General features: G+C 39.8%; 3 protein-coding genes and 1 non-coding gene across 6 annotated transcripts; 1 reads left to right on the forward strand and 3 right to left on the reverse strand.

The window, feature by feature from the left end:
* Positions 1-2,545: 2,545 nt before the first annotated feature.
* On the reverse strand, positions 2,546-127,105 carry C2CD3 (C2 domain containing 3 centriole elongation regulator). Of its 3 annotated transcripts, XM_037148643.2 has the most exons (33): positions 126,858-127,105; positions 123,857-124,126; positions 119,878-120,035; positions 110,831-111,054; positions 109,740-109,987; positions 100,593-100,725; positions 99,993-100,124; positions 91,669-91,816; positions 88,623-88,777; positions 87,930-88,136; positions 87,310-87,422; positions 84,339-84,457; positions 80,410-80,532; positions 77,473-77,967; positions 74,327-74,478; positions 72,046-72,292; positions 69,408-69,588; positions 67,724-67,907; positions 66,491-66,663; positions 64,886-65,009; positions 60,009-60,277; positions 59,406-59,495; positions 56,366-56,968; positions 53,668-54,006; positions 45,113-45,251; positions 42,815-42,879; positions 40,515-40,717; positions 39,451-39,584; positions 33,232-33,393; positions 26,214-26,434; positions 21,971-22,895; positions 18,316-18,427; positions 2,546-3,319 (listed from the first exon to the last, which is right to left on the reverse strand). In XM_037148643.2, the coding sequence occupies exons 1-33, from the start codon at positions 126,910-126,912 to the stop codon at positions 3,161-3,163; spliced, it is 7,062 nt and encodes a 2,353-aa protein (XP_037004538.2). In that variant the 5' UTR covers positions 126,913-127,105; the 3' UTR covers positions 2,546-3,160. The 3 variants fall into 3 exon arrangements, with proteins under 3 accessions (XP_037004538.2, XP_037004540.2, XP_037004541.2); XM_037148645.2 differs by lacking the exons at positions 119,878-120,035; positions 126,858-127,105 and having other exon boundaries at positions 123,857-123,945; XM_037148646.2 differs by lacking the exons at positions 2,546-3,319; positions 18,316-18,427; positions 21,971-22,895 and adding an exon at positions 22,914-23,229.
* On the reverse strand, positions 12,461-12,590 carry LOC119051758 (small nucleolar RNA SNORA11). Its single transcript, XR_005082986.1, has one exon. It is a non-coding gene; the product is annotated as a small nucleolar RNA SNORA11 (small nucleolar RNA).
* LOC119051723 (60S ribosomal protein L36a-like) lies at positions 31,305-32,559 on the reverse strand. The gene is made up of 2 exons (XM_053670726.1): positions 32,527-32,559; positions 31,305-31,744 (listed from the first exon to the last, which is right to left on the reverse strand). Exons 1-2 carry the CDS (start codon positions 32,557-32,559, stop codon positions 31,352-31,354), a joined length of 426 nt encoding a protein of 141 aa, XP_053526701.1. The 3' UTR covers positions 31,305-31,351.
* Positions 127,106-127,369: 264 nt separating the features above from the next.
* On the forward strand, positions 127,370-196,910 carry PPME1 (protein phosphatase methylesterase 1). Its single transcript, XM_037148679.2, has 14 exons — positions 127,370-127,643; positions 150,294-150,387; positions 150,941-151,033; positions 162,397-162,454; positions 165,718-165,769; positions 172,639-172,793; positions 173,820-173,910; positions 178,080-178,145; positions 179,707-179,830; positions 188,547-188,676; positions 189,533-189,577; positions 193,672-193,736; positions 194,367-194,434; positions 195,689-196,910. The coding sequence occupies exons 1-14, from the start codon at positions 127,543-127,545 to the stop codon at positions 195,705-195,707; spliced, it is 1,161 nt and encodes a 386-aa protein (XP_037004574.1). The 5' UTR covers positions 127,370-127,542; the 3' UTR covers positions 195,708-196,910.
* The last annotated feature ends 5,596 nt before the right edge of the window (positions 196,911-202,506 follow it).

A 202,506-nucleotide genomic window follows, 5' to 3' on the forward strand; every position in this document is an offset into this window, starting at 1 on the left:
CATTTCCTATTAATATAAATATGTGACATACTCTGTGACTAGCTTCTTTCACTCAGCATGAATGTTTTCAAAGTTCACCTGTGTTCATCCCTTTTTATGACTCAGGAGCCTAATGTTTACAATGCTTATTTTACAGAGGGGAAGAGTAAGTCTCGGGGACAAACAGTGACCTGCACAGGTCATTGTACCAGGCAGACCTCTAGCCTGTAATTATAACGTTCTTTGGGTCTGTCTTCTGTCACCACTGATTTCGATGACATAACACTTGGAGTCTCCAGCACAGACACCGTTGGAGCCAAAGGGAGCCGGGAAGGTGTGGGGGTCAGGGTGGGAGGGGTCCCCTGTAGCAGCTGCCGTAGTGTAGGTGCTGGGGGTAAGGGTTTGGCACCTCTGAACCTGGGACCCAGGTGACAGAGAAAAGAGGAGAGAAGGGGAAGGGGTCAGGGGAGAAGAGGGCGGGTGGGGGGAGAGAGGAGGATGTGGGCACAGAGCCAGGGCCCTGAGGCGGGTGGTTGCAAGTCCAGATGCCGCAGTGCCAAGCCCATCATCTTCCTAGAACCAGGCTAGAACACCAGGACAGGCAGCTGCATTAGTGTGCTGAGAGAAGGGGCTGCTGAGGTCGCGAGGGCTCAGGGACTAGGTTCTGGGCTCTGAAACTGTGGGCCTGGAGGTCGTGGGTGAATTACTGTGGATACTATATACACGAAGGGGTAACAAGGGGCAGCAGGCCTCGGAGAAACCCAGAGTCGGCAGTTGGGCTGCCTTGCATTGGCCCGAGAGCTGCTGAAGGGCAGGGCCAGGTGTGTCCACTCTGGTTCCTTGTCCCCAGAATCCAGCCTGCTCTGGAAGTTCCATGGCTGGTTGCTATGAGGCGGGATTGAAAGTTTTTGAGTGACCAGGAACACCCATTTTCAGGTCTCTGCAAAGGGAGAGCTCAGAGGGAAGTCGGGGAGACACTGACTAGTGTTGGGGTGACTGGAGCAAACATTGCATGACCCTGTAAGGCATTTCACCTCCGAGCTGTCCCTGGGAAATAGACCCAGCTTATGGGGACCCAGTGAGCTTCAGACCCTCAGGGTGCCTCTGTGTCATAGACACTGCTTGCTGCTCTCGGCCTGGGTAGAGGCAGCTTGTATCTTCTGTGGCCTCATCCTAACTCAACGTGATCAGGCTGTTTATAGGACCTGAAGCAGGATTTAGAAGGAATAGTCGTCACCTGCTTAACCTCTCAGGCCTGGGCCCCTGACTTCTTCATTGTAGGTTCTTGGTGGTCTCAAGGGCGGTGGAGCCCAGGCCTCAAATCTCTGGGCTGGTGACCTGAGAGGGAGGCTCTGGGCAGGGGTGAGCTGGCAGGCCGAAGCTTAGGGGGCTGTGGTGAACAGATGAAGGAGGGCACTTCACTGATGAGGGCAGCCTGTCCCTCGCTGGGGTTCCTGCATCACCCTGTACCCTCTGGGGGCGCGTCCTGCCTGTCTCCCAGTTACTGGTGCGCTTGCCTATCCACTGATTTGCTCCAGAAGAGTGGGGTGGCACGGGCAGGGGCTGACCTCTCCTCAGCTTCCACTAAGCACCTAGTGCAGGCGAGGCACTTCCACAGATGTCATCTCATTTAACCTTTACGACAACCCCGAGAAGCGGGTGTTGTTATCTCCATTTTACACCTGAGCCACCCGAAGCTCAGATGGAGGGAGAGTCCAGCCAGAGGGCACCTACTGGGGCAGTGGCAGAGCCGGACTGTCTCTTCTGTACCCTCAGGTGCAGGTGGCCTGAGTGCACTCTTGGCTCGCCTCTGGGCTCACCTCCGGACTTCTTTCTTCTGGGCGGCCTTCTCTGCCTGCCCCAGCCCGCGGGGCTTCCCCCATAAACTCCCTGAATTCAAAACACTTACCGGCTGTAACCTGTTTTGGTCACTGAGTGCAGAAGCCTTGCAATACCTTTGGAGGTATCTTGTGCGGTGACTTACTTTCTAGCTGATCAACAGAGGCAAATTAACTTCATTGAGCTTCAGTTTAACTACGAACAGGGAACCCCAATATGCAGGTTATAGAGCTGTTTTCTTTCAGAGGAAGTGAAGTGACCTGTGTTTGGGGGTGGCAAGCAGGCCCTCCACGTCAGCCCCCTTCTAACCTCGCGCAGGCGCTCCGCACACCTGTGCCTCGTCTTCCCCACAGGCCTGGTCCGCAGCAGCTGCTCAGATGTTCGGGGTCTGGCAGAGCCAGAGTTGCCCATCCCAGAGATGGGGGATTCTGAGGGGCTCATCCCAGGAGACTCCCTTTACTTTGTTGATAGCTTGGAGGCACCAACAAAGGAATAGTGGGTGTCACCCTAATCTGGACCAGCCTGATCCTTGGGGAGCTCAGAAGTCTCGTGGTAACTCTGGCCCCCAGTTTCAGATGAGCTTCTCCAGGGTACTGCATGGCTGTCACGCCTTCTCTCTGGCTGTTAGAAATGAATCTCTAACACCCCTGTCCAGTGGCCCACCCAAGAAATACCTGTGCACAGAATACAAATACCAATATGATTTTATTAAAAAAAAAAAGGCAGGAACAATGACCTTCAGAGCCAGGTAAAAGCAATAAGTTAAAAGCATGGTTAGATTTTCAGACAATCAGACAAAATGTTTGAGAGGTGATTTCCCTCTCCTCTCAAACTGATTAATTCAACATAGCACACAAATAATTTATATCTATAAAATACCCTTATTCCCAAGCAAATGAACTGAAGGTGGCCGTAGCATTTCCTCAGTTATGCATGATGCACACAATCTACAACCGGCCCCCCAAGCAAACCTTTAAGGCAGAAAGGCCCATCACAGGCAGAGGGTGGGCTGTCGGCTGTATGCTGTGTCAAGGACATGAGGAGGAGTTTCTCAGCCAAAAGATGGCTGCTTGGGTCCCTTCAAAAGACAGGAGAGCCACTTGGGTGCTGGAATCCTTTTGTTTCTAGCCTCTGCCTCACCACGGAAGGAAGAAGCTGAAGTTCTTGCAGGTGGACACGGGGCTGGTGTAGGACGCCCCTACCGTCTGTGCCGGCTGGGTCTCGTCGTGTCCATGGGCTACGCCGATGGTGGCTTCAGGGCTCTGACGGCCCTGACCAGGGCAGACCTGCCGCTCCCGCAAGCTGGTCAAGGCTGAGGGACAGTGGGAGGTGGGTCCTTCCTTCAGTCTTTCGGGCTGCATTTGTCTTTCTGGGAGTATTGGGAAGAAAATATCCGCGCAATCCTGCGAGTTTCTTCTTCAGGCAGGCTAGGAGGCAGCGAGGTAGGTCTGGGGCGACAAGGCCTTTGGAACAAGGCTCTTCCAGTGGCTTCGCTCTTGTCCTGGACAAGAAGAAGTCAGCTAGGTTAGCACTAAGGGCATGGTATTGCCAAGAGATGGCTTTGATTCCTCTCACCTTTTGGTCCCTTGGCTAACAGTGGTGCAGAACTTACCGGCTTACGAAGCACTTTACAAACCTGACTTGTTTAATCCTTACCTCAGCCCCATAGGTGGGTACACCATTCCCATGCCATGGGTGAGGCAACCACAGTTCAGGGGAAATAAACTCAAGGTCTCACAGCGAAGAGTAGCACAGCAAAGATGTGAAGTAGCTCAGACTGTTTCCAGGCCTCTGGAGGAGGGACAGTCTCCTCCAGGCCAGGTTTGCAGCTGCGTTTGTCCTCTGAGTTGTGACTGTCCCATGTGTGACCCTGGGAATATATCCAACTTCCAGGGAGATGGCGGTGAATAATATACTCTGTTGGCTCTTTGGAGTTCCCGATGCCACCAGGTGGTATGAAGCACGTACTCATGGCCCTGCTACCATCTTCCCGCTTGGAGCGGACAGGTGAACACTCATTCCGCCTTCAAGGTGCTTGCATTAGGGTCATTCTGCTGTGGTCCTCTGGACTCCCCTGTGACTCACTCATTTGCTCGACCGCTTTTACTTTTTGGTGCTTAGTCAGGGTCAGGTTCCCGCCATGAGGAACCCAAAGCTATACAGGAAAGCTGCCCCAGGCAGCTGGCTGAGAGCAGGGCCCCGGGGAAGAGGTGGCGGCCCAGCGGGAGAAGAGGTAGTTGCCGAAAAAAGATGGGAGTCGCCACCACAGGCAAACCTAGCTGACTGCACAGCAAGAAACCTGCCCTGGGGGTGGACATGTCTTCCCTGTCCTCCACTCCCAGGAGCGGAGGTCTTCACTAGCTGAAGGAGCACTAAGATCCCACAGGACCACCCCTCAGGCACGGAGAAGCAGCTTGGTGGAGACCCTAGAGATTGAGAGTACCTACCTCCCTGCCCCCTGCAATTCATTGCTAATGGGAAACTGAGGCCCAGCTAGAGGTGCTTCTAGGATCAGTAACATTCAGTAATCCTCCCTTCGTTTCTTTAACTTGTCTAATGCCTCCTGTGAGAGGGAGACAAAAATGGACACACCATTTCTTGACCTCCACAGAGCAGAGTTAAGCAGGGGAGACAGACCTACTGAAAGAATTACAAGAGCAGCCGGCATTTAAGGGGAGTGGAAGTCGGGCATCCCCACTCTACTGCCTGGGTGTCAGTTTCCTACCCATGGAAGAGGGGGAGGCTGGCAACCTTGAGGGTCCTTGCCAGTCTGGAATTCAGAATGCCAAGGGAGCGTATGCAGACTAAGTAACCTCTGAGCATTGACAGCCTGCAGGCAGGGTTTCCTGAGAACTAAGAGCAACGCGGTGCCTGGGGCTGAAGAGACGAGAAGATAAGGCTCTGTCTTCCAGGCAGGCGTGGGCTAAAAGCAGAAATAGGAAACCAATCCTTTGCTAGTGTATGCATTTCTTCTTCCCAAAATATGGGAGGCCCCTGCCTCCCATAACACCTCAGGCCAGGGGAGGCCAGTTGCCTAGCCACTGCCTGTTACCTTCCCCTACCAGACTGGGTGCTCCTAAGGACACGGTCTGAAGCTGACTGATGCTTGTGACTCCAACTGGGCCAGGTCCAAGACAGGAGTCTGGTAGCTGCAAGATCAGTGAATGGGTGGGGCCAAGTCACGTGACCAGAGGCTTGAATTGGGTGGGGAGACCGCCTTTAGCAGCGAGCATCATTCTGGAACCCGTGGTTGTCACAGCCACCACGTGCCAAGTCTTTAGTTGAGTCATCCTTTCCGTAGCATCTTAAGCCTCCCCATACCTCTCTCCACTCCCAAGATCCAAGGTTGTCATTCCAGAGCTATTTAGGACTTAGGAGTGACACCACGTCCCCTTCCGGTCATCTAGCTGTACTGCAGATGGATCTTCTAGGTTACCAGTTGTATCTTGATTTCCATTTCTTTCTCTGCTACAGTGAAAGGGGGCCAGGGAGATGTTGGTCCTCAACCTCAATCCCTGAGACCAGGCCTCCACGTCCCCTCTGACAGAGGAGAAGCGTCCCCTGTTTGGAGGGGCTCCGATGGGTCTTGCTCTCCATGATCAGAAGGGCCCAGTATCTCAGCTCATGAACTGACCATCAAAAGATCTTTGTTGGTGACTCATCAAACCTTTCAGGAGCCAAAGATCTATTCACCCTAATCAATTCTTAGGGACAACGGATAGCCAAAGTTCCTGTCCTTGGGGAGCTGCTCAGCTAGAGGGAAGATAGATGCTGACCTACCCAGCAACCACAGGGATGAGGCCTGGAACTTGGGAGCATGGTGAATGGAGCAACGACTAGCAGCTGAGGAGGTCGGGGAGTCTTCATGCAGAGGTGGGACCTGAGGAGGTCAGGGTTTTAGCAGAGAAGGGGATGGGCAGGAGGTCATCCCACGAGAGGGAACAGCATGAGCACAGGCCTGCATCTGCTGGCTGGGCCAACAACTCTAGTGTGGCTGGTTCAGCCAAACTCCCAGCACCCACACCCAGACCCAGCAACTCAGGGGGCCTTATCTGTATGGCCCAGGCCCAGGGACCAGGGCTTGGCTCTGTGTGTAGGGAAGGGCAGGGGTGTGGAAGGATGGTGAACACACCCTCAGCAGCATTTGGCTTTTGTTGACCTCTACAGAGTTTTAAAAACATCTTGACTAGTAATAAAAGTTCTTCATCAGGATTGCTACCCAAAACACACAACCCTGGAGGGGCTGGGCAGAGGTTAAACTGGTACTGCATGTACCAGCTGCTCCTCTGAAGTGCCCCGTGCTCCTGCTGGAGCCCTGTGGGCACAGGTAAGCTGCCACTGTAGCCTGGGATTTGCAGGAGCCTCAGCCTTCTGGGCGAGGCAGGAGGACCCCTCATGGAAGCAGGGTTATCAGATTAAGAAGCTGTAGGGGCTCTGGAGTCTAGACAGTGGGTGTCACATGTGGGGTGGCATCCCCAGAACAATACTTTGCAAATGGACTTGACAAAATATAAAGGTGGAATCTGAGTAAGGAAGATGACAGTGTGTGCCAGGTCAAGGCTCAACTTGAGCAAAGGTGTGAGGAAAGAATTTCTTCGCCGGGAAGAAGTGGGGATGGGCTTGGTTGAACAGCAGGTACAGAGAGGGGAAGACAAATGCAGAGAGAGCCACTGACACTTGCTGAGGCGAGTTCCGAAATGTATGCGGAGAAACGCACCACAATTCCTCTTGTGCCTCCTCAGGGAACTGGGAGTGGGGGTGGGGCCTGCCACTGTCCTGGGTTGAAGGACAGAACTGGCTTTTCCACTAAATACCAGTGGGCGGGTATTTAGGTAGCAGGCCAGGGGCTTTCCAACTGCTCCCAGCTTTCCCTTAAATTCTCTAACTTTCTGCCCAGCTTTCCCGTTAAATTCTTTAACTTTCAAATATGAGAACCTGCTTTTTTTCTGGGCACCTGGGCACCCAGGCCATGAAGATGAATAGGCCTTTTAGCCTATTATTTGAGATAGATGTGTCTCGAAAAAGCATTCAGTGCCAAAGGTGGAACTCTTTAGGGGTGAAAATAAAGCATTGTGGAAGGAATAAGGAATGGTGATGGCAGGGAAACTAGGGGTTTCCTGGGGTCCTCAAATCAAGAAACTAACCCTGGTTGGGGAGCTGGTTCTAATCATGGCTTAGTGCTTCTTAGCCAAGTGACTCTGGGCAAGTCACTTTCTCTCCAGGCCTTGGTTTCCCCATCTGGAAGTGGATCAGGAGAAGCAGATAATGCTACAGGTTCTCTGTAACCCAGGCCTGTGGTCCCCTCTTTGGCCATGTCCCTGTGACGCATCTTTTCCAAGTCACTGTAATTTGGGTTTCCTCTACTCCCATCCTCAGATGGATTGCCTTGAAAAGGCCACATGTGCCCAGGAGGGAGGCAGGTGCAAGTGCCCCCACTCACCCCAGCTTCAGGGCGCCGCACCGGGGCGGCAGTGGCGTGGAGGAACACGGGTCTGTGGCCCAGCCCAACTGCCCCACTTACTCCAGGACAAGGCACTTTCTCTCTCTGGGTCTCAGTACGTTCACTGCCAAACAGAGCTAAGAACTTCTGCTTGGCCTTCCTCTATCTCAGGTCTACTCGAAGCTGAGAACTCAAACTCAGATGTAACCGAGGCTCTGGCCAGGCACAACACCTTGCAAAACACAGGTGCTAAGCTAGAGCTACAGCTGACTGACACCAGCTAGAGAGAGTGGAATGAAGCCTGCTGTCCTCAGCCAGGCAGAGAAGTGGGGTACAGTACCCCTTAAGGTGTGCCCAGTGTTAGGCCAGGCCTGGCCGAGCTCTCCCCACTCCACTGAGCCCCGCCCAGTGCGCCTCCGGGGCTGACACTAGGGCTGAAGTTCTGTTCTGTGCCAGAGCAGGCTCCCCTAAGTGATATAAACACCGACTCAGGAGCTGGAAGCAAAACTTTCCAGAGCTGAAAACCAAAAGGAAACAGCTGCCTGGTTTTGGCTGGCTAGGTGGGCTCGCCAACAGATTGTGGCTTCAGAGACAAGTGAGGGCTCAATGTAACTGCCTGTCTTTCTCAACTTTCACCCCCTTGGCTGGCTGCCTTTTCCTGGGGTAGGGAGGGGCTCCCAGAGTCCTCTCTAAAGGCTGGGACTAGGACTTGGTGCTAAAGAGAGCAGCAAACTTATCAGCTGCAGCCAAGAGCAGGGGGGAAGTGAGGACAAGATGCACATACCGGAGGCCTAGCCCTGAGAGGCAAATCCTAAATCTGACCCACCCAGCCCAGCCGCACCATGGCTGGGGTCCCTGCTCTGAGCTCACACTCCATTCTCACATCACAGCTCTGATCATGGGGTCTCACTACCTACATGCTCCCTCTGGTTCCTCACCACCCCCTCACGCCTCCCTCTCCTTCCGAGCAGCCTTCCTTGACAACCGACTATCCACAGGGCTGGGGTCACTTCCTTACCCTGGGCCTGTCTCCCCACCTACCCAATGAAGAGGCCTGACTAATGCAGACTCCTTAACCTTTTGAACCCATGCCCTGCCTGTAAGAGGGCTCAAAAGTCCAAATTCCTGAGAGGAAAGGGTTAAAGGGATACTTCTATAACTCCTGGCTCCTCCCAGGAGAGGAGAGGCTAAGGCGACTTGAGCCTAGAACCTACTAAGCAGACCTGTGGGACTTTCCCTTGAGGTTCCTGCCAAAATGCATTCTGGGCCAGGGTGGACACCAGCCAATTCTAGCTGTTTCCCCTGACTTCTGTACACCCTTCACAAAGGCCAGGGAGCCCATCTCCTTCCCAAAGCTCTGTGTGGCCTTTACCAGAAACCCATTAACCTTTAGGTCTCCTCTTGGCTCAGCAGAGGGCTAATGTCTTAGAGGATCAAAGAACTGAGGCAGCCCTGGCTGGTGTGGCTCAGTTGGTTGGAGCATCATCCTGTAAACCGTAAAGTTGTGGGTTCGATTCCCAGTTAGGGCATGTGCACGCGTTGAGGATTTGGTCCTCAGTGTGTGCGAAAGGCAGCCGATTTGATGCTCTCTCCCTCTCTCCCCCTTTCCCTAAAGTCAATGAGCATATTCTGGGGTGAGGATTTAAAAAAAGGAAAAAAAAAAAAAAAAAAGAAATGAGCCAATAGATCAGGGCCTCCTGCTCCAAGAGGGCAGCTCAGCCATCTGGCCTGGCCCACAGGCTAAGGAGAGAAGACCTTGGACTCAGGAAGTTCTCTTGGACTCCTGGTGATCTTATCTGTTGATTTGGGGGTGGTTATGTTTCTCTAACAGGATTATGTATCTTTTAGATGCCTCTGGGCTTGGGGAAGGGAAACCAAGGGACAGAAAATTTCCTTGGACTCCTGGGAGAAAAGCAGCAGCTTTAAATTCAGCATTAAGACTCAGCAGGCAGGCCCTGGGCCTCTGACTCAGGGTCTGAACTGAGCACATGGTAGAATTCTACAGCCCTGAGCACTGCTCTCCACACTTCTGGGGCGCCCTTCTCAGCACCCCACTCCCAGTGCTAAGCTTCTGATCATGTCTCTACCCCTAAGTACTTCCTTCTAACCAGTCCCTCCAAAATGTAACAGCCTAAGAGAGAAATTTTAATAAAAAATTATAAAAATCACAAGTTAACATTTGCATAATTCTTACTGTGTTGTATGCCAAGAGCTGTTCTAAGTACATTACCTTACTCAGTTAATCCTCAACAAGCCCTAGGAGGCAGGTACTACTGCTGTATCCATTTTTCAGATACAAGAACTGAGGCACAGAAGTTAGGTAACTTGCCCCAAGTTACACAGCAGGTAAGGGTGAAAGCTGAGCTTTAAACTTGGGCAGTCTGGGTTCAGAGGCCTTGTTCCTCACCACCACACAAAACTGCCTGATAGAAGTCTATGTTAACTCCCCAGAGACCAGAGACCTTGCCCCAGACCCCAGAAAGCCAGAAGCAGAGCCTGGGCAGAAATCAGGTCTGCCGACTCTCAGCTCTACAGCTGGCCCGGACACCTTGATCACTGGTAATGTCTGAAACGCTGTGGTCTGGCTGAAAGGAGGTGAGAACTCTGGGGTGGGAGGCGTTGGACGACCTGCCCGTCCTTGTCTCTGACTTCCTGCCTCCTACACTCACTCTTCAGGAAAAAAAAGCCTTTGGCCCCAAGACTGTGGTTAATCCAGGGGCTCATTTGTGATGTGAGCAGAGCCTGGCCTTAAGGTGGGAAGGCAGAGAATAAGACAGAAATCTTATGGTGGGAACTGCCATGTAGCCCGCAGAGAGGCCAAGGCTCAGATGATAGGTTGCTTCTTGTTCTTTGTTTCTGATTCCTATCTGTCTTGATTGTTCTGGTCTGGGCCTATCTCTCCTCCTCATCTCTGGCCTTTTCTCTCTAGCCCATATTGTCTGTACCTCCCAGTTGCCAAATTCTGTTGATTCCCTGACAGACTTCTTTTCTCCAAATCCATAGCCTACAAAGCCCTTCCTTCATCTTTGTTGAAGTCTACTCGACACTCCCTGTGTCTCTGTCTTCCTTTCCCTATACCCATTTTCTTTGTTTTATTTAAGTGTTAATTTAGGCTAATGCCATTTGAGACAGTGAATGGTTTGGAGGCCAGTGCCTCTCAAAGAACACGGTCCCTGACCGAAGGGCCCACAGCACCCCATCCAGCTTTTTAAGCATTGTAAGTGTTTGGCAGGAATTGGTGGACTTGCATATAAAACCAGCTCCCCTGAGGAACTGTGGGCTCCCAAAGGAAAGGGCCATAGCTCTCTGTCTTCTCCTGCATCTAGTTCAGGACTATGTCTTCATACATTTGTCAAAAGACGTATATTTCAAGTGTGAGGCCCAAACTACCTTCCTACTCTCTGGCCTGCTTGCCCTCCTCTGGCTCTCCCTCCTCTGGCCCAGCTCTGGCTCTCCTAACCACCGATGGGAAGTTATTGGAGGGCTCTCAGCAGAGACATCATGTGATTTATTCAATGGTCTACTTAACACTGAATAGGCGAGGGCAGCACAGAGGCAAGTTGGGAGGCTCCTGCAATAATCTAGGCAAGAGATGATGATGGGTTAGAGCTGGGTGATAATGGTGGGGGTGATAAAGTGGTTGGATTTGGAGATATATATATATATATATATATATATATATATATATATGTTAATAGAAAGATTAGAAACTTTTTTTTTTAGATTTTATTTATCTCTAGAGGGTAAGGGAAGGAGATAGGGAGAGAAATATCAATGTATGGTTGCCTCTCGTGTGTCCCCTGCTGGGAACTGACCTGCAACCCAGGCATGTGCCCTGACTGGGAATTGAACCGAGGTACTCTGGTTCACAGGCCCGTGCTCAATCCACTGAGCTATACCAGCCAGGGCTGGATTTGGATATATTTTAAAGGCAGAGCTACCGTGATTTCCTGGTAGAATGGAAACAGAGGCATCAGGAAGAATTCCAAGGGTTTTGGCCTGAACAACTACATTAGAAGGATAAATTATCTGTGTACTGAGATGGGAAGGACTGAGGAACAGATCTGAGAGATAAAGCCTGGAGCTGAGTTTTGGACATGTTGAGTTTGAGATTCCCATCAGTCATCCAAGCGGAGATGTTGAGGAGGCAGCTGGACACATGAGCCTGGAGTTATAGGAAGGAGCTGAGCTAAATAACCATAAGACTTCTGCAGCATACAGAGGAAGTCTGAAGCCTTGAGATTGAATGGGGTCACTTACAAAACAAGTGTAAATAGAGAAATACAACGATTATGGTCTGGGTCGCCACTATACTAACAAGTAGGGGAAATGAGGAAGACCCAGTAAGAAAGGCCAAGTAGGAGCAGTCAATGAGGGAGGAGGAGAACCAAGAGACACTGATGTCCTAGAAACCAGTGAAGAACGTGTTTAAAGGAGAGAGATCAACTATTTCACATGCTGCTGAGCAGTCAAGTAAGTTGGGCACTTGGATTGGATCACTGGCTTAGGAATATGGAAGTTGTTTTGTACTTCAGCAACCTTGGAGAGTCCCTCCCCACTCCAGGGTAAAATGGGGCAAAAGTCTGATTACAGTGGGGATCACACTGGCTGCAGGATGGAGTGGATGGTGGTGGGAAAGTGTGGAGATGAGTGGGACTAGATAATGCAATGGTGAGAAGCGAGTAGATTCAAAAAGTATTTAGGGGTTGGCATTAACAGGCTCTGGAAACAGATTGGTTGAGAGCCATGAGGGATAAAAGAGGAGGAGGTGATGACACCTACACGCTGGCAGCAGTGGTGGATGAGTTTACTGAGATGCGTGCAGGTGATTGAGGGGCTACGCAAAGGATGACGACAGGCTCAAGTTTTGGACAGAGTGAATGTAACACATCGAAGACATCTAGGATGCAGTTGGATCCATGTGTGTCTGCAGCGTGGGAGAGAAGTCTAGACTGAGGATTTGAGAGTCGTCAAACTACAAATAATAACTGAAGTAACTGGAGTGATTGAGATTTTCCTAAAGAAACATCTACAAGAGCAGAAGACACAAATATGGGGAGAACAACACGTAAATTACCGTTGTCTCATCATTTCCCTCTTTCCTCCTCCTTTAGGGAAGTTGATAGAACTTGTTTGCTCATAGTGCCTAAGCAAACAGAATCAGAAGAAACTTTATTTTTTAATTATTACTATTTTTAATACACATGTAGGGTGTCTGCTCACAGGAAGGGCACGAGTTCTGTGCCCTTCCACACAGTGACCCCGAGCTCCTGTTGGGTGTGTTGTAAACTGAAGAGCCATTCCTTCAGGCCCCCTGCTCTGAGCACACCCTAGAAGTAACTTTAAATAAAACCAGGAAGCTGTCCCAGTGAAGAGGTTCTTCAAGAGGGAAGAGAAAGCAGAGGCAGCAGAACTGGACTGATTCACTAGTAACCTGAAACGGTGCTGCCGGATGGCTGTGTGGCAGTCCAGCTGACCCTGCCGTCCTTGAAGAGGCAACAACTATAAGATGAAACTGTTGTGAGGAAGGTGAGCTATAAGCTGGCCTCTCTATACCCTACCTGTGTGGTACTTGGTATTCTACAGGACAGCCACCCTCTGAGGCCTGACAACCCCAACTGGCAGATGAGGAAACAGACTCATAAGACCAGAAGACTTGATGAATGTCGTACAGACACCTGTATCCACTATACATGGAGGATGGAGGGGAAAAACCTGATCCACAAACTCTTGAAGTAGAGATAGTCTGGAAGGTTCCTGGGCTCAGGTGCATCATTACAATGTGGAGGGAAGAATTAGGCCTTCCCTTAGATCTTGTGGTAAAGCCAGAGCAAATAAGCCAGCACTTACAAGCTCTCTTTTTGAGGATGGGTCACTTGCCCTGGCCCTGAAGTAGGTCAGCTACGGCAAAGGAGCCCCAGGACACTGGCTGAGAAGAGCCCAGCAGCCTCTCAAATTGCTCCTTTTTTACCTTCAGGGACAAGGCTGGCCTTAGAAGAAGGCAGAATAGATAGAATCCTCAAATGGAGGTACAAGACAGGGCTCCTGCCCTCCCCTCACTGTGAGCTGTTGACTGTGCCTACTTTGTCTCCCTCTACTGCATCTTCCTGTTCTCCCTTTGTCTACTGGATCATTGCATTAGCATACAGAAAACTGTAGCTGATCCTACATTTAAAAACCAAAATCAGCCCTGGCTAATGTAGCTCAGTGGATTGAGCATGGGCCTGTGAAGCAAAAGGTTGCCAGTTCGATTCCCAGTCAGGGCACATGCCTGAGTTGCAGGCCAGGTCCCCAGTAGGGGACACATGAGATGCAACCACACATTAATGTTTCTCTCCCACTCTTTCTCCTTCCCTTCCCCTCTCTCTAAAAATAAATTAAAAAAATAACAAACAAAAAACCCCAAATCAACGCCCCCCACCCAGACCCTCGAGCTCACTGGCACTCCAGTCACTAAGCCTGTTTCTCTGCTCCATATGCACAGCCAACTTCATGGGAGCAGTTGGTGTCTCCATTTTGTCAACACTCAATCATTCTTAAAATTTTAGTTACCTGTGATTTCACTGTGTAATGTTTCAAAGAATCTATCTAACACATGTAAATTATGAAGCATAATAAGAATTAACATCTGTAAATCCACATAACCCAACCTAAGAACTCAGACATTATTAATAAAGATGAACGGGCCTGCGTGCTCCCCCTCCCTTACCCCCTCCGCTGCCTCCACCACTCTGGACACTGTAGTCAGACTGTTGAAAGCCAAAAAGAAAAATCTCAGCAGCCAGAGCTAAAGGTCACATTACATTCAGGGCAACAACAATAAGAACGATGGCTGCTTCTCATTGGCAACGATGGAAATCAGTAGTGAGAAATGACAGTTCTAAAATGTTAAAAGAAACAAACAAAATTCAAGTTAGAGTTCTACATCCAGAGAAAAACAAAACTTTAAAAAGTGAAGGCATAATAAAGATATTTTCAGATAACTGAAGCTGAGAACACCAGTTACCAGTAGGTCTGCACTACATGAAATTGTAAAGGAATTCCCTTTAGAATGTATGAATCCCCTTCACACTGAGGGAAATGGTCCTAGACTGAAATCAGAAAGAATGGAACACAAGAAATAATAAATATGTGAATATACAAAAGACTCTTTTTTGTCTTAAATTTTTCCAAGTAAGGCCACTTTTAAGACCTTCAGAGACCCCAAGCTGAAGTCTAAAATAAACCCCAATTAGGTCTAAAATAAACTATAAACATAAGGAAGTTAATACTGGGTTGGCCAAAAAATCTGTTTAGTTTTTTCCATAAAACAAAAGACACATTTTTCATTTCCACCAATAACTTTATTGATTTTAATATTTTGAGTATGTCAGCTATCTCCCACATGGTATAATGTGGATTGTTCTCCAATTAATGTCTCAATACGATCACCATCAAATTCAACTGGTCTACCTGAACACGGAGCATTGTACAGCGAGGAATCACCAGCACGTAACTTTGCAAACCACTTCTGACACACTCGATCAGTCCCAGCACTTCTCCGTACACTGCACAAATCTTTTTTGTGTGTTTCAGTTGCATTTTTACCTATCTTGAAGTAATTAAGCATAATATGCCAAATGTTTCTTATTTTCTTCCATCTTCAATATTAAAATGACTACACAAAAATTCACCAATTTTGATGTTTTTTTTCCAAATGCACACTGATATGACAGCTGTCACCACACAATCTAACAAACTTGTTTCAGATGAAGAGAAAGACAACTAAGTACTATTGCAGCACAGCCATTTTCCGGAAAACCCCCACAAAAAACAAACAAACAGACAAAACCAAACAAACAAAAAAACCCCAAAAAACCCCCCCAACAACCAACCACCCCCCCAAAAAAACCCAAATGAATATTTTGGCCAACCCAATAATACTTCTGATTTATCCCATAGTGACTGTTTCAATGTTTAAAAATATATATAATTCTGCCCTGGCTGGTGTGGCTCAGTGGATGGAGCACTGGCCTGCGAACCAAAGGGTCTCTGGTTCGATTCCCAGTCAGGGCACATGCCTAGGTTGTGGGCCAGGTCCCCAACAAGGGGTACATGAAAGGCAACCGCACATTGATGTTTCTCTCCTTCTTTCCCCCTCCCTTCCCCTCTCTAAAATAAATAAAATCTTTAAAAAAATGTATCTATATACTTTTTTTCTCCTAATTTTTTTTGGTGTCTCTACTTGTTGTGCCTTAAACAGAGACTTGATTTGGTTCCTAGGTTACCTAGCACCAGTGGGCACCTGGCCAAGAGCACGAGACTCAGAAAACATGAAGCTGTAAGTGCATTAAGTAGTGAGAGAGGCTATCAACACTGAGTATGATCAACCTCTTGAGGTTTCCTGGGTTGCAGGATTTTTGATGCTGAAGATGGGACAGTTCTGGGTGAACGGTGATGATTAGTTACCCAGAACGGTGATGATTAGTAACTAGGACCCAGAAGAGAGGGCTGACCCTGAAATCACCAGAGAAACAATGAAATTTTGCTCATTGAAAGAAAAAAGGCTGGGAAGTGTGAGACTTATCTTTTCAAAGCTAGACTTGCTCTTTAATGGAAATGAAAATTCTTACTTCTCCTTCTCCCACACTTTGTACCTCATATTTAATGGATCAAGGACAGTAAGTAGTATGGCCCCTTGGGAGTTGGTGCACATTACGAAGGCAGAAACACCAGGGCAGGAGCAGCAGTTCTGCTTGACAGCTGAGGGGTAACAGCTCAAAGTGGCTCACAGACCTCCCCTGCTGAGGGCTATGACTCACTGACACTTCACCCACTTGGCTGAGTAGGGAAGATGGAAAGGGAATTAACAGTGTCTGCTTTTTTTCCTCTAGGGCAATTCTTGCTATCATCCCATTAGGTAAGAATTACATTAGGCTGATGTCATTTATAAGGAACTTAAGTATTTCACTCCCTGATTTCTTGCTTACAAGCTTGTGCTTGTTGCCTGGACATAGCCCTGTGACCTTTACATAAATGCTGATGGGTATGCATGTGACATGCAAGGGAAAATGCAGAGAGGAAAGAGATGAGTTGCTGACCATAAACTGCAGTTTGGAATAAAGGCCACAAAAATCAGAGTCCCTGGGCAGGGACTGGCGCCTCTCCTCCTCTGGGAGAGAATTTACAAATTTGATAAAAACTGAGGTGTGTGGGAATTAGGTTGATCTATGTGCCAAATAGATGTAAATGCACACCCATGTTTTCAGCCCAAACTTTCAGGAAAAAAAATCTTTCATTTTAAGTTTTTAATTCAATTATTTATTTATTTGTATTTAGAAACAAAACTGATCACCGTTCTCCAGGGTACTACTTTGCATATGGATACTGCTACTACTTTCTAGTTACATTGTTAATGCATAAGCATAGAATTAAAAACACATACAGATATGGATTTAGTACTATCCATGTATAAAGTGCATCCTTATTTTTCCCTAAAAAAATTGGGCAAAAAAGTGTGCATTATACACAGCAAAATATGGTAAATGCATTTATATATGTCAAATATTTAGAATAATGTCTAGTGCAGAGTAAGGACTAAATAGGTATTAGCTATTATAATTAATAAGCTAACTACACGTTGTCCATGGCATGTATTATTCTCTGAAGTTATCTTGTTATTTTTTAAAGTTCTATGAGGCCAGGGCTTTCAGCTTACTCCACCCCAGGACCTAGAGAAGTGCTTGGCATGCAGCTGCACTTTCTGGCTCCTTTCTCCACTACATCTCTGCAATTACTCTTTCAAGGTCACCAATGACCATCATGCTGCCGAATCTGAAAGACAACCCATTCTCTATTCAGTACCTTGGGTGGATTCTTCAAAATTGAATTAGATCTCAATCTACTGCTTAACACACTTCATTGAATAGCCTTGCATTTAAAATAAAATTGAAACTCCTTTCCATGATTTACACATCCCTTATGATCTACTTGGACCTTCAACCTCATCATGTCAGTCTCTAAGTCCCAGTGCCAATGGCTCTGTGGCAGGTCCTAGACCATGCCGAGCTCTTCTGGCCTCAGGGCCTTTGCATTTGTTGTTTTCTCTGCCTGGAATACTGCTCTCCAAGTTGCTTACACAGCTGGCTCCTTCTCACTATACTATAGTAGTCAGGAGCACAGACTTTGAAATCAGACTACTTGGGTTCCAGTTCTGGCTCTACCAGTTAATAACTGTGCGTGCTTCAGTATCTCACCTTAAAATAGGGATAAAAGTGTGTATGTACTTCATCAAGCATGTCCGTTAAGTGCTTCATACAACACCTGGTACCTGGCAAGTACCACACTGATGATCTTTCAGCTTAAATACTTACTCCTCAGACCCTGTTCTTTATCAGACCCAGTACTCATCACAATCTATAAATATTTAATTTTTTACTATTTGTGTTTCATGAAGAGTGGGAATTTGTCTTATTTACTATTGCACGCTCAGCACCCAGCATGATGCCTGATAATAAATATATGTTGAGTGATTAGAAAAGTAGTTACCATTATTTTTTTCTTGCCACCTTCAAGAAAGGTCAGGCGCTGTGCTAAGACAGAAAACAGAAGAAGTGGGATTTTTACGAACCACCTAACTCAGCTGAATGATGAATAGTTCTGAGGTGTTTGTAAACGACAAGCAGGTGTACCACTGGTATTGTTCTCTTCATCCAGACCTTACTCATCTGTTGGGTCTCCTAAGGCTGTTATCTCCTGTTGGAAGCTTCCCCCACACATACGCGCACCTTTGCTTTGTTGGAGCTCCCACAGCACGAGGTATGCATTTCTTATGCTTTTATGTTTCTGCATTGTTTTTCCCACATCACCTTAACTGATGACACATCTGCCCTTAATACATTTGCTCTTCCTCATTTTTCCTGAGCTCCTTGCCTACTGCTAGGCCCACAGGATGTGCTCAGTACAAACTTGGAGAGTGACCACTGCAACTGCCTTTTCAGGATGCCAGCCTGGGGTAGCTTTGCAGTCTGTATGCTTTCACGGATGAGATGACTCTACAGGAGAGGACGGTCTCTTACCTGATCTGTTGTGGTTGCTGGTGGCAAAGCTGTGGAGAGTGAGAGCATCCTCAGGGAGGCCTCCAACTGCTGGGGAGGCAAAAAGAAGTTGGGCACCATAATGGGCTCTGAGCTACAATAGTAGTTAAGGGACACAAACCTGTAGAAACCCTCCCACTTGTCAGACCGCATCTTCACTGACCTCAATCACACCCACTTGTTCCCCCTCTATTTCTGACCATGAATCCTTTGCACAAGCAGTTATCACTGTCTGGAAGTCTCTCTCCATTCCTAACAAATCCTAGTCTATGCTTCCTTTATGGGTCAGTTTAAATCCTACCCCCTCTAGGAAGCTTTCTCCAGATCTCAGCCCACAGTGATTCCCTCCTTCTCTCATAGTCCAGGGCAGTGTGCATTACAACAGGATAGTGCTTGATGATCTAGTCTGATAGGAATCTCAATGTATTTTCTTTCAATGTTCCCTAAACTTCTCAAAGGCAAAGATGGCATAGTTTCCATCAGTTACCTGCCTACTTCCCTACAGCTACCTGGTAGGTAGCAAGTGATATTTCCTGAGAGCCTGCTGGTCAAAAACTGAGCTGTTAGAAGTCAGTTGGACAAAATGGCTCCAAGGGCCAGTGTCTTAGACTGGCGGGAGATGCCTGGTAATGAAGAGGGCCCGTCCTCCTGGTTGTTCTCTGCTCACGTCCAGAAATGAGAACTCTGCCTGATTGGGCACAGCTGGTCCACCCAGTCTGGATGTGAGCCCTTGAAGGCAGATACTAGATCTTCCACTTCTCCACTGTATCTTCTGGAGGTATCCAGCACTGTGTTGAGAACAAGTATTTGTTTAAACCACTGATTCAGTTTGGGAGGGGAAGGAGGGGGCTATTTTGATGTTTCATTTTTTGTTTTGCTCTATAAGCTAAATATGGTTCTGATTCAAACTGGTTTATCATCAGCCTTCCATGGTAGACTCTGAACTCCAAGAGGGCAGAGGTAATTTCTTTCATAGCCGCATTTCTATCACCTGGCAAATTTTTGATAAATACCTACCAAATGAATGAAATGCATCATTTCTTACTTTGGTTCAATCTCTGACTCTCTTTCAGAGGCCCTGGTGAGATAGGCCTATTTGCTCTTGCTGCTCTGCCTGCTGCGGACTCTGCCAGACAGGCGCTGGTGCTGTGCGGAGGGGTCTCAGGGCTGAGTCTGAAACAATGAAGTGCCCCTCAGCCCATCCTCTGCTGCCTTTCTAAGATCCCGCTCCAACAGTAACTCCTGTTACTTATTAAATGATAACGTCAGGAAAACTCACTTTTGTGCCTGTTTCTTCACTAGCAAAATGAATATAATAGTACTTCTTGTTTTAAGAATGAAGAGCTTATATATGCAAAGTGCTTAGACTGGTATGACACACAGCAAACACTCAGTAAAGGTCAGCTACTCTCGTCTTCCCTGTTCCTGGGGAAAAGTTGCTTGTTCTCACTGTCCTTCCACTGGTTCCCTCAACCACTGAAATCTGCCTAGCATTCCCCCTTTTGCACTGTCCTCCTTAATGCTAAAGCCAGTGAATACAGGTCAGTCCATAGTCTATGGGGCCTAAGTGTCAGTGTGTTGACCACTGATACTTGAAACTGCTCCCACACCACCTCTCTCCTGGTCCTTCACCTCTGACCAGCTCCTTTGTGGGTGTCTGTTCTCCCTGCCCTTTATGGATTGACCCTCAGGACTCTGTCTAGTGTGTGTGGTCCTCCCTTTTCATGCTCTCCCTGTTGCCCTTAAATATTTCCAAATATTTAGATATCTTTACAAATATTTCCAAATATCTTTACAGCTGACCCTGTCCTGAATTCCAGGCCTGTATGTCTTACAGGCACATGTTCACAAAGGAAATCTGCTCTTCTCCACAAACTACCTTTATGTGCGGTTCCCTAACCAGTAAATGACATCACTACCTAGGTAACTTAAGGAGAAATCTCTAAGTCATATTTTGTTTCCCTCTTTGTCATCCTTTACCCCTCCCTACCGAATCCTCTCAAACCTACCCCTCTCTTCCTCACAAAGCAGTCTATGCTTTAGGTCAGACTTTCTTCATCTTTTATCATTGTGAATTTCCTACCTGGTCTCCTCTGATCGATCTTCCCTTTACAGGAAACTGGGTGACTTTCCTAATGTGTATATCTGACCATATTACACTCTTGCTTGCCAGTTAACACTTACTGAACACTTCCAGGCACTGTGCTAGGTAGTTTACACCATTCATTTAATTTTCACAACCCCAAGAAAAGTTCTATCATCTCCATTTTAAAGATAAGGGAGCTGAAGTTTCATTTGCTTGCAGGATAGAGCCCAAGCACCTTAACCTGGCATAAAAGGCCCTTGAAGATCCAGCCCTACCTCACCTCTCACTAGCCACTTACCCCCGGGCTCTAACCACATGAACTGCTGCCCATAGGCCAGGCTCTCTCACCTGGCTATGGCGCCGCACACACAGTTCACTTTCTCATCTCTGTCTACAGAATACCCGTTCATCTCTGAGGTCCAGCTCTAATGTCTCTTACTGGGATATGTCCAAGTATCAGCTTCCTCCTCTTGTTCCCTAGCCTTTAGCTCACGTCTCATCACAGCAGCACTTAGAACAATAAATGTCACTGTCTGTTTACTGTTACCGTCACTACCTGTCTTCTACCTCATAATGGGAATTTCTTGAGGTAAGATCCGATTCAAGTCTCTGTCCTTAGTACACAGTACAGGGCCTGGCAATACATATATTTTTTGCAAGAATAAATAGTTAGGAAGGTCTGAATTGGGACCCGTGACTGCCCCTCCACTGACTGTACTTTCTGAGCACAACTAAATGGACTGCAAAAGTAGCCACGTTAGAAGCCAGAATGAGTGGGGCCAGGAAAGAACTCCACCAGAGACTTGGCTTTCAGTACTCAGTCTCTAGTCACTTCACGCTTTAAAGTCAAATGGTTAGGCTGCACGTTAGGGCTGTTGATGGTCCTAAGTGGTTTTCTTTCCCCATAACGTGTCCATCTGTGTCTCAAAGGAGAAAGAAGGTGCCCTTCTCTCCATAACACTGCCATATCAACTGTGGCTACTTCCTCTCCCCTTAGCTCCATCATTTGCTTTTTCTTTTAAAGAAACTAAATATTAGGCAAATCACTGTACCTTGGAGCCTCAGTTTCCTTACATGCAAAATAGAATGGTAACGCCTACCTTAGAGACTTGAGATGACTGAATTAAAGAATGTATGTAAAGTGCCTGGCACATAGTAAATGCTCAATCAGTGAGAGCAGTCTTCTTTCCCGTCTACACCCTCCACTTCTATTTCAACTGAGATGAAAGGTTTCATTCTTTAGAGCCACAGCCTTGCCTTCAGGTGTAAAATACCTAATAGATTAATCAGGCTAGAACAGGCTAATAAATGTGCTCCCAACATCTAAACCCAGTTCACAGTAATAAATGCTTCAGAGGGCTGGTGTTAATGGGAGACTGGAGCACCTTGTCAGTGCAGGTGAGTCTTCTGAAGGGTCTTCCTACGCCCCTCAGTGCATTCCATGAGGGTGGTGGCCATTGCTCACACTCACACTGGGCCGGCCTAAGCACCAGCACCCAAAATGCCCACATATGGCTTAAGGGGCTACTTGTGGGAAACACCAAAGGATACAGAAGGAGGCTCTGCTTTGTGGAAACCTCTGGTCCAGATGTTGCCTGCTTCTGCCTGATGTCAGGGAACTTAAGGGGCAGCCCTTTATGATCTTCCCTTTTGTTCTGGGAGGCTCTTTGTTCTAGGTATGGAGGGAATTTCTCAAAGCTATCAGCAGAGTCACTTAGCTCACTGGAGGCAGCCTCATTCTCAGCCTGGGCCTTTGTCTGGGGCTCCTGGTCCTGATCTGCTCTTGGTGAGCAAGTGTTCTGTTGGGCTCCTGAGAGTGTCATGCACTGGATGAGCTGCAGGTCTGCTGAGGTAGGCTCTCCAGCTCTGGCCTTAGAGCCCTCACCCTCACAAGGAGCATGACTTTGGCTAGCAGAACCCTGCCTAGGCAGTTGGGGGTTGACAGCCCTTTCTGGGCTGAACATAAAGCTACTTCTGATCTTGAGCTCCTCTCTGAGGCAAGGCTCTGGAGAAGGACAAGAGGGGCCTACCCTCTGTACCTCATCAGGCTGAAGGCTAATGATCTCACTTGTGTCTGACACAAAACTGGACCAAGGGCTAGTTTTGTCTGTTATGGTGGTGATCTCATTGAGTGTCCTGGGCTCAATGATGTCTTCTTCATAGTCCTCATCACTGTAGGCTGGGCCTGCCTCATTTCCCTCATTGCTCTGCATCCTTGTAATAGGTACGGTATGTCCGAGGGACTCATGGTGTATTCCTCTTCCTCTTCCACTCAAAGATTCTTCAAGGGTAGGGGGAAGAGGGGAGGCTATACGCTCATCTGGAGCTCTTGCCAATGGCAGGTTGGCAGCTGTGCTTTGTTCTTGCATGGCTTCTGGGTTCTGAGCAGCTGGGGAAGTGGTAACATCTCTGCTTCTACTCCTGGCATGGTGAGAACTCAAAGATGCTTGAGAGTTCCTGGTGATAGTCTGCAGATCTGAACAGCAACAGATATCATTCTTACTACAAGGTAGGGCCACAGACCACTCAACTTTCCCACACTACCTTTGAGCTTCAGAAGCAGTCTTGCAATCAGACTTTGAACAAATCTTAAAGACATTTAATCCACCCAAGAGTCAGTGAAACTATATTCAAGGTAGTACAATTTCTAGCACTTTATTCTAGTATCAGAACACCAAAATCTAATCTATTTAAAGTCGTGGTTACATCTGTAGAAACGTTTTCAGAGACTATCTGCTCCTGCTCAGGAATTCTTGGGAGCTGGGAGTCCTGGTGGGCATGTTCATGCTTCCATTTACTTCAGTAATTACCTATATTAAAAATCAAAATGAGAATCCACTTATTTACCTATTTGATGACAACTCTTTGGAGTATCTGTTTTATGTGGAAAATGAAAACAAGGAAATGTCTACCACCCAAATGATAAGGCAGGGGAGGTTCACAGAGACTCTGGAGGCAGCATGGTGTGCTGGAAAGAGCAGAGACTTTGGAGCTGGCCAGTCTTTGGTTCAAATCTCTACCAACTTCATGGTCTCCAGCAAACTATTCTCTCTGAGCCTATTTATCTTTTTCTTTAAAAAAATTGATTAATTCATTTATTTTAGACAGAGGGGAAGGGAGGAAGACAGAGAAGGAGAGAAACATCAATGTGTGGCTGCCTTTCATGCACCCCCACTGGGGACCTGGCCTGCAACCCAGAGCCTACTTATCTTTACAATATGACTAACACTACCCTTTCATAAGGTTTCAGTGTGAAGTATATATATGATAAACAGGCACATATTGTGTAGCACATATACAGACAATAAATGAAAGCTACCAGTCACCTAAACTTGTTTTGGGGATGAAACGGTAGGGAATAAATGAATAAACACACATAATAAATGTTATATGTTCACAAGATTATTTGAGAAGAAAAAGCAGTTGGGAGGCAAATCTGACTCCCTGGGGTAGGAAGCACATCTTCACATCATCTGATGGAGTGCTCAGCCTACAGAAGGCGTTGGCTAGGTTTAATACAGTGACAATTTTCAAGTCTCAAAGGGGAGTGACTAGATGTATAAAAATGGAACATCCCCGCCTGCAAATAGAAATAGGAAGCAGCAAGCACACTTAGTTGATCTGGGTCCTTTGGCCTGAACCGCCCTTCTGTCCTGGAGCAGTCTTTCTGCTTTTTATACACCAGCCCATCCTTTCAGGGCCCCCTCTACTGCACATCCTCCAGGAAGCACTCTCAGATGCACCAGCTGGATGTGATGGCTACACAGCTTTGTTCTACATGGAGGCACAAGAAATGCCATTGTGTAACTGTTTCTCTCTATATTCCTTCTATCAGATTGTGAGCTTCTCAAAGGCAGAGAACATATGTCTGATGTCAGAGAACATATTGCAACTTCAGGGCCCAGCAAAGGACCTACACATAAACAGAAAAACCATTCAGTAACTCCTTGCAAATTTCACTCATATCTCCCTGTCCAATGATTTCTTCAAAAGTGTACTGAGATACGATGGAGGCAGAGGGAGTTTATTTAAACTAGTTTCCATGATTCAATCATCTCTCTCTTTCAAAATTCATCCTCTCCTTGTGAATATCAGTTCTCATTTCATCATCCCTTGCTTAGAACTCCTCATTTTCTCTCAGGATAAAGATTAAACCCTCGAGCTTGCCTTCAAGGCCCTCCAGTTTCAATCCTTTAATTACTTTCTCTCTCCTTGTTTAATACACCCTTTTAAAGAGATTTCTTGTTTACTCTCCCTTCTACCCCAAAGGAGTCTCCCTGTTTTGCTCTTTGCTTTCTTTCTGGGGGGGGGGCAGTTTCTTTTTTCTTTCTTTTTAATTCTCACCTGAGGATATGTTTATTGATTTTAGAGAAAGAGGAAGGAAGAGGAAGAAAGAAAGAAAGAAAGAACGAAAGAGAAAGAAACACTGATGAGATTCAGAACCATCTATTGGTCCCTCCCATACACGCCCTGACAGGGGGTCAAACCTACAGTCTAGGTATGTGCCCTGATGGAGAATCAGACAGATATAACCTTTTGGTGTACAGGATGATGATCCAACCAAGTGAGCCACCTGGCCAAGGCTGAGGGGCAGTTTCTTTGCTTGACTATAGAATACACGCTTGATGAGGGCAAAGACAATGCCTGTCTTATCCACCACTGTATATTCCCGGAACTAGTAACACAATAGTGCCTAGCATGGTTGGTGCTCAATAAAGAGCTGACTGAATATTATTTCCAAGCAAGTGGAAGCCAAAAACACAGTATACCTCTGGGGCCCTGGCTACCAACAGGTTAGATATCAGGGAAAAGACGTTAGGAAGATCTGTACTTAATATCAGTTTCTGGTGGCCTTTTCCCCTTTCAACAAAGAAAATAAAACTTATCCACTCCTGTATATATTCACCCATTTTCCTTGGGCAAAAATGATACCAAGTGAGAGCTGAATTAAGGTGCTGATCTAAATATTTCTCAATACTCTCCAAAGTGTGCCCGATATATAAGTTTTCAGGGCTTAACCCTGGACCCAGCAATCCGTATTTCAAAACATAAATACCCCAGGTGATTCTTATCTCAGGAAAGTATGAAAATACTTGTTCTGGAGTGATCTTGGTCTGGGATGCACAATGGAATTACCTGAGGAGTTACGAAAAATACTGATGCCTGGGTCCCATTCTTAGAGATCCTGACTCAACTGACCTATGCTGCAGCCTGGGCATCTGAATTTTTAAAAGCTCCCTCAGTAATTCCAATATACAGCCAAAGTGAGAACCAACACTTCAAGGGATTTTTCAGAGGGTGGACAATAGATTACCAACATCCAAAAGCATCTGGGGTGTTTGCTGAAAATGCAGACTCTGGGCTCTGAGAATTAGGATTTTAAATATATTTGTAGTTGTACTTTTCTGAAAATAGAGCAGCACAAGTTCAAGAACTACTGAAGAACTCATCTAATTCAACCCTGCCCCCCCCCCTTTTTAGTTAGGGAAACCTCAAGAAGGGACAAGGCAGGTTAGAGAAAAGTTACATACTAAGTCCATGCTAGACACCCGCCAAAGACCTCACCCAAGTCTCCTGCCTCTCAGTCCAATCAGTGCTCTTTCCATTGCACACGTTCTTGTACCATGCTACTATGCCTCTCCTTTCAAAAAAAAAAAGATGATAAATAAATAAGATGATGAAAGCTGTTGGTCTCTGTTGGTCATAGGAGCTTGTCTGAGGGTAGGTGTTCAACTGCATTATGAAAGATACCCAGTAACCGTAACTCCTCAACAACAGAGGCCCTGAGCCATACCCGTGATTAAGGAGCTGACTTGCAACACCAGGTTATTAGATTTCTCCAGGATGCACTGGCTCTCAGGGTCTATGCTGCTGGCTCCTGGCGCACCATGGTCTCTAGCAGGGCTTGCTTGGAACTGCGACATGATCTGAGTCTCAGGACTGAGGGGAAGTAAAGGCTTGGTGAGCTTCTGGCTGAAGTACCGCTGAATCTGATCTAACTCACTCAGATTCCTCCTATAGAAAAAGAAGGGGAAAGAGACAAAAGAGCCATTCACTGGGATTATACCCATCTTTAAAAAAAATTGTATTATATTGATTATGCTATTACAGTTGTCTTGATTTTTCCCCTTTTGCTCCCCTCCACTCAGTGTCCCCCACACCCTCAAGCAATTCCTCTACCATTGTTCATGTCCATAAGCCATGTATATAAGTTCTTTGGCTATTTCACTTCCTATACTGTACTGTACATCACCATGGCTATTCTGTAACTACCAATTTGTGCATCTTAATCCCCTCACCTATCACCCATTCCCCCATGCACCCCTCCCATCTGGCAACTATTAAAATGTTCTCTGTATCCATGACTCTATCTCTGTTCTTATTTGCTTATTTTGTTTTTTAGATTCAATTGTTAACAGATATGTATTTTTTGTCACTTTATTGCTTTTCTTTTTCTTAAATAAATCCCTTTAATATCTCATATAATAATGGCTTGGTCAGGGACTTCAGCCAAGATGGAGGCATAGGTGGAGACGCCGTGCCTTCTCATACAACCAAGTTTAGAGACAACAAAATTTTAGCAACAGAAAACACAGCCAAGCCACAGGAAACTGAACTTTTTGGAAGTCTGATAACAACTAATTCTTCAGCCAGACCGGTAAGAGGGGTGAAGCCAGCTGCTGGCGGAGCAGGGTTGCACAGGAAAACTCAGTCAGACCGACTTGGGCGCGTGGATCCCAGGCGTGGGGTTGCAATGGGCGGACCCAGTGAGCAACAGGCAGACCCAGCGAGGACGCAGGGTGGTAGGCGGACCATAGTCATATAGACCATGCGAAAGAGTGAGCAGTGAGATGGACCGACCAGGCGCCAGCTGCAGGAAGCAGCAGAGGGGGCCCGCCATTGCCCCACTCTGACCCCGTCCCCACATACAGTGTTACAACCCAGCGACCTGGGCGGCCCTGCCCTGGTGAACACCTAAGGCTTCGCTTCTCATACTTAACGGTCCCAAACAGACCAAAACATTATGGCTCAAGAAGAACACAAAGCCCCAGAGCCCATAACTCTAAGCCACAAAGAAATAGCAAAATTTTCAGATGCACAGTTCAAAACACTGGTGATCAGGATGCTCACAGAACTGGTTGATTTTAGTCACAAATTAGAGAACCAATGAAGGCTAAACTAAGTGAAATGAAGGGAAATGCACAGGAAACCAATAGTGATGGAAAGGAAGCTGGGACTCAAATCAAGGGAGTGGACCAGAAGGAAGAAAACAATGAACAAACAAAAGAATGAAGAAACAAGAATTCAAAAAATGAGGAGAGGCTTAGGAACCTCCAGGACATCTTTAAACGTTCCAACATCTGAATTATAGGGGTGCCGGAAGGGGGAAGAGGAACAGCCACGAGGGGAAAACTTATCTGAACAAATAATAAAAGAGAACTTTCCCAATCTGGCAAAGGCAATAGACTTCCAGGAAATCCAGGAAGCTCAGAGAGTCCCAAAGAAGTTGGACCCAAGGAGGAACACACCAAGACACATCATAATTACATTAGCCAAGATTAAAATGAAGGAGAGAATCCTAGAAGCAGCAAGAGATAAGGGGACAGTCACCTACAAAGGAGTTCCCATCAGACTGTCAGCTCATTTCTCAAAAAAGACATCTTACAGGCAAGAAGGGGCTGGAAAGAGGTATTCCAAGTCATGAAATCCAAAGACCTACATCCAAGATCGCTCTATCCAGCAAAGCTTTCATTTAGAATGGAAGGGCAGATAAAGTGCTTCTCAGATAAGATCAAATTCAAGGAGTTCATCATCACCAAGCCCTTATTATATGAAATGTTAAAGGGACTTACCTAAGAAAAAGAAGATAAAAAAGATGAACAGTGAAAGGACAGCAAACTCACAATTATTAACGACCACACCTAAAACAAAAGCAAACTAAAAGGACAGCTAGATCAGGAGTGGAAATATAGAAATGGAGATCACATGGAGGGTTAGCAACAGGGGAGTGGGAGGAGAAGTGGGGGGAAGGTACAAAAAATAAGTAGCATGGATGGTAGGTAGAAAATAGGGGGGAGGGCAACAATAGTAGGGGAAATACAGAATCTAAAGGACTTGAGACACATGGTTATAAACTAAAGGGGGGGAATGGTGGGGGTGGGGGGTGGAGGGTGGAGGGGAATGAAGGGGGGAATAGAACAACTGTAATGGCATAATCAATAAAATCAAGTAAAATTTTTTTTTAAGTGGAAAAAAAATAATGGCTTGGTGATAGTGAACTCCTTTAGTTTTTTCTTGTCTGGGAAGCTCTTTATTTTCATGACTTTGAACATTTCTTGTTTATCTCTTCTAGCCTGCAGATTTTCTTTTGAGAAATCAGCTGACAGTCTTATGGGAACTCCCCCGTAGGTAACTAACTTCTCTTCTCTTGCTGCCTTTAAGATTTTTCTTTGTCTTTAACCTTTGGCATATTAAATTATGATGTATCTTGCAGTGGGACTCTTTGCATCCATCTTGTTTGGGACTTTCTGTGTTTCCTGGTCTTGAATGTCTATTTCTTTAACCAATTTAGGGAAGTTTTCTCTCATTATTTTTTCCAATAGATTTCCAATTTCTTCCTCTTTCTCTGCTTCTTCTGGCACCCTAACGATGTGAATGATCGACCTCTTGAAATTGTCCCAGAGGCTGCTTATACTATCCTCATTTTGGGGGAAATCTTTTCTTCGGTTGTTCTGACTGGTTGTTTATTGTTTTCTTATGTTCCAAATCATTGATTTGATTTTCAGCTTCATCCACTCTACTGCTGTTTCTCCGTAAACTGTTCTTTATTTTAATTAGTGTATTCTTCCTTTCTAACTGGACCTTTTTTTATGTTAATGAGGTCTCCACTATGTTCCTTGAACATTCTTATAACCAGTGTTTTGAGCTCTGATTCGAATAGATTGTTTATCTCCATTTCAATTAGCTCTTTTTCTGGAGTTTTGTTCTGTTCTTTCATTTGGGCCATGATTCTTTGTCTCCTAGTTTTGGCAGCCTTCCTGTGTTTGTTTCTATATATTAGGTAGAGCTGCTTAACTCTATGTCACGGTAGTATGGTCTAATGTAGTAGGTATCCCATAGGTTCCAGTGGCACAGCTTTTTCTATCACCCAAGCTGGGTATTTGGGGTTAGCCCTTTGTGTGGGCTGAGTATACCCTCCTCTTGTAGTTGAGCCTTGACTGCTGTTGGCAGGTCAATGCCAGGGATTTACTCAGGCCACTCAGCTGCAAGGATTTGCTGTGACCTATTACCACCAACCTCCACCCTCATGGAGGATTAGCAGTGCAGGGGCAGGGTGGTAATGCTCTGATGTAGTCTTTAACTGTCCACTGGATGTGCTGGCCCTGGTGTTTTCTAGGTGGTGCAGACCAAGGTCAGCCCTCACCTGTGTTTTGCCTGGGGCCACACTGAATGGGGCATAAAGCAATATGAGATGGTTGCTACTTGTACTGAGCTTGGAGATTCCCAGGCAAAGCCAAGCTGTGGACCTAGGCTGGCTGCTGCTAGTGTCAACTCACCCTGGGGCTCACTGACGCCAGCTATAGCTTATTTGATAGGATTTAGGAAGTTGTAAAGCATGAACCAAGACCAGCCAGCCATTCATATGGAAGAGCAGCATGGGTGGGCCTATAAATTGGGTGGGGTGGAATCTCTGGGGATCCCCAAGGTGGGTCAAACAGTGTAAGCTAGGTTGATGGAGTCTCAGATATGGCATCAGCTTGCTGACTCTATGTGGGGAGGGATTAAAACAGAGACAATGGTCTCTGCTTGTCTTGATGCCAGACACTTCAGTTTCTCCCAGTATGTCACTGGTGCTTTTCAAGCTGCTACCCTGGTGCTGGAGCTCTGGGGGCTAAGTTATGGGGGTGCTGGAGCTCAGAGGGACTGAGTCTGAGTAGGTGAGTCCATGTGTGGGTTAAGAGTAACTGCCTGAGGCTCTAGAATTTCCTTCCACTGACTCAATCCCTGCTGGTTTTGCAGCCAGAAGTTGTGGGGACTTACCTTCTGGTACTGGAACCCTGGGCTGGGGGGCCTGCTGTGGTGCTGGGACTTCTCACTCCTAAGACATCCCTCCTGAATTTTTATCCATCACACATTCAGTGAGACACCAGCCCATTCTGTGTCTGCATGTCTCCTACCAGTCTGAATGGATGGATGTGGTTTCTTTAATTCCGTAGTTGTAAGACTTTCATTTAACTTGATTTCTGATGGCTCTAAGTGATAGTTGTTTTATATTTTAGTTGTAATTTTGATGTGGTTGTGTGAAAAGGCGAGCCAAGTCTGCTTACACTACCAACTTGACCTGAAGTTATATGCATCTTTTATGTTTCCCTGACATTCTATTGCTTGGGCTAGGAACTTAGTACCTCTCGCTTAGTCTGTATATACTTTGACTATCTCTCTCCAATCCACCAACTCATCCTTCACTTCTGACTACAATCTCACTCCCAGGGGCAACTTTCTCCAGCTTCTGTCTAGCTCATGCAATTTCTCTTCTGATGTCTTGCAAAAATCACATCTTCCTGTAGAAAACCACTCTTGATTATGTCCTCAGGTCCTCTACCTCTGATGGAGTAAAGCCTTACTCTGGGCTAACAATAACCTTTGCTACCTCATAACCATTCCTGATCTTTCAAGCAAGTGACCTCTGCTAGCAAGGCTTTCCTGACCCTCTATGTTGGCTTAGGGGCTACTGCTCTTTCCATACTCTTCAATCATATCACTTGTTTGTTTCACATCTCTTTCCTCTGATAAACTATGAGCTCTGTACTGATTCCTTTAGGGAAATATAGACACAAATAAATTACTTAAAATAATCTGCTCAAAAACCTTTAATTGGGCCACATTTTTTCTTTTTTTTTTTTAAGTGAACAAATCCTCAAGATTTTACCATCACATAATAAAACTAAATATGAAGCTTAGGATCACTTGGCCCTTTCTCTTCTTATCGCCTTCCAGTTCAAAATGCTTGCATCTCTTAATAGCCAGCACTCTCTTACCTCTGCAGTTGAACTCAATGTATTCAAGCCTCAGCACAGTCTTCTTTGTAAATTTAGGCATTTTGTGGAAAATTGGCTTAGTCTGCCCACCACAGCCATTCTGTTTCCTGTCAAAATGCTGCTTTCCCTGTGCACACAGAGAATCCTTGCTCTTCTTGTACTGTACTTTGTGGGGTTGATATCTGCCATACTTCTTATAGAAAGTCCAGTGAGTTTTAGGAATGTTCACTATGTTTGTGAGAGTGCCATCAGCAAGGAAAGGAGGGCTGCATTCATTCTTTCCTTTCTCCAGTGAGAATCACACCAACCACTACCACCTTCACTTGAATAGGATTTTATGTTATGCTTTCAAATACATTACCTTGTTTATGTATTTCATAATTCTCAGCCACCCAGAAGTGATCAGTAATTACTGTTTTACAGGTAAGGAATGAGGATCAGAGAATTTAAGTGATCTGTCCAGGGTGAGTGGTATGCAGCTACCTAGAATTTGGGACTCCAAGTCTTATGCTTTTTGCATGATAATAGATCGACCCTATCCCAACTGGGTTCATTCCTGTCTCACAGCTCTGAATGCTGGAACCTGAGTTCAAGCTACTCTGCTCTGTCCCTATTCCTTTCAACTTTTAAGGTACTCATTTCTCCTTTTCAGAGTCCATCAACCCAAATCATTGGGCCAACTCCTCCTTTAACTCCTTTACTCCTGACATCTCCAGTGATCTGCTGACTGAGATTTTCCTTTAGTTTTCTCATTATGTGTTAGTTTAGTATACCTAACTAGGCCATGAGCATCTGGTAATAGAAGATAATATCTCGAACTTCTCTGTTTCTCTAGTACACTGAATGTGCTTGATACAACTGGCACAACATAGATACTAAATACCCATGAAGTAAACCAGAAGTCTTTCTATTCTTTTGTTAGGAACAGTCTGCATATCTTAGAGATAAACCCAAACTAAATGAGAGGACAAAGCTTATCTTTATTCTGTCACTAAAAGCTGTGACTATCAAATCACAGTAGATTTGCTTAGGTGTCTGTATCTGGGTGTATGCCACATGGATAAATACCTGTAGCAGGAACATGCAAACAGACGTAAACATGGTGACACTTTAGAAAATATGCAAACCCAACTGGCCTTGTCAGAGATTCTGGGTGTAGAACCTACTAACATTAGTTGCAATACTGTCATCCGTGAAAAAAGGTTTATTAATATTTGCCCTGCAGGCCTCATAGGAAGCCAAGCCTGTCTGACTCTGAAGCCAGGTCCTTTACACTGCACCATACTTCTTACTAGACAATCCAGGGACTGACCCAGATGATCTATAATGACCTTTTCAATTCTTACAGTGCTTCTCTGGCTCAGATGCTGACTAAGCTAACAAAGGAACAGGGAAATATTAGGATAGATGATGGTCTGGAAGAATTCAGTGGTTGTGAGGATAAAGACATTGGGCAGAATAAAGCTTTGTAAATTGTAAAGTAGATGAGAGGCTGTGTAGATGTGAGGGTCATTATCATTAAGTGTGGTAAATAATCTAGAGTTCCTGTATTTATGTTGCATCAGTAATAGAGCCTCATGAAGGAATAAAAGGCCCCAAGCTGAGACAGTCTGACCTATGAGGAATCGTGCAGGGCACCTGGGTCTAATTCAACACTAACATGCATGAAGGCCCCTATTAAACCTCGCAGAGTGTCAGTAGCTGATGGAAAAGCTGTGCTGCAGGTTGCCTTGCCCATTCACCTTGTGCTCCACTATAGTTAGAGGGCCTCACCTGAGAGAAGTCAGAATGGAAGTATGGGAGGACACAGGTGATGTGGTCAGTTTGTCATCACTCGGCAAGATAGCCTCTCCCTGCTGCAGGGATTCATGAAATCGGCGGATGTTCTGCACATGCTCTTCATGCCGTGATGCCTGGCTTTTTGTGGAATGACTTCTGTCAGGAATAAATGAGGGCAAAATAAATTTGCAACCAATGAGAAAACTCCTAGTGTGACAATAAGCAAATCACTTTGGTATTGCAAATCCATCCCACTACCACCATTCTAGCTTCATCAACTCTGGCTTGGATTATAACAATCTCCTAAATAATCTTACCTTCGGTATTACCCATTTCCCTTGAATAAACTTTCCATATTAGAGCCTGAGTGATTTTTTAAAAACCAGATCTGAAACAAGAACAACATCTATGGAATGCTTATTACATGCCAAGCAATGTACTAAGCATTCAACACGTACTAACCTGTTAATCATCATTCCTTTCTAGTTTTGGCTTCTCTTATCTATAGAATAAATTTCAAATTCCTTAGCAGGTTATTTAAAAACCTGACCCCAGCAATAACCTTCTTTTTAAATAACAGGTTCACTGAGATATATTTCACATATACAATTTACCTGGTTAAAGTGTACAATTCAATGGTTTTTAGTATATTCAGAGTTGTACAACCATCATCACAATCAAGTTTAGAACATTTTCATCACTCCCAAAAGAAACCTCATACCTATCAGCAATCACTCCACATTTACTCCTCTCTTTCCCAACCAGCAGCCAAACCTCCCAGCCCTAGGCAACTGCTAATCTACTTTCTGTCTCCACAGATTTGACTATTTTGGATATTTGACAGAAATGGACTCATACAGTATACGGTCTTTTGTGACTGCCTTCTTATATTTAACATGTTTTCAAGCTTTGTCCATGTTGTAGCATGTATCAGCACTTCAATCCTTCTCATGGTTGAACAATTTTCCACTATATAATCACATTTAAAAAAATGTATTTTATTGATTATGCCATTACAGTTGTCCCATTTCCTCCCCTTCATTCCCCTCCACCCTGCACCCCTCCCCCACCATTCCCCCCTTTAGTTTATGTCCATGTGTCACAAATTCTTTAGATTCTATATTTCCCATACTATTCTTGCCCTCACCCCTATTTTCTACCTACCGTCTATGCTACTTATTCTCTGTACCTTTTCCCCCCTTCTCCTCCCCCCACTCCCCTGTTGCTAATCCTCCATGTGATCTCCATTTCTATGGTTCCACTCCTGATCTAGCTGTCCTTTTAGTTTGCTTTTGTTTGAGGTGTGGTTGTTAATAACTGTGAGTTTGCTGTCCTTTCACTGTTCATCTTTTTTATCTTCTTTTTCTTAGGTAAGTCCCTTTAACATTTCATATAATAAGGGCTTGGTGATGATGAACTCCTTGAATTTGATCTTATCTGAGAAGCACTTTATCTGCCCTTCCATTCTAAATGAAAGCTTTGCTGGATAGAGCGATCTTGGATGTAGGTCTTTGGATTTCATGACTTGGAATACCTCTTTCCAGCCCCTTCTTGCCTGTAAAATCTCTTTTGAGAAACGAGCTGACAGTCTGATGGGAACTCCTTTGTAGGTGACTGTCCCCTTATCTCTTGCTGCTTCTAGGATTCTCTCCTTCATTTTAATCTTGGCTAATGTAATTATGATGTGTCTTGGTGTGTTCCTCCTTGGGTCCAACTTCTTTGGGACTCTCTGAGCTTCCTGGATTTCCTGGAAGTCTATTGCCTTTGCCAGATTGGGAAAGTTCTCTTTTATTATTTGTTCAGATAAGTTTTCCCCTCGTGGCTGTTCCTCTTCCCCTTCCGGCACCCCTATAATTCAGATGTTGGAACGTTTAAAGATGTCCTGGAGGTTCCTAAGCCTCTCCTCATTTTTTTGAATTCTTGTTTCTTCATTCTTTTGTTTGTTCGTTTTTTTCTTCCTTCTGGTCCACTCTCTTGATTTGAGTCCCAGCTTCCTTTCCATCACTATTGGTTTCCTGTGCATTTCCCTTCATTTCACTTAGTTTAGCCTTCATTTGTTCTCTAATTTGTGACTAAAATCAGTTCTGTGAGCATCCTGATCACCAGTGTTTTGAACTGTGCATCTGATAGGTTGGCTATCTCTTGGTGGACTAGAAGTATTGGCTCTGAGTCTTTGAAATGTTCTTCTGCTTGAGCCATGTTTTGGTCTGGTCACGCCTATTATGTAGTGAGGGGTGGATCCTTAGGTGTTCATCAGGGCAGGTCAACCCAGTCGCTGGGTTGTGACTGGGGGTGGGTCAGAGGGAGACCAGTAGCATTTGTTCTGCTCTCTCTCAGATTTTGGTCCCCTATACCACTTCCCACAAGCAAACCGTACCCTTCTGGTGCTGGTTCCTGGGTGTGTGGGCTTCTGTACATTCTAGGACTGTGTGGGTCTCTCCAATTAACTCTCCTGTGAGGCTGGGAGCCTCTCCCTTCACCTCAACCCTGAAAGCTTTTCCAATTGGTGCTTTTAGGCTTTAATTCCCAGCTCTGGGGCCCTAGTATGTGTGGTCTGTCTCACTGCTCGCTCCTCTGCCTGGGTTATCTGCGCATGAATGTGTGACTGTGGTCAGCCAGCCACCTTTCGCCCTCACTGGGTCCACCTGTTGCTACCCTGTGCCTGGGATCTGCCAACCGCTGCCTGCGCACCTGGGTTGGTCTGGCCACCTTTTGCTGCGCCACCCCACTCCACCAGCTGCTGACTCTGCCTCTCTTACTGGTCTGGATGAATGGTTTGTTGTTGTCGGACTTCCGTACAATTCAATTTTGTGTGTTGGTTGCATTTTTGTTACTAAAACTTTGTTGTCTTTAAACTTGGTTGTGTGAGGAGGCACAGTGTTTCCACCTATGCCTCCACCTTGGCCTGTTGTCAGATATATCACATTTTGTTAATATATTCATTGGTTCATAAACATTTGCGTCATTTCTACTTTCTAGTTATTAGAAACGGTGCTGCTCCAAACATTCACAAACAAGTTTTCATGTGAACATATCTTCATTTCTCTTGGGTACATATACCTACGAGTGGAGTTACTGAATTATATTGTACTTTCCTGTTAAGCCTTTATGGAGTTGCCACTATTTTCCAAAGCAGCCGCACCATTTTAAAATCTCACCAGCCATGTATGAGGGTTCCAATCTCTCTACATCCTCCGCAACACTTGTGATATTCGTGTTTTGGTTGTGAAGTGGTATCTCATTATGGTTTTCATTTACATTACCCTCATGGCTAATGATGTCCACATCTTTTCAGGTGCTGATTGGTCATTTTTGTTGTGTATCTTCTTTTTATTATTATTATTTTTTAAGATTTTATTTATTTATCTTTAGAGGGGAAGGGAAGGAAAAAGGGAGAGAAATATCAATGTATGGTTGCCTTTCGTGCGTCCCCTGCCGGGAATTGGCCTACAACCCAGGCATGTGCCCTGACTGGGAATCGAACCGCGATTGTCTGGTTCGCAGGCCCGCACTCAATCCACTGAGCTACACCAGCCAGGGCTGTTGTGTACCTTCTTTGGAGATATGTCTATTCTGATAATTTGCCCATTTTTAATTGTATTTTTTGCCTTTATTATTGAGTCGTAAAAATTCTTTATATATAGGGGTGGGCAAAGTAGGTTTATAGTTGTTTGTGTGGATAAAGACATTTGGGTTATGATTATTACAATAGCTTTATTAATTCTGTGTTTTGTGTACTCACAACTGTAAACCTACTCTTGCCCACCCCTGTACTCTGGATATAAACCCCTTATCAAATCTGTGATTTGTTAGTATTTTCTTTTTATTTAAAAAATATTTATTTATTTTTAGAGAGAGGAGAAGGGAGGAAGAGAGGGACAGAAACACCATGTGTGAGAGAAACATCAATTAGCTGCCTCTTGCATGCACCCCAACCAGGGACTGGGTCTGCAACCCAGGCATGTGACCGGACTGGGAATTGAACTAGCGATCCTTTGCCTTGTGGGATGACACTCAACCAAGTGATCTATGCTGGTCAGGGCTTGACTTGCCAGTATTTTCTTGCATTCTGTGGGCTGTCTTCTCATTTTCTTGATGGTATCATTTAGAGCTCTAAATTTTTAAATTTTGATGATTTACTTTTTTCTTTTGTTGCTTCTGCTTTTGTTGTCGTATCTAAGGAATCACTGCCTAATCCAAGGTCATCAAGATTTATTCCTATGTTTTCTTCTAAGAGTTTTATAGATTTAGTTATTACAATTGGAGTTAATTTTTGCATATGGTGTAAGGAAGAGGTCCGACTATCTTTTGCATGTGGATATCCAGTTGCTCCAAAACCATTTGTTGAAAATCCTGTTGTTTCCTCATTAAACCATCTTGGCATCTTTGAAATCTTGGCATCCTTGGCACATGGGTTTATTTCTGGACTGTCAATTCTATGCTACTGGTCTGTATTTCTATCCTTATGCCAGTACCACGCTGTGTTGTTTACTATAGCTTTGTAGTTAAGTTTTGAAATCAGATACTTTGTTCTTTTTCAAGACTATTTTGCTTATTGTATTCCTTAAATTTCCATGTGAATTTTAGGACTAACTTGCCCATTTCCATAGGAAACCAGCAGGAATTGTGACAGAGAGGAACTGTGTTAAATCTGTGGGTCAGTTTGGGGATTACTGCCATCTTGACAATATTACCCTTCCAATCCATGAACATGGGAGGCCTTCCCATTTATTTAAACCTACTTTAATTTGTTTTAACAATGCTTTATAGTTTTCAGGGAATAAGTTTTGTACTTTTTGGTTAAATTTATTAAGTATTTTATCCTTTTTTGGTGCTATTCTAAATTAAATTGTTTTTTCAATTTCCTTTTGGATTATTTGCTGCTGATGTATAGACACAACTGACTGTACATTACATTTTTAAAGTTTTTCAGTTTAAATTTCTAATATGGTAAAAAGTTGATAGATATATAACCTATATAAAAGAACCTCTTTAAGGTCATCAATAATTTTTATATTTCCAGTTTTGAACTGGAAATATTTGAGAACCACTGCTTTACTAAGTTACAGCTAGTACAAATAAACTCCACATATTTAAAATATAGAATTTGATGAGTTTTGATATATGTGTACATTTAAGGAATCTATTACCACATCATGATAATAAACATATCCATCACCCCTAGAAGTTTCTTCCTGTCCTTAGTAACTTAGTCACCTCAGTACGTTCAATGAAAATTGAAAAACTCAGAGAAATAATCTAAATCTGAGATCTAGGATTTGACAGACACATGGGCTCCCTTTACGTAGAACACGAGGCTCCCCTCATGTAGTGAGCACACAGAAAATTATATAATACCTCACTATATAGGGACTGTTTAAGTCTGTCATTTTCTCGCATGCATTCATTCATTATTTGCTAATGCCCACTCTGCCAGATGCTGGCCCAGGCATGCATGATTGAGAGATGAATAAACTACAATCTTTGAGTAGCTAAGCAGTATTACAGAGTATCTTTCTTAGAATAAAGGGTTTACTAAGTAACTGCTGCTGTTGGAGTATCTGCTGCAGGGGAAGATCCCTTGCCTTCTCTCTGAGGTAGAAAGACATGGGAAAGATTGGTGGAGGCAGAAGGATGCTAAGGGCACTGGGGCCTGGAAGGAAATGGGGTGGAAAGAAGGTAATCCTATTCTTAGACCCTGCCCTTTGACAGGATGGAATATGCTCCAGCCTGATATCCATATGCATAGCCATGGTTGGCTTGGCTGAAAGCAATGGCCAGTTGCTTTCTACAAAATAATCTGGCACATCAGTTTGGGAGGTGAGAGATCATGGCATCTTTCTCACACTGCTGAGGACTGCTTTTATGAGTGAAGGTTAAAGGCCTTTGAGGAAAAGACAAATGTGTCCCTTGCCTGAAGCTATCCTTTACAACTTTATTTATTTATTTATTTATTTATTTATTTATTTATTTATTTATGTATTTATTTATAGAGAGAGGGGGAGGGAGGGAGAAAGAAAGAGAGTAACATCGATCAGTTGCCTTTTATACTGGGGACCAAACCTGCAACCCAGGCATGTGCCCTGACTGGGAATTGAACACATTAGAGGAAGAACCAGTTTCTTCCTCTAATAAAGGAAAGAGAGAAATGACAAGCCAGTTGAACTTCTGCTCTTTGCCTCCATTTCTTCCCATCATCAAGAAATCTCTCACCTCCCAGGAATGGAGAAACCAAGCTCTTCTGATGAGGTGTGAACACGTTTTTCTGGAGTGTGTCTTGTAACACAGCTGGGGAATGCAGTATAGACATCAGAGACGGGGAAGGAAAAAGAACTGTATACTGGGATCTGCAGAAGCAATGACAAAAATGGTACTTGTCACAACAAATCCTTTTGGAACAAAGTAATATAAATAAATTTGTAAAATTTATTATATGCGTATAAATGTAATTTATTGAGTATTTTCTATGTGTTGAGCACTGTACTGAGCAATTTACATGCATTTTCTCATTTAAACTTCACAATAATCCTATGAGGTAGGTACTTTTATGCCCATTTTATAGACTATATTATCAGTTGCTTTTTAGTTGCTTTATTTACATTTATGATTCAGTTAGTTTGTGAACTTCTGACTGGACATCATCTTATATTTACACGTGAGGATAATCCGGCTGTGGCACTTCTTATCGATGACTACCAGGGCTGATGTGAAGAAAAGACCTCACTAGATAGACGGACTGTTTGTGTCTGTCATTTTCTCATGCATGCATTCATTCATTATTTGCTGATAATGAATAAACCACAATCTATGCCTTGATAGAGCTCCCTTATCTAGGACAATTTGAAAAATTCTCCTTACCTTTACAGTTACAGAAAGAGTTGTCTATGCTTACTATCAGCAATTCCTTTAGTCTTTTAATTTTTTAATGAAACTGATGATTTTAATGTAAGAGTTTGTAAAGAGTTTAACCAATATGATTTCAGATTCCACATTACAACTAATCTTATTTTATTTAAAAACTGAGATGTAATTCATGTATTATAAAGTTCACCCTTTGAAAGTGTTCAATTCAGTGGTTTTTAATATATTCAGAATTGTGCATTCATAATCACTATGTAATTCCAGAACATTTTTATCACCTCTAAAAGGTCATTACAAAAAACAAATATAATGTGTTCTGTAAGCTGGAAAGTACGAAACACATGTAAAGAACCTTCTTGCAGGTTTTGCTCAGTAGAGCCCTTGTTGGTCAGCGATACATGAATCAGGGTACATACCAGTGATCCTGGGGTCTCTCCCCGTCTTGCTTGCTTTTCTTCTTTGAAGTGCATCAAACTCTCCAAAGGGGAGATAGCAACTTTTACCTGCCCCTGGCACTCTCCACTGAAGTCTGTGATATTGTACCAGCCACAGATATACTGGAAACCAGAGAGAAGTGGGGAGAGGTCCACCGAGGCAAAGCCAATTACCCTCTCCTCATCTGCAGGGGAAAGAGAAGAGCTGGGCAGTGCATCTGGGCAGGTCCTGCCACTGAGATTAGATGCTGCACAGAGAAACTGATTTATGGGGACTGGAAGGATCAGTGATTTCAAAATTAACAAAAGACAGAGATAATGAGGATGAGAAAGACTGACCACCACAGCCTACTTTCACCATTACGAACTAATTCACTGTTTGTACGGCAGGGAAAAGGTGGCTGGGTCAAGATTGGTCCTCTTGATACAGACAACTAGAAAACACCCTTAAACATATGAAATACTTGTTCTTTTCCATAGGTCATCATGTCTCACTGATTTCCCTCAAAGCAGTGAGTCTTTAAAGAAAGCATTTGAAAATGGCAATAAACACATACCTATCAGCAATTGAATCTAAAAGACAAACAAGAACAGAGACAGAATCATGGATATAGAGAGTGTCTGGAAGGTTGCCAGATGGGAGAGGGTTTGGGGGAATGGGTGAAGAGGTGAGGGGACTAGAAAGTGCAAACAAGTGGTTAAAGAATAGCCATGGGGATGTACAATATAGGAAATGGAGTAGCCAAAGAATATACGTATGACCCACGGACATGAACAAAGGTGAGGGAGGATGCCTGAGGGGATGGCTGCTGGGTGGGGGGCAAAGAGGGAAAAGTTGGGACAACTATAACAGCACAATCAATAAAAGATTTAAAAAAAATAAACTGAGCTTAAAAAAAAAAGTGTATGGAGCCTAACTAAATAAAGCAGGGATTCCTAGTGTTGATTCAGAGAAAAACTATTTATAATCAGATCCTACTGATTTTCTGAGGTTGGGCTGGGGTGGGGACATAATTAAATCCATGGAAGCAGCATGGGAAGATCATAAAAACCAGACCCATAGCGTCACTTCTGAACAGGAGCACAGGAGGAGAGACAAGGTCACTTGATTTCATTTATATGCTGACTACTCTCAGGTCTTTTGTTAGCTGTTGGGGTTAGCTCTAAAACTTATCACTAGCCAACAAAAACTGTGATGCTGTAGATGACTCAAAACAACTGGGGTCTGGAAACAGGCCCTAGCAGGAACCTGAAAGCAACTAGATTTACATGAGGGTTTAGTGAGACAAAAGTTCCTATGTACAGGAGTTGTCAGATAGCTGGATGTCCTCACCACCTTATTTTTCTGAGTCACCCAATCTTACCAATGTGAGGTACAAATGGTGAAGGCTATAGAGCCAGTCAAAACCTGGGTTCAAATCCTAGCTCCATCAATTCATAGGTATACAACCTTAGGCAAGCCACTGAACTTCCTTGGCCTTCAGCTTTGCATCTATAAGATTGAACTAATTTTTACCTTGCAGGATTAGAGGTGTTTGTAAAGTTCTTAGCACACTGCCATTCACTAATAAAAACAAAGACTGAGGCAGTGTTAACTAAGCATCAGGCATCCATTTAATTCTCCCCAAACCCTAAGAGGTAGGTACTATTATCATCCCTATTTTATAGAAAAGGAAACTGAATCAACAAAAGTCAAGTTATTCACCTAAGGTTATACTACTTTGTGAGGGGCAGAACTGGTATTTAAATTTAAAGAGTGTGGCTTCAGAGTTTGCGTTCTTAACACTGTTGTATTATTGCCTCTTAATAAATGGTAGCTAAGTAAAACTAGGTTCAAGGACCCTAAGGTCAGTACCTCTGTCCTAGGACAGTTTTCAAAAGGAGGAAGGACAGGCTGTCAGACTCTAGTCTTGTGTGCTGCCTGAAAATGCTAGCAGGGTCTTGGTTAATAAGCCAGAGTTAACAGAAGGCATAACACCATACAAACAGGGTAGAAATCACTTGAGTATGGCACTATTTGCATCATGATAGTTGAGATACAACTGGAAAGACTCAAATATACTTGGATTTCTGTGCTAAGCATGTAGTCAAAAAAATTATATGCTTTCTAAAGATTTAAATTCCAGTGGCATTCTGTGGGATACCCTCTAACACATATGTGAGTACTCAGCACCATCAGGGCCATTGTTTCACTTAGTTAAAAAATAAGAAAATAATTAGCAAACTGTCAATTGTGTGTGAGCTCATTTTTACATTCAGAATTCATAAAATAGAGTTCATACCTCCTTTATGCCAAACTTTGAAGACCAGAGTTTGCCGTGGGTCCAAAAGAAGCTCTTTTGATAGCCTATGAAGAAAAATAACCACCATAAATTAATTGTGTAGGATGCTTCTGTAGTATGAAGCTTAGATTTGAAGAATGTGTTGTAGATTGTAATGTACTTTCCTAACACTTTCATTTTACCTTCATAGTCATCTTCTAGGATACGTTTTTATTTTCACAGTTAAAAGGGGGAGATGGAAGCTTAGAGTGGTGAAGAAACTTGCCAAGACTGCACACAGGATCCCCTAATAGAGTAGTTTCCCGCTCAGTAGTACCTGCCACACTCAAGCTCTGTTTCTCAAGACAAGGGAGAGAATGTGGAGAGGGAGCCCCTCCATGTGTAATGAACAGTTTTATTGGAGCAGGTAAGAATACTTCTTGTGTCACGGGAAAGGGAGAATGGTGAGAGGGGAAAAAGATGGGGGGTGGGCATTTACTGAGTGCCTTCTTTGGGCCAGGCATAGTGTCAAGTGTTTTATATACATGTAATTTGCACAAAAACCTATGGCATGGACATTATTCTCCTTATCTTGTAGATGATGAAGCTGGGCTCAGAAAAGTGAAATGATTTGCTCAAGCTGACATAAAAGTCAGTAAGTGGCAGAGCTGGGATTTGAACACTAGTTTGCCTGACTCCAAAGCCATTCTTTGCAGAGGTAAGGCACCAAAATAAGAAAGTGCCCAACTTTAATATCAGAGAAAGAAGCTGATGTGGAATTTACTCAGTACCTTTAATATATTTTATATGACACAAATTAGACACTTTTAAATTACAAAGATTTGCAAAGTTCCAAACCAGGTACCACTGCTCCAGGTAAGCAAGGTGGAGAACCAAAGCAAATCAAGAGATCTAATTTCCTTCCCCAGATACCACTAGAGAATTGGAGAGCCTACTTCAAGTCCAATGAGCAGCACTCTGCTAAAGGGAGACAAACGCCACGTCGGAGTTTAGACTTCTAGCTGGGTCAGAACACTGACCCTTGAATCCAGTTCTACCACTGTCACCTGAGTGACCCTGAGCCTGGTTTTCTCTGAGCTCTGGTTTTCTTATCTGTTAAATGGGATAATATTATCTACCTACAAGGTTGCTAGGAGGATCAAATGAAATAATTTTGTGATAAAAGAATGATGAACAGTATCATTAGTTATTTTTCTTCTAATCTTGCCTCTACTACCTACAGACTATGTAACCTCCTTGGGCCACAGTCTCTACAACTGTAACATGATTGACAGGACTCAACCTCAGATCTTTCGAGTCTTCCACAAAAGATTTGTTGCATAGCTACTGTGTACCATGAGGTAATTTTCCTAAATGTCATCTAATTTGAACCTCACAATAACCCTGCGGTTTATCCCACTTTACAGACAAGGAATCTGAGGTTCGGAGATGTTACATAACTTGTTCACACAGTTAGTAACTGACAGAGACGGGACTGGAGGCCAAGTGTCTCTAGGTCCAAAGTCTAGCCTCTTCCAACTGCACTGGAAATCTTCTCCAAGGATGCACAAACCACCACCTTTTCTAGGATTAGTTCTCTCTGCCCTCTTCACCTAGATGACACACACATTCTTCCATATTTAGCTGAGGTGTCATATTTAAGAAGCCCTCCCTGAACTTCTAGCTCTTCTCCTCTAAGAATATGAAGCTGAGGGGGCAGCATATACCACTCTATGTAATTTTTAAATTTATCTTAATCATCTTAAATGCCCTGCTTTGTTCTAGGCACTGGGAATTAAAGATAATTACAGTCCTACTAAATAATTTTTGAACTGTATTGAGCAGAGTTTTAAAAAACCACAACAAAACTTTTAAGCCACTGCTAGGTGTAAATTTTCCCAGTTTTTCTTTTTAAACGTTTTATTTTCCAATTACAGTTTACATTCAATATTATTTTGTATTAGTTTCAGGTGTATAGCCTAGTGGTTAGAAAATTATATACTTAACAAAGCGATGCCTCTCATATTTCAGTACCTGTCAGGCACCATTTATAGTTACTACAATATAACTGACTCTATTCCATGTGCTGTACTTTACATCCCTGTGACTATTTTGTAACTACCAATTTGTACTTCTTAATCCCTTCACCTTTGCTAGCTATGAATTTAAAAGCACTAGGATTAAATAATCGCTTGATAAGAAAAGCATTTCCCAGGTCTGCTCAGTATTATTGAGTCTGTTACATTGCCTGCTCTGAGTTTCTCTCCTGGAATAAAAAGTTGATTCTAGAAGGCTAATGGAACATCATAAAATACAAACCTTGACTGCTGTTGAAAATTCCAAATGGGAGAATCTGTGTTTTCAACCACTGGGGTGTAGACAGGAGATGGCTCATCAGCTGTGGCAAAGGATACACAACAGCTGGGTACAGATACTTTCCGCTCTGTCAAGGGGCTCCCTGGAATAGAGCAGAGTGGAGTGGCTACATTAGGGTATCAAAAAGAATGTGATGGAAGTTTCCCTTTCTATAGGTACAAGCAGGACTGTTCCAGCCCTCTCTTACCTTTGGGTCTTTGCTCAACTACTATTCCCTATATTTGAAATGTCTCCAGTGTTCTTTCTGCTACTAAAACTGTCCCATCAAAGCTTAGTTCATAAATATTCCCAGACAAAAACTGACTTCTCCCATCTCCTTGTACTTTATAGATAATGGAAAATACTAGATTGAAAGGCAAAAGATACAACTGCAAAAGGCCCTAGGCTTAAGAGTCAGATGATCAATTATTAGCTCTGCCATATATATTCTGTGTGACCTTAAGCAAGGCCTATCTAGGTCATAGCCTCCTTAAATAGGGCATATGATACTTACACCTCCTAAGATGCTGAAAATAAATAATAATAGTATATAACACGTATAGTATATTACTTACTATGTGCCCTTTAGTTCCTTTAATCTTTACAACATTAGTTGTATTAGTTCCTTTAATCTTTACAACAACCCAATGAGGCAGGTATTATTATTCCCATTATAGATGAACAACTGGGGTACAGAGAGATTAAACATTTATTAAGTGGTCACACATGTATTATATGGTGGAACTCAAGCATTCTGGCTCTGGAGTCCAAGCCTCCAGTCATCAATCATATTGCCTCTCCTATAGAATAAACAAATGTAAAATACTGAGTACTGTGCTGGTGTTAATTTTTATAAGGTCAGGTTTCCACCATGGGAGACTTGTCATTAAAACAATTCTCTCTTAAAACAATGCAAACTGAAGATGGCTGGTGATACTAGATAGTCTAACTGAGCTGTTGGACAAGTAACCACTAGCCACATGTGGCCATTTAACTTTAATGAAATCTGAGTAAGATTGAAAATTCAATTACTTAGTCGCACTAGCCACACTTCAAGTGCTCAGTGGCCACAGGTGGCAGGTGGCTACCATCATCCACAGGGAAGATGCACAGCATGACCATCGCAGTGCAAAGTTCTTTTTGACAGTACTAAATAATACAGCCTCTATATAATATCGACTCTATGTACTCCTTTAAGATCCCTTTTAGCTCTAAAATGCTATGAATCTCTGGATTACAGATTCAGAAAGAGAAAAGAATAAAAAAATAAGTGTGTCAAATATTCTTTATGTGATCCAGAGGCACAGATTCTACATGTAGATTCTAAGTAGTTTGTCGTCTTTCTACCTGTCTAGCTCAAGGTTTCTCCAAATCCATATTCTCACTTCAACTTGTAGGTGAAGTTAATCTTTGAGGCACCACCCTGCTCCTCCTCTACCTGGCTGCTCCTTTCAGTACCACTCTTCCAAAGACCTCAGGCTATCCTGCGGACAGAATGCAATCTGAAGAACAAGCCAAGTTTGGAACTGCTGATTTTACTCTCCTCTGCAAGCTGTTTAATATTTAATAAGGAGCCATTAAAAGACAGGCTCTAGCACCATCTACTCTCAAAAGCTTCTCTTAACTCCTAGGCAGAATGACTGAACTTTGTATCCCCGGTTAGGTTTCTCCGATTTCACTTTTCTTTTAGGGAAAGAGAGGTACCTACATCTTTGCTTTGATGTATTTTCCTCAACCAGAAGAATTTCCATTAGAGCAGACCCATTCTTTTCAAAACTTTTCACCAAAGCAACAGTAATCTAGAGAAAAGTAAACACTAAACTCTAAGCGTTGGGGTTTCTGATACCCTTGAAGAGCAACAATAAGCATGGCATCTTTTGGCAGGCTTGTGTACCATCTAAATATTAATGAGGATTTTATATTATCTTCCATTATATAGCCCTATTAGTTTAAATGAAAAAGAATTTCCCCCCCAATTCTTAGTAAAAAAACTGACACATCATGGTGTTTAATCTCATGACTTCTAACACCTTTGAGCACTCAACCAGACCAGATGGCATTACTTTTCAGACTGTCTTACAGAGGATTAATAAAGAAAATGGGTGCTAAGGAGAGAAGAGGCATTGGGGAAAAGAACCAACAAGAAAGAAGAAGCATGCTAGCCTCAGAAGTAAAATCTGGCCCTGCCCTGTATGGCTCAGTTGGTTTGGTGTCCTTCTGCAAACTGAAGTCATGGGTTCAAATCTTGGTTGGGGCACATGCCTAAGTTGCAGGTCTGATCCCAGTTGGGGCATGTAAGAAAGGCAACCAATAGATGTCTCTCTCACACATTGATGTTTCTCGCCCTCTCCTCCTCCCTCCCTTACCCCTCTCTACAATCAGAGAGCATGTCCTCCAGCAAAGATAACATAAGTGAATAAAATTAAAAAAAAAAAAAAAAAAAGAAGTGGGATCTGGTGGTACCTGTGAGGCAGAGGAGGGAGCTGAGGCATGTAGAAGGGTTGCTGAAAAAGCAGAACCTGGAGAAAGGCTGAATCTGGGGGCAAAAAAGCTCTACAATCAGAAAGTCATTAAAGACAGAGAAGAACTTTATGGGCAATTAAATAAAACAAAAAACCCCCACTGGTTTACAACGTGGCAAAACCAGTTTACAAGCATATTCTTTTACTTTTAGTTTTTCATTTTTGTAGAAGAGGAAGTAATGAATAAAGCAATGCTTTCTAACTAATCATCTCCATTAGCCTGTGTTTCAATGTTCTAAAGCTTAATTAATAGAATACAAAAATATTTTTGAAAGAGCAGGAAAGAAGATTCTAATAAAATGGTAGTAAGCAAAAAATAGTTGGTTAATGGTAATCAATAATATAGAGCCCATTATTACAAATATAAAATGTATAGAATGGCACTACATAAGCTATCTTCTTAAAAGTCTTACTTTTAGTGAAACTAAGCAGTATTTATATGGACTGATGCTCAGCACCCAAACCCACATACTTTACTGCACTGTACTCCATTCCTGTAAAGACTGAAAGGGTAAAACCATATTTCCCAGACTCTTTTGCAAGTAAAATATGGACAAAAATTACCTTACAATTAGATGTCATTATAACAGATTAGAAAGGCAGATGGGTGACTAGCAAGGGTGACACTGAATTTTCTGTACCAGGGTCTGGTCCCCAGGTGCCCCAGAGGCCCTATGGTAATAGTGATGATGAGTTTTGGCAGACTGTTCTAAACTTAAAAGATCTAGTGGTTAAGCTTAGCCTTACAGCCCTCTCCTCTAGCTCTTCCAATGACTTGAAGTACCTTAAGGTTCTATATTTAAAAATTCTTCTCTGTTTAAAATGTCTGGGGTAAGTTGTTTCCTATAATAGAGCTCTTACTGACACAGCTTTCATACCACCCCTACCCTGCCCTTTCCTAGTAGATTTCTTCTGATAAAATGTCATAAATTTTCATGGCTAGGGAGAGATAATCTGCTTAGAATACTATGCTTCTAATCTACTATAGAATACTGTGGCAGTTCCCACAGTACTCTATATAATAATGTGTGTGTCTGTGTTTGTGTCTGTGTTTCCTTTACTAGACCAAGAGCTCCTTGAATGCAGATCAGGCTCAAGGTCCTTATTAAAGGTCTGAAGACACCTCACTGCCCTTTGTCTACAGATAGTTGCTGGGGTTGGAAGAGAGAAGCCACCATATCTGCTTGTAGTGTGTATCAGCAGAGGACAGCAATGTCTGCTCAGGCGAGTTCTGAGAGGGATCACTTCTAGGTTCTGCTGTTGAGGAAAAGGGAAATGGGTTTGCTCAAAGCAGGTTAACTGCCCAGCTAGGGCCAGAACCCTGTCTTTTGATTCTCCTTCCAGAACTCTTTCTATTACATCATAATTTGGAAGGCACATTTCAGAGAGTTGATGAAGAGTCTGTACTCTCAGGGGTCAGCACAGTGCCTGTCTGATACATAAGTTTTTATGGAGGGGAAGGACTACACGGGTATCACTGCAAGGGGGGAAACCTCTGAAGGTCAGATGTCCACTCTGACGCTTACTCTGACATGACTAAACAGAAAGAGGCCAAATAGCATGTGACATTCTATAACTCACGCCCAAAATGTGAGAGGTGTTAAGTATCATATTCACAAATAAGAGGACATTACATTTGCTTAGCTCCATCATAAAGATCATGGTGCTGGGATAAAGAAATAAACAATACCCAGGCCCTACCCCCAAGGAACAGACAGACTAGTACAGAGACACACTGACATTTTCAGTAGGGAGTAACAGATGACACGAAGGAGGGAAACTGTGTGGGGGTGGTGGTATGGGGACATGTCCAGAACACAGAGGGAGGTTTTCTGCTAATAGGGGTCGTCAGTAGGCCTTCAAAGTGATGCAGTCACTTTAGTCAACTCTTGAAGGGTGAGCAGCATATTTGCTGAATAAGACAGGAAAAGGCATTTTAGGCAGAGCAAACAGCAAAGTCAGAGGCTTAGCAGTATGAGAGAGAATGGGCATTGGCAAAAAGTTTCTAAAGCCTGAACAAGCAAAGTGGGCAGTGAGAATGGAGAAAAGGTGCCAGAAATTTTCTAAGAGGCCACGATCATATTCCCTGTATTGAACACAGTGCAAACTCAATAAAAAAATCCTTATGATTTATCCTGTTAAACTCTCCATAAGCAACTTTCCTGCAGGAGAGGCAACACAGGAAATCAGAGAAGATATTAGGGAGAAGGCATTTGTGCAAGGCCTCGGATTCATCCACTTCTTCATTACACAAATATTTACCACTTATTATGCATCAAATACAATTCTGAGTATTGGGATTCAGCAGTAAACAAAACAAAGCAAATAAAAAGAATTCCTGCTCTACCTCTGTCTCTGTAGGTCTTATGTTCTTTTAGGAAAGAGAGAAAATAAACAAACACTGTTCAAGAATACACACAATAAACAAGAAAGAGTGATAGAAAATGTTGGGGAGTGGCTGTGATTTTAGATGGGTGGACTAGGAAGGCCTTGCTGAGACAAAGTGATTTCAGTAAAGGCATCCCAGAAGGGAAAAATACTCCATGCAGAGGGACATCGATACAAAGACCCTGAGGCAGGAGTCTGCCTACAGAGTCAAAAAAAAAAAAAAAAAAAAAAGGGGTTTGGGAGTGAGGACAGGAGCAGGAATGCTGCTGGAGTGGGTTGAGTTTTGTAGCTGGGAAGAAAGAAAGGATCCAGGCTTACATAGGTGTATGAGCTAAGGCCCAGGGAATCACTTACTGTTTGTTACGGTAGAAGGGAAAGGAAGCCACGCACTACCAGGAAAAAAGTCAACATTGTGCCATCGTGGCCATCTAAAATCATGTTAATTAGTCTTAGTTGAGCCTTTACTACTGCTCGGCAATTTTCTTATTATCTCTTCATGAGACCCTATAGGTCCTTTGCAATGACCTTGAGTTTCAGCCAAAGAAAATCAATTACTATCAGGTCCTCCATGTCCCCTCTAAGCAAGCCCAGAACATACAATTTCCTACTTCAATACCTTTGTTCAAGTTGAAATATTCACTTGGAATTTCATTCACACCTTTCTGAAGTCTTATTCAGTCTAAAAAGTTCTCCTGATTTCTTAGCCATATCTAATTTCTGTTTCTAAAATCTATAAATACCATAAATTATGGTAGCCTTTGCCCCTCAGAGCATTCTGCTTCATATATCATTCTTTAACTGTGTAGTTGCTATGTCCTTAACCAGGTTATCAGCTCTTGGAAGACAGAAACTATGTATCATTTGCTCTGCACTCTCTGTACCTGGCACTGGCCCCACACAGATTTACTACTTGCTGAATTTAACTACCATTCTTGCAACGTAAGCACAGGACTGGAAGTGTGATACATGCCCATCCTGGGCTGGACTGACTGGTGAGCATTATGGATAGGATTAACTGACAAACACAGCTATATCTCATACCTGGGAGGCAGGATGTTCTAAAGGAAAGAGCATGGGCTTCATATCCAGATAATACTGGATTCAAGTTCTGGCTTTTCAGAGCTTATTTTTACTATGCGACTTACATCACCTTTTTGAGCTTCAGTTTCCTCATTTATAAAATGGTCATGTACTGTAATCTATTCATATCATCACCTCACTTGAGATAAGGATGAAATGAGATAATTAATGTACAAAATGAGAACAGAAGTTGGCACAAGGAAGTGCTCAATAAACGATTGTCAAATTACCTTGCTAAGTCACATCTTTAAAATGAAACTCACTGTCCAGTTTAAAAGCTACAAGGTTATATTGCTATTTGTAATATGGGGACGCCCCTGAAAATGGGACCTAAACCATATTTTTATATATAATGTTTTACTTTCAATGCAATAAGAAAAAACTCCCCAAAATAATAGTTGTAAAAATAAATGCTTTTATGTGCTTTCTTTAAACTCATTCATCTACTGATTATTCTCTTTAAAAAATTCATTTTTATATATCAACTTGTCAAAAGTAGGCTGTTTTGACAGGGCAATAAAAAAAGCAAAAATTCTTTACCAATTTTGTCGCTCATAAGGCATCTCAGCATCTCTAATACTGGAAAACAAGACTGTACTCAGAGAGGACTTTGTCCTGAGATAAAATGTTTCAAGGTTTCTGATACACAAAGATTGTGAGAAGGATCATTCATTATATTGAGGCATCATTACAGAAGTTTATAATCCCAGGAGTAATGTCTGTTGATGGTGTGTATGAGTTGAAATAGAAGTGAAAGATAAACAACGGCTACTATGAGTTTTCTTTCTGCTCCAACATAGCAGAAACTAAGAGGGCCAATACAGAGATGACAGGAGCCAAAGCAAAAGATGTACCTAGTGAAACTTCTGGTCTCGAAAGGCTATGATTTCTGACTCTCACAGCCATCACACATCTCAAACCTGTTAATCCCAGCTATTTACAGATGAGAAATTCAAGATATAGAGAGAAAGAATAAGTTGGTCAAGGTCAAACACAATTTATTGGCTGGCAAGATGGAGCGCAATATGTTCCTCCTAGAATGTAAGCTTCACAAGGGCACAATTTTTGTGTTTTGTTCACTGCTTTTATCCCCAGTGCCATGGACTGTGTTTGCACACAGCAAATACTACAAAATTTTGTTGCTGAGTGGTGAACGAGCGAATAAGTTAAGTTTAAACAGCTCATATCTAGTGGAGATGAAACCATAGAAACAGTTTCAGTACTATGGGGGACTTTCACGTCAGGGAAACTCTCTGGTAAATGGTGGTATCTGAGTGGAGTCTTAAGAAAGGAATTGGAATTGAGCAGGCAAAAGAGAAGGGTGATGGTAAAGGGAAAATTATAGGAGCAATTACAAAGCTGAATAAAAATAAGGGAAGGGTTCAGTGTGCCATGGACTCCTTTGGCTGTCTGGTGAGGTCTATGGGCCTCTTCTTTTAAAATAGTGATTTTTTTCCCTTTAAAACGCATAATGTAAAATACATAGGATTACACAAAAATCAAATCATGTTGGCATAGTTATCAAAACACTAGAAAAACTTTGTGATGGGTAATGTATGTGCTTTATTAATGCATAACAAGATCTAACTGTAGTTTTAATAAATACTGGTAAAAACAGCTATAAATGATATTCTGGGATATCTGTAATAACTATAATGAGATATGTAATTATCTCTGATTTTGATTGTTGACAACATCACAGACACTGTTAAGATTACTAGGGTCTATTGCCTCTATTCACAATTAGAGGAAACGTTAAATTTTAGTTAGAGCAGTGATTTACAACCTTTTGCATTTCATAACACATATAAACTAATTACTAAAATTTTGTGACATACCAAAAAATGTATTTTTTGCCTATCTGAGGAAAAAAATAGGTGTAATTTTGCATCTTTCACACTGGACAGGTATTGTTGTGTTGGCTACTGTCATTTTTTAATTTGACAATCTGAGGGAAAAGCAGTCAGTATCGCATGTTTAAAAATTCTTGTGGCACACCAGTGTGGCTCTTGTGGCACACCAGTGGGACACGTCAAACAGGCTGAAAATAGCTGAGTTAGAGGTTAATAAAAGTAAGATGTAATTATTTTTCTGTCTAAGTTGACCAACCCTAATTTTTATCCTTGGATTCTTTGAGGGTTTTGGAGATATAGTGTTAAAAATTCTTGGCCCTAGGCCTGAGTTGGTAGAAATAGAAAAGAAGGAGGAGATCTAAGAGAACTTTAAGACAAAGAATGATTTTACGGATTTTAGAATTTGATGGTAACTAAGGAAAAGAGAAGTATCTAAGATAATACTCAGGTTTCTAAACTGGGAAATTTATGAGATGCAAAATTAGGATAACTGACAAGGTCCATTTATGTTTAGAATGACTTTTATATTGCTTAAACCTTTAGGCTTGAAAAATATAATTACTGATCAAGAGGGTGAATAGGTCTTCCAGATTCTGCCATGATCTGCCATGATTCCAGACCACAGCCTGTCCTCATGAGGACGGTATATGTTTCTGGATGAGTGAGCACAGCATACCTTTCAAGCTCAAGTGCATTGCTCTTTCTACCAGGATACTGACTGCAAAAGTTCCATCCAACTCAGCAGTACCCTCCTGGGCTGGGCACACTTCAGGTGTGGTGCTGTTGCAGGGCACCTGAGTGCAGGCAGGAGACTTCTGGTGGCCATGCGGTAGAGAGAGCTGAATCTCATCGTTCCTTCTGGGGAGCTGCTCAGACTCACTGTGGCTGCTGCAGTCCATGGAGTCCAGCTCATCAGTGGGCCCCAGGTGTGGGGAAAGAGAGGAAAGAACCACGTGAACTCGCAAGGCAGCTCCTGAGAGGTTGGAAGCATTTCGTCCAAATAGAGGATACACACCTGCAAGAGAACCAAGGAAAATAAGCGTAAGCAAGCAAGAACCAAAAACACTCTTTAACCTTGGAGATGCTCACTGAGGATGCTGTGGTACTCTTTCCTTTGGTAGGCCTACACCCCAACATACCAATTTGTAAAAACAAGCAAAAACAAGAAATTCCCTCAAACTGTGAAGTTAATATACACTGAAAGTTTTTACGCCCCACTCCTCAAACACACACGCTATCTCCAAAAATGGAAAGTAAAGAGCTTAGATTTGAAGCCAAATCCAAGTGACTACCACGCAGAGCTGTTGTGGAGGGGATTCACACGCTGCAGGACAACTAGGCTTAGATGACTTCTGAGGCTGCTTAAAAGTCCAAGATTTTTATAAAATGAGGAGTGGCATGTCTCCTCTTCCACCTGTCCCACTGACTCTTGTTCTTAGGCCTTCTTCTCATCAGGAAGCTGCCCTGATATTCAGTTCATCCTGTTTCACCAATCGAATGTGCTCTGGAAGTATCTATACCTGGAGATCTTTGGAAGGGAAGCAGAAGGTAGTGGCAGAGGAGTCAAGAAAGTAAGAAACTGAAATTGGTTGAGTATTTTTTGTGTGCTAGAGTCATGGAGGGGTTAAGTAACCTGCAAAGATGACTTTTTCAGCAAGTGGCAGATTTAATGCAGGGATTTGAGTTTTACTTGTTTGCTGGATAAAAATGAGATTTTATTTATAAAGCAAAAGGTACTAATAGTTCTGTCAGAATCTTAAAGTTAATGAGTTCATTAGACTCATTTCAATTCAGGAAAATATAGTTAACTGATTCACGAATAGTGTAAGATGGAAACTTTTCTATTTTTTTCTATTTTTAGGTAGGGAAATAACCTTACAGAATATTAACATGGATAAATGTCATATTTGTAAAAAACCCAAGCCCTTGCTGGGTGGCTCAGTGGATTGAGCGCCAGCTGCGAACTGAAGGGTTGCTGGTTTGATTTCCAGTCAGGCACATGCCTGGGTTGTAGGCCAGGTCCCCAGTGGGAGCGGCCACCATGCATTGAACTTTCCCTCTCTTTCTCCTTCCCTTCCCCTCTCTCTGAAAATAAATTAAAAAATTTAAAAACAAACAAAAACCAAACCTAGTCTGGCCATCTCCAATTCATTCTGCACTATAGTTGCTAGATTTATTTTTCTAGAATGCAGAGGTATGTCACTCTTCTATTCAGAACCCATGATAGTTTTCCACAGCTCTCAGGAAAACACCTAAACTCTTCTGCTTAAAGGAGGCCTTCAACACAGGACTCTTGTCTACCTCTCTAGCTTCATCTCCCATCATTTAATCCAGCAGTACCAAATTACTTACAGTGCCTAAAATGTATCAAACTGCCTCATGTCACTGTGCCTTCACACACACTGTTCCCTTTTAAAATACCCTTCTTCCCCACTTTTCTTGGCTTATTACTAAATCCTTTGAAACATGGGTCTCCCCTCAGACATTGTCCTTGAACTAGAGAGGCAGCATCCCTGTGCTCCCATAGTACCCCTGAGGAAACCTTCTTCATTGTTCCCAGGCTCCACTGTACTTGTTTATTTACTACGCTATTCTCCCATTAGATGATAAACTCATGAGGTCAGCATTATTTCCTAATCATCTCTGAGTTCCCAAAGCCAAGTACATGTATCAAGTATGGAACAAATGTTTGAAAGAGAAGTACCCAGCACATAATGCCACTTGGAAAATGTTACCTTTTCTTTTTTGCCTTGTGAACCAATTTATTACTTGTAGATTTTCTTTATGATCAAGATATGCTGACCAGAGGAAAAAAATATCCTAGTTTCATTTGCAGGTATGCTTTTCAGTGTATTTAAAAAACAAGCATTTTAGATTATCACATTGGCTCTTACACATGTGGTTAAAGGTAGTCCTCTACACTCACTCACTATTTTACACGTATAAACGGAGGGCTTACAATGTTGCAGGCAATACATTAGGTGCAAAACCCTGATGCATCTGGATGTATTCTATAGCTACCAAGTTCAGAGCCAGTTCCTAGAGGTGTGGTGATTCCACGAAGGTGTATGTCACTAGGTAATGCTCTTTTTAAAGCAGCCAGCAAACCTCCTTCTTTTTGAAATCTCTTTAGTTATGAGAAGCATTACTAAATTACAATACTATTAATCTTTCAGCATACAATAATGGAAGGAACACGTCCTACCCACCCTCTCTGAGTCTCCATTGCCATGACTATAAAATGGGTCTGATACCTATCTAATAGGACTGCTGGGAGGATTAGATAAAATAATGTCTGAGAGGGGTGTCTCACACAGTACTCGTCACAGAACAAGTGCTTAAACCACAAGAGCTAAAGCTGGTTCTTAACTTACCACTGACAGTTAGTGTCCTTGCTGTCCTCTCTCCAAGTCTGGCCAGGTCTACATAGGCTGAGCCAATCCAACTGTCTGTATGGTGTGGCCTCTCCACACTGTCATTGCCGTAAGCCCGCCACACTTGTATCTCTAATCTCTCCTCCCTAAAGTACCAAAGCAGTGATGGGCTCCTAGTGACTTCTGCTCTTTTGGATCCCTTAAAAGTAACCATGACCTGCTTTTCGTTTGTAGATTCCCTCGGCTTCTTAAGAGGGGTCCAAAAGCCTTCCTGATCATAGAGCTTGTAGCGGAGGTAGCAATATGTGTTCTTATGAATGTGCTTCTGGCCAGCAAGCAGCACGCAATGAATGGGCAGCCATAGCCTTGGAGTAGAGATGGTGACAGTGGCTGGTTCCTCTTCATCCATCTTAACAAGGTCCTTCAGGTTATTCTCAAAGCTCCAGCCCAATAGTTCAGCAGCTTCTAATACCCGTTCTCTGTCTCCAGGATGGGTGAAGGAAATTGAAAGCTCCAGACCACCCACAATCTTCTGCATGAGCTCCAAGCCATGAGGCATGGCCCCATCTTCTGGTAAAATAATAGGATACCATCCTGTGATCCCTTTCAGGAGAAAACATTTTCAATTATTGTCTTAAAAGTAGAAAGATGTACCCATTCTCCACCCCAGAGCCACCATCACCCTAGTCCAAGACAGAACAGAAAACATATACCCAACAGTGCATTGTAGTTTCATCTGACCACTGAAAGGCAGTGAGATCGGGTTGAGGAACAAAGGCTAGGAGATGGAAGATCTGAATTCTCTCCTTGGCTCAGCCCCAAAACAGTGGCCTAGTCTGGGTAAGCCATTAATTTCTCAGCCTTGTTTTCCTTATTTGACAAATGGGAAAATTAGTGCTGATCTTGCTTACCAGACCAAGTTGTTACGATCATTAAATGAGATAATGGTTTTAAAAAAGCTTTCAAAGACAAGTGCTATGAAAGATGTGAAATGTTATTAGGATGCTGAGAATACAATGAAAAAAGCAAAAGATAAGAAATCAGGAAAGTTGTGGTCTAGTCCCTGGTCCTCCACCAAGGCAACTGCCACTTAGTGAACACACACCAAGGACCAGGAAAGAAATTTCAAAATACTAACAGCTACTCTACTGAGTATTTATTATGTGTCCCAAATTCTCCTACTGTTTTACACAGGGTCTGGCAGAAGTAAAGCCTGCTTGAGTGTGGTTGGTATGGTATGTGAATGTCTCTCATGAGATGGACAGCAATTTGAACATTTCACCTAAAGGTGTGCTTGAGTGTGATACTGTTATGTTACAGCATTACATGCTCATGATTTTGTAAGAGAAAAGTGGCATTATTTGTGCTAGACCCTGTATATATCACTTTATTTAGCTCTCCTGATAACCCTGTAAAATTGCAAGGATTAAATTGGGTTGGAATCCTTATTTTATAGAAGAGAAAATGGAAGCCCAGAGATGTGCCCAAGTTTTCATAGGTATCAAGTGACAGAGCTACTATTTGAATCCAGGCTGGCTCCAAAGTCTATAATCTACCTACTTTAGGTTTATAATGTTATTTTTAAAAAGATTTTATTTATTTATTTTTAAAGAGAGGGGAATATAGGGAGAAAGAAAGGGAGAGAAACATCAATTGGTTCCTCTTAAATGTGCCCCAACCAGGGACCTAAAGACCAAACCCACAACCCAGACATGTGCCTTGACTGGGAATTGAACTGGTGACCTTTTGCTTTGTGGGATGATGCCCAACCAATTGAGCCAAATTGGTCAGGGTGGCTTATAATATCTTAAACCTTTACAGCTAGATTTGTTTCTGAATTTAGAATTCTTCATATTTTAAAAAAGTAATATGATACATAAATGATATATTATATAACAATCAGTGGTCCTATAAGTCAGGGATTGGTAAACTTACTCTGTCAAACGCCAAACAATAAATATTTTAGGCTTTGGACCATATGGTCTATGTGCCTGGCCCTGTGCCAAGATCCTTTACATGGTATAATTTCACTGAATGGTTCAATAATCTTACAAAGTAGTAGATCTTATTATTTCCATTTTACGGATGAGGAAACTATAGATCTGAGAGATGAAGTGAGTTTTTCTAGATCACAAACAGTAAATGACAGAAGTGAGATTTAAATCCCATACCAAGTTGGAGAGAATTCTCCCTGGGAGGCACAAAGTACCTGTTTATTAAAGTATTATTCAAATTTCAACTTATAATTAAACTTGGGAGATGTGTGACAAAATTTTGGAAACTAGATTATATAACCTAGTTATAGGAAAAGGGGCAAGAGAAGGAAAACTAACATTTACCGAATGCTTACCATGTGTCAGGTCCTTTATGTACCCTATTTAATCAATTCCTACCTGGTAGACTTGTCAGGATTAACTGTCTCCAACCATGCGCTAACAAAACAGGGGACCAGAGAGGTCAAGGTCACTAAGCTAGTAATAAGTAGGATAGGACCAATATTTTCCAAATTGCCTTGGTGGCTGTATCTTCACTTCATGCCCTTATTCTTCCTTCATTGAGAAAGGAGAATGGGCAAATCTGGATTTGATTTCTAGTTCTGCCATGCATACTAGCTGTGCAGTTTTGGTAAATCACCTCTGAGTCTACTGTTTTCTCATCTGGCAAATGAAAAGAGTAAGATCCTATATTCTTGCCAGGCAGGGTTATCATGAGGTTCAAACAAGATCTAAGAAAATATTTTACCTAATGGATGTCACCATATTAATTAGTAGTAGTATCATCATCATCATCTTTCCTAGAGTAAGAGAGTACAATGTTTTGAAATTCTTTGCTTATTAGAAAAATTTTGAAATGATTAGGAGAAGATTTAAAATGCTTTTAAGGAAAACTTTTTGAGGTCCCTGGAAGAATTCAGAAGCATATGTTAAGGGGTCATACTTCCTTCTGCATACCTTGAAAGGGAGTTAGACAAGACGATCTCTTACAGGGAAGTGAATGGGAAAGGGTAGGATTAAAAAGTGATTATCTAGGATATCTTTACCAGATCTCTTGATTAGCAGCTCTTTTGTTGGAACCTTTACGATGCCAAGCAGATAATCTTTGAATGACTGGATATTGGTTATATCACTGGCTGTCAAATCAAACAAACAAGAGAAATTAATTGGTGGTCTGCTGACCAAAGAATTTATATTCACAATCCACATAACCTTCCAATTACACTCACTGAGTCTCAGTGTTGGAAGATGTATTAGAGACCATTTTGTTTTTAATGGTCTCTAAATTGTTTTTAATTAAATCATTAGTCATATATGTGTAAGTATATGTGTATAATTTTAAATCTATTTTGAAAAAATTCAGGCATACAGAAAGGCTTCAAGAATATTACAATGAACTTCTATACACACTTCACCTATTCACCCACTAACATCCCAACACATTTGCTTTATCTCTCCCTACATTCTCTCTCACACACATACATGCTCAATACATATTCTACTTATTTTCATTATACCCTTCATAAATAAGTTGCAGAGAATATGATCCCTCATCCTTAAAGACTCTGGTTATCAATTTCCTAGGACGATTATACCATTCAAAACAGAGCCCTTTTAATTCTGATTATGATGAGCCACTTGGTACTCACCTGACTTGGTATCTTCATGATAAATGGCAAAGGTAACCTCTGCAAATTCCAACACCTCTGCCAGGAAACAGGCCTCTCCACTGCAGTGCTGAGTTACTAAGTTACATGAGAACTCAGTGTGATGGGAGAACTCAGGGCAGAAGGTACAGGCCACAGGGCGTGTTTGGCGCTGTTCTCCCTTGGGGAGGAAGGAGAGATGAACGGTGACAAAGGCATTGACCCCTACTGTGGCGCTGAACTGTAGAGAGGGTTCTTGATCAGCCAAAGCCCTGTAAGGAAAAGAGTGAGCAGGAGAAAAAGGAAGTATCAAAAATCAGCTTGACTGCCTAGGAAACATCTCTAGCATTTTCATGAGACCACCAAGAACACTGACTGACTGTGATTCCTATCTTAGCTTTCATCAGTGCCACAAAGTACTTTCTCAGTAATCTGGTTACCAGAGTGTATGTGTACGGGGGTGAGAAGAGACAACAGTCACCTGTCCATCACAGTGACACTTCACAGATACTTCAATGCCTTTCAGCCAAACACAACCAGAAACCAACTACAGTTGAACAAGTTGAGTTTATTGCTCATTACAACGAGGGAGAACACACACCATGGGAATCATGGGGCATCCTAGAAGGTCTCAGAGGGGACTTAGAGCACTGGGCTCATATTAGGTGATTTGAAGGAGTGTTCAAGAAAGTAGGGCTTTGCTCTGGACTGTTGTTCTTTATGAATCTTTTTTAGAAGGAGGGAAGACTAGAATAAGGTTAAAGTTGTAACTGGTAAAGCAGCAGCAGTCATTCATATTAGCCAGGGTGTGGGGAAATGGGTATTCTCGTAGTTTTCTTAATGAACTTGTTTTGGTTTGTGCTTAGGCAAGATTATGGAGTAGTCTTATTTTTGTCTCACTTGGTCATGGTCACAGAGCCTGCCTGGTCTGTTGCTGGTGTTCTGTATAATTGTTTGTCCAATAGGAAAACACCAAAGCCTAGCCGTGAGTCTCAGATCAGGTCCCAGATGCCAAAGGCTACTTTTCTCTTTCTCAGCACAGATGTTCCATGATGTACAGATACAATCTACCCACCTTTAACTGACACTCATGAAGAGTCAAATCTTTTGTGTGTGGATATAGTATGAGACAAATCTCTTTACCCCAAATTCCCCAAGAGGTCACCTGTTCTCAAAGGATCCCTGATAGTCCCGAAGAAGACTTAAGGGTTTCTTTCTCTAAGATCCTTACTCTACTTGGTACATATCAATAGAGAGTAATAATTTAGGTTTGAATTCTGGCCTTAGAATAACGTTATTCAGCCTCTTCCAAGTTTCAGTTTCCTATTGCTAAAATGAAGATAGTACGAGGATGTAAGATACTACAGGTGTGTGTATATTTAAATGACTATTGCAATTTCATTTCTAATGAGATTAATGTAAAATACCCATTAATAGTAAACTGCTGTATGCCTATATAGTAGCATACTATGAAATATCTATTATGCCTATGAAAATGAGATGGAAATAAATCAAATGTTAGCAGTGGCTATAAAATAATAATAAATTACTCAGTGTTTTAAAAATTACATTAGATAATATATACAAAGCAGACAACCTACCTGTGGGCAATGAAAAGAGTCTTTTTTAAAAAATTTACTGGGGTGACATTGGTTAATAAAATGATATAGGTTTCAAGTGTACAATTCTATAATACATCATCTGTATTGTATTGTGCTCACCACCCAAAGTCAAGTCTCCTTCTGTCACCATTTATCTCCTCTTTATCCTCTTCTATCTTTCCCCACCATTTTTCCAGTAATCACCATCCTGTTTGTTGTATCTATAAATATATATATTTATATTGCTTAAACCCTTCACAGGTTTTTTACCCAACCTCCTAACCACCTATCCTCTCTGACAGCTGTCAGTCTGTTCTCTGCGTCTAATGAATAACAACAAAGAAACAAAATACAAGAATTTTAATAGGGAACTCTCAGAGATGGCAGTAATATGACAGAAAAGTTTGGACCCCGACCTGGTCTATATTTATTCATTCAGTAATTATTTATTGGGCATCTGCTCTGGGTATCACACATTGGGTTCAGAGCTAGTAAAATAGCTACAATTTCTGACCCACATGGAACTTAAAAACTACTGGCTACATCCAAGGAAGTTTCTACTCACTATCAGTTAAAGATCAGGTGAGTTAGAAGACTCAAGTGAATATGAAAGAAGTACTTTCTTTACATAGACACTAAAAATGTATTTTCAAAAGGACCACTAGCACATCAAATGAGGGCTGGTGTGACTTAATAAGAGAAGGCTCACTCCAGAGCACCTGCTATCTGAATACCAGGATAAAGATTTAAAGGAGGAGTAAGTTTGTAATACCAAGAAATTTTCTTTTCAATAACAGGCAATGTAAAACTTATTTCTGAGTCTACTATATTCTACCACCTAATAAGGGTAATATTAATTATCTATACAAATGGAAGTAATCATAAAAATCCATACATTGGTATAGAATTTGGTAGTTTAGAAGGTGACTCCACATTTGTTCCTTTTTACACTAATCCTTATAAAATCAGGGAGGTGGTGTGTGTTCATAATTTTCATTTTCAGATGAAGAAACTGACACCCAGAAAGGTAAAAAAACTAGCTCAAGATCATGCAATGGCTAGTGGGAGGTGAAGGTGGGACTAGAAGCCAATGGCTCCAATTTCTAGTGCAGTTCTATTCCCATTATACCATGCTATGTCTCATAACCTGTAGAACTTCTCCCAACCTATCAGAAGAATACAGTATTAGAAATGGCCTGGCTTTTTGACCTTCCTTATCAAAACTGTAACAGACCAACTTCAGAACTCACAACAAACTGCCTGTCATCCAGTATGACTTTCCCCATGAGTCCCCAGAGAAGGGGACTACTTATTGGGTTTCTCATCAATTATTCAGTCTCTCTGAGATCTACTATTTATCTAAATTTCAAATACTTCTCTGCCAATTAAATAGTAGTTAATTTAATACCATGTTTAAGAATTTTGCCCTTAGATGGGTCTCACACAGAGCAGGTACTATGGAGACAAGTCTCATGCCTCCATGCCTTTGCACATGTTCTCTCTGACCAGAGATTCTCAGTGCTCTTGGGTATTTTAATAAGTCCCACCTTTCTTTCAAGACTCATGCTGAGATATTTTTAAGCAGCCGTGAATGCTTAGTTGAACACAATGGACCTTATCTTGTGAACCAGTAGTCCTTAAAATAGATTGTGTATAACCTAGGGGGTCACTGGGTAAACTACTTGTGCATAGGAAAAAATACTAAAAGTTCCGTATTTGTTATCTAATATACTAAAGTTTTACTGCTGTGATATATTTTATAACATAGTTAATAGATTAGCATAGTAGTACATGAAGATAATTTATACATGAGTATGCACATATTTGGGGGGGTATGCTGAATTTTTATTTCTTCTATTAACAGGAATAGACAATTAAGATTAGGAGACCATGGCTACTAACAATGGGAAGCCATCAAAAGTTTTAATATGAAGAAGTGACACAATTAAAAAACTGCCATGGTATCACTTATACTAACACTAAAATGTTCTTGAGCAATTACTGAAAAAAGTCTATTTGGAGAATTTAGTGAAGAAAAATGTTATCTACACTGAACATTTGACTAGCTGTTTTAGCATCAGATCTCACATCAGCAGTACTTCAATTAGTTATTTAGAATCTATGAAGTTAAAGGCAAACAATCTGATTCTGAGTTATAAGGGGAAAAGTTAAGGAGCACTTGTTTCTTCTTTCTTGAACTAATGTCCGAAGTGAATGAGTCTGCAGAAGGAGTATGACCTAGTTCTCTTTCTTACTGAGCACCTGTTAACCTGTTACGTGGTGGTGGTAGTGGTGGTGGTGGGGCAGTACAGAGAGGACTTCAGGTGGTATCAGTGACTACAAGAATTCACAGCCTAGTGGGGCAAAACTCATGTGTGTAAATAATGTAAACGGTGATATACGCTGCAACCACAGTGCTAACAGACAAAGGACAAGGACCAATTCTGTCTACGTGTAGGAAGACATAAAGGAAGGCTGCAAAGAAGCTGCAAAGTCTTAAAAGAAAGTAGCAGTTTGTTTAGAGGACGAAAGAAAGAACATTTAAGGTAGAGAGAAGTATGAACAAAGACCTAAAGGAGGTAAAGAGGGCCAAACTGTTTATATATAGAAAGAGTGTTCCAGGCAGAGAAAACAGCAAGACAAAGGTCCTGAGAGGAAAAGGAGCTTGGTGTGTTCAGAAGCAGTAGGAGGATCAGCAGCTTAAGTGGAATAATCAGAGGGAAGACTGACAGGAAGAGATGAAGTCATGAAGATAATGGAGTCAGACCATGGAGGGTCTTACAGTCATTTTAAGGAGTTTGGCTTTTACTTTGAATGAGATGGAAAGTCATGGTGTGTTTTAAGTAGAGTGTGTCAAGATCTGATTTAAATTTTCACAAAATTACCGCCTTCTGTATTGAGAACAGACTTCAGGGGGAACGAGCTAGAGAAATAGAAGCTGGTACTCAGAGACAGGACATGAGATTACAGAAGAGTTGTAATGACTGGTCCTGGCATGTTTTGAGGATGGAGGGTATGACTGTGGAAATAAGTAAAGTGGTTAAATAAGGTTGAGGATGTTATTAGCAATTTAACTTTGTCTAACAACTTCAGTTAAAAATGGCAACATTTGCCAGTGATTTACTCACATATTCTTAAATGCTATCTTAAAAGAGAAAAAAAGTTGTGGTTAACAAACTGGAAATCGTACATGAGAAAGTTTTGTGTATCTGAGCAACACATATGTTGTGGATTGCAGCAGAAAAATGTTTGAGAATTGCTTTTCTAAAGGGGACTTACTTGGCTGCTGCTTGCAGACCACAGGCTCTAATAATCTGGACGGAGATAGAGACAGCTCGGGCAGCAAGAACTCCCTCTGCTGTCCTTGGAGAACGCCTGTACTTTAGGCTCACATCTAGTAAACCTGAAGAATGAGGGTAAAAGGAAAAAAGATTAAAAAGGTGGCTGGAAGAATCTCTGCTCTATCAAACCCAAGTCCTGGTCAGGAAAGAAGGAAGAGAATAAGCATTATAATCCTAATGAACACTAAGGGGCCTTAGCAGTGAGAGAATCTGTCCATGGTCGGAATCACATTATATTATTGTGCTGAAGGCTTACTAAAGACATAACAGTAGTTACTATTTTCTCTATATATCCAAGAATCTATGGCTCAGAGATTCAACAGCCTGCCAAGGTTAGATAACTATCAGAGGCAAAAGCTACTTTCAGATTTACTAAACTTCCAGTTATTTTTATAGAATTAGGATGGATCCTGCTTGTCTTCTTTTTAAACCTTTAACAGGCTTTCATGCTCTTTTACTTCTGTCATCCTCCTGCCACCACCACTTGAAATACCCTTCATATGCCACCTTTTAAAAAAAAAATCTACCATCCCACTACCATATTTCAGGGAATGCTTTAAGGAACAATAGAACAAGCTGATCAGTGAGCATCAGGAGAAACAACTCAATCTGGGCAAGTTAAAACCTTCTGTTTTGGCAGATACTCTCCAGCTTGTACAGTAATGTGACTTAGGAGGCTAATATTAGTTTATCTATTATGTACTAGGAGGGTAGGTCATCCTGCTAGAACCATTAGAATATAACTCACAACTTCAAGTTGAGCAAAAAGGAAAAAGGACTCGTGTTGTCAGGGACAGCAGTGTGATGCATGCTGAGGGGGTGGGTATAAGGTGACTAAATTGTAATGGAAAAAATAGAATAAATATGAAATTAGAAAACCCCAAATTCTAATGAATTCCTTCCAATTTAAATCCTAACCTTCTCCTTCCTTACAGTGAATTCACAGTTCATGCTAATTATTTCCACCAATCCCACATCTGCTTATGTTGCTTTGAAATAATAATTCTCTGAGTATACCTATATATTTCTTAGGGTTTATTTATTGTTTTATTTTTTAAGATTTTATTTATTTATTTTTAGAGAGGAGGAAGGGAGGAAGAAAGACAGGGAAACATTGATTGGTTGCTTCTCACATACTTCCAACCAGGAACTTGGCCCCATAGCCCAGGCACATACCCCAATCAGGAATCGAACCTGTGACCTTTAGGTTTACAGATCGTGCCTAACCCATTGAGCCACGCCAGTCAGAGCCAAAATACTTAGGATTTAGGCCGCAAGGGCTTATTAAATAATTGCTAAAGTTAAAAGTGAAATGGGACAAGCACCATTTATATAGATTGTCTATGGAACTATGAATTTTCTAAAATTGTATGCTAAATTTGGAATGTATATTCTATACCAATTTTTCTGAAAGAAGGTGCCTCATAGTTTTCAGTAGATTCTTAAAAGAGTTAAGTACCACAAAATGTGAAGAATCACTAATTTAGAAAGATATTTATGTACAATGACTTTGACAGGGAAAGACAAAATAGTGTTGAATTACCTGTTGATTGGTTCCTCAGTTCTTTCCTATTCTCAAGACTGGGGGTTAAAGGGAGACTGAAGGTCTGTATTCCTACATTCTCACGGTGCTGCATGGTTGCCAGGGCACAGATCCTCGATAATGGCAGGGTTCCTCTGGCGACCATCTGGTCTCTCACATTAGGATAATAGTATCTGTAAGCAACAAAAGCACAAGCTGTCAGTTGGAAGAATTAGGCAGATGAATGATTCAGTCTCCTAGGAATCAGCTTTCAGCATCTAGTTATCTTTGAAGACTGATCTGTATTTGTGGTACACAGCTGTGGTTGTGTCTGGCTGAATTTACTGCCTGTTATGTGGAGGTGGAACCCCATTAATTATACCCTGTGTTCAGCACAAAACCCAGCTTCACACAGGCCTTCTGTCTGAGCTATCTGCATCTGGCCCGGACCTATGGGAGTAGCCACTCCTGAAAGCATCCACCCTGCAGCAGCACAAGTGGTTCTAGGGGGAGCAGTCCCATCTCTTCAATGGCTTCAGACCCAAGCCCCTCAAATTTGGGGGGGTAACGAGGATCTGTTAATACTTACACTACACAATTTCCTTATCTCAAAAAATCCCATTCTTAGATTATAAAGTTATCAAACCTAATTTCCACCTGATTCTATTTAGGAAAAGGTTTTGGCAAGCAGCTAGTACTCTTCTCTAGTTCTGTTCCTGATGCTGTTTCCTCTCTTTTTAGATTTATACTCTCTTAGTCATTTTAATTGGTTTCTTGGGGCAGGGATACAAAGGAGGAGGCTGAAGAGTATTTTAATACCATTATTTTTCCTGGAAATTGCCAAAGTCTGTGGCAAGAATGGTGGAAAAAACAGATTACAAGAAGTGAGTCTGCAAGGCCTTTACAGTAATTTAGGCATGATATGATGTGGGCCTGAACAAAATAAGGCAGTAAGATAATCAAAGAAAGGGTGATTGATACATCTGAGAGATAGTAGGAGGTAAAACCGATAGAACTTTACTTATAATTGTTAGTAGTGGTTAGAAATATAAGATACGACTGCCCCCAAGAGCCTAATAATTAAATAGATTTCAGCAAAATCTGGACAAGAGTTACTAACAAACACAAATAATATAAAGCAGGGCAGAGGGACTACTTAAGTTTCCTTATAATTAAGCTTAAGCTGGTTATGGGAAGGATGCTCTATGCTTGTGTATTTGCTTCCTATGCATAGGACTGGGTTCTCCACACTACCTGCACCAGATTTCAAAGTGGACTCCACCTCCAGGCACAAGCGCTTGTGCAGAGAAGGAACTGAGTAGGAGCCTTTGCACTGGAACTTCAGTTGGCAACAGGAGAGAGTGATGGTGCTCACTATTAAAGATGGGATCTGGAACACAGAGTGTGGTTGTAGATCTGAAAGGCTTCAGAGTGACTCCTTTGGAAAAGAAAAGCAATTCAGAACAATTCAACATGTCATTTAGTGTTTTAGAGTAAGACAGTAAGTTAATATACTGTATTATTCAATTGTAGCTTCACAATATTCCTCTAAAGAAAACAAAGCAGATATTATTACTCTCACTTCACAGATGAGGATAGGAACACTTTGAGGTTACATGGTGAACCCAAAGGTCTTAGCGCTAGTTGGTCACAGACCTGGAGCCCGATACATTTTCAGAATGTTATTCCTATCAAAGGTCCATTTCTCTAGTAGCTATGGTATGTACCTAAGGTCTCATCATAACACAAGGAAAAAGATCACTTTATTGGTGGACAATGAACAAAGGCTCCAATTTCTCTATATCTTTGCCAACAATTATTAGTCTTTTTCTTTCTTCCTTAAAAAAAAAAAAAGATTATAGCCATCTTAGTGGATGTAAAGTGGTATCTTGTGGTGGTTTTGATTTTCAGTCCCCAAATGACCAATGATGTTGGGTATCTTTTCATGTGCTTATAAACCACTTATATATCTTTTGGAGAAATGTCTTTAGCTCCTCTGCTCATTTTTAGTTAGATTGTCTTTTTATTATTGATTTATAAGAGTTCTTTTATATATCCTAGGTACAAGTCTGTTAATGTGAATTGTAAAACCAATACTGGTAGCTCTTCTGTAGTAATTTGCTAACATGCTCAGAATGGCAAAAAATTTGAGTCAGCTAACTTGCTCATTCCAAAATGAGGTAAAAAGAAAAAAACAAAAGCAATACTTTGCCTCATTTTAGCTCTCAGAAATGCCCAGAGGACAGATATGAGTGGGGACAGTACAGTGCAGTGCAAGAAGCTTTGGCTCTGGGGCCAGTGAACAGGGTACGAATGTTAACCTTGGCATTTGTTAGTGATGAATTTGGTTTCTCTTCTGTAAAATAAATAGGGTTGACCAGAACAAGCTGTTTTTAGGATTTAAGATTATGATTTACTATGCTGTACACCTGAAATTAAACAAAATAATAGTGAATGTAAACCGTACTTGAAAAATAAAATAAAATAAAAAGATTACAATCTATATGAGATATGTATATGTACATTTCTCCCAGGAGCAACAGTGCAGTATTTTCTAATTTAGTGTTCTTAAAGTCTTTATAGAATATACTTCCATGATAAGGAGAATCAACTGTTTGTTTTTGTAGGATAAAAGTAGGCGTGTTAATGACATAACATGGGATAAGATGTAAGTAATTGATGGATCTAGGTAAAGGGTACAGAGAAGTTCTTTGTACTATTTTTGCTACTTTTCTATAAATCTGAAGTCAAATCAAAATAAAAAGTTACCAAAAAATTTTTAAGAGAAGTGAAATAAACACCTCCCCTATCTTCTGTACTGCCCAGCTAAGAATAGAAGCATTGAGGAACATAAAATTCACTAAGGAAAAAAAAATTATTAAGTACACCTAATAAAAGAATTATGTAAGAATAAGAAGGCCTAATCTCCCACACTTACCATTTTCAAGGAACTCAGGTCCTTTTAGCATACTGGATTTCGAGTCTTGAACTGGAAAGTAATACTGAACATAACAATCTGCTTCTCCCCAGACTGTTGCCTGAAGAGGGACTAGCCCTTTAACCTTGTCTACACGGAGCTCGAAGTGGTGCTCCATCAGTCCATTTCCTTGGTCTTCTGCCTATTAAAACAGAGACTGGTGAGCTTTAAAGAGTAACTTGCTTAGAATATTCTTGCTTCTCTATGAAGTTTGAGCACAGATGAAGAAATAGACATAATTAATTAGCCTATATTAAAACAGATACTTAATTTTCATTGTATATAAATCTCACAACTGCTAACTGCAATCAGATCAAGCTGAATTTATTTAGACTGTTGAGACTGGGTCCATACAATGAAATTCATAAATGTAATCTAGTATAATAATGAAACCAAGGGGAAAAAAGCATGATTATCTCAATAAAGGCTAAAAAGTTATTTAATAAAATTCAACATCTGTTCCCAATTCTCAGTACACTTAATAATAAAAGGCTACTACTTCCTTAATAAAATAAGGAATATGTATTTGAAGCAAATTTACTTAATTAATATTTACTTATTTACTACTTTTAATGAAGTACGTATAATACCCAAACTGTTCATTAATGGTAAAGACTACTTAGGGAGATAATGTATATACGGTTACAGAAGGTACTTCTACTAATAATTAGTAATATAGTTACTATTTGCTATGAGCCAGGCATTCTATGAAGCCCTTCACTTATATTAGCTAATTTAACACACATAGCTAGTTACAGTGGAACCACGGTTTGAACTCAGGTAGTCTGATTCCAGAGCCCAAGGTCTTTACCTCTATTTTATACAGCTTCAGCAGACAATAGATAACTGATTATTTGGAATATTCAAATGGGGAATTCAAGATTCAGATAAGGGTCAGACTGATTTTTTTAAAGATGTTATTTATTTACTTTTAGAGAGAGGGGAAAAGGAAGGAGAAAGAGAGGGAGAGAAACATTTATGTGTGGTTGCCCCTTGAGCACCCCCTACTGGGGATCTGGCCTGCAACCCAGGCATGTGTCCTGACTGGGAAATGAACTGGGGACACTTTGGTTCCCAGACTGGCACTCAATCCATTTACCTATACCAACCAGGGCCAGACTACAGGATTTATACATGTTTAACATTCGATAAAATTGGAACAGAAACTGAATTAGTTCTAGTCTAAAAATCTAAAAACATAGATCAACAATACCTACTCAAAAGTCTTCCTTATGGACACAAAAAACTTACAACATGATTCCCCAGAAAAGAAAAATATAGGAAAAAAAACCTCTCCAAATTACAGCACCTGATCAATTTGGCCATATTACAGCAATTTAATAATTCAGTTCTATAGATGCTGAACAGGATGAGAAAAAACAATTATATTTGTTGATGTCTAATATTTGAAGGATTTCTTTTGTACTCATAGTGAATAAACATTTTCTAACTTTCTATACTGTAATGTGAAGGGTAGGTAACACCTAATAAGACTTGGGAATATTATAAATGATTTCTAAAATTTTGTGCTTTTATGTATTTCTAAATAAAAAAACACTACTATCTATTGATAGACACTAATATACAATAAAAACATAAAAGTTAGAGTTTATAACAAATAAACAATAACCTACTAATAGATACTTTCCTAATAGTTCTTTCTTTGTTAGAAACATTAAATTGGTCATTCAGATTCATATTTAAAAAACCATGACATCCTTAAATGGTGTGGAGACTGCGATTTAGCTGTACTAGATACCCAGAATCACAAAATGTTTAAGATATAACAGGACATGGTATAATGGACCTAGAGTCAGAAGACCTGTGTTGTCTGAACCCCGATGCTTCCATTCTTAGCAATGGGAACCTGGACAATTAACAAAGACTCTTTGATTTTCTACTTCATCACCTATAAAAGAGAATAACAATGACCCACCCCATGTAATTGTAAGGAAAATAAACATGATAAAGTATGTCAAGGTACTTTCTCAATTGTACAGCACTATACAAAACAAATTACTTTTACATTATTTGAAAACCTAGGAACTTCACTGTGACTTTCCAACGTGGATTTGGTCAAGAAAAGCAGGGTAAGAGTTTACCTATAGGTAAACTGGCTAACCTATAGATCACTCTCCATTTTTTTCCTCCTGGATTATCTTAAAAATTCTTTTTATTAAGACTATTTTTTTAAATTAAGTTAACAAATTAGAGAATTAAGATCTGGTTGTCCCATTAAATTTTCTTTATAAATTCAATGTTCTTAGAGAGAAACCAATATCCATTTAAACCATAAAAGAAAAATACCAGTGATTCCTTTGATGTATAGGAAATACTGAAGTACAAGTATGCTCCTTTGTTAAACCTTTCACTACTGAAATAAGGATTTGGGGCAATGGTTTCATTAAAACATGCAAGATAAAATGAGATGATGATACTTAAAATTTCCTAGGAGAATGTTTTCATCACACACACACACAAACGTAACTAGGTGAAGTGATGGATCATTTCACAACAGAAACATATATCAAAACATCACACAGGTAACACCTTAAAATAAGATTACGGTTTTGTAAACAATCAAGTGCTTGGTTATTACCATAGCAATGGATGCTTTAGATGGCTGGTCTGGTAAATGGGCAGGCCTAGGGTTGAAGGGAGGAAGTGTTCCTTCTTCATTTTTTAACCTTTGTAGTGCCATTATCTGATCTGAAGAACCCATAGCTAAAAAGACTCGAAGACTCCCATTTCGCTGGCCTGAGAACACATCAATCACAGGCATGTAGCTGTCAACAGCAACAACTGGGTATTGAGCATCAAGCAGCAGGCAAGAAATCTTGGGATCTCTAAAGGGAGAGAAATTGTACATGAGCAAATAACAACCATTATCCATATCAGAGTTGCTTCATTTCTTATCTGGTTCATTTTCTGTTTGTTAAAAATGGATCTACAACTAGAAAAGTAAAGGTGGTTTGAATAAACATATGCTTCTATCCATAATCCGCCAAATAAAAATTACTAAGCAGTTAAGTCCCAAATGTAGCAATTTGAGGGCAGAGGATGTGTCTGATTTATCTTGCTATCGCCATGGTCCTAAGTCCAGTGTCTAGGATCTTGAGCACTATCTCAGTAGAGGACAGCTGAATTGCATTATTTTATAGGTAGGCAGTGTGCTCAACAAAAAGAAGTATGAACTTTGGAGTCTGACAGATAAGATTTGAGTAATATTATCAATAATACCATCTACTGAGCACTAACTCTGTGCTAAGTACTGTAGTTTTCGGACCATAAGACACACCTAGGTTTTAGAGGAGGTAAATAGGAAAAAAATTTTTGAAGCAAAAAATGTGGTAAAATATTTAATAACATAATATTTCACCAATGTAAATTGTAAACAGAACTCAACAGCAACATTAACAACCAGTCCCCAAAATATGGTACTTTACAAAGTTTCTATAACCCTTAAAACACTGCAAAGGTTGGTATCGTGTACTATTAACAGATGATGAAGAGTCCAAATGCTCATTATACCATGCTGAATCTTAGCTCTGCCCCTTATTTACTGTATGACACTAAGTGATCAATTTCACCTTTCTAAATCTGTCTCCTCATCTGTAAAATATAGGTAATAAAACTCCCATCAAAGGGCTTTTGTTAGGAGTAAACTGAGATAACAGATATAAAATACCAACTATGATGCTTGGTACATGGTAAGTGCTCAGTCACTGGTACCTAGTATTGTTTTATGCTCTCTCAGCAAAGAATGGGGTCTAAAGAAATAAGAAGAAAAGGGGAATACCAGACCTAAATCTAACAACTGAAAATGGGAAAAAGCCAAAGGCCTTCAGCTGGCATGGCATCCATGGTTACAGCAGTACTTCTTAGCCTGACTATGCTTTCCTATGTTACCATGGTAAGTATTTAACTGTTCACAGAAGGCTTACCCATTTATTTTCTCACTAGATTCTCACCACTGCTCCAAGAGGGAGATAGTCAATCTACCCTCCTCCTCATTTTACAGGTGATAAAAAAAAAAGCCAAAGAGACTGACTTCTTCAAATTAAAGGACAAATTTCTCTACTTATAAAATGGGAATAATAATACCTCCTGTAGTTACAGAAAGTTTCACATGAGATAGTGCCCACAGCAGTGCTCTTTTTAAAATAGTAAACACAGCATTTAAAACACAGATCCATGAGAAGGCTGTTAGTAAAGGGGTCAGTGCTAAAATAATTAAAAATCAGTACCTTGAATCAAAACAAAGAATGGACAATGTGTATTGTGGGTAGAAATTGCCTTCGGATAAATCAATATCCAATCCAGATGTTGGGTAGTGACAAGTAAGGTACAGCAATCAAACCTGAAGGTCTGAAAGCCAATACTCAGTATAGAAATCTTGCAAATAGCTGATGTGAACAATACTAAAGTTTTGTGACAGACAGATAAACCAGTAGTTTTGTGAGGTGATAGCCTTTGGCAGTTGAGCTTCTTGGGAAGAAGTGTGGACTAGATCCAGGCTCTCTGGGTTCTAACCGATTATACTAGTCACAATATATAAATGTTATCGAACTTCTCTGTGCCTCTGTTAACTCAACTGTAAAATAGGGAGAATAAAAGTTACCTGCCTCACAGAATTGTTGTGAGGATTAAATGACTTGATGGCATAAGGTTCTTAAAAATAGGGCCTGAAACATGGTAAGCGGTATCTGTAAGACTGTTTTAGGAGAAACATAGGAGAAAGAGCAGAAACTGTAGTGAAACTGAAAAAGTCCTCCGAGGTATTACTGTGCTAGCCATGTTTGCCAACCAAAAGAATTCCTCTTCAATCCATACAAAGTTAAAGATGTAAAATAAAGAAAACTCTAAAAGGTCCTATTTACTTGAATGACATGTAAAACTGATGGAGGGGAAGTTTCACCAGCCCGAGCAGCTTGTCCTGTCCTGGGCTCCGCACCTTGTTCCAAGTTTCGATTACCATCACATTGTTCTTAAGCCTTTCCAAGCATTTGGGAGACAGAGAGACAGGAATCACCTGGAAAGAGGAAAAACAAAAAACAAAAGCCTACACCTGAGACAAAATAATTAATTTCCACTTTTACTTAACACATTTTCTGAAAGCCTATTGTGTGCCTTGCACAGTGCGGGGAGCTGAAGACAAACTAAAATCCAATTTGCATCCTCAATCTGAAGCCACAGTCTGGTGTCAGAGATCAACATACATAAAGGCCAAATACAAAATGCCACGAGTTCTCTGATGATACCGCTCATATATATACAGGGCTTCAGGGACACAAAGAAGGTTGTCAGACATGTCAATCATGATGCCTGCCAAGCTCATTCAACCTTTCCTAAGGCAAAATGACCCATTTGTAGACCCCCCATGAAAGATTGATATTTGAAACAAAGATGACTTTTGACTAGACAAGAGTTCAGCACCTGACCAAATGGCAGCCTATCCATTGGTTGGGTGGTATGGCCCAGTGCAAGCTCTGCCCAATAGCAGCTATGGTAAATAGCAAGACCAATAGTTCATCCAGATTTTCAGTGTAAAATTACTCTAGAATTGGCCAGCCAGCTGAGAGTTGAAAGAAAAAACAGAAATCACAAAGAGAACCAGAGATCCAGAGTCAAGAGCAGGTCAGTCAAATTAATGATAAAATCAAGGGACCACTGATCTCAAGGACCCATACCTCAAGACAATTGTAACAACAGAGGAGAGAGGCCTTAGTGGTGAAACCAATGGAAAACAGAAGAGGCATAAGGGTGAAATCAGAAGAGCAGATATCCAGAGCAGATCTACTTTTGTATCCATTTAAGAAATTTCAATTACATAAGGTATCCAAGCACATTTCTGTTCCCTGAAACAAACAAACAATCAAACAAACAAACAAATGCTAACACATCAACCTAACCTATAAATAAGAAGATTTTAGAAAGAACTTTTGGGAAAAAGTAACCCCAAATCTTAAGGATAAGCAGAAGCTAACCGGTACTAAAAGCTTTGCCTAACAGGAGTCATGAAAGCTGAGAGGAAATTCCAGACAGAAACACCTGTAAAGGCAAAGAGGTAGGAAAAGAAATATTCAGGAAACCACAAGTAGGTGAGCACAGCTGAGGACTATGAAGGGGTGTCCAACCTTTTGGCGTCTCTGGGCCACACTGGAAGAAGAGTTATCTTGGGCCACACATTACATAAATTGTGACACGTAATGACAAAGAAAACTCAAATATTTTAAGTAAATTTACAATTTTTTGTTGGGCTGCATGTGACCTATGGGCAGCTGGTTGGACACCTGATAGTGTGAAGGAAAGAGTGGTGAGTGGGAACTAGAGAAGTACAGATAATTCTTAAAGGGTCCTGTAGTTCAAACTAAGGATTTGGACTCGATCCTGAAGGCCATGGAGAAACATTGAAAGGTTTGAAGCAGAGCAGTAAAATATTCAGGTTAGTGTTTTAGAGGTACGCAGAGGAAGGAATGGATAGGTGGAAAGTGAAACAGGCAGGCCAGTCTGAAGGCTATTTAGAAAGAGAATGAGGAACTGGATGAAAGCAGTGACAATGAGGTGGGGATTTATTCCAGAGATAATTAAGTTAGCAGTGCCTATTGGACTTGGTAAAAAATTATGTAAGAGTCAACTTTTAGTTTCTACTCTAGTTTCTGGGTAAATTATATGAATTAGGGCAGACAAGAGGAGGAGAAACATTTGGAAGACAAAAATTCAGATTTGGACACATTTGAATTTCTTCTTTTATTCATTACCCATGTTTATTGAATACCTGTGATATGTGAGATAATATGTTGCGTGCAAGTATAAAATGCTTTGAGACATTCAAGCGGGGACAAACAGCAGGCAGTTAGACACTGATATCTGAAACTAGAGAATGTCTGGCCTACAAAGAAGTGTGGACTTAGAAGTCATCTTCATGTAAATGAGAGCTGAAGCTATGGGGGTAGAAGTGGTGACCATGGGCAAAGAAGGTTGGCTTGGAAGAATTCCAAGGATAGAGGAATGAACAGGAGCACTGATAAAGGTAAAAGAGATAAGTGCTGTTGTTACCACTCTTTTCCTACTGGCCCAATAACCAAAAAAGGTCAGGTGTTAAATCAGGGAGAAAATAAGAGAACAGAGCTACAGAAATTGAGATGGAAATAATTTAAGCAATAGCATAAAATTCTACAGAGAAATCAAGTAAAATGAGTATTGAAATAAGTGGAGAAATATATCAGAGTAAAAAAATAAGTAAATAAAAACATAAAGGAGAGACTGGAGAAACACAAAAGAAAATGGGAAGTTTAACTGATCAAAACTCTAGAGGAAGCAGCAAAGAATGGGACTCAGAATTCAGGCAAAGGAAATAGAGGGGAACTGCCCTGGCTGGTGTGGCTCAATGGATTGAACACCAGACTGTGAACCAAAGGGTCGCCAGAACGACCCCCTGTCAGAGCGCATGCCTGGGTTGCAGGACAGGTCCCCAGTAGGGGGGCGTGTGAGCAGCAACCACACACTGATGTTTCTTTCCCTCTCCTTTTCCCTCTCTAAAAATAAATAAATAAAATCTATAAAAAAGAGAGAAATAGTGGGGAACTGAAACAGAACAGAAAGAAATAAAGACACAAAAAGTTTGAAAATGGCCCTGGCTGGTGTGGTTCAGTGGATGGAGCGCGGGCTGCGAACCAAAGGGTCCCCAGTTTGATTCCCAGTCAGGGCACATGCCTGGGTTGCGGGTCGGGTCCCAAGTGGGGGTCACGTGAGGGGCAACCACACATTGATGTTTCTCTCTCTCTTTCTCCTTCCCTTCCCCTCTAAAAAGAAGTAAATAAAATCCTTTTAAAAAGTTTGAAAATGCTGGCAATATTTTTTCCTCTTCCCATCCAATAGTTGGACTGAATCTACACACCAGAAAATTACAAAGGTCCCTCCCAGTCTGAACATTCTAGATCTCTTTTATAATGGGAAACTTACTTGTCTCCCACCCCCATATACCCCTAATGGATATAAAATGATAATATATGTACAAATTTACCTGAGAAAAGTTAAAGACTGGTTGTGTTGTGCCCCATGCGATGACAGATCTGGTAACTTCCTCTGTGCTGAAGAGTTTGCAATTAAAATAAACATTGCATGTTGGTTGTTTCTCAGATTCTCCGGTAATGAAATCTTTCCCATCTGGCACCATCAACAGCACATGCAACAGCAGAGCACTCTCTTTGGTTGACCCATTTGTCTGATTTACTAAATTGTGAGAGGCTGGCATAGCCATGAAGGTTGAAGGATTTGGTGCAACAGGGCTTGGTGACCTTGGGTTGGGGAGTACCCAATTATGTTCTTCCTTTGCAGTTTCTTCATGAACTTGATTTAGATTCTGTGAGTTTTTGGCACAGGTAACATTCTGGCTGGTTTCGGGTGGTTTCTTATCTGGACTTATAAGAGCAGAAAGTGGGATATGTTGGGTGCTACTATTTAACTTAGTCTTGACACCAGTGAAATCCTTGTTATCTATAACAAGCTCCACAGTTACCTATAGAACACAAGAGAAAGTTAGTAGGAATCTATTCTAGAATCAGAACCAGAATTTTGGAGCTAAATGCAGCATTGGATTGTTAGAAAATAAATTAACTCACCCACAAATATCACAATATAGAATTATCTTCCCAAGACTAAGAAAAGCTAAGCAGATGATTTGTCAATGATATAAGATGAACTGGGAACATCAAGTTGTGCCAGAAAATAAGGACATGCTCAGAAAAGGATGGAGATATATTGAAAAGACATAGAATCCAGTTGAAGGGCCCCCCTGACCAAATCTGGAACTATCTGAGCATCAAAATGAGTAACAGTAATAATAGATTATAACCAACTGAATAATGTAAGAATCCCTAAGTCCATTCCAATATAAAAAAGTATGGGGGAAAGGCCAACTCTTCCGTATAGTAGGAACCAATTACTAAATGTACATGGGATGGTGGATTTAAGGTGGAGTTAGAAAATAAATCATCATCTTTCAGTCATCATAGTAATAAGTGATTTAGGTAAAGCCCAGTGGAAGACATTCTACAAAATAACTAGCCTTACTTTTTTTTCAAAAGTATCAAAGTACTACAAGACAAAAAAGGACTGTAGAAAACTGTTCCAAATAAAGGACATTAGAGAGACACGATAATTAAATGCAATGGATGATCCTGGATGGGAAAAAATGTTACAAAGGGAAGTACTGGTATAACTGGTGAAATTTGAGTATGGACTACAGACAGAATATGGTATCACTTTTGAATTTTTATAATTGTACAGTATGATGTCTTTGTTCTCAGGAAATACACACCAGGGGGAAAGAGACATGACAATCTCAAATAGTTCCAAAAAAATTGTGTATGTGTATGTAGTGGGAAGGGGAAGGTAAAAAGAAAGTGAAAAAGAGACAGAAAAAAGAGGAAGATAGACAAAAATAAAGCAAATATGACAAATAACAATTGGTCCTTAATAACTGGTTAATAATTGGTCATTCTAGGAAAAGGGTAAGTTCTTTGCACTATTTTTGCAATTTTTCTGTAAGTTTAAAGTTATTTTTAAAAAGTTAAAAATATTAAGTAAAAGAGAATGTAAGAGAAATGATGAAGAATAAATGTGGTCACTATTAGGAGACTGAATTACTAAAGAAAAAAGGGAACCTGCTGTTTCTTTTATTTAAAACCCACACCAAAGTTCTTCCGCTCTATTGAATCTAGACGGCAATCTATCCAGAACAGTACTTCTCTCAAGAGACAGAATAGGAACAATTTCCAGTCCTTCAATCCTATTCTTACCTCTTTCTGATTTTAAACATTGCTGGCCAGAACAAACTCTGGCAAGCAAAAAATAAAACTTTGATAGCAGAAGACTAATGTGATGTCATTTTTTTGCAATGACTATCACACAAGTCTTCAAAACTAAATGATAAAGATCAGAAGGAAGGCAAATTGGGCTTCCAAGAAGCAGCAGCAAAATGAAAATCAAGAAAAAAAGCTTAGAGGTATAAACCAGCATGATACCTTAGCAAGTCTTTACATAGTTTGATATGGTTATTGGTAGGGAAACTGCCACAGAAAAGGCTACAGGTAGGCCGGGGTCATTGGTGTGCCCTATATTCTATACTTCGTGTGATGAGGGGCCATTGAAATGTTTTAGGTATGGCTCTGATGATTTTAAAAGCTCACCAGGAAAAGCCACATATTCAAATTCTACCACCTAAGGAATTCTGATGCTTCTGAATACAAGGAAAGAACCCTCTCTCCAATGAACTATTTATCAGAATTCATCCACCAGGTACAAATTCAATTACTTCTTTTCTTCTTCACTGTCACTATTCTATTCCAAGTTATCAACAATCTCTTTCCTGAATTAATCCAACAAACCTTCCTATTTTCCCTCTTGCCCCCTACAGTCTATTTCCACACAGTAATCTTTTAAAATGTGCATCTGATATTGTTCCATGCTTCTATGTTCTTTCTTGGCCATTAGTATAAAATCTAGACCCTTTACTCCGACTTACAAAGCTCTGAATGATATAGCTCCTGCCTGTCCATCCAATCTTACTTTCTACCACTCTCCCTTCTGGCTCACTATTCTGACTCAACATTCAGTCCTTCGACAACACCAAGCCCATTCCCACTTTGCGTGTATTATTCTCTTTCTCTGGACTGATCTTCCTTGTGCTTTTTACTTGGTGGTCTCTTCCTCTCATTCATCAATCTTACCTTAAATGTCATCTTTTTAGACAGACACTTCCGTGACCACCATCTCTTATTTTCTCCCAGGCATGCACTGTCACATACCATTTATTTCCTTCATAGCACTTCTGTTGCCCTATTTTAATATAAGCTGCCAGAGCAGACACTCTGATTTCCTTGTTCACCACTATATTCTCAGGGCCAGCCAGTAATATGTGCTTTATATATACTGGACTGACTGAATTATATCTATGTACCTTGAGGGGGCCAAGTGCAGTCTGACCATTTTCTTGCTGCACTGAAAGCTGATCACTGACAGAAAGCAGCTCAGACTGAATGACAGCTCTCAAAGGCAGTGATGCAGATCCAATGACTTCTGGCTGAGAGAAGAAGGAAAGAAAAAGTTTAAGTTAAAGAGGAACCACAGGGAACTTTAACTGGAATGACAATACATAATGTCTTATAAAGGAACCTATGCTTTATGAAGTAAATAGCTTGATTCTTTGACTGAGGCACCACGAAGCAGGAACCCATATTCTGACATATTTTGGTCCCTGTTTTGGGTTTCACTACTTCTTTCAAGTACTTGAAAGAAGTTGAAAGATTATATTTTTCTATTTTTAAGAGTTAGTTTCTTATGAAAATTGTTCAACTTCACTCTTAAAAGTATAAAATGAAATTAAGATGATACAAATTTTTGACATTAAAGCTAGGAAACTATCTGGCTGGGTGGCTCTGTTGGTTGGAGTGCTGTCCCATCCACCAAAAGGCTGCAGGTTCAATTTCCATTCAGGGCTCGGACGGGAGGCAACAGATCGGTGTCCCTGCTGACCCCTGCCTTCCTCTCTCTCTAAAAGCAATAAAAAACAAAACCCATGTAGTCAGGTGAGAATTTTAAAAAAAGCTAGGAAAAGTACACACCATTATCCACGATGCTATCAAACTTATGGAGAAACAGAGGCTGTCATATACCTGAAGCAGGGAATATAAACTGCCAACACACATTTGGACAATAAATTTGGCAATAAATATAAAGAGCTTTAAATATTTATACTCTTTGGCCCAATAGTTTCACTTCTGTAAATTTGTACTAAAGAAATAATAAATACATAAACCTTATGTACAAATATGTATTTTCAACAATGAGAAATAACTAGATGTTCAATTACCAAGTTATTGATTACTAAGTTAATTATAGCACATTCCTACAATGAAATAAAATATAGCCATTAAAATGTTTATTAAAAGTCTGAATTAATATAAACAATATCTGTAATAATGTCTGATAAAAATAAGGCATTAAAATATTTATAAAATTTTGTGGAAAAGATTAAATATATATTTTTGAAAAAAAATCAGACTTCCGCCAAGATGGAGGCATAGGTGGAGACGCCGTGCTTTCTCCCACAACCAAGTTTAGAGACAACAAAATATTAGCAACAGAAAACACAGCCAGAACACAGAAAATTGAACTTTTCGGAAGTCTGATAACAACAAATTCTTCAGCCTGACCAGTAAGAGGGGCGAAGCCAGCAGCTGGCAGAGTGGGGTTGCACAGGAAAACTCGGTCAGACGAACTCAGGTATTCAGGCGTGGGGTTGCAACGGGCAGACCCAGTGAGCGAACAGCATACCCAGCGAGGGTGCAGAGCGGCAGGTTGACTGTGGTCCCACATTCGTGCACAGATAGACCAGCGAGGGAGTGGGCAGTGAGATGGGACCAAGCAGGCCCCAGCGGCAAGAGGCAGCAGAGGGGGCTGCCATTTCCCCCGCTCTGACTGCACCCCCACATACAGCATCACAACTCAGTGACCTGGGCGGCCCCACCCTGGTAAACACTTAAGGCTCCGCTCCTCATAATTAACGGGCGCGAACAGACCAAAAATGGCTCAAGAAGATCTCAAAGCCCCAGAGCTCATAACTCTAAGCAACCAAGAAATAGCAACACTTTCAGATGCACAGTTCAAAACACTGGTGATCAGGATGCTCACAGAACTGGTTCATTATAGTCACAAATTAGAGGAACATATTGAAGGCTAAACTAATTGAAATGAAGGGAAATGCACAGGAAACCAATAGTGATGGAAAGGAAACTGGGACTCAAATCAAGAGAGTGAACCAGAAGGAAGGAAAAAATGACCAAACAGGAAAATATGAAGAAACAAGAATTCAAAAAAATGAGGAGAGACTTAGGAACCTCCAGGACATCTTTAAATGCTCCAACATCCAAATTATAGGGGTACCAGAAGGGGGAAAGGAACAGCCACCAGTGGAAAACTTATTTGAACAAATAATAAAGGAGAATTTCTCCAATCTGGTAAAGGAAACAGACTTCCAGGAAATCCAGGAAGCTCAGAGAATCCCAAAGAAGTTGGACCCAAGAAGGAACACACAAAGGCACATCATCATTACATTAGCCAAGATTAAAATGGAGAGAATCCTAGAAGCAGCAAGAGATAAGGGGACTGTCACCTACAAAGGAGTTCCCATCAGACTGTCAGCTGATTTCTCAAAAGAGAGAGACCTTACAGGCAAGAAGGGGCTGGAAAGAGGTATTCCAAGTCATGAAATCCAAAGACCTACAACCAAGATCACTCTATCCAGCAAAGCTTTCATTTAGAATGGAAGGGCAGATAAAGTGCTTCTCAGATAAGATCAAATTCAAGGAGTTCATCATCACCAAGCCCTTATTATATGAAATGTTAAAGGGACTTATCTAAAAAAAAGAAGATAAAAAATATGAACATTGAAAAGACAGCAAACTCACAGTTATCAACAACCACACCTCAAACAAAAGCAAACTAAAAGGACAGCTAGATCAGGAGCGAAAACATAGAAATGAAGATCTCATGGAGGGTTAGTAACAGGGGAGTGGGAGGAGGAGAAGGGGGGAGAAGGTACAGAAAATAAGTAGCAGAGACGGTAGGTAGAAAATAGATAGGGGAGGGCAAGAATAGTATGGGAAATATAGAATCTAAAGAACTTGAGACACATGGTCATAATCTAAAGGGGGGGAATCGTGGGGGTGGGGGGTGCAGGGTGGAGGGGAATGAAGGGGGAAATAGAACAACTGTAATGGCATAATCAATAAAATTTTTTTAAAAGTAAAAAAATAAAATTAGAAAAATGGAAAAAAATCAATAAAAACCCTCAAGACATTAAAAAAGGATAAAAGTTGCATACAAAATTATCCTAAATTATCAAAGATTTACATATATAGTATATTATATTCATTTGAAAAGGAGACACATAAATATTAACAATAGTTATTTCTTGGTTATGGGCTTATAGTGATTTTTGCTTTTTAAAAATACTTTTGAAGTTTCTATAAAAATATGTATAATTCTTTTATACTTAGAAAGAAGAAATTATCTAGGTGATTCAATTTAAATATACTTAAATGTTTACAGAGGTTTTTTGAGGTTGTGGAATTATGTATTTTTCCTCCTCTTCCTATTTTGCTCCACTTAAAAACAAAAACCTCTGAAAAAAACAAACAAAAAACAAGATGCATTCTTCATGCTATATGTACCAAAAAGGAGGTCTGAGACGAAAAATCTACTCAGTTTTTACTGAAGGAAGTAAAAACTGCTCATAACATAGTTTAATAATTTATGTTGTATCAGTTACAAATGGATTTTAGACTTGGAATTAGCTGATTAAAACTGCAGTTATTCTGAATATGGGCTGATTATGAGAATTCTACATGAAAAAAAAATAGGTTCCCCAATTAAGGCTAATAGCCTATGTCAATCCAAACAGTCAACTCTCCATAGAAGGACGCACAGTAAAGACATTAAAAATTTAGGATTGAAAGTCTGAAGACTTGGGATAGACTACTGGCTTTGTCTTTTATTAGCCTGGGTGATCTTATATAGTTACTTCACTTAATCTCAGTTTTTTCATCTGTAAAGTGAAGATAATCATGTCCTTAATTCATAGAGTCGTTGCAATGTTAAATCAGTGTGTTCATGAAGAGCTTTTAGCATATCCAGTCTATAACAAACAGGAAACAGACCTAATATCTGTTCTATAATAAGCAAAACCAGAAATTTAAAAAAATAATCATAAGCATTAGTGCTGTTTGAGCCTAGGGAAATTCTTAGTTTAAGCAGAAGTATAATTCTAAGTATGTTCCAAATCCCTGGTGTAAATGGTAAGGCAAACGTCAAAATCACTTGCAGTACCTTTTTCTGTAGGGCTTTTTTGGTGTAGATTTGGAAAATTAGGTTGGAATTCCACCAGTGTTCTATCATTGGGCCATCAAACTGTACTGGAAACACAAATCTCTGCTGGAATTTCACCACTGTAAGTAGAATCAGAAACGTAAGCATATGTTACATCACCCAACTGCAGCAATCATTAACCCATACTTTGACATCATCCACCTCTCTTTCAAAATCTCATTCAGGAATCCAGTCAATGTAACTTCACAAAAGTGTAAGGGCTATAGGACTAAAGGAGCAGAGACAAAGTGAAAAGCCTGGGTATAGTACAGGGAAGAAAAGCAGTGCAGTACTGCTCTGCTCTGCTATGAGAAATGAATAACAAGCATATGAGCACAGAGGGTGTAGAGAGACAATACTGTTTTTAGAAGACGAGTTGGTAGGTAGTGTATCAGAAGAAGGGGGCTTGCTAGAGGTGGGACAATGAAGGTAAATGAAGAGAAAAAAACTGAATAAATACTATAAGAATGCAAATGAATTTATCTTATGCCTGAAGACTAGCATATTCTTATTTTGACACTCATGCAAGGCTCCAGGTACTGACATTAGTTAGCTGTGTTAAGCAGGGTAAAGTCTATCTCTTGGATAAAAAGGAAGGGGTTTTGCTATAATAAGTTTAAATGGGATAAAGTAGTGGTAGTATTTAAATCTGTGATCACTGCCATATAGCTTTAACGGGTTTTTAAAAAAAATGGGACTAGAATCCTCTGATATGAGTAAGTTCTGTTACTTATTTAGTGACCACCTCAGCCACAATGTATCACTTGTAAAATGATTTTCCAGTTCATTCACTTCTAGATTTTTAAAATGGATCTGAAGAACCCTCACAAAAGACCAAATTCATTCCAACTGCTAATTTGACCTACTGATCTCTCCATTCATCTTTTTGCCATCTTGATTCTCGACTGTTTACTTCTCTGGGTACTTACTCGTGGAGAGCATCTGGGTCTTGCTCTCTGGGTCCACACATATAACTGTGAACACAAAGTCTGGGCCCAGGAAGCCCATATCTACTAGACCAGTTTACCTGCTTCTTCTACCAGGAGAAGGGAACTAAGACAACACCTACAATACCTCATTGTTGTGCTGAGAGGATCAACTAAGGAAATATATGATAAAGCACCTCTACGTATAAAGTCCTTTATATATAAATAGAACTCTATTCTAATCTGGTGCCATGCAGATTTCTCTTCATCACCTAGGTACATTTTTACATTATATTATCATATTTCTCACATAATTCTGTTTCTTAAGCTCATTTTTTTACCACTAAAAGTGAATTAAGGCAATAGTGGAAGAAGAAATTCATGTAAATAAATTGCTAGCAATATCCCACAGATATTTTTTAAAGTTGCTAACAGTGTCCCAGAGAATATATATTTTTAAGATTTTATTTATTTATTTTTAAAGAGAGGGCAAGGGAGGGAGAAAGCAAGGAAGAGAAACATTGATGTGTGAGAGAAAGATTGGTCAGTCACCTCTTGCATGCGCCTTGACCAGGGTCCAAACCCAGAACCCAGGCATGTGCCCTGACCAGAAATCGAACCTGCTACCTTTCACTCTGTGGGACAATGCTCAACCAACTGAGCAACACCAGTCAGAGCCCAAAGGAAAAAAAAAAAGCTAACAATGTCTCAGAAAAGATTTTAAGAATTGCTAACAGTATTCCAGAGAAGATGGTTCTTAAAAGGAAGAGGTTCTGAAAATACCTAGTCCAGCCTATACAATTGTTGTTAAGGGAGGCCCACAGAAGAACAACATAATTTTGTCCAACGTCACACAATAAGTGTGGGGACTAATCAGAACTAGAACGCTTACAAATCCAGGCTTGATGCTTATTCCACACTTCCTGTATGAATGTCTTTAGAATAACATGGGGAGAACTCAACCACTGTGGCCAGTAATAGTAATAATGAGATAGCACTTTATACCAATTAGAATGGCTAGAATTTAAAAAATTAAAAATAATAAATGAAGACAATGTTAGTGAGGATGAAGAGAATTAGAATCCTCATGTACTTATGGTGAGAATGTAAAATGGTGAAGCAGCTGTTGAAGAGTCTGGCAGTTCTTAAAAAATTAAAACATACAGTTTACCATATGGCCCAGCGATTCCACTGTTAGGTATATATCCAAAAGAAATGAAAACATATGTAAATACAAAAACGTGTACACAAAAGTTCCTAATAACATTATCCATAAAAGCTGAAAAGTAGAAATACCCCAGATGCCCATCAGCTGATGAATGGTTAAAGAAAATGTGGTATAACTACACAATGAAATACTAAATAGCCATAAAAAGGAATAAAGTACTAGGATATACCACAATATGGATGAAACTTGGAAATATTAGAAGTCAAAAAAGCCAGTCACAAAATCACATATAATTCAATTTGTATGAAATGTCTAGAGGGGAATACTGATAGAGACAGAAAGTAGATTAGGAGATGCTTAGTACTAGGGCTGAAGAGGGAACTGAGGAGTGAATGCTAATGAGAATTCGATTTCTTTTAGGGAGAATGAAAGTGTTCCAAACTTAGATTGTGGTGGTTGGTTGTACAACCCTATATGTACTAAAAGCATCAAACTGCATACTTTGAATGGGTGAATTGTGTGGTATGTCAATCATATCTTGATAAATTTGTTTTTGGAAGGGGAAGAAAATAAAAGTGGCAGTAGTTGAAAGAACATGATCTAAGCATCCGGAGTTCTGAGTTGTGCTCTCAGCTGTGTTGCTGCCCTGCTGCCCTGCAGCAGGATAGGCACAGCGACTCTGGGCTAGTAAAATAAAAGAATTAGAAAAGCTTCACTTAAAAATTCTTTCCACCTCTAAGATTCTATGACACTGTAAGAGTCAAATGAGTAATTAGGGATTCCAAAATTCTTCCAAAGCCAAAATATCTAAAGAACAAAAAACCAGTCTCTTTCTTACTTCCATCTGTAATTTTACTGGAGGCAAGTCGAATGACCTCAGTTATCAAAGTCTTCTTTCCCAATCCACTTTTGGAAAAGCCCACAGGTAAGTGATATTCCACAAAGAAGGTGCTAAAAGAAAATCAAAATTTAAAAAGTGATTAAAAAACAAACCAAACAATAAACCTATTTTTGGTCTGATAAATCCTTCATCTCTTTCAGGGTTCTATTTTCTGGGTCTCAGCTCTCAGAAGAACTATCTTATCTCCTCTCTTCACAGCCTTCACAAGTTCTGCCAGGCAGAATTCAAGGCTCTCTTCCTTATGCTCCCATAGCATTTTTAATATAAAACTTCTATTTTGGACCCCAAAGCCCTATATTACAGATAGCCATTTAAATGTCTCTCTCTCTCCTGCTGACTATAAGGTATGTAAAAACGGAGTTTGGGTCTTAACTTTCTGCATTCTTCCACATATCTAGCATAGTGCTTGGGACTTAGTGAGGGATTCAATACATTTTTGTTGAATGGTGCATATGAAGGCACTTTACTAACCACAAAGTACTATACATTTATTATTATTATCATCATCATCAAACACTTCTAATGTCAAATTCAGCTTTCCCATATTAGAGGCATACCGCTTTTTTGTTGTCAGCTTAGGTGGTCTCCGAGGAAAGCTTGTTTTGCCAGGGGTCATCTGTGGACTATCTGGAGGAACTCCCATTGTTTCGATGATGATTCTGACTGAATGTGTTCTACCCAGAAGGGCCAGTCTATCTACACTTAGTGTCACCACTTGGGCATCTTCTGGAGTTTCTGATATCCTCTGTTGTTCAATCAAATTTCTGAAAGGAATTCATACAGGTAGTGAGGCAGACAGCTGGAGACCCAATATGAAATGATCGAGCTTGCATAGACACGAGGAGAAAAGAGGCAGAAGGGCAGCAAGCATGTGAATTCACAAGTTATCAAGTACTGGGACAGTTTAATCAGAATTCTGGTCCTAATCCACAGTAACAGAAATCTGAAAAAACATAAAAACATTCTTCTAATCTATAGGCTCAATTCTACACCAGAAGAGAAACTGATGTTATAGAACTGGTTTTTCTACAAGGGATACCGACTTTACTAAATCAGTTACCCACTACCTTACTATAACTACTATGATCACTTTTTCATAAAAAAGGACTACAATAAGTAATGAGTTACAGTAACTAACTTAAGCAGTCTGATACTGTTAGACAAACACAGGTCACTTTACTTTAGGAGATCTTGTGAAAATAATCTTCCTTTGCTTTTGCCTCTGAACAAGCATTCATAGAGAAGCTCACCTATTTCTCTTGCCCACTGCTCTCTTCTTCAACTTGTGATCATTTGACTCCAGAACCTTTGAAGATCTAGCAAGAGTTTTTGACTGGCTCCTTTTTTTAGAAGGGACAACAGCATCATCCTCACTGAAGAAATCACTAATGCTGCTATCAGATTTCTGTGGGGGAAAAATGAACAGAGAGGCTCTAAAAGATAAGTGCTTTGGGGACAGTGGTAATAAAAACATTTATAAGAAACCAAATTCTCTGTACATGTATCATTCTTATCTTTTTAAAAGATTTTATTTATTTTTTTTTAGAGAGGAGAAGGGAAGGAGAAAGAGAGAGAAACATCAATGTGTGGTTGCCTCTTGGGCGCCCCCTACCAAGGACCTGGCCCACAACTGCGGCATTTGACTGGGAATCAAACCAGTAACCCTTTGGTTCGCAGACCGGCACTCAGTCCACAGAGCCACACCAGCCAGGGCCATATATCATTTTTAAAGGGATAACTAACACCTGGGAAATAATCCCACGTTTCTCCTGGTTGTACAAAAAATACACTTGACCCTTGAACAATGTAGGAGTTAAGGGCGCTGATCCCTCTACACAGTCAAAAATCTGCCTATAACTTTTGACTCTCCCAAACCTTAACTACACTTGACTACAGACTCAACTAACTCCAAGTCACAGTTGGGAAACCATGGTTGGGATTGGCAAAACACTGTTTTCAATCTGTGATGGCTGAATCCACAAATGCAAAACCCACAGATACACAGGGCTGAGGATTAACTGAAAAAAATCTGTGTATAGTGGACCTGTGCAGTTCAAAACTGTGCTGTTCAAGAGTAAACTGTAATCTGAACTTCACAACAATAACCTACAAGTTCAGTCCAAAGAAAATATATTCTTTTGCATTCAAATAATAATCACTGTTTACTGACTGCCTGCTATGAATCTGGTACTATGCTAAATGCTGCACATGTATTACTAATACCACATTCCTATAAGGTGTCCTTATCTCAATTTTTTATAAGTGAGAAAAATGAAAGGTGAAAGAGGTTAGAAAGCTTGTTTATGATTCACAGCTATAAGCAGTAAAGGCAGATTTTGATCCCTGAGTTCCAAAGTCTGTATTTTCTACCATCGTTTGAGGTAGAATCACTGGTAAAATGTCACCTAACTAGACGGATGCACAGGCTGCTTTCCTCATCACTCCATACTACTACTGATTCATTCTGCTTTTCCTCTTGCCAAAAGGAACTGTTTATTATTTGTCACAAATTTCCTTAATGGGGGAACCAGTGGCTAAGTCCCTAGTAATTAATTTTTATTTTGAGAAAAGGCAGCCATTACAAGTGACTGATTAGCCCTTTCTACCAAAAAATGCAGCATAGAGAAGACATCTATCTGGGCCCACAAATTATAGCTATTTGACTACACTTACATAGCCAAAAAAAGCTTAATAATATAAACGCAGGAGGCTAATTCAAAGTCATTTTAAGTGTATCACCCATAACTCCTTTTTTCAGCAACTCAGGGTGTATATATAATGTGTTGACTTGTGTGATAACAGCAACACGCAGACTCTAATACCACGCTCAACGCTCACGAGATGGTGTGGTCTAAGTGGGAAAAACACAGGCTTTTTGCCGGATAGACCAGAGTAAGAATTCTACTTTTGCTACTTAATTACTAGTAATTAATGTCTCTAAGCTTTTATTTCATGACATATAAAAATGATAACACTATCTCATGGGGCTAAAAAAGAATGAAATGAAATAACAAATTTAAAACATTTGGTACAATACATTTGATTTTGAATAAATACCAGGTAATGTAAACTCCCTGGCAACAGAGGAAATGTGTAATAAATGTAAGTTCACCTTCCTTTTCATCCTACAGGTAACACAGTATCAGTGAACAGTTTAAGGCAGGGAGTCATGAAACCCTAACAATTCATAATGTCCTTTAAATCCATTCCTCCTTTCCAATTCCACCACTGCCATCGTCATTCAGGCTCTCCCTCTCTCTCACACCTCCAGTAGCCCAATGGCTTCTTATTTGCGTCTGGTTATTCTACCTTGTTGGTCCCTACATCGTTGCCAGATTAACATTCCTAAAACACTATCATGATCATGTCATTTCCTCATCATCTGACATTCACAGGCTTTCACAGACTGGTTGCAATATGATAGCCTGCCTTATGGATGACTTCTCGTTTAGTTAAATTAGTTACCTTGAGTACACAAACTGCTTCCCTAGATAGGTCATATTGCTATTCACATTTCATATCCTTTCTCTCTCTAAACACCATTTTCCAAGTCTCAATTAAAATCCCTAATTCTTTATGATACACTTACCTGACAATCTCATGTACAAGTTCTCCCTGCTTGCTTTGAACACTGGCAGCTCTGTCTCACCACTGAGCTGGTATAAGCTACCTTATATTTCAGTTATCTTTTCTGACCCAGAGCAAAGAAAAATCAAGAGTATGACAGCAGTGTTCACAAATATAAATGATTACTTGTGGAACAGGGATTGAACTTAATATGAATAGACCCTAGGAATTAGCAAACCAGAATGAACAGAGCATATGGCTTGATATAAGTACTCTGAAAATGCTAGAACTGCCTAAAAAGAGAATGCCTTAAGAGTCAGTAGAGGTATTTGCTACCTGTGAGTAGAACTGTTACTGGAATATTTTGAAAATATAGCAGTCAAGGGTGGTTCTGAGGGTACACCTGCATTAACTCTTCCTTAGAAGAAGTCTAAGGAAGCCATATAATACAATAATTAAGATCACAGGCTTTGGACTCAGGTAAACTAGAATCTTGGCTCTGACACTTACTATGTGTCCTTGGACAACATACTCAATCTTACTACACTTATTTCCTCATCTGTAGAATGAGGATAATACTTTCCTTTTCAGATTGTCATTATAATGAAAAATATGGTACGTAAAATAAACAACTTTCTATCTGGCAAGTGGTAATATGCTGGCGCCTATTAATATTACTAATACACTAATTGTAATCTAATTCCTGAAGCTTCAGATTCAATGACTTACAGGTGCTGTGTAAAATAAGTTCTCCAGGAGACTCTGGTCATACTGAGGGTCATTTGACTCACTGCTGTAATACACATCACTCCCAGGAGCTGGAGAATCTGGAGGAGAGCCTAGCCCGTCCCAGTAATGACCTTGGGATAATTCAGCACTGCAGAGATAAGAAAAACAAAGCAAAAGAAGTTTCAGCTAAGCTATTCTCTTTTCAGTGAGAACAGTCTAAAGTTCTAAACATAAAAGAAGGTACGGTAAACAGAAGAATCACATGAAACAGAAGACTATCTGATAAATATTTTCATATTATTGTCCCCTTCCTCCGGGATGCCAACAGCTGGTATTAAAAAAATACTAACACTGATTGTGATTTCATTCATTTACTTAACAATCCTGGGCACCTATTATGTGCCAGGAAAGGCCTTAGGTCCTAAATGATACAGAGATGGCTAAGTTGCTCTACTCTTGTGTTGCTTATGGTTTAGCAGGGAGAAATAAAAGGGAACTAATTAATTCTATTCAATGAGTTAAATGTTAATACATTGTTTTGTGAATAATGGCTAAGTCATAAATATGCTTTCTCCCACTAAGCAAAAATAAGTGTATTTACAGTTAATTATGACAAGGTTAGTTTTTTATAAAATACAAAAGTGAGTAAAACAGACACCCTACTTACAGTTTGTACATTAATAAAGATAAGCATATAAATATGTATATATTTCATTTGCCTATTTCTCCTATAGTAACTAATAAAATAAAAATCTGTTAATGAACCTGTTGAATTCTTAATGAGCATGTTATTCATAATGAAAACAAATTTATTAAATACTTAATATGCACCAGACACTGTGCTAAGCATTCTAATTAATTCTTTCAACCTTACTTCCCTTTTAAGCTAGCTGCTATATTTGTTCCCCTCCTTTGATTTCTCAAGAATATTTTACATAATAACTACCTTCAAATTACATCATATTCTTATAGTTCTTGCAACTAATAGATGTTAGATGTTCGTTGACTAATAGATGTCAATAAATGTTCCTTTCCTTTATCTACAACAGGGTTTCTCTCCATCTTGGAACTACTGACATGCTGGGTTAGATAACTCTTTGTCATTGGGAGCATCTGTATGTTTTGGATCCCTAGACTCTACTGGCCAGATACCAATAGCATTTCCCCAGTTTTGACAATCCCAAATGTCTCCAGACATTACCAAATATCCCATGGGAAGTACAGGAGAACTGTCTCACGTTGGGAACCATTGGTCTATAGTAATCTCTTTCTCAAAGGTCAGAACAACTTCCTAGCTGCCAAAACCCAACTAAGAACTTCCCAATCTACACAGCTTCTCCACACTGCTGTGCACTGCTCCTTTTTGAAGCTCTACTTCTTGGTATCCTATACAACTCTCAGTTGCCACTTATAGTCCCCTCCACACAAATACAGTTGCTTGGTTCCCTCCCCCCCCAAGATTCTTTACCAAGATCTCCAATGTTCAGTATATAGTCCTCCACCTTTTATGGTTTTTTTTTTCAAATTAACATTTCTTTGAATTTACTCTACTACCTATGGCATATTAAAAGGCATGCCATTTTTCTCCAAGCAATATTTGGGACATACTTGTACCAGAAACTAGGTGAGGTTAGAGCTATTCTGCACAGGCTAGAGGCCTGGGATTCTTAGAAGGACAGGAGACAAAAAAGTAAAGAGAAAAGGAGAGTGGAGTGGGGCTGGAATTGGACTGAGACAAGCACACTCCCAGCAATTCCCTCTTCTTCTTAAATATTTTTAAATCAAACATTAAAAAAACAGGATTACAAGAAAAAAATAAATAGTAGCAGCCTGCCTCCTCACTTTCAACTCACTCAAATACTTCTTTTGGTATTTACCTTTATATTGCTGAGTAACACATACATATGACTATTTTCTGATTCTTCACTTTTCTAAACGACTTATGGACTTCCTGTTATGGAAAATTAAGAATCCACTCTCTTATACCACTACTTTTGGACAGATTTCCTTTTCAACCATCTTCACAATTTAATTATAATTTTTGGCAGTTAATCTTCAGGCTTAATATTATGTCAGAGCCAAGTATAATTTTTCACACTTTCTTGACTTCTAGTTTCCCTTGTTTTAATAACTGCCTTAATTTTCATCTACTTAGTTTTCCATGTGCCTATTACTATTTCATTACTGAACTTTCTAAGAGAACTGAAAATTTCCTCTCAATTTGGTCAAACACAGGAGGAATGAGTCTTTATCTACATACGCCCTCCTCACTAGGAAACAGAAATATTCCTAATTAAGCCCTGTCCAGCTCCCACAGGGAGTGTTTATTCTCTAATGTGTCACATATCTTAAACCTCCTTTTCTCTTTTTGTGCTATATCTCTTACTTCTTGGACTCCATACCACATGCTCTCTTCCTTTATTCTCCTGTGGTAAAAGTATCCTCTCTGTTTTCCCAAGGAATAGTGCAAGAGAAGTAAACTGTTGAGACCCTGGAGGCATGAAAACATTTTCACTTTACCCTCATACTTGACTGATAGTTTGACTGAGGATAAAATTTGATGTTGAAAATTCAGAATTTTTAGAATTCTGTAAGTACTTCTCCATTGTCTTCCATGGAGCTGGTAGAAGTCTTGTTTGTTACTAGCTTTACTGAGGTATAACTGACAAGTGTACTTATAAAATATTAAAAGTGTACAATGTGATGATTTGATACACATATAAATTGTGAAAGAATTCTTCCCATTGAATTAATGAAAACGTCTATCACCTCACATATTTGCTTTTTGTGTGGGAGGAGTGAGAACATTTAAGTTCTATTCTCTTAGTAAATTTCAAGTATACAATAACAGTGTTATCAACTAGTTACCTAGTCACCATATTATACATTAGATCCTCAGACCTTTTTCAACTTAGAGCTGAAAGTTGTGCCCCTTTTCAATCTGTCCCCATTTCTCCTGCTCTCCAGAAACCATTTTTCTAATCTGTTTCTATGAATTTGACTGTCTGGTCTATTCTGCTTGTTGGCTCATGAGATTCCACATGTGAAATCATATGGTACTCATCTTTCTCTGACTGGCTTACTTCACTTAGCATAATGCTCTCCAGGTTCATCCACACTATCGGAAAAGTTAAGATTTCCTTCTTTTTTTTTTTTGGTCCTAAAAGGTTAAATGATTTTTATTTTTTCTTTTATATATTTATTTATTTTTTATTATGCCATTACATTTGTTCTATTTCCCCACTCCGTTCCCCTCCACCCTGCACACCCCTCCCACACCATTCCCCCCTTTAGTTTATGACCATGTGTCTCAAGTTCTTTAGATTCTATATTTCCCATACTATTCTTACCCTTCCCCCTATTTTCTATCTACCGTCTATGCTACTTATTTTCTGTACCTTCTCCCTTCTCCTTTTCCCACTCCCCTGTTGCTAATCCTCCATGTGATCTTCATTTCTATGGTTCACTCCTGATCTAGCTGTCCTCTTAATTTGCTTTTGTTTTAGGTGTGGTTGTTGATAACTGTGAGTTTGCTGTCCTTTCACTGTTCATCTTTTTTATCTTCTTTTTTTTTAGATAAGTCCCTTTAACATTTCATATAATAAGGGCTTGGTGATGATGAACTCCTTGAATTTGGTCTTATCTGAGAAGCACTTTATCTACCCTTCCATTCTAAATGAAAACTTTGCTGGATAGAGCAATCTTGGTTGTAGGTCTTTGGTTTTCATGACTTGGAATACCTCTTTCCAGCCCTTTCTTGCCTGTAAGGTGACAGTCTGATGAGCTGACAGTCTGATGGGAACTCCTTTGTAGGTGACTGTCCCCTTAGCTCTTGCTGCTTCTAGGATTCTCTCCTTCATTTGAATCTTGGCTAATATAATTATGATGTGTCTTGGTGTGTTCCTTCTTGGGTCCAACTTCTTTGGGACTCTCTGAGCTTCCTGGATTTCCTGGAAGTCTATTTCCTTTGCCAGATTGGGGAAATTCTCCTTTATTATTTGTTCAAATAAGTTTTCCACTCGTGACTGTTCCTCTTCCCCTTCTGGTACTCCTATAATTCGAATGTTGGAACCTTGAAAGATGTCCTGGAGGTTCCTAATCCTCTCCTCATTTTTTTGAATTCTTGTTTCTTCATTCTTTTCTGTTTGGTCATTTTTTCCTTCCTTCTGGTCAACCAACTATTGGTTGCCTGTGCAATTCCCTTCATTTCAATTAGTTTAGCCTTCATATGTTCCTCTAATTTGTGACTAAAATCAACCAGTTCTGTGAGCATCCTGATCACCAGTGTTTTGAACTGTGCATCTGAAAGTTTGGCTATTTCTTCATCGCTTAGATTTATCGGCTCTGGGGCTCCAAGTTGTTCTTGAGACATGTTTTTATTTGTTTGTGCCTATTACGTATGAGGAGCAGAGCCATAGTTGTTTACCAGGGCAGGGCCACCCAGGTCGCTGGTTTGTGATGCTGTATGTGGGGGGGGGGTCAGAGAGGGGGCAATGGCGGTCCTCTCCGCTCGCCCAATCCGTCCCACTGCTCGCCCCTGCCTGTTAATCTGAACGGAAATGTGCGAGCCTGCCGCCCTGCGCCAGGTGGTCTCAATGCTCGCAAATGCTCGACAGACTGCAGACAGCCAACCACGCCTCTTCCCTGTGTCCGCCCGTAGCTAGCCTGCACCTGGGATCCATGCCTTCGGCTGCTTGCGTACCACCCCGATTGGAGATCTTTTTTGCCAACCCACTCCGCTGCTGGCTTCGCCCCTCCTACCGGTTTAGCTGAGCATTTCGTTGTTTTTGGACTTCGTACTGTCGATTTTCTGTGTGGTTTGGTTGCGTTTATTGTTAAAACTGTTGTTTTTAGATTTGGTTGTGTGAGGACGCATGGTGTTTCCACCCATGCCTCCATTTTGGCAGAAGTCCTGATTTCCTTCTTTTTTTTACAGTAGTCCATTGTGTAAGTGTATCACTGGTGATGAACACTTGGGACTGCTTCTAAAGCTTGGCTATTATAAATAACACTGCAATGAATATAGAAGTGTATATATTCTTTTGAATGTGTTTTGGGTTTCTTCAGATACATTTCCAGAAGTAGAATGGCTGGGTCGTAAGCAGTTCCATTTTTAATTTTTTGAGGTAACTTCATACTGCTTTCCACAGTGGCTGTACAAATCTGCATTCCCACCAACAGTGCACAAGTGTTCCCTTTTTTCCACATCCTCATCAACAATACCCGTTGTTTGTTGATTTATTGATAGCTATTTTACATTTTTTTAATTTTTAAAAAGTATTTTCTTTTTTTAAAATTTTTCTTGGGGGGGAAGGGAAGGAGAAAGGGAGAGAAACATCAATGTGTGGTTGCCCCTCACATGGTCTCCACTGGGGAGCCAGCCTGCAACCCAGACATATGCACTGACTGGGAATCGAACCTCGACCCTTTGGTGCACAGCCTGTGCTCAATCCACTGACCTATACCAGCCAGGGCTATTTTACATTTTTTAAAAAGATTTTATTTTTAGAAAGAGGGGAAGGAGGGAGAAAAAGAAGGAGAGAAACATCAGTGTGTGAAAGAAACACCAATCAGTTGCCTCTGGAATGCATCCCAACTGGGGACAGGCTTGCAACCCAGGTATGTGCCCTAACTGGGAATTGAATTGGTGACCTTTGGCTTTGCAGGGGGATGCTCAACTTTCTGAGTTATCCCATCAGGGCTAATGATAGCCATTCTGACAGGTGTGAAGTGATATCTCATTTGTGGTTTTAATTCTCTGATCATTACCGACATTGAGAATCTTTCCATATGCCTAAGGGCATTCTGTATGTCCTCTCTGGAGAAGTGTCTATTCAGGTCATCTGCCCATTTTATAATCAGATTGGGTTTTTTTTGTGTTGAGTTTTGTAAGTTCTTTATACATTTTGGATATTAACCCCTTATTACATGTATCATTAGTGAATGTTTTCCCATTCAATGGGCTGTCTTTTCATTTTGTTGCAAAAACTTTTTAGTTTAATGTAGCCCCATTTGTTTATTTTTTCTTTGGTTTACCTTGTCTGAGGAAACATATCACAAAAGATACTGCTACATGATATGTCCAAGACTTTACTGCCTATGTTTTCCTCTGGGATTTTTATAATTCCAAGTGTAACAAATTTTAAGTTTTTTAATCCATTTTTTAGTTTAACCCTATAGATGGTGTAAGGTGGTCTAGTTTCCTTTTTTTGTGTTTATCTGTTCACTTTTCCCAACACCATTTATTAAATAGACTATCTTTACTCCATTGTATATTCTTACTTCTTTTGTCAAATATTAATGATCATAAAGTTGTGGGTTTATTTCTTGGCTCTCTATTTGGTTCCATTGATCTATACGTCTGTGTTTATGCCAGCATCATACTGTTTTAATTACTATGGCTTTGTGCTATAGTCTGACATCAGGGAGTATGATTCTTCCATCTTTTTTCTTTGTTCCCAAGATTGCTGTGGCTATTTGGGGTCTTTTATGGTCCTATATAAATTTTTGAAATATTTGTTTTAGTTCTGTGAAGTATGTCATTGGTATCTTGATAAGAGGTGTTGAATCTATAGATTGCTTTGGGTAGTATGGACATTTTAATGATGTTAATTCTTCTTCTCCATGATCATGGTATATGCCTCCAATTATTTTTATCTTCAGTGTCTTACAATTTTCTGAGTACGGTCTTTTACATCCTTGGTTAAATTTATTCATAAGTATTTTGTATTTTCCATGCAACTATAAATGGTATTGTTTTCTTAATTTCCCTTTTTGCTAGTTTGAACTGGCAACCCTTTGGTTTGCAGGCCAGAACTCAATCCACTGAGCCATACTGGTCAGGGCAATTAAAGATTTACAAGTATTTTCTCCCATTCTGTGGTCTCTTTACTTTCTGTGGTTGTCTTTTTACGTTCTAATATTATTTTTTGAAGTACATTTTAAATTTTAATTTAATCTAACTTACCCTATTTTTTGTTGTAGCTTATGTTTTCAGTATTATACCTAACAACTCTCTCCCAAATCCAAGGCCATAAAGGTTACCTGTATGCTTTCTTCTGAAAGTTTTATAGTTTTAGCTCTTCTATTTAGCTATTTGATCTATTTTGAGTTAATTTTTGTACATGATTTGAGGTAAGGGTCCAATTTCATTTTTTTTATGTGTGGCCAGCCAGCAGCCTTAGCACCATTTGTTGAAAAAAACTATTCAGTGAATGATCCTGATACCCTTGTTGAAATCAGCTGACTGCAGATACATGGGTTTATTTTTAGACTGTTCCATTGATTTATATGTCTGTTCTTATGCCAGTACCAAATTGACTTGTTTACTGTTGCTTTGTAGAAAGTTTAAAAATAGGGGAATGTGAATCTTCCTCCTTTTTATTTCCTCAAGATTGTTTTGGCTATTCTGGGTTCCTTGCAATTTCATAGGAATTTTAGAAATCAGCTCATGAATTTCTACAAAGAAGTCAGCTGTGATTTCTATAGGATTTGCATTAAATCATAAACATGGGATTTTTCCTCCCAGTTTTAGATCTTTTAAATTTCTTTTAACAATGTTTTATCATTTTCAGAGTTTATGTTTTGTACTTTTGGTAAATTTATTCCTAACTATTTTATTCTTTATCAATGCTACTAGTGTAAATAAACAGTTCCTTAATTTCATTTTGGATATCTATTGCAAGTATATAAAAAAATCAACTGATTTTTGCATATTGATCTTCTACCTGGCAATCCTCCTGAATTAGTTCTAATTGTTTCTTAATGCATTCTTTAGGATTTGCTACATATCAGATCATGTCATCTGTGACTAGAGATAATTTTACTTCTTCTCTTCCAACTGCAACATTATTATTTATTTTATCCTGCCTAATTGTGCAAGCCACATAGGTAATAAGTGGTAGACCCCAAATTATAACTTGTGTCTATGTAAAATCCACAGTCTTTTCTTTATACACTGCTAACACTGGGGTTGAGGATAGAGCTGGGAGATTAAGAATGGAAAGGTGGGCGCTCTCCCTCCAGGGAGCACTCTGTTCCCCCTCTCCCTCTTCTTTCCCCACAGGCAAAATAAAAAATGAAAAAGAATGAAAAGGTGAATAAAAGACCATTCTGTAAGTGAAGCTAAGAAAAAAACGCTAAAGATTATAATTTTATTTAGTGGGTAATGAATAATAATTTTTATTTAGTGTTCAATAATTAAGCGAGGGAATGTCTAGGTTTTTCTAAAAAGGTGTTACTTTATGAAGATAAATCTGGGAACAATGTACACAATGATTTGGAGGAAGAACTTAAAACAAAGAAAGCTAGTTAAAAGTTCTTACCTGCCCAATAGCAGCTGTATGGCTCTGGTATCATCAGGCTTTGTGTCCTGTTTCCAAAATGTACTCTCAGTTGCAGGGAAGAGGTGATCTTCAGCGTGGTCTTTAAATTGATTCTTAGATAAGGCTTTGATTCTAAGGTGTGGAAAAACACTTTCTAAGTGGCTAACATACGAAAAAAATGTAAATCAGAATTAACTGAGCTAAAAGATGGTTCAACAGGGAAAATTTAACATACTTTAGATGTAACTACCCTATACATAAAATATACATAAAACTTCACACTTTACAAAACCCTTTCCTACATTAAAATCTCATTTCATTTTTGTATGACAGAGGAGGGAATATCCCCTCCTCTGGGGATACATACATAAGCATGCTGGTTCAGAGAGAGCAAAGAATTGAGCAATTTGCATGTTTAGTAAGTGCAAGTGCTGGGTCTAAATTTTGAGTGTCTTAATTTCTAGTTTAGGCTTCTTTTCCACCACATTAAGAATTGTTTTCTGAACAGTTTGAAATTATTTAGTCCATAACCTGACAAAAACAGATGTTAACAACTATCAAGAAATAAACTCTTGAGGTTCTGTTTATTCTGTAACTTACTGGGTTGATGCTCTAAGAAAATCTTCCTTCACAGGAGGATGAACTTCATCCAACAACATGCTAGTATCTGGGCTTGATTTCATTGCAGAAACCACCATGGCGTTACGCAATTTATTGCCTTGTTCCAACAGAGCTTAAGAGGGTAAAAACAGAACACAAAAAATCTAAAATCCAGCAGAAATAACTGCAATATTTAGCACCTTTACTTCTATTACAGTGTACCATAATGGTTTACTTGGCTGCCTTCCCCCACTAGCTTGGTAATACCTTGAGGACATTCATTTTGCAACAAATATTTACTGAGGTTCTAATATGTTAACTGTTTTAGTTGCTGGTATTACAGCAGTGAATGAAGTCTGTCTTTTGAAGAAACTGATGTTCCAACTGGTGTTTGTACATAATAAGGTTGGAAACGTGTACATATATTATTTTTGTATTCAGATACCTTATTGTATTCTTAGTATTTTTAACAGTTTTAATGTCATTATTATCCAAGAAACACAACTATACCAGCTAAACTTTTAGGATCCGTAGTGATAACCTATTCTAGATTTGTACTTTTATAAAAAAAAGAATGTCAAAAAAATTCCATGACTTTTTAAAGATCATACCGTGGATTAATAGAAAAGTCAGGAGGAAGTCTTCAGACTTTAAGATAGGTAAAATTTACCCCATCCTTAAACAACAATAACAATAATTATAGCAGATAACATTTACTGAACTCTTACCATATGCTGGGAGCTACTCTAAGTATATTATACATATTAACTCATTTAATCCTCCTAACAATCCTAAGATAGGTAGTACTATTTTCTTTATTTTCCAAGTGCAAAATAATGAGGCACAGATAAGCAATCTGCCTGTTATGCATTCAGTAGATGATTTTTAACCACTGTACTACATATGACCCCACTTTATTCTTAGACTTCTTTTTAAAAGCTTAGGTCCAGTGGCATTATTCTAAGGAATACTGGGAAGTATTATTTTCTTGAGGCTCCACAGTTGTTTAAACTGAGACTAGACACCAAGTCCCTGTCTCTCTCAATCTGGAGTTTTATAGCTTCTATAAATAAAGAAGATACAGTAGTCAGGCCAAGAGGAAAAAAAACAAGCTAAAGAGATTTATAAGTGTCCAATATTTGTTTGTATATAGAGTTAAAGATATAGGTTAAAAACTAAAAAAAACAAACAAAAAAACCCCAAACCCGAATCTCAAAATATCATATGTTCAATGAATGTGTAATTTAGTGACAATACAACCAACTAAAAGAAAATAAATATCACCCATCATGTTAAGCAGGATCCTAAGACGTTCCACCCCATCCCCGCCATGATTCCCCGGCCCCTCGTATACACATACTTCCTCCCAGTGATTCAAACATGCATCCTGGTATTTCTCTGAAGGGATTCTGCAGGTGTGATTATGGTTCCAAATCAGTCAACCTTAATATAGGAAGATTACTGGTGGTCCCAAATCTTATAAAAACAAAGTTTTCTTGGCTGTTTACAGGACACAAAGGTCAGAGTTTGAAGCATATGAAGGATTAAAAGTTATTATTGCTGCCTTGAAGATGAAAGGGACCATGTGGCAAAAGATGCAGGCTGTCTCTAGATGCTAAGAGCAGCCCATGGCTGATAGCCAGCAAGGAAATGGAACCTCAGTTGTACAACTGAAAGGAACAGAATTCTGCCAACAAGAATCACCTTGAAAAAAAAAATTATGAGAGCTTGCAGATGAGAATTTAGCTTGGCTAACAACTTGATTTTAGCCCATGATACCCCAACTAGAAAACCCAACCATACCTGGCTGGATTTCTGATCCACAGAACTGTGAGCTAATAAATGGGTATTGTTCTAAACCATTAAGTTTGTGGTCATTTGTTATGCAGCAACAGGAAACTGAAAGATCTATCAATTCCAAACCCAGGAATATGGATTGCTAACATTTTGACATATTCCTTATATAGGTATAACTCATTTTATTGCACTTCACTTTATTGTGTTGTGCAGATACTGTTTTTTACAATTGAAGGTTTGTGGAAACCTGTGTTAAACAAATCTATTAGTGCCATTTTTCCAACAGCATTTGCTCACTTTGTGTCTGTGTCACATTTTGATAACTGTCACAGAATTTCAACTTTTTCATTACTCTTTGTTATAGTAACCTGTAATCAGTAATCTTTAATGTTACTATTCCAATTGTTTTAGGGCATCATGAACCACACCCATATAAGATGGTGAACTTAATCAATGAATGTTGTGTGTGTTCTGACTGCTCCATCTACAGCTTGTTCCCCTCTCTCTCTGCCCCTCTCCTTAAGTCTACATGTTCCCGGAGAAAATAATATTGCAATTAGGCCAATTAATAACCCTACAATAGCCTCTAAGTGTTCAAGGGAAAGAAAGAGTCAACTGATGCAGCAAATTTCATTGGTGTCTTACTTTAAGAAATTGTCACAGCCACTCCAACCCTTCCAGGAATTACCACCCTGATCAGACAGCAACCACCAACACTGAAGCAAGGCCTGCCGCCAGCAAAAACCTTACAACTCACTGAAGGCTTAGATGATGGTTGGCACTTTGTAGTAATAAAGCATTTTTTAATTAAGGTATGTACACTGTTTAAAAAAGACTTAATAGCACACTTTGACTAGGTTATAGAATAGTACAAACATAATTTTATATGTACTGGAAAACCAAACAGTCATATGACTTCCTTAATGGTGATACTTGCTTTATTGTGGTGATCTAGAACTGAACCTGCAGTATCTGTGAGGTATGCCTGTAGTTTTTTAATCTATGCATACATGTACCAGTGTTTTACTTACATATAGAAATTTTTTCTTTTGCAAACTGATATATATTATGTATACTGTTTCGTAACTGTTTTTTCACTTAACTACATGAATTAACTTTTTTCTATGTAAATAATGGCTGCACAATATTCCATTCAGAATTCACTGTATTTTTGTTTTATTTTTTTAAAAAGTCTCATTGGGATTCAGCCAGAAAATGCCTGCCTTGTTTATTTAATGAAAAGGGGGGGGAGGACAACAAATGGTGTGCTAGCATTGGAAATTTGGCTAAAGGAGCTCACCATGTGACAGGAAGCCCTTTTCCTTTTAGTTTCTGGTTGGTACTTGGCTTTATTTGATATATTGGGTGGCCAAAAAAGTCTGTATGGTTTTTTCCCAGAAAATAAGAGATACATTTTTTTATCTCCACCAAAAACTTGATGACTGGGATATTTTGAGTATGCCAGCCATCTCCCTTATGGTATAATGTTGATTGTTCTCACTGGTCTACCTGACTGTGGAGCATCATCCAGCAAGAAATTTCCAGCATGAAACTTTGCAAACCACTTTTGATACACTCAGTCACAGCACTTTCTCCATACATTGCACAAATCTTTTTTTTTTTTTTGGGGGGGGGGTTCAGTTGTGTTTCTGTCTTTCCTGAAACAATAAAGCATAATATGCCAAAAATGTTGCATATTATCTTCCATCTTCAATATTAGAAGGCTACACCAAAATTCACCAATTTCGATAAGTATTTTTAAAAAGCATGCTGATAAGACAGCTGTTACAATACAATCTAACACAACTGTTTTGAATAAAGTTAAAGACAACTAATTTCTACTAGAACCATCTCACATGGAAACCAAATGAACTTTTTGGGCAACCATATTTAAAAGTTCTTTGATGAGGTGGGTTCCCTCAATAAATGCTTTATGAATAAAGTAGTTAATGATAAACAGTGACAACAGCAAACTTCATTTGTTTCAGGCCCACGTAGAAAAATAGTTTTTCTACTGATACCTAAAATATTTCTAAAGAGAGAAAGAGCCTTGGTACTTTATGATCTAACCATACTTAAACTACTTCCAGTTCTTTGAACACAATACTTCCTTGTGCTCTGAAAGCTCTAGGTATTTAATTCCATCAAAAAAATTTATCACATGATGTTTAATTGTCTATCTCACTCCATCAACTTCTAGACTAGGGATTAGGTTTCATTGGTCTTTGTATCCTTAGTGCCTGTTACAATGCCTGATATATATCAGGCATTTGATAAAATGGTTTATTAAATACTTCCACTGTTGCATTTATCACACATAAATGTACTGTTTCTGGTTTAGAGTCTTTCCTTTTACAAGACTAAATTTCTTAAGGTCAGGGTCTATATCTTAGTTATTATTCTAAACCCAATACTCAAAACAGTGACTGATTCAAAACAGGCACACAAAAGATACTTTCCAAAGGTAGGTTTTAAAAAGGAAATGAGTATTAAGGAGAGCAAGTAGGAAATACCTGAGCACAGGTGGTACATTTATTGGCCTCCAGGAGGTTTCATTATTGAAATAGCTATTTTTTTATAAAAGCTTTTCTAAAGTCTAAGGCATGGGAACAAAAATATCTTTTCTCTCCTTCTCAAGAGGAAGCTGGTACCTATAAGAGGTGTCACAGCATCTTCCTGTTCCTCAACTTAATAATCATTTCCTGAACACAAATGAAGGGCAATTGAGTGAGTTCAGGACAAATGTTTCCCTTGTGCATTTCCTGTGTGCCATAGGCACAGCTCTTGCTAAAACACAGGGAGCTATAAAGCTTTTGGGTTTCTGTTCCAACTTCTTGCCATCTGTTCCAAACTCCCAACTCTTAGAAGACAAATGTCTAGTTAGTTTTTCATAAATGCTAGCTGGGTGACTAACTCAGCTTTGTACCCCCTTTTATGGGGTGATGTCAGTACAATAAAGTATGACCAGGAAGATAATTAATGCATTTGTTCTAACCCTCCCATGACCTCAGGTCTAGACCTATTTACTAGAGTGACCCACTTAATCTCAGTACTTCCTAATCTTGTGGTTGGAAGGAAACTTTAAAGATCCTATCTGCCTACTTGATCATTTAATCTAATCTGGAAGAGTCTCATCAGAAGGCTATCTAGCCTGTGCTTAACCATTTCTAGTGATAAAGCATTCACTACCTCTTGAAGCTGTCCTTTCTCATTTTGCACAGGCTGAACTACTAATTCCAACTGAGTCAGAATCTGCCTTCGTTTATCTTTAAACCCACTGATCCTATTAAGTCTTACAGGGAATCGATTAGCAGGGTGTGGCAAGTGTAGCCTAGCACTGATCCGGAAAACCTATGCAAGGAGGCACACAGGAGCCAGGTATGCAGACTGGCTGTCCCATGGGGAATCAGGCCTACATTGTACCTAGGCTGCTATGAGACTTGCTTTTGCTAAAACTCCCTCACCCTGAGTTAAGACTGCAGATGTTTAATGTATATCTCTGAAGCAACTCCCTAAGTCTGTGTTAAAATGTCCCAAGGATGAAATGTAACCAAATCAATCATTTTTATCGTTCCCTTGCATTTGCAACTTTTCTTTTTTTACCTGTAAGAAGTAATTACTTAGCTAAATTTAGAAATAATGAGCACCTTCTTTGATGTAATGCAACTAGAAAGCAATAAAAGCATGTCCAAGCAAGGGTCGGAGCGCTCTCTTCTTGAGAGTGGTCGAGGTACTCCGAGGTGTTCTCCCCTTGAAAGAGGGCTGTGCCGTCCCTTTTTCTCCACAGGACTTGGTAGTCCGTGTGAATTTGTGTACCTCATCCACAACACACAGATTCTGGTGGGCCGGAGTATGTATCAAGTCTTATGGAACAGGTTGCACATTGGCAGACCATGGGCTGAACCTGGCATATTGTTTGGCTTGAACCGTTGGCTAGAACATTTTGATTTAAAAAAGAAAAATCTAAAGCAGGCCTAGGTTAACATCAAATCGATAGCAGGATACAGTAATGAACCCGAGCTGAGAAATATCTGCCCTCTTTGACAAGGCAGGGCCTCTCTAAGTCTAACCCTGTATCTTCATTTTAAAATAGAAATAAAAATCCTTATCTCACTTGGTTTTAAAAAATTACATATTAATTTTTTATATTTATTATAAAGTACTTATACATGTATAAGGCACTTGGCACAGGAGCTAGCCCATGACAGTAGCTCAATAAATGGTAGCTGTTTTCTCAAGGCTAAATAAATATCTCTTGGTGGTACGTTTGAGGCAGGATAGAGAAGCTAGGGAAATTCCTTGACCAGTAGAACAAGGGAAACTGAGACAAAATAATTAAGCAAGGCCAAAATATCTGAGGAATTTCCAGCCATCTAATGAATTACGAGGTTTTATTTTCCCTAACCGAGGACATTTAGAAGCAAATGGTCTGCACATCCCAGACTGTCCTCTGGAAAACCAGGCTTGGTCCTGGTCCCTCTTCAATAACATTTAAAAAAAATAATGTTATTTTTAAATTTTTAATTTAACATTAAAATGTTAAAAACTAACCAGAAAAATAACCCTGATCCCTCTATACACACATTTTCATGAATCCACATTATCAAAGGACACACCTGAAAAGCTAATGAATATTCTGTTAAGACCCTCCCCTGAGATCCCTCTTGGGATTTCCGTAGTCAAAGAAAGATAAAAAGCCTCAAGACAAGTGCTTTTGCTAGAGCACACTCACACTTTGTATCTCTGCTGTCTTCTCCTAAACTCTATGGGACCCTATGAGGCTAGCAACCAGAGGACAGCAGGCAACTGCAGCCCATCCTGGGATTACCCCCTGAACCTATCTCCAAAGCCCCCTTTTTCTCTTTCTCTCTCCTGTTGCTTCTTCTACCTGAAGCCCTTCATTTCACTATCCCCAGCTTTATAAACATACTCTCAAACTCACCAGGACTTGTGTTGTGAAATCCTTCATACATGAAGTCAAGAACCCACACATTACTGTTAGGCACAAGTCCCTGTCCGGTAACACCTTCACCAGCCTATTTTTGTTAGAAGTAACTCATCTTTAGATTTTTACTCCTGTTACCTTCTTAATGAGGCTTACTATTGTCAACCTATGTAAAACTGATGGGAGACTCAAGAGTTGGAAAATTTTAGTTTAACATAATAGTTAATAAGTCTAGTAGTTAATGCATATAAAAAGCTACTGTTTCAGGAACTGAAGGTACGGTCCCCCGACTCCAGACCACAAGCGATCGACCTTTGTGCTCCAGAAGAGACCACAGGCAATCAATGTCGTATCCAAGCCACTGTGTTCCAGGGCAAAACAGTCCACCACCCAGGATACAGATAAAGAAAATCACCCAGGACACAGGACACAGATAAAGAAAATGACCGGTGAGAGGATGAAAGGATGTTAGGGAAATTGCCAGACTGCAGATTTTATCTGATTAACCTCTTTCCTGAATTCCAAATTCTTTACCTATACTTTTTTCCATTGAATTTCAAACCCCTTACCTATATTTTTCTTCTCTTTATAAAAAGAGTCAGTTTCAAATGGAATTTAAGATAGTCTGTTAGGGTACAAACCATCATCTTCTCAGACTGCTGGCCCTCTGCATAAAGCACCCATAAAGATTCCATCCCTGTCTCTGCTGATTGGTTCTGGTTGGTGACAGGGAGCACAAATGCCAGCTTTTCTGGTTTCAAAACTAACATTCCCTCCTTGCACCTTCCTTGCTCCATATTTTCCCATTGCTAGTATCTCCAACTAATACTACATATTTACCTAGTTTATCACTGGTCTTCCCATCTAGAGCATAAGATCTGTAAGGCAGGAGTTTGCATTGTTTGGTTTTGTTTTTAATTTAAATTGCTGACAGTAGGTATCCTTGACACCTAAAAGAACACCAAACATTTACTAGGCGCCGAACAATAACTGCTTAATGAGTGTACGAATACCTTCCTCAAAGTCTGGTGCCCAGGTGTACATAAAATATTTCAGGTGTGAGCTGACAAGTACTGAGTACAGTGGGGCAATTTTATTTCTTATTAATGTAGTCTAGGTTGCATTAAAAACTAAAATTAGCAGAATTGGAGTATATTTTTAAAAACAGCAAATCATAGACATTTCAGTTCAACAAATATAAATAAAATTTCTTCATTAAAAAGTATTCTTACTGATACATGTTATGTACCCAAACAGTCATTTAAAAGACCTTTTTCCTGATGCTATAAATACCCACTTTGAAAGTTTTACTTGTGAGGACGGAGACAAATTCTTGTCACATTCCCAATGTCGCAGAGATCATATAATTGATCATAACAGTGTAAGTTACCTCATTTTAAAAAAAGATTTTATTTTTATATTTTTTAAGATTTTATTTATTTTAGACAGAGGGGAAGGGAGGGAGAAAGAGATGGAGAGAAACATTAATGTGGTTGGCTCTCGAATGCCCCCTACTGGGGAACTGACCTGGCCCACAACTCCGGCATTGTGCCCCTACTGGGAATCGAACCAGGGACCCCTTGGTTGGAAGGCCAGTGCTCAATCCACGAAGCCACAACAGCCAGGGTGACTTTATTCAGTTTTAGAGAGAAAGAAAGAGAGGGAGAGAAACACTGATGTGAGAGAGAAACATCGATCAGTTGCCTCTCCTGTGTGCTCCAACTTGGGACCTGGCCCAGGTAACCCAGGCATGTGCCGTGACTGGGAATCGAACCAGGGACCTTTTGATTTGTGGGATATGCCCAACCAACTGAGCCACACCGAGCAGGGTGCCTCATTTGTTTTTATACCATTCCCTAACATGAGGTAATCTGATCCAGTTGCTATTTGCTTTTTTATTTCAGTCTAAGTCCTTACGTAGGTAAAGTGACTCCTTTCTACTTCTGTTCGGCTACAAATCATATTTAATTCCCAGGCTTAAGATCAGCAGTTGCTGTGCACTAAATGTTCCCACTCTGAGACCAGTAGTTATCAGAATGTGAAACGGATTTAGTATTAGCCTGTGCACAGTCATACAAGTAAATGCTTATGATGAGATGAAACCTTACTTGCCTTGAATTATTTGGGAACAAATAAGAACTAATAATTTTCTAGGACGAAGGCTTTCCCCCGTGACCAGATTCCTTTCCTAAACCTACAATTATAAGAACCTACTATTTAGAAGTAACTTAGAGGTTTAATAGACCAGCCTTTAAATGGTGAGAAATTCTGGGCTCTAGTAAAATTACTCACTTTTTATTTGCCCATTTAATTTAAACAGATTCTGGTTCTCTTTGCAGGACAGCCAACAAATAGTGTAATCCCAATAAATACAGTTTAGTTTCAGTTCACAAATATATACATACCTGAAAGAAGGTCCTTGGTAGGGGGATTGTTTGAAGGAAGAACACATGAGTCACTGTGACTCTTGGCAACAGTCCTAATTTGAGGCTGGAATTCAGAACTGTTGAGAAGGGACATCTGTTTCTGTGCGGCTTTGCCTTTCATAGTCATAGACTCTATACTCTGACCTGAATGAAGATGGTGCTTTAGTCCAAAAAAAGAGTCCTTTATTGTATCAGTGTTCTCTGCAAAGTACAAGTGGTCCTTTCCCCTGTTTCAAAATAAAAGAAAACATCGGCAGTTTATTATCCATTATGCTAACACTCCACTTTGTCAGAGACAGAAAGTGGGCCAGTGGTACCCACTGGCTTTACAGCAGTACCACTGTGGCTTAGGCTTTGTCATCTGTTTTTCACCTCCCACTATTTATTTAGTGAAATAAATAATAGGTGCTTTACCTACTACTATGTGTTTGTGGCTAACGTGAGACAATGAAATAAAGAGCTCAGTGCTAAGCCTGATATAAACCAAATGCTTCATAATTATTTAAAATCAAAAGCTATTCCTCTTACTCCATTCTGTTTCACAAAGCACTGCCTTCCCCCCTTTCCTCACAGACACCTGACATCTCATCTGTAGATGACTTAGATATAGTTTTTTACCTGCATGCTGCCCTCCTCACTAGACTATAAGCAGTACTGAAAAAGAGCAATTGTGTCTTATTAATTTATTTTCTTTTTCAATTACAGTTGATATTCAGAATTATTTTATATTAGTTTCAGGTTTATACCACAGGGCTTAGACAATTATATAACTTATGAAGTGATTTACCTCAATAAGTCTAGTACCCACCTGGCACCATGCATGGATTACAATATTATTGACTGAACTTCCTATCCTGTATTTTACATTGCTATGACTATTTTCTATCTGTCTGAATAATTACTATGCCCAGCACCTGGTACTGAACGAAGCTCAAAGAGGGTATTTAATACTGAGTTGCTAAATGAGTGACCACCCTTAATCTTTTACCCAATCACAAAGTGAAAGACAGAAATTATGAGTGCAGTGAGAATTAGCTGACAGACTGAATGGTATTAGGAGTGGTAATTACCTTGGAGTGGTTGATCTACTACTGTTGGCTGTTAATTCTTTTCCACTAACTCTGGTGGTAGGTATCCTGTGAGATTTTGATGGAACCAGAAACTGGCTATTGCTGGGTTCAGTGTATTCTCTGAATCCCTCTTCAGATAAAAGGACATTTTCTGTCATGTCAGTGGTAGGAGGAGGGTGGTGGCTGTCATAAGTTTCTGACAAAGGTTCCAGGGCAAGTGAGACCTGAAAGAGACATGTAATATATTAGAACTTGTCTTTAGTATTGACTAATTTTAAAATTCCTTGCTTACTTTAAATTAATGGCTCCCATTCCTTATGGGACCAAGTTCAAATTCCTGCCAACCTCAGAACCCTTATCTCTCCTTATTCTCTCCTCCATTCCTCTCTTCTTATATGTATCAATTAAAAAGAGTTGTCTAAATGTATCTTCTATTCACTCCTTGAAACCTTTGTATATACAATTTCCTTAGTATTACTTTCTCTGTGTAACCTTTTTAAAAAAAGATTTTATTTTTAGAGAGAGGGGAAGGGAGGGAGAAAAAGAGGGAAACATCAATGTGTTGTTGCCTCTCATGTGCCTCCTAGTGCAGACTTGGCCCACAACCCAGGCATGTGCCCTAACTGGGAATCCAACTGGGGACCATTTGGTTCCCAGGCCAGAACTCAATCCACTGAGCCACACCAGCCAGGGCTAAACTTCCTTTTTTAAAATTATATTTTATTGATTATACTATTACAGTTGTCCTGATTTCCCCCCCTTTGCCTCCCTCCAGCCAGCACCTGCTACTTGCTCAGGCTATTTCCACACCATCGCTCACATCCACGAGTCATGTGTATAAGTTCTTTAGCTACTCCATTTCCTGTACTGTATTTTAAATCCCCATGACTACTCTGTTAACTACCAATTTGTACTTCTTAATCCCCTCACCTCCTCACCCATTCCCCACAGCCCCCTCCCATCTGGCAAATAGCAAAATGCTCCCTATATCCACGATTCTATCTCTGTTCTTCTTGTTTGCTTAGTTTGTTTTTTAGATTAAATTATTGATAGTTATGTATTTTTGCCATTTTATTGTTTATAGCTTGATCTTTTTCTTAAATAAGTCCCTTTATTTCATATAATTTCATATAATAATGGTTTGGTGATGATGAACTCCTTTAGTTTTTTCTTGTCTGGGAGGCTCTTTATCTGCCCTTTGATTCTAAATGATAGCTTTGTTGGGTATAACAGTCTTAGCTGTAAGATCCATGACTTTGAATATATTTTGCCAATCCTTTCTGGCCTACAAAGTTTCTTGTAAGAAATCAACTGACAGTCTTATGGGAACTCCTTTGTAGGGAAGCATCTGCTTTTCTCTTGCCGCTTTTAAAATTCTCTTTATCTTTGAACTTTGGCATTTTAATTATGACGTGTCTTGGAGGAGGCCTCTTTGTATCCATCTTGTCTGGGACTCTTCTGTGCTTCCTGGATTTGCATGTCTATTTCCTTTGCCAGATTAGGGAAGTTTTTCTTCATTATTTTTTTCAAATAACTTTTTAATATCTTGCTTTCTCTTTTCTCCTCCTGGCATTCCTATGATGTGAATGATCAACCTCTTGAAGGTGTTCCAGAGGCTGCTTATACTTCCCTCATTTTTGGATTCTTTTTTCTTCTTGTTGTTCTGATTGGTAGTTTTTTGCTTCCTTATGTTCTACTGAGTTGATTCTTGGCTTTCATCCACTCTACTATTTCCCTGAAAATTGTTCATTATTTCAATTAGTGTATCCTTCATTTCTGACTGGATCTTTTTTATGCTGTTGAGGTCCTCACTTAGTTCCTTGAGCATCCTTATAACCAGTGTTATGAACTCTGCATATGAGAGACTGCTTATCTCCATTTCTTTTAGCTCTTGTTTTTTTTTTTATTTTTGATCTGTTCTTTCGTTTGGGCCATGTTTTTCTTGTCTCCTCATTTTGTTAGCCGCCCTGTTTGTTTCTGTATATCAGGTAGAGCTGCTATGACTCCATCTTTGCAGTGTAGCCTAATGTAGTAGGTGTCCTGTAGAGTCCAGTGGCACAGCCTCCACTATCACCCAAGCTGGGTACTAGGCTGAGTACACCCTCCTCTCGTAGTTGAGCCTTGGCTGCTGTTGGCAGATCAATGGGAGGGATTTACCCAGGGCAGTCACCTGCAAGGATTGGCTGTGACCACTGACCACCAACCTCTGCCCTTTGTGGAGGATCAGCTGTGCAGGGGCAGGGTGGTGGTGCTCTGACATGGTCTGCAGCTGTTCCCTGGGTGTGCTGGCCCTGGTGTTTCCCAGGTGGTGCAGACCAAGGTCAGCCCCCTGCCCTGTGTTTTGCCTGGGTCCACCCTGCATGAGGTATAAGACAATCTGAGATGGCTGCTACTTGTGCTGGGCTTGAACATTCTTTGGTGAAGTCAAGCTATGAATCTAGGCTGGCTGCTGCTAGTGCTGGGCTTGGGGCTCACTGAGGCCAGCTGTTGCTTCTTTGAGAGGATTTAGGAAGTTGTGAAGCAGGGGCCAAGACCAGCCATTCATATGGAAAGCAGCTTGGGTGGGCCTATAAGTTGGGTGGGGCACAGTCTCTGCAGATGTCCAATGTGGGTCAAACTGTGTTAGTCAAGTTGATGGAATCTCAGATATGGCACCGCTTGCCCGCTCCATGGCTCTGTGGGGGGAAGGCCCAGAAAAGGGACAATGGCCTCTGCCCCTGCTTGTCTTGATTCCAGACACCTCAGTCTCTGCCAGCATACCATGGGAGCCTTTCAAACTGCCACCCTGGTGCTGGAGCTCAGAGGGAGTGAGTCAGAGTAGGTAAGTTCATGTGTGGGTTCTTTAAAAGGAAGTGCTTGGGGCTCCATGTATTTTTTCACTGACTCAATCCCCAATGGTTTTTGTAGCCAGAAGTTGTGGGGGGGGTTATCTTCCTAACACTGGAACTCTGGGCTGGGGAGCCCGGTGTGGGTCTGGGACTCCTCACTCCCGAGATACCCCTCCCAAATTTTATCCACTACACGTGGAGGTGGGATTAGCCTGTTCCATGTCTGCACCCTTCCTACCAGTTTGGATGGATGTGGTTTCTTTAATTCCACAGTTATCAGACTTCCATTCAACTTGATTTTTGACAGTTCTGAGTGATGGTTGTTCTATATTTTAGTTGTAATTTTGATGTAATTGTGAAAAGAGGTGAGTTGTGTCTGCCTACATTGCCATCTTGACTGGAAGTCCCTGTATAAACTTCTTTGTATCCAGGAACAGATGTTATGGCCCTCCCTTCTTGATATTTCTACTTACTCTGTATCTATCCATCCATATAACTACCATTTATCGAAAACTTTACTACAGGCCAGAAGCTGTGCTAAGTTTCTCATATACAGAAGCTCATATGATGAAATAACTGTCAGAAAAGTGTATTATTCTAATTTGAGGATTAAAAAGCAAAGAGAGAGGCTTACAGGAGGTATTTGTAACTTGTAACTTATTTTTCATCCCGATTATATTATGTATTCCCAGAAGGCGTGGGCTTTCATAGTTGTTTTTCTGTGAACTAATTAGCACAGTACTCACTGTACAGGTCTAATATGCCTAATCATGTCTAATGGACTGAACTAAAATGTGAGTCACTGCCTGTGATTGGCCCTGAGCAACCTGTTTGGAGCTACAAAGCTATTTACTGCTTGTGGCTGCCTCTGCTGGGCCTGGGTATGTGTAGCAAAGACCAAGCTGCACACCAAGGCTTTTATCAGCACTGGGTTTGGAGGCAGGTCAGTGAAAGTCCCAAGGCACCCTAAGATGTGCCTCTACCTGTTAGACTCAGTCACTGAAAGAGCCTTTGGTAATATCTGAGTTGCATGAGGTAGGTTCTCAGTGAATCACGAGGTAGGGGTGAGTGGTGTTCACTAGATCGATAGAGGTTCAAACTTGGTGCTAGTGCTGCCATCTGAGGCCACTCAGCAAACGTCCCAGGGTATATCAAGTCTAGCTGCCATCCTCTGGGTGCTTGCACACCTTTGTGGTGGGGTGGGGTCTCAGGGATTTGTGAGGGTAAGGCCAACAGAGTTTAATTGGCTGTAAAGGTAGTGTAATAGGCTGTGAGGGGAGTGGCCCAGTCTCAGAGTCACACAACTAGTCTATTCCAAATCCTGCCCAGATCTCAGCAGTCATGAGGGTGGGGCTGCCTAGAGACCAGACAGTGGAGCTAGTGGATCTCCCATGAGGGGGAGGCACAAGGAACATTCATGGGAAAGTGGGGGTAATGGCCCCTACAGGCACACAACTCAGTCACTGACACCCTGAGTCTGTCCAGAACTCCACACTCTGGCCCAGGCAGCTGACTCCTCAGCAGGGTGGTTGTTGTATTCCTCCAGGGTGATGCTATATGTAGAGGGGTGCTCCACCTAAGAGACACAGTGTGTGTGGTGGGGAGACCTCAGCTCAGGGATCCTGGCCACTGTCCCTTCAGCTCTCTTCCCAGAGCCATAAACCCAAGTCTCTCCTCACACAACTCTAGTCTGCTCTGCCTCCCATCAAACAGCACCCAGGGTGAGTGGCTGTGAACAAGATTTTATGCACTGGCTCTTTGAGAGAGCACCAGTGTCTCTCTCAGACTTCCCTCCCTGGTAGACAGAATACCCATTGATTTTCACTGCCAGATATTAAGTAAGCCCCTCTTCCCAGCTCTGCTGCGTGGGGCTGAGAGCCTACTTTGGAGTTGAAACTCCACATTCTTTGGGGGGAACCTTTGTAGTTGAGATATACCTTCAGAATTTCAGCCCCCATTCACAGACATGGGGCTAGCCCTTTCATGTCTTCACCCTTCCTTCCACTCTCAATGTGACTTTTTCTGTAAATCCTTGGTTATAAGACTGGTCTTCCGTTGCTTATTCAGAGTGATTGTTCTATATTTTAGTTGTATAAATTCCAGTTTGGTCCTGGGAGGAGCTATGTGTAACATCTACCTACTCTGATGCAATCTTGGATCTAAATCTACTCTTAATTAAATGGTTTAAAAATGAATGCTTGAAATGCCCATCAAATATAAAATGTCCGGCATTGATAACTTCTAAAAGAATCAAGTTTCTACCCAAATCAAAGAAATGGATTTCAAAAGAATTTATAATTACATATTCTTGTTTTCCAATTTTAATATATAATAATAATATATATTTATATATTATGTTAAATGCTTATATAATAGTATAAGTTCAGTATTTTAAAATTTCTATTATATTTTTGGCAGTTGATTTTTCTTACAACCAGCCTCCTTGACTCATTTGTTATTTTTGACATCTGATCTATACCAAGAACAGAATACAACAAAGATTCCTCTCTCAGCTTGATTCTAATGATTTTATCAATCTACTCTGAGCACGTTCCCTCCAGCCACCATGTTATCATTTAAAACTCTTCTAACTCCATAACCTCAACTTCTCTTTAAAAACTATGTGTCTGTCTTCTTTGAGTTATGACTAAATGTGATCTGTACAGCAACACTCTAAAGCCACCTCTATTCCTTCATCCTCCAGCCATTCAGCTCCCCATTGGCTTCATTCACAACTCATCAGGAGGGATTCCACACAGTCAACTCAATACTGTGCTTGGGGACAGCAAAGCAGTAATATGAATGACAAGAAGTCCATCATACACTGCATTTTAAAAAAGTTATTCTAAAATTAGTATTATACACCTGACTGGTACAGCTCAGTGGACTGAGCGTGGGCCTGCAAACCACACGATCGCGGTTTGATTCCCAGCCAGGGCACATGCCTAGGTTGCAGGCCAGTTCCCGCATGGGACTCATGAGAGGCAACCATACATTGGTATTTCTCTCCTTCCCTTCCCCTCTAAAGATAAATAAAATGTTTAAAATTAGTGTTATACATACACATAACTTGAAGAGTCTGTTTTACAAGCTTGTACAGAAAACAAGTCCTGCCCTGGCCAGTGTTGCTCAGTTGGTTGAAATGTCACCCTGACCAAAATGTCTCACAAACCCAAGTTGCAGGTTTGATCCCTGGTCATGGCGCATATGAGAAGGCAGCCAATCAGTGAATCAGTGCTTCTCTCACTTTGATGTTTCTTCCTCCCTCTCCCTCCCTCCCTCCCCTCTTTTCTCTCCAAAATCAATGAAAAAAATGTCTTCAGGTGAGGATAAAAAAAAAAAAAAAAGAAAAGAAAACCAAGGTCTTCACATAGGCTCCCTCCACATTTCTCTTCCCCCAGAGGTGACCACTTTCAACTCCTGTACCTGACTTGTGGTATTTACCTCTATAGTTGCAAATAATGTGCTTATATTAGCCTACATCTTGACTGCCCTGCCCCTCAGTATCTGGGCACTATCTTTTTTTTTTTTTAAGATTTTATTTATTTACCTTTTTAGAGAGAAGGGAAGGAAGGGAAAAAGAGAGGGGCAGAGACATCAGTATGCAAGAGAAACATTGACTGCTTGCCTCTCACATGTCCCCAACTGCGGAACCTAGCCTGTAACCCAGGCATGAGCCCTGACTGGGAATTGAACCTGTGACCCTTTGGTTTGCAGGCTGACGCTCAATCTACTGAGCCACACAAGCCAGGGCTGGGCACTATCTTTTGACTTCTTACTATGGAAGATAAAAATTTAACTCCACCCCCTATCCTCCGGACTTGCCTATATAGTTATACTGTAAACATTGATCTAAGCAAACTTTCTGTATGAACATGTATTCTATTTAAAGCTGATTTAGGGGGGCAGTGTAGAGGTTAGGGGATAGGAGGCTCAAGGAAAAAGGAAAACAAAGTCATGGACAACAGTGTGGTAACTGCTGTGGGGAGGGGGATGAAGGCACTAAATGGTAATAATAAAAATACCCCTCCCCCCAAAAACAGTAGAAAGAAAAAATAAAGGTGAACCATGAGATACCCTGATTACTTTTCCTTTCCTGCACAACTTTTAGCTAGAATGGAAATAGCCTTGTTTCCTCATTTCCTTAGTTTGTATTTTACTAATAATTTAATTCTAAACTCATGGCTAGTTGTCTAAATCTCTTAAATCTCTTTTAAGATTTTCAGACACATCAGGTATTTTATAACCTTTCTTTTCTTTCTTTCTTTCTTTCTTTTTTTTTTTTTTAAGAAAAGTCTCCCAGAGGGTTAGGATTCCAAGTCTGGATGACATTCCTGGTGTAGAGCTGCCATCCCGGGATCTCCCTTCATCTCTCTCCTTTACTGGATCTCTTGTTTCCAACGTAACATCTTGATTTTTAAAATTTACTTCCTCATTTTGTAGAGAAAGTCCTTCAGCAGCTTTGCCAGAAAGGTTGTGAGAGAGGGACAGATTTTGCTAAGCTGTACATATGGAAACTTAGACTACACAGACTGTGCTAGAGACAGAAATCTAGGCTACTTTTATTCTGAAGGCACTACTGAATTGTCTTCTGGCTCCTAATGTTTCTGTTCAGAAGCTTGAAGCAATACTACTTTCCAATTCTTTACATGTGAGTGTTTTTCCTTTTCTCTGGAAGCATATAGGGTTGTCTTTGTTTTTAATGTCTAAAATGTCACAATGATATATAAGGGTTTAAGTTAAGTGAGTTTTCTTTCAGCCATTGTGTTATACTTAAATGGCTCTTTCTAAACACATCTTAATATAAAAAATGTTTTTAAGGTTTTTAATATTAAAAAATTAAAGCAAAATCAGAAATGAATGGTATAATTAACCCAGTTACTTATTTATTCAGTTTCAACAATTATCAACACATGACTGATCACATTTCATTTATACCTTTCCCAACTCCTGCTTTGCCACTGGGATATTGAGATGCAAGTCCCAGACATCACACAATTTCTTTTGTAAATACATTAGTGATACTATGAGGATTCTTCCCCCCCATACCAGAACATAAACATATTACCATTAGCACATCTAAAACACTAATAATAATTTTTAGTATTGTCAAAAATTGAGTTAATATTCCAATTTTCCTGATTATTTCTAGTTTTTAAAAATTGTTCATATAAATCAGGACCTCAGAAAACTTTTTCAACATGAAAGTAATATATTTAATACTGGGAAGTAACTGAACTATCTGCCAGAGTCCAATACCCCTTAAAAGAAAAAAAAAAATCAAGTACAAAATATGTAAATTCAATGTCTAGTATACAGTAAAAAATTACAAGAAGCAAGATGTGCCTTATAATCTCAAGAACATTGAAATCAATTAAAATCCCAAATGACAGAGACAGTAAAATTAGTATACAGGATCATAAAATGGCTATTATATAGATGCTCTTAAGACTCAAGGATGTAAAAGAACATATGAAGGTAAAGAAAAATAAATTGTACATTTAAGAAATAAAATCTATTATTGGGAAAATCACTTCCTAAGTTATATAAATGTCTAATCACTGAGTTGTATACCTGAAACTAATATAATGTATGTCAAATGTAACTGAAAAATAAAGTTATTTTAAAAATGTTTTAAAAAATAAAAATCAAGAAAAGTAACTTTTTTCTTTTCTTTTTAAAGATTTTATTTGTTTATTTTCAGAGAGCAGGGAAGGGAGAAAGAGAGAGAGAGACACACTGTTCCCTCCTGCATGGCATGCCACCCAGCCGTGTGCCTTAATGAGGAACTGAACTGGTGACCTTTTGGTTCTCAGGCCAGTGCTCAATCCACTGAGCCACACCAGCCAGGGCTAAGGAAAGTAACTTTTAAAGAGGTGAGAAACACAGTATCTGAAATGAAAATCTTACTGATGGGATTGAGAGCAGATCAGTCACTGCACAAGAATAGTGAATTCAAATATCTAACAATAGGGAAAATATCAAGCATCCAATATACTTGTACTTGGGAGTCTCATAATGTCACTAAAAGGATTTGGATAAGTGGGAAACGAAGGTATGTTACAGTCTTTGGGTAAAAATATAAACAAAGGCATGAAGTGGGAATTAGCATGGTATATGGGACTCATGCCCCTATTCATTCTATATACAGACTCTATAGAAAACTATTTGTGCCAAAAAGTTTTATTCTATGCAGCAAAGAATTAAAATATGTTTTACCTGGAGTTCTCCAAGTTTCTTAGATGTTGGTGAAACAATGCTGAAAAATCCATTGATGTGATGGGTTGGAGAAAGTTTAGCTAATCCACTGATGTGAACTCTACCAATTGGAAGATGATCAACTTTGGTGATTACTTCCAGCACCAGCACTGCCATATCTAATCAGAGACATGATAATATATGAAGACAGTTTTCATTTACTTTTATTTTTAGAAGTGGACAGAGGGGTATATATTAGAAAACTTTTTTATGTAAAAAAATCATCTTGTTTTCAAATATGCTGTGTATTTACCATATAATTATGGGGAGGGGGTGGAAAGAGTGAACCCACGATTAACAGAATAAAGTTTTAGGGAAGAACAATGAGGTTTTTTTCTCATATGGAGAAAAAATGAATAAAAATATTTAGCCTATCAAGTACTTTGTACGAAAAGTATCTCAGAAAGGGTGTTTTTAACAGGTCAGGGCAGAGGTCAGGCTTTGCTGTTCATATATAAAAGCAGTAACTCTTAGCTCTTTTTTTCTCACCATTTCTAAGTTTATTTTTTTTGCATTTATATTTGGGTACAAATAATCATTTACCTCATATTAGATTTCTTTTTTTTAAAAGATTTTATTGATTCATCTTTAGAGGGGAAGGGAAGGAGAGAGGGAGAAAAACATCAATGTATGGTTGCCTTTCTTGCATCCCCTGCTGGGAACTGGCCTGCAGGGAACCAGCCTGCAACCCAGGCACGTGCCCTGACTGGGAATCAAACTGCGATTGTCTGGTTTGTAGGCCCGTGCTCAATCCACTGAGCTACACCAGCCAGGTCACCATTTCTAGTTTTGAATTGGATGAAGGGCTTCTCTTGTATAGATGCAAGAGTTGGTCCCTGCCTCCCTCAAGAGCACCTAATTGCTTAATTTTTTATTGTACTTGCAGTACTGAAATATTGAGAGGACTTGGAACTAATCGGAATGGAAATAAACTCTTTAACTATATTCAATTAGCTGCATGGACTTAATACCTTCATGGTCTTAAGTCATAATTTATAAGAGGAGAAACAATACATTAATATGGAGTTTGAGATCCTTTCAGGACAGTGTAACTTGAGTATTTTCTTTTGAAGTTGAGAAAATGGATCATTTTCACTATTTGTTCAATACTGCAGTAAAAAGAGCACAGTATTTATGATAAGAAGGCCTGTGGTTGTGTTGTAGCACCTTTATTTACAAACTACTTCAGTATAAGCCATAGTTGTAAGATAGGCATCATAATACTAACAGCATGGTTGTGTGAGGAATAGGTTGTTGGAAGTAAAACATACAGCACAGTGTCCTCTCATATGGTAGATACTTAATGACTGTCATATAACATTAGGCAAACTACCTAACTTATCACCATCCCTGTCTTAGCATGAATATATTTGACCATATATTCATTGGTTTACTTTTTGCATTTTTTCTTTTAAATGAGCTATGCATATAAAAGAGTACATAAAAGAATAACAAAGCAAATACCACACAGCTTAAAAAATAGTTATATTTTTCTCAAGTTTTCAGTTAAAGCACACACTCATGTGAAGTAATGCTGTGTCTTCATTTTCTAATAAACACATTCTCATGTCCACAGCTGTGCCATCACTGACAAGGATCACCTCATCTGTTCCCTATTCAAATGGGACCTTCTCCGAGGCTTTCTTCTTGACTAGAATAATAAAATTTCAACACTGGCCGATTTGGTGGTTAACTCCTTCAATTTACTAATGGTAAAATTAAGAGCCAGTAAGATGAAACAGCTTGCCCAAAATGTCAGGCAGGAAGTTAATATAGAACAGAAGTAGCATTCTGATTTCCTAATAATTTATAAGTTTAGTTCTTATTAATTTCCTGGAATATTCATATAGTACTCATTGTATGTACCAAGTAATCAGGCACTTAATTACATACATTCTGGCACTGCTCATTTTTGTTTCACATGTCAGCTTTGTTTTTTCAATAAATCTTTAAGTTCTTTTTGATCAGAGACTATATCTAAAATCTCTGTATCCACCACAGTGCCTAAGACACTTCACACACACACTTTTTAAAAATAAAACCTGTATTCATTTTTATTTTTTCCGGCAGCTAGTTTGCTGGAGGAGTAAATAAACAAGAATAGTACGTGAGTATGAAATACAAGTTTTCTGCAGTTTTGGATTTCTACTCAGATTCTTTTTTTTTTCTAATTTTCTTGGTATTTGTTGGTATGGTACTTCTTAAAACAATTTAGTTTTCAATTATAGTCCGCCATCAATTTTATTTTGTATTAGTTCAGATGTATTGCACAGAAAACGGGTAGACAAACTTTACAAAGTGGTGCCCCAGTATTTCAAGTACCCAGCTTGCACTACACATAGTTATTACAATGTAATCGACTATATTCCCTATGCTATACTTAAGAATTATATTTTTGTAAGACTCACACCTACAATATGCCTGGAGCAATAAAGCTACACATTTTTTTTCTCATTTAATCTTCACAAAAATTTCTTTCAGGTAAGTGCTATTATTCCCATTTAACTAGATAGGAAGCTGAGGCTCCAATATCTTAAGGAATCTCCCAACATCACAGAGCATTCAATCCTGAAGCCAGAGGTCAAATTCAAGATTGTCTGACTTCAGAGCCCATGCTCTTCTCATTCAACCAGGCCACTTTATAGAAAATCAGCTACTTGATCTTATTTTACAGATGAGGAAAAAGGGCTTCAGAAATGGTAAGGGACTTTCCAAAAATCCCACGGCTGATAACACTAACCTAGAGTTCAGATGACAAACCTAATGCAGTCTTTATTTTATCACAAGATGCTCAAATAAATGTCTGACCTGTTCCCATATGAATAGATATCTTTTTTCTTATTGAAGAATTTCTAATCACTCTTCATTTGTTAAATTATATAAAAATACCACTCGAGGATTCAAGTTTTAGGTTTCTGGTACCCGAATATCTATGGATGTCCTTTAACAGCACTTATCACTTTCTTCTACCTACTATTATACTAAACTTCTCTATTAATTTAGTTAGAATTAGATACCATTCTGATTAAATATTTTTATAATTCCCATTGTGCCTAGCACAATGTCTAGCACATGCTAAGTGATCATTACATATTTTTTGAATTGCTGAACTTTTTGTTTTTTATATTTTGATGTTTTTAAAATTTTTTTCTTGGTAGAATGCAAGCTTTTTAAGATAGGTTAATCTTTAATTTAACTTTGGCTCTTCAGTATTCTTAGCCCAACAATGTTTACATAGTAAATGCTTAATTTTTACTGATTTGAACCACATGGATTTGATAAATAATCCCACTATCCAACATGTGTTTCTGTGAGAGCCTGACCTAAATATTGAGAAGTAAGGCAGCACGTTTAGAATTCTTTCCTGGAACAGAAATGAAAAGATTTGGGTTCCTGGAGGATCCCTATGGAGGGATCTTTCCCTTCTTTAAAAATTTGTAGTATTAACTCACTAAACCATTCATCGGTACTTAGCAGTGATTATCTCACACTGTTAGTAAATTTTATATCTATATCCTCTTTCCTTGAGCATAATTTAAGTCCCAGAACAAAAAGTATGGTTATTACTTAAACAAGCATGATTTTGGAAAAAGTATATGAGTTTTGGTATCAGATAGAAGTGGGTTCAAATCTATTTTGCCATCGTCAACTATGTAACTTTAGAGAGCACTGATTTCATCTCTGAACCTGAGTGTCATTTTCTCTCTATAAAAGAGAGAAAATAATCTATCTTGCTGAGTTATTAAGAATTAGAAATAATACATGTCAATTGCTGGCACATAGTATACTCTCAATAAATTATGTCTATATTTAAACCTCTTTGAGCCCTCAATAATTAACGATGTCATACAGATGCTAGGTATGCAATAACATCTATTGCTAATAACATCACTACATGCTTATTAGGTCTGTAGGTGAAATACTAAGACAAAAATCATACCTGTCAGGTAAGAGGTAAATTGCTTTGGACCACAGCGAACAGCATAGCGTGTAGTTGTTCTCACAGCTTTTGGTTCAGTCTGCAATGTGTCCCTGGGACAAAAGAGGGTTCCATCTGATGTTTCTCCCCACCATCTCACTCGAACAAGTATACAAGAAGGAGGCTTTGCAATCTTCCATATGACTTTATCAACAGTAAGCTTCAGAAAGCAGCGTAGTTGGCCTTCAACTAGAGGTGGTAGACTTGTAGATGGAGGAATGTCACTCAAAACTGTGGAGAAATTCAAGAATACTCAGTTAAATTTTAGACTAAATATAGAAAACACATCTGCTTTTGGAATAAAAACACATAAAAACATTTTAATCTCTACAGCAAGCAGGCTTATCTTACCTATTCTAATAAAGGAGAGGTAACTAGTAAACCAGAGCACAGAATAAACTACCTGGTCACTTAAGCCACCCTGACAACAAACTGGTGTTTAGAGTTGGTTTCAGTTAGTACAAATAAAGAACATACCAACTTAAGACACACTAATACAAACTCCTCCTGAATGGAAAGAGACCATTTGAAAAATACAAATACAGTGATATAATACATACATTTTCAAATCTCAGTAGTTGAAAGCTTTCTTCCATGTACTATTGTTTTGATTATTACAAAGTCCACAATTCTTAAGATGTTATCTTTACATAACTGTCTTACTTTAAAACTATCACTAAACAACTCCATTCAATTCTCAAATAAATGATTAGGTCTGTACAAAAAAACTCAGCATTTCAGTAAAGAACACCTTAGATTGTCTTTTTCCCCACCAATATCACACAGTTGATGAGGACAAAGATTATCATCTTTAGATTCTGCTCAATTTTTTAGCTCAATGCTGGGTTCATAATATTTATTGGCTTCATACAGATAACAAAATGTAAATGAGGCAGTTAAACACAGCTTTCTATACAACTTTCCTTTTATCTCCTAATCAAGCCTGAGAGATTTAAGAAATCATTCTTACATTACAGATCTATTTCTCCAACTTTTCTCTTGGGCACTGTTTATGCTTCACTAGAAGAAAATATATTGGAATCTCTCAGCTCAAGAATTTATCTAAGTAATTCTTTGAATTTCTGAAGTGAACTCCCTCTCTGCTCTCTATAGTAGAGTAAAGACCCACCATAATCTTTCTGGATAACTATTTCAATATAAAAATTATACACGGTGTTTACATGAGCATTACTGCATATGCATGTAAGATAGGTAGAAGGGCCCTGGCTGGTGCAGCTAAGTGGATTAAATGCAGGCTTGCCAACCAAAAGATCTTGGTTCAATTCCCAGTCAGGGCACATGCCTCAGTCGCAGGCCAGTTCCCAGCAAGGGACCCACGAGAGGCAACCATACATTGATATTTCTCTCCCTCTCTCCTTCCCTTCCCCTTTAAAGATAAATAAAATCTTAAGAAAAAAAGGTAGCTAGTAGGGCATTCTTATGTTATTTCTATTTTGATTTTCCTATTAACCAAATATGCTTGGCTGATTCCACGTAGGGAGCACCAAAAATGGCCACTTCCTTGCTTGTTTCATATCTTCCCATCATTCTAGGCAGGAAGGTACTGACTCAAAACTGTCTTAAGTATCTTTAAACAGCCCTGGCCGGTGGCTTGGTTGGTTGAAACATTGTCCTGTACACCAAAAGGTCTGCAGGTTTGATCCCAGGTCAGACTGGGTTGCCAGTTCCATCCTTGGCCAGGGTGCATACTGGAGGTGATTGATCATGTTTCTCTCTTACATCACTAATTCTTTCTCTTTAAAATCAATAACCACATGATTGGGTGAGAATTTTTTTTTAAATCTAAAGTTTGGATAAGATTTATTTCTTTAGCTCCAGACCTCACTCCAATGGCCTAATATAACTATTCTATTTCTTTGTGTATAATGTAAAAAGGTAGTCACTCATTTTTGTTTTTGAGAAAGCCCTGTAGAGACTCAAATTCTAGTTTCCTGATCTGCCCTAGGTTCCTAGGGTGACTGTTCTTGCTGCAGGTAACATTTTTCTGCTCTCCTGGTGAGTCTGTCTCTTCTGGAGTGAACCTGATAAACCTCTTGCTACACTCTTTTATCATCTGAAATCCATCATAGATACTCACACCCTCACCCCTTCAACCCTACCTACCACATGGTCTAATTCCCCACTGTTCTTATCTCCTCCACAACTATCTTTCCTGACTTCCCATTTGTAGCCCTTCATGTTTTATGATAGTTATGCTTCACTCATTCTGAGTCCTGCTTTGTGCTAGTTCTTGAGGATTCAGTAACATATAAAACATGATGACCCTTGTCTGTTAGAATTACTGACAGACTCTCCTCTCCAACTTATATTTCTTCCATCCTTTGTGGACCTCCAAAGGCGTACCCTAACACACATTTTAACTTAGTTATCAAAAACCCTCCCAAGTCATGGGGTTGATTTAATTTACACTGCAGTGACTCTAATAGTGTATTGTATACTTGAAAGTTGCTAAAAGAGTAGATCTTAAGGATTCTCACTATGGGAAAAGAAATTTTGTAACTATGTATAGTGATGGATGCTAACTACTTATTACGGTGATCATTTCGCAACATATACAAACATCCAATCATTATGCGGTAGACCTGAAACTAACAATGTTATGTCAATTACATCTCAATTTCCAAAAAGACAAAAAATATATGTAATTTTTTATTACCTTCCTTTACAGGTGTCCTATCAGTACCTTTTAAGTCCTCACTTAGCCCCATTTATTCGTCCAGTTTGCCACTCCCCAACCCCCGCCTCCAGCCCGTTTCCTTTCCATTCGTTGGTGAGCTGACTGCCCTCTGTTTATACTGATTCCCTGGTTATTCTCTCTCCTCCAAAGCTTTTCTTTTTTTTTAAACAGGCAGTTGTCGGGGGTCTCCCTAGAATTCCATACACCCTGTTCCCCTAACTTAGCCTTATGACGCTTTCCTTAACTTTCGGTCGCTCAAGTTACCTCCTTTCTTGCGGCCGCGGCCGCCCCCAGGGCCCTGGCCTTTGCGTTGTTTCATGATGAGGCCGACCTTTTCTTCACCAACTCAACTCCGGCCCCAGAACCTAGGCCGTAGCCTCCCGCCATCCCTTCCCACCGCGCTTGCGTTCCCCGGCAACCGGCACCGCTGGGCAGCCTGGGAGGCAGGAAGAAGCAGCTTTTCATCTAACAGTCTCCTGGGAAGCCGGAGAAGGAAAGGCGCCAACACTCCTCACTACCAATAGACTGCAACACCCAGGGTGCTTTGCTACACTACCTCTGCGGGGTTGGACGCTGTCACCTCCAGCTGCGCAGGCGCAAAGGGCTATGTCCTTTGAGGACTCCATAGCCCAGGGTGCATTGCCTCTAAGAGCGCTTCTCTTTCCGGGAAGGGTCGTTGAGCTCCCCGCTTGCTGTCTGAGGTGTCCGCAGACTCCGTTACCCAGCTTCCTTTGTGGAAGGAATCTTTCTATTGCGCACTTCCGGTAGAACCTCTGGAGGCGAGTGGGTGGAGTTTACGAGCCGGTGGGCGGTGGGCGGTGCTGCCGGTAGCTGGGTGCTGTCCAAAGGCGACTGGGCACCACTAAAGGAGCAGTCTGTGACCGGTTGGGCCGTACTTAGCCTGGGACGAAGTTTTGGCTCGTGTTTGACTACCTCCAGCCTCCTCTTCATGTCGGCCCTCGAGAAGAGCATGCACCTCGGCCGCCTGCCCTCTCGCCCCCCTTTACCCGGCAGCGGGGGCAGTCAGAGCGGAGCAAAGATGCGAATGGGGTACGTGACCCAGATCCCTTCTTCCTAGAGGCCAGGTCTTGGCGACTGGAGGATGGTGGCTCTGGGCGTTTAGAGCTGCACCGCAAGGGAGGCTAAGAAAAGGGGAGAATGTTGGCGGCGGCCTGGAGGCGTTTGGATGGAGTAGAAGGCAGATTTGGGTTTTAGGGGAGGTGCCAAGTTAATGGAAATTGGAGGACAAATAATATTGAAGGGAGACGGGAATAAGGCAAAAATTGAGGGAGCCAAGAGGGTAATTTAAGAGATTTAAGAGGTACCTATAGAAGAAGGGGTGGAGGAGGTTTGAAGAAAGGGAGTGATGACGAAGATGGGGAGAGAGCTGCCAGGGAAGGTTGTGGAGGGAAGTGGGGAATAACCGAGAGAAAAGTTGGGGGGAATTAGGAAAAACAACTAGAGGAAGATTTGCAAATAGGGAGACTGTGAGAAGTAGATATTAGAAAAGCCGAGAGAACTAGAGAACACCTGAAACAGGGTTAGAGAAGGAGGGAACGAGCTAGAGAGCAGAAGGTTCTAGAGAGAGTCCCTAGAGGTGTAAGAGGCAGATTCACGACTTGGGGTGACTAGGAGAACTGAGAAAGCTTGGGAAATAGGCGTAAGGAAAGATGAAAGACATAGCCAAGAAAACTGTTAAGAGTAGTAGGAATGTGATGAGTGAGTGAGTGTAGGGGAGACATGATGGAGGCGAGGACTGAGGCGTTTAGAGAGCACCCCCGTGGGCTCTATACATTGAGAAGTGGCTGGGGATAGGATTTGATGAATGGCAGTGCTGCAGAGGGAAGGTCTTGGAACTTAAAGAGGAAGATTTGGGCAATTGATTTTTGCTTGGCAGATAGGTCTGATGGCAGTTTTGTAGTGGTTTGACAAAACTCAGAATTAGTGAAGCATTGAATAACTACTTAAAATGTTTCAGGGAAACCATTTACTAGGAAAAAAGCCTTGTTGAAGAGATAGACTTTTGGAATTTGAGGTTGTTGAATGGCTTGTGTCAGGTTAGGGAATACTTAAGTGTAGGAGAGAGAGCATGAGATGAACATGGAATGTTAATTGCTGGAACGCAGACGGAATTGAATACGCTGTTGGGTTTTTCAGGGTGTTTGTAGTATCAGACAGGACTCTGGAAACTAGTGAGTGTAAAGAGAAAAGGGGCAGGGAGAATATTTAGGTATAAAGCAGTCAAGAGTTCGTGTTTGGAACCTAGAGATGGATTGGTAGATATTCTTGGAATAAGAACTGGAGAAGACAAACTTTAGGTTCTGAAGAAGTAGTATCTACCAAAACTGATCAAAGGGGAGATGAAGATAGGAGAGGTAGGATAGGAGAGGTAGGACTGTGAAAGTAAGTTCTAGCGATTAAGAGAAAGGAGAATCCTACAAACTGAAACAGTAGGAGATGGTGAGAATGGTGGGAAAAACCAGGGAAGGAAACTAGGAATTGGAGACCTGACTATGATACACAGTAGAAAAGTGAGAGAACCTTGATAGGTTGATGGACAGTGGATACACAACAGAAAGAGGTGGTAGAAGGCTGCATTTCAGGTAAAATGAAGATTGCTTTAGCTTTGGAAGACAAAGATAGTACTGTAACATGAATAATATGGAGGATCTGGAAACCGATCAGTAACATTATTTGAGAAAATTAACCTAGAGTATAAAATTAATGTATTATTGTTGCTATTGTTGCTAGTGTTTTAGTTGCTGCCTATTTTAATCTAAAATTTGATCTTTCAGTCTACCAGCACTCTTTGGTATAAAAAATGTGCAAAAATTAGCTTTTTAATAACTATAACATGCTTCAGATAAGTTTAATTAGAATTCAGCTTCTCACGTTGTCAAAGCAAATTCTCTGGTGATGAACTGAAGAAAAATACTGAGAAAATAAAAGGAAAAATCTGCCAATTAGAAGAATGTATAATTGTTAGTAAATTACTCTCTTTAAATAAATGTTTGGTTTTTAAAATTCAGACTAACTGCTTGTCCTGGAAAATAAAGTTCTCCAGAAAGAGGCTCCTTTATAGTATTGTGAAGAGAGCATATGTCAGTGAATTTTATGTGGTCCTTTGTTTTTTTCTTACTTCATTATGGGAACATAGGCAGGCCTCTCCTCAGTCTAGTGTTAGTGATAATATCAACTCTCTCCTCTACAGTCATAAAGCCGGAAGAGAGCATTGGAATGATTTCATCTCACCACTTCACTGTATAGTAGAGGAAACTAAGACTCAGAGAATTTTGTGTTCTGTAAAATAAATGAAGGGACAGGGACAATACTTTCTCTAAATAAAAGACGAAACTGAAACTCAAATTTTCCTCATACTGAGGTACCCCAGGGCCAGCTACTAAGCATTAGGACATGGGTTTCTTAACTGAGTCCCATTGTGTTTTTTTGAATTCATAGTCGTTATCCTGGCAATATTTAATCTGAGTTGTGTATGTTACTCCCTTTCAGATATTCTAGGATTCAATCCTTTTTCTCAGTCCTGATTTATGAAGTCTTACTTCCACCAATTTCAAAGAATGCTTCTTTATTTCTGCTCTCTGTCTCTCTCTCTTTTTTTTTTTTTTTAATTTTACTATCTTTGTCTGCTCCATCTATTTCTTAGTCTCAAGTTGGGCCTGTTCTCTTTTAACTATTTTTCATAATCCTTTGCCCTCAGCTTCACTAAACTTCTTTAGCTGCATACATATTCAGGGTGACTTTGAGTTTATGGTTTTTCTAGAGTTTTCATAGTTTAGTTTTTCAAATTGGATTTAGTAATTCCAGAATATTACTGGGTAATATTCTGGATAATTTAATAATAGCAATTAACTTTTTTTCCTCTAAGTACTATGTACCTGGCATTATAGTAGCTTTATGTATGTTGTTTATTCTTTCCACAACCTTGCAAGGTAGATATTTCCCTACATAAGGAAATTCAGAGGCAGAGGTTAAAAGTCATCCAACTAGTATATGGCAGAACCAGATTCAATCTAGTTTTGTTCTCTAGAATTCATTCCCTTTCAGGACATCAACAGTTTTTGTCCCCAAAGGCCTGAAATCCTGGTTTCATTGTTCCATGATAGATACCAGTAGATGATGCCCAAAACAGTTCTTGAACTTTTTAATTAAACCTTTTGGAGCTACTTTGATTTGAGATCCCTACTTGGCAATTGGTTTCTCAGTTTGTTAGGATTGCCATAACAAAAATAGCATAGACTGAGTGGCTTATAAACAACAGAAATGTATTTCTTATAGTTGTGGAGCCTGGAAAGTCCAAGATTTCATGCCTGCTAAAGACCGCTTCCTGGTTCATAGATGGCAGTCTTCTCACTGTATGCCCACATGGCAGAAGGGAGTAGAGAGCTCTGTGGGGTCTCTTTTATTAAAGGCACTAATCTCATTCATGAGGGCTGCACCCTTATGACCTTGTCACCTCCCACAGGCCCCACCTACAAATATTACATCGGATTTTAGAATTTAACATGGATTTGGGGGGACATAAATGTACAATCAGTGTAACATGTGGTGTGCTCAAGAGGAGTGTGTTTTGAAAAGAACTGCTTTAGCATATTTCAATACCACTAGCGAGGTTGTTGATTTTTTAAAAAAATGTTTATTGATTATAGAGCCCTGGCTGGTGTGGTTCAGTGGATTGAGTGCAGGCCTGTGAACCAAAGGGTTGCTGGTTCAATTCCCAGTCAGGACACATGCCTGGGTTTTGGGCCAGGTCCCTGGTAGGGGGCACAGCACACAAGAGGCAACCACACATTGATGTTTCTCTTTTTCTCTTCCTTCCTCCCTTTCCCTCTGTCTAAAAATAAATAAAATGAAATATTTTTTAAAATGTCTATTGATTTTAGAGAGACAGGAAAGGAGAGAAAGAGGTACAGAAACATCAATCTATTGCCTCCCATGTATGTCCCAACCAGGAATGGAATCCGCAGCCTAGGTATGTGCCCTGACAGGGTATTGAACCCACCAACTTTTTGGTGTATGGGATGCCGCTCCAACCAACTGAGCGACCCTGGCCAGGATGAGACTGTAGATTATTAAAACCATTCATTTTTTAACATGTTTTTGGTTATCAATAGTACTAGGTTTGTAATATCTCTTCCATTGCTGCAGTGCTTTAACTGACATATGTATTAGCGCCTTTTCTCTGTAATTTTATGAGGTAAATTAGGTCAAGGGCTAATATTTTCTGTTAATGAGGAAACTCCAAATGTTCATTGACTTTCCCAAAGATTGCAGAATCATTAAGTGGCAGAAACAGGATTCAGATCCAGACTTCAGATTTTCAGTTTATTGTGTACTTTGGCAAACACAAAGAGATTGGTGTTTGAAGTAATATAGATCAGAGTTTGAAGCCCAGTTTGAGTATTCACTTTGGTCAAGTCACTTAACCTCTCCTCCTTTGTTTCTTATCTGTAAAACAGAGATACTTCTGCTTACCTTAGAGTGCTGTAAGAGTGAGAAAATACATGAAAAGTACTTCAGCTTCCTAACATAAACTCTTAAGGAATGGTAACTGGTAAATTATTTTATACAGGTGAGAAAGGCTTACTCTTTATGAAGTAGGAACACTCTTTTCAATCTGTTATAATGTCAACTTTTTCCATTCAAGCTATATGTTTATTCATACCTAATTAGATAGTCTTTCATTTAACTTAAGTTTATTACAGATACTGGGTCTCAGAAAGGCTTTAAGGAGCTATGCATGCCGATAGAGAAATAAAGGGAAAAGTGAAGTGATTTGCTCAAGGCCACATACTGAGTTTTTGGAAGAATTAAGTTCTAGTGTTTCTTTTTTAGTTATTAATTTTTTTAAAATTAAGTTATTCACATATAGAATTTACTCTTTTAGAGAATACAGTTCAGTGTTTTTCAGTAAATTCAAGGTTGTACAATCATCACCACTAATTGCACAACATTTTTATTATCCCACAGAGAAACTACTTACCTGTTAGCAGTCTGTACCCCTTTCTACCACCCCTGGCAACTACTAATCTAATTTCTGTTTCTAAGGATTTGTCTTTTGTGGAGATTTCATGTAAATTAAATCACACAATATGACCTTTTGTGACTGGCTTCTTTCAGGGTTCATTCATGTTGTAGCTTGTATCAGTACTTCATTCTTTTTTATTGTTGAACGATATTCCATTGTATAGATATACCACATACCATTTACTCATTTATCAGTTACTGGACATTTAGGTTTGTTACTTTCTGTAAAATTCCTTTTTCATTTACAGGTTGTTTCTAATTTTTCGCCATTATGAATAATACTACTCATTATGAACATTCACATGCAAATCTTTGTGTGGAAATACGTTTACATTTCTCTTGGGTAAAAACCTAAGAATGGAATTACTGGTTTACATGGTAAATTATGTTTAACTTTTTTTAAAAATTTTTATTTTACTGTATTTTTTAATTTATTTTTTTTATTGATTATGCCATTACGGTTGTTCTGTTTGGTATTCCAAGTCATGAAATCCAAAGACCTACAACCAAGATTGCTCTATCCAGCAAAACTTTCATTTAGAATGGAAGGACAGATAAAGTGCTTCTCAGATAAGATCAAATTCAAGGAGTTCATCATCACCAAGCCCTTATTATATGAACTGTTAAAGGAACTTACCTAATAAAAAGAAGTTAATAAAATATGTTTAGCTTTTTAAGGAACTGTCAAACTGTTTTCCAAAGTGGCCGTTTGAAGTGCTTTATGTATTAGGAACATTTTCTTTTATAAATGTGAAAAATATTTTTCCAACTTGGCTTTTTACTTTGCTTATGATATTTTTTGCCATGTAAAAGTTTTTTTTTTAATTTAACATACTCAAATCTAACATGTATTGCTTCTGGATTTTGAATCACAGAAAGACATATTCTTCTTCCAGATTATAAAAGAATTTATATAGGTTTTTTATCCAGAACCTGTAGGATTTCCTTTTTTACATCCATTTTAAATTTATCTTGATGTGCAAAGTGAGGAACGGAGCCAATTTTATCTTTATCCACAGGATGTCCAGTTATTGTAACACCATTTATTATAAAGTCCTTTTCCCCACTGATTATAAAGTCTTTATTATATACCAAATTTCCACATAGGTTTGGGTCTGTTTATGAAGTTTCCTTCCTTTTTTATTTTATGTATCACTACACTTACAATCAGAGAAGCATCATTAATATGTTTTAGTAGATGATAGAGGTAGGTCCCCCCTCATTTCATCTTTAAGATTTTCCTGACTCCTTTTATTTGCTTATTCTTACAAATAAACTTTCTAATCAACAAGACTAGTGTCAGAAAAAAATCTTGATAGTATTTTTATTAGGACTATACTAAATATGTACAATAATTTAGAATAAACATTTTTATGATACTGAGTCTTTCTTAAAGAAATATATTATTATGAATTCCTTTTGAAGAAAAAAGTCTCGATTCCAGTTATTGACTTAAGCTATCTTTAATGCTATGGTACTTAAATATGTACAAAAAGCTAAGGATAAATTCCTTATGTATGAGAGTAAATCCCGTATTACTCTCATACAATTATAGAACTCAAAAGATTTAGCCTTGGCTAGGTAGCTCAGTTGTTTAGAGGGTTGTCCCAATATACCGAGGTTGTGGGTGCAGTCCCTAGTCAGGGCACATACCATACAGGAATCAACTAATGAATGCATAAAAAAGTGGAACAAGTTAATTTTTCTCTCCTCTCCTCTCCCTTTTTCTGTCTCTCTCTCTCTCCCCCCTTCCTCTCTAAAACTAATAAATAAAAATTTAAAAAATTTACTGTTTAAATACAACTAAACGTACCCAAATTCAAATTAGCAACGTTACATTAATGAGAAATGACTTAATTTGCCAACAGCTTCCTGTGGTTGAAACCAAAAGGATATTTATTATTAATAGGCAGCCCCAGAGTTAATTCAGTCATTCAGTTGTATCATTCAGGTCCCAGACTTTTTGCATCTTTTTTTTTTGTCGTTCTTAGAAATGTTGGCTTTTCCTTCTTTTGTTTGTCACTTTATGGTTGCTGGAACTCCACTTGAACCTTGCTTTTATTCTGTCTTTCCAAATAAAAAGGAGGGAACAGGGGCAAAGATCTTTTCCTAGCTAAGCTTGTCTTACTATCTCATTGTTTGGAACTGGTTCACACATCCATCATAAGACCAGTCACTGGCAGTAGCAATGTGATTACTATCACTGGTTTAGACCAATTTTGATTTATTCACTTGGGCTGGAGGAAAGATAACAAGAGATCTCCACTACCTGCTAAAACAGTTTGGAATTCTGTTAGGGAATAGAGAGTGGGAAGTGGGTAAAGAATGTAGAAAGTTAACAGTATCTGCCCCCAAGCCCTGATGTTAACAAGTGGGAGAGACAGATCTTCTGACTGCAAATTTCCTACTGAGTTCACTGTAGCACTGGTATAGAACGTGATTTCCCTTCTCCTCTTTCCCCTTTCCCACTTTTGCCAGGTTTGACCCTGTTGACCTGAGCACTTCTGAATGAGCGTCCATTTTTTCCATTGTTGTTAGACTTATTGCCACAAATATATTTCTTCTTAGGGTCTTCAAAATAGGATACTGTGTTTTTTTTTTTTTAATCTAACAACCCTTCCTTGCTCTATTACTTGCTGTCAGATTTAAGATCTCTGGCTGGTTTGGAAAAACTTTATTATTCATGCTATGAAGTAATTTTTTTTAGAAAGTTTTAATTCATAGCACTATTAAAAGAGTTGTTTGCCTATACACCTCACTTTGATGTTCTTCAAAATCCAGTACAGTCATACCTCATTTTATTGTGCTTCACTTTGTTGTGCTTCACAGATACAGCATTTTTTACGAGATCTTGAGGGCAAGACCTTCCACCAGCAAAAAGATTGTGACTGACTTTATTGCAGTAGCTTTATTGCGATGGTCCAGGGGTGAACCCACAGTATCTCTGAGGAATGCCTGTGTTGACAACCAGTCCTAAACGTGTGCTACCAATATATTTTGAAGATAGAAAAAGAGATTGTTTTGAAAATCCCAGTCATTCCAAACCATAACAGCAGGCTGAAGTTGTGGCCAGATTTGCCCATAGACCATAGTGCCAACTCCATATCAATACTATTAGTTCTGTACTTCTACTGTATTGTTCTAGAAAGAATATAAGTTTTAAATAAACATACTAGGATTTCCTTCCTGGCTTCAGCACATACAGTTAACTGGTGCAAACTTGACTTTATTGTCTTAAAATGTGGATAATATTAGCCTCAAAGAGTTGCTTTTGAGTAGAAAGATAAGATGTATATATGGAATCATTACTTAAGTGGTAAAACTATATAATGGAAACTTATTTGCTATATTTCATCAATTCTTAGATACATTCCTTTTCATACTTGAAATAAATAATAGTACCTTAACAGTTGCTATTGATCAGGTAATAGCCCTAACTAAATAAGTTTTGGCAGCTTGGAAGAAAATTCTAGAGACAAAAGTGGAGCATTTTTAACCACTAATAACTGAATGGTTGTGAGGATGAGTTAAGCTATATTCCTAAATTCAGAGTCAAAAGTGAGATACCTCTCTACATAATGGTAAAGTTGGCATATGAGCTGGTATTTAGTTTTAAGAAACACTTCATCATCAATATATTTGTGAGGCTCAAAGGACTGTATTAGAATGATTCAAAAAAGCGTAAGACTCACAGTATAAAGAAATTGTCTAGGAATGCCTAAGTATTTTATTTTGCTCTCATTTTCATTTTATATATACCCATATGTGATCTGTGATGAACCAGTATAAGCACAGAGCTTTCTCAAGAAACATAAAAGACCCTGGCTGGGTTGTTCAGTTGATTGGAGCATCATCCTGACATGCCAAGGTTGAGGGTTTGATCTGCAGTCAGGGCACATACAAGAATCAACCACTGAGTATGTAATAAGTGTAACAACAAAGCGATGTTTCTCTCCCTTCCCCCTTTTCTAAAATCAATAAATATAAAAATAATGCATTTTAAGCGTTTGATAGAGTATTATATTATACTTTGGCAGCTCTTTTTCTTAGTGGTACATAAAATTATGGTTCATCTTATAATTGATGGTGCCCTGTAGATATAGTATTTTATCTATTCTGTTAACGACTAGATTATAATCTACTTGTTTAGTGTTCCTTAACTTAATTAGAAACTCCTTTGTGTTTTTTTTACATGCCCCAGAGTGGTTAGCACACAGGAGCTCAATAAACATTTGATGAATTAATGAATGATGCTCTGACACAGTGGACACATAACATTTTTTTTCAGTAGTTTAGAATTGTCCACCCTGAATTTAGTAGAGAAATAGATGGGGGCAGGGGGCATTGGCTTGTCGAGTATAGAAGTGAGATTCAAAAACTGTAATTACTGACAGTATGCAAAAATGAACTTGTATCCTGTTTATATCCTTCTGTGATTCCATATTTATATCCCTTTATATGTATTCTATTAAAAATATAGCTCAAGTTATTGTGAGAATTAAATTTAGGTAAATTTAAAATGCCTAGCACAAGTATATGCTTGTCTGGTTTGTTTCATTGAATACTGCTCATTCCTTTAATTAAACCAACTTTTCCTTAAGCATAAGAGCCATGGTTTGAAATGTTGGCATATTCAAATCACTTAGAATTCAGCTTTCTGTGTTAATCACCTGAGCTACATTATTATTGGCTGGATTTTATCACAAATAGCATTTTAGCATATTATGGCTAAGGAGGCTTAGGGATGGAGCTACTCAGAGAATCTACCAATATTTCATAATAATATTAATCAGGGGAAATGTGCTTCAGTTTTTCCAGCAACCTATTTTACAAACCTTTGGAATATAAACCCAAATTTAAGTTGAAAATTTTCTATACCAACATTTTTTTCACTAAATATCGGGAAATTGTAATCTTTTATTGATAATTAGAGGATTTGTATTCTTACCTCCTCCCGGTCTAGGTTATTGTTTAATAAATAAGGATGGTACTTCTAATTTTTATAGTATTTGACTTGACAAAGTTCTTACCAGATATAATTTTTACGAATTCTTCCCTGACCTGATTTCATCCCCATAAGCACCCCTCAAAAGATTGGATATTCCATCTGTGAGCTCTCCTGGTATGCTAGGCTTATTTCTGTCATTAGTGTGCAGTGACTGTTTGCTTATCTATTTTACTCCCAGGCATGAGCTCTTTGAGGGCAAGGACTAAGTTTTATTCATTGATGGAAACTTCTTGCCTGCTGATTGCCCTAGTGCCTAGAAAGTATAACAGCACCTGCCATATAGGGCATAGTCAAATATCTCTTTAACTGAATTGGAATTAAATTGGCTGCTTATATAAGCAAATTGTGACTGGGAAAAGCCTCCAAAATAATTACCCTGAAGATATTTGCTGAATGCTTATGATATAAGTCTTTTATTCTAAATTACCATGGCATTCAGGTGAGTCTGGGGAGGAGCTTATATGGCTGTTGGTTCTGAAATATACTTCATGAGAGTCTTCAATATGGACTTTATTGGCTTATAAATTTTTTCAATTATAGTTTACATTCAGTATTATTTTGTGTATGTTTTAGGTGTATAGCACAGTGGTCAGACAGTCATATACTTTACAAAGTGTTTCCCCTGATATTTCCAGTACCCACCTGGCATCATACATAGTTATTATACTATTATTGACTGTATTTCCTATGCTGTACTTTATATCCCCATGACTGTTTTGTAATTACCAATCTGTATTTGTCAGTCCCTTCACCTTTTTGACCCAGTCCCCCAAACCCTTCCTTTGGCAACCATCAGTTTGTTCTCTGTATCTAGAAGTCTGTTTCTGGTTTGTTTGTTTGTTTGTTTGTATTGTTCCTTATAGATGCCACATGTAAGTGAAATTATATGGTATTTGTTTTTCTCTGACTGGCTTATATCACTTAGTATAATATCTTCTGGGTCTATCCATGCCGTTGAAAATGGTAAAATTTTGTTCTTTTTTATGGCCAAGTAATATTCCATTGTATATGTGTATTACAACTTACCCACTCATCTGTTTATGGGCACTTGGGTTGCTTCAATTGCTTGGCTATTGTAAATAACACTGCAGTGAATGTAGGGGTACATACATTCTTTCGAATAAGTGTTTTGCGTTTCTTCAGACTTGTTGGCCTTTTAAACTCTGATCCCAGATCTGCTTGGTTCATTTCTTTTGTGGTACTGTCTAAGCAGAACAGTAGCTTAGATAAGTTCTGATCCTTGAGTATGGCCACACACACATTGAGTATGAGAGTGAACAGCTACAATTAGCTCTTGCCTTCTTACTTATGTCTCAGTGGTTGTGTTTTTCTTTGAGTCCAGACAGTTTTAGTAAAGTTGTCTGTATATTCTTTTATCTCTATACTTTTTAGGGTTTTGGCAAAAAATTATTAGTTATGTTATTCTTGGGTTGGATGAGTGGTAGGACATAAAAATTAGAAATTTTTCTAACTTAGGTAAAGCAGAATTCTTTATTGCCAAAGGTATAATTTCACAGTTCTTCCTGTGCTTACAGCAGTCTGTGTTTATCCATCCATTTAAAGCAAAGTATACTTTTGGTGTGATCTGACTCAGCAGGTTAGAAGTTCCTGTGGATTAAATGTCTTATCTGAAAGTGTTTTTAAATGGGTAAGGTTTCATTTATTTGCTTGAAACTACATCATATATTGGGCCATAAATATCCTGTCCTGTCAAATGCAGGCCTTGTGTGAAATGTCACACATTTTTGGATTCTGTGATGCCCAGTTAACAATTAACATTTCACCAGTGGCCAACACAGAAAAGTAATAATAATAGGACCTAGGATTTTCAAGCACATGGTAAATCAGTATTTAGTAAGTTGGAATTCTTTAAAAAGGCCTCCTCTGTTCTCCTTGAGAATGGCATCAGAAAAACTTGAGAGTTGTTTGATTCTTCCTTCTCCCTTTATCCTTCTGCACCTTTCCATCATTATCATTACAGTTGTAAACTTTGACTTTCTTTTTAGACTCCCAGGTACTCAGTGGGCTTGCTGCAAGGGTTCTCTGCCATCTCTTTCTAGGTATTTCTGGGTGTTCATTGCTAGCTTCTGAATTTCTAGAATGGAACACCTAGAATGATTTTGAGGGTAGTATTGAAAACTATTAAGGACAAGACTCTGAGAATATCATTCTAGCTCTGCTGCTCTCTGGTCTTCTATGAGTTAACCTCCCTTGGCTTTAGTTTTCTCATTTGCAAGACAGGGATGTTAGTAGCTACCCCAGAGGGTTGTGGTGGAAATTAAATTAGTTCATGTGTTTATCGCCATTCTCTCTTCAAACCCAATTAAATTATAGAAAAGTAACTTGGAAAAAGGGATATAAACCCAAAGAGCAAAGTAGAAGAGGGAAGATAAGATACCAACAAGATTTAGGAAGATAGCAAATTTAAAGAATTAACTCACTAACAAATGGATAAACTGAAAATTGCTCACAGAAGGAGAATAAAATTTCAAGCTAAGCCACATCACAATCGCATAAAGCACAGGTGGCAAACACAAGGCCCACAGGCCGAATCTGGCCCTCCACCTTTTTTTTTATCTGGCCTGGCACCTTGTTTCTACCCAGCAGCAATTCAGAGCTCTCACTTAACTGTTATGGAGTAATTACATTTATACAGTCCTAAAATTACATTCGGCCCTTTGAAGGCAACCATGAGGCTAATGTGGCCTCTTGAAAATGAATTTGACACCCCTGCCATAAAGGCTCAGAAGTTGTAGGTGCTGAGTACCTCTAAAAGGGGGTTAAACCTAATGCTGGCCTTGTAAAATGAGTTTGGGAGTCTTCCCTCTTGAATTGTATGAAATAGTTTGAGAAGGAGAGGTATTAGTTCTTACCAGAATGTTTGATAAAATTCACTTATACAGTGATCTGGTCCAGGGCTTTTGTTTGTTGAGAGTATTTTGATTACTGCTTAAATTTTATTAGGTGTAATTTGTCTATTCAGATTCTCTGATTACTCCTGATTTAGTTTTGGAAGATTGTATGTTTCTAGGAATTTATTCATTTCATCCAGGTTGTCCAGTTTGTTGGTATATAGTCATTCATAATATTTTCTTACAATGCTTTGTATTTCTTGGAATAGAATAGAGAGTCCAGAAATAAACCCAAACCGTTATAGTCAATTAATATATGACAGAGGAAGCAAGCACATGCAATGGGCTAAAGATAGTCTATTCAATAAATGGTGATGGGGAAATTGGACAGATAAATGCGGAAAAATGAAACCAGACCACCTTCTTATACCATACACAAGAATAAATTCAAAATAAATCAAAGACTTAAATGTTGACCCAAAACCATAAAAATTATAGAAGAAAACATAGGCAGCAAAATTTTGGACATTATCCATAGCAATATTTTATCTGATAAATCTTCCCAGGCAAGGGAAACAAAAGGAAAAATAAACAAATTGGGTCAAAAAGTCCAAACTAAAAAGTTTTTGCACAGCAAAGGAAATCATCAACAAAATAAAAAATCCCACAGAATGGGAGAACGTCTTTGCCAATACATCTGATAAGGGATTAATATCCAAAATTTATGAAGAACTTAAAAAACTCAAAATCAAAAAACCCCAACCCAATTAAAAAATGGGCAAAGGACCTGAATAGACACTTCTCCAAAGAGCACATACGATGGCCAATAGACATATGAAAATATGCTCAACATCTCTAATCACCAGAGAAAAGCAAATTAAAACCACAATGAGATAACACCTCACACCCGTCAGAATGTCTGTCATTGATAAATCAACAAACAACAAGTGCTGCTGAGGATGTGGAGAAAGGGGAATCCTTTTGCACTTTTCGTGGGAATGCAGACAGGTGCAGCCACTGTGGAAAGCAGTATGGGGATACCTCAAAAAAATTAAAAATGGATCTGTCTTTTGACCCAGTGATCCCACTTCTGCGACTATATCTGAGGGAATCCAAAACACTAATTGGAAGAAGATAAGCACCCTTATGTTCATTGCAGTGTAATTTACAATTGCCAAACTATGGAAGCAGCCTAAGTGTCCATCAGTAGATGAGTGACTAAAACAACTATGGGATATTTAGACAATGGAGTACTACTTGGCTATAAAAAGAAGAAAGTTTTACCCTTTGTGACAGCATGGATGGATCTGGAGGAAATTATGTGTAGTGAAATAAGCCAGTCAGAAAAAGACAAATTTTACCATAGGATTTCACTCATATGTGGAATCTAATGAACAAACTGAACTAACAAGGAAGGAAAATAGGAAAAGACTCATAGATGGAGAACAGGATGACAGCTATTGATGTGGGGGAATTGAGGGGGAGAGGTATTGATAAAAAAGGAAAAAGAACTCACGGGCATGGACAACAGTGTGGTTATTGCTGGGAGGAGGGGGTGTAAGGAGATTAAATGGTAATAGAAAAAAATCCAATAAAGACTAAATTTTAAAAAATTATCTCTTTACTCTTATAATGGAAATCTTAGACCTAATGACATTAATTTAACCACCTACTTGCTTTATATAGTATTCGTATGTAAATGTGCACACATATGATATTCAAAATAACCAATTATACTACCAATAAAAACTACCAACAGTATGAGGTCTGTCCAGAAAAAGTCAGCCATTGTTAATATGATGAGAATGGGTTGTCTGACATTTATGTAACCTGGCAGCCAAGGAATGCACATGCATGAACAATGACAACTTTACTAGTAGTCAGTTGTGGGCGGTAGACGCCATTGAGTGAGCATGTATACTGTGTGGCTGTCACATTCAAAATGACTGAGCGAGTAGAGTAATGAATCTGCATCAAATTTTGTGTTAAGCTTGAATATTCCTCCACGGAAACTATTGGGATGATTCAGAAGGCTTTCAGGGATGATGCAATGAGTGCAATACAAAAAAAGTGTGGCAGAGACACTTAAAAGATGGTCAAGAATCTGCTGAAAGTGATCCATATTCCGGAAGGCCTACAACAACAAAACACCTAAAAATGTTCAACGTGTACAGGCTGCAAATCAACAAAGATCAGTGACTGAGAGTGTGAAAATGAGAAGCTGATCTGGGGATTCCAAAAACTATTGTGTCCAAGATTTTGACACAGGATCTTGGCATTAAACATATTGTGGCAAGATTCCTTCTGTGCCTTCTGCTACCAGAGCAGAAGGAACATAGTGCTGCTGTTGCTAATGACTTGATTCAAACTGCTACCAAGGAACCAGAGTTTCTCTAGATGGTTGTAACTTTGAAGGGAACTGAGACATCATTGTCTCATGTACAATGTTTCTTGTATCTTGTTACTTTTCCAATAAATGTCTATTTTTTTCCCATAGTACATGGCTGGATACTTTCTGGACAGATCTCATGATTACTGAATACTGTTTAAGATTTTTATTCAGGCTTGTTTTTTTCTCCTAAACATATGGGTGTGAAATGATACCTTGCTGTGACTTAAAATTTTATGTTTCCACTATAAAAAATTGGGAACCTTTTCATATGTTTGTGGGCTATTTGTGTTTCTTCTATTGTGAGGTATCTATTAAAGGTTTTTTTTTTTTTAACCTATAAAAAGGTTTTGGGAAGCAATTAATGATAATTTAATTAAAAAACTAAGTAAATAAAAGACAATTATTAATTCTGGAAAAAAGTAAGAAGTACAAGAAAGAAAGTGTTATCAGTATACCCTGTGGCTCAGCTGTGACAGTATTTTCATAATAATTAACATTAATGAAGTATTATGTAATCACTTTTTAGAGCTTATAGTTGAGGGTGTTGAGGCAGAGATTAAGTTATTAATGATCCCAAAGCTTGTCATTATTGGAAATGAAAGTTAAGATAATCTGTACATAGCTGTAGTATAAAAAGTATGCATATATTTTTAAGAATCTTCACTGATTTTTTTAATGTGGCAAAATGAAAACATAACATAAAGTGCACCTTTCTAACCATATTCAGGTGTACAATACTGTATTGGCAACCACACACATTGTAGTGCTACAGATTCCCAGAACCACCACTCCTCCTGCATTACTGAAACTGCATCCTCTAAACAACTCATCTCTCCTTCTGGCAAGCCCCTGCCAACCACCATTCTGTCTCTGTTTCTGTCATCTCTATCTTGTCTCTTTTCCTATCTCCATCTCTCTATCTCCATTTACTTTAGATACCTCATGTAAGAAGAATCATGCAGAATTTGTCTTTTTGTGACCTGCTTATTTTGCTTAGCCTAAGGTCCTCAAAGTTCATTTATGGGATAGACTATGACAGGATAAGGTTCTTTTTAAAGGCTGAATAATATATACAAATTTGTTTCAGAGCACTCTACAGACTCAGTGCAATCCCTATCAAAATACCAATGGTATTTTTCACAGAACTGGAATTAATAATCCTAAAATGTATGTAAAACCACAAAAGACCCTGAATAGCCACAGCAATATTGAGAAAGAAGAACAAAGTTGGGGTTATCACATTGCCTGATACCAGATTATACTATAAGGCTACAGTAATCAAAACAGTATGGAACTGGCATGAAAGCTGATACACAGATCAGTGGAACAGAATAGAGATCTGAGAAATAAACCCACACCTATATATCAATTAATCTATAACAAAGGAGGCAAGACTACATAACATTGGTGAAGACAATCTGTTCAATAATTTGGTATCTTCCAGTTTACCAAAAACTGGAAGATACATGCAAAAAATGAAACTAGATTGCTTTCTTATATCAAAAACAAAAACTCAAAATGAGTTAAAGATTTAAAGACCTGAAACCGTAAAACTCCTAGAAGGAAACAGCCCGTACATTTTTGGGATATGTCTCCTCAGGCAAGGGAAACAAAAGAAAAAATAAATAGGACTACATCAAATTGTATATAGTTTTGACAAAAAGTTTTAATTTTGATGAAATCCAGCTCCTAAATCTGTTATTTTATCATTTCTTGTTTTGGTGTTGTAACTAAGAAATTGATGCCTAACCCAAAATCACAGATTTACTCCTACATTTTTAGAGTTTTTAGAGTTTTAGCTCTTACATTTAGGTTTATGATCCACTTTGGTTTAGTTAATGTGTATAGTCTGAGAAGGTGGTTCAGGTTCATACTTTCGTGTATGGATATCCAGTTGTCCTAACACCATTTGTTGGCTAGACTGTTCTTTCCCAGTGAATTGTCTTGGTCCCCCTGTTGAAAATCCATTAACTGCATGTTAGAGTTTATTTCTGGACTTTCAATTCTGTTCAGTAAATCTGTATGTGTACTGTCATGCTAGGACTATAGTCTTGATTAACATAGTGTTGTAGTGTTCCATTACCTTTTAATGGAAACTCTATGAGGATTCAGTAAGGAGGATCTTGTTTATATTAACCTCAGAGCCTAACAACAACAACATTTACTGAGGCAGCAAACAAAGTACTTCATGCACATTAGCTCATTTCACACTGTCAGCAGATAATATCAATGTGTCAGGCTCAGAGTACATTAATAAACAAATGGAGAACATTTATGCTCTCATGAATCACACATCAGTAGCAAATTAGCACAGACTGATTTGAGAGTAAGCAAGGGTTAAGAAGCCTACTTTAATCCACATAAATCAACCCCTATAAAATAGCAGTAAAACTCCATTTGACATAAAGAAACTCAGAGAAGTTAAATAACTTGAAGAAGGTCACACAATTTAATAAAGGCAGAACTGGGTTATGAAAACGAATAGGTAGCAAATGGAAAATTAATTTAGGTGTAGGACATATTAAGGGTTTAGTATCTCCTCATTCTTTTTTTTAAAAAACGATTCCTTTCCCCCCTGGAAATAGGTTGTTATGGTCAAAGTATGACCAAGGGTTCTTAATTTGAGATTCTCAGATGGGCTTCTTGGTGCCAGTGGAACCGTACACAAAATAAATGTTTATGCTATTTTTTTTTAGAGTGGAAGTTTATAGCACTCATCAGAATCTGATCAGGGTCTGTGATAACCGCAAAATGTCCATAAACGTGTTTGATAAAAATATTTGATTCTTCAAAGGGCCAAATGTAATTTCAACTCCTTAACAGTTAAGGAGTAGTTACATTTACACAGTCCTAAAATTATTTTGGTCCTTTGAAGGCAAATGTGAGGCTGATGCGGCCCCTGGTGAAAATGAGTCTGACACCCCTGCTTTAGGCAGAAGCTGTATTTCCTTTGTGTTTCTCACAACACCATTTCGTGCCCTCTCTGCCAAATTCCTCCCTCTGGTAGCAGGAGGTGGAAGAAAATTACATTAATTTTTGGTGGGTTTGAAATAAACTTAATTGTGACATCAAAAATTCTCTCTATATAGGCCCTGGCTGGTGTAGCTCAGTGGATTGAGTACGGGCCTGGGAATCAAGCAACCACGGTTCGATTCCCAGTCAGGGCACATGCCTAGGTTGCAGGCCAGTTCCCAACAGGGGACACACAAGAGACAACCACACATTGATATTTCTCTCCCTCTTTCCTTCCCTTCCCCTATAAAGATAAATAAATAAAATCTTAAAAAAAATTCTCTCTACATATTCATGTTCCAAAGTAGATTTTTATTTATAAATTGTATGACTTAAAATTTATCTTAGTTCAAAACTTTAGACTTGACTTTGATTCTGCTGTCTTTCATAGCTTTAACATTTCTGAGATTTGTTGTTTTTTTTTTGAAAGGTCTTTCTATGTTTTTGTTCTTTTTAATTTCATTGCTAGTCTAGACTCTCATATTCTAACCAAGTTGTTGCAACATAATAATTTCCAGAATCAAGTTCATCTTGTACTTTTCCCCACATTGATCTTTTCTAAAAATAATTTGTACATTTTATTGGCTCCTCATTTTCTACAGCACCATCTAAACCCTCTTTGACTTTTGGGACCCCAACACACAAATATCAGAAAAAGGACATAATTTCTTACTTTATTATTTCTAATAACTATTCCATCTCCACTATCTGCTTTTAGTTGTATCAGCTCCTTTTAGTTTTTCCAAACTGCTGTTCTTATTCCCATGTATTGCAGTTAGCTATTTTTAAAATTTTGTCTATCATTGTCATCTATGACAGGCACCATACCAGACCCTTATTTGTGCCCTTCTCTGTGCCTTAAATGTCTTCTTTATTCCTCCCTATTTCTATTAGTTCAAATTCTGTCTGTTCTTCAGTGCCTAGCTTAAAAGTTATTTTTCCTTTGAAGCGCAAAGGAAAATTTCTTCAGCTGAAAGTAATCTTTCCTCCTTTCAACATTCACAGCACTTTAGCCATACCTCTTAGGTTATTTGTTTCTGTATATGTTAGAAATTTAAGTATTTGACATTAGTTTCTTAACAAGCATTATCTTACTAGTATGTAAAGATTAATGTAAGGTCTTTGCTATCTACTTCATTTCTAACATTGGTTGCAAAATTACGTAAAGTCGTGGAGTGTATAAACAATTACATGTTCAAATGAAGATGTTACAATTATTCCAGAAGAATATCTGGGAGTAGGAACAACCTTTGGAGGTATATATTGTTGGCTCTTACCAAATGGGAATTGCTTATATGTTTGTATAAGTTGGGTGGTCCCTGAAACTTTTTTTTAATGAAGGAGATTAGAAGCAAAAGATATTCTCTTAGGGAGAATTTCTGTTTATAGGAAGTAATTTTCCTTAAAAAAAGATTTTACTTATTTATTTTTAGAGAGGGGGGAAGGGAGAAAGAGAAAGAGAAACATAGATCAGTTGCCTCTCACATGGCTCCAACCAGGCACCTGGCCTGCAATCCAAACAAGTGCCCTGACTGGGAATCCTGACTGGGTTGCAGGAGATGCCCAATTCACTGAGCCACACCAGTCAGGGCAAGAAGTAATTTTCCTTTAACTGATGCCTAGCCAACTTGTAAAGTTTCTGTGGCCTTGACGAAGTCAGCCCTATTTACAATCTGAAAAAGAAACCTTTGATAATATGCCCTAAAGCCTTAATACTTTTCAGAAGCATAAATGAGAGAGCCGGAGAGGAAAAGAAGAATGTGAGAATTATTAATATAGCATTGGGGTAGAAAGCAGAAGGTTTGAAGAGTGATGGTTTGAACTAGATTTAAATGCCATCACTGCCACTTAGTAGTTGTATAACCTTGGACAAGTTACTTTATATCTGTAATTCTGTTTTTCATCTGTGAAATGGTGATAAAAATAACTCAAAATTTTGTGAGGATTAAATGGAAGCATGCCTGTAAATTACTTTACACAGTGACTTACTGTAATATATAGTGAATGTTAGGTACGATTACTGTAGAGATATCAAATCTACTCATAACAGATCCTTAGAATCCATTGTAACATGTTTGGCATGCCATGTTGTCGTGGTTATATTTAAAATTCACGTATGTGTAATGTATTTGTGACTGGTGAATAGGTAGAATTAAGAGTTCTGCTTTTAGTTTTTTAGTAGGAGTTTAAGTGCAGCCAGCAAACGAAAAAAAAACAGGTCTAGGTTGAAGTTGTAGTTTACTTTCACAAAGGCAGTTTTTCTATCAGAAGATAGGATTGCTCATTTACTGAGCAACTATCAAATAGCAGGTATATTAGATTCTTTTAAAATATATGTATTTAGTTACTGCAATCCAAAGCAGAATGAGTGTAAGTAATTTGCACTTGCTCAAGCCCATACTGTCTTAGGAATTTGTAGCAGATTATAGGAAAATAGTAGGAACTGTGGAAAATTTGAATCCTTCTCCTATTCCAAATCATATACTCTACTTTTATATTCCTACCACCCCTCAACTTGGAGGACGTTAAAATTAGTGCTGGCCTGACTGGTTGGGTGGCTAAGTTGGTTGGAGCATCAGCTTGTGCACGAAAAGAAGGCAGCTTTGATTCCCAGTCAGGGCTTATTAGTAGCTTGTGAGTTCTATCCCCGCTCATGGTGCAGGCATGTATGGGAGACAATCGATAGATGTTTCTCTCTTACTCTCCCTTCCTCTCTCTCTAAAATTAATAAAAACATACCGTTGGGTGAGGATTGAAAAGAAGTAGTGCTTTGTCACACATCATACCATTTAAATCAATTTTTAGGAGTGAGACCCTACAGGGGAGAGGGGAGGGAATTTCAGGGGAAAAGGGTAAAGGGTTGCAGGAACATCTTTAAAGGACACATGGACAATAACAAGGCGGGGCGTGGAAATGGGAGGGAGGTGGGGAGGTTTGGGGTGTGGGCTTGGATGGGGGAAAAGGCAGAAAACTGTACTTGGACAACAATTAAAGTAAAATAAAATCAAAAAAGAAAAAAGAAAAGAAAAACTTTCCCGGGTGATTTTATTGTTATGTAAATTAAGAACTTCTGACATGTTCTAATGCCTACAAGAGAATAGATAGTCAATAAATACTTGACTTTTGAAAGAATACAAACCTGACCACCCAGCTGCTCAATTGTAATTCTTTCCAGTATTATTGTCAACCTAAAGTGATTTTGTATTAACTTAAATCTTAAAGGGGCTTTGTGTGATACTTCGTACCTATTCTCCATTTATCCCTATGCAGGAAAATGTCTGGCAGGAGATAATGATTTCTGCTCATAGAATTCTGAACTTCCTCTATTACTGGTGAGAAGAATAGGTGTGGAAATAGGGGAAAGCTCAGGATTTCTTTTTTGTGTTCCATCCAAGGTTGAAGACAGGTTTTAAATATACATTTATTGCTTATGTTTATTTTAAAATAGTCTTACATTTTTAAATACATAGTTCAAATATCAAAAGATAAGAGATATACATTGAAGATTGTCCCTCTCATCTCCCGTGATACCATCAATGTTATACCAGTGTTCTTTCAGAGATATTCTAAATTTATATAAGCAATCGGATTTATACACATTTCCCATTTTTATCCAAATGGTAATATGTGCCATATTACCATTAAGTACTTGTTAATATGTACTTAACAAGTGTATCTTTCCCATATATGAAGAATTTTATCAGTATATAAATGTTTCAGAAATAAATAAATGTTTCCTTTTAACAACTAAATAGTATTTCTCTGTTTACAATTTATTTTAGTCATTCACCTTTGGGTGGGTATTTAGGTTGTTCTCAATTTTTTTCTGCAACAGACAATGCTACATTGAATAGATAAGTCATTTCACTTCTTTGTGAGCATGTATTCAGATAAATTTCTAGAAATTCAAGGCATTAATATTTTACCAGTTTGCCTTCTGTGAAATTGAGTATTTATTGGTTGAGAAATGATAGCATGAAATTATGTGAGGTATTAAAGGTATGAAGAAGCATTAAGTGACCAAAAGTGATTGTAATAGGAATGATATTTAAGTAGGTTGAGAGGATTAAGAATGAGCCTATAGCCAAGAACAAGGAGAAAGGTCTATTGGGTTTTGTTGTGTGTGTATACACGGGACACATTGGTGATGAAAAGAAACTAATGAATTTCTTCCAACCCTAAAATTTTTACTCTTAAAAGTATTTGAACTTTTAGAAACACATTTTTAATGTGCTGCTTTGTATATGAGAACTCTTCCATATCTTTAAGGGGAAATACCCTCATTATTTTCATTTCAGACTTGCATTTAGCATTTATTTGATCAAGATTTTATCTTTTCATGCATAACTATTTTTTACTTGAAATCTCTCTCCCTCTTTTTATTTCTTTAGCCCTGGAAGAAAACGGGACTTTTCTCCTGTTCCTTGGAGTCAGTACTTTGAGTCCATGGAAGATGTAGAAGTAGAGAATGAAACTGGGAAGGATATATCCTTTGCAAAGTGGCTATTCTTCAGTAAGCTTATAGTGTTGTTTAAGTTAGAAAACTTGTGTAGTTCCTGAAATATTCTTTATTCCTATTGTTTATTTCATTTTTATTCTTCACCTGTTATTTTATGCAGTATGAAATATTACGTATAAGTCAATGCCAATATTTTACTTGCTTATAATTGTCTAATGCATGGGGAAAGGATTAAGAATTAAATTTCTGAAACTGATATATATCTTAATGGCCCAGGGGAAATTTTCATAAATTAAGTGAGTTGAACTGGTTTTTAGTATATAGAAACCAGGAACTGTGTCCTCAGAGGCACAAAGAGAATCTTTTTTTCCTATTGAAAAACAGTCACACTGAGCCCATGCTTCAAAAACAGGTTTGGTATTTCAGAAACTTCTCTTTAAGTGTCCTTTAAGTTTGGAAGTTTGGAAGTTTGCATGTAGCTTGGTGCTGCATGAGTTTTCTAAGCAGCATAATTATGAGTAATTAATAAAAAACTTCAGTGAACAAAAGCTTAGATAAGTTTTCTTTAACTATTCATACACTTTTCGAGTTTATAAGAGTGGTTCGGAGGGTCCTGTCCTACTCCTTCTGCATGGAGGAGGCCATTCTGCCCTTTCCTGGGCTGTGTTCACGGTAAGTAAGTCGTTGATAGTAGAAGTTGATGTTAGCAAAATTATTGTTTACTTCTGGGTGAATTAGACTAGCCTAACTCTTCCTTCTGTACTGTCATATGACTTGATGTAAGAATGTTATGGATGTCTGTCGGTCGATTTTATATTTATCATGGTAGGCCAAAGATAAACTGGAGATTCTAAACTGGGTGGGTTTCAGTGCATGAATTCTTCAGTTTATAAAATGTTATATATATATATGTATCATATTTTTTATCATTGTTTGATTACAGGTAAATACATTTCCCTCCCATTGCACTCCCTGTCCCCCACGCACCCTTCACTCCCCTGTTCCCACAGTCAATCCCCACCCTGTTGTCCATGCCCATGGGTCCTTTCTACATGATCCTTTATTTAACTCTTCCCCTCCTTTCCCCCATGATCCTCCTTCCCCCTCCCCTCTGGTCACTGTCAGTTTGTTCTTTATTTCCATGCCTCTGGTTCTATTTTGCCCACTGGTTTGTTTTGTTGATTAGGTTCCTCTTATAGGTGAGATCATATGTTATTTGTCTTTCACCGCCTGGCTTACTTCACTTAGTATAATGCTCTCCAGTTCCATCCATGCTGCTGTGAAGGGTAGGCGTTCCTTCTTTCTTTCTGCTGAGTAGTATTCCATTGTGTAAATGTACCACAGTTTTTTGATCCATTCATTTACTGATGGGCACTTAGGCTGTTTCCAGCACTTAGCTGTGTACATTGGGATTTTTAGGTTCTTTTGAATTGATGTTTCAGGATTCTTAGGGTATAATCCCAGCACTGGAATCACTGGATCAAAAGGCAGTTCCATTTTCAGTTTTTTTTGAGGAAATTCCATACTGTTTTCCATAGTGGCTGTAGCAGTCTGGGTTCCAACCAACAGTGCATTAGGGTTCCCTTTTTTCCACAACCTTACCGGCACTTGTTGATTTGTTAATGATGGCCATTAATGATGGTGTGAAGTGGTATCTCATTGTGGTTTTAATTAGCATCTCTGATAGCTAGTGATGTTGAGCATTCTTTTATGTCTCTGGGCCCTCTTTATTTCCTCCTTGGAGAAGTATCTGTTAAGGTCCTTTGCTTATTTCTTAATTATATTGTTTGTCTTCCTGGTGTGGAGTCTTACTAGTTCTTTGTATGCTTTTGAGATCAAATCCTAGTTTATATATATATTTCATTGGGATAAAGGGGATGGAATTTGTGCCTTCTCAAAAGTGGGGGTCTGTCACCCTGGCTGGTGTGGCACAGTAAATTGAGCACTGGCCAGCAAACCAAAAGGCTGCCAGTTTGATTCCCAGTCAGGGCACATGCCTGGGTTGCAGGCTAGGTCCCCAATAGGGGGTGCACAAGAGGTAACCACACACTGATGTTTCTCTTCCTCTCTCCCACCCTTCTCTTCTGTCTAAAAATAAAGTCTTTAAAAAAAAGTGGGGGTCTGTAGCTCACTCATTTAAGAATGGATAAACAGACATATTCTACCCAGGTGCTTTAGCTAGAGATAATGTCAGTTTTTTATTTGTCTCCCTCATAGAGCTTATTGTAATACTTTATACATGGAGATGTCCCATCAGTATTTGGAAAATATTTCTTCTTTTATACAAATAATATTTTGTATTTTAATAGTACTAGTGAGCTACGAGGAAGTAAGCAGTATTTGGTTGATGATACCCTGGTCTGGAGTAGAGGATAAGTGTCTATGTGAATGCTGTTCGTTTTAGATCTTACTAATATCCTTGACTCTGGGATTGGACAGTCCACGTGCACAGAGAGACACTGCAAAGGAAGATCCTAGCAACATTCCTGTCTAAAGTGAAATTGTCATACTTCCTTACGTGTATCAAACAGATATACACACTTCCTCTATTAACCACTAGGGAGTCTGAAGAATATAAAATGGGAGCAATTAGGAATGTAGCCCTAGATACTTGGAGCCAGATGGCTATATAGTTAAGGAGGCTTCCGAATATATAATTTTATTTCTGGCAGGATTATTGGGATTGAATATATAAAATCACCTTCTGGTCTCATTTATTAGACTATGTTCCTTGAGAACAGGGAAAATGTCTTACTCTTTTTTGTTTTCCAGATGCCTGAAATAATTCTTGAAACATAGGTATTTATTCAACTGTATTAAATGATTAAATGATTAGTCCCTGTTGTTTGTTTACTTCCTTTCTTTTGCTTTAGGACATGGCTGTATGATTTGCTTACACATGCCAGGCTGTTTTATGTCTCTAGACATGTATTGTCCATTAGAGAGAGAATGCAAGCCGTATATGTAATTTTAAATTTCCTAATAGGGACATTAAACAGGTGAAATTAATTTTAACATATACTTTATTTTTTAAAGGTTTTATTTATTTATTTTTAGAGATTGGGGAAGGAAAGGAGAAAGAGGAGAGACACATTGATGTGTGAGAGATATATTGATTAGTTGCCTCTTGCATACCCCTAACTTGGGGAGCCCACAACTCAGGCATGTGCCCTGACTGGGAATCAAACCAGTGACCTTTTGGTTCACAGGCTGGTGCTCAATCCACTGAGCCACACCAGGCAGGGCTAATTTTAATATATATTTTATTTAATTCATTATACTAAAAATTTTATCATTCTAAAAGGTAATGTAAAAATTACTGTTGACATATTTCACATTATTTTTTACACTGTCTTTGATATCCAGTGTGTATTATTTTATACTTATAGCACATCTCAGTCGAGCACATCTCAGTTTGGACTAGCCACATTTCCAGTCCTTAGTAGCATAGTCATTTATATTTAGTATATTTAGTCATTTACATTCCTCAACTAAATTGTAAGGTTTTTTAGAGGCAAAGATCATGGTTTATTTTTGCCTGCCTTGTATTGTATGCTCAGGGAATGTTTTTTGAATGAGCAGTTAACAGCAATATCTTCCTAACTTATCAGTTATAGAAATAAATATGCCCTAGTTGCCCTGAACCAAGGTCAGAGCCACCAGAGATGACTCCTGTACAATGACTTGCCTGGCTCTGCTCTAAAATACTACACTGTCACTGGGCAGCTTAACATGTTGGAGACATGGAAGGAAAGAGATGTGTGACTGGGGAGAGGAAAGAGGCACCATCTTAATTGTCATGTTATGTGCAGACAACTGGGTTGAAACTTGCCTAGGGGTAGTGACTGCAGGCTCTGTCTCATAAGAAATTCGGTGAAAGGTAGTCTGTGGATAGGAAAAGCTTTATTCCAAGGATAGTGCTTAATGGGTTACAGGATTTTGTAAAATTTGAAGAGAATTACACAAGTAACTATATATACTTTGAACTTTTGAGTAGCTCCCTCCTAGTCTAATGCAAAATCAGAGCTGATATTACCTATTTGAGTATTCAGAGACCTTAGAGATAAGGGGTCTAGATAGGGCTAGAATAGACTTTTCACGAAACAGTTATTGCTTTTGACACTGAGAGAAGGAACAATGAAGTAGAAGTCCGAAGATGTGATTTCTAGCTCCAGTTTCACCAGTACTAGTAGTATGTCCTTGAGGAAGCTACTCAAGCCCTTGAGAAAGCCACATAAGCCTTTGTTCTCCAAATATATTCCTCTTATACCTCAGAGTTTATTTGAAGATTATGTGAAGTAGTGGCTATGAGAACTTTGTAGATTGTAAAGCCTGTGTAAGTATTATTATAAGCTATTGACGTGTACTGATATTAAATAATTTCAACCCATCAATTGGGACAATGAAATAATATGGAAAGAGCCTGACATAGAGGAGGTAATTGATAAATAGTTGCTGACATTATTATACTTGTGTCATTTTAGCAGATATCTCTAGTTCTTTTACCAAAATATAGTCTACAAGTAACAAATTCCATGAAAAATTAATGAAGTAGTGATTTTGTGATTAAATGGGTTTGAGAAACATTGCATACAATATTCTTTTTTTTTATACCTAACTTGGAAATTCATCCCACATATCAGCATATTATTAAAGCCTTTAGGGTGTTCTTCAATAAATCTAGTTAATTTCAACCATGTCTTTCAAATGTATTTGACCACTTGATTCCTTTTTTCTAAAACATCAGGAACAATTGAATCCAAAGTATCTGCTGATTCTCACACTTTGTGAAACTCCTTTATAGATATTGTGTCCCAGTTGCTTACCTGGTTTACTGGTACAACCAAGGGAATTCCCCACCACTCAATTAACTTTATAGCTGGGACTTTAGCCAGTTATATTACCTGCCCTTTTTTGTAGTTATTCCTGACAGTGTACCAGCCTGCTGAATGTGTTTATATGTGACTGTGCTTTGAAAATAAAAATTGATATATGAAAGTTAGTGCTCTTGCAATTGACTGGATTCTAGAGTTCATATTTCCTCAACACTGGAACATGTCTGTGAATCCAGATGCAGCTCTGACAAATAGCAGGAATAAATTGCTCAAGGACCTTTTAATCACGAGAGGCAGAATTTCCCTCAGACTTTCACCCAGATAATAATTGGTAACATTAGGCATAAAATAGAAGCACAAAGGCACTAGCATAGGAGGACAAGTATACTGACAGACAAAGAAAGAGATGAACAACTCTGGTTGATATTTGTGATGCTAGATCATGAGACCTTTGAGAGCAGAGACTGTTTTATTCACCCTTGTATGTCTAGTGCCCAGGGCCTGGCATGGAGTTGATGCTCAATAGCTCTTCCTTGAATAAGTTAATACCAACTTTGAACAATTAACAGAGGTTAAGTTTTGTTCATTATATTCTGTTTAAGAAAGCAGAAAAGTGTGTAATTTTCCTAAAGGCTTTGTTAAATGCCAATAAGTCATTTACATATGGCTGATATATACAGAAGTTGTATGAGATGATTAAAACAAATCCCAAACTTCAGGAGACATGAGGCCAAAGGACCTGCCTGACTAGATAGTTATGTTGAATAAGCAGAGACTGTTCATTTGCACTAGTAATCAGTTACAATTCATAGGAAGTACCATTTCTTTATGTATCAAATTAATATTTTTCAGAACCAATCCTCAATGTTGGCATAGGTACCAGAAAAAAATACTTGCAAACATTGTTGGTGGTGTTGTCAGAAGAGCTCTTTGGGAAAGTAATTTACACTGTGATTGAATCATCAGATATTTATACCATTTGACACATAAATCGTACTTCTAAGAATCTGTTCTAAGGAAAAATACCAAATGCAGGAAAAGCTATTTCTCTAAAATTAATAATCCCAGTGTCCAACAGCAAATGGCTAAATAAACTGTTTGTATCTATAAGACAAGATAATATACAGTCATTTAAAACACTTCCCCTGGACACTGTGGAAAATCTTTTTCTGTTTTCTATCATTTGTACGCTCTCTTTTATTACTTCTGCAACATAAAGATTGATTCTTTTTACTAGACACTTTTTTCAAAGGAAAGATTTCAAACTATATTTCAAAAGTTGTATTCAAGGTTATATTCAGTTCTGTCTCCCACAAGTTCAAAGGAGATTGGCAAACTGAAACTTGTCCAAAAAAGAGTAGGCAAGATGAGAGTACTTGAAATCATAGCATTCAGTGAACAGACTGAAATGTTTGGCCTGAGAAAAGCAGACTTGGGAGGCGTAATATTTGCTTTCAGCTGTAATACTAATTTTTAAAAAATCAACCAAATATTTTAAACATTTATTATGTGCCAGGTACTGTGCTTACCTACATGATTTCATTTAATTCTTCTTATATTTCTGTGAGGTTAGGCAGATGAGAACATTGGAATTTAGAGAAATAATAGCCAGTCATAGCACCAACACTCAAACCTACCTGTGTCTGCCTGCAGTGTCAGTTTTCTCTGAAGACCAGTTCCTCACTGCCTGAGTGGAGACTCAGGGCAGAGACCGTAGAGAGATATTTTTGACACACATAAGGCAGAACTTCTAAAGACCGGGGCAATTTCAAAGCAGACAAAGTCCTCTACAGAAGAACAGTGAGCATCGTCTTGGTAGTAGTGTACTAGTATAATGCATATGGTAGTTAATTGTGAATGTATCCTGAAGTTCCTTCTTAGCCATTATTTTATAAAATCTCTGGATCATTTTTGCATTAAATGTTTTGTGGGTCTTGTGGGGGATACCAGAGATTCGCCTGAACAAGTTCTATTAACTACCAAGAGAAAGCATTTCTATTTTTGGCTTTAGGAACAGGAGGAAAAAAACACGTGTGTGTGTGTGTACGTGTGATACTTTTTGATTAAAGGGTGATAGCTAAGAGAGGGAAATTACGGTGTTTAAAGAGTAAACTTTAGATCTATGGAAAATTAATTTTTTGGAATTCAGTATATTAGCAATGACTAACATACTGAATGTAACCAAGAAATAAAGAATTGTTATTCTTTAACAATTCTTGGCTGCTGTGGCTCAGTTGGTTGGAGCCTCATTTTGTAAACTGAAGGGTTATGGGTTCAATTCCTGGTCAGGGCACATGCCTGGGTTGCATGCTTGGTCCCCAACTGGGGTGCGTATGAGAGGTAACTGATAGGTGTTTCTCTCTCACATTGCTGTTTCTCTCCCTTCCTTCCCCTTCTCTAAAAAATCAATAAGCATGTCCTTAGGTGAAGATTAAAAATAAAGAATTAACAACAGTTAAATTTGATCATATAGGGTGGGTGGTACAATATTTAGGGCTACTCTAAACCTTTCTATCCGCAAGTACTGGGTAAAACAGACTGGCCTATTGCTGCGAGAGAATCCAGAACTAAGCAGAAATCAAAGTTTGGCTGAGAGAGAAAGGGAACAGAGGGAGCTCATTAATAGATGCAGCCTCAGCAGGCTAAATTTTGCTGGCTTCCAGTTAATTATTTTCAGGTTTGGTACCTCTGAGGGACTTGTGATTGGTCACAAGTGTTAATTGATTGAAGCCAGGAACTGAATCTGCAGTGTTTGTTGAATCCTGTTGCTTCTTCCAGTTAATTCAACTCAGGTAGCATATATTTACTGAGTATATTCTATATTTCAGGTATTGTGCTTCTACTAGGTCGAAGAATGAGAGTTCACCTTTTTAAAAATTTTTAATTGAATTTATTGAGGTGACATGGGTTTATGAAACTATATATGTTTCAGGTATACAGTTCTGTGACACATCATCTGTATTTGTATTGTATTCACCATACCAAGTCAAGTCTCCTTCCATAACATTTATTATCCCCAAACTTTCTTCTGTGTCCCCCAGCCCTCCCATTGAGAGTTCACGCTTTGACAAGATTAGCCAATCGGAAACTACTTGTTAACCCCCTGGATTGTATCAGGCGTTATGCTGGGTGCTGTGGATACAGTGGAGAATCAAACATATTTGCTGTTCTCTTGTTCATATTATGATTTAAGTCTAATAGGAAAAATGGAGATGACACATATGTTCATATAACACAGCAAAGATTTTAAGAGTCATTTGAAACAGACTGAGGTTTGAATCTTAAAATAGCTTAATCTACCAAGCTTTAGTTTCTTAACCTGTAAAATGAGTATAATACCATGTAGTTAATAGGGTGGTTGTGACAATAAACAAGATGTGCAGTTCTTGATAAAGTGCTTTACCCAGACACTCAGTTTAAGATGAGTTTACAGAATCTATTGCGGAAGACACAAAAGTAACAGAGGAAGATATATAAACTTATAAAAATGGGTCTATCTTACTATTAATGAGGAAAATATAAAGTAGAAGAATAACACTTTTCACCCATCAAATTAGCCAAAATTTAAAAATTCAAGGATCTCGTGTTTGTGAGGGTGCCTGTTTCTCCACACCTTCACCAGTGCTTCGTGTGCCTTCCAGAACCTGTTTAGTCAGCTACAAAAATTGTACTGATATTTTCCCAGCCTACTTCTCAGGTTGATAATAAGGCGAGATAGCAAAGTGATATAACCATGTTATTACAGCTTAGATTTTACTTGCTCTAGTCTAGGACTGGGCTGAACTTAGAATTATTAGAGTCACCTGGGGAACTCTAAAATGTGTAGCTATCATGGCCCCACCCCAGATCTCTCAGACAAATCAGAATTTCTGATGGGTTAGCTTGGGCAGTAGTATTTCCTAAAGCTTCCTATATAATTCTGTTAGGCAACCAGAGTTGAGAATCACCTAGCACCAGGCTGCTTGGATTTTAATCTTGGCATCACCATTTAATAGCTGTTTGGCCCTAGGCAAGTTATTTAATCCCTTTGTAAAATGTCCTCACCTGTAACATGATGAGAATTATGTTTGAATAAGACTTGGGAGGAGAAAGTTAAATAACTCATTTGAAGCACTTAGATTGGAATTAAAGCTAAAAGCATCCCAATTTCTGATTACAAATTTTATTACAAAGCTATAGTAATCAAAACAATATGGCATTAAAAACAGGCCAGTGAAACAGAATCAAGATCTCTGATACCCACGCATTGTATGATCAAGTAATATTTGACAAGGGAACCAGGAAGATTCAATGGGAAAGAATAGTCTTTTTTAAATAAATGGTGCTGGGAAAACTGGCTAACCCACATACAGAAGAATGAAATTGTATCCCTATCTTACAACACTCACTAAGAGTAACTTAAAATGTGTTAGAGACTTAAATGTAAGACCTGAACCTGTAAAACTACTGGAAAGAAACAAGGAAAAAGCCACTTGACATTGATTGGCCTTGGCAATTATTTTTTGGATATAACACTAAAAGCAAACATAAACAAGTGGGACTACATCAAACTAAAAAGGATCTTGTCCTGGCTGATATGGCTCAGTGAACTGAGCGCTGGCCTGTGAACCAAAGGGTTGCTGGTTCGATTCCCAGTCAGGGCCCATGCCGCATTGTAGGTCAGGTGCCCAGTAGGGGGTGCACCAGAGCAACCACACATTGATGTTTCTCTTCCTCACTTTCTCCCTCTCTTCCCCTCTTGTCTTAAAAAATAAATAAACAAAAAGTGTTCTGTAAGCAAACAAAACAAAATAGCAAAATGAAAATGCAACCTACAGAATAGAAGCAAATATTTGAAAACCATCTATCTGATAAGGGGTTAATATCCAAATATATAAGGAACTCATACAACTCAGTAGCAAAATAAAATCTGATTAAAAATGTGCAAAAAACTTGAGTAGACATTTTTCCAAAGAAGAATATAAATGGCCAACAGGTGCAAGAAAAGATGGTCGCCATCACTAATCTTCAGGAAAATGCAAATTAAAACCACAATGAGATATCTATTACCTCACAACTGTTGAAATGGCTATTATAAAAAGATAAGAGACAAGTATGTTGGTGAGGCTGCATGAAATAAAAGGGAACCTTTGTCCACTGTTGATGGGAATGTAAATTGGTTACAGCCATGGAAAACAGTATGGAGCATCTTCAAAAAGTTAAAAATAGAATTACCATGTGATCCAACAGTCCCACTTCTGGATAATATTCAAAGGAAATGAAAACACTATTTCAAAGAGATAGCTGCACCCACAAGTTCATAGCAGTGTTATTCACAATAGCCAAGACATGGAAACAACCTGAACATCCATCATTGGATAAATGGAAAAGGAAAATATGATACACACACACAGAGGAATATTATTCAGCCATACAAAAGGGTATCCTGTCTTTTGCAACAATATGGAGGACCTTGAGCACATTATGCTAGGTGAAATAAAGAGACAAACACAAATACTGTATGTTTTCATGTATGCAGAATCTAAAAGAGCTGAACTCATAGGAATAGAGATTGGGGCTGGAAGGCCGGGAGCTATAGGGAAATATTGTTAAAAGGGTACAAATTCCCATCTATAAGATGAGTAAGTTCTGGGGATCTAATGTATGGCATGGTGACTATAATGAATTATAGTATATTTTATACTTGAAAGCTGTTAAAAGAGTAGATCTTAAATGTTATCAACACACACAATATGTGAGGGAATGGAGGTGCCAACTAACATTCTTCTGGTAACCATTTTGCAGTATACATTTGTATCAAATCACATCGTACACCTTAAACTTACATGTATGTCAATAATAATAAAGCTGGGAGGAAAAGATCACGGGAAATACACAAAGAGATGACAAAGGGCTACATTTGGATAGCAAGTCAAAGAGTTTCTTTTCTGTTTTCAGCATTTTAATAAGAATGTATTCAAGGTGATATATTTAATCACTTAAAATAAAAATAATATGAGGGGAAAATGTGATTTATGGAATCTGACTTGTGCCCTGACCAGTGTGGCTCAGTTAGTTGGGAGTCATCCCACAAAACTAAATGTTGCTGGTTTGATTCCCAGTCAGGGTACGTGCCTAGGCTGAGGGTTTGGTCCCCAGTCAGAGTGTGTGCAAGAGGTAACCGATCAATGTTTCCCTCTCACATCATTGTTTCTCTTTCTTTCTCCATCCCTTCCCTTCTCTCTTAAATAAATGAAGAGAGAGGGAGGGAGGGAGGGAGGGAGGGAGGGAGGGAGGAAGGAAGGAAGGAAGGAAGGAAGGAAGGAAGGAAGGAAGGAAGGAAGGAAAAGGAAGGAAGGAAGGAAGGAGTGTTACACTTTGAATATTGGTAACTTACCTTGATTGTGGTTATGTATTTACTCTTAACTTTTTATATGACCCTGAGCAAATAATTTCCTTTCTTGTGGCCTCAGTTTCTTCATTCATGAAATGTAAGGGTTAGTCTACACGGGTCTCTTGTTTTGTTCTTAAAAGTTAAGAAATGTTGATGGCACTTGCTAACACTAGTTATGATGTATTATTATCAAAGAATTTAGTTCATTTAAGGAAGAAGATTCCCAATTATTTCAGCTTTGTTTAAACCTCTAAAATTGTAGTTCCCCATGGTACATGATTTCTTTTTAAATATATTTTTATTTAACTGCAGTACAAGCTTGTGTGTCCTCCTGCATCTATCTTAGGTGAATCTTTGGTAGGCTTCACAACTTGTACTGCTTTCAGAGTTATTTCATGATCTGAGTGTTACATTTGTGTGATATCCTGAGCCAAGATATTAACTCACTCATGGTCCTCATCTAGGGAATTTCCCTTCCAGAGTAGGGAAAAGATAACCAAAGAATATGGATGAAAATAATAATAGCAGAACACAGAATCATTGCTTAAAGATGCTCACTCTGTGTTCATGAAAATCTAGGAAGAGTTAAGGTACGTAGAGAGATTTAGCTGGAGAAAACCATATTTTGAAGTTGGTATAAAACTGTTATGTGCAACAAAAAAAGCAGAAAATCATCATTTAAAAAATTTTGCTTAAAATTGGAAAGTCGTCTTTTGATTGTCTTGATATCTTTGAATCCTCATGGCAGTTCATTCAACAGAGTTATCAGTAATGGGGAAAGATTTGCTAACCCAGATATATTTTACTACTTTTCCTTTTCCTCCTAGGCAGCCATCATTAGTAGAGTTCAATGTAGGATTGTGGCTTTGGATCTGCGAGGTCACGGTGAGTGACGTTCTTAATTCTGATTGAATAACATATTTACCAAGCCCTTTGAATAGTATTAAATATTACAAATTTCAGTGTAGCCATCACATAACTTGGTCTGTTTCATTTGGGCATTTTTGAGGGAAGTTCTAGCTTGCAGTTTTTGTAAATATTTTATAAATATACATAAATATATAGGTTGTTGTTTCACTAAGAAAATGCCCTTTAATGTAACCTAATTCTGATGCTTGTGATGTATGAGGAATGTGAATAAATCTTTTTTTTTTAGGCTACTGTATTATCTTCTTTAGGGTGTCCAACAATAAAGATATGTCTATAACAGAAAATTCTTGCTAAGCCCACCATATGAAAGGGGACCCAAATAACTCCAGAATTAATCTTCTGGAAAGCAGGTCCCTTGTGTAATACAGGCTTCCCCTGCTAGGGGAGTGTTCTAGGAACCCACCTATTTCAGTGTACCAGCTGGCGCTGTTGTGGGAGGCTCTATTGGGCTTCAGTGAATTTTTTTAAAGACTCTTCCATCACATTTGCTCATTTCATGATGGGTGATTTACGAGCACACTTTCCCACACTGCACTGAGTGTTCAGCAGTTTCCATAAAAAATGGTGTGACCCCTGTGCCCCACCCTCCCTATTCATCTGAGCTTGCCCTGAATGACATTTTTTTGTTTGTTTGTTTCCCTGGATAAAAATTGTCCTCAATGGGAAACATTTTGCCAGTGTGGAAGAGGTGAAACCAAAAACACATCAGAAGCACTGAAAGGCATAAAAACTTGACAAGTTCAAAAACTATTTTGAGCCCTGGGAAAAATGTCTCAATAGGTGTGTTGCATCAGATGGAGAGAACTTTGAAGGTGACTGAAGTTTAAACATGTAAAAACAAATACATAGACTTCCACCAAGATGGAGGCGTAGGTGGAAGCACTGCACGTCCTCTCACAACTAGGTTTAAAAACAACAAAGTTTTAGCAACAAAAATGCAGCCAAACCACAGAAAATTGAACTACACAGAAGTCTGACAACAATGAACATTTCAGCCAAAACCGGTAAGGGGCAGAGCCAGCAGCAGAGCGGGGTCAGGCAGGAAAGATCCACTGGACCAGCCAGGGAGTGTGACCCAGGTGCGCCAGCAGCCGTGGGTGGATCCCAGGTTTGGAGAAGCAGGTGGACCCACCGAGGGTGCAGGGCAGTGGACCCGCTTAGGACTGATTGAGGTCACACATTCACGCCCAGATAAACTGGTGAAGGAGCTAGCAGTGAGACGGACCACGCAGGCCCCAGCGGCAGGAAGAGGAAGAGGGAACCGCGTTGTCCCTCTCTGACCCCGCCCCCACATACAGCGTCACAAACCAGTGACCCGTGTGGCCCCACCCTGGTGAACAACTAAGGCTCCGCTCCTCATACCTAACAGGCACAAACAGATCAAAATATGGCTCAAGAACAACTCAGAGCCCCAGAGCCAATAAATCTAAGTGATGAAGAAATAGCCAAACTTTCAGATGCACAGTTCAAAACACTGGTGATCAGGATGCTCACAGAACTGGTTGATTTTAGTCACAAATTAGAGGAACATATGAAGGCAAAACTAATTGAAATGAATGGAAATGCACAGGAAACCAATAGTAATGGAAAGGAAACTGGGACTCAAATCAATGGAGTGGACCAGAAGGAAGAAAAAAATGACCAAACAGAAAAGGATGAAGAAACAATTCAAAAAAAAGAGGAGAGGCTTAGGAACCTCCAGGACATCTTTAAACGCTTCAACATCCGAATTACAGGGGTACCAGAAGGGGAAGAGGAACAGCCATGAGTGGAAAACTTATTTGAACAAATAATAAAGGAGAATTTCCCCAATCTGGCAAAGGAAATAGACTTCCAGGAAATCCAGGAAGCTCAGAGAGTCCCAAAGAAGTTGGACCCAAGAAGGAACACACCAAGGCACATCATAATTACATTAGCCAAGATTCAAATGAAGGAGAGAATCCTAGAAGCAGCAAGAGATAAGGGGACAGTCACCTACAAAGGAGTTCCCATCAGACTGTCAGCGGATTTCTCAAAAGAGACCTTACAGGCAAGAAGGGGCTGGAAAGAAGTATTCCAAGTCATGAAATCCAGAGTCCTACATCCAAGATTGATCTACCCAGCAAAGCTTTCATTTAGAATGGAAGGGCAGATAAAGTGCTTCTCAGATAAGATCAAATTCAAGAAGTTCATCATCACCAAGCCCTTATTATATGAAATGTTAAAGGGGCTTACCTAAGAAAAAGAAGATAAAAAATATGAATAGTGAAAGGACAGCAAACTCACAGTTATTAACCACACCTAAAACAAAAGCAAACTAACAGGACAGCTAGATCAGGAGCAGATCCATACAAATGGAGATCACATGGAGGGTTAGCAACAGGGGAGTAGGAGGAGGAGAAGGGGGAGAAGATACAGAAAATAAGTAGCATAGATGGTAGGTAGAAAATAGATTGGGGGGGGAGGGCAAGAATAGTATGGGAAATACAGAATCTAAAGAACTTGAGACACGTGGTCATAAACTAAAGGGGGGAATGGTGGGGGAGGGGTGTTCAGGGTGGAGGGGAATGAAGCGGGGAATAGAACAACTGTAATGGCATAATTAATAAAATATCTTTAAAAAAAGAAAAAAACATACACAATGTTTTATAAATTAAGTTCTGGGTTGTTTTGGGTCCCTCTTCATATGTAAGTATAAAGTCCCCATTTCAGTGTTCAAAAGGGAAAATTTTTGAAAGATAATACTCTTGCATTTATCATTTCTATCCTTGGGAATTTTATTTTTAAAATATTTTTAGCCTGGGCTGGTGTGGCTCAGTTGGTTGGAGTGTCGCCCCTCCCATACACCGAAAGGTTGCAGTTTTGATACCTGGTCTGGGTGCATGTGAGAGGCAACGAGTGGCTTCTCTCCCATAGCAGTGTTTCTTTTTTCTTTTTTCTTTTAAGATTTTATTTATTATTAGAGAGAGGGGAAGAGAGGGAGAAAAAGAGAGAGAGAGACATATATCAGTTGCCTCTTGATCACACCCAGCAGGGACTGAATCTGCAACCTGGGTATGCTCCCTGACTGGGAGTTAGACCCACCACCTTTGCTTCACAGAACAACACCCGACCAAGCCACACCAATCAAGGCATTATTTCTCTTTCTCTTTTCCTCTTTCCCTTCCTCTCACTCTAAAGGTAATTTTAAAATGTCCTCAGGTGAAGATTAAAAAAACTGTTTTAAATATTTTTTTTAGGTGAAACAAAAGTCAAGAATTCTGAAGACTTGTCTGCAGAAACAATGGCAAAGTAAGTAATCTAATATTGTTTATACATCCCCTGGTTTTCATTAGTGTTATAAAGAGTAATATACCTTTATCATTCTCTTGGTGAGATTTTTAGGCAATAATTAGTACATTCTTTGTTCTTTTTTACTTATATATCTGGTATCTCCTCACTATTTAATCTTGAAAGAAACATTCATTTTTCTTGGTGTATTCAATGTGATAGTCATACATAAAGCACTTGAAAATTCTTTGGGGCACAGTTTAGTTTGTGTTCGCTTTTGAAAATTTTTCTTTTGTTGATATTGTTGAGTAGAATTTGGATATCAACTGGGGACCCGTGCATGGCAAAGTAATTGTATACAAGAGGCTCTGTGAAATGTTCTTAAGGTATCCTGCCCACATACTTTGTCCAGCTTTTGTACTAAGACATAAACAGTATGAAAGGAAAATGTAATTATACCCTAGGTCTCAAAAGATGAATGTAGCATATACAGTGGCTTTCAAAACCTGGTCACTCATCAGAATCACCTGAAAAGTGACTAAAATACAGGTGATTTGGTCCTACCTCACAACAGCTGAATTAGTGCTTCTACTAGTGGGATTCGAGCATTCATATTTTGATAAAGCTTTATAGAGGAATCTGATAGAGCCAGTCCTGTGACTGGTGTTTGGGAACCACTACCGTGTGTTGTAAGCAGAATTCCTCTCACTACCCTGTTTTCATACATGCATGTACTTAATACATGTCCTTTCAAGTAGTTGACCAACTTTGGCTAAAAAATATCTTATCCCTTCTTACCTTAGCAGCTTTAAACCAAGAGTAAACTGTTTTTCCTTAGAACCCAAACTCATATGGCCGTCATTTTATTGTTATAATAGATGCTGTTTGTGTCCTTCCTATATGCCAGGCTTTATTAAGTGTAAAATAAGCATTTATTAAGAATAAATAATTTACTTAAGTTATATAAATTTATCTACGTTATTAACTTTGTAGTATAGATATACTGTTCACTTTTTGCTGTTCACTTTTATTTTTTATCAGTGAGGAAACTAGCTCAGATAGGTTGAATAACCGTATGAGGTCACATAGTTACTAGGTCAGAATTATGATCATTCAGTTATAGTGCTTGGTAGAGAGGAAGGGGGTGAGAGAGAATGAACAATGCACGAGTACCATTTACTCAGTAAGCATATGCCTTAGAAACCACAGAAAGGGAGCCAAGAGTCTGCTTCCTCAGTTGCTCCTAATGCCTTTGTAATGTGTGAGAACAATAAAGCCCGAAATAGTAAGCATGTTAGTCATACCTATGGAAAGATTTGTGAATGAGTTTTAAGGACTTAAAGGATATCTTGACCTTTGACAAAAATGTGAAATATATCATTTAAGTGGCCAGGCAACCAGACAAAGGGTGATGGCTTGGCTGGTTTTCTAGAGGATATTGAAGGATTAATTGAGGACCTTACCAGTAATGTATCAGTCTGGGACACACAGGAGAGAGAAACCACTTAGTAATTTGAACAGGGAAAGTTTAATTTGAAGATCTTATTAATTATAATAGGGGATTGCAGTAATGAAGAATTAGATAGTAAGAAGTAAAGAGAACTCTAAAGAACATAGGGTTCATTAACTCGATTGTGGGAATCATTTCACAGTTTATTTGTGTGTCAAATTATGTGCACTTTAAGAATATTATAATTTTATTTATCAATTATACCTCAGTAAAGCTGAGAACAATTCTAAAGGAAAGAAAGAATACAATAATAGCTGATGTAAGAAGCAGCCACTATTCCTTGGGCTGAGGTAAAACACTAATGGGTAGAGACCGAGATCTAAACCTTGCTAGAGAACTCGTGACAGTGGCTCTGGAGGCAGAGAAGTCACTTTTGATGTCACATTGGTAGAACTTGTCATAATCCTACTGTCTTGGGCACAGGGGAAGCTGTTCAGAGGGAGATTATCTTACCAGACACACTCTAGTGAGATAAATATTGGGGATGATTCCAGACGTCTGCTGTACAACATGGTACCAGTAGATATCAATAAGATATTGTGTACCTAAAAGTTTAAAAGGGCAGATTTATGTTAAGTGTTCTTACTGCATATACCCAAGCATAAATACATACACAAAAGTGATGCAAGGCAACTTTTGGAGGTGGTGGCTGGGATCAAGGTAATTCTTTTTTTTTTTTTTAATATTTTATTTATTTACTTATTTTTAGAGAGAGGGGAAGGGAGGGAGAAAGAGGAGAGAAACATCAGTATGTGGTTGCCTCTCACCTGGCCCCTACCAGGGACCCAGCCTGCAACCCAGGCATATGCCCTGACTGGGAATTGAACTAGCGACACTTTGGTTCATAGCCCGTGCTCAATCCACTGAGCTATACCAGCCAGGGCTGATCAAGGTAATACTTGATTGTGGTGATATTAACACAAATATAAATATAAATCTCCAAACTTACCAAATTGTATACATAATTATGTACCACTGTTTCTGTATACCAATTACACCTTAATAAAACTAGGAAAGAAAAACATTGGGGATGGGGGGATGAATTGCTGGAGAAGTTGGCACTGGGGAAGCTGTATGTGACCCAGGAGCTGGAAAGTTCCCGTGCTGTGCGAAGTAGGGAACTGCAAGTTTCAGGAACTGGTGGAGTAAACACACATGAAGCAGGAACAAAACCCTCTCCTTCTGCATTGTCTCTCCTATGTCCTCTTAACATCTTGCCAGCTGGCAAAGAAAAACCATTTAAAGGCTTCAGATCCAGTTTGCAGAAAATGCAACGTAAGGTCAATTGGAGCTGACAGACAATAAGTTGGTAATTGGCACAAGAAAGTTAAAAAGAAAATAAAAATTAGCCCTGGCTGGTGTAGCTCAGTGGATTGAGTGTGGGCCTGCGAACTGCGCGATCTCAGTTCGGTTCCCAGTCAGGGCACATTCCTGGGTTGCAGGCCAGTTCCCAGCAGGGGACTCACAAGAGGCAACCATACATTGATGTTTCTCTCCTTCTCTCCTTCCCTTTCTCTCTAAAAATAAATAAATAAAATATTTTAAAAAAAGAAAAGAAAAATTAAAATCATCTATAACTGATGATGATGATTACCAAGAATGAGAAGATCCAGTAATTTGAATTCTTGTTCTTTATTGTTTTAAGTATATTTTATTGATTATGCTATCACAGTTATTCCATTTTTTTCTCCCCTTGATTCCCTGTATCCGCCTCCTACCATCATTCCCCCACCTAGTTCATGTGCATATAAGTCCTTTGGCTTCTCCATTTCCTGTACTATTCTTAACCTCCCCCTGTCTATTTTGTGCCTACCATTTATGTTTCTTATTCCCTGTACCTTTCCCTCATTCTCTCCCCTCCCCCTCCCTGCTGATAACCCTTTATGTAATCTCCATTTCTGTGATTCTGTTCTTGTTTTAGTTGTTTGCTTGGTTCATTTTTGTTTTGTTTTTTTTTTTAGGTTCAGTTGTTGATAGTTGTGAATTTGTTGTCATTTTACTGTTCATAGCTTTGATCATCTTCTTTTTCTTAGATAAGTCCCTTTAACATTTTATTAAACGAGGGCTTGATGATGATGAACTCCTTCAACTTGACCTTCTCTGGGAAGCACTTTATCTGCCCTTCCATTCTAAATGATAGCTTTGCTGGATAGAGTAATCTTGGATGTAGGTCCTTGCCTTTCATGACTTGGAATACTTCTTTCTAGCCCCCTACCTGCAAGGTTTCTTTTGAGAAATCAGCTAACAGTCTGATGGGAACTCCTTTGTAGGTAACTGTCTCCTTTTCTCTTGCTGCTTTTAAGATTGTCTCCTTATTTTTAATCTTGGCTAATGTAATTATGATGTGCCTTAGTGTGTACTTCCTTGGATCCAACTTCTTTGGGACTCTGAGGTTCCTGGACTTCCTAGAAATCTATTTCCTTTGCCAGATTGGGGACGTTCTCCTTCATTATTTTTTTCAAATAAGTTTTTCATTTCTTGTTGTTCCTCTTCTCCTTCTGGTACCTCTATGATTCAGATGTTGGAACATTTAAAGTTGTCCTGGATGTTCTTAAGTGTCTCCTGATTTTTTGAATTCTTACTTCTTCATTCTGTTCTGCTTGAGTGTTTATTTCTTCCTTCTGCTCCAAATCATTGATTTGAGATCCAATTTCCTTCCTTTCACTGTTAGATCCCTGTATATATATATATTTTTATTTCACTTTGCATAGCCTTCATTTTTTCCTCTATTTTGTGACCACACTCAGCCATTTCTGTGAGCATCTTGATCACTAGGGTTTTGAACTCTGCATCTGATAGGTTGGCTATCTCTTCATCTCTTAGTTCTGTTTTTGGAGTTTTGATCTGTTCTTTCATTTGGGCCATATTTTATTGTCTAATGCACCTGTTACATAGTAAGGGGCAGAGCCTTAGGTGTTCTCTAGGGTAGGGCAACCCATGCTGTATGTTGGGAAGGAGTCAGAGAGGGAGCAATGCTGCTTGCTCAGCTTTTTTCCCACTTTCAGTCACTTCCCTTGCTACAAACAAATTGGGCCCTTCTGGTGCTGATTCCCAGGTGGGTGGTTTTTTGTATGTTCTAGGACCCTGTGAGTCTCTCCCAACAAACTCTCCTGTGAAGCTGGGTGTTTCTCCTGGCCTGCAACCCACACAGGTTTTTACAGGCAGAGATTTTGAGGCTTTCTTTTGCCATGCTGGAACCCTGGGTTGTGTGGTCTGTCTCATTCCCCAGTTGTTTATCCCAGTTTAACAGCATGCAAATATGGGACCACCCAGTCTGCTAGCCACTACCTTGCTTTGTGTCCTCTCTGCCCCAGCTGCCCATCTCTGCCCCTCCTACCAGTCTGAATGAATATTTTTTCTTTAACTCTTTGGTTGTTGGACTTCCATACAATTCAATTTCTGGCAGTTCTGGTTATTTTTTGTTTTTAAAATTTCTGTTGTCCTCCTTTTGGTTGTGTGAGGAGGCAGCATATACCTACCTATGCCTCCATGTTGGCTGGGAGTCTGAATTCTTGTTGAAGTAGTCTAATCAATAAAATGTTTGTATGATTTCTTAACCTAGTCAGTCTGTGAAACAAAAATCCCAAAATAAGGCATGCTTAGTGGGTGATTAGTGAGGCCTGCAAATAGTACTGACAGCATGATTTTCACCTCACATATCAACTTTAGAACCTATGCCCTACATAGGATACAACTCTACTGAATATAGAAGAGCCAAGATTTGAGGTCCAGTTACTCTGATACTCATTTTTCCATTAGGTCTGGTAGGCTTCTCAGGAAATGAACAGAGTATTAATAAGTATGATAGAATGCCCCTAAAGAGCAGCTACCAAAATTGTGGTATATCCAGTCACAGACTAGATTTGTAGTTAAACCCCTCTACTTTATCTTTATTTTTCTGAAATTTCAGGACATGTCTCAAAATAGGTCCCTAATCTTTAGTAAGAATACATTTTTCTTGGTGGTAGGTGATCAAGTGATTGATCATAACCAACTTCTATCCAGATGAAATATACTTTTCCTAAGCTAGATACAATATTAAGTTGGTTTGTTTTGGAACTTATCCACCTTCATACAATATTTTAAGGAGACCTGGATTTAGATAAATCTTCTGTAGCATCCTTTTATTTTACTAATTATATCTGCTACTAACTAAAAATGTTAGCCTTAAATTTAACTCCAAATGAATGTTACACTGTTACTTGTTTCACTTATAAAATTGCAAGGCCTCCTTTATCTCCCATTCAGATTGTCTGCAGATGCTGCAGCTACCTGATTGATATCTGTAATTGTTGTGTGAGGTTTTTAAGATGAGTTCCTTAAGAAACATTTGTCTTTGCTATTCCAAATTAGTGGAGACCATATTTGAAAAGCTATGTCCCTACATCCACACCTGCTGTATTTCGCTAACACTGTGTGAGTGCTTGAGGAATGTAGTGGCACTCAGCAAGACAGAACTGTCTTTTGAACTTGACCAACTCAGCCACTCCCAAAAGAAGACAGTAGAGCCTGTGGTTCCTACAAACATACCGTATTTACCTACTGCTATAGCCAAGAAGGCCTATAGCAAATAAAAACCTAAGTTCCTACTTCAGTTCTCATTTTCAAAGCTGTAAGGTTTGACTTTGTTAAACAGATACACTTATAATTAAAGGCTAGTACAGAAGCCAATAAAAATTAGCTCTGAATATCTTCCTAGTTTCTCAGAACATATACTTACATTTATGTTAGTATTTCAAACAACTTTACATGATATTATAAATAATAATTAACATTTATATAGCACTTTACTCTTTTCAAAGTATTTTCCCATTCACTTAGTTAATTCTCACAGCAGTTCAGAATAGTAAGTGATATTCTCATCTTCATTTTATAGATGTTGAAACTCTGAGAGGTTAAATAACTAATCCAAGTCCGTATAGTAAAGAAAATAGACTGGAGCTATAATTCATCTTATGACTCCAAACTTCACTACATTATAATGTTTAATAAAGTTGCTTTTCTGTTTTATAGATGGGGAAACTGACGTGCAGAGCAGTTAAATGTTTAGTCCAGAACTTTAAGCTTAGGTTTAAACTAAAGGTATATGTTTATGTAATTGTACTAAACGTGTGGAACTGTGAAAGTGTGATGTAAATGAAAGTCAGAAAATTTGGGTTCTTACTCCTTAAACTGCCGTTTATCAGAAGAGCTGGGTGTGTGGCTACATGAGTAGATACCGAGGACATGTTAGAAGTTTTATATAGTTACGTTTGTAAGGTGGCCCAGCAGACCTCGACAGTCCTCGAACTGTTAGTTACAGACCAAAGGAATTAGGAAAGAAAACTGCTTTACAGTGTTGGCAGAGAGCATTTTCAGCTTTTTTTCCTTCTCTTTGCAGGGATGTTGGCAATGTGGTTGAAGCCATGTATGGGGACCTCCCTCCTCCAATTATGCTAATTGGGCATAGCATGGGCGGTGCTATTGCAGTCCACACAGCATCATCCAACCTGGTGCCGAGCCTCCTGGGTCTGTGCATGATTGATGTTGTGGAAGGTAAATTTTCTTGTGCTAAGCTACCAGAATCAAAATCTTTGACTTATAAGAGCTATACCTGGTAGGTTATTGTTTTTGTGTTTTAATTTATTGCTGATTTTATTCATCTTGTAGTATGTCCCTTTGTCTTTTATATCTTTCTTTTATGCTATTTTGTGGCAAAGGCATTCCAAGGTTTTTTTAAACTGGGATATAATGTATATATAACTTTATATCAGTTTCAGGTATACAAAATAATGATGTGATACATGTACAGAGTGAAGCAAAAGTAGGTTTACAATTGTTCATATGGGAAATAATACAATAAATATTAATAATACTAATATTAATACAAGAACGAACTCTGAATATTGCATACTCACAGCTATAAACCTTTTGTCTCACCCTGTATATATTGCAAAATGATCACCATAATATGTCTAGTTAATATCCATCACCACACATAGTTTAAAAATTATTTTTCTTGTCATGAGAACTTAAGATCTATTCTCTTAGTAACTTTTAAGTATATACTACAGTATTATTAACTATAGTCACCATGCTATACATTGCACCCCCAGAACTTATTTTGCAACTGGAAGTTTGTATTTTTTGAACCTTCACCCAGTTTCACCTATACCCCATATTACATAATCATTCTCCATGACATAAGCAACTCTTCATAAACTTCTTTTATCGCTGTATAACATTTCCATTATTATGTATGCCCCCTTATTTTATTTAACATTTAAAAAGAAGCTGCCCTGTGTCCCATGACCCAGTCTTAGCAGTCACACTATTGCTTCTACAAGGCAGCTCTGTTCATTCTCTCCTTTGTGAAGAATACCAGGAGGCAAAATCATTGGAGTTCACCTTGTAACCTGGTTATCACATCAGTCTTCAGAATTTTATTAAACTGCATCTTTTTTTCCCCAAGCAGCACTGAATTCTGCTGTCATTGGGGGCAGACGTAAATAGTTGGCCCAGTAAGTGTAAATGTTTGGAAAATGGTAAGTGCTGTGGTTAAAATTTTTGTTTAACATCTAGGTACAGCCATGGATGCCCTTAACAGCATGCAGAATTTCTTACGCGGTCGTCCTAAAACCTTCAAGTCTCTGGAGAATGCCATTGAATGGAGGTAATACACAAATCTATATTGTCTGTGTTTTGAATGTTAGATTGTAGCTTTCTTTTTCATCAGCTCAAGCACTAAATTCAAAGGAATAATTTCTCACCTTAGCTTTATAGTAATTTCATGGGTGGAAACAATTATGTAAAGACGGGAATTTAAAAATAAATACAGGGTCCAGCACAAATAATACCCCTTTTTTATTACAAAATCATAAGCATGTAATTCTGTAACATAACAGTATCACATGCAAGCACACCATATGGCATTTTAGGTGAAATGTTCAAATTGTTGTCCATCGCATGCTAGATAGTCACGTACCTCACCAACCACACTCAAGCAAGCCTTACTTCTGCTGGACCCTATATTTTGAATGTTTCAGACTTGTCTCAGTTGCATAAAATCCACCCTTTCTCTAATACACTATAGTACCTCCTACAGACTTAGTAATTACGGATCATCTGCTGTCTAGCTAGTCCCATTTCTAACGTGAGAGGTTAGACTAATTGAGACTCTAAGACCTCTTCCACTTCTGATGCTCCATGGTTCTAGATTGACTTTTTGTGTTATAGGGAAAAATGATGGAGAAACAGAAGATTGATGTAGATTCCTTTCTCAATTTTTATTTGGATTTTGGGTAAATAAAAACCCTTTGGGCCCTGGCTGGTATGGCTTAGTGGATTAAGCACTGGCCTGTGAATCAAAGGGTCACTGGTTCAATTCCCAGTCAGGGCTCATGCCTGGATTGTGGGCCAGATTCCCTGGTGTGGGGCAACCATACATTGATGTTTCTCTCCCTCTCTTTCTCCCTCCCTTCCCCTCTGTCTAAAAATAAATAAATAGGACCTTAACAAAAACCTTTGGGTAAATCATTTTCATAAAAATTACTGAAAAAATTGTTTATGGCTTTCACTTAAGTAAAGGCTATGCAGTCATTAATTTATTCATTAATTCAATCATTTGATTAAATATTTAGTAAACACTTTGTGCTAAAGGGTAAAGATTCAGAAATATGTAAAACACTGTCTTTTCCCCCAAGGAGATCAGTCTTATATAAAATGTCTTCATTATCCTATCTTCCTACCTATTCTTCAAAATCCATCTCCAGTACCTTTTCCAGAACCCTGTCTCTAATTCCTCTAAACCACACACTAAGTCTATATTATATTGTCCTGTTTACCTCTTAAATCTTCTAATCCCCCCTTAAGGATATGCTTATTTTAATTAATTTTAATGTATCTTAATGCCCTTCCTGCATCATGAGGGCAGAAGCTATTCTCTTATTTCTTTTATACTTTCGTATAGAATAAGGCATACTGCTGGCTACCCTAGCAGGCAGAACATATCTGTTAACTAAATCAGAGATACCAAATGGAAATTAAGGACCTGGTAAATATATTTCAAGAGAGTTTTCCTAGGGCAGAGCGTCTCATGCCAAATATAGCTGCCGGAATGCTGTGTGTGTTAAGTGAGGTTGCTTCTGCCTTCCCGTGTTCGTGCTGCTGTTCCCTCAGAAGCATTAGAGATCTCTAACAGCACTGAGAATGCAGCCGCTGCCAGCTCAGCGTGCAGCTCAGGAAGCAGCTCTGTCTGCTTCCCTAGTAACAACCAGTGAGAAAATTATTCCAAACAACTTTTTAAATTTATTCAGCAAACACTTTTTTTTAATACCTAAGATGTATCAGTACCTGATCTAAGAACTGGGGATGAATCAGGCCTAGTTCTTTTATATTTACTCGTGGGGATGCCAACGTCAACAAGTAAATGCGTAAACACAATGTAGTGAAGGAGGCACAGGAGAGAGAAGACAGGTGTCCAGTCCAGCCGGAAAGTCGTCTTGGACCTTCCCTGAAAGGAGATAATCTTGATTCTAGAAGCCGATGTAGGATAGGATAGGGTTTTTAATATGTTAAAATGTAGATTCTATGAAAGCCACTGATTTTTGGACCCCACTTTCTGAGCCTGAGAATCAGAAAGAGTACTATGAAGCATTTGTTAATTTTCTTTTGTACTTTGCTGGATATCTGAATTGAGTTATGACTCATGGTCATTTTGGCTATTCTAGTTTTTTTTTTTACAAACATATTGAAGTACTAAGTAAGCCAGCCTATTTAATTCAGTAAAGATTTAAAGTAAAGTGCATTCCTGCTTTAGTTTTCTTGGTCATCCTAATGAAAGGCAGTACTGTTTAGTTATTAAGAAGCTGGGCTTTGAAGTTGGGCAGATACAGATTTGCATTTTGGTTCAACCACTCTGGCTGCTGTGAGGAAAGCAGTAGGGCAAGGAGTGGGGAGTGGGGGTGATGATGGAATTGGGAAGTTGGTTAGGAGGCAGTGATAGTAGTACAGGAAATGATGGTAAGCATAGACCAGGATGGCAGCAGAAGTAATGTCATTTGGAATGTATTTTGAAGGTAGAACCAATAAGACTGTCTTACAGATAGGATATTGGTGGGGATAGGGGCTTCATTCAAGGATGACTTGTAGGATTTTAGCCCAAGCAATTGGGTGAGTGATAGAGACAAAGAGAAGTAGATATGGGAGCAGGTATGGGGCAGAGAATCAGGATTTTATTTGGAAAAGCTGAAATGCTTATTCTGTGATACATCTAAGTGGAAAGGTTAATTATCATTTTCATACCATGGTAAACTTGAAAAATCAGACTGTTTGTAGTTAGAAGAGATCGAACTAGAGATAATTTGAAGGAGAATTATTGCATCGATAGTATTTAAACCCAAAAGATTAAATGCAATCAAATAGGGATTTGATGGTGATAGAAAAATGATCCAAGAACTGAGCCTTTGGGATATTACATAATATTTAAAGCTTAGGAAGAGGGGGAAGATCCAACAAAGGAAACTTAAAAAGCACAGTTGGTGAGATAGAAGGAAAACCAGGCAAGTATAGCAGGTGTTTCTAGAAGGAGGGAGAGAGCATTTGTGTCAAATGTTGAGAAATAACTTAAGATGGGGGCTAAGAAATTACCATTAGAATTGGCATTTCCTTTCCAACCTTACAAAGGAAATTGCAGAAAATAACCTGTTACAAGTTGGGGGTGTTACCTGAGGAAAAGGGTGGGGGGTGATAAAGGAGAGAAAGCAGATGAGAACTTGGAGTTTTGTTGTATAGGAGAACAGAGAAATGAGGTAGTATCTAGTAGTGAAAGTGGGGTTGAGGATGTTTTCAAAGGCTAGAGAATATTTTTAAAGGATGTTTTATAATGTCTAACAGAAAAAAGTGGTGACATAGGAGAGAATAGGATAACTAAAGAAAACCATGTCCTCATAAAGGAGGGGGGTGGGAACCAGTACCCACGATTGGCCTTGAGTAGAAGCAGAGTATTTCAAATTTTAAACTGCCATCAGAGCAGAATGTATGATCATGAATACTGTGGGTTTGTATTACTTTTGTTTATCATTAAAATGATAAACAAGGACTATCTAAGGGGGTGCACTTCACAACTTTACATGATTGTTTAATCTAAATAATGAGGTTTAGAGAAGTATGTTCTGGTGGCCTGCTTCCTGTGGTGTCATGCAGTGGTTTTGCTTGGGCCATAGGCATACTTAGAAAACTCTGGGAAAACGAACCTAATACAATGGAGTCTGAGCTCCTGAGCTCTGTATCATGGCATGCAGGGCCCTGTCACACTCCCCCTTTGCTTGTCCCTGCTCCTGTCCTCCAAAGTCATCATCCTGCTGGCTCTCACATCACACACAGTGCCTTTGTTCACACAGTGTACCCTCTGCCAGTACCGCTCTTACCACCCTCTTTTATCTTTTACTTCTTAGCTTCAGTTCTTAGTTTAGGCAGGACATTTGGGAAGCTTTCTTTAACCTCCTCATTCAAAATAAAGCTCATTCCTTTGAATCTTACTTTATCTGTTTGTGTTTCTTCCCCCTGAATTATGTGCTTCTTGAGCAAAGGCCTGACACAAAGTATCCTCTTGTTAAATATTCTCAGAACTGAATGGCTTCAATGTCTTTACTTAGTTTTTACTATGCAGTTTATAGACGTAATAACCAAGTGGGAAGTAGTGATAATCTGTATATAAGCTACAGTGGTAACCATAACTTTTTAGTAGGTCCTACAGAATCTGTAGAATTATTCATTTGACCCTAGTGACGTGATAAGAAGGTTGCTGAATAACCTCTCTCCCTTCTTACTTTTCTGTTGTAGTGTGAAGAGTGGCCAAATTAGAAACCTGGAGTCTGCCCGTGTCTCAATGGTTGGCCAAGTCAAACAGTAGGTCTTATTTTTCCCTGTTGGTCTGGTTTGAGAATGAAACATTGACCAGTGGGGGAATTACGGTTGGCTTTTTCCTAATACACTTATCCTACCATCTTTGGAGTGCCTTCATTATTTTAGATAATTTTTACAAGTGAGCTTAGTTGTGCCATTGTGTAGATTTTCTTTTCTTTTTTGAAGAAATCCCAAGACCAAGTAGTGTCTTCTGGATGGTAGTACTACTACTACCAAGTAGTAGTACTGGATGATTACCTTATTAGTGTAACTCTAGGTATTAAAGGTGAAGAATCCCAGAGAATGGATGTTAAAAATTAGGTACCCACTCAAGTGCTGGTAGTATGGTTTTATTCTGACAGCAGGCTCCTTCTAAGCCAGATATGGTTGTAAGGAAATTATAGCATAAAAGCTTTTAGCATAGCGTGAGTGAAAGCCAGATTCTAAAGTGAGCTGAGATTATTTAGCCTAATTGACCTTCCTGGATAGCGTTACATGAATCCTGGGTATTGCTGTGTAGTCACAAAGTAAACTTCTGGTGACTTGAGAGAATGTCGCCCAGAGGGACAGACAGGAAACACAAGAGTCGATGAAAGTGATAACGGATTCTTGAATGGGTGCCATTTTCCAGGCACTGTGCAGGGTATTTTTTATACAGTATCTCATTTTTTTAAAAAACTCGCATTATTGAAAATTTTCAGACATATAAAAATAGAATAATAAATGAAACCCAAGGTACCCATTGCCCATTTTCGACAGTTATTGACTCATGGCCAGTCTTGGTTTATCAGTACACCATGTCCTCTAAGCATAAAATATTTTGAAACAAATCCCAGACAAACACAATTTCCTCTGTAAGATTTCAGTATGTGCTCTATAGGTTCCACTTCTATCTCTCATTTTTTTCTTGCAATTTATGCAAGAATCCTGGTTTTTTGCTCTGTAAAATTAAAGTGATATTGTCCTTAGAGGAAAAATAACAATAATGACAATCTGGTTGGATCAAATGTTCTAATCTGCAAGGTTCAGCTGGCATGGTTATAGTAATTGCCAGTTTCTGTCAGCTAGTAAAAAAGTGGGGCTTTCTATCATTCCATTTGAGCCTTGTACTGCTGTAAGCAGTGTACAGTAGAAAAATATCATGCTTTAGAGGTGACCGGGCCTGAATTTGCCTACCAGCTTCATCCACTCATGAACTAGATGATCTTGGACTATTTTTTAACTCTTCAGGCCTACTTCATAGGATTGTTAAGAGGATTATATAAAATAATGCCAATAAAACTCTTGTTACCATGCCTCAGGAAGTGGATACTCCCTTCTGTGGGAAAGTATTGGTGCAAGACCTGTAAACCATTCCTGGAGTATAGTCGTACATTGGTCACGACCTTCCACAGTTCTGGCCTACTTCGTATATTTTAAAGAATACATTATTCACATCCTTCTCCCAGAAGCATTATTAAGTTTTAACTAACATTTGATTATAAAAGGCCATAAGTATTAGAATCTCTGAGGTAGTTTGTGTATAGAAGAGAGTTTTGTGACAGCACTTTCTTATAAAACCTAGGTGTGAAGGAATCACAAGTCCAGAAGGCTCAAAGTCAATAGTGGAAGGAATTATAGAGGAAGAAGAAGAAGATGAAGAAGGAAGTGAGTCAGTAAACAAGAGGAAAAAGGAAGATGACATGGAGGTGGGTGAAAGCCTGAATTTTTGTAACGAGGTAGTGAATGGTTCAGAGTGTGGGGATAATGAAGGGGAGGTGACATTCTTTTTGTCTATCATTAGATATTTTAGGGGAGCAAAGACATTATCATAATAGATACTTAGGTTAGCTGTAAGATAAAAGGCACTTCTAGATAGTGCTGAAAAATTGCAACATAAAATTTACAGTATTTACCTAACCCTCAAACAGACTACTCCCTCATCAGGCTCTTTCTCACCTCTGTACTTCTGTTCCTGTGATTTATTTCGTGAGAAAATCCCTATTCCTACCATTCCATACTAAACCTATCCAAATCTTACCTGTCTTTTAAGGTGTATCTCCTTGGGGAAGCTTTCTGACCTCAGTTTATGTCAGTCCCTCTCTAGTGCAGCACTGAGAGTTTAGACGTCACAACTCAGCACTTTGTTCTTTTTGGTTTTTAAATACTTTTCCTTCAATCCTCACCTGAGGACGCGTTTACTGATTTTAGGAAGGGGGTGGGGGTGGGGGCAGAGAATGAATCATCAATGTGAGAGTGTGAGAGAGAAACATTAGTCGGTTATCTCCCATATGCGCCCTGACCAGGAATTGAACCCTCAAGCTTTTTGGTGTGTGGGATGGTGCTCCAACCAACTGAGCCACCTGGCCAGGGCAGCACTTTGGTGCTTTTTGAAGTTGTGGCTAACTCATAGGACTTATTTTCATAAGGCACATTCAAAGATATATGGTCTTTTGGTAGAATGCAGACTCAGTGTCCTCTAATTGCCCTAAGAATTGTCTCCCAACAAAAATAACCTATGTATTTTAAAGGCAGGACCTGATGTTCTGTATAAATTTCCCTCAGCATTTAGCCCAGGATTGTGTGTGTAGAAAGTGTTCTCTGAACACTTGATGAACAATTGATTCGAGGACAGTGGTGAGAAGGGCTGCTTTTTCTTAGAAATGATTAGTGTGCATGATGCCAGACTTTCTGGGGTGGACTATAAACATCTTACTGATGGCAGGTAATGAATGGATTTGGTGTATACCACATGTTCCTTTGCATTTGGAGATGCTACTGTTAGCTAGGGGGAAAGTTTTTTTTTAAACAGTATTTTTTATTTAATGAGGATCTTCTTGTCATCTTTAAGATCAGTGAATAATATCTTGTACCTGTTTGGTGGTTACAAAAATATACATAATGCATAATCAGTTTGCCCTCTCAGCACTCTGAGAGGCGAGGGAAAATCTTTTCTCCTATGTTAACAGTGTGGAAACAGATGAAAAGACTTGTCCAAGGTAATCACGTAGTATTCAGTAGGTTTGAGACTCTGATACAAACTATCACTTACTTTCTACCTTTTATATGGTAGGATCTACACCAAGTGCTTCACATTTGTCATGTCTAATTCTCAGTTTCACTCTCTGTTGTAGATATTATCACTGTTTTACAACTCAGGTACATATACTTGCCTATGGTCACACATAAATATTAGTGCTAAAACACACCAGACCTCTGTTTGTTTTTGGGGGGGGGTTTGTTTTGTTTTGTTTTGTTTTAGAGAGAAGGGGAAGGTTGGAGAAAGAGAGGGAGAGAAACATTGACTGGTTGCATCTCGTAGGTGCCCCGACCAGGGACCGAACCTGCAACTCAGTCACGTGCCCTGACCAGGAATTGAACAGGTGACCTTTGGCTTTGGGAGATGATGCTGCACTAACTGAGCCAACTGGTCAGGGCAGATTCTCTGACTTTTAATTTCAACTCATTTTTTCTTTACAAATCTTTATATACCCAATTATATGAAATTATATAAACTCCCCTAGTTTATATAGGCACATCAAGCAATAAGGGTTGTAACTAAAGAGTGTGTTCTTGAGGGAAGACACAAAGAAACTCCAAACAGCAGTCACAACTTCTTGCAACTAGTAGGTAAATAAGACCTGGAGCTCTAATGCACAGCATAGTAATTATAGGCAACAATACTGTTGTTGCTAAGAAACTAGATCTTAAACTAGATTCCTACCACAAAAAAGAAGTGATAATTATGTCACATGAGAGGTGGTATTATCTAATGCTGTGATGGTAATCACATGGTAGTGTATCAGTGTATCAAATCAACACTTGTACATCTTAAACCTACATAATGCTATATGCGAATTATATCTCAGTAAAGTAATTAAATTTATTAAATGAAATGATGGAGAAAATGTTAATACAAATTAAATTCAGCAATGACAAAGCAAAAACAAAAAGCATTTATAACTTCTAAAGCTTGGTTTCCAGAGGCCATTTATGGCCCATTAGCCTTTTGGAGCATCTCTGCTATAGTGCAATATAAAAAGTGGTATTTGGAATGACCCTGAGACATACCTAAGAAGTCAGTTGCATCTATTCTGCTCTGTAAAAGAAGATAAAGATATACATTTAATGGGGGAGGGGGAGGCAAATCTAATACAAAATTGTTCAAATGCCGAAAAGAAAGGGAAAACATTTAAGCTTTGGTCCTTAAAAGGAATAAACTTCAGTTGTGCAGAAGATGTTCCTTTATGCATAAATCTCTTTTAACTGTGTTATTGAGAGATAACTTATCCAAAGTATACAGTTCATTGCTTTTTTTAAGTAAGTCACAAAGTTATGCAACCATCACAACAATTTAATTTTAGAACGTTTTTATCACTTTAAAAATAATGTTACACTATTATTAGTCACTTTTCATTTTTTTCCTAACCTTCCCATCCCTAAGGAACCACTAATTTATTTATTTCTCTATAGATTTGCCTAATCTGGGCATTTAATACAAATGAAATTATATAATATGTGATCTTTTGTGACTAGCTTCTTTCACCTTAGACTAAGCTTTTCAGAGTTCATCTATATTGTAGCATGTATTAGTACTTCATCCTATTTATGACTGAATAATATTCCATTATACAGATAGACTACATTTTCTATCCATTCATCAGTTAATGGGCGCTTGGATTGTTCCTACTTTTTGTCTATGAATAATGCTGGTACAAACATTTGTGTACAAGTTTTTGTGTGGGCATGGGTTTTTTTGTTTGTTTTTTATTTTTATTTATTTAAAAAAAATTTTTTATTGATTATGCTATTACAGTTGTTCTATTCCCCCTTTCATTCCCCTCCACCCTACCCCCCATCCCCACCATTACCCCCCCTTTAGTTTATGACCATGTGTCTCAAGTCCTTTAGATTCTATATTTCCCATGCTATTCTTGCCCCCCCCTTCTATTTTCTATCTACTGTCTATGCTACTTATTTTCTGTACCTTCTTCCCCCTTCTCCTCCTCCCACTCCCCTGTTGCTAACCCTCCTTGAGATCTTCATTTCTATGTTTCCACTCCTGATCTAGCTGTCCTTTTAGTTTGCTTTCGTTTTAGGTGTGGTTGTTAATAACTGTGAGTTTGTTGTCCTTTCACTATTCATGTTTCTTTAACTTCTTTTTCTTAGATAAGTCCCTTTAACATTTCATATAATAAGGGCTTGGTGATGATGAACTCCTTGAATTTGATCTTATCTGAGAAGCACCTTATCTGTCCTTCCATTCTAAATGAAAGTTTTGCTGGGTAGAGCAATCTTGGTTGTAGGTCTTTGGATTTCATGACTTGGAATACCTCTTTCCAGCCCCTTCTTGCCTGTAAGGTCTCTTGAGAAATCCGCTGACAGTCTGATGGGGACTCCTTTGTAGGTGACTGTCCCCTTAGCTCTTGCTGCTTCTAGGATTCTCTCCTTCATTTTAATTTTGGCTAATGTAATTATGATGTGCCTTGGTGTGTTCCTTCTTGGGTCCAACTTCTTTGGTATTCTCTGAGCTTCCTGGATTTCCTGGAAGTCTATTTCCTTTGCCAGATTGGGGAAATTCTCCTTTATTATTTGTTCAAATAAGTTTTCCACTGGTGGCTGTGCCTTTCCCCCCTTCTGGTACCCCTATAATTCGGATGTTGGAGCGTTTAAAGATGTCCTGGAGGTTCCTAAGACTCTCCTCATTTCTTTGAATTCTTGCTTCTTGACTCTTTTCTGTTTGGCCATTATTTGCTTTCTTCTGGTCCACTCCATTGATTTGAGTCCCAGTTTCCTTTTCATTGCTATTGGTGTCCTGTGCAATTCCATTCATTTCAATTAGTTTCGCCTTCATATATTGTCTAATTTGTGGCTATAATCAACCAGTTCTGTGAGGATCCTGATGATCAGTGTTTTAAACTGCGCGTCTGAAAGTTTTGCTATTTCTTCATTGCTTAGATCTATGGGCTCTGGGGCTTTGAGAGCTTCTTGCGACATTTTTGGTCTGTTCGTGCCCTTTAAGTGTGAGAAGCGGTGCCTTGGACTCCCAGGTCGCTGGGTTGTGACGCTGTATGTGGGGGTGTGGTCAGAGGGGGGAAATGGAGACCCCCTCTGCTGTTTCTGACAGCTGGGTGAGGAGCAGAGCCTTAGGTGGTTCACCTGGGCCGGGCCACTCAGTCGCTGGGTTATGACGCTGTATGTGGAGGTGGGGTCAGAGCAGGAAAATGGCGGCGCCCTCCACTGCCGCCTGCCGCGGGGACCTGCTGGGCCCGGTCCAACCGCCCACTCCCTCGCCTGTCCACCCGAGCACAAATGCACGACCACAGTCAACACGTAGCACTGCTCCCCCGCTGTCTCCCCTGCGGTTGCTCGCCTGGTTGCTTGCCTGGTTGCTCGATAGCTCACTAGGTCCAACCCTGCGCCTGGATTCTGCGCGCCTGAGTCCGTCTGACCGAGTCCTTCTGTGCAACCCCACTTCACCAGCTGCTGGTTTCGCCCCTTACTGGTCAGGCTGAAGAATTTGTTCAATTCCGAAAAGTTCAATTTTCCGTGTTCTGGCTGTGTTTTCTGTTGCTAATATTTAGTTGTCTCTAAACTTGGTTGTGTGAGAAGGCACGGCGTATCCACCTATGCCTCCATCTTGGCGGAAGTCTGAGCATGGGTTTTTATTTCTCATGGCTATACACCTATGAGTGGAACTGCTTGATGGTAATTTTGTGTTTAATCATTTGCGGAACAGTCAGACTGTGTTATCCAAAGTGCCTGCATCATTTGACATTCCCACCAGCAGTGTATGAGGGATCCAGTTTTTCTACATCCTTGTCAGCACTTGCTATTGTCTTTCTTTTTTATTATAACTTTTCTTGTGGTTTTGATTTACATTATCCTAATGACTGTTGAGGCTGAGCATCTTTTTGTGTGCTTATTGGTCATTTGTATGTGTACCTTCTCTGGAGAAATGTCTGTTCAGATCCTTTGCCCATTTTAAATATGGTTATTTTTTTATCATTAAGTCATAAATGTTCATATATGTGATTTTCAAATATTTTCTCCTGTGGGTTGTCTTTTCATGTTGTTGATGGTATTCTTGGAAATAAAAAAGTTAGATTTTGATGAAATTCAATTTATCTACTTTTTGTTTTGTTACTTGTACTTCTGGTGTCTGTCATATCTAAGAAGGTTTTGCCTAGCCCAAGGTCACAAAGATTTATGCCTATGTTTTCTTCTAAGAGTTTTTTAGTTTTAGCTCTTACATTTAGGCCTGTGATCCATTTTGAGTTCATTTTTGTGTATGGCATGAAGTTGGGGATGTAACTTCATTTTTTTTGCATGTGAATATTTAGTTATCCCAGCACCATTTGTTGAAAAGATTGTCCTTTCCCCATTGAGTGGTCTTGGTGTCCATGTCCAAGATCATTTGACCATGTATTTGAAAGTTTATTTCTGAGCTTTCTGGTTTATTCCATTGGTGCATTTGTCTGTCTGTATACCAGTGCTGTGCTGTTTTGATTACTTTTTAATATGTTTCAAAATCTGAGAGCATGACTCCTCCAATTTTTTTCTTTTTCACATTTTTTTGGCTGGTCAGGGTCCCTCGAGATTCCTTATGAGTTTTAGGATAAATTTTTCTATTTTTTAAAAAACACCATTGGGCTTTTGATAGGGATTGTGTTGAATCTGAAGATTGCTTCGGATAATGTGGGCATCTTAACCATCCAGTGATCTTTAATATAATATATTGCTGTCTCATGTTCACTTCTTGATTTTCATATTGTGGTTGACTCAGTATCCCAATTATTTATTTCAATTATAGTATTTCAAATTTTTAATGATGCAGAAAAGTATAGAGAATTATTTTTTATTCAGAGTGCATTTGATGAGTGTATACTCTGTGCGACTCCTACTTTATATTGAGATTTAACAAATAATTAACATTTTGTCTTATTTGTGTCAGCTTTCCTTTTTTAAAATTGCTATGCAGGGACATTATATCATTATCATAAATCAAAATACAACAAAAAATGTTCTACCAACAAATCAACATATTTTCAGTATTTCCTTCCAGTTCCTTCCCAAAGTATATCACATTTTTCCAGTGGTAATCCTAACTTAGATGACATGTTGTACTCTGCTTCTTTTATCTAATATTATAGCATAAACATTATTTCATACTGTAACATGTATTTTGTAATTATCCTTGTGATGATGTGTTCTTTTTGCCAAATGGATATAAAAGAAGCTCAGTCTTGGCTCTACCATTTACTAATTTTGTAATCTTAAGAAAATGTCCCGAGGACTTCCAGCCAATATGGAGGTGTAGGTAGACATATTGTGCCTCCTCCCACAACCAAAATATGGGCAAGAAAAATTTAGGAACAAAAAAAGACAACGAGTACTGACAGAAAATTGAACTGTATGGAAGTCTGACAACCAAGGAGTTAAAGTAGACACATCCATCCAGACCAGTAGAAAGGGCAAAGTCTGGCCACTGGGTGGAGAGGTCTCTCGATAAAGCAGCGGCTGTTGGACCAGGCAGTCCCACCTTCGTGCACAGATAAACTAGGTGAAAATGGGGATTGAGACAGACTGTGCAACCCAGGGTCCCAGCTCGGGGAAATAAAGCCTCGAAACACCGATTGAAAACATGTGGGGGTCGAGGTTCTGGGAGAGACTGCCAGCCTCACAAGAGAGTTCATAGGAGAGACCCATAGGGTCCTAGAACATACACAAGCCCACCTGAATGGGAACCAGCACCAGAAGGGCCCAATTTGCTTGTGGGAAGCAGCAGAAGTGACTGAAATCTGGCAGAGAATGGAGCAAACGCCATTGTTCCCTCTTGGACCCCTCCTCCCATACAGCATCACAACCCAGCAAGTGGGTTTCCCCATTCTGGTGAATACCTAAGGCTCTGCCCCTCACTATGTAACAGGCATGTCAAGACAAAAAAAATGGCCTGAACAAAAGAACAGATCAAAGCTTCAGAAATAACACAACTAGGTGACAAAGAGATAGCCAACCTATCAGATGCACAGTTCAAAACACTGGTAATCGGGATGCTCACAGAATTTATTGAATTTGGTTGCAAATTAGATGAAAAAATGAAGGCTACACTAAGGGAAATAAAGGAAAATATACAGGGAACCAATAGTGATGGGAAGGAACTGGGACTCAAATCAATGGAGTGGACCAGAAGGAAGAAAGGAGCAACCAAACAGAAAAGAAGGAAGAAACAAGAATTCAAAAAACCGAGGAGAGACTTAGGAACCTGCAGGACATCTTTAAATGTTCCAGACATCCGAATTACGGGGTTACCAGAAGGAGAAGAGGAAGAGCAACTAACTGAAAACTTATTTGAACAAATAATGAAGAACTTCCCCAATCTGGCAAAGGAAACAGACTTCCAGGAAGTCCAGGAAGCTCAGAGAGTCCCAAAGAAGTTGGATCCAAGAAGGAACACACCAAGGCACATCATAATTACATTAGCCAAGATTAAAATGAAGGAGAGAATCCTAGAAGCAGCAAAAGATAAGGGGATAGTTACCTACAAAGGAGTTCCCGTCAGACTGTCAGCTGATTTCTCAAAAGAGACCTTACAGGCAAGAAGGGGCTGGAAAGAAGTATTCCAAGTCATGAAAGGCAAGGACCTACATCCAAGATTGTTCTATCCAGCAAAGCTTTCATTTAGAATGGAAGGGCCGATAAAGTGCTTCTCAGATAAGGTCAAGTTCAAGGAGTTCATCATCACCAAGCCCTTATTATATGAAATGTTAAAGGGACTTATCTAAGAAAAAGAAGATAAAAAATATGAACAGTGAATGGACAGCAAGCTCACAGTTACTAACAACGACACCTAAAACAAAAATAAATGCAAACTAAGCAAACAATAGAACAGGAACAGAGCTACAGAAATGGAGATCACATGGAGGGTTAGCAACGGGAGTGGAAGGAGGGGGGGGGGAGAAGGTACAGAGAATAAGTAACATAGACGGTAGGTAGAAAATAGAAAGGGGGAGGGTAAGAAGAGTATGGGAAATGTGGAAGCTAAAGAATTTATAAGTATGACACATGGACATGAACTAAAGGGGGGAATGTGGGTGGGATGGGGTGTGCAGGGTGGAGGGGGGTGAAGGGGGGAAATGGGACAACTGTAATAGCATAATTAATAAACTATATTAAAAGTAATAAAGTATCCTAAGTTCACTGAAACTAATGGAAGTAAAGACAAACCTCTAATTATCTAAACACGGAAATAACAACAATATAAAGGCTGTTATAAGGATTAAATGTATATTAAAATGTCTGGGACATAGTAGGCCCTTAATAAGTGCTAGTTTCCTTCCCTTTCCTTTTCCCAGGGACCTAGTTTTTATTCTGTTCCTCCAGGGATTGCCCTCAGAGACTCAGAACTTGCTCTTATTCTTCCAGACCAAGAAAGACCATCCATACACTTGGAGAATTGAACTGGCAAAAACAGAAAAATACTGGGATGGCTGGTTCCGAGGCTTATCCAATCTCTTTCTTAGTTGTCCTATTCCTAAATTGCTGCTCTTGGCTGGTAAGTGTGTATGTGCGTCTGTGTAATGGTCAGTTCGGGCTGCCATGATAAAATACCATAGACTGGGTGGCTCAAACAACAAATTTATTTTCTCACAGTTCTGGAGGCAGAAAGTCTGAGATCAGGGTACCAGCATGGTCGTGTTCTGGTGAGAGCTTTCTTACTGGCTTGCAGACAACTGCCTCCTCGCCGTGTCCTTACATGGCAGAGAGGAAGCAAGAACAAACTCTCTGGTGTTTATTCTTATAAGGATACTAATCCTGTCATACGAGGGTCCCACCCTTATGACCCCATTTAACCCAATTACTTCTTCATTTAACCTTAATTACTTCCATCTTGATTGGGGGGGACACAATTCAGTCCATAGCAGTGTAGGTATATTGTCATCTGAATATGTTCTTGTTATATATAACTACTCACCAAATGGGTAGTGACTTCCAAGGTGAAGTACCATCCTCACTCATTTGTGCCCTTTCTCTTCCCCACACCAGATCCCTAAACCTAATGAAGCATAAGCATCCACCTGGGATGGCCTGATTCTGGCCTGGCCTCTGTACCTGGTCAAGCCCAAGTCCTTCTCCTAGAGTGGTGTAAGGATATTCTGAGTATAATGGAAATTTTAAAAGTAAAACCCTGTTTTCAAATACCAGTTTAAATGAGCAAAGTGATTGCCTGGGAAGCTTCCTGTGGTGAGAATATACCCTCAGGGAGTTAGGATTGTCATTAACATGAATTGGGAATGTCATCGTGTTTGCACCTTTGTCACAATTTTTACTTCATACTTGAAAAGTAAAACCTACTTCACACGGCCTTTCCTAGTAAGCTACTTATGGATTCTTTTGTTTTTTTTCCCTAGGTGTTGATAGATTGGATAAAGATCTGACTATTGGCCAAATGCAAGGTAAGTCATCAAGAAATTTATATCCCCAGGTCAGTGGTTTTCAACCTTTTTCATCTTGTGGCACACATAAACTAATTACTGAAATTCTGCAGCACACCAAAAAATATTGTAACAAAAAAATAGGTATAATTTTGATTCATTCACACTGGATGGCTATTGTGCTGGCTGCTGTCATTTTTTTTAAGTTTGACAATCTAAGGAAAAAGAGGTCAATATCCCTGACTAAATAGTCAGGTATTGCATGTTTTTAAAAGTCTTGCAGCACACCAGTTGAAAATTGCTGCCCTAGGTTATTCTCTGAGGAAAAGGAAAGGGGCACAGTCATGTGAAAATTCATATTCCGAGATTGTGAGATTCAGTGGAAAGAGCTTGAGCTTTACAGTTAGACTCAAATTTGGCATCTGCCTCTGCTCCTGACCCACTATGATTATGGACAAGTATTTCCCTTTCCTGAGCTTCGACTTTTTTTTCCATTCTAAAAATGCGAATTACACCACCACTTATGGCTCAGAGTTGTAAGGGCTAAAATTAGGCAATGTAAGTGTAAACTCTATTTAGAAGACAGCATGGTGAGGTGGTTGGTAAAAGCAAGTGCTCTGAGCTTTGGAGAACTAGATTTGAGTATTGCTTCTTTCCTACTAATTTTTTTTGACACTGGGCTAGCTATTGACCTGCTTAGCTTTAGTTTTTTCAATCAGTAAAGTGAGAAAATTGATGGCAGCCTCATGGGCATTATGAGGTTAATGAATAGGAAAGTGACATGTTGTGCTCAGGTCCAGGTGTGTTGGCTAGATGTCAGTGGCGGTGTTGGAACCTATTTTGTAGAGGTTCTTGCTTTCATATGGATGAAAGGCTTAGCAAAGGTGAAGTCAGTAGACATTGGCACCTTTCGGGTAATGGGAAGAAGAGTTGTGAACCCCAAGGCCAGTGTTTCAGACTTAAATGGATTCTGTTCTTGACCCTCCTTTTTTCTACTTTCAGTCCCCAGGCAATCTCATGGTTTCTGTTTATATACCCTGATAACTCCCAGAGCTGCATGTTAACTCCTACCTCTTCTCTTCTTAGCTCTAGACCTGGCCTGTGTACCAAACCTGTTGGACATCTCACTTTGCTAATTCATGGGCCCCTCAAACTGTTCTCTGTTCTCTTAGCTGTCCTCAAGCTCTCCAAAAGAAGGGGGGATATATTCCCTCACAGTAGTTGTTCAGACTCCTGAATAATTTATGAACTCTGGTCCCAGGCCCTCATACCTGTTTCTTCCTCCAAATACATAGTGTGCTGAAGCCTGGAGGACCATGGACTGAGACTGTGATTTTTATGGCACTGATGTTGGTAATTCTGATCTTAGACACCTTTGCTTGAATTCAGTTCCAGAAAGCCTTTCTAAGCACTCTTTCTGGGCAAGGCCTGTGCTTGATGCTGGGTGAACAGAAGAATCAAACATGGCTCCTGCCTGATATTATCTGAAAGCAGTTGATCTGGACTGGCCCAGCAGCATATGGAAGCAGTGTGGACAACCAACCTTGGAATCAGTTCTGGCTTTGAATCCCTGTTACTGCTTTTGTGGCCTGAGTGAATTGCCCTCTTCTTTAGTGCAGAGTTTTTTCACCTATAAAATGGAGATAATGATATGTCTCAATACATCTGTGTGAGGCTTAAATGAGAAAATGTGGGAGAAGTAAGAGCCACAGATGATAATTTCACTTTGTTCAGGAAGCAGTCATGATTCTTCACTGTTTCTCTAGTAAGGGTTAAGAGACCACCTTCTCTTTCAAAGTATCACATAAGTATAGAGACTGAATGGCTGGAATGAGGGACCGTCCATGAAGCAAAGGGAAATGGCTAAGTCGGCATAGATTCCTAACCTCAGCTTTCCCAGCATTGTGTTTAAACCAGCTGAGTTAGTTATAGAATCCTGGAAACCCAGCACTCATGGTACAATTTGGGTAAATACTTTAGATTCTCTAAAATTAAGGTTCATCTTCTGTAACATAAGAGCGGAGGGTTTGGATCTGCCCACCTCATAGAATAATTGTGAGGATTGCCCATGATCACATTATTTTATGTGTACTGGACACAGTGTTTGTATGTGAGTGTTCTCCTTCATTCCAGTTACCCATTCTTTCAAAGGAACAAAAAATGCATCCCTAGTATTAATCCCAGAGTGGTTGGAGTTCTAGATTTTATCAGGCCATTTGCTCAATTATTCACTCATCCAGGACTTACTAAGTATCAGTACTTGTTCAGTGTCTTGCTCTGTGTTGGACTTTATTAGGGATATAGAGTAAGTAATGGTACTAGCCCCTGGCCTTACAGAAATGACACACTGCTAGGGAGACAAGCTCCAGTGGCATATCAAATATAAGCTTACAAAGCAAGAAGGGTACACACTGCTCTGCGTGGATTCAAATGAATTCACAGTGGTACATTAGGAGATTCGCAGGAGAGGAGCATAGGCTAGAGTACCCAGGGCAGCTTACTGCAAGAGGAGGACCATTGGCTGGGCTTACTGAGTAGAATGGTGTTAATTGCTGTATTAATTGAGCTACTTTGGGCAAATCACTTTACTAATCATGGCCTCGGTCAGTTTTATCATCTCAAAAAAGAATTTGTGTTTGTCCTGCTTAGTTTCTTTTTAAATATTTTTATTGTTGTTGAATTATGTAGTTGTCTCCATTTTTCTCCAAGTGCTCTCCCCTGCCCTGCCCATCCCCTCCTCCCACACTCAATCTTCCCCTTACCCGCCATTGTCCTTGTCCATGGGTCCTTTATATATATATGTTCCTTGACTTGACCCTTTCCCTTCTTTCCACCATTATCCCTCTCCCCGCTCCCCTCTGGTCACTCAGTTTGTTCTTTATTCCATGTCTTCATTCTATTTTGCTTGCTTATTTGTTTTGTTGGTTAGGTTCCAGTTATAGGTGAGATCATATGGTATTAGTCTTTCACCCCCTAGCTTATTTCACTTAGCATAATGCTCTCCAGTTCCATCCATGCTGCTGTGAAGGGTAGGAGCTCTTTCTTTCTTTCTGCTGTGTAGTATTCCATCATGTAAATGTACCAAAGTTTTTTGATCCACTCATTTACTGATGGGCACTTAGGCTGTTTCCAGCACTTGGCTACTGTAAATAATGCTGCTATGTCCTGCTTAGTTTTATAGGGTAGATTTGAGAATCAACTTAAAACATGAATAGAAGAGTATTTTGAAAAAGTTTTAAATCACTGTGTATTTGGAGTAAGAATGTAGTGACCAGGAGGGCTTTCAGAGCTTACCCTCTTATTTTGTAAACTATTGAGATACTGAGGCTCTGAGAGTCTGCTGTCTCTGCCTTTAGCAGTTCTGGGCCCCATATCCTTTCATCTACTTCAGGATCTTACTTTATTGGTCACCTCTGACCTCTGACTACTCTCAGTAGCTATCACATTAGCAGCACACTTACAGTGTTCCACAGGACAGTGTGAGGAAGTGCTTACTACAGTGTCTGGCACATAGGTAAGCAGTCTAATGGTAGCTTGTCGTGGTTTCTAAATCCATAGCGTGGCTTATAGAACCCTTCATGGTATGGTCCTTGCTTATCTTTTCAGCCTCATTATTAACTCTTATAAGTACCATGCCAAACTTTTTATTTCTTGGAACAAATGCCATTTCATCTTCTTCCCCTCATGTGGGCTGTTCTTGCTATGTGGGAAGCCTCCTTGGATCCTTATTTGATTGTGAAGCCCCTTTTCTTATATTCTTCCAGTTCCATGTGTGCAGTTTAATCATAGGGACTACATGTTGCATTAAAATGTTAGTTCTTGTGTTGCGTTCTCTCTCCGGACTGCCGCAAGTCCCCTGAAAGCAGGAACTGTTTCTTCCTATATATCTGTCCTCAAGTAAATGCACATTAAGTAGTTGCAGAAGGAAACAGTGAAGGGAAAATGATTTGTCCAAGATACAAGTATTACCATCCTCCTCAAAGGCTTGGTAACTGGGTCTAGTATTGGGGGAGAGCGGGAGGGAGAGAACCTGGGCTTCTGGAGCATCCTGTGAGGCTGCAGAGGTGGACAGCTGTTTTAGTCCCTGAGGTTGCCTGGGTTTGTTTCCTTTCCAGGGAAGTTCCAGATGCAGGTGCTACCTCAGTGTGGCCACGCAGTCCATGAGGATGCCCCGGATAAGGTGAGCTCAGTACTTGGTGACTGTGAGAGTTGTAAGGACTTCTGTGAGCACAACCTTGGGTTTCACAGAAGATAGACCATGCCTTTGAGTCAGCCTGTGCTGCCTGCAGCTGTTGTTGTGGGGCCCACACAGATGCAGCTCCACCAGTTCCCTGCACCCCTCCCTGGCAGCTGGCTCTGGTCTTGTCTTTCTGAGTATGGGCTGAGGAGGAACTGGTACCCTGCTATTTCACCATGGGGCCCTGTCGTTAAGATCTTAAGCTCTGTTTTTCCATTATCCCCAAAAGCTGGATAGACAAAGGAATAACTGGTGTAGAAACTGCTCCCTAAATTATATTAGCAGTTAGGAATTAATAAGATGAACTCCTTCTACAGGAAAAGGTACTCTGAAACTCTTAAGGGGATAAATAAGCCTTCACATCATTTCCTTTGACTTCTCTGGACCCATTCCTGGCAGGGGTAGGGAGGAATCTCCTAGCTGCAGCAGGAGCCGGGTCCTTTTGATCTCAAGCTCCCCAGAGATGTAGGACCCATGAGTTCACAATAGAGCCTAACCTTCCAGCAGGAGCCCACAGGGAATGAGGCCCATTGCTGACCTCCATATGGCTTGGAACATTTCTCTGTATTTTAGGTAGCCGAAGCTGTTGCCACTTTCCTGATCCGGCACAGGTTTGCGGAACCCATCGGTGGATTCCAGTGGTAAGGAAGTACAAAGGCTTAAGGAGCCCAATAGTGCTGGCCAACTCCAACAGAAAGATATTTGTTGTAAATCTCTTCCTTAACCCTGTCTGGTTGGGTCACCATGCCTTTCTTCCTCCTTCTCACAGAGCCCCAACATATGTATTTCTGCGGTGCCTGCATTGTATGTGTGTGTTCTCTGGGCCAGTGGGTTGTTGCCAGCTGAGGTTTAATTGTGCCTTGTCCCTCACCCCCACCACGATGCGCACTTCTTATTGAGGTGGCCCTTTACTAAGGAGGCTGGGTTCAGTGCTTTCCTTGGCTTTGGAGAAGTTCTGTGTGCCTTCTTCTGCCTTGCTCCTGAGGAAGGCGGGGCAGGTCGTGAAGGGCGTGTATAAAGAGAGATCCAGAACAGGGTTTCCAGCCTCAGCACTACTGATGTTTGGGACTGGCAGTCCCTGGTATTGGGGGCTGTCCTGTGCATTGCAGGATGTTTAACAACATCTTTGGGCTCTGTGTACTAAAAGCCAGTAGCACCCCACACACTGATAGTTGTGACAAGCAAAAATGTCTCCAGATTTACAACATCTCAGGGAAGGCAGAATTACTCCTAGTTGAGAATCACTGGTCTGGAGGGGGAAAAGGTTCCTTTCATCTTAGGATGCTCTGCAACTGATCAGGGAGAAACAGTTGGGTTCCTTGTTGAGAAGGAAGAGGCAGAGAAGCGTGGTGACCCAAACCACATGGTCTTGGCCCCACTTCAGATAGCTCTTAGTCTTCCTGAGCTACAGAAGGCTCCCAATCCTCAGAGGGCCCACAGCCTGATGCAGAGTCACACCTGCAAGCTGGAAAGTCTGTTGTCTGGTTTTGGTGAAGGTCCCTGTTCCCCACCCTTAGGAAGTTTGAAGAAGAAATGTTAAAAAGAAATGGCTTTTCCATTAGAGGGCTGGGCCTAAGAGGTGAGGGCAACAAGGCAGGGTAGGCATTGGAAGTGATGACAGCAGCCTGTCATTGTGCGCCACCCCTCAGGCAGCTGGCTGTTGATGGATCCCAGGAGTCAAAGGTGTATTTTCTCTTAATAAGCAGTGTTTGAGGCCCCGGATCATTTGGAGCTTTGGTCAGAACAGCAGTGCACTAGGAGCAGACCCTGTGTATAGCCCTGGCGGGGGCTGCGGGAAGTGGAATAGATCTACAAGGGTCTTGGTGGTCATTAGGAAGGGCTTCCTGGAGGAGGCAGGGTACATTTGTTTTTTCTTCTCTTTCCATTCTTCACAGTGTGTTTCCTGGCTGTTAGTGACCTGCCATTTGCCCCTTTCTGAACATTGAGCTCTGTTGTAAATACATCGCACCAGAGGCCACTGTGATGCCGCTGTCTCTTCTTCACCATTCTGCCCGACCATGTGACACCGGCTCCCTATAGACGGGCATCCCAGACGTATAAACCCTTTCGTGTATTTCTGCCAAAAGCATTGTTTTCCAGGGCCTTTGACCACCATCAGCCTCCCTAGTCCAAGGCTCCCCAGATCCTGTCCCTTCCCTGTTCAGGGGTCTGCCTGTTTGTCCTGCCTTACCTAGGGTAAAGCCTCCATCTGAACTGCCACGCTGGGCCCCCTATTCCTGGCATTAGGCAATGCACCTGGGTCCAAATGTCTCCTTAGGCTCAGGGACCTCCATTCCTTGAGATTGTTCTTGGCATGGTCCTGCCCTGCCTCAAGGGATGGGCCATGCACAGGTTGTCCTTATTTTTCCCTTTCAAATAAAATACCAGTCAGGTACCTTTTTATCCCAGTCTTATTCTTCCAGACTTGGAAGACCCATGGAATCCAGGATTCAATTCTTAGGTACAAGGAGGGGTGATGGATAGCATCACAAGAAACCAGCCTGAAAATCAGGTCCAGCCAGTTCAAGCACATGGCCTCCCACTGGGGAGAGCCCACCATCCCACTCCCACATGTCTGGGCACCTGCCCTGGGCTGAGGCCAGGTTGCTCCAGGGGCCTCTTGAGCCCTCACCTGTCACAGAGCAACCCAGGTTAAGTACAGCCCATGCACAAAGCCACAGGCTTAAAGCCTGTGCAGTTTTTAAGAGTCAAATTTAACCGTTTTCATAATTGGTCCCTGGAGGTGTGCAGAGTGCCCGCTTACCTCTCCCAGACCCACCCAGCTTGTCTTTGGCATTTGTGGTTTCCATGTCACTCTTCATAGCAACAGTAGAGCCCAGCAACCCCACTCTTTGCCCTCTTCCAGCTGCCTCATGACAGCACTGCGGCTCCCCCTGCTGCCCAGCCACACCATTTCCAAGAGCAGGGAGGGGCAGTCTCCTGCCGCCCCTGCAGCCCATCTCTTCTGTGTCTGCATTAGCTGATGCGTAGCCCCTCCACTTTTCCACCCAACAACTTCCTATTCCTGTCCTGCTGCACGGTCCAGAGTCTGGGACCTACTTTGTTTCTTTGTTATTTATGACCTTGTTAAAGAAAATAAATATCTCCCAACCTTTACTTATCTAGTGTTTCTCTATGAAGTTGTCCTTATTTCTGGTGATCTGGGGGCAGGGGGATATAGCTCATTGGATATGGTTACCACAGAGCTCCAGAAAGCCCTTTCCTGCAGCCCATCAGCATTATATGCTCTGCCTGCTCCCCAGATCTAGAATGCCCACTGGGATGGACAGGGCCAGCCTCTACAGCAACCAGGGAAACCTGGGTTCCAGTGCTAGCTCTTCAGATTATTTGCTGTGTCGACTTGGGCTCAGAACAGGACAGCCTGTGCACTGTTCACATGACCTCAGCCACTTGTGGCTTCATATCTGCCAACACCCACACTTTGTCCATAACCCATATTCTCTCCTGAGCTGTAGACGCTTAGGTCCATCCACCTCTTCCTCTCTCTCCCAAATCCAATCATGTTGACCAAATCCAATCATGTTGACCAAAAGCCAATCATGTTGACCATTTGTCTAAAACTGAAGTCCTCTTTCCCCTAAAACTAACTTGTTCTTCCACGTTTCTTAGCTCAGTAATTGGTAGGTAGCACCATCTGTCCAGTTGTCCAAACCAGACAGCCAGAGCTCTCCAGACAGCTCTCTCTCACACGCATGTCCAGTCCACACCCAGACCTGTGGTAGACCCACAGCTCCTGCCCTGGCTGAGGCCTCATCTCTCAGATCACTTCAGTACCCTTGCTGACTCCCTGCCATATCCCCTTTCTCAGTCATCCTCTACAGACAGCCGAAGTCTCCTCCTACCAGGCTTTGGGGCCAGGCTGCCTCAATTAGAACCCAAGGCCCAGCCATCACAGTTTGAGTGAGATAACTACATTGTGCGTTTGTAATTCCCTCATCTGAAGAGTGGAGGTCGATAGCACCTACCCACTGTGTCCTGAGGACTGTGTAAGTTCATACAGGTGAACTGGCTTTCTCAGAAACTGGCCCAGGGGAGGTACTTAGTAAATACTTCCTGTCGTGCCACTCCCGTATCATACTTAAGACCTTCATCACTCAAAACGGTCTAGAAGCGTCAGCATTATCTGGAAGCTTGTTAAAGATTTTGTGCCACCCTAGACCTATTGAGTAAGACTTGGTCTGTATTTAACAAGTACATTAATTCTGAGACATTCTGGTTTAGACGTTCACTAAATATTTCAGGGTAAAGCATGAGCTCCCTAGCATAGAAGAAAAGTGCTTGTGTGTGATCTCATTTCTCCCACCAATCCCTTTGAGGAAGGAGGTGTCCCTCTTTCCGGCTGTGTGCCTCCGTCCACAGGGGGGCAGCGTGGTCACATGCATGGCTTTCAGGGAACTAGCCGCTTTCCTTCACCAGGCAAATCAAAATAGACATCAGATTTCAGTCATTACCTAGTTTGCTTTACACACATCTCATTTAATACAGCAACCCTATGAGGTAAGTAATGTTATGCTGCTTTTACAGGTGGGCAGGTCAAAATTCATACAGCTCAGAAGTGACAGTGACTGAATTCAAATTCACCTACTTGTTCCCTCTTCATATTGCCTCTTGGACAAGTACATGGGACACCGGGCAGAGGTCATTTTGGCTCAGATACTGGATTTAAAAAAGCAAGAGGGTGATGACCAGGGAAATAAGGCTTCTTCAGGTGTGATGGATGGCGACTGAGAATGAATGAAATGTTCGTCAAGCTTCGTGTCAGGTGTTGTGCTAGTCGTGTACGTTTCCCTTATCCTTTGTGTTCTTATGCTGGGAGGTGGCAGCATCTTTGTCTACTGTTTCACTATACCCCAGCAGAGAAGGAGCCATTCATATGTACGCACAACATATATTTAATGAGCACCTACTATGTGCTGGCTATAACAATGTCTTTGAGCCTACAGATCAGCACTGTGAACTCAGGGAATAAAGGAGACCCCTTGCACCTTTTAAGTGAAGGGTTGTTAGCCAGGAGAAGCATATTTGGATGTCTGTGTGTCCCTTTCTCTCTCTCTCTGTCTCACACACACACACACATACATACACATACATACATACATACATACATACATACATACATACATACATACAGGAATGCCCAAGGAGAACTTCCTGAAAAAAGAAAGTAGGCAAATTTTGAGGTAGACACAGATCTAAAGGTAGGGGCAGAATCTTGAAATTGAGAGGACTCAGACAAAGGCGTGAGGGGAGCTGGCATAACTTCTAGGTGGTGTCCTCTTCTAAACCCGCTGTTACGAGCATTTGCTGATTAGGCAAACCGGAGAACCTGTTTCCCTGGTCGTCATCCTCTTGCCAAGCTTCCAGTGGATTTTGGAGACCGACAAATACATAACGAGGCCCTTTAAATTAGCTCATAGTGTAGAGAGACTGTTATAGAAACACTGACCACATTGTGCACAGAGGAAGGGGACAATCAAAGCTTTGGAAACCCAGCGGGAAAGTTTTCACAAAAGAGGTAGCATTTGAATTGAGCTTTGAAGCATCATCACAAGGTGGAGGTAGAGAAGGAAAAGAAATAATACATTGCAGGTAGAGGGGACAGCATACTCAAGCCTAGGAGACTTGAAAGTCAGTCTGAGAACTGGTAGATTAATGTGATTAGTGTGGCAGGAGTAGAGGCTGTGATGTGAGAGACAGCAGGAGGCAGGACTTAAAGGCCTTGAGTGGGAAGAATGGGGAGTTGTTTGAAGTTACTGTGTAGATGGATTGATCTGCACCAAGCTCCAGGTAGGGAGTTCAGCAAAGAGGCCGTTACATGTGGTCCATGCAAAAGGCAATGGTACACTTACCTAGGACAGTGGCTGCAGGGAGGAGAGGAGGCGATAGGCTCAAGATTTTAGAGGTGGAATGAACAAGACAAACTGATTTGGACAGTGAGGTGCAAGGATGCTTAAGTTGGATTTAAAGGCCTGTCATCAGAACTAGGGAGTTAATAAGTCAAGACATTAACAGGGGAAAAGCAAGAAGAGAGTCTACAACAGGAGTGGGGAAAGCAAAGAGCAGCCACGCTCTTCCCTGCAAGAACAGTGTGTTATTTGTAAGCTTTGAGCCAACTTTTCTCCCGCCCCAGCTGGCTGCCCCATCAGCAGCCAGAATCAACACGTTCTCACTCTGGTTCCAGGGCTCAGAAAGTTATGTAAACTCAAGAGGCTCCCTTATTCCTAGAGCTGGCTTTCTCTCCCAGCAGTTTGCTAGAAAACCCTTGCCTGTAGCCAGGCAAAACCTTGGAACCTGAGACTAGCCAGTGGCTGGCCTCTACATGTGGATGGAGGGAAGTTAACTGAGAACTGCGATGGGGGAGAAAGTTTTTTTTCCTGATGATCAATGATGATGCCACATATTGACAGCTAATCCAATTTAACCTTAGACTAATTGACACAATATTGCATATACCATTTATAAAGCATATTTTCATCCTTTGAGATCTCACAACTCCTCTGTGGAGTGGGTGGGGCAGGCAGATGAGGAGTGCCATCCTATAGATGAGAAAACGAAAGCCCTGATGGGGGAAGTGATTTGCCGAAGGTCACAGAGTAGCACAGTCTGTCCTTGGACGCAAGCCACAGAACTCTCAGACCGAGGCATGTCTCCTTGCTCCCGAACAACACCAGAAAAGTGATGGGGGAGAGGCAGGCAAGAAAATCAGGGCCTTGTGACAGGTACTCACTAGTGGGGACCATTGGCACAGTGCTTCTTTCCAAACTCAGGTTCCTTATCTAAAAAAAAGGGTTGATAATCTGTAAACTCCTAGGTGCCGCGAGAGTTCAGTGAGACGTCAGTGTACACAGTAAAGGCCTGCTCCCTGCAGTGGTCACAGTGGAGAGCAGTAAATGCCGTGGTGCCAAGACGAGGAGGAGGTGACTGGGAATTCCAAAAGGAGCGGGAACCAAGGCGGAAACCGTTAGATCCAAGGTCCTCTGGGTTCTCCTCCCAGCACCACCAAGTGGGGCAGTTCTCGAGCAGCAGAGAGTTAGTTGAACTTGGTACATTTGATGCCTGAGTGCAAACCCTGGCCTGGCCTAGGAATTTCCTTGTCAAGTTTATTAAAAGCTTTTTTTCAATTCTGGCAAAATGTACATAACGTTAGTATTTATCATTTTAGTCATTTTAAGTGTACAATTCGGTGACATTAATTACATTCACAATGCTGTACACCCTTCATCACTGCCTTTAAGGTTTTCTTCATCCTCAGTCTAAACTGTACTGCTAAACAATAATGTCCCACCCTGACCCATTTGGCTCAGTTGCCTGGGCATTGTCCCACAAAGCAGAGGGTCACCGGGTCAACTCCTGGTCAGGGCACGGGCCCAGGTTGTGGGTTTGGTCCCTGGTCGGGGTGCATAGGGGATGCAACAGATGTTTCTCTCTCACATCGTTGTTTCTCTCCCTTTCTCCCTCCCTTCCCTCTCTAAAAATAAATAAAATAATTAAAAAAATAAAACAAGAACTTCTCCCTCCTCCTAGACCCTGGGAACCTTCGTTTTTCTGTGTCTGGATTTGCCTATGCCAGGTAGCTCATGTTAGTAGAATGATATATTATTTGTTCTTCTGTGTCTGGTTTATTCTACTTGGCATAGTGTTTTCAAAGTCCAGCCATGTTGTAGCATGTATCAGGATTTCATTCATCTTTGTGGCTGAGTAGTATTCCATTGCATGTATGTGCCGCCTATTGTTTATCCATTCATTTGTTGATACATATTGGGTTGTTTCCACCATTTGGCTATTGTGAATAATGCTGCTGTGAACACGGGTGTACAAGTACTTGAGTCTCTGCTTTTCATTCTTTTGGATGTATGCCTAGGAGAGGTATTACTGGTTGTGTGGTAATTCTGTGTTTAACTTTTTGGGGAACCACCAAAACCATTTTCTACAGCAACTGTACCATTTTACATTCCCACCAGCAATGCACAAGACTTCCAATTTCTGCACACCTTTCCAACACTTATAATTTTCATTTAAAAAATTATAACCATCCTAGTAAGTGTGGAATGGTACCTCATTGTGTTTCTCTAATTTTTGCATTCCAAGACAGCCAGATGTAGAGGGGGACAGTGAGTAGGGTGACCCTGGGCGGAGGCCCCCCGCCCGCCCGAGGGCTTTGGAGTCAGGCATGTGAGCTTATGCTGGCTCTCCCAGGTGCTGGAGGCTTGCCCTGCCCGTCCCCACGTCCACAGCCCTAAGCGCTCTCCAACCCCACACACCAGCGGGCTCCTGAGGCTCAGCGGCTCCCCTGTAAAGAACTGACCGGGCAGAGGCAGCAGGATAGACAGCCTCGCTCCTCCAGGCTGAGCAGCCAACAATTCCCGTTTCCTTGTTGGTTGCAGTGGAGTTGGAAATAGAGATTCCAGAGTCCTAGGACCTGGAGAGCACTGTGGGGGTTTCTAGACTTCACGGGGCTCCCTCGGGGACCGTGTGTAATTTTTAAAAGAATATTTAATATATAATTTTTGATTTGGTAAAGGAAAAAAAATTTTTTTTCTGAAACAAATTATAGAACATACAGTTAAACAAAACCTCTCCTGGGATGATATAACTGAATTTCCCAGGCTAAAGACATTTTTAAGTTTCTCAAAAGAAAAGGGTCTAGATTTTTGTAGTCTGAGAAACGTTACACTAAGGACTCACTGTACAC

Source organism: Artibeus jamaicensis, unplaced genomic scaffold (assembly GCF_021234435.1).
Source record: "Artibeus jamaicensis isolate MK-2021 breed Jamaican fruit bat unplaced genomic scaffold, CSHL_Jam_final contig_64, whole genome shotgun sequence".
Taxonomy (NCBI): Eukaryota; Metazoa; Chordata; class Mammalia; order Chiroptera; family Phyllostomidae; genus Artibeus; species Artibeus jamaicensis.

Coding starts and splice junctions, on each gene's coding strand:
- C2CD3 (XM_037148643.2), bottom strand. CDS start 126,912: ATGAAACAACGCAAAGGCCAGGGCCCTGGGGGCGGCCGCGGCCGCAAG. Junction 91,817..99,992: donor ATACAGCTGCTATTGGGCAG/GTAAGAACTTTT, acceptor TTATCTCTGCAG/TGCTGAATTATCCCAAGGTC. Junction 33,394..39,450: donor GGTTTCTCCATTCCTGGGAG/GTGAGAGATTTC, acceptor TATTCCTGACAG/AAGTCATTCCACAAAAAGCC.
- LOC119051723 (XM_053670726.1), bottom strand. CDS start 32,559: ATGTTTACGTCTGTTTGCATGTTCCTGCTACAG. Junction 31,745..32,526: donor TTTGCATGTTCCTGCTACAG/GTATTTATCCAT, acceptor TTCTCACTGGAG/AAAGGAAAGAATGAATGCAG.
- PPME1 (XM_037148679.2), top strand. CDS start 127,543: ATGTCGGCCCTCGAGAAGAGCATGCACCTCGGCCGCCTGCCCTCTCGC. Junction 151,034..162,396: donor TTTCCTGGGCTGTGTTCACG/GTAAGTAAGTCG, acceptor TTTTCCTCCTAG/GCAGCCATCATTAGTAGAGT. Junction 179,831..188,546: donor AAAAGGAAGATGACATGGAG/GTGGGTGAAAGC, acceptor TTATTCTTCCAG/ACCAAGAAAGACCATCCATA.